At 35.1% G+C, this 288,358-nt stretch overlaps 9 protein-coding genes and 1 long non-coding RNA gene across 44 annotated transcripts; 3 read left to right on the top strand and 7 right to left on the bottom strand.

Moving 5' to 3' along the window:
- Positions 1–14,093: 14,093 nt before the first annotated feature.
- On the bottom strand, positions 14,094–36,250 carry LOC106073103 (vacuolar protein sorting-associated protein 45-like). Of its 5 annotated transcripts, none has more exons than XM_056024418.1 (15): positions 36,113–36,250; positions 31,642–31,761; positions 29,860–30,055; positions 29,142–29,221; positions 28,187–28,255; positions 27,910–28,047; positions 27,598–27,708; positions 23,359–23,493; positions 23,120–23,230; positions 22,408–22,575; positions 22,103–22,261; positions 21,410–21,517; positions 20,547–20,668; positions 16,532–16,663; positions 14,094–16,254 (listed from the first exon to the last, which is right to left on the bottom strand). In XM_056024418.1, exons 2-15 carry the CDS (start codon positions 31,732–31,734, stop codon positions 16,179–16,181), a joined length of 1,698 nt encoding a protein of 565 aa, XP_055880393.1. In that variant the 5' UTR covers positions 31,735–31,761; positions 36,113–36,250; the 3' UTR covers positions 14,094–16,178. The 5 variants fall into 5 exon arrangements, with proteins under 5 accessions (XP_055880393.1, XP_055880402.1, XP_055880423.1 ...); XM_056024427.1 differs by lacking the exon at positions 36,113–36,250 and adding an exon at positions 35,965–36,078; XM_056024448.1 differs by lacking the exon at positions 36,113–36,250 and adding an exon at positions 35,965–36,026 and having other exon boundaries at positions 31,642–31,757.
- On the top strand, positions 36,150–49,022 carry LOC106073102 (pyroglutamyl-peptidase 1-like). 2 transcript variants are annotated; one of them, XM_056024458.1, is made up of 5 exons: positions 36,150–36,566; positions 40,522–40,694; positions 40,976–41,211; positions 43,659–43,802; positions 47,813–49,022. In XM_056024458.1, exons 1-5 carry the CDS (start codon positions 36,533–36,535, stop codon positions 47,904–47,906), a joined length of 681 nt encoding a protein of 226 aa, XP_055880433.1. In that variant the 5' UTR covers positions 36,150–36,532; the 3' UTR covers positions 47,907–49,022. The 2 variants fall into 2 exon arrangements, with proteins under 2 accessions (XP_055880433.1, XP_013089033.1); XM_013233579.2 differs by having other exon boundaries at positions 36,152–36,566; positions 43,659–43,826.
- Positions 49,023–52,637: 3,615 nt separating this feature from the next.
- LOC106073093 (phospholipid-transporting ATPase ID-like) lies at positions 52,638–147,385 on the bottom strand. Of its 12 annotated transcripts, none has more exons than XM_056024385.1 (25): positions 147,221–147,385; positions 125,964–126,029; positions 78,760–78,818; positions 78,086–78,199; positions 75,762–75,860; positions 70,739–70,873; positions 68,618–68,688; positions 68,187–68,269; positions 67,482–67,729; positions 65,962–66,173; positions 64,174–64,336; positions 63,918–64,007; positions 63,498–63,527; positions 62,911–63,079; positions 62,560–62,639; positions 62,292–62,393; positions 61,928–62,047; positions 61,184–61,281; positions 60,445–60,623; positions 59,141–59,427; positions 57,299–57,482; positions 56,535–56,758; positions 55,868–55,951; positions 54,818–55,063; positions 52,638–54,294 (listed from the first exon to the last, which is right to left on the bottom strand). In XM_056024385.1, exons 2-25 carry the CDS (start codon positions 125,995–125,997, stop codon positions 53,530–53,532), a joined length of 3,876 nt encoding a protein of 1,291 aa, XP_055880360.1. In that variant the 5' UTR covers positions 125,998–126,029; positions 147,221–147,385; the 3' UTR covers positions 52,638–53,529. The 12 variants fall into 12 exon arrangements, with proteins under 12 accessions (XP_055880360.1, XP_055880381.1, XP_055880373.1 ...); XM_056024406.1 differs by lacking the exon at positions 147,221–147,385 and adding an exon at positions 133,531–133,795; XM_056024398.1 differs by lacking the exon at positions 147,221–147,385 and adding an exon at positions 133,345–133,516.
- A 2,978-nt stretch (positions 147,386–150,363) lies between these two features.
- LOC106073100 (GATOR complex protein WDR24-like) lies at positions 150,364–175,449 on the top strand. 7 transcript variants are annotated; one of them, XM_056024245.1, is made up of 21 exons: positions 150,364–150,605; positions 152,426–152,520; positions 153,683–153,958; positions 154,247–154,347; positions 154,966–155,073; positions 156,101–156,217; positions 156,447–156,524; positions 156,648–156,754; positions 158,091–158,225; positions 158,377–158,511; positions 158,835–159,048; positions 159,913–160,080; positions 160,510–160,610; positions 160,764–160,886; positions 161,892–162,024; positions 166,795–166,872; positions 168,736–168,899; positions 169,422–169,670; positions 170,109–170,211; positions 171,002–171,194; positions 171,617–175,449. In XM_056024245.1, the coding sequence occupies exons 4-21, from the start codon at positions 154,311–154,313 to the stop codon at positions 171,750–171,752; spliced, it is 2,379 nt and encodes a 792-aa protein (XP_055880220.1). In that variant the 5' UTR covers positions 150,364–150,605; positions 152,426–152,520; positions 153,683–153,958; positions 154,247–154,310; the 3' UTR covers positions 171,753–175,449. The 7 variants fall into 7 exon arrangements, with proteins under 7 accessions (XP_055880220.1, XP_055880212.1, XP_013089026.2 ...); XM_056024237.1 differs by lacking the exon at positions 152,426–152,520; XM_013233572.2 differs by lacking the exon at positions 153,683–153,958.
- A 3,088-nt stretch (positions 175,450–178,537) lies between these two features.
- LOC106073094 (lysosomal acid phosphatase-like) lies at positions 178,538–195,116 on the bottom strand. 9 transcript variants are annotated; one of them, XM_056024281.1, is made up of 12 exons: positions 194,713–195,116; positions 191,176–191,420; positions 189,938–190,030; positions 189,232–189,318; positions 187,381–187,554; positions 185,919–186,014; positions 183,618–183,704; positions 183,016–183,130; positions 182,047–182,132; positions 181,180–181,345; positions 180,484–180,609; positions 178,538–179,284 (listed from the first exon to the last, which is right to left on the bottom strand). In XM_056024281.1, exons 2-12 carry the CDS (start codon positions 191,401–191,403, stop codon positions 179,052–179,054), a joined length of 1,491 nt encoding a protein of 496 aa, XP_055880256.1. In that variant the 5' UTR covers positions 191,404–191,420; positions 194,713–195,116; the 3' UTR covers positions 178,538–179,051. The 9 variants fall into 9 exon arrangements, with proteins under 9 accessions (XP_055880256.1, XP_055880250.1, XP_055880269.1 ...); XM_056024275.1 differs by having other exon boundaries at positions 191,176–191,415; XM_056024294.1 differs by having other exon boundaries at positions 194,788–195,116.
- Positions 195,117–201,300: 6,184 nt separating this feature from the next.
- Positions 201,301–222,865, bottom strand: LOC106073099 (kinesin heavy chain-like). 2 transcript variants are annotated; one of them, XM_013233568.2, is made up of 25 exons: positions 222,710–222,865; positions 219,611–219,883; positions 218,085–218,172; positions 212,354–212,427; positions 212,107–212,211; positions 211,952–212,000; positions 211,640–211,695; positions 211,392–211,479; positions 211,153–211,277; positions 210,745–210,849; positions 210,468–210,616; positions 210,194–210,342; positions 209,895–210,106; positions 209,429–209,704; positions 209,189–209,338; positions 208,908–209,099; positions 208,523–208,640; positions 208,217–208,400; positions 207,827–208,061; positions 207,621–207,737; positions 207,303–207,439; positions 207,157–207,183; positions 205,763–205,842; positions 204,062–204,183; positions 201,301–203,577 (listed from the first exon to the last, which is right to left on the bottom strand). In XM_013233568.2, the coding sequence occupies exons 2-24, from the start codon at positions 219,734–219,736 to the stop codon at positions 204,062–204,064; spliced, it is 2,964 nt and encodes a 987-aa protein (XP_013089022.1). In that variant the 5' UTR covers positions 219,737–219,883; positions 222,710–222,865; the 3' UTR covers positions 201,301–203,577. The 2 variants fall into 2 exon arrangements, with proteins under 2 accessions (XP_013089022.1, XP_013089023.1); XM_013233569.2 differs by lacking the exon at positions 207,157–207,183.
- Positions 222,866–223,954: 1,089 nt separating this feature from the next.
- Positions 223,955–231,492, top strand: LOC129925204 (uncharacterized). The gene is made up of 2 exons (XR_008776998.1): positions 223,955–224,252; positions 231,069–231,492. It is a non-coding gene; the product is annotated as an uncharacterized LOC129925204 (long non-coding RNA).
- Positions 225,774–242,693, bottom strand: LOC106073098 (condensin complex subunit 3-like). Of its 3 annotated transcripts, none has more exons than XM_056024208.1 (20): positions 242,592–242,693; positions 239,560–239,681; positions 239,100–239,330; positions 238,432–238,660; positions 237,670–237,900; positions 237,244–237,436; positions 236,657–236,806; positions 235,484–235,600; positions 235,034–235,247; positions 234,310–234,486; positions 234,093–234,200; positions 233,800–233,919; positions 233,085–233,339; positions 231,694–231,875; positions 231,040–231,211; positions 230,297–230,467; positions 229,362–229,560; positions 227,614–227,671; positions 226,457–226,582; positions 225,774–226,156 (listed from the first exon to the last, which is right to left on the bottom strand). In XM_056024208.1, the coding sequence occupies exons 2-20, from the start codon at positions 239,659–239,661 to the stop codon at positions 226,102–226,104; spliced, it is 3,090 nt and encodes a 1,029-aa protein (XP_055880183.1). In that variant the 5' UTR covers positions 239,662–239,681; positions 242,592–242,693; the 3' UTR covers positions 225,774–226,101. The 3 variants fall into 3 exon arrangements, with proteins under 3 accessions (XP_055880183.1, XP_055880165.1, XP_055880175.1); XM_056024190.1 differs by lacking the exon at positions 242,592–242,693 and adding an exon at positions 242,377–242,585; XM_056024200.1 differs by lacking the exon at positions 242,592–242,693 and adding an exon at positions 242,417–242,585.
- Positions 242,694–252,239: 9,546 nt separating this feature from the next.
- LOC106073091 (skin secretory protein xP2-like) lies at positions 252,240–261,739 on the bottom strand. The gene is made up of 5 exons (XM_056024182.1): positions 261,591–261,739; positions 257,482–258,700; positions 253,866–254,036; positions 252,895–253,017; positions 252,240–252,388 (listed from the first exon to the last, which is right to left on the bottom strand). Exons 2-5 carry the CDS (start codon positions 258,677–258,679, stop codon positions 252,363–252,365), a joined length of 1,518 nt encoding a protein of 505 aa, XP_055880157.1. The 5' UTR covers positions 258,680–258,700; positions 261,591–261,739; the 3' UTR covers positions 252,240–252,362.
- A 7,347-nt stretch (positions 261,740–269,086) lies between these two features.
- On the bottom strand, positions 269,087–283,423 carry LOC106073090 (carbohydrate sulfotransferase 15-like). Of its 2 annotated transcripts, XM_056024160.1 has the most exons (9): positions 283,203–283,422; positions 279,624–279,666; positions 278,692–278,842; positions 277,664–277,889; positions 275,982–276,101; positions 273,238–273,394; positions 271,622–271,775; positions 270,606–270,753; positions 269,087–269,349 (listed from the first exon to the last, which is right to left on the bottom strand). In XM_056024160.1, the coding sequence occupies exons 1-9, from the start codon at positions 283,339–283,341 to the stop codon at positions 269,165–269,167; spliced, it is 1,323 nt and encodes a 440-aa protein (XP_055880135.1). In that variant the 5' UTR covers positions 283,342–283,422; the 3' UTR covers positions 269,087–269,164. The 2 variants fall into 2 exon arrangements, with proteins under 2 accessions (XP_055880135.1, XP_055880143.1); XM_056024168.1 differs by lacking the exon at positions 275,982–276,101 and having other exon boundaries at positions 283,203–283,423.
- Between the last annotated feature and the right edge of the window lie 4,935 nt (positions 283,424–288,358).

Genomic DNA, 288,358 nt, shown 5'->3' with positions numbered 1-288,358 from the left:
TGTCCTAATGTTAACTGATAACTACGTTCTGAGAGTGTCCTGAGAGTGTCCCGATGTTAACTGATAACAATGTCCTGAGTATGTCCTGAGAGTGTCCTGAGAGTGTCCTGAGAGTGTCCTGATGTTAACTGATAACTACGTTCTGAGAGTGTTCTGAGAGGGCCCTGATGTTAACTGATAACTACGTCCCGAGAGTGTCTGAGAGTGTCTTTGTGTACACTGATAACTATGTCCTGAGAGTGTCCTGATGTTAACTGATAACTACGTTCTGAGAGTGTTCTGAGAGTGCCCTGATGTTAACTGATAACTACGTCCTGAGTATGTCCTGAGAGTGTCTTTGTGTACACTGATAACTATGTCCTGAGAGTGTCTTTGTGTACACTGATAACTATGTCCTGAGAGTGCAGTGCACGAGATACAGGACGGTGCAAGATATGGTCAAGCAGATCTCAAAATGGGTTCTCGATCTTCTCAACAACAAAAGCCAAGTCTTTGAAGACAATCAATAACTCAGAATGTCATTCAAAGAGAGTCACACACTGTTCACATTTTTAAGACATATTTATTCTATCCTATGATTTTCCTCGGTTAAGGTTATCAAGAACTATCCATCACCTTAACACTTAGGTATTCGCTCCATAATCCAACACTTTGACTTTGGAACGCAGTATTCATTACAAAACACAATCTATTTAATTACTTCGCAAATGAAAGCGAGCAAAAAAAAGGATGAATAATTAATTTACATTATTGATCAACATATCAAGCGACATGTTAGGAGAAGCTGATCATTGTATAGGCAAGTGTCGTTGGGTTAATGAATACATCGATATTATGATACAGTAGGAGCCAGGTTATCGATTCTTGGGTGGGCCTTCCTATATTAAAGCCGGCCCTGGGGAAATGACACTCGAGGCGCCTAATCATTTATGATATTAAAACAAGATTGACTCCAGAAAACAGTCATGATAGGAAACGAAGGCCACGAACGTTATAGACTTAATGTGGTGGGGGGGGGGGGGGACTGGCTTTTGTTACAAGGTTGTAACTATGTTACACAGTAGTGCAACATAAAGTCTACAATGTCGTTACTACGATGCACTGTCTTGCCATTCGCATTGTTGATAGCTTTGAAAATTTTGTGTGCAAAACTATGCAAAAGTTATCTGCCTTTCCATCACTTTCAACGTAGGTGGCATATGTTACCATGACAACATTTTGTTTATGTAGATAATTTCTCTGCTAGCCTATAACTTTTTTTAAAGTGCAGATTACGAAAGGGAAGCAACGAATAAGTTACATACAAATTAATCAATTTGTATCCTCCACTTCAAATGCGCGTACTTGTGGGGACTGTCTAAGCATGAGAATATGAACGGCTCGAATATTTAGGTCAGAGAGAGTTTGGGAGTTCTATTGTGTGGCATGTTTCAATTATGTACTTGTATTGTGACAAGTAAAGTGTAGTTCTGCCAGGTAGAGCTATTTGTTGCCGTTGTAACATGATACGGGTATGTGTCTGTTCGAGGCGAGCAGTAAGACTGTTGCTGTGTATCTAAATAAGTCAAGCTAAAAACCGATGTAGGAACTAGACCTAGATTTATTCTCCAGCTAAATTTTCATTTATTTATTTTTACTTCGAAAAATTATAACAGTCAATAGAACTAGCAATTCTTTTCTCAGCGATATACATCAACTGTTAAATTTCTAGAGACATTTATGAGATCAGCGTGTGCATGAAGGACTGACTTGATTAGGGGTAGTGTAAAAACAAAAGACCACTATAACGTGGAAAGATATTTTTACAACCCAATGATTATTTCCTAAACGTCATCCCAAGATGAATGTGTCAACGCAAACATGACGATTGAAATAACACAAGGACAACAAATAATTCGTTAGACAAATATTTCTAAAGAGCAGCGTCAATGATTGATTGGAGATCGTGGCCTACAGAATTCTATTTTCGAAGACATATTTCTTTACTGCGCGGCTGTAATTTCATTTTCACATTGTTTTCTTTCCTCTTTTTAAAAAGATTAATGACATTAATCATTTGTTTATCGCCTTCGACCAAGTTATATTTATTTTCAACAAATTGTTTAGCTCACAGAGGCGTACTCTAGTCTGGTACAACAGATGTTATTAATAGGTTTTGCAAGGATATCTGTTGTTTAAAGATGGAGTAGCCGACTTTAAAATTAAACACCTAACCCAAAAAGTTATCAGACAGCTGCAGAGCGAATACATAAACAAAGTTTATATCTGAAGACAAGAATAGAAACTTTTGGTCATACATTAAATCTAAAATAATGGAAACTCAGAAGTGTCCCCATTAAAAAAGTGAAGATAACTTAACACATAACGATAATGAAATTAAAGCAAACATTCTTAATAAATATTTTGCATCAACATTCTCAGCCCCTGGAGACAAAGACATATTAATTAAATTTAAACCAAGTAGAAAACATTTAATAGGAAATATAAATGTACAAGAAAAGGGGATCCAAAACCTATTAGCTAGCATTAAATCAAATAAAGTTTCTGGACCTGATGGTATTCCAGCTAGATTAGTTAAAGAACTAAGCAACGAGTTAGTACCCATGGGCGTAGCCAGGGGGAGGTTCTTGGGGTTCAAACCTCCCCCCCCCCCAAAAAAAAAAAATGAAATCCCCCCCCCTTCGGGGGGGGATCGGAATTCAGTAATTGATTTTTTGCTTTGATTTTGTTTATTTTGGGTGACATTTTAATACTATACCATCACTTGCCCCAGCGCAGCCAAGGGGTTTTGAGTTTAAAATCCCCTACCAGGGGGGTTGGAGTTTAAAACCCCTATTAGGGGGTTTTGAGTTTAAAACCCCCTACCAAGGGGGTTTGAGTTCAAAACCCTTATCAGAGGCTTTTGAGTTTAAAACTCCCTACCAGCGGGTTTTGACTTTAAAATTCCTTACCAGGGTTTTTTGCAGTTAAATCCCTCTCTTCTAATAACATGAGCGAAGGTAAATGGGTTTCGACTCAGTTTTGAGTTTAAACCCCTTTTAGCGGGGTTTGAAGGTAAAAAATACATCTTTAATATTAAAAACAAAGCAAATTATACCCTCAAAATTCTATGAGTGTAGTCAAAGGGGTTTTGAGTTTAAACTCCCCTCCAGTGGAGTTTGAAGCTAAAGAAATAACTCTTCAATATAAAAAACGCACTCAAAATGCTATGAAAAGGGGTTTTGAGTTTAAACCCCCTTTCAGCGGGGTTTGATGCTAAAAAAATACCTCTTTAATATAAAAAAAAGCAAATTACACACAAAAATTATTTGAGCGTAGCCAAGCCAAGCCAATTTGGGGGTTTTGAGTTTAAACCCCTCTCCTTCCTACAGTTTGCTTTTCTCAAAAATTTAAAACCCCTCCAGATGGTTTTGAGTTACAAAAAAAATTCTAAAGCAAACTACAGTTACCAAATACTATGACCGTAGCTAAATGGGGTTTTGAATTAAAAAAAACAACAACTCCAGAGATTTTTTCGTTTAAAATCCACAACAGATGATTTTGACGATAAAACTTCCCTTTTCGATATGAAATCAAAAGCAAACTACAGTCAACTAATTCCAAGAGCGTATTCAAGAGAGGTTACACATTTCTACCAGTGGCGGGGCTCCATTAATAAAGTGCTTTGAAAAGTCATCTGTCGAAATTGAAAAACACTAAATGCGGCTCAACAAAGATGGCTAAGATAAATTTTAGGAGTCAGTTATAGAGATCGGGTCTAAATCAAGAAAATCATATGCCGAAAATTGGGAGTCGACCCCTTAGTAAGATTGTGAGAGAGCATCGCATGAGGTTTGCGGGACATGTTCTCCGACAAAATGAATTACGCATACTTAAGGGTTGCGATGACATCCTAGTACAACTTAGCGCCAGTAAGGCAGTGAGAATAGCATTTGAGGTTTTTGAAATAAAACTTTTTAATAGCAGGAAAATTTACTGTAGATACCTCAGAACATTCATTTTGTTGGCTTTCAATACCAGAAATAGTGCTTGGCGGCGGAGTTTCGCCCCGCGCTGGGGGGAGCTCCAAGCGCTCTCCCAGATCCCATTACTGTCAATTTTTCCACTAACTCCAGGAAGAAACATTGTAGGGCATAATAAACATCTCTCGAAAGAATGAAGGGTCAAAATTTAATAAAGATCATGTACACACACACACATACATGCTATTAATTTTTTTCTTCTCGGGGGGGGGGGAGGGCGGTGGCCCGGGGGGGGGGGTGGAGAGAAAAAATCCCCCCCCCCCCAGAAATTGGCTACGCCCATGCTAGTACCAGTGTTGAAAATACTTTCAGGCATCACTAGATCAGTACAACGGGACTGGAAAGAAAGTAATGTCACTCCCTATTTAAACAAGAAGAGAAATCTGATCTGGAATAAAATTATTTAAAAAATCAAGTGAAACATTAGGCTTTATTAAAAGAAATTTTTACAAATCTAACAAGAACAAAAATATAAAATGCTATTTAACTTTAGTTTGGCCAATATTAGAATATGCATCCTCTGTATGGGATCCCTCAACTCAAGAAAACATATAGAAAACTAGAACAAATACAAAATAGAGTAGTGCGATTTATAACAAACGAATATTCCAATTTGATTAGAGTAACACCATTAGTAAAATCACTAACCTTAGAAACACTTCAAGTCTTCAAGACAAAATAATAAAAAGTAAAGTAGATAAGAAGATCCTATGTCCTGTTTTATGGTGTAAAATGATGACTTATTTACGAAATTCAATTACAATGTACAAATAAAGTAAAATCCAACAGGACCCCAACGTACTGGAGCGTAATAAATAATAATGTTCATTCATAACGAAAGGGTAATCGTTGGGTCGATGTCAAATAACTTCATATCACTATTGTTGACTTTAAAAAAAAAGTCTATATCACGATGTTCTGTCAGAAGATGTTCCTACTTCCAGCAGAGCTGCTAAATGACATAGTTGTGACCTAATCATAACAAAACATTTCCAACGTTCTTGATTCGCTCTGTGTTTTCTACACCACGATGGGTTGTTCAAAACCATACTCCAACACAGCGCCTCACTTCATGCAGGGAGGGAACAACAAAAAACATTTTGATATGACGTTTTCCCCTCTTCTACCATAGTTTCTTAATCTCCCCCTAGAGGTAAAACATCTGAATTCATTGCCAGAATTAAGGAAAGCGTGGCGGGATTCTCCGCACAAGATAAGGCTAAAAAAATGACAGTCCACAGACCTGCCATTTATCTCTTGGATAACTGTATGTGACTCTTTTGGGTTTACTTTTTGTTCAGCTAATTACTGACTCCGTACTATGTACAGTGATTACTACCGTGTCAGGGTAGACACAAAATATTGCAGACCAACTAGATCCAGTTCACAGCGGTCTTGGCCTTAAGGTTGTCCAATCTAGGAAGTACTGGCTTATAGATATGCCTACCAGTTCACAGCGGTCTTGGCCTTAAGGTTGTCCAATCTAGGAAGTACTGGCTTATAGATATGCCTACCAGTTCTGTTGGCATATAGGCAGCGGTGTAGCAACCATGGATGACTGCCTGGTCGTGCGGTTTGCGCGCTGGACTGTGGTTCGGATTTATCGACGGTATAGGGTTCAAACCCTGCCTGCTCCCATCCGCCGTCGTCATGCGGGAGGTTTGGACTAGGAAGTAAACTATCTTCAACTCTGAAGGAACATCCGAAACATGCAAAACATTTTACAAAACACCATGACGCGAAGGGCCACATATCGCTTGGACACGATCAATAGATGCCCGCAGAGGCCCATGTAAAAAAATGTGTTGACCGTCATAATAAAATGATTCAATTTCTTTCATTGTTATTGCTATAATAAGTTATTTAATTATAACTCTAGCATAAATGCTTTACAACGAAAAATGCGATATAATAAAAGGATATAAACCTTATTACAGTAGCAGCGTGCATAGAACTATACTAATGGAAACCAGCTTCGAGTTTTTTACAAAGGCAAAGAGACTCGAAGTGCCGTCGCGCATGTTTTTTCAAGTAGCGTTGCATGAAATCTATTAAAGAAAGATAACTCTATATTTGTAAATATAGCGTTTCACTCAATAAGAACGTGTTCAGTTTATTAAATATAAATGTATGTGTGTGTGGGTGCCTTTTTTACATAGGAGCAAACGTGTTGGCTGCCCAGGGTTTACAATAATGATCCTTTCTAGGGCCGTACTCACCCGTACTGTGCTGGAATCCGCCTCAGGTGTGTTTGTGTGTGTGTGTGTGAGTGTGTGTGTGTGTGTGTCTTCACATTTCTCTGTTCGCTTTATGCTGAGGGCGAAATATTTTTTTTTCTTGAGCTGTATTATTAGTGATCCGGGCAACACTGACGTCAGAGTGACCGCACAGATTACTGAAGTCTTTTCCAGAAGGTCAGGATTGTCACTGACATTTGTCACTGGCTTCTGGTTGAATCTTTGCAGCATCAACATTAGAGCAGAGACACGGGTTCAATAGGCGTTCATCTAGTGGGGACTCTTACCATTAATTTCTTTCTCTCTCTTTGTTTTTTTTCTATCTATCTCTCTTTGTCTCACTCTCTCTCTCTCTTTGTCTCTCTCTCCCTCTCTTTGTCTATCTCTTTCTCTCTTTGCATCTACCTCTCTCTGTCTCTCTCCCTCTATTTGTCAATCTCTTTCTCTCTTTACATCTCCCTCTCTCTGTCTCTCTCCCTCTATTTGTCAATCTCTTTCTCTCTTTGCATCTCCCTCTCTCTGTCTCTCTCCCTCTCTTTGTCTCTCCCTCTCTTTGTCAATCTCTTTCTCTCTTTGTCTCTCCCTCTGTTTGTCTATCTCTTTCTCTCTTTGCATCTCCCTCTCTCTGTCTCTCTCCCTCTCTTTGTCTCTCCCTCTCTTTGTCAATCTCTTTCTCTCTTTGTCTCTCCCTCTGTTTGTCTATCTCTTTCTCTCTTTGCATCTCCCTCTCTCTGTCTCTCTCCCTCTCTTTGTCTATCTCTTTCTCTCTGTGTCTCTCTCCCTCTCTTTGTCAATCTCTTTCTCTCTTTGCATCTCCCTCTCTTTGTCTATCTCTTTCTCTCTCTGTCTCTCTCCCTCTCTTTGTCAATCTCTTTCTCTCTGTCTCTCTCCCTCCCTTTGTCAATCTCTTTCTCTCTCTGTCTCTCTCCCTCTCTTTGTCAATCTCTTTCTCTCTTTGCATCTCCCTCTCTTTGTCTATCTCTTTCTCTCTTTGTCTCTCTCCCTCTCTTTGTCAATCTCTTTCTCTCTCTGTCTCTCTCCCTCTCTTTGTCAATCTCTTTCTCTCTTTGCATCTCCCTCTCTTTGTCTATCTCTTTCTCTCTTTGTCTCTCTCCCTCTCTTTGTCAATCTCTTTCTCTCTCTGTCTCTCTCCCTCCCTTTGTAAATCTCTTTCTCTCTTTGCATCTCCCTCTCTCTGTCTCTCTCCCTCTATTTGTCTTTCTCTTTCTCTCTTTGCATCTCCCTATCTATGTCTCTCCCTCCCTTTGTCTCACCCTCTCTTTGTCTATCTCTTTCTCTCTTTTCATCTCCCTCTCTCTGTCTCTCTCCCTCTCTTTGCCTATTCCTTTGTCTATCTATCTCTTGCCTCTCCTTCCTTGTCCATCTCACTTCTCTGCCCTTCTTCTGATTATCCAGCTCTCTTCCCCTTCCTTACTTTCACCTTCTGTCTCTCTTAGTCTCGATCCTGTCCACTTTACTTTTGCCTCCCACCCTCCATTTTCGTTTCCATCTTCCTCCCTCCCTCCCTGTCTCTCTCTCTGACCAGCGACTAATTCAATCAACAGATATCTAGAAACACAAGCCCCCAATTCTTCCCCCGATATCAACTTGTCACTTGGATTCTTCCGCTTCAATAACAGTGACCTTTTGAAGCCTCAGTTCTCAGTTCATATACAGAAAGAGAGAAAATAGACAGACATGCGGACAGAAAGAAACTACGATTTACAGTGCAAAATGTTACAATTTTCCTCGTAATAATTGTTTAAAACTATTTTTAATATATGTGAATGACATTGTGTAGAGGTTTTAAACAAATAGTAACTTTAGTCTAAGAGTCTCGGAACTTTACACACCCACCCATGTTCTGCAGACATACAATAGAGCAAATTTAATGTTTTGCAGACATACAATAGAGCAAATTTAATGTTGGTCAGACATACAATAGAGCAAATTTAATGTTGGTCAGACATACAATAGAGCAAATTTAATGTTGGTCAGACCTACTTCTGAAGTACCGGTATACAGAAAGAACACATTCCAACCACGCCTTGTCACCAGAGCATTTCTCTTTAGAATGGTTTAAAGCAGTGATTCCCAAAGTGGTCTATATAGACCCCCAGGGGTCTACGAAGACCTCCAAGGGGTCTACGAAAGTGAAAAAATAAATTGGGGGTCTATGAGATGGGGGTCTACGATATTAGATTTCATTTAATCAGGTCGAGTTACTTTATTTTCACATTCCATTAATGTAATTATTTCATACACTAATATATGATTTGTACCTTCGTTAATCATTTATCTTGCAATTCAAATGAAAAATTGTTGTATTCAATTTCAATACTTATTTAAATAGCTTAATTTTGTCTACATGCAACTAATATTTAGAAAAAAAAAAAAGAAATGTAGACAGTACAGCATTAATTATTTAAAATTGGGATTCCTTTCCTTCCTTGTCAAACAAGCAGTTGCCTAAGTGACTTTTTTATGACGATATGAACCAGTTACGCTGGAGAATCATCTGAGACAATGTCACCTTGACAAAAATTTGAAAACCTTCGAACACTCAAAGTTCAAAATAGACCCACAAAATTTCTGTTCGACAACATATAGAGACGATGATGGTTTGTGAGAGTTTTACAAGATTTCTTTACATATAGCAAAATACGGAAAACAGCAAAGGTCAAACATTGATTCTACCAGCTGTTTTGCACAAACCTACATCTGTTATTATTAAAAGAATTTCTTTAAGCAACAATACAGTTCAAGGTCGCTTCGGTGGCATGAGCTATAAAATTAAAAGCTTCTTTTGTAAATCTTTGCAAAAGACATAAATACAGTTTGGTCTGACAAGCGCTGTGTGCTACAAACTGTCTAATGGTCACCATCTCATCTATGCCTGTGGTTCCTTCTGGGTATAGGCCACCAACCAGGCATCTCGGTTCTGGGCGAATCTCTCCAACTGTCCCCACGTCTTGCCCATCTGCTTGGCATCTGCTTCCAAATCGCGGAGACCTGGAGAACCATCATCACCACCATGAAAAAAAATCCAGCTATTCATCAATATCTGCCTGAGGAAGATTCTTATAATCCGCTGGCCAGACAAGATCTCGAATGAGGAACTGTGGCAAAGAACAAAGCAGCAGCTCATTAAAGTAGATATCCTTCAGAGACGATGAAGATGGATATGTCACACCCTTCGCGAGCCTCCATCCAACATAACAAGGCAAGCCCTAAACTGGAACTCCCAAGGAAAGAGAAAGAGGGGACGTCCCAGGAATACATGGCGCTAATGGTCACCGTCTCCTTATATTTCCTTAGGGTTGACCCACGAGACCTTTCCCATGTTTGGGTATAGTAGCAAGGCAGCAGAGGTTTGAATTCAGTTTTCCTTCTGCTAGGTGGATAGCAAGCCAAGGTTAATGAGCCCTTCCTGCTCGAAGCTTACTGGTTTAGGCGCCAGTTACTCGCCTTCGCCCTTTCTCGTGTTAATGAAAACAGTTCCGCAGATTCAAAACTGCTCATTGCGAAACCTTTACAATGATACTTAAGGCATATTAATTAATTAATTAATATTTAAAGTTGGAAAGACTACTTCATAGAACGACAAATTCGTATATGAAACATAATATCCGTAGTTGTGTAGTTTTAAGTTACTTTTTTGTTAAGGAATTTGCAAAGATGTGCAAGTTGAGCAAGTTGAAAGTTGAGCAGGGGGTCTACCGAAAACCAGAAAACATAGCAAGGGGTCTACGAGACAACAAAGTTTGGGAACCACTGGTTTAAAGTGTGCGACTTAAACCAAATAGATCTGATTTTTTTTTTATTTTAACAACAACAAAAAATTACAAACTTTTTGCAAATATTTCCAACGCTTTTATTCTGACCATTCAAACATTATGTTTAGGATTCATTTAGGATCTTTGCGTCAATTACAATTTTATATAAATAGGCATTATCAATGTAACCTGAATGATATTTATCACAGTTTAAAAGATGACAGTAAGTATTTATTGCGCCTGTTTGGACACTGCAAGTGTAAACGACTTCTTGTATATTTGTTTATGCGTGTGTTTATGTATTTGTTTATAAATCCTTTTATGGGGTTTGTTTGTTTGTTTGTTTTCCAAGGACGGTAATCAACAGATGAACGTGAGTTTCCTCCCTTCGTCTGTAAGACCAAATCAATGAAGTCCAAGTTTATCATTGTCTTTGTTAAACACTAAGACCTCAGGACAGCGGTTAATAACCGCTAAAATGTCTTATGAATGTTTGTGTCAAGGTCACGCTAGCGGATGAATCCACTTGTCGATCCTCCGCGACACACACACACACCAACAAAATAAACACGCGCAAGCGTTGTCCTGGTCTCATACACAACTGCATGCGGCCTCAATCTAGTTAACATAAAAATGTAAGACTACATCAGTTAGCTCAGGGTTAGCTTCTCCACACCAACATAATGGAGAAGTTAAGTGCAGGTACCTCTTACCGTCAACCAGTGCCAGAGTACGCTCGTTTGATGCCCTAGCTACACTAAACTTTGCTGTTACCCTTTCGCACTTCTGGATAGAGCCTCTCTACGAATTTGTCTATGTTTATATGTAGGTATTTTTTTTATATATACCTATGTCTATGCCTATGCATAGAGTGTTCTTTTTAATAGTGCTCAAATGTTGTTTGAAAAGCAAATACAAAATTATTCTAGAATCTAAAACGTAATATTGCCCTTCCTGGCAGCTTATCGGCTTGACAAAGGGCTAAGGAGACAGTTGAAAAGGACAGACTACAGATTTAAGTCTTCCATGCATTTCGATGACACCAGATTGGCGGGCGGTCATTGATGACATGACATTGACAGCCAATGTCTTTGGTTACACATTTGTCCTTGATATATTATTGACAACGACATGCCATTGAGAAAGACAATGGGTCACTGATGACTGGAGATCAACATGCAATTATGAAGTACACTTTTGGTCTCCCGAGTAGTACTTTTTAATCAATCTGTCAACTGTATTTAGTGGCTAGTGGCCACTCTATCAAACAAAAATTGAGTCCCTATGAAGAGTTCACGCCAGAGTGAACATGTACAGCTGATAGTCCAAATGATAAGTCCAATCTTGTCTGCTTCTTACTAGATGCAAACAAATATAGAAATGTCAGATTTATTTATAGGCCTAGGTAGCGATCATGGCGGTCAAACTAATTTACGCATTGGCACGACACTTGGAAATTAAGAAAAAAAAACAACAACAAATAAAACATAAAGTTTATATTAAATGTAATTGTTTCAATTAATTTGGATAAAAATGTTCACTCAGAGCTAACGATTTCTCAATGGGACTAATTCAACGTATACCACCAGATCTGTCAAGTTCGATTTCTTTCCCTTAATCAAGATACCTAACAAAATAATTAATTACCAATAATTAATAAACTAATTGATTATTTTTTTTATTGATTCTAGTGTTGTCAGATAAAATAAATAATTGTGCTAAATTTTAGCTTAATCCGAGATTGGGTGTGGGAGAAATAACGTGTACAAACTTTTTACCAGACAGACAGAGGGAGTTAATTTATTTATAACAGCGCTTTATAAATAAAATTATTATTATAAGCTTTGTAAATAGAATAGACGTTTTTCTAAATGTTCTTGTGTGGGCCGCCTGGCAGTGTGGAATGCTGTTCACCTTGTCGTCATGCTAATTCCAAGTCTGCATGCAGTCATCCACTGCCGTCCTGGTGGAGGTTTCTAAAGAAACGTCTGAAACGAAGTGACATCATTTCCTGTTGGAGAAGATGATTGTTTTTACCTGTTTCCTCATCCAGCCAGCTCTAATTGGTTCCGACATCCGCTTGGAAGTTAAAATGTGATTCAAGTTGTCTGTTCGTTGTGAGGACCACACGCTATACTATAATATTCACGTCAAATGAAAAAAAGGTATAGGGTTAGAGTCTGAAAGGAAACATTCCTTAGATCAAACTTTGACATCTGACCAAGATGTTACCCTAGCGGTATTCTAGGTTCAGAGGACGATAGGTCTGCGCCTCTAGGGTGTTTTTAATGATGGCCTCACGCTCCCGTCTGCTGGCTCAAGGTGTAGATCTAGTTCAAGAGAACAATGTCCCCGATATTCAGGTGTCGCCGCACACTATACCGGTTGACTTAGCTCCCAACGACCACACTTAACCCAGAGTTTAGCAGACGTGAAGAGAAAATAAGGCAAGAGAAAGATCAATGGGAAGGGTTACTACCCAGCTAGGGTTGCCTAGCAACGACGAGTTGACATAGATTTTTTTTAAAGCGTTAATAGAAACAATCGTCTGATATGATACAAAAGAAACAGAAATTATTCAAAACGAGAATTTAATAAATCTTGTTTCTTTTGAAGTGTCTGAAAACATTGATATCAGTGTGTGTGTGTAGTGTTCAATATGTTTTCCTTATTTATAAGCCCATTTTGTAATGACTCGCATTTTATGCAATAAATTCAAACTAAGTTAATTGCTATATGTTTGTGTACAAATGGAATTCGAGTGATGCCAGCCTAAAGTGGGTCTACACGTTCATTAATTTCTAACCGGTACCGGTTCCAATCGAGGTCGTTCTTGACAGGGGAATTTCAAAAATTAATTTGGGAGGGGGTGGTGAAGGGGTGAGAATGGCGTGTCCCAGAACTAGGGCGTTCTACATGAAAGTGCTAGATAGATCACGTGTATCTGATAGCAAATAGAAGACTGTACATCTATCTTAAAAAAATAAAATAATTGAAAGCGTGCACGTCTTCACCTGTTAAACAAAAGATAGTTCGGAGCTAAAGAGAAGATTGTAAGCCCTCTAATGGGTTGCATAGAATGTCTAATGCTTTTTCGTATGAGTAAGCTGCATAGTTTAAATCTTGTAAGCATCACAATAATACCTGAAGTTATCTTTTCCTGTCTGGGTCTGCTTGGATGTGTTGACGTTTCTATTAGGACACAGATCTATTTCTAGCCCTCTAGGGATCCTCAAAGTGGATCATTCCTACAGTGCCATGGTTACAAGGTTAACATATATTTTTTGTACAGATCTAGAAAAGCAGAAATGATCTTTTATTTGTTGAAATACTGTCTAGCGATTGTCCCTCTAAAATCTGATAACTATTTAGGAATTTAAAAGTAATGTAAATATATAAGCTCCTTATGTATAGTTTCTAATGAAAACTGCTGTGGTCATAATTTCCATTGTTATCTTCTAAAGCCACCAACAGAACGGGACAATGAGATTGTGTACAACTTGACAGGAGGAGACAGGAGGATCATACCAAGGTAGTGAAAGATTCACACCAAGGAAGTGCATTGGTCTAACAAAGAAATGAAATGTCATAGTCAGTATCAGGATCATATCAAATGGGGTCACAATATTATAAAATTTTTAATATTTCTCAAGTATAAAGTTATTTATAGCAGAGGTTGGGGGGGGGATGACCCAGTTTGAAGATCAATCCTGTCATAAGACAGACAGTATAGTTGAAAGATGATAGTATGAAGTCATTCAGTTAAATTATAATTGATAATTACTATCTAACCTTATGGTGGCTGTTAACCTGGTAAAAAACATTCAAAACCAGATTTTTCTGTTTCTGAGACAGAATCAATCCAGTCCAAGTTGAATCCAGTTAATCAGACCACATCAGGACAGTGTTTTTGGTCCAAGTAGTCAGATTAACCAAACTCAACACTGTCAACACCAGATTCCAGTGTGTCTAAAATTGACCCAGTTTATTAGTCTGCAGTCAAACAGGAGTTGGAATACCAAGTAAATGTGAACAGTTGTCAAGGAGTCAAAACTCAATTTGTTTTATTAATTTATTTATCAAACAAATTTTACTTTTTAGACAATCAAGACAACTCATAAAAACAATCAATAAGCTAGTCATTGGATAAACAACTTCTCATCAGTGACAGGGCTGGGGGAGAGGGGGGTCCAAATTTAACCCAGGCCCCCACTTCAGGGGGGCCCCCAAATGAGTGTCCGAAATTAGTTCTTACATTAAATATAAAGCCATTATCTCATGACATGTCATGATGTCAAATGTCAAAATGCAGGGGCCCCTTAAGAGGTCAAACTCCTATGCAACCAAATCCCTAGCGACGCAACTGATTCCTATTAAAAATGTATCAGTTCATGTCACACTTTAAAATGTATACAAAGTATCATTACAAATTATCATTACAAAGTATTATTCAGACAAACATTTCTCATCAATCTCTGCACATGTCACCACTTTGTGCTACTTGATATAATTCCATTTATGGAATGTTCACCAATATTCACAATTCATAAAATAAATATGACCATTATACAGACCATCTGTACATTCAGACATTTACAAACAAAATATAAATAGCAAAAAGAATTATGTACATATTGCAACCTAAAGTTTAAGCCTCCTTGATTTTACATGCACATTTGAAGGGACAACAGAATGGTCACATGATAGACTTTTGTAGGGCTATCAATATGAAGATGAATATCACGACCTTTCCCAAGACCACATTACTAAATGTTAGGTTTAAACAATTTTTCTTTCCCTGCCAAAAAACAAAGAAACATCATGGACATTGTCTAAGGAAGGTAACTCCCTTGAACAAGCTTGTTTTCTATCAAAGAGTTCCTGTCAAAAAGCTGTTTATTCAATTATTGATCTGTTTATTGTAAATCCAAATCTCGAATGATTGGGCATCTAAATTTTGTTCTGTAAGTTTTTAAAAGTAAAATATATTGTACTTTAAAAACACAGGTTTTAAACTTAGAGGTAACAAATATTATTAGTTTAAAAAAACAAACAATGGCACTAGACACAAAAACATTTTATGAAATTAGCTCATGATTTAGCAAACAGAAGATTTTTCAAATATTATATTTCTACTATTAATTATAAATTCCTCCAATATATGGCAAACAGAAATTACAATCTGAACATTTTCCAGCTTAGTATGAGCAACCAATTAGTTTGACCTGTGAATGAAAGTTGTATATAGACAACCTGACAACCTTCTTTTACCACTTCATACAGTTATAACAATTCTAAGCAATCAAGAAAAAAAGGAGAAAATAACTGGTTTCAAATAAATGCACATTTTTATACAATCAACAAAAACTATATATATTTTCCAATGAGGCAAATAAGGAATCTCATCTAGGGAGACAATGAATTACACACACACAAACAATACTAGTTTCATTAAATAAGGAATATTTCTTTCAATAATGTTCATGTGAAAGGGGACTTTATGAACAGAATCTATTATAAAGACCTTTTGAAAAGCAAGTCAGTACAGACATTGGACCCTAACCATGACACATAAGACTTGAATGTGTAAGTCCTGACATGTTGACATAACACTTGAATGTGTAAGCCCAGATGTCTTGATATAAGACTTGCATTGAGTATTTGAAGAAAGTAAAAACTCTATATTTTGTTTTTACAGCACACAAAAGTGCACTTTTTTTTTTACATGCTATGTGTTCTAGTACCAACATAAGTAAATGCCATAATTTAAAAAAATTGTTTATCTGTCATAGAAATTTTTAAAGCTTTTTTAAAAAAAAAAAAAAAAAAAAAAAAAAGGACTCACTAACAAAAAACACTGAATAAGCAATGTTTGAGATTTAAAAAAAAACACCTTAACATTAGGACATAAACAATAGGCATTAATTGAAAAAAAAAATGTAAAGGTCAATATAATTTTTACATTTCTCTGTTTATTAAAGTACTGACTAAAACCTGACAAACCCCTAAAGTGATAAGTCAATCTATGATTATGACTTAAGAAAGAAAAGTATTTTTTGATTTCAACAACAGCCACAAATTCAATCCTCTCTTTCTCTTACAAAACACAATGCTAATTATTTTGAATAATATTTCCAGTATCCTCAAGGTCGTACTGTTCTTCCAGCCTGAACTGGATTTGAAGGGTTTCCTATTGCCATGGAAACCTCCTGCAAAAAACTTGATAAAAAAAAAGTTTCAATGAAATGCACATCATTAACACAACAATTTCAATAAATTAATTACATTTTCAATAATGGAAATTATTTTTTTTAGTTGTTATTGTTTTCAATTACTATTTTTATTTACACAAATATATAACAATGATACAAATATAAAAACCTAATCAAGATAATGAAAATAAAATACTTTTTAACAGAGAAATCATCAAATGACACTATTGTAATTCCATTTGAACAAAAACTGTTGAAATTAAGAATTCATTAGACTAACTAACCTCTTGGAGTTGAGAATATTGGTACCACCAAGTACAATCCTAACACCAGGCATGGTCCTATTGAAATTATGCACAACAAGAGCTTCCTCATAAGTACAGCCACCAATGATGAATACTATTATATCTTGTGGTCTGAAAGTAACAAACACAAATAGTTAAAACATTAGAAAGTAATTAAACATATGCTCATGGCAGAAAGCTATAAAAAAAAAAAAAAGTGAATGAAAGAGTAGTGCATCTTGGTAAGTGGTCAAAGGGAGTAAACCACTTCCATGGATATTAGAGGAGTCCATCTTGATAAGTGGTCAAAGGGAGTGAACCACTTCCAAAAAAAAATTAGCATTTATATAACTAATTTCTAACAAATATAAACAGCACCCTTTTTGAAGGGTGTGCAACTTACTGCTGCTTATTTATGTGTTCTGAAACCAAACACTGATATTTTTAAAGCATGTCTAATTCTCGAATTCTAACACAACATACATCTTTTCATGTCAAATAAATTTCATCAATGCTTGATAGTGTGTCAGTGCCTCACTTAAAAGAAGGCCAACACTTCAGCATCTACTTTGAGGAATTCTACATTTTGGTCCTTTGTATGTCCTCCATGTCAACTCACAGCTGCTGCTGCCTTGTATTTCTGTGAACACCTGATACAAGACACCCTACAGTCCATGCTGCCTTGTGTTTCTGTCAACACCTGATACAAGACACCCTACAGTCCATGCTGCCTTGTATTTCTGTCAACACCTGATACAAGACACCCTACAGTCCATGCTGCCTTGTGTTTCTGTCAACACCTGATACAAGACACCCTACAGTCCATGCTGCCTTGTGTTTCTGTCAACACCTGATACAAGACACCCTACAGTCCATGCTGCCTTGTGTTTCTGTCAACACCTGATACAAGACACCCTACAGTCCATGCTGCCTTGTATTTCTGTCAACACCTGATACAAGACACCCTACAGTCCATGCTGCCTTGTGTTTCTGTCAACACCTGATACAAGACACCCTACAGTCCATGCTGCCTTGTATTTCTGTCAACACCTGATACAAGACACCCTACAGTCCATGCTGCCTTGTGTTTCTGTCAACACCTGATACAAGACACCCTACAGTCCATGCTGCCTTGTGTTTCTGTCAACACCTGATACAAGACACCCTACAGTCCATGCTGCCTTGTGTTTCTGTCAACACCTGATACAAGACACCCTACAGTCCATGCTGCCTTGTGTTTCTGTCAACACCTGATACAAGACACCCTACAGTCCATGCTGCCTTGTATTTCTGTCAACACCTGATACAAGACACCCTACAGTCCATGCTGCCTTGTGTTTCTGTCAACACCTGATACAAGACACCCTACAGTCCATGCTGCCTTGTGTTTCTGTCAACACCTGATACAAGACACCCTACAGTCCATGCTGCCTTGTGTTTCTGTCAACACCTGATACAAGACACCCTACAGTCCATGCTGCCTTGTATTTCTGTCAACACCTGATACAAGACACCCTACAGTCCATGCTGCCTTGTGTTTCTGTCAACACCTGATACAAGACACCCTAATGTCCATGCTGCCTTGTGTTTCTGTCAACACCTGATACAAGACACCCTACAGTCCATGCTGCCTTGTATTTCCGTGAACACCTGATACAAGACACCCTACACTCCATGCTGCCTTGTATTTCTGTGAACACCTGATACAAGACACCCTACAGTCCATGCTGCCTTGTGTTTCTGTCAACACCTGATACAAGACACTCTACAGTCCATGCTGCCTTGTATTTCTGTCAACACCTGATACAAGACACCCTAATGTCCATGCTGCCTTGTATTTCTGTCAACACCTGATACAAGACACCCTACAGTCCATGCTGCCTTGTGTTTCTGTCAACACCTGATACAAGACACCCTACAGTCCATGCTGCCTTGTGTTTCTGTCAACACCTGATACAAGACACTCTACAGTCCATGCTGCCTTGTATTTCTGTCAACACCTGATACAAGACACCCTACAGTCCATGCTGCCTTGTATTTCTGTCAACACCTGATACAAGACACTCTACAGTCCATGCTGCCTTGTATTTCTGTCAACACCTGATACAAGACACCCTACAGTCCATGCTGCCTTGTATTTCTGTCAACACCTGATACAAGACACCCTAATGTCCATGCTGCCTTGTATTTCTGTCAACACCTGATACAAGACACCCTACAGTCCATGCTGCCTTGTATTTCTGTCAACACCTGATACAAGACACCCTACAGTCCATGCTGCCTTGTATTTCTGTCAACACCTGATACAAGACACTCTACAGTCCATGTTTTCTTTTTTGGCAAGCAATATCTCCTGCGATATAAATTTTGTATTGTAAGGACACTCTTCATTTTTAAACTTCCACATTCTACGTCTTTGAGGATGATAACACAACAATGGATGTATCAATGACCAAAGAGACATTGGGAGCAATAGGCACTGACCGGCGAAACAAAGACATGTGGCTAAGAAGCAGTGATGGGAACAGGCTTTAAAACAAACTTAGAAAATGTTCAGCCCAAGTGTTGCTGAAGTAACCCAGACAAAGAATCATTGAATAGTTTGTAACTATGTATAATAAATTTTACAATATATTGAATGGAATGTAGTTATAGACCATAGTTGTACTAAGTATTTGAAAAAAAAAATGTTGAAAATCATATTACTTATGTTATACTGCAGCATAAAAATATGCATGCAAGAAAACATTTTTTTGCAAATTTATAGGGAGTAATTATAGACTGCTTCTTTTCTTTATATAAAATTTTTTTCTGATTTTGAAGAAAAAATTACTACGGAAATTTTAGGAATTCCTAAAATTTAAAAAAAAAAATTCCCATCACTGAAGGAGGGAAACATTTTTATTGGGGCTATTATTTAGGTACATATATCTATGAGTCTATGAGTAGGGGGGCATACTGTGTGGTTGGCGAATGAATAAGATTGAGCTAGAATGTCCTGGTTTTACTTTCTTGCCTCTTGGAGTTGCCACATCAGCCTTTGACTCACTTTACTCTAAGCGTTACATGGTTTAACTTAGGCATGGACTCTCACATTACCTTTGTTAAGAATCTTTAACCCCAAAATAGGGTGCTGCTTAGATATAGCAGACCTGCCTACCGTTACGCGAAATGCGTATTCGTTACGCAAAATCTCCCAAAAATGACCGTCAGTACGCAAATACGCATTGAACCCGTCGCGTTACGCATTTCGTATCCTTTTTTTTTTCCTCTCTTGACTAGCTTACGAGTGGTCACGGAGGTCACGCTAAGCCGTCCTGTTGGGGGTGGGGGAACAGAAAAGGTGGGGGAACACATTGTGTCAAGATCTATACGTTGATTGGTTCTTAAAAGCAATTAGATTTAGTCTAGAAATGAAGAACGCAAGAGTGAGGGAGTGGCGGGTTGGTACCGCTCAGTTAGCTGATACACCAACATGACTTTTTTTTTTGTAAGTTCATTAGTAGAAATCAATTATGTTGAATCCCTGATTCCCGTATTCATTTGTATAGAAAAAAATATCGAAGTGCTATCGATTCAAAACACATTGAGTGACATTGTAGATATCTAGTCTAGATCTAGAATCTAGATAACTTGTTATACAGGAGTAGATCTAGAGTCTAGCTAGTCATTACGTTATGTCATGATTCTCTACATTACTCTACAATCTAGATCCAATTTAGTTGTAGAATGATTTAGATTAACTAGATCTAGATCAATAACATCTACTACCATCTAGACTAGATATATATATATATATATATATATATATATATATATATGACAAAATAGTGGATCGCGTAAGTCACAGTAAGTGTTACGCATTCAGGTGCCAAAATATGCATTTTGACCATCAGCGTTACGCATTTGGACTTTTTTTGGTAGGCAGGTCTGATATAGGCATGGCTTAGAATGGACATAATATGTTATTTGTAATATTTGTACAGCCAGAACAAAAAATCAAAGCACTAATAACCTGTCTTTGAGTTGTCCAGTTCCTAGGTAAGGGTAGCTAGCTTCCTTCAGTTTTCCTTTAATCAACTGATCTAACAAAGTGTGTATCAGAGGCTTGTGTTGAGTGTAAACATTCTCTACTCCCTGAAACATAAAAATATTCAAAACAAAACAAAAGTTGGTCAAAGTAGTTGAGATAATAGTCTTTGTAAAGAATTTTATTAAAGCAAATTGAAATAAAGTAAATGATAAAGCTGTTTTCAGTAATACATTTCTTTCAATTTAATAGCATTTGTTGTGGCATACATATCATGATGCAGGGCACACAAATATCTTGATTAAATAGTAGGGCATGGTAATGGGTGAGCTCTACTTCACTTGACATTAAACACCAGAGCCTACCAAATAAATATTTCTTTACAAATCTTTACTGCAACACAACAGCTCTGTGAACACTTTATAGTGCTTTTTTAAAAAAAATTTCTACTAACTCCAGCTTTATTGAGTTCACAGTTCACATTGTAATGTACACATCTGTAAAAGGCGCAGTGGCTGAGCTGTAAAGAGCTTGGCTTCCGAACCGGAGACCCAAGTTCAAATCCTGGTGAAGACAGGGATTTTTAACTTCAGCATCTTTGGGCGCCTCTGAGCCCACCCAGCTGTAATGGGTACCTGAGAGTTGGGAAAAAGTAAAGGCAGATGGTCGTTGTGCTAGTCACATGACACCATCGTTAACTATGGCCACAGAAACAGATAACTTTTTGCATCATCTGCCCTATAGATCGCAAGGTCTGAAAGGGGAACTTTCTTCACATCTGTATGGTACACAAGTACCACTAAAATGAATGTAGATAAGTGAACACAAATAAAGATCTATGTACACACCTTTAAGCCTTTCAGCAACCTTTTAGTGATGGCCACAGCGTCTTGATTGCCAAATAAATCACTGCCTCGCCCTTTTTTACCTCCATAATCTAATATAGCTTGAACCATCTAGGATTAAATCAGTCAAGTAATTAATTTTGTTACTTAATAACTACATAGCAGAACTAGTTTTGAAGAGAGTCAACACAAGTGATATAAAGATACCCTCAAGAAATGGTTCAAGGAAAATGGGAAGAACTAACATATAATCACTCATCACAGATCAGTTGTCAGTGATGGCATCTCAAACTATACTATATAGTAAAAAAAAAGACAAGCCAAGAAACTGAGACTTAGCGGAGACAAGGCAGTGTTTGGCCCAAATCCCTCAAGCCTTGAATCGTTGTTTTTTTTTCAGAATGAAAATTTAATTCCACAGCCATCTTCATATTCTTTGGAAATGAGTTTGTACTCATCTTTGACAATGGCCACGAGAAGAAATAAGAGCTAAAATCAAAGTTTATACCAGAAGTAGGAACAATAGAAACAATGCAACTAAGTATTCAAAATACTTGAAGCTAATAAAAAGTCACCAAAATTTACATCAAATTTAATATTCAAGATATGGTCATTTCCTAGTACATAAATGTTGAAGTTGGAATTCATATAATTTACCAAATAATGAGCTCACAAAAAACAAAAGGCTTTACTTACTGTCCTATTTTCCACAGAAATGCCTTTCTGTTTTAATGCATCCACAAGACCTGAAACATCGTTGTTGCTGTGACTTTCATAGCGGAGAGCATACAACATGACAAGCCTTAGTAGATCAATATGTCGCACTTTGTCGTTGGCCAAAAGAGCTCGTATACGCTACAGTGAGTAAAAATCATAGCCAAATGTATTGACATTAATTAAAAGATCACACATGGCGATAAAAAAAATACTTCCAGAGGATAAAATGAAACCTCAAATAAACATGTCGTCTTTGGCTGACATCAAACTGTCATGAGACTGACCTGCAGTAAAGTAGAGTGATCTCCCTGACATGCTATCTCCTGCTCTGCCTCTGAAACTTCTAGCAAGCTATGTGCGCCGACAAGGCGAGACAGCTCCCCTACTATTGTCACATGTTTGGAGACTGTGCCAGACATTTTCTTGAATTGTGGGTAATTTTCTACGAAAGCCTAAAGTTGCAGTAGAGAAACATAATTAATTATATTTCTTAATTTGAAATTCTGCAATAAAAAAATGTCAACATCACATCACACAAACAGAGTTATGTGTATAAGCTAACAATTGACAAAAAAAATTCATCCATTTTGTTTTCTACTTCACTCTTAACAAACACAAGGTCTAGCTAGAAAGGAAATTATATGTCAGTGATTTAACTAGAGTCAAAGGACAAAGCACAAGAAATTATTCCCCCTCTTAAGTTTTACTATGTAAAAGTGTTTTTTTTTAATTTGTCCACTAACTTGTCTTATCCAGCAAGACCATTCAATTCTAATACACTCACCAGGGCAAATTTTAAATTACTTGATACAACTGATACAACTCACCTAACTATGTGTCAATGTTGTTCTTATGTGCATCTATATTGTTATTGTACAGTGGTTACGCTGAGATGGTCATTTGTAGTCAAACTGAATTTCCATTTGATTGGACCAATAAAAATTATCTTATCTATCTTATATATACTATGCAAATTGAAAGTCTTTCAAATTTCACCTTCATGTCAGCAATAGACTCCACTTTTGCTTGACTTTTGGATTTCTTCTGAAATTCTTCCATTAACTCTTTGATGTTGGAGCCAATCTCTCCAAAGTTTAAATACATGTTCTAAACACAGAGAGCACAGATCATGAAATAATTGCTACAAAATTGTGTGAATAATAAGAACAATTCTTTATTTCATGATAAAGTAGGATTGAAACTAAAGTGTTTACTTTTTACAAAACAAAACCTACATTGGCATAGAACTCATCATGCTCTGCAGACAGGACAACTTCTTGCAAATCTTTGGATATTCCAAGGACAGTAGAAAGATTGATCCTGTTGTTGTTGATAGTCAGAAGCTCATGAACCATAGCTTGGTATGTCCACTAGATGAATAAAGAGCAACAACTATTTCTCATATACTTTGAAAATATTTACAATTGAGGCTCAATATTTACCCCTGTCAATGCTGTTTGTATAGTAAATAATTTTGATTCTTAAAACATTTGAAATGCTGTGATGCTGCTTTTGAAAAATTCCAAATATAGACAAGATTACAAAGAGAGTTTGTGTTACACAAACTCAGAGGCGGCCCCCGTCGAAGTCGGATCCCTGTCGGATCTGCATATTCGCAAATAATATTCAAGAGGTGATTTAATTTTGATGTAAAATGTTTTACACGTTTCGGATGTTCCTTCAGAGTTGAAGATAATTACTTCCTAGTCCAAACCTCCCGCAGGACGACGGGGGATGGGAGCGGGCAGGGTTTGAACCCTGGGCCATCCATAAATCTGAACGACAGTCCAGCGCGCAAACCGCACGACCAGGCAGCCATCCGATGGTCAAAAGTAATAATGTTTCAAAGATTCATTTGCCGTAAATTTAAATTTAATAAAAAAAATAGTAGATTAGTTTTAATATATTAAAACATTACAATATTGATCAAAACGTTTGGAAATGAAAATCTACACTTTTTTTTACACTTTAAGTTTAGAAATTGAAATTCTACATCTTAATCTAGTCTATTTTAGTCTAAACTAGATCTAGAAATTCTAGATCTAGACTCTAAAATAATTTTAATTAGAATATAAATCCAGATCTAGATATACTGTAATAAAAATCTAGATCTAGTTTAAAAAATCTAGATTAGATCTAAATCAAGATATCATTCCTTTTTTAAACGCGAATCACATAACGAGGCTTAATAAACATTACTATACCGAGTTCTTTTTTCATTTCATTTGAAGAATTAATTCCATATAACGTCAGAGGGAAAAAAAAACACTACGTCACACGGCCTAGCTAGACTAAAAATCGCCTTCATCTATAAGAGCCATTTATCGAGTGTTCATAGACTTTGGTGCACCGAGTGCGTTCTTTAAGCATTTCATTTAAAGAATTCATTCCATATGACGTCAAAGGAAAAAAAAACACTACGTCACACGGCCTAGCTAGAATAAAAATCGCCTTCATCATTACGAGCCTTTTATCGAGTGTTCATATACATTGGTGCACCGAGTGCGTTCTTTTAGCATTTCATTTAAAGAATTCATTCCATATGACGTCAAAGGAAAAAAAAAACACTACGTCACAAGGCCTAGCTAGACTAAAAATCACCTTTATCAACACGAGCCATTTCTCGAGTGTTCATAGACATTGGTGCACCGAGTGCGTTCTTTTAGCATTTCATTTAAAGAATTCATTCCATGTGACGTCAAAGGAAAAAAAAAACACTACGTCACACGGCTTAGTTAGACTAAAATATGTTTTCATTAATACAAGCAATTTTTTCGAGGGTTAATAGACATTGGTGCACCGAGTGCGTTCTTTTAACATTACATTTAAAAAGTCCATTCATATGACGTCAAAGAAAAAAAATTCCATTACCTCACAATAGGCTAGTACCGGTACCATAAAAAAAATGTCTTTATTTACACGAGATATTTAACGAGGGTTCATAGACATTGGTGCACTGAGTTCTAATAGATATTATTTAAAAAGGATCAAAGCCACATTGTTTTTGCGTTTTGTCTGTCAGTCGGTCTGTCCGTTATCTTGATATAAAAAAAACAACTAAAAGTTATTAAAAATTGATTAACCTTTATTTTACGTTTCAAAACATCGCAATAATTTTTAGGTATGAACACAATTGAAAAGTTTATATAATAGATTGTTCCGGATGTTTGTATAAATAGTAAAAGAAAAAGAGAATTTCAGATAAATGTAATACCGTTAATTAAATTTTTTGGATGGTCTCGTATAAAAATTAGATGTACTACAGCCACGTGGAGAGATTTTCATACCTTACTTTGGTGTTCGGATTCTGTTTTCCTTAAAAATCGGAACATAATATTAACGATAATTAGATTTTTTAATGTCTTAGGTAGAAAGTTAAATGTACTGTAAGAGAGTAGTGAGTTAAAATATTTTTCATAAAAATCCGTAAAAACATTATTTCGTAAATGAGAAGATTATTTGTTTATTAATTAGAAGAGGGAGTTCAAACAATTATTTGGCGTTAGTAGATTTTTAAATAAATTCGGAAATTTCTGGCGACGATTTGTAAGAAACAAAATCCGTAACTTTCTTTATCGATTACAAAACTTCTATGTTATGTTTTACAAGAAAATTAAATGTATAAAAAGTAATTTTCAGTAATCAATTCTAGTAAATTACTTTTTTTAAAAGCCTTATGCGATTTCAAACAATCATTAGGCATAATTCATGTTTTATAAAACAATATCCGGAACATTTTTACACTTAATGAAATATAAGTCAGTATAGAGATTATGATTTAGCATTAATATGCTATTTACATAAAAAACGGAACAACATATTATTGATAATGTGTTTTTGCAACGTTTAAGCATGGAAATTGAATGTAATATAAGTTAGAAGAGCAAACAAACATTTGTTGGCATTGATTAGTTTTGCACAAAAAAATCCGGAACAATCAATTTTAGATACTTAAAACTATTGAGATGTTATGGGAGGAACATTAAAGGGTAAATCAGATTTTCAATAGCTTTTAGAGTTTTAGTTTTTTAAATCTAATCGTGACGGACAGACCAACCAACAGACAAAACGCACAAAAATAAGCTTCTTTTATTCGGATGGGGGCACTAAACAAAAAATAAATAAAATCTGATTTTTAAAAAAAGTTTAAGGAATTGGTTTAGCACCTGATCATGTTGCGACGTTACGCTACTGCACGAAAATCGCTGCATTAAAAAGTCCATTTAAAAAAATGTGCGTGATATTTACATACAAAGTGCATTATTAGCCTTTATAAACAAACAGAAATGTTTTCTTTTAATTTTAGCAGCTAGTTGACCAGAAAAAACGTCTTTAACTATTATTTGTATTTGTTGTAAACATTTCCTGTACATTTTAAAAATATATTTGACTTAGTGATACTGAAAATACACAAAAATTGTCCATCTTTGTTAGCATATTGTAACATTGCCTCCCTTACATTTACGTAATTGTTTTAGAATTGGTGTATTTTTATGAAAAAATCGCTTGCATAATTAATTTTATAAATTAAACGGTTTGCTTTTAGAAAACCAAAAGTAGCCGTTGCACCTAAACTTTTCAAGCCGGATTTAATGATGAAATAATATTTTTCATATCTCTTCTAGTTTTCGAGATCTGAGTGTGACAGACGGACAGACGGACAGACGGACATTTTGCACAAACCTAATAGCGGCTTTTTCCCCTTACGGGGGCCGCTAAAAAAGTAGAAAAAAAGAGTGAGGGAGATATGATGCCAAAAAAAAAAATCAAGATAAATACTTTCACATGTACTAGATATACAACAATATGAAGAGATACTCGTTGGGCTAATGGTTACTTCAAAATCTAAACTTTTAAAGCATACAACAGTGAGCACACAAGAGTCCCTCCAGAAATATTTGTTTCACAATGAATTATGAACTTCAAGTAGACATAATAAAGTTATGGGGACAAATGAGTACAAATGTCAGACACACACAGTCAACAAGTATATGCTACATTATACAGAACATGTGCAGCACGTGTCTAACTTTTCTAGCATTAAACTATTAAAGTTGGCAGCAGTGTGTAATCACAGTAACTGGTAACTACCAGACTCATGAACTAGTTGACAGAAATAGAATTTGTTATTTAGTTTGTCAATGGCAATTGTCAATAAAGTATATGGCCTGCATCAGTCAAAACATTTTGATTCTACATTTCTACATCTCATCTGGTAGCCTTATTTTCAACTTCATCTTGCAGTCCAACGTAAACTTAATATATTTCATATTTGTTGTGTCTTTTATTTTTGCTTTCAATTTTTTTTCACAAATCCAAGATATTTTATTAACCTAATTTAAGTAAAAAAATTTTACAATTTAAGTCATAATAAAATTTGGTGGAAATTCTGTTTCATGATTGAAGAAGAGCCCCCAATCAACACTACAACTATTTCTAGTTTAGAACAATACAAGGATGATAGGAAGACAGACCTGATTTAGAAGTGGTGTGACTGCATCATCTCTCCTATCAAGTATAAGTAACACAGGTGGCACATCTGTCTTTCTGAATTCAAACAATGCTGCCTCTTTGTTTATAACTTGCTTTAAAATTAAAGACACATTTGTTAAAAACATTATTAAAACACTGCAAGAATTAAAAGCTCTATTCTATTATTATAAAACTATAATGCAAACTCAGACATACTCAATAACTATGTCATCAAAAACATACAACTGTTATAAACCTTAATTCATTATTTCTTTCTTCAAAAAATAAATTGTAGTCTGGTTTTTTATACTTACCCTTATGCTATCTGCAAGCCTTCGGGCCATTTCTGAAGAATTTTGAAAACGAATCATGGGGCACTTCTTCAAAGAAAGAAGCACAGAGGAAAGTCCTTGTATTGTACGAGACAATAAGGGAGGAAACCATGTCAAATTCTGCACACACAAAGAAACAGCACATTAGTTGTTTTTGGTTGTTGTTTTTTTAACAATTTGTAAGTCTAATATTTGAAACATTAGATAATATTTGAAACATTAGATCAAACGTTATTAATTAAAGTTTAGGTAAGCTAACCTGACAACAGCCAACTAAGTTCAGGGAAAACAGATGGGGATTCACTGCAATGTAATCTCCATAAAATTCCTGAAATAAGTATTTTTATTTTAATTCATTGTCTATTTATCACTTCACAATATATGACCGCTAATTTCATTTGTAGTAATTTATCAAATCACTCTGACTTTCATCTAGTAAAAAGGTTGTACACATTATTTATTCCACACCAATTCTCAGATCAAGTTGAAACTTTACAAAATTATTTATTGTTGCTGACAAAACATGAATCAATAAAAAAAAAAGTAATCAATTAGTCAATAAATTAGTGGTAATTAATTATTTAATTTGATATTGAAAAAAGGAAATAATTCATATAGAAATGGGAGGTTGGTTATAATTGTTGAATTGTTCCACTTGGATAAGGTTTGAATATTTTTTCAATGGTAAAAGTGTTTCAATATTTCAGACAAAAAAATTATTTGAACTAAAACATTGTTCAACATGGTCAATAAACAAATGTTTTCCATGGTATCACCAGAAAATGTTAATCATTTTAAAAATAAACCAATTAATTAAGTTTGATTACTATATGTTACGGGAAATAAATCTTACAGAATGAATATATATGGTTATAAATGTACAGTTATTTCCCTGAGAGAGCAAAAGTAAGAGTAAGGTCTCTCATGTAGGTTCCTGACATCCTGTTGGCAGACAAAACTTAGGGCTTGGAGTGGCTTGTCAGCGATCCAAACCCTAGACTGTCACTACCGCCCAAGGCAATCCCTATATAGAGGCGGTTTATAGTGGTTTTCTCCCCTAACTCAATATAAACTTTGTGTTTATAAAAAAGTATTTTTATATTCTATATTAAAACACTAGGAAGCCCCCCACCCCCACCCCTTCCATCAATAAGCATTACTAAAATCGTTTTAACAAAATTCTCTTTCTAAATAAAAGTCCAAAGGTTATTTACCTGTACTTCTCTGACAACTTCCTGGTCATCAGCTTCTGCTAAGACTTTTACATCTTGTTTACTAATGACATTGCTAAAATCTGACAGAAAAATAAATAAAAATTGTTCTTCTATTTAAATATAATATAATATATATATATATATATATTGTTATAAGGTGATGCAGATAGGGGCAGTCATATGTGTTTAATCACAGATAACACTGGGCAGCACCAGACTCATGCCATTCACATGAGATATGGTCCTGTTATCATCCAGAAAGAACGACCGATTTTATATAATTTTTAAGAAGGCCTTCAAGACTCTATAAAAAGAGTAAAGGCGTCATAATCAAGTCCCTTCACAAGTCACCCAGTTTATACTGCAGTTCAGTTATCCACAGAAAAGCATTTGTACAGTCATTGTACAGTATTGGCTTTGAATTTATTAGACATTAAACAGTTACTTCTTGATTCACACATCACAACAATCCACAAATCAATTTCCAATCCACATTAAGTTAGTCCAGTGTGAAGTCAGTCTTGAACAATTGAATCCAGTATGAGTCCAGGACGAGGCAAAGAGGCCAGTAGAGTTCCGTATTGGCTGTGAATTTATACAACATTAAAGAATTATCCTGAATGTTGTCAAGTTCTTGGTTGTGTCATATTGTGCAGTGTTTGAAAGAGATATCTATATACACATACATACATATATATATAAGGATATTATGACCTACATATAAAATAAAGTCCATATTTAGGCATCCGTAGTTCCTGAGCCAACAGATCAACATTTTCTTTGGTAGGACGTAAGAAGACAATGCAGTTTAAGTGTTTCATGGTCTCCCTGCCTGCTGTATCTATCCGCTCAAATAAATAAACTTCCTTCTGCAGTATTTCTGACTGTGCATACACCATGCTGACTATGCTAGTCTAAGAGAAACAAAAATACAAGTATAATACTAAGTTCACAAGCATTCCCCTAAATAAACTACAATTACACAACAAAACTTATATCCCAACACTAATGGATACAAATAAATGTTGTTCTTATGGCTATGTGGGACACTTGACACCTTTTTTTAAAATTTATTGATCAAATTACTCTAAACTTTATAAATATAATCCTATGAATAACCATTTTAAAAAAATGTGGTTAAAATTGTTTTCTTATAATGGTTGTCATGGCAATGGCCGCCATATTGGATTTTTGTTTATCGTTTTTAAATCGCTATGGCTCTAAAACTATTTACGCTATTGCCAAACAAAAATATACAATGTGTAAATCAATCATACCAGAACATTTTCTAGCATTTAGTTTCTAAATATAGTAACACCTTTTTTTTATATAATTTTTTTTCTAACCTTGCTATAGAAAAACATAATTTTTGTCATTTTTCAAATATTTTATTGCAATTAAGACAAAATATTAATTCAGACTTAGAAAATGTAAGCAAGAAGTTATTGTACGTGGTGTAAGTAATAAGCAGGACAAGTCTGATTGAATTCTATGCAGAATTAGTGAAGGGGTAGTAAAAATATGAATAAAAATAGTATTTTGAGAAAATCGAAAAAAAAATGAATCAAAATTGGACAAGAGACAGCTGTAAATACCTTACAAAAAAAATTATAAAAAAATAAGTAATTATTTGCCAATCATGAAAATTATATTTTTATGTCCAGAAATGGTTGGGCTATTTAAATTAGGTTAAAACTGAAAATCGAAATTTTTGACCTTTTTACCTAAATTTAGTGTCCCACATAGCCTTAACAACACAAATATTTGAACACAAATGTGTGCACATACAAAACATAGATATTTATATCATTCTTTTTAAAGACACAACAAAATGAACATATTATATTTTATAAAGTATCTAAAACATTAAAGTGCCAAAATATCCTGCTTCAAATCTGATGAATCTCAAAGCTCATGCACATTTGATGAGTGTCTAAATAAAAACATAGAACTAGATTATAATAATGGCTATTAGATGTCTTGAGTTTCAAAGATTAAGGATAAGTGGAGTGTTTCTCATGACTACACAAACCCAGCTGCAATCTGAATATTTTTCGGCATCTCATGCAGACAAAGTCATTTCCGTCTGCGATCTATTTAAGTTTTCTTTTCGTCTCTTGAGCCTGTCTTCAATTTATCAGTGCTTTTCTTTGGGTCTTAAGTGTGTGTCCCACAGCCTTTGTGAAAGCTCTCCAACTGTCTCTTTCAGGGGCCATCTTCTGCAAGCTATGCCTGTGAGGGCAAACTAGCTCCTGAGTTGATTTTTATAGCGCTTACATGGGGCACAGAGACATATATAAATGATAAATTTAATAATATTTTATTAACAAGCTAAGCATACAATCAACGTCCTGAAATTATTATAACAGTTATACATAAGTAAGAATCTAGATTTAGATATAGTCTAGATTCTAGAAAGCTCATTTAATACTTATTAATATCCAAATAAGTTTATTAAGTTTAGACAATAAAGATTAATAAAAGAAAGTAATAGATTTACCGTTTCCCTGTCCATCAACAGCACTTTCATGCCTCCTCCACATCCTTCTATCATCTTGCTAACATACTGCTTCACAGCTAGTATTACATTCATTTTAGACTGAACTGTGAATAGACCTACCTACAGAGAATACAATGTAGAAAGACTCTTATGATACTTTTTTATAGAAGCAAATAATAAATAATCATAATGTCTAAGAATATAAATTATATATATATATATATATATATATTTAAATAAAACTATTTTAGACTTGTTTATAAATAGAGATATAAATAAATACTTATACTACTAACTAATTATTAATAACCAATACATGTACAATTTTTTTTAGGTAATCATTCGACACTTGGGACCCGTTTGGAGAACAATACCATGTCGCAGTGCGCAGTCTATCCTTACGGTCACTGCGTCATATATATGGCTACTACCCGCAGGTAGCTCTGTCATCAGTACAACATAAAGTAATCTATCTCTTTTAATAGATCTAGATTTAGATTTTGAACCAATATTCTAGATCTAGTTCAAACAGTTAGGCAGCTTTAATTAAATCGTATGTAAATGGTGAACTGGGCGCATGATAATATAAATATATTTTAAAAAAAAAAGCATTATAATATACATTGGTTGAGAGAGTGCTGGAGAAGTATGACAGCAATTCATTAACATAGCACACTGATAGACAGAACAGTTGCCAACTTGTTGACCTTAAATGCTGGGGTCTCAACTGTTGTATGATTACCATTTTTTATACGAGACTATAAAAAATAAATTTATTTTATATATATATATATATTTATAACATTAGGCTTTTTATAGAACTAGATGACTATCATTAAATAGTATCACAATACTCAGTGTATCTATAGTATCAAATTATATAATAATCAATCAGTAGATCAAGTAGAATTTACATTTAGATTTCCATATAATCCTAGTCTAGATTCTAGATCTAACACTACTAGAATAAATAAATATCTAGATCTAATTGTATTCTATCTAGATTATATCTAGTTCTAGATAATCTAGATCTATGCTTTCAAAGTAGAATCTATTTAGTTAAACTAAGTCAAGTCTTAGTAGACTAAGATCTACTATCAGTCTTAGTATCTCAAGTATCTGTATATAGCAGTCATGCCCAAAATACGGCCTGCGGGCCAGATCCGGCCCGCAACGTGGTTCCATCCGGCCCGCCTAAACCTAGGCAAAAAGTGTAGCGTCGATGTTTTATAAGGCAACAGTTAAACAACATTTTGAAATAAATATGGGAATACCAAAAAGAGACAACAAAAAAAAAGGGTCGGTGTTAAAGCTAGCTACATTGTTGCATACATGTTAAATAGAGAAATGAAGTTTTTTTTCTGACACTAAACTTCAAATTTAAGTGCTAGAGCCATGGGTTTTTCCGAAAAATAGTTTCAGGTAAATTTTGTTTCTTTTGTATCTTTTCGGCCATCTGGCCCGGGACGCGAGGGTCGGAAATTAAAATGGCCCGCAGGTCAAAATAGGCTGGGCATCCCTGGTATATAGTATAGACTACTAATCTAAGAGTAATACTTTTCTTTGATATTAATTATTATTTCCCATGAACTAACGTTGTATCTAAGACTAGAAAGTAGATTACAAGATCTAGACTAGATAGTTACTTGGTAACTCTATTGTGTCTTAGCTGTTTATACTATAGTAGATTGAGTCTCTAGAACACTCTTAATTGATATACTTCTAGAATATTCTAGATTAAATTAAAGATCTAGCTTTTTAGATCTAGAACTACTAGTCTAGAGTCTAGTAATTAGTTACTACTATAATAATTAATTAATAGACTAGAATTAGATAATAATAATATCTATCTAGATTATTATAGATCTATACCCATTGACTCGATCTACTAACTATCTTATAATAAAATAACTATATTATAACTTTAACTTATATTCTAGATTAGACTGATTAGACTAATCATGATCTATGATTATCATTGATAATTATTAATGATTACAATTACAGTTAGATTTAATACAGATTGAAATTGACATTAAATGAATAATTGAGATTAAATTACTCTGATTAGTAAATAAAAAATCTAGACTAGATCTAAAATAGTAGATTCTAGTCTTCTTAAATCTCATCTTAGACTTATATGATACAGACATTACTTCAAAAAAGAAGATCATAGATGATTAACTTAAGTCCTACGCATCATGCATTTAGTCATGCATATTAACCAATTACCTAAATTCTGCCAAGTCACTGGTTTTCCTGGCTAGCTCAGGCAACCCATTTCATTTCCATGCTCTAACTCTAAACTCTAAGTCTAAGTCAGTCTAAGTCTAATACTTGTAAGTAATAGCGCTACGGAAGAAAGAGCATTTGTACAAATTTGTCCAAGCATATTTTTAAGCAATGGACCTCATTCACCAATCGTAAACAAACAACTTTATTTCTTCTATTCTATATAATTTACGATCTCATGTTTAATTCATGATGGTTGTCATGTGACAGTTTTTTTCATTGTATCAATAAGATCATGTGACTAAATGTTGTTTGTTTACGATTGGTGAATGAGGTCCATTAAGCATATACTCATGATATACTGGAGGAGGCTCTTATAGTTTGAACACCCCATCGGATTCTCCTTTCTAAACGGGTCGCTTTTTTTTGTTTGTAATTCATTTGTTTTTATGTTTGGAGCTAAAATCGACGATTCGGGACTGAGCATGTCCAATTTTAGATAAGTTCTGGTAATTTTGTTCCGTTTTTCCAAAGCAGATGGCAGTTATTTAGATTCTCGGTAACCATGTATGTTAAGCTGTTGTTTTAACCTCCCCCGGCAATTCATACCCATATAAGGGATGAAGGCTATATCATGAGCCTGTTTGATCATAGGCTGATGGGCATATCAAAATAAGCTTCCAAACATCTTTAGAAAGACATTCCAATCACATTTATACCGTTAGCTGTTAAATAAAATTAAAAAAGGGGGTGTCCAAACAAATAATAATGAATTCAGCTCATTCTCCTTTTTGAACACAGCAAAATCGTATTAAGAAATATTATTGGGATTAATAAATCTATGATTTTTTCAATGAATAAACATGACCTAGATAGAGATATCTAGAATATATAACTTATGAATGAAAGAAAAAGTGTGGGCTGCTAATTTGAAGCCAGAGACCATGCCCACTGCATGTGATCACGCAAGATAAGCTGGCGGTAAGGAGAGGTATAGGCTACACTCAGCGAGTAGTGTCACAAACTATCTATGGGAGGGAGGGGATGTTTAGGTGTCACAAAACGAACATCCAAATTATGAAAACAAGAAGAGGGTCCTTGGATGGGAGTTAAAAGAAAGACAGAGAGAAAATACAAGTAGCCTAGTAGAAAATATCATGTTTATTAAATTAAAATAATTAATTTATAGCTCTATAATCTATATAAATTTATTTCTGTCTGTTTCTACACATAGATTATATAGAAGGTATTTAATATATATATATATATATATATATAAAGAGAGAAATAGAGAGAGTATATGAGGAAATAGACTATAAATACATATTGCAAAATTGAATCTACTTCTTTTACTACAATCTAAATAATTTTTAAGTAACACCAATATAATTTATTAGCAATTACATAGTGGTGTTCAACACCGGTGCTCACTGTTCAACTAAAGGAGAAAGCCCAAAAACTGCGTTCAAAATAGGAGCATGAAGTGACCTAGTTTGTTTTAAAATAAAATCTTGACTATGGGCTATGGGTGGTAATACAAAGGAACACAGCTATTTTTATAGTCCTTTAGTTGCAGAATAAGAATCTGCTTTCAGTTTTTTTGTAAGTTAAACCGTCACCAAATAAAAAAATAAAATAAAAAATTGACCTAGTTCCCGAAAGTCGGTGTTCAGTTATAAGAATCTACCATATATACTATATATATAATAATATATATAGAACGAGGAATGTGCCTTTACCTTTATTTTTATCTTTGTGTCTTACTGAGTATTTTATTAAATTTTGTTTTTGTATTTGAAGATTATGTTTCAGTGTTTTATGTATAGATCTAGAATCTAGATCTAATTGCCAAGTAAGTTACTTTACTTTTTGAGTCTTTTAAAACTTCTGAATCTATCCTGAAGTGAAGCCAGTGAAGGCTTTCTTACACTTTCTAATTCTTTCTTACTTTCTAAATTTTGTGATTTTAGTAAATGTGAATATTCGTTTGTTATGAATCTCACTGCTCTATTTTGTGTCTGTTTCTTAGTCAATCTATAGAGTCTAGTATTTCTCAATAGTATATCGTATATGATAAGTAGATCTAATTACCCAATAATAGTCCAATGTTATTATCACTAAGAATAAGAAAACGGAAGTTTTTCTTAGGAAAAAAATGAAAGAAGATTTTTCTGTTAAAAAGTTTAGGAAAGTAGTTTTACGAGATTTTTTTTAATGTCGTAATTTTTTTTTTTTTTACCTAGAATCCAGAACATTATTATACATGGATTATGATGGATTAGACTCTAGACTACATCTTTAGACGCGGGTGTATATCTAAATGATATTTAGACCAACTTTGAGATGTAGATATAGGCTCCATAGATTCTACAATCTAGATATGGACTCTAGATCTAGATCTATTATAATCTATAATAGTTACGACATACGATGTCCTATTTATTATTCACTGATAGATCTACAACTTCCGTTTTCAGTATTTGTTTATCTTTTTTTCGCCTTTCGCAAACTTGACTCAGCTGAAAGTATTTAATCTAGAATAGATCTAGATCTAGATCAACATTTATTAGATCTAGATCTACATAGACTATTCAACTAGTCTAGATTTACTGGCGGAACTAGGTCTAGATCTACAGAATCTAGATCTTATTATCGAACAATGCCTACAGAGAAAAAATGTGTTGTTGTAACAGGTGAATAATTTTCAAATTAATATATAATAGATCTAGAATTATAGATCTATATTAGATCTAAATTACTTAAATTACTAATTTAAGTAATTTTTAGTAATTACTATTCAATCTATTGTTCTCTTTAAGGGACTTTATTCTCACTCTGTAGGCTGTAGACTGTAGTGTAGTGTATTATAATTAATTAAATATTATTATATAATAATAATATTTATAATAATTATATATTTAGAGTTAGATCTTGATTCTAGACTAGTGACTAGAATAGATCTAGATTCTAATCTAGAATAGTAGACTATATAATGGTAATTCTGCAGGAATTCAAGGGGCATAATCCACTACAAGACGGAACGGCAGTCAGAATGCAACTTAATTCTAAGTGGAAACCAGGAACAGTAGTTTCGAAGCATTCTAAGCCTAGATCATATAATGTCAAAAGTGGAAATAAGGTCTACAGAAGAAACAGAAAACACATCAGAAAGTCTTCTGAGAAAGCAAACAGATTTGACAACAATTATGACTTTCCAGATGACATCTCAGAACAACCAGAACCACTAGATCTAGAGAGTCCAAGATTACAAACTACACTAGATTTTGAGCCGCCACTACACACTGCTTCTTCTAACACCTCTAGACCAAATGAACCTTATGTAACACGCTCAGGCAGAGTAGTTAACAAGTTAACAACGGATAGACAGCATAGAATCCAAGGCAGAAGACGAGTTACAAAGAGAATTTCCTGAAATGCTGAAAACAACTGGAACACTGCCAGGAGAATACAAGATTCAGTTACAGGAAAATGCTAAAGGAGTTATTCATCCACCACGTCGCTTAGCAGCATCTCTACGCAATAAAGTTGAAGAAAAACTTAAAGAAATGCAAGCTGATGGATTTATTACTGCCGTACATGAACCTACTGAATGGGTTAGCTCCATGGTTGTTTCGTTCAGGAATGACAAAGTTAGAATATGTATTGATCCAAAAGATCTCAATAAAGCAATCAGAAGGGAACATCACCCGATGAAAACTATTGAAGATGTGATCACTAATATTCCAGATTCGAAGATATTCTCAGTTCTCGATGCCAAGTCAGGGTTTATGCAAATAAAGCTTGAAAGAGAATCTTCATTTCTCACAACTTTCAACACACCTCTGGGAAGATATAGATGGTTACGATTACCTTTTGGTATCAAATCAGCGCCAGAAATTTACCAAAGAATTATGGATGAAATGCTTCAAGGAATTGAAGGAGCATATGTCATCATAGACGACATTCTAGTAGCTGGTAGAGATGTTGAGCATCATGATCACATTTTGAAACAAGTCATGCAAAGAGCAACGAAGTACAATCTAAAGCTGAACTATGACAAGTGCAAGATAAGGCAAAACAGAGTACCTTATATGGGCCATATCTTGTCAGAGAAAGGTTTAGAACCAGATCCAGCAAAGATAAAGGCAATTATTGACATGCCAGCTCCTCAAGACAAAGATGGAATCAGAAGATTTCTAGGTTTAATTCAGTACCTAGCAAAATTTATTCCTTATCTAAGTCAAGCAGATGCTCCAATACGAAAGCTTCTAAAAGATGATATAGAATTTCAATGGAATCATGAACAAAACAAGAGTTTCAAAGAATTGAAACATCTTTGTACAAACCCTCCAGTTTTAGCATATTATGATGTCAACAAGAACGTAGAGATAGAATGTGATGCAAGTAAAGATGGACTGGGAGCAGTATTACTCCAGGAAGGTCGTATAATTGCATACGCATCAAGAGCTCTCACAGATATAGAAACAAGATATGCTCAAATTGAGAAGGAAATGCTCTCAATTGTGTATAGTACAAGCAAATTTCACTGCTACATATTTGGTAAAGAAGTAACAGTTTATAATGATCACAAACCTCTGGAGCAAATCTTCAAGAAACCTCTATTGTCAGCACCAATGAGAATACAGAAGATGCTAATAAGACTGCAGTGGTATGATCTGAAAGTCTGTTACAGAAAAGGCAAGGAAATGTTTATCTCCGATACACTTTCTCGTGCACATCTACCAAATACTGATACACAGACATGTGAATTTACAGATGATTCAGTGCATATGATCTCTGTAAGTGATTCGAAATACAATGAAATTAAAGACTGTACAAGCAAGGAACTTTCAATGCTTCTGGAAGTAATTATGACTGGTTGGCCAGACACAAGAAGCGAGACTCCAATTGAAGTCAGGCCGTATTGGGATTCAAGAGACCAGTTATCAACTTCGGATGGTATTATATACAAAGGTCTGAGAATAGTCATGCCACCAAGCTTACGTAAATACATGCTAAATCTGATTCACAAGTCTCACTTAGGAATAGTCAAGTGTAAGCAGAGAGCCAGAGAAGTCATGTATTGGCCAGGCATGAATGCAGACATTGAAGTGACAGTTAGGGATTGTAGCAGGTGTGCTGAACAACAGAATCAAAATGTGTCAGAACCGCTAATACCTACCAAGACACCAGATCTCAAGGTGGTGAAGAAACACTTTGACTCCGAGAAACAGTCTGAGAAACATTGTTATGATAAGAGGAAAGGAGTTAAGAGTCATAATCCACTACAAAACGGAACGGCAGTCAGAATGCAACTTAATTCTGAGTGGAAACCAGGAACAGTAGTTTCGAAGCATTCTAAGCCTAGATCGTATAATGTCAAAAGTGGAAATAAGGTCTACAGAAGAAACAGAATACACATCAGAAAGTCTTCTGAGAAAGCAAACAGATTTGACAATATTTATGACTTTCCAGATGACATCTCAGAACAACCAGAACCACTAAATCTAGAGAGTCCAAGATTACAAACTACACTAGATTTTGAGCCGCCACTACACACTGCTTCTTCTAACACCTCTAGACCAAATGAACCTTATGTAACACGCTCAGGCAGAATAGTTAACAAACCCAAGAGACTTGATTTGTGATGAACTGATTAGACTTTTTAGTTGACTAGTTTGTTAGTTATTCTGATAAATAGATTTTCTAAATTAAAGAAGAGAGATGTAACATAATAGTAATATATGTACATTTGCACACTAGCGCGTCAGTGCAACACCGCTTGTGTTTACGTAATAAATGGAGTTCCTAATATGTCTTCCCTCTTAAACACTAGTTTGTTATTTGTGTAATACAAATATTCTACAGGCAGCCATCTTTGTTATTGTTTAGACTGTAATCTTGTATCTTGGGTTTTCTCTCCGACGTTGGGTTTTTGTTTGTTTTTATTTTTGAAGCTAAATAATATGCTAGATCTAGCTATACCGGTAGCATCTAGTCCTAATAAGTCTATTAATTAGACTCATAATCTAACTGATAGAACTAGACTAATTACTATATTAATATGACAAGGTGCTTAAAGGCAATAAAGGTCAATTAATTTTTGGTAATAAACTGTGCTGATATTTATTGTAGGCCTAGTTAAATTTAGATTCTCTATATCAGAATAATTCAGAATAGATATACTATGATATAGACAATATTTAACAATTAAAAAGAAGACAGAACAATAAGAAACGTATTGTATTAACACCCAAGTCAAAATTAAAAGAAAAAATAGTATTGCTTTGAAAACACAGAAGTAATGTTAATTCTTGGTATTTTTTAAGACACTATCTTGGGATTTCGTTGGAACATAAACAATAACAAAATAGTAACAAAGATGGCTGCCCCTTGAATTCCTGCAGAATTACCTATATAATATATATATATATTATATATAATAATAAAATAAATTTAAATTAATTTTGAAATCTAGATCTATTCTAGATCTATTTTAGTATTAAAGTTTTAGGCATTTCAGATAATATAAGTTGAATAATAAGTCTAAGATAACACCTTTTTTTTTAGTAAATTAAGTTTAGATTTAAAATGTGAAGCAATTGAAAGAATACATATTTCTGTTTTATTTAATTTATATTATTATAGGATTTGGTCCATTCAAAGGCCACACAGTTAATTCCAGTTGGGTCTCAGTACAAGAACTCTATAAGATTGGGCTCGGATTGGATCATATAGAGCTCATCATTTTTGAAATTCCAGTTATATATGATTATGTTAAACAAATTATTCCTGAATTGTGGACAAAATATAACCCTGTGGTAAGCTAAAAAGTGTTAATGTTTAAATATATATAATAGTTACAGCTATTTTTTCATCTCTTGTAAGATGACATCAACTTTTCATGACCATTGTCTTTCATTTAATGATTTATTTTACATCTAAAAAAAATATTTGTGAGTGGTAACATTTCAAATAATAGTTTTTGAAGAGTAAAGAGATTACTAAGGCAGATATTTTGAAAGCATGAAACAAATAAGTCTTTGTGGCCTATCTTGTTCTTCTCAAAATAAATCCCAAATCAAACCATTGTTCTTCACAGCTGATGGTTCATGTTGGTGTCTCTGGAGTGGCTACTGAAATAACCCTGGAACAGAGAGCCCACAATGATGGCTACACTAGGGATGATGTCCAAGGCTTGTTTCCACTGACGCAGAAGTGTGTTGATGACTGCTGTGAGAACATCATTGTCTCCAGCATTGACATGAATTTAGTTTGCGAAGCAGTCAATAACAATAACCTCCGAGTGACATCTGTCGTGTCTCAAGACCCTGGCAGGTAATCAGATACATTATTTTTATTGCTATGCAGTAGTTGTTGAAGGAAATGATGATTGGTAATTATTTTATAATTTAAGCTTTTCAGTACTAGAATGAGTTAGCCAGCTCAAACTATAAAATTTGATTAGACATTGTCTTTCTTTAAGGCTGTATGCCACAAGTACCATAATAGGTCCACCAATATAATTAGTTTCATTAAAAAAGGTTTTATTTTTTATTTACATTTTTAGACCCATTACTAATCTAACCATTTATTGATTCAGCCTTTACATATCTTTCCATTTTGGCAAAGCTAGTTGGTATTTATTTGTTAGTCTTTGTGAAGAACTTTATTGTGCGCCCTGCTTTAAAGGAAGGGGGGAGGGTAGATGTGTATTGTAAAGTATGTAAATGTAAAGTGCCTAGGCTGACTATTTTAGAGTAATTTAGTATGAACAAAGTATATACTGTTGTAACTCTAGGTTAGGCACTCAACGAATAGGCGTGCAACTCAACACAGTTTAACAGGAAATAATAGTTGTGTTTATTCACTAGGGTAAACACATAACATGATGATTCATCCTTCAGCTTCCTCAGAGTCTCACTCCTTTGCTACTTAACCTGAATGTGGACCAACGACAGCCTTCCCCGCTTCGCTCCAGGTCCCTACTACTACCAAAAGCTGGCTTCTTCTTAGTTTCCCAAACATTCAGACTCTTCACAATTCCTGATGCACTGTTATTCTCTCCGTTCTAGTCTCTTCCTGTTTACGTTCACTAGTGTGCTAGTGCGCACCTCAAGCACTGGTGCAAGGCAGGGTTACAACAATACTAACAAATCAACAATGAAGTAAGAAAGTCATAGGATTTATTTTCAACAGAGACTACTATTATATTTCACATTCATTATGGATAATAAAACAAATAAATGCACCAAGTACTACTGACAACACCTGAGTGTTTACACAAGTGATAGAAAACTGAGTAAAGCATAAGCTGTCAAGAGGCTCAGACAATCCCCTGTGAGCTGTGCAGATACAAAACATAACATAAATATATCTCCTTCATACACTACTCCTGACCAGGACCAGATCAGCAACTCCAACTAACTACTGGTCTAACACACATTAACCTCCACTGAATAAAATAATTGTGTTAAAACACAATTTACAACTCATAACAAATAAATAAACAAACATACACGCACTCTCACATCTTATACACCCCAGCTCCTGACAGTCTTCCCTTAAATAAAATAAAAAATAAAAGCTGAAGGAAAGAATGGACTTTATTTTTCTTTTTTTTTTTTAAATCAATTTTCTTGAAGTGATTAATTATAGACATTTAAAAAAAAAGGAAAAAAAAAGGTTAACTAATTATTCAAATCAAAGCAAAAAACCTCACTTGATAAAAGTTATATTTTTATTTTATGTGACGTTTTGGCACATGCTGTTCTGGTGCGAGATATTCTGACTATAATTTAAGAAACACATAGATCTTTTATAATAAAGTTTATTTTACTAAACAAGATTATTGTATGTATAGTATGAATTCAACCCCCATCCAGCAGAATTGTTTTTTGATAAAGGTTTTGATTGTGTCATGAATATATGCAGTCATATTCCTACCTGAGACCATGGTAATGGCATGCTACCCTCTCCCCCCTAAATTATTAGCGAGTTCTGTCATCCATTGATTTCTATTTCCAAAAGACATTTTTTAAAAAGTATTGAAATTAATGAAATGTCTATAAAAGCTAAGAAACTTTTAAAAGATAAATTTGAATTGATAAAATTATTTTGGGTAAGGGGGATTTGGGTGACAGATTTTCTCTTGGCACAGATAAAGGCGAACAACTGAAGACAATATAGAACTTAGTTTAAATATATGGCTTGATATATTATAAATTAATTAAATTAAATAAATAATTTTTTTGTGTGTAAAGGAAAAATTGCATCGAATCTCCTGATGAAGATTGGGATTTTAAATTTCGGGATCTTTGGGCGCCACACTGCTCTAATGGGTACCTGACATTAATTGGGAAAACTATAAGCGGTTGGTCATTTGTAAAATGTTTTGCTGGCTACATAACACCCTCGTTAATCATGGGCTACAGAAACAGATTACCTTTATATCATCTGCCCTATAGATCGCAAAGTCTCAAAGGGGAATTTTACTTACTTACTTACTCTAAAATTTAATGAAATTCCATCCAGTGAAAATAGAGTTTAAAGGTCAAAAAAATTAGTTCTTGATTCACTCTCTCTGCTGACTCTGTTTGATTAGTTTAATTACTTTTTGGCTGTCTTCATATCTGTTTAGAAATAATTGTTGGATTTGAAAGACAGTCACTTATGAAATGTTTAAACATTGAAAGTTATAATTCTCAAAAGTGTTAGTGGTAATTAAAATATCAATTTAAGAGCAAAAATTAATTAATGGATGTTTGTTGTATTTTAATCCACAGATATTTATGTGATTTTACATATTTTCAATCACTACATATTAACAAAAATTGCACTGCCTTCATCCATGTGCCACCTCTGGACAAATACCCTGCTGTGGAGCTAGCTAAAGGATTACAGGCTGCAATACAAGCCATGTTGAAACAGTTGGGTCTTTAACATAAATCTAGGTTTATTATTTATTCTCCTCATATAAAGTAATCTAAATTAAAATAATTTATAAGTAAACAAATTTTAAACTTATGACCTGCAACTTTTTGTTTTAATCAGACATTCATCACGTTTCATGCTTTTAATTGTTATATTAACAGAAAATGATAATGTTGTATTGTTTTAAGTTGACAATTATGTTAGCTCATTGAAATTAATGAATTTAGAAATAAAATATCATGTTTCATTTGACTATATTTTTTAGCCAATGAAAGAATTAATCATTAAACTTTAATACTTTCTTAAGGCAGGTAAATGAAATAATATTTGAAAAAATATTTCTTTTACAGGGAAAATATTCTAGTCATGTAAACTTTTTTATTCTTCTTAATTTATTGATTGATAACATATAATCCTTAAGTGTTGTTGTTGTTTTCTTGGGTGGGGAGGGGGGGGGGTGATTTGTTAGAAATTAAAAAAAAAAAAGTACCTGTGAGATATTTTGAAGGAGCTCAGTTGTCTTTCTTTAATTTGTGCTTATATTTTAAAATGAGGTCTAGGTGATTTGATTAAACTTTGTACATAAAGTTGTTGACCCCACTTAAAATTATAAGGGAAAACTTGCTAATAAACAGAGTTGCATTTAAATGGACATATTTTAAATTGGGTTCTACATTCCCTTCTGTTTTTTTTTTTCTAATGCATTTCACAGAACTATTTGAAGTACCTGTATAGTATTTTTTTTTTAGTGCCGCTGTCTTTGGTCTTGGTCAATGATATATAGGTCTTGAATTTGATTTAAAATAAAGTAGATCTATATTTTCACTTATAAATATGGCAGACTTTCTGTTGTTTCTGGCTATAATTCAAAAACAGAAATGGAAAAGTGGTTTGAGTGCTGGGACAAGTCCTAAAAAGCCTGTGGAGTCTGGGAGCGCATGAGGCGCCCTGACCGCACTTCCCCGTGGTGGAGGCTGTCCAGGTCTGAGCAAGCTATCATAGCACAGTGCAGGACAGGCCCCTGTCCTGTTGGCTCATATTTCTCACAGCTATGGCCAAATTTCAATTAACAGTGCCCCCGCTGCGGGGAAGAAGAGGAAACCGTGCCTCATATTCTGTTTGACTGCCCCAGACTTGCTGATCTCCGCCTCGACAGGTCTGGGAAACCAAAAATTCTCGACCTGTATGGTGACATATAGGCACTACGCAAGACAGCAGGGTTTCTGTCCAGGGCTTTTGCAAGAGAGGATTTAAGCCTCTCAAGCCCTCACTCAAATGGAGTTTGATGATGTTGTTTACCTGTTCAGTTCTAAACCGATGCTGTGATGTTCAAGAACATTATTTGTTCACCTTGTGAATTGAACTGTTCATTTTAGAACAAGTACATTACCCATTGCAGTGTTTTTAGTGTTGACTATACAGATGTATTACAATCTTCAAGTTTTTTTTTTATTTTTTATAAATAAAATACCTAGAATATTGAAATAAGACTCATGGGTGGAAAAAGTTTTAAAACAAAAAGGTTGTTAAAAATATATAGTAAATATGTCAGCAGTCCAGTCTTTAAACTTTGCTTGTATTGAGAAACTCTGTAATGATGTGTGTCACCATAGGGTGACTGGTCACTTCATCCCCGGTCATTTCATCCCCTGGTCAGTTCATCGCCCGGTCATTTCATCCCCTGATATTTTCATCATCTGATCATTTTATCTAACAGTGTTTGTTATTCTCTTAGCCAGTGTTGCATATTTCTTCCTTGGGCATTCTTCAGTGCCGGTGCTAGCCTGTAAAACTGATGCCTTGTGCAACTGACTATCCTTTCGTAAACCATCTAGAAATGTCCACATAGTTGGATGGTGGCATGAAAATAGAGATTGGAGGGCATGATGCCAACCCTCCACAGTAGGATAACAGTTCCGGCATCCAATCGTGTTGTGGCATGGATTCGGCGAGTAATTCATAGGAATCACTAATATGTTCTTCACGAACATTGGCCAAAGCCGAAAGACATGAAATATCGATAGAATTAAAGTTCTATAACACAATTTGTAACTTTAATGTTTAAAAGGAAGTCCGCCTTTATTAGAAAAAAATAAAACCTTATTTCAAGGCTTAAAATGACTCGCCCATTTTCAAGAAAGAGCGATTGAAAAATAAAATAAAGTGAAACATGGTCGTACTTTCACCACAGCTTGGCCTTTGATGATAAGTTATCAGCGGCACGGTCATAATTATTGTAATCGCACTTCTATCTCTCAAAAAATTTCCACTACTTGCACCACACCTTGGCATTTGATGATAAGTTATCAGCAGCATGGTCATAATTATTCTAATCGCACTTCTATCTCTCAAAACATTTCCACTACTTGCACCACACCTTGGCCTTTGATTAGTTATCAGCCGCATGGTCATAATTATTCTAATCGCACTTCTATCTCTCAAAAGATTTCCACTACTTGCACTACACCATGGCCTTTGATGATAAGTTATCAGCGGCACAGTCATAATTATTCTAATCGCACTTCTATCTCTCAAAAGATTCCCACTACTTGCACCACACCTTGGCCTTTGATCATTACGCTATAGTTAAGTACACATCCAGATTTACCATATAATATTAGATTTCTCATTAAGAATACAAAGTGGAAGAGGAAACACCATAAACGCATTAGTAATATGTCATAAAATGTAAAAAAGAAAGCATTCTACATAATCATATTTATATATAAAATATTTAATTAGGGATGAAATGACTGGGGGATGAAGTGACCAGGGGATGAAGTGATCCCCACCATAGACATTTTGCTCATTTACAAGATGTAAGAAATAATATTGAGTGGTTTTTAGAAACATTTCTTTGAGGCTGGAAAGAAAATGATCAACTAAGTTCAAGCCACCTTGGGATTTCTGTTTCCCAGAAACTTTGTCCTGTCCCATTTTATTTCTTGATATATTATCAATGGTTATTGTATACACAAATATGTTTAGAATCAGCATAATATGATGTAATACTTTTTTAAAACTCTTTTGTGTGACAGGCTATATTGTCTTCTGGAGTGACCTCTGTGTAGCTAAACTCATTTGGAGCAAATATTTTTAAGAATAAATATTGAAATAGTGTCACAATAATTTTTCAACTCTCAAACTTGTGTGGTGTACATTTATTTAGAGGGGTTTAAAAAAACAAGTTTTCTTTGCTATCAATCAAACTCTCATTTGAATTGTTCACTGTGTTCATTAGAGGAGTGGTTTTCAAAGTTTTTATTTTTGAGATCCTTTTAACATTTGTTTTATGTCAAGAACCTGGACGATCACTAAACATTGTACCATTTTTGGTTTAAAATATTGTTTTATTTAATATAAACCACCAGGACCACATACTACTGGTTGAGACTATATCCACATACCACTGGTTGGATGCTCTGGTCTGTTAACCTTGTGATATTCTGCAGTTCTTATCAATAAAGTTGTAAGCTTTTAAAGATAGATATTTCTGAATGAAGATAAGATCCAATAGTAGGCCTATCCTATGACACTTTGTCTCATTGAGCCACACTAGATGATTGGTTTATCTTTCTCAAATGGGCTTTACTAGGGTCATCTCACTTTAAGGTCAAATTTGGTCTTTAGCTTGTTGACACACCAAGATATACAATACTCTAGAGCACTATCTAACTTGATGTATTTACTTAGAATATTGGAGTTATGACATACTCATGTATTTGTATAAGGGAGAAAATCGTTGACATTTTTGTTTTATCATAAGCTTATTAATAAATGTGGCCTACAAAAATAAATGTATGTACTAAATCTTTTTGAATGCTAAAATAATACAATATCACCCAATGTCTCTGCTGTAACTTTCTGTAAAGATCAAAACATCATTTTATTTGAATTTGATTACATCACATCACATTGGCCATTTCTCTTTATTATTTATGTTTTCATTGTTTCATTAGATCCATTTGTTTAGTTGTTAATGAAATTGTATTTTTTTTTATTTCAGAAATCTATTTACTTCATTACCTGTATTTGCCTGTTTCAAATATTTTCACTTGATTGTACAAACAGATTTTAAATGTTCTTCAAATTTGAAATAATTTGTCACAGGAGTCTCCTCTTGCTTCACTGTTGATGTGTATCCCATGAAATCCAATCAGTTGTTGGTGGTGACTGAGAGGTTTAGCTGAAGGCAAAAACTAATACATGGGAAAAGGGGGGCTTTTTGTGGTTGGTTGGTTTTGTGATTTGATTTCCTTCACCATCATCTCCCGTTTGTTATTCAGGATGTTCTAGGGCTTGGAACTATTCAATACTTCCCTTTTAGAAACATTTATCCATTTATATAAAGGAATATTTATAGACTAAGACAATCAATATTGTTTCTAAAAATTAATTCCAAATCTATATATAAGCACCAAAAAAATCTTTGTGGGAGTTCCTAAAGTTATATAGCAGACAGTAGTTTCTATTAACTTTTTACAAGGGTGTTATCAGGTCAGCACAATGCAAGTATGTAACCTATATTTTAAATGACAAAGTAGATCTGGCTAGAACTGGACTGAAATATTTGCCAGATGTCACATTGAGGTATTTGAGCCAAACTGGCTACGTTTCAGCCCCTATGTTCTAATAACAACTGTACGCAGGTAGAAATATTGAAACCCATTTGACCACACTGAGTTATACATTATATACATCATTTGTTTACAAGATGAGTCGTATAATGGTAAAAACTTAAGTGCCAAGCATAAAGATCCTTGACAATGTTAGCCTTATATTTATATAGTCCTATTCCCTTACCCAGCTGCAGAAGTATATCTTGTAGTCTATGTCATATGTTTGTGCATATAAGTATTATGTATTCTAAGTCATATGTTTAAGCATTTAAGTTTTATGTAGTCTAAATCATATATTTGTGCATACAAGTTTTATGCTGTTTTTTTTTTTTTTCATATCAATAAGATTTACTTATACTATCTATTTGACCTTGATGTTGAGATTATGTTTTGTCTAAAATCTTGGTCTTGAGATTATGTCTGTCTGAAATTTTTGTCTTGAGATTGTCTAAAATCTTGATGATGTTGAGATTACTTTTCAATCTTGGTTAAAAAAAACTATGATAAAAACCTTTACAATAAAGGTGTTTGTATTGCAGACTGTGTATGCTTTAACTTTCATTGTAAATAAAATTGAATTATTTAAAACTCCATTCATTCAGCTTTCCCTTTTTTTTATGTTTCATATTTATTTGTTTTTTCTATATTATTGGTCAATGAATCTAAACTTATGCAAACTTTGCTTGAAAATCAACAAACAGCTATTAGAGTGGAATGAAAAGTATTTCAGTATTCTAGTAAAGATGTAGTGTATACCCTGGACAATGGTCAATCCAATTTTACTTTTAGAAAAGTGTATTAACAAATTGAATGGACTACCTACCTGGTCAAATGATATTATGATGTCTGGGTTTGCACACCACTCACTGCCATTATACAAGAAACAGAAGGGATGCATCTCAGTAGACTTAAAAATTAGGAGTAAAAGAAAATATGGCAAAAACTTGACATGTAAACTCTTATTTCTAGAAACAAATGTATGCACAACTCTCTAGGTACAGGTGTTACCCAAACAATACAGTAAAGTAGGAAACTTATTAAAATATTTCCATTTAATGGGATAAATACTTATTTTTTTTTTCTTTTTCATTTTGTTCTTTATTGATTGACAGACTTGCATCTTTGCTGTAGCATTTTAAATAATCATCTGTGTTTAATTTAACAAACTTCAATAATATTCTACAGGACATTTCTAAATAAAGAAATCTGATCATTCAATCAAATACTTATTTTTTTAAACCTCACTTCACCCTATCACACAAACCTTGAACACAGTTTATAAAAGAGAAACAACTTTTATTGTCTAGTCATGTTAAAAGTGTTACATGTCTGTCAGGATAAAACACATTCTCCCGTGGGCACCACAAGAAACAGCAGGGCTTGTCTTGAGAGATAGTAATGACATCAACAGTTGGTAAAGAATAGATTCACTTTTGAATACCTATAAATAATGACATTTTTTTTCAAGTTCCAGAAAAGTCCAGCAAAATAAAAATAACTAATTATTATTTTTTACTACATTCTCGTGATTGGACCAGGTTGTGTCTCTGTTATAGTTATCTTGATGGACTTAGTGAACCAATTCAAGGCCATTGTCATATAAGTATGAAAAACATAGGGTTGAAAAATGTAATCAATGTTGAGAAATGAGTAATGTAACACCACAATATGATCAACAGTACAATTAGCAAAAGGGAAAACAATTTAGCAATAAAAACATTATGTTGTTATTAACAATATTAGGGGCAAAATATCTTTATCTTTTTTTTTTAAATCCTTGTCATAGATGTACACAAAAACAACACAATTAACACTGATACTTATAATGATATATTGCAGAAAGCCTTTTCAAAAGTAGCCTTTGGATAATTCAAGACTTGATCATAAATTTTATATTATGCATTAAGCAAAGTAGAAAATGTAAAAAAAAAAAAAAAAAAGGAGACAAAGATTAGCCTTTCTTTGGTTAGACCAAGAACTTAGGTCAAAGAATGAGGTAGTTTTAAATAAAAGTGTTCCAAGGTAATAGAAATAGCTGCTTACTTTAGATCACTATGGTGAAGTCAAAATTACTCATCTCTGCTTTAGTTAGAACTAAGAAGTGACTTTTTTCTAATGAATGTTTCAGTTGAAAATATACTAAGCCTTGATAAAATAGAAACTCTCATATGGACCATATACAACTGAGTCATTGTAAACTAATAATCAGAATATTAATTTTGAAACCGCCAGATTGTCATGGTGGGTGCCTTTACAGAACGTTCATTATAAACACACATAATGAAAATGGAAAGAAATCTGTCCATTCTCATCCTGTGGTTAGCCTGTCTTTAATAGTACCTCAAGAGCTATAATCTAGCCTTCTAGTATGTTAACAGTACATAAAAAAAAACAACTAGGGACACTTAGCAAGCTAACATATGCCTCCAATGATTGGGACCATGTAACTAATGTGCCAGCTAAATAAAGAAGAAAGAAAATAACATGTTTCACGCCCTTCTATTGAAATCAACAATAGCACAAAACATTAAGGATCAAATTTGGGGGAAACCACTTGCATCAACATGACATAAGAAACATATGTAGAGATAAATTGTAGGTTTATTTATAAATATATTTATGTATAGATATATATATATATATATTCATTTATTTATTTATATGTGTGTAAAATTATATTTATATAATATAAATGAACTAGCAAATGTTGAAAGCAGTACATTAAACATGAGTTGAAGCTATCACAACTAGCATAGTAGTAAAGAATCAAGAGCGTCATTGCTGCCAGCACAGGGGAAACCAACAAAGGCTGGGAGACTTCTGACAAAAGTGTTTTGACTTTCATGATTCAAAGGAAGGAAATTGTCTGATAATGCAATGATTTCAAGCATACAAACAAACAAAAAAGGTTTGCTCACACCTTTTGACCAGTATTTGTATGTATACATTTAAATTACAAATCTATCAGATGGGTCGGGCATAATACTTAGTAGACTGTCCTTTCTAATGTGTGCTTTTAAGGGACAAAATCACATTGTAGTAGCAAGACTTCACTTTATATATATTATAGCTTTTATATAGCGCTACTTTCATGCTTATAGCATGCTCAGAGCGCTTTTGGTCCAATCTCATTTGTGGACTAGTGGGGGAGGGGGTATCTAGGAGTTGGTTTTCCGTGCTGCCTCTAGGCGCTCAGTAAACACAACTCTGCCCGAGTCGGGTGTCGAACCTCAAGCCCCCTTCTTGGTAGCCAAGCCAAGTTCAAGCGCACTTGGCCTCTCGACCATTTTAGAATGATGCAGAGTTTGTCTGGAGGTGTTTCAGTTTAAATAATATACTAAACGTTACTAATGACATGTTCGAAACTAATTTAAACCTACTAAAACATAACAAACTATATTTCAAACAATATGAAGCTTTTCAAGAGATTATTGGACATCAGCTTACCATCCCATTAATACAGAAATGACAAAAAAGAAAGAGGGGAATGAAATATGATAAACATTCATTTAAAACACTGTATGTTGGTAAAAATATCACTAATTATACTATATACATGACTTGATCATTATCCCTCTTTAACTGAGCTTACGAAGTGTTCTAACATTCAACATCTACAACAAGGCAGCTCACTCCTTACAGCATCAATCAATTATGCAGTTTCTGTTTGTCTTCTTTTGAAATAAATTATGCCAACAAAATATGAACACAAATCTTGATTCTGGGTTTGTTAGTTTTGTTTTTCATTTTAGTACAATGGAACCAGCCACTATATTTTTGTGTGATTAAATTCATAAAAATTTTGTATAAAGTATAAATATTTTTAGAGAAGGCATTACTGTTTTACTCTGTGTTTATTATTGTTTTTGAACATTATTTCTGATAGGTTTCAAAAGCCTTGCCTTTACAACGGATGTTTCTACAATAACAATAATGGCTGATATTTTCACTTTAACTTTCTGTAAAGTTAAAAAAAAAAAATATTTTTTTAAAGCTGGAATTTTCCTGTGATATGGTTTGCAGAGAACTCTGGTACATTATGGATAAAAAACAAAACCAAGAAGATATGTAAGAAAACAAAATGGGAGCTGGGGCGAGTCAAAGAACAATGAATGATGATGGAAGAAAGACTTGAAATGACTTTGATGCAAAAGGCATTCAATTGGAAAAATTGCAGCTTTTCAACAAAGAAAATGGATGCAGATATTTGTGTGTATATATACATGATGATATTACAGCATAGATAAGACACATCCCCAACTAGATAAACAATATTCTCAATCATATGAACAAAGGGAGTTATGAGAAAAGCATGCATATGCATGACTAAATGCATGAAGCATAGGATGTAATCATCTTCTTTTTTGAAGTAACGTCTGTATCATATAAGATAAGATAAGATTTCCATTTCTTTTCTTTATAATGTACCAAATAATAACTTGCTCAGCGTTAGCAAATATTCTTAAAGTGTTTCAGCTTATGAAATGATAATTGTTAGTAACTGGTGCTAGCCAAATATTGTTTTTGTTTTTTAATCCGATATTGGAATTCAAAATTTTCATATAAAATACTATTAAAAAAATGATAACCTTGTATCACTAGACCTAGCCTATAATAAAAACTGTTTTCATTTCATGAATGATTTGTGATGGTAAATTTTGTAATAAATTTACTGTTTAATAATGTGAGTTGAAACATCAAAACTATGTTTGAGTCTAGAGGTTTACAAGTTGGGGATTCCTCTATGTGTTATGATTACGTTAGCATTGTTTGTTTTAGTTTCAAGGTTGTTCATGTTCATATTAACAAATAACAAGTTTATACAGAAAGAATAAAATAAAACAATAATAAAATGTTTAGCTATTATTCAATACAATTCATATAAATAAATCTTTTATGTATGATGGCGATAGAAACAATCATCTATTCCTCCATGAAAGTTGTCAACAAATGAGATAATGAAAGATGCTGTGTGTAACGAAGAAATGGTTTCTAAGGTCGACTGAAGAAAGAATGAACATTGGACAGCATGTTGAATAAAGAAACAAATATTTGCACTTGTATCACAATCCACTTCCCCAGTCAGTCGTGTGACCCTCATGTGTCACAACCTTTCAACAAACACCACTTTACCCCCAGGACTAGTCCTAGGATCAGTTGGAGTAATGGGTCTGGGTTGATGAGTCTCACCAGTGGTCGGCTGAAGTGTCCTGTCCCCTTGCCCTTTCTGTATTCTAGTATCCCCTGAAGCAACTGGTTTTGGTTGGTGAGTCTGCCCGTTGGTGGGAGGTGCAGTCCTGTCATTGTGCCCTTTTGGCATTCTAGAATCTGCTGAAGCAACCAGCTTGGGTTGGAGCGTCTGACCATTAGTAGGTTGAGCTTTGCTGTCATTTTGTCCTTTCACTACACGAGTAAGCACTACTGAATTATGTTTTTCCTTCACACGGTCCCTCATGTTCAGCCCACTGGTTATGAGCTCTCCAAAACCAGCCTGGTGAGCAAAAGCATACCCTGAGCGCACAGAACGGCCACTTCTGCGGATAGTAGAGTGGCGCAAGATTCTTAAGTCTCTGCCAAATTTAGATTTGGACTTCTTCATTCGCTGCCTGAGCCTGACTCTGTCAGAGAGGGTTGGGCAGACATTGGTGGTGTAGAACCTGTAAGCCACCATGGGCACAATAAGTACAGTGCTGGTAATCAAAAGACAGAACCAGAACTTGGACAGACCAAACACTTTGAAAGCCACTCCAGAGTACTTATAGCGAATAGCGTCAGAATAGAAAGCCAAATGGAAGCAGAAGTAGTAAATAATACTGCCCCATATTACAAAGTGATTAAAACCTGTCCAGTAGCTAGTATCCAGAGCACACTGAAATAACAAAAAAAGAATTATTATTGTTTATATAACATTTTAAATATTCATAGCCCTTCATTATTTATTTTATACTGTTTTTCCTAATCATGTATCAACTAAGCACTTTCCATATTCAGTTACGTAATGGAAATGACCCCAAAGGTCAAATTTTCAATTCCAGTTTTGTTTTTTTTTCAAAGTTTTAAAGCAAAAAAAATCTTCTTTTTTTTTTACAGGACAACACTTTCTTATTTCAAAAATTTAGAATAATAAACAGGCACCAATTTTTACAACATAATAAATAAAACACAGCTTACAGCTAGTAAAAATTTATTTAAAATCTTTTTTTAGATACAGGTAGTAAGAAGAACACTTAAATGAAATTGAATTTCTGTTTAAAATGACACTTGAAAGAAACATGTCAACAATGCTGCTGGTTTCAATGTTGGCAGCAAGTTTTCTTGAATGAAATAAAACTACAAATACAAGCCCAACCAAAAGTTTCCAGATCTTAATAGCCTTTTAAATAAGCTCTCACCCTGAGATTGACAGTCAAAACCAGACCTGCTGCCACTACTGTACCAAAGGATTGTACATCTGTTACATCCTGCCCATTCGAGTCTACGCCCATCAGAAAAGTCCCATAAGGAATGAAAAACAGGACCAGTGATGATATGACTCCTTCAGCAACGCTCCAAGAAAAGACTTTCTTATTAAACAATGTATTCTTCATGCCTGGTTCATACAGTTTGGGATACCTCAGACAGTAGCTGTCATTGACATCCTGAAACACAAGGCTACATTTTAAAATTCACTTTATACAGAATTAAAATATACATACAATTTTAAATTAGCATTCAGAAGTATATGTTAAGACTTATTAAAATTTAAAACCAAATAGGAAATTTCGGCCAAGTGAAATAAACTAATACTCAAAATAATTTTGAATAAGCAAGAGTATTCAAAGGCACACTAAATAAGAATAATGTTCTAGATGACAGTCTTAAGGAAATATACATTAAGTGAGACTTCACTAATCTTCACTAATCAAAGTTTAGATAATGAGCAGAAAGATGTAATCTGATTTAATTTCTCAAAAGTATTGGATGACATTCACCAACTTTGCCTACTTCTAGGAGCTAAAATTAATCAAATCCATTTATCCAGGATTTCTTAATAGATAGTAATAAAATCATAAATGGTTCAGTCTTTAACCTACTAAAGTTTCTAATTTACATTAATAATTGACTGTAAAAGTCCTGAATTTTTTTATTTTTTTTTTACAAATGACTGCATAGTAACTGCAAAGAACAAAAAACAACAACATTGAAACTAAAATTGTAACAAAATAAATAAGGTTTATTTGTCTTCTATGTGGAAGGCCTTAAATTCAAGAAAACATAAAAAAAAAAAGAATTTCAGAGCAGCTATATAATTTGAACTCATGTATTTCAAAACAGCTAAAATGAAATGATGTCTAGATACCTGTTAATCCCAAAGGTCACATGTTCAAATAAGTCCACCTTCCCTTTGGTTGGCTTTATGAAACTAACTATAACGTTTAAACTGCTATTTTGAAACAACTCACCTGATCAAATATCCCCAAGACCAAGACTGGAAGTGATGTGTAAAACACATTATAAAGAGAGATGAAAAATGGATCAAATAAAGTCTGTGGACAACAATAAAATACAGAACTGTTTTAATTTATTTTGGTTCCAACAAATATGTAGCTTAAAACCAATAAGGGAAAGTGGGTCAATGTTTTCCATTAGTCTCACAGAAGTGAGACCTAATCTCATCCTTCCATCGACAAACTTGACATAGACTTTAGTTTTTGTCCTTGAAACTACTCTGCTGCTATAAAAACACCACAACTCCAACCCAGACTTCTGAATAGGGCATGGAGTGGTCAAGTAAATCAAGAAAGAGGAGATCATAAAATAATCAACTTTTTGGAGTGTCTTCAATAATAAAAAAAAAATGAGTAGAAAGGCACATATACTAAAAATAATCAGAATGTCTTTAATAACACTTTGTAAATGTAGAAAGCATGGAGTTTGAGACTCTTAAGCTGCCATTAGATTTAATTTATATAAGACATCAGCATTTAAAATGTAAACATGCCTCCCATTCAATATACTTTAAACAACAACCTATGCTCTTAAATATGTGCACCATTCAATATATTCCAACCACCAACCCGTGCACCATACAAAATACCCTTAAACATTAAAATAGTTCTAACCACCAACCTGTGCAGAAAATCCGCAAAAAAAAGCAAACCAGAAATGACACAGTGTAAAGGCAAAATTTTTGTAGAAGAAATATTTCAGGAATTTGCACATTCTTAAGTAAGACCAGCGTCCATGGACCAGGAGCAGACGTTCCAGATACCTAAACTGCGCAATGGAATAGTCACTGGCCAGTACAGCCTGCATCCCTTCCTGTCCACTGATGCCTATACCAATGTGAGCCACTGCAAAGAATACAATGATTTTAAAGTTAATTGGTAAAAGAGGTAATAAAAGGGAAATAATCAGCAATACAAATAGTGAGAATTTCTCTCTATGCAAATGACAAGCAATGATTTTTTATTTTAAAAACTTGGAACAAAAATGTATCCAACAATTATTGATCGATACAAACACAAGAAAAAAATCCTATCTTCTAATAGAAACAATAATGTGGACATACATCTTCCACTATTAGTTCTACTATGGCATTGAGTTTTAAATAAAGGCACATTAATTGGATAGCACATCAACTGTGACTGTGACTGATAGATCCTGTTTTTTTTATAAATTAAAAAAAAAAAAAAAAAAAGCAATCTTCATTTGCTTGGGTCTTCATGGTGATTTTTTATTTTTAAATGAAACTAGGAGTGGTTAGGTTATGAATACTTTTACAAAATTTGAAAAGCAGGGCCAGAGTTGAGGAAAACATTTTTTTGGAAAAAGAGAGGTGGGGGAGGGGGCTAATTGTAGTTTATACTTTAGTCTTTAACTAGAAGACTTACTTTTGATCATGCTAACATCATTAGCTCCATCGCCTATAGACAACGTGATGGACTTCTTGTGACGTTTGACTAGGTCCACAACAAGAGCTTTCTGTAGTGGTGTAACACGGCAGCAGATCACAGCCTTGCACATACAACCCAAGTTGAGCAGGATCAACTCCAATTCTGGTTTCAGGGCCTGCGCCTGCACAGGTACAAACATTATGTCAAGACAGCAAGAAGTCTACAGTTCCCTTTGAATTCTGTCACATAAAATCATAACTAGAGACACATCCATAAATTCTACTGTTACAGTCAGCTTCACCTATGTTTCAGAGTTTCTTTCACAGCAGAAATGTCTGATAAAAACATTTTCACTATAATTTCATACTAAAAAAAACATTAAAAAAACTATTAACTTATTATTTAATACTTTTATGTACAACAAAGAATTTGCTTTCAGTGCCAATGCTTATTGTCTTTCTAGTAAAATTATTTTCCTTGGGTAATAGTACTGTTTAACTGCTTAACATGCATGCCTAGATCAATACTTGAAATGCATAGGACGTAACTATCTTCTCTTTTGAAGTAACATCTGTAATATTGATGGGATAAGACAACATTTAACAGTTTTATTGTGTACATGATTGGTTGCTGCGACCCATTGATACTGATATAGTTAAACAAAATTTGCAGTGAATTACTAAAATGGAACAAGTTGTGGGTAAATTATTTGTACAGAAATCCAGAACTTAACAGGACAATTTCAGGTTTCAAATAAATTTCAATTGCTGTTAATTCTTCACTAAGTTCCTTTCCATTTGTATCTGCTTTTCTGTAAGATCAGTTAATTTTGACATTTTGAGGTACAATTGGAACATGTTTCTAAAAATTTTTGTTGCTCATATTTTTAAGGTTACTTATATTGTATACAAGTTCAAAAATTGCCTCTTGACCATGTTTAATATCTGGAATATACCGTTTAATACATTTATTGTTATATCAAGTATCAAATTTTGCATTTGATTTGTCTTTGATGAGTGCAGTATTTCAGGTAGCCAAGGAAACCCAGTTGTGACCTACATTTTTGGGCACTATGATACAGAAAAAAACAGTTTTATTCTGATGGACATGCACCTGTTTTTGGCAAGAATTTTTCTTTTGGTCTCAAATGCATCTCCAACGACCATCATGAGAAATCTTCAGATATTTCTTTCAGAGGTCATCTGCTGTCAACTGCCTTCCACTATGCTAGTGAGGGTCATACCTGAGTTGATCAAAAGCTGTCAAATGGTGATTAACACTTCTACACTCTAGTCCTCAGAAGATCAAGGTTACATGTCACGTAATCTTGCCAGCATATGCCCATTATGGAGCAAAGGCATCTTCGATGAAAGCGTTCAAGTAACCTTAGATGCCTCATATAGAATTATCAGGTCTCAGAGCCATACAAAAGTGAGGTTAGAACCACTGCTTTATAGACATTGACAGGCGAAGAGAGCTATTCAGACATAATCTCATTTGGTGGTGACCAAAAGGCTCTTTAGGCCTTAGCCAGACGATGGTCTGTGGTGACTGGATTTAATTTAGGTTGCAGTATAAATTTACTCACGATGTTAATTTGATTGAATATATTATGCTATATAACAACAGAACAAATCCATTCTTTAATTTAGTATCTTATAAAATACAGACGTTACTTCAAGAAAGAAGATGAGTATGTCCTAAGCGGGTTCCTAGGTCAATCTAGTCATGCATGGTAACCCAAATCATTCGTCATGGTCATTTATATTTTATTAAACTAATAATTTTTTTTTAGATAAAATGTAACCTTTGTAATACAAAAATAGAAAGAGCATTTACCAGGCTATGTCCATTGATGACTAGAGCAAAATCTCCAAACTCTTCTTCTGGTAAGGCAACATTGCCATTTTCCACATTTTGTCTGTTAGCATGCACGTCTGTTTTGGCTGACCCGTTACGGAAGGCCACATCATTTGCTGGTCTCCTGTTCTTAGCAGCATCGATTTCCTCAAGTGCCTTCTTCATCTGGTTCTCTACTTCTTCAAGACTTTCACCATCAATTATAAATGGTTCCTCCATCTCATCAGTTAGCAGACGGCATGAATAACCAATGTTGATGGCAGTCTCTGTGAAAGTATAGACATTTGATTATAACTTCTTAAAATAAAATAAAGCATAACTTTCTTCAAGTTTAAAAAAACAACATTTTTATAATTGTAAATTTATAGCTAATTTGTAAGGGAAAAATCAAATCAAAGGTCAGCACAAAGAATATGACTAATTAAAATGTCTATTTTTAGATGTTCCTTCTTTACAGAAGATAATTATGTCCTAAGCATATCCATGTGTAAATCTGGTTGTGCATGTTAATTAGAGACTTAGACTATGCTAAGCCATAGGAATTCCTGGCTGATTCAGGCAACCCGCTCCATGCTTTAATGGTTTACTAAGTTTAATAAACACCATAACTATTTCAACCAAAATGTTCAAAAATAAAAGTTGTATGATTTACACACACACAAATTTAACATCATGATAGAAATCTTTAAACAAAATACCAAAGTTCTCAAATGAATTCTTTGGGACAACAACACTGTTAAAATAGGTGTAGTTCTAAGATTCCTGTCATAATAGGTGTAGTTCTAAGGTTCTAATGATGATAGTTTAAACAGCACATTTCTATATAACTCTCATAGGTGAAGAGAAACTGTCCCCGCCTCTGATATGTGGATGTATTCAAACAGGACCTCAAAGCAGGCGACATGGATGTTAACTACTAAGAAGATATAGTGCTAGATCTCACGAACAGCCCTAGATTTCACTAACAGCCCTAGACTTCACTAGCAGCCCTAGATTGCACTATGTTGAGAGATGGTGACAAAGAATGCTATGGATGGCCCTCAGCTCTTAAAGAAAAGCATGCCAAACTAAAAATGGCTGGTTCTTCAACCATCAAAAACATAGCCATTCTAACTAGCATTACATGTGGACAAAAATGTCTCTCCAGAATAGGGCTTTAAAGTTACATAAAAAAGTGTTCTACCAGATGAACACAGTTGTTCTACGACTGAAGGAGGCCAACAATAGTTCCAGTCAAATTGGATGGTTAAGTTTGTCTCTGCTCTTATTTTTAACAGACTGACCTTGTTTGTCTCCAGTCAAAACCCAGATCTTAATACCAGCCAAAGCAAGATTGGCTATTGTCTCTGGAACTCCGTCTTGAAGTTTGTCTTCAATAGCTGTGGCTCCTAAAAGAATCATGTTTTGTTCTATTTCCTCATACACAGCATCAAGTTTAGCATCACGATCATCCATCGTTGTACTGAAACACACAATGGCATTCAATTTCATATGCACTGAAATGTTCTCAAAGAATATATCTGATAGCAATCAATCCCTTGTTATGTATAGTATTTAATATAAGATATTTGCTTGATGTAAGTTGTTTAAGATGGTCAACTGATGTATGGTGTACAACTGAATATCAGTACTTGATCAAATAAAAAAAGAAGACATTTTTTTAATATTTAATCATTAGGTTTTCTATTTAAGTCTTTGTATTTTTATATTGTTTTTAAAAACAAAAACATTTTTTAAAGTAGTACATCACTCTAATTGATTATAATGAGAAGCAATTAAAAACTTATAAAAAACACTAAACAATTTATATATTTTTTTAAATTCTGAAAAGAAAAAAAAATAACAATACAACTTTATCAAATCAATAGCTCAACAAATAAATTAATCAAAGTTCACTGGGTTACCGAACTAAGTGCTTTCTGTTGAAACAAAAACCAAAATTTAGGTTCATTTCCAGTTCAAACTCTATAGAATGATTTTTTTTCAAAGACAGAATTTCCTTAAGGAAAAAATAATAATTACCTGGCTTCATGGTGTTTTTCTTTCCAGACTTGATAGTAGGCATCATCAATATACTTGTGTGCTAGGACTAGAGTTCTGAGACCAATTTGGGCAAAGTCCTAAGGACAGACAAAAGAAAGCATGTATCAAGAGCTCTGGCTTGTTAGATCCAGAAGTATCAAAACTTAGTCAAGTAGAACTAAAAGTAGAATTCTGACTAAAAAGTGTTTTCAAAAATGTCACAATTGACATTCATTAGAAATATGTTGGTTTTCAGTCTGTTTATAACACTGTCAATGTTCTCAATATTCCTTAGCAATCTGTGTGCTGTGTTTAGAGAAACAGCATTAACTCAATCTATGTGCTGTGTTTAGAGAAACAGCATGAACTCAATCTGTGTGCTGTGTTTAGAGAAACAGCATGAACTCAATCTATGTGCTGTGTTTAGAGTTTTGAGTTTTTGGCACATCGGCACAATTTAGGCCATGGAATGGGTTGCCTGAGCTAGCCAGGAAAACCAGTGACTTGGCAGAATTTAAGTCATTGGTTAATATGCATGACTAAATGCATGACGCGTAGGACGTAATCATCTTCTTTTTTGAAGTAACGTCTGTATTATATAAGATAAGATAAGATGTCATGCCCATGCTGTGTTTAGAGAAACAGCATTAACTCAATCTATGTGCTGTGTTTAGAGAAACAGCATGAACTCAATCTGTGTGAAGTGTTTAGAGAAACAGCATGAACTCAAGCAGTCCTACTTACATTCAAATGGTTTGTAGTGAGTTCCTTCAACTCATTACACTTCCTGTCCAGAAGGTCAAACATAATTGTGTCTGCCCCTTTACTCAGGAGTTGAATCTTATTGTCTTTCCTCACAATAACCTGGTGAACAGAGACACAATCATAGAGACATAAACATAGAGACACAATCATAGAGACATAAACATAGAGACATAAACATAGAGACACAATCATAGAGACATAAACATAGAGACACAATCATAGAGACATAAACAAAGACACTAAAAAAGAAAGAAATGACAATCAAACAGCAAATGTAAAAAAAAAAAACAAGTGTATAAAAAGTGAGTTGTACAAAAGGGAAGACAATCTGAGACCAACTTACAGACATTCTTTTTCTAACATTGTTAAAATCAAGAATATTCAACAGTTCATAAGTTTCTTCTCGACCTTGAACTTCTATTGTAATGGTACTAGGTGTTCTGGACTGGAAGAAGAATAAAATTGTCAGTAGTTTCAATGGTATACAGCTACAATACCTACTATAATAATTCTTAGTTAATAAAAGGCTTTGTTTTTTAATTGACTATCTCATTCTTTATCTATTTACTACGTCTGTCAAAAAAACAAAACAAACTTGTGGTATTCCTTACTTTAAAAACAAAGCCAAAGTTTCTAGCAGCAGAGACTAGAGCTCCTTCATCAGGCGATTGTGCTTGGTACTCCAGAGTTCCTAAAAGATAGGAACATAAAAAGTAAAGAGTCAGTTCTGTCTACTGGGTAGAAAAGTATTCTGATTAGTTGACTTACAAGTTGGACATTTTAAAAACTGCAGTTTGAATATATTCATATATACAAGCTAACAAGTTGATCTTACAGAGACTGCCTTTTAATGAGAATGCTTTCTGTTTAAAGGCACACATCAAGTAAATCTTAGGGTAAAAAAAGAAACTTTCTACCAATACATGAACTTGAGTGTTAAAACTACAAGGTCAGAAAGTTACCTTCACTCTTGAATTCAGGCATGACAGTATGGCACAGAGACAGCAGTTTGAAAAACATGTGGGTCATTTCATTATTGTTGCTTCTTATTTCCTCCACGAGGTTAGAGTCGTAGAACTCAAAAGATTTCTCAGCATAAGGATTCCAGGATAAATCAACTTTAGGAGTCTTCTGGGATGAATCAAAGAAAGAGACATAAAAGTAATCACAAGTAATAGTGCACATTGCACTATAGCTTAGAACACAAATTGTTGCGCTTTTTTTTTTTTTTGGCACTGATTTAACTTGAAAACCTAAAAACAAATTGATCAATTTCAAACAAAAAAAATGAAAAAATTGTTAAAATTAAGAATTTTGTTTTAAATATTTCTAACAAATATCTAGCTGGATATTCTGATCACATGTACTAACTAAATACTAAGGAGAAAATTTAAAATTGCTTTTTTTTTATTGTACAACACATGAAACTGTGTATGCATTATCATGTTTCCATTTCTTAAAATAAAAAAATTAAATAAATAAAATAAAATCTCCCAAAATAAAGCAAAACAAACAGAAACAGAATTTAAACAAAAGAATCATGTTTTACTTTTTCCTTGACTGCACCTTCAACCTCTTCCTAATTAAAAAAAAAAAAAATTTAAAAAATGATAATGTACGACTAGTATTATTGGTATAAATCATCTTCCATGCTCTTGAAGCAAACTTAGTGCACTTAGATCCAATCTCTTTCATAGATAAGAGGCAGAGAAGAATTTGGGAGAAGGTTTCCATGCTGCTTTTGGGTGTTAAAGCAAACAAAACTCAGCTCGAGTCAAACTTCCAATTAAAAATACCTAGTTTGCAGTAAGATTAAAGCTTGAAGCCCCCTAAATAGGAAACAAAGGGTTTTATCACATAGATTTCATGTTATACAATTTTTTTATGCCCAAATAAAATCTTTTTGCAATGGTAATCTTAATCTCAGTATCTCTTGATATTTATCTGAATGTATAAAATATTTCTTTACCTCTGTTACTTCTAAAGCATTGCCCTCAGAATCCACAGGATCACCATAGGAACGTCCATTAATAGAGCACTTATTGAATGTCATTATATTCTGTTAGAGACAGGAGAAGAAATCATATGAAGCAATCAAATCAGGATAAAAATTATAATTTCTCCACTAAGAATTTGTTTTTTCTCTAAAGAAAAGGGTTTTAGTTATTACATTTAATTGTATGAAATTTTAATTGAAACGGAAGCAAGAGTTGTCTCAATCAAACCTGGGTTAAAGTTCCTGTCTTATCAGAGAAAATGTACTCAATCTGCCCTAACTCCTCATTCAGAGTAGTGGTTCTTGCTTTGGCTGGTGTATCTTTTTTATCATAGTACATTTTCACATCCCAGTTGATCCAGAGACTGTGAGCAAGACGAATAATTTCAACACTGCAGGAAGAAAACAAACAACAGTTATTAAACATAAAAATAGTGTTTTAATAAATACCATAAAAATATGTGTATGCCATCATAAGCTAAGGATGCAGAGTGTCAGGACATAATTGAAACAGAGATAGAGAAACATTATTACACTTTGATTACTTATACCATAAAATTTACGAGGTCCTTAAATCTTTAAGAGTTGTGCTTTTTATGCATCCAAATGCACAATGTCACTATGGCCAGTGCTTACCTTACAAAAAGAGATATAGACACTACAGTGTTAAGAATGATAATGTGACTATGACTAGTGCTTACCTTACAAAAAGAGATATAGACACTACAGTGTTAAGAATGATAATGTGACTATGGCTAGTGCTTACCTTACAAAAAGAGTTATAGGCACTACAGTGTTTAGAATGATAATATGACTATGGCTAGTGCTTACCTTACATAAAGAGATATAGGCACTACAGTGTTTAGAATGATAATGTGACTATGGCTAGTGCTGGAGTGCTTACCTTACATAAAGAGATATAGGCACTACAGTGTTTAGAATGATAATGTGACTATGGCCAGTGCTTACCTTACATAAAGAGATATAGGCACTACAGTGTTTAGAATGATAATGTGACTATGACTAGTGCTTACCTTACATAAAGAGATATAGACACTACAGTGTTAAGAATGATAATGTGACTATGGCTAGTGCTTACCTTACATAAAGAGATATAGGCACTACAGTGTTTAGAATGATAATGTGACTATGACTAGTGCTTACCTTACATAAAGAGATATAGGCACTACAGTGTTTAGAATGATAATGTGACTATGGCTAGTGCTGGAGTGCTTACCTTACATAAAGAGATATAGGCACTACAGTGTTTAGAATGATAATGTGACTATGGCCAGTGCTTACCTTACATAAAGAGATATAGGCACTACAGTGTTTAGAATGATAATGTGACTATGACTAGTGCTTACCTTACATAAAGAGATATAGACACTACAGTGTTAAGAATGATAATGTGACTATGGCTAGTGCTTACCTTACAAAAAGAGTTATAGGCACTACAGTGTTTAGAATGATAATATGACTATGGCTAGTGCTTACCTTACATAAAGAGATATAGGCACTACAGTGTTTAGAATGATAATGTGACTATGGCCAGTGCTTACCTTACAAAAAGAGATATAGGCACTACAGTGTTTAGAATGATAATGTGACTATGACTAGTGCTTACCTTACATAAAGAGATATAGGCACTACAGTGTTTAGAATGATAATGTGACTATGACTAGTGCTTACCTTACATAAAGAGATATAGGCACTACAGTGTTTAGAATGATAATGTGACTATGACTAGTGCTTACCTTACATAAAGAGATATAGGCACTACAGTGTTTAGAATGATAATGTGACTATGGCCAGTGCTTACCTTACATAAAGAGATATAGGCACTACAGTGTTTAGAATGATAATGTGACTATGGCCAGTGCTTACCTTACATAAAGAGATATAGGCACTACAGTGTTTAGAATGATAATGTGACTATGGCCAGTGCTTACCTTACATAAAGAGATATAGGCACTACAGTGTTTAGAATGATAATGTGACTATGGCCAGTGCTTACCTTACATAAAGAGATATAGGCACTACAGTGTTTAGAATGATAATGTAAGATAAAAACACAAGGACGGCAATGGTCACAGATCCAGCAGCCTTCTCTGAAGACACAAAGGACTCCCAGGGGAGGTAAGCCTGAAAGTTGTGCCCAGTCATCAGCTCCCATATAACACATGCTATGGTACAGATCAGGCACATGACCACCAAAAACAAAAATATCTGCAGACAAAAGGAGCATAATAAATGCATGTCTTGAAATAGTAAGAGCATAAAGACTCATTCAATGGGAATTTAAAAAAAAAAAAATATTCATGATATATTTTAAAAAAAACTCAAAGCTTATCTGGTAAAAAGTTTGAACACACTATTTCTCCCACACCCATTCTCAGCTCAAGTTACAGCTTTGCACAATTGTACACAGCAGAAATAAACTCTATTGAACTTTAGTACTGAAAGAGATTTACACAAGCTCCAGGAAATCCAGGAGATTAAAAGGAACCTGATGAGATTTTTACAGAAGCTCCAGGAAATCAAAAGGAACCTGATGAGATTTTAATAGAAGCTCCAGGAAATCCAGGAGATCAAAAGGAACCTGATGAGATTTTTACAGAAGCTCCAGGAAATCAAAAGGAACCTGATGAGATTTTAATAGAAGCTCCAGGAAATCCAGGAGATCAAAAGGAACCTGATGAGATTTTTACAGAAGCTCCAGGAAATCAAAAGGAACCGATGCAAAAACAACCCTCCAAAGCTTGCTAAACTCTGATTCCTCTTATATTAAAAACCTCAGAACAGCACTTACAAAGCTCAACAACAACAGCAAAAAAACTGTTATTCAATGGATACCAGCCCATATACAACTAAAAGGAAATGAGAAGGCTGACACACTCACCAAGAGTGGGAGAACTAACTCTCAAATAAACTCTGCACTCTATCCAGAAGAAATGAAGAAATTAATTGTAAACAAAATAAATGAGAAATGGACGAACTCTCATCCAAATCACAAGAAAGATGATGCTTACTATAAGCTATCCCGACAAGACCAACGTCTAATCTTTCGACTCAGGACCGGACACAACAGAATGCGACAACACATGTACCGGAAGCTCAAAATTGGAACCAGTGAAATCTGCCCATGTGGAGTATCACCAGAGAATGCTGACCACGTCCTCCAAAACTGCGTATAAGACATTGGCCCCAAATCACCCCAATAGAAAGAAAACTATATGGAGAGCTCCCTGATTTGGAAACCACTGCGCAGTTCATCTCATGTATTGGTCTAGTCATCTGAACACTCCAACATAACAATGAGAACGATGAAGAAGAAGAAGAAAAAAGAAACCTGATGAGATTTTAATAGAAGCTCCAGGAAATCCAGGAGATCAAAAGGAACCTGATGAGATTTTTACAGAAGCTCCAGGAAATCAAAAGGAACCTGATTTCAGTTTAGACCTAGAAGCCTGAGCTAAATCCCTCAAGTTCACTCTTCCACCACACTTATCCCATTTCTAACTTAACCCAACTTACTCCAATAATCAGAAGATTCATAAGCCTATCAATATTGGTCCTTTTGAATTTAGATTTCCCACTGTTCATCATCAGCTTTGTGTCTCTGCCAGCAAATACCACGAGCCCATAGCACCACTGAGTGTTGCGCAGGATACAGCCACGCAGCAGTATCTTCTCATTATCAAGGGAATAGGTCTTGTTGTTCCACTGCATTTTGCCTTCAAATTTACTCAGCCTGTTGTTTGGTGGCTCACTGGTGATTTCAGCTGTGTGTATACAAGAACATTTAATTATCCATCACAGGTGTTCAGTTAAGTAGCTCATTTTAATACCTTTTTTTTTTAAATCATAAGAATGGCTTTAGAGCTATTAAAAATTAATTAGAATTAGAATGCAGAGCATACTAAATTGATAAAAACTTTATATTCATATATTAAGAGACTAAACAACAAGTGCAGATTTTTTTTTTTTTTTTTTTTTTTAAAGCTTTTTTTTTATAATTCTATTTTCATATACATTGAACACTTAAGGCCATGTATAATATTAAAGATTTCTTTGGAAAGTTTGGATTTAGACTTCTTCTTTAAAAAAAAAGACAAGTGGTAATTTTAAAATGTAAAATGTTATTTTAAAAAATGTCAATAAATCATTTTTTTTTTAATTCAAATATATTTGATAATTGCTTGTATGCTAGTAGAAATATAAATTCAATATTGTAATAACCATTAAACTCTGCCAACTTTGTCAAGTCATCTCCCAGTTCTGATGTATCTTCAAGAGCTTGGCGTACTTTCAAATTGGTTTCCCTACAAAGACAAAGACAGGTAATTGTAATCTTGTTTATAAGATAACTTAGTACATCACTAACTTGCAATAAGACCATGGTACTATGTAAACTGTATAAAATCAAATCATATTAGTCATTTAACTGACCTTCTTATTTGCAATCAAATTTAAACTATTTAAAATACAAATGTAGCAATGCTAATTTTGTATAAATGACTAGACTAATGTTAATCTGCTTAAGAGACAAAATCTAGTCTGCCCTGTATCTTACCTGTCTAATTCAGCAGTCTCAATTTAACATAAACTATGTCCTATATCTAATTCAGCATTATATCTCATTATAAGATAAACTATGTCCTGTATCTTACCCATCTAATTCAGCAGTCTCAATATAACATAAACTATGTGGTTCACTAGTTGAAAGGAGAAGCAAATCTGCCTGAAATGAATAAAGTGAACACAAATTAGAATTAAAATATTTTTTGGAATGTTTTGTTCCCTTTTGAACATCTCCTGCAACTTTTAAATGCAGAAAAAAATATATATTTCTTAAAGCCAGTTACTTTGAGTGAAAACTCAATGTTTACCATTGAGCTGGTATAACATTGTTATTACATCAAAGCTGACACACAATTTTTTTTTCATTTGCTTAACAGTTATCATCCCCTTTTTTTAAAACAGTTTAACAGATTTAAATTTTTTAAAAATTATGTTATATTTCCAAGACATTTTAAAAAAATCTGTTTTCAATTCAGGCCCAGGAAACCATGGAACATCATTATCAGAATTTAATGTATTTATATTTTTAAAAAAAGATGTTCCCGTAATGTAAAGTTAACATTTTCCCATTTTAAAAAAACAAAAAAAATTCCCTGTACTTATATTAATTCCCAGTTCCAAGATTTTCTTTCATACCCTTTAGAAAATTAATAAGTAAAGATCTTGGAAATATTGAAATGCATTGCAATTATGTATGAATCATTTATTTTAAAACATTATGACACAGATTTGGATCCATTTGACAAACTAGTTAAAGCAGAGAAGTGTATGTATTAATATGGTACTTTATACTTAGATGTGAATGTATTTTTTTTTAAATCAACAACTGATTGAGAACATTCTCCTGATGATGAGTAATGTGGCAGAGAGATACTCACATTTAGAATATGAAAGACCATAAAAAAAATTAAAAGAAAATAAGAATCAACAAAAGGCAAAAAAAAAAAAAGTGAGTTGAATATTGAATTCTATCTGTATCATCGACAGATTTTTTTATGTACTCTGTTACTTTGATCCATTATTGTATTAGGCAACTAACTGAAAGTAGGTATATGGATTGCATGTGTCTGACATTTTATAATGCGGGGAAATTCTTATTTCCTACAAAAATTTCATATTAGAAATTTAAGAAATGTAATTAGTCAATAATAATGCACACAGTTCTTTTAACACTGTCAAGAAAAGAGTTACTTAGAAAATAGAAAAAAAAGAGAGAGAGAGTGCTTCTAAAGCTTGTAAGAATCGGCTGAACTGAACAAGATCCAGATAACAGTAACAAGATTACCATGAATAGTTATACATCATAACAAGCTAAGGGGAGCTACTCAGCAGCCAGACTGTCGGTCTCAGCCCTTTACTTCCCAGCCAAAATGATTGGACCAGTGAAATAACTCAATTATATATCTCTAGGGCATTTTCTTTTTAAATAATGAAAGCAAAATAAATATTCCAAATAATAAAAGACTAAAAAAAAAAAGAGCACAGTAAAGTTTTTAAAAAATAGCTGGGTGACAAAACTGAAAAAAAAAGGCCACAAATGATATTTGTTTTAGTTTTTATAAATTAAATTGCCATTACACAATAATGGGAGATAAAAACTAGGTCAATGAGATGATGGTTCACAGCTTAGTAGAGAAGTTTATAAATCTTTTAATTAAAAAGAAGGCTAATGTACTTTAAAAAAAATTGAATTATAAAATAATGTAAACTATTAAACAGAGGATATGGTTTAAATGAAATTAAAACGACATTATGTATGCCTTTATGTAGACATTTACTCTGAGAACATAATTAGGTACTTGTTAATTTTATTTGGATCAGACTCTTTAGCCAATACAAACACTGTGTGAAATGTTACATAATTAACCAACGTCTATTTATTTTCATTAAAATTGGCCAAAATGACTGAGAAAAAAACTTAATTCACTAGCATCTTAGTTTCTCACAGATGGTATTTTTATGAAGCTAATAGTTACATTTTGTTGTGTGTGTATTTTATTTTGTTGTTGATTGTTGTTCTAAGTAAAAAAAGGATTTATTAAAAGTAAGAGCAATTCAATACAATGGGGGGGGGGGGGGGGGGGAGAGAAAGATAACCACACTTTCAGGAAATAAGCTCTAAGATAAAAGAATTATAAACAAATCTTTTCAAATCTATTATAGAGTTATATCTTTGAAAACCAAAAGAAGGCAGTGGTGAAGTAACTCACAGCAATGAAATCATTGTTCTTGAGCAGTATGATGTCTCCAACGTTGACTTTGTGCCACCTCTCCTCCACTATCTTCCTGTCTCTCAGCACGTAGGACCTCCTGTTGTTCACCTGGTCATCACTGCGGTGACGTTGCTAGAGGCAAGCAAACAAATCAATCAGAGAACATCTGGATAGACAAGATTCTAGTTCATACTGTCTATATTCTAAAACTACTGGTATCAGCTTATTGTTAAACAAATAAATGATGGTTCATTGATTTATTCATTAAGTACTTTTATGACCCCAATCAGTGCTCTTGAATATCCAAGTCAGTGCTAATAAAGACTATAGTATATTTATTTAAAAACAACAACACTATGTAAAACATGAGGCTACAACAAACCAATAGAAATTATTAAAAGAGAAAATCATGAATGCTTAAACTGTTGGGTATTTTTAACACAGATATTGTTTGTTCCCCCCACCCCCCAAAATATATAGTAATAACAGAGACCATCCATTTAGAGACAGTCTCCACCCTATGAGATTTCATCATAAAAACTGGATTATTTATTTAAATAAACAATGACCAGGTGTAACTGTTAACATTTCTTTACTTTTAAGTTATTGATGAAAAATGTGACATTTATGGGGATTAATTAATAAAGTATTTGCTATTTCACTTTAAAAACATCATCAAAAGATTTCCCTGTTGACATTTAGAGAAAAAAAAAAGTGAAATAGCGTGCTAGCTGATTGTAGTGAGTTACAGAAGGGACAAAAAGAAAACATTAAGAAGCTTGACCTATCTTCTGATGGTCCCCCTTCCCCTCTGGGACAATGTGCTACTTAGTCATTTCTCTGGTTTGTTGAAGCCTTTCTATAAAAAGAAGAATCTTGAACACATAGACCCAAGCAATGTATGCAGTATGAGCATGCACTATACATCTTACAAGCACATTTTATTTCTCAAGTAATACAGCTAATTAATGATTTTGACCAGAAATACTAGAGTTATAATTTGCACTAACATTTTTTTTTTAATTAACTTTAATTTTAAAAGTGAAAAAAATATATATTATGGCATGATAATTACAATTAAAACTAAACCAATTATAGTAATTATGCTATTAAGAAGGAATAACGTTTTTTAAATTTAAATGTGAAATGTAAAAATGTAAATAAACACACAGAAAGAAATCCAACATTTTTTTCAAGCTCAAGCATCAATTATAAATCAGAAGTCAAGCATTAGAATCAAGCATATATAGGCAGGATATCTACTATTGAGCACTAAAGGCAAGTCTATGTTAATTATGAATTTTAACAAATTAAGCACGAAGCAGTTAATGAGTTAATGTTGTTTTCTATGAACACTAAATAATTCAATACAAATAAAACTCTATTCCCAGGCTTCTATATTTCTTTTGTTTATTACGCAGACATTTTCTTCTTAAAAAAAAAAAAAAAGCCCATATGAAATACTAAACCTTTAGTTTTGATTTTGTTTTGTGCATGTTTTCAAAATCTCAGTTATATTAACACAGTCTCAATTTTATAGTCTATCAAGAACTGAACAGACTATTTACTTTTCTAACACTGAGGTTTAACCTTAAACACTTTTTTGCTAGTTCATTTCTTTGCAGAACCTTGGCTGCATATTATTTAATACAGGAAGGAATGGTTTGTAAGAGAAATTCAAAATGCTGGACATGAATACAGGAGATATTGCTTTTGCTAGACTAAACTGATCTAAGGCTAAAGCTTCTGAAATAAAGCACAGATATTGTCTAACAGACTGGTCTTTCAGCTTTCTTATCTTGAGAAGAAGAATAAATAACATCCAACTTTTAAAATGTTGCCTAAAAATGTTTCTATTAACTCAATATTGCAATATGTTCATTGAATCTGATTGGCAGCTGGAAGTAAGGCTCAAATGAAAGCTAATTACTTGCAGCACAGACTTCTGATACTAAGAAATATTATGTTATATGCATGCACTGATAAGTAGACATTTTGACAAGTGTTTGAATACAGTTTATTCTTGAACTAAAAAATGGGAAACCCCTGGAGGACATCTTTCAAAGATAATAAACCTTGTAAACATTCTCTATGATTATAACTGCAACAGCCTAAAGCTGTAAAAATTACCTAAATTGACATTTTTTTTCTTTTTTTTTTTCAACATAATACACTACTGTTTTATAAATAAAACAAAAAATACCAGCCAACTAAGTTTTATAGCAAGTAAAATGTTATTATCTACAAGACAGGTACATCTACTCTACTGAATAACCTATTTAATATCATGCACATTTTGTAATTCTCTTGTATATTTTGGATTCTAATACCATGCAACACATTGCAATAATTATTTTTGTTCAAACATGTTTTGATTATGATTACAGAAGTGCTTCATGCACAATCCAAGAGTCAAAGAGTTAGCACATTCATTATATTAAACGATAAAGAGGAAGAGGTGTTTTCTACAAAAAGAAATTGATTCTCGACAACATCAAAACTAAACTTTAACTAATATAAAATAACGAATGAAATCTTTGATGAAAACTTTAAAATGGAAAACAAAGTTTTCAATAATAGTCAAGACAAGAAATATAAAGGCAACCCTTCGGTTTAACTTTTGTGTGGAGTCTGACATAACTTCCTGCAAAACTCACATAGTCATCAAGAGCATCTTTCAGAGCTGAGAGCAGCAATACCGCCGCCAGGGGTATTAGAGTGGTGACAGGCGTCAAAGATGATATGACAGGCAACATCTAAACTCCCGCATGGAACCACAGCATCAAGAAACAAAAGGGGAAGAAAAAAAAGAATAGTAATATTTAAGAAACATGTTGAGGGATGAAACAAAAAAAACATTAGGAAGAGTGTTTTATTCTTTGCGCTGGATGTCAGGGTGCAGAAGTTAATCTCTTGATGCCTTGACAATCAACTGGCAAGGAGAACATTCATAACAATATAGATACAAACATTTTGTTTTCAATACATTGCTTAAACAAAAAAGAGTATATTGAATAGTACCACTCCTGCTGAATACATTTTATACCAAATCAACATCAAAATGTTTTCTACAGCACAAAAGTATTGGAAAAAAGGAAAAAGGGTGGGGGGGGCTGTGAAATAAAAGTGAGTTTGAATTGGTAAGGATGTTAAGTACAGATACATTCAAAACAAGATGACATATTCCAACACAGGTTACTCGTTATAGGCTACAATAATTCATGAAACCATGAGCAGAAACTGGTATTGAAATATAAAGTTTGCATCACAAGCAGGTCACAGTTTTATTCTCATGTATTTGGCATGACTATATATTTTATTCTCAATTTAGTTAACCTTCCCTTTTTTTTTTTGGATTTAAGTTAGTTTTTCCTAACTTCTATTATTGTAGGGAAAAACTAAATCTTGAAACCTATATAATTTTTGCATCTTAAGTAGGTGAGTGTTGTGTAGTTGGCATGACTACAGATTTTATTTCCCAAGTAGGTGTGTGTTGTGTAGTTGGCATGACTACAGATTTTATTTCCCAAGTAGGTGTGTGTTGTGTAGTTGGCATGACTACAGATTTTATTTCCCAAGTAGGTGTGTGTTGTGTAGTTGGCATGACTACAGATTTTATTTCCCAAGTAGGTGTGTGTTGTGTAGTTGGCATGACTACAGATTTTATTTCCCAAGTAGGTGTGTGTTGTGTAGTTGGCATGACTACAGATTTTATTTCCCAAGTAGGTGTGTGTTGTGTAGTTTGCATAACTACATATTTTATTTCTCAAGTAGGTGTGTGTTGTGTAGTTGGCATGACTACAGATTTTATTTCCCAAGTAGGTGTGTGTTGTGTAGTTGGCATGACTACAGATTTTATTTCCCAAGTAGGTGTGTGTTGTGTAGTTGGCATGACTACAGATTTTATTTCCCAAGTAGGTGTGTTGTGTAGTTGGCATGACTACAGATTTTATTTCCCAAGTAGGTGTGTGTTGTGTAGTTGGCATGACTACAGATTTTATTTCCCAAGTAGGTGTGTGTTGTGTAGTTGGCATGACTACAGATTTTATTTCCCAAGTAGGTGTGTGTTGTGTAGTTGGCATGACTACAGATTTTATTCTCATTCAATGAAAGTTTTTGTAACCTTCCTTCCTCCCCCTTTTGTTTTCTTTTTGCATATAAATTATTTTTCTAACTTCTATTATTATATATAAATTATTGTTCTAACTTCTATTATTATATATAAATTATTTTTTTAACTTCTATTATTATAAATTAATTATAGTTCTAACTTCTATTATTATATATAAATTATTGTTCTAACTTCTATTATTATATATAAATTATTTTTCTAACTTCTATTATTATAGGGACAACTGTCACTTGAAAAGTGTACTTTTTAAAAAAAAAAAAAAAAAAAGCATGATAACATGAAGTGAGCTGTTCAAATTTGTAAAAAACAAACAGCCTTACAGTACCTTATATATATGGACACAAATACATAGATTGCAAAAGCATTTTTAAAAATTGAAAGGCCAAAAGAAAAAAGATTATTAGATGGTTGCCAAAGCTGAAAAAAAAAAAGCTGTATTTTGATAGATGTGAAATGATAGCAGCATTAGATGCATACATCTAGATAAAACAAAAGTATATAGGCTGTAAGGTATAAGTACATGTTCTAAAGATCAAGCTCTACTAAAACAAAGTGTAATAGGTGTAACACTACAGGTTCACTCAAATGTACAATACTAACTAGCATCTATCTATACAAACGTGGAAGTTAGAAATAATAATAATAATAGGAACAGAATGTTAATTAAATACACCCAAAAAAAATGAAAAGGTTTTAAAATAAAGCAATGAAAAAGGTTTCTATGAAACAAGAGGTCAGTTTCTATGTCCCTGAAAGAGCTATTAATAAATAAAAAATACATATGTACCAATAAATATATAGTGACCAAATGACAACTAAAAAAAAAAAAGGCATTACTTTCCAAGTTGGATCTGAAAGAGGGGAGAAAGGGTCAGAGTCTACACTTACAAAATCATCTATTGCTTCTTTTATGGCAGAAATGCTGAGTACAAACACCAAGGGAATAACAGTGGCTACTGGCTCCAGAGATGAGATGGCTGGAATCAACTAGTTTGGTAATACAACACAACAAGACATGTCAATGAGTGTAAACACAGCAAAGAAAGCAACACACAATTTCCTAAGTTGTCAACTCATCAGTCACTGTTCTCATTAACCCAGAAGGCAGGAAATGGCAAAAAAATAATTAATTTTCTAACAGAAACATAATGTTTTGTCAATCAATTAGAAATCTCTAGCTTTTCTAAACTTTCCCACCTTCTGAGATTCTAAGGAGAACCACAAGCAAATCATTTGTATCTTTTAAAAGCTTGTAAGAAATGAACAAGCCAACAGCAATATGAAAAGCTTTGAATTTTAAAAAAAGGTTCTGAGTTATAAATTATAGCATTATGAATTATTTCTAACATCTTTCATTGAAATGGTTCGATGTAAAGATTTTATTAATGAATATGGAAAGATAGAAATGCTGATTTCATACATCTGAAATACCTTCCAAAACCAGCTTTACAGAGTGGAGTAGACAGCTCTTAAATCTTTATAGTTCATTAGTGTGACTGTCCCATTTCTTTTTTTTTTTTTCAATAATGTAATAACACCAGAGAACAAAAAGAAATATAACTGATTATATTAAGATGATTATTAAAGACATTTCCCTCAAATCTTTTTTTCACTTAAACATTCCAACACTCACACACACATGCACACACATACAGAAAAGCTAGAAATATAAACCTATGTGTTTCATATAATTCTTATTCACATTATTTGATGATACCAAACTAATCCTAAAATTGGATAAAGAGATCATTGAATTGAAACCAATCATAAACAACATTTTTGTTTTACTTCCTACAATGTGCAGACGTGACCTAATTTTTCTTACTTAAAATTACAGAACTAAAAAGTTTCAACAAATTTGAACTTCAACAAAAAAAAAATAATAATAAAATTAAAAAAAAAGACTACAGATACTTTGCACAACATAACAACAATACAGGAATTCTATTTTTTCAAATATTTGTCGTAATCTGGAGCTCTCTTGTGTACAGATCAACAACAACAAAACTTGTGTTCATAGAATAAATATAGAAAACTTCCATTTATGTTGTGCATGTTTTGGGTTCAATGCTTACACTAGGGGTGTCATCAAGTGAGTAATAGCAACTTGTGTTCTAAATAATATTGCACTAAAAATTCATGGTGAAGGACTATTTGCTTCTTTTGTTCTTCTGTACAAACATCACACATCATAGAGACATCAAAAATAGAGACATCAAAGTCAAATATTTCTTTTATGCATGTTTTAAGAAGCATTTTTTATGTTAAAAAAATATGAGTCAGGAAAATGATTCACTTAAACTTCTAATATAAAGGTTTTAAAGAGAAAACAAGAGAGAGACAGAAAGAAAGATAGAGAGCTACACATTCATTTATATATATGTATAGTATTATATGCATTTACATTGGTCTAAACCCTGATTATTGATAGCACTTTAGTCTTTTGATTCCCAAATGATGATTAGTGACCAGAATAAAAGGACTATTAACTGTTGGCCCCAACTGACTTGGGTGAGGAAAGGGCCATTATTCAATTCATAGGTATAGCAGAACAGATAATTATGTTTTTATGATCAGATGAAAATAGAGAAAAAGTTCTGTGCTACCAAAGTCTGAGTGCAGTGGGTGGTGCAAGGAAGGTACACTCAAACCAGAGGTGGACAGGTACAAGATATACTTAAGAAGGACAACATTCAAACAGGTGACAGACAGACATCAGTCATGTATTTACATAGTGAAGTCAAGAGAAGACAACAAGACTGAGGGAATAAGGAAACAGAGTTAGGGTTGCTGTTTGTTTTTCATTTAACAGATTACTGGCTGTTTTGTTATGTTGTGAACACCTAATTTGCTTTACTATTTAAGTAATTTATTTCTGTTTAAACTTCCAGCAAGTTTGAATTCTTGCTTCATATGCAATAATATATCATATAACATAAAATGAGAAAAACAAAACAGAAATGAAAACAATAATATAATAATACTTTTAATATAATTCATATTTATAACTGTCATTAAAATTATTTTTTAAAAAGCCAGCAATATGTATTAAAATGTTTTACATTAAAAATAGATAACCAATTCATTCATAGTATAATGAACAACTAAGTAATGTTGAAACGAATAATGAATAACTAAGTAATGTGGAGACTTATAATGAGTAACTAAGTTATGTGGAGACCATCTCAGAATGTATAAGGACTAGATCTCACCTGTAGAACCAGAAGCCCCAAGAAGTAGGCATTGGCCAACCTCTGGAACTGTTCAAACAGATTCTTGGGCAGGAATGTAATAATGTTGTACTTGGAAGTGGAAATGTAATTGTTCTGTACAAGAGAAAGACAAAAAGAAAACAAGGTCATAACTTAGCACATCCTGTGCATTCCTCAGTTTGCAACCTTTCAACACTGTTCCAAACAAAGTGAGAGGAAGTCATTAGTACTATCTGAATTCTTCTACTGGTAATGAGATGTATGTTTACTTTTAGCTGGTGAACATAGACATCAGTACAAACAGGATATTATATCAGTTCAGAATTCCCAGAATCCACTCATACACATGGTAAAGGTTATCATTTGAGAATTGTTTTTATTCAGGCTAAACAATACACAATCATTGATCAAGCAAACAGGTGAAAAGTACAGTTTTAGTACTTTTTTTCTCTAGGTTTTATATATATATATATATATATATATATATATATATATATATATATATATATATATATATATATATATATATATATATATATATATATATATATATATATATATATACATATAATATATATACACACACACTTATATGTCCTTGTATGTATTGCTAGATGTTAGTCTAAATATACGAATAAAGAATCCACTAAAATAGATTGATATAATGAGCTTACTGCATAGCCAAACTGTGCATTGTACTCTGGGTCATTGACTTTGATGATACGCTCAATCTCTGCAAAAAGAAGAAAAGAAAAAAAAAGAGATTAAGTTTTGGATTTTTTAAAATAAAAATTAACTTAGTGCTAAAAAAAATGTGGAAATTGGAAAACATCTGTAATTTAAAGTAATGAAAAGAAGATGACTGTAATGGATGGAAGACAACTGTATTGGAATGTAATGAATGGAAGACAAATGTAATGTAATATAATTGTAATGTAATGAAATGAAGGGAAGATAACTAATAATTTGTAATAAATAGTAGATAATTGTTGTGTAAAGTAACAAAGAAAAAAGGTTACAAGATAGTATATTTCTGGCACAGACTGAAATTCCATCCCTTAGCTTTACTTAACTTGTACAAAGTTAGTAGTACAGAGTTAGCTGCCCACAAGGATTGTTTTGTGATATATGTCAGTGCCTAGTGAATTCTAATTGATAACTTGTAAATTGAGAACATAAACTGTGGGAAGACAGTAATTGAAGACAGAGTGAAGAGCTTGGGGTGTTGACTTTTCATTATTTGGTAGACACTGTGTTGTGTTTATGATAGAGCAGCTTAACCTTCCCACCGAATTCTATCCCTCAAACCCCCCCCCCCATTCTATCACTCATAATTAGTGTCATTTTATAGGCAGTTTATAAACAAGGAAAAAAAGGGGGAGAAAAAAGGCTGCATTAAAACAATGATCAGTACTATTGACAAAACAAAACAAAAGGTGCAAGAGGTTTATTCTTTAGTTTTTCAATGGCCTGTCCATTAGTTTTAGCAACAAAGTTCTTCCACATCTTATTTAATGCATTGCATTTTTTTTTCTTTCTTTTTTATTAATACAATACTAGAACACTAGCCCAAATATTTCTGCTCAGTATGGATGTGTGTCTCTGTCTTAAATACTAGACTTCTAATTCATTTCATTAAAATATTTTTGAATATATCCTAAATATTTCAAAGACATTGTAAAGAAAATTAAAATTAAATAAAAAAAAAAAGAATCAGTCCCTCAGAAAATAATTTAAACATGTGTTGAGTTGACAATTAGCTGCAAGAGGATTAAAGCCAAAGACATTTCCTTCTCTGTGTGAGTTGTTCACCCTTGAATTCAGACCTCTAAAACCAATTGGGACCATGAATATGGCCAGGTAGCAAACAGACCTCAAAGATAAGACAAATCAATGAGACAAATTAAGAACTGGGTTGGGAAAAAAACTTAAATAGTCTTTGATAATCAAATCCTCAAAGAAATGTAATATCAAAGTATACAACTGAAATACGATGTAACACTGTCCTCACAGAGTAAGATGTAACACTGTCCTCACAGAGTAAGATGTAACACTGTCCTCACAGAGTAAGATGTAACACTGTCCTCACAGAGTAAGATGTAAAACTGTCCTCACAGAGTAAGATGTAACACTGTCCTCACAGAGTAAGATGTAACACTGTCCTCACAGAGTAAGATGTAACACTGTCCTCACAGAGTAAGATGTAAAACTGTCCTCACAGAGTAAGATGTAACAAGACAACAATACCACTGGTGTACACCCACACACAGACACCATTCGAACAGTTTTGTCTGCTTAGTGCCAAGTCTTTAAAGTGCATAAAGTTGCACAGCTACAAATGCTGCTCTAAATACTTATAGAATAAAATAGTTGGCGTCTAGAGCAAGTTATTGCTGTTGTGAAGAGGGTGAATACTAGGACTAATACTGTTTATGGGGCATTAGATCTCTATCTCCCATAAAATATTTAGATTATATGCAAATTCAGTTTATATATAGCATCTAGGCAGATATTTTATGATTAAAAAGTTAGAAATAAAGTTTCTGAAAAAAATCTGAAAAAGTAGTGCAGTGTGAGTTTAATTAAGATTTGATTTTCTGCTGTTTATTCCATGTAAGATGAAGAAGTATCAAGAGCTCAAGACATTTTGTAGCGTACATAGCCATAAGTTAAACATAATGATAGCACATATATATGTATTTCAAGTACTTTCATGTTAACAAGTTATGTGGGTAATGATACTATTAACTATCATTTTGATTAATTTGCGCATTCTTCTTCTACTAACTCAATTTTAATTCTCATGATATTAGGTAAACAGCAGATGGAATATTTGTGTTAGGACCAGATGCCAGACTGGCCTCATCAATTAACATACCGTGGGGTAGAAATCACATTCCCCATAGCTGAAATAAATTACAATCACCTGCCCACGCCACCTCTGCATCCCCTTCTCATTCCGAGTCAGCAGCGAGGTTCAGTAGAACATGATTGTTAAATCAGCGAGGTTCAGTAGAACATGATTGTTAAATCAGCGAGGTTCAGTAGAACATGATTGTTAAATCAGCGAGGTTCAGTAGAACATGATTGTTAAATCAGCGAGGTTCAGTAGAACATGATTGTTAAATCAGCGAGGTTCAGTAGAACATGATTGTTAAATCAGCGAGGTTCAGTAGAACATGATTGTTAAATCAGCGAGGTTCAGTAGAACATGATTGTTAAATCAGCGAGGTTCAGTAGAACATGATTGTTAAATCAGCGAGGTTCAGTAGAACATGATTGTTAAATCAGCGAGGTTCAGTAGAACATGATTGTTAAATCAGCGAGGTTCAGTAGAACATGATTGTTAAATCAGCGAGGTTCAGTAGAACATGATTGTTAAATCAGCGAGGTTCAGTAGAACATGATTGTTAAATCAGCGAGGTTCAGTAGAACATGATTGTTAAATCAGCGAGGTTCAGTAGAACATGATTGTTAAATCAGCGAGGTTCAGTAGAACATGATTGTTCTATCTCGAATAATAGTTTTAAAAAAGCAATGCTTTTACTTTTCAGTACAAAATAAACAGCCGCCTGCTCAGTACAAAATAAACAGCCGCCTGCTCAGTACAAAATAAACAGCCGCCTGCTCAGTACAAAATAAACAGCCGCCTGCTCAGTACAAAATAAACAGCCGCCTGCTCAGTACAAAATAAACAGCCGCCTGCTCAGTATTTTACCCATGAATATCCAGGTGTCCAACTCAATACTGGACTCAGCATGGACAGGTCGTATAACAAGATGGTCAGGACATGGTCAGGACATGCACAGATTAGACTGCAGGGCGGGGAGGGGGAAATCAAGTCCAAGACCAGAAGGTCTAGCAGAGAATAAAAATACAACGTTGATGAGACGGGGCAGTAGTGGATGTGAGGAGAGTGGACACTGGTCAGCTCAAGATGCCTCACAGTGCACAAGTCTAGGTCAAAGAAAAATTTAAAAAAAATAACGCCTATGTGGGTAATGTTTCCGAAGAAGACTCTACACTTGCTATGAACACGTCGACAATCCTCGTGTAATTTTTCAATAACATCAATAGTTCTTTTAGAAAACAAAACAACAACATTTGATATAGATATGTGAGAAGGTCAGAGTCAGCTTTACATCGATAATATGGAATCTAAATTTCTAAGCGTAATTATATGGCCTTGGGTGAGAGAGATGTATCTTAAAGATAAATATTAAACATCTGATGTGTTTGGCGCCTGGTAACATTGGATCACTGGCAGCACAGAGCAGTCGTAACAAATAGACCAATGATATTTACTGAGGAATAACAAGCATTTGAAGAATGGGGGGGGGGGGGGTTCAGTGAGAGGAGAAATCAATAGAGGATCGCTGTGACCTGCCTCCATTACGTACCACTGCGTGTAGTGTCAAATAGTCATCAAAGAGGACAGTGTAAGAGGTGAACACCTCCTGTGACCTAGATAGCAGAGCACGGAGGTATCGGCAAATCTCTTGATGCCAACCTTTAGATAATAGGAGTAGGTTTATCATGTGTAAAGAGTAAAGTTGCAGAGTTATTCTCAAGAATGGCTATCAAGAATAACTGTCCAGATTCCAGAAAAAAAGCCGCAGAACTCTTCTCAAGGCTAGAAGGTGAAGGTCATTAACATGGCTTCTACATAGCTCTCTCATTGAATGCAGGCTTCATGACGACAGCAATGAAAAGACGTAGACACTCAGAAACATGAATGGACATTTATTTACACAACAATGTCACAACGAGACTCAATACATATATCAGTGTCACGAGGGGCTCTAAGGTGATATTCTTCCTTGTCTTTGATGAAGTACAAACAAATGTCTGTTTTTAATTATGTTGCCTATGAAATCATTACAAACATGTTTCCTTGCAATGATTCTAATATGTTAAGCACTCTGGTGATCTGATTTATGGAAACAATACTTACTCTCATACCACTGAAGAGTTGAACTTTGAAGGGGATGGGGTGGCAGGGGGTGAACAAGATACTACAATAGCTAGAGATCACCCTCAAAATTGTCTAGAATCCAGATAGCTTGTTAATAGAAAATAAAATAATAAAGCTCTTTTTTAATTTGTGTTTGTGCATGACGAGATGGTCGTTCATGTTTTAGACATAATGCATTCAACTGTCACCAGTCTCAATGGCCACGGTACGACGTGTGACCTTGGACGTGATAGAACCCTTCAAACACGTTCTATACCATAGAACCAAACCATGTCAATCTGAGACGAAGAATACCAAAGATAAAGATTGGCATCCTGTAGACTATACCACTGTCCCAGTATAGTGGATGTCCACTTGACTGCAGAAAAGACTGTCAGGCAAAAATAAAGGGGGTGGGGGTGGGGGGAAGGGTAACTCAAGACAGTAGGCATTCTAAGCATGTCCAGTTGTGCTAGTGGCACTATACCACTGTTCCAGTATAGTGGATGTCCACCACTGCAGAAAAGACTGTCAGGCAAAAAAAAAAAGGGGGGGGGGGAGAGGGTAACTCAAGACAGTAAGCATTCTAAGCAGGTCCAGTTGTGCTAGTGGCAGGGGTGTAGGGGAGGTAACACAGTAAACATCTTACCATCTTTGGTTTTGTTTAAAAAAGGCAAGTGGTACTCTCTTCCAAACAGCCTCCTAGTTCCCATGGTTACTCCGAAAGAAGAAAACTATCCCAACATGGCCAGACAAGTCTCTAGACACACCGGGCAGACACTGGTAGCCTCCTATCGCCACATCTGTGTGTCACGCTGACATTACACTCTCGAATTCAACAACAGTTCCAGCAGCCATGTCACCTTGACTCCAAAGATTAGGCTTCAGGTTGAGTTGGACAATGCTGAACATTCAAGATTTCTCTGTCTATATATCCTTCGTCCTGAACACGTGAAATACAAAACGCCATAAACCCTCTGAGCTTATTCACCCCCCCCCCCAGGGTACTTTGCAGAATTTATACATATCGTAGAATGTAGGCAGGAAACATAGCCCTGTACAGATAGGCTACCTTTCTATGTTTTGAGCGCTGGGCTTGTCACAAGCAGAGATAACGGTACTGCTTGTGTCAATATATCCCCCCCCCCCATATCTCCACCAACGCCCCGCCCACAAAGGTTGCTCTTAAAGTAATCGTCAGGTTTTAAACTAACTGGGATCTTGACCTCCTCTATTTCAACATTTTTTGGCTCAACTAAAAGTTAAGTTTCCTGCTACACAAGAATGACTACACGTGAGCGACAAAAAAATGACAAAAATTAGAATATGGGGGGGGGGGGGGACGGTAATCTACAACTATTCGGTTTGACCCCTGCCCGATGTGACTTGGATTATAAATAAACATGTTCTAACTAGCCACACTGGCTACTTGAGATGTCTAGAAATTTGTAACCAATTAACTTGTGTGAGAACAAAAAAATAATTATTGCTATGAAAATACTTTTTCTGTTTGTACAAGACTTGGACTTATCAAGTACTTCGATAATTAGCCAACAGGATGGCTGCCTGGTCGTGCGGTTTGCGCGCTGGACTGTCGTTCAGATTTATCGATGGTCCAGGGTTCAAACCCTGCCCGCTCCCATCCCCCGTCGTCCTGCGGGAGGTTTGGACTAGGAAGTAATTATCTTCAACTCTGAAGGAACATCCGAAACATGTAAAACATTTTACATTATAGGCAACAGGGTCCTAAAACTGTATACATGTGATTGTATTGTAGCAGTGAATGTTAATGTATTCGCGAAATAAGGTCAGAGTGCATCGAATATGTTATGAACTACTCAACAGGTAGAGCATTAGTTCCCAGCACGCGACAAGGCGTCTTCAACCAGGGCAAAGCGCTGTGTGACACACCTGTCTTTCACTGCAGTACAAATAGTAGGCTATTGAAAATACACAGCCAGGAGGCTGGCAGGCAATACATCAGACTGTTTGACAAGTGATCAATTACTATTTCAGCTTTCATTTCAGACCTCCAGATCTAGATGTGTATATACATGCATATTTATATATATGCTGGAGCATGGGCGTAGCCAGGATTTTTTTTGGGAGTGGTGGTGGTAGTCTGCCCCCCCCCCTCACCGGCTATATATATATATATATATATATATATATATATATATATATATATATATGTATATATATATATATATGTATGTATGTATGTGTATATATATATATATATATAAATATATGTATATGTGTGTGTGTGTGTGTACACACAGTTAAGGAAAGAAACCTGCCCAATGGATAACGACACTACATACGAGTGGGCGTGGTAAATCAAGCGCGAAAATGCACGCAGAGGTACTTCTGCAATCAATGGCTATTTTTAACTCCGGGAGCCAGAACGTAAACATTACAGGACATTACATTTGCATTTATCGCAAGCCGAAACTCAAGCAAGGGCTCAATGGTAACATGGAACAGGTTAGAGAATCTAAGAGTGAGAGATGAGCACACCAACTCTGCACACAGTTTGGTTCGAACACGGTTTAAAGTTATTCACGTGCATTTATTTGGAACATTTCTACAAGCCTGCTGGTGAATGCGCTTTGGACTACATGTTTTGGCGGATGTTCCTAGCCCAAACCTCCCGCAGGACGGTGGGGATGGCCAGCAAGCAGGGTTCGACCTCACGACCATGGAGACAACAGTCCGAATGGCATAGCACATGACCAGGAAGCCATCACTGTAACATGCGCATAGTCTGTAACGTTTATTAGAAACAAAAGCTGCGAGTTGAAAATGAAGACGTTTATATTGCACGGCTTTGGCATCTCGCAATGATAAAGATCTAAATCATTAGCAATGCACTACCAATGGCTGGGAATAAAGTGTAGCATCTCAGTACGACTCTCGCCCATTGTTCGTGTGTGTCTATTCCCCCGTTGAACTATCATATCGTCTCTTGATCTATTCTACTACACGGCCACGCATCGAATGATTGAGCCAACTCCAACTGGAGTTATTTATAGCCAAAGTAAAACAAATAGTAAGTAAACTCCCGTGCATGAGAGTGACCTTACAAACTGCTGTGGTGTCTATTGTTATGACATGATTAGGAATTAGTTATTTGTTTCGGGAATAAGGGGAAAGTTTGACTTAGCGACAAGTGACGTGACAGATCTTTAAAAAACAAGAACGCTCTAAGTGACGCTAAAAGAAGACGCTTCGTGTAGAGCAGTACAATAGATATACGGATTTACGGACATAGCTGACATCGGACGATTCCCTTCGTGATTATTAAATATATTTGTAGAACAACATCAGCGTCGACTACATATTTCGATTGTTTCGGCCTTTCGCCGGTGTTACTGAAGTAGTTTGAGTTCAGTATTACTTCCAGTCAGACGTAGATCTACACTAGTTATATTTCAAAGAATCAACACCGCGCGGAAGCCTTAACACTATATGCGGTAATTCCGATAAAAGAACGCCGATACGATACTTCGGTAATTGCGTCTGGGCCCTGGCCCGTGATAGTGTCCCACAGGCTAGTGAAGTAAACGCACACTATATGAAGATATCAACATGTGGCGGGCTGAAAGATCCAAAGTCCAAGTCTATTTTAAATATAAATTTTAAAAAAAGAAAGAAACTACACTACAAAAATAATGTCTTCTTCTAAATATAGGTAGATCCAATATCCGTTATTTCGACAGGATGAGATCCTTTAACAAAGCTTTAAAACGAACATTTGAATGTCTTACTAGTCTCACGTTTACACTATAGATCTACACTTTTGAATACTAAATGAAGTCCTAAGAAAATGTACACCAATGTGTATAACAACAAAACAGCATGGAATGATCCGTCGAATCTGTAAACAAGAACATTGTGTGTACAACTTGATCTAAGGAATCAAAATAATCCAAGTCCCACGGAGCGCAACAAGTGGAGAAAGAGGCTCGTGCAGGGGAGAGCACCACCGCCAACACACCGGTCTGTTTACATCCTTCACCGGTGGCACAGCCGTGTGTACCAATCAAGACAGGATCCCCCATTTTAACGTTTCTGGGTCAAGCGAACCAGACGACAGAAACTTTCCAGGTGGGGCTGGGGGTAGGCCATGAAAAGGAAAAAAAAGGGAGCTGAGGAGGTAGTTTCGAAAGAATTCCCAAATTTAAATATAAAGAAACCAAAAACCTCTTCTAATCAACAATAGAGAACAAGGACACCTGTCTTGCGCGCACGACGCTCTAGCTCAGGGTAAACACGAGTCCTAGTTAATGAGTGGCGGTATTAGGGCGGAAAGTAGTAGATCTATGTACTATAACAAAAGGTGAACACGAGTCCACAGATTTCCACCAAGGAAAGATTGGCCTATCAAGAAAGACGGAAAAAATAAAAGACAAGAAAGAAGGGGAGGAAAAATCAATAGCCTTAAAAAAAATGCGTAGGCCATAATTAGAGAATGTTCTAGACGACGGCACTGTGAGATTGAGTTACTCATCAGACAGGGCAAAATGTTGCTGGGACAGGCGAGAGACGCAAACTTTTTGTAATGGTTTAAAAAAAAAAAAGGTTGAAGCTTTGGATAGGGCGAGATATCAACGCTGTCCTTCGTACTCTGACTTGCTAGCCAGTATAAATACACATCCAAAGTATATAAAGATCGAAATCTAGAGCGGCGTCTAATTCACTGGACAAATAGCAATAGTTTGTGTTTTTTCAATAGTTGTCCAAATGAACATTTCCAAAAGGTCACAAATCAAAACTTTGGGTCAGTGAAATTGAAATCACACCCAATGCTTTCATTTCCCACTACCAACAGAGTTGGTCCAAATGTGTCATTGTGACCTAGCCGACAAATTATTTTCAAACTTCTTAGGCGCTGTGGCTGAGAGGTAAAGCGCTTGGCTTCCGAACCGAGGGGGTTCCGGGTTCGAATCCTGGTGAAGACTGAGATTTATAATTACTTTATCTTTAGGGCGCCTCTGAGTCCACCCAGCTCTGATGGGCACCTGGCAGGCGGTTGGTCGTGTGCTGGCCAAATGACACCCTGGTTAACCGTGGCCACGGAAACAGACCTTTACATCATCTGCCCAATAGAGGTCTGAAAGGGAAACTGTTACTTTAGTATGTTTTAATGTAAAAGCTTTTTTTGTTTCCCTCCAGCAAGTGCTGGAAAGTTCCATTGCAAACATTCAAACGTTCAACAACAAAATTCAAGATGAAAATCCCCACGAAAGAATATTGCTACTTAAACAGTCGGATAGAAGGTTTGAGACCCAAACATCGAACGTGTCACAGTGACCAAAAACAATGAACTTAATGAGTGTCACAGTGACCCAAACAATGAACTTAATGAGTGTCACAGTGACCCAAACTTATGTGCGTCCCACTTAGGCCTTAGCATTCTCCAAGAGAAAGTCACACAGGTGTGTAATGTTATTGCTAACCCACCAATTATCTTCCCGTAGCCTGGACATTTTCTATATATATACAAACAAAATTTATAAATGAATTACGACAAAGTTATTGATTTATTTTTTTAAAATTGAATTATGTGTTGTCCTCGAGCATGAGCTCGTTTGCAAAATTTGATGACCTTTGGATGAGTAGAAGTGGTCGGAAGAGACGATTGCAAAAACTCAAACCTACCAGAAAGGTGCAGCGTTGTATACAAAAATATTGTGGATTTTTGTTGTCTTTGTGTCGAGATTTTCACATACATTCATACAGAAAGGGGTTGCAGAAACAACTAACTAGTTAGTGGAGTCAAAGAACAGGTTGGACAAGCTTGTGAGGATGTATGGCCGAGCGCAGCTGGTCACCAGTGAGAGCTACCCTGCGATATCAATGTGCTTGAATCCTATATTACAAATGGTTTCCCTCACACTTGTTAACACACGCACACACACACACACACACAGAAGCTATTTAGAAGCTAGCCTGCATTTTGACACTATCTTGACCGAGTTCTCTTTTCGCTCTAATTATTCCTAGATCTAGCTCTCTCTCTCTCTCCCTAGCCTGTTTATGTCTAGTTGAAAGGCTGCTTGAACTGTGCAATGCCCTTTTGACTTCTGGTCATTAACATACAGAGTCATTTCCATAAAGTGTGACAATCCACTTTGTCCCAAACAACTTGCGCTGGCACTGGTCAACATCCAAGGTGATCTCATTAGAGTGAAAAGAAAACGTGCATCTGCATGCTGTCTTTCAGAAGGTAGACACGAAGGTATTCCAATAAACACAGTGATTTCAGCCACTGGAAGGATATAGGGCCAGGGCTGAAGTTGAACTAAGAGTTGACAGTTCACGTGAGGGCTTCAATAAACACGTCAACGAAAGGTCTATGATGGGGGAAACATTTTTAGACTTATAAAAAAAAAAGGGGGGGGGGATATTTTTTTTGTTTTGTTTTTTGGCACATCGGCACAATCTAGGCCATGTCGCGCGGGGTAAAAGTATGAAGGACCTGTGGTGCGATGCAGTTAAAATATGGAACATTTAATAAGATTGAGCTCCGATGAAGGATAATGTTTAAAGCTTGTCAGATGTTAGTTTCAGACTCTGAAGGCGGCCTACGTTTCAATGGAGTATGTTTCGACTATTTTCTGTAGCACTTAAGTACAACAAAGACTTTAGCGTTCTTGTCTTAGTAGCTAATCCAGTGTTTCTCAAAAAGTGTTAAACAAACCCTTTTAGGCTACTTGGTAGACTAGTTGTGCCGATTGCATTTGTAAGCAACATGGGAAAGTATTAGTGCCTGTTTATTGTCGACGAGAGGTCATTGAAGACTTGGACTGCTTCATGAGTTGGGAGTGTGGGGGGAAAAAAGGTGAAAACTGTTGAAAACAGCACAGAAACTCGGAAAAATGTTTTCTTAAAAGAAGGTCAGATCGGAAGTGAATGCAACAGCAGAGTACAAACGGATCGATAAAATGTAACATAACATTACTAAATGAACACTAACATATCTTTTTTGATAAAGGTTTGTGTTGTTATTCATATATTACCCCACCCCCAAAAAATGAATAATAATAATAATAATAATCTTTATTATCCGTATGGAAATTTGTCTTACAATTTGTGCATTACACCAAACAAAAAACATTATAACTGTAAGAAACCAAAGTGTACATTCACACCAGACTCACTCATAATTTACATGTGACAAAGAATATAGGTGAACGCCCTTTTATGTGATGCAATGTATGATTAGTCTCTGACATAAAGCACGTATTTTAAATGCACTTTTTTTCAAGGGAATGTTTTAAGCTAAATAACTTCTAAAACAAATAATACTAATAATACAAAAGAAAAAAAAAAGGGGGGGGGGGGGAGTGACGTGGAATAACTTTAAGGTCACGATATGTGCGCACTATTCATTGGTCATCAAGCAGTAGTAACATAACTACGCAACAAAACAAGAGAAGGAATCGATATAAATAGCAGGAGAGAAAATAGCATTGGGGTGGGGGGGGGGTGTGGAGTCCTTGGAAATGGCCGCAGTAGAAGAATGTCCATTTGTCTTGGACGTGATCAGCAATCTCAGTTATGTAAATGTAAACGACGAGCTTTGTAGAGCAGATCTCAGGGGCAGATAAGTAGGCAAGGAAGAAAGTCGTACTCTAGGCGAAAAGTAAACTCACAGACCAAAAGATCTTTTACTGTTGCTTTGTTTTTATTACCTAACTCTTCCCACTAGAACATTGCAAGTCAAGAGAAAGAAAAAAAAAAAAAACAGGAATTGGTGTGTGTGTGTGTGTGTGAATGAGACACAGACATTGTGTTCCAACGTGAGCACCAATCCAAGAGCAATGGACTTCCAAGTCTCTCCAGTTAAACGGAGCTGTCTACTGCATAAGATACTGGGTGGGATGACGGAACTCATCCTCCACCACCACCACCCAAGCAAAAATTGTACTAATAAATGTTTTCAAGTTGGCACGTGTGCTTTATTACCAGTAGGTTGGACAGAATCAAACAGCCAATCGTAACAAAATCATTCATTTATTAAATAGTACAGATACAGCAGTAAGAAATTAACAAGAAATACATTTTAAACAATAATTAAATTTTTAATAGATCTAGACCAATAATAATAAATTTGTGCGATTAGAAATATTTTTACCAATTGTTTTTGTTTTGCGCTACTGCAAGATTTTAGCGTTCTCACTACGCTATGATCCTATCACTAGGGTCTGGACCAGTTGGGAAAATATATGGGAGAATTTTGCCGTATTCACCTTAAGCGTTTATAGAAAAAAAAAAAAGGGGGGGGGTAGACGACCTGAATTCAAACTCATGGCTCACGCCTCGTCAAGCCGACATACTAACAACTCTGCTAGTGAGGTGAATATGAAAATAGAAGATTGTATAGTTATATATTGTTTGTTTCAAACCTACTTAAAAGCGGCGACCCACTTCAGTTAAGTACAATTTCTTTACCTTGTTCGAGGTAACAAACAAAATAATTAATTACCAATAGTTAATTAACTTTATTTTGTTTTTAAATTGATACTTGTGTTGTCAGATAAAAGAAATAATTGTCCAAAATTTCAGCTTGATCCGAGATTGAGTGTCGGAAAAATAAGGTGTGTCCACACAGACAGACAGAGTGAATTGATATAAGCTATTTCATATTTTAAAAAAAACCTGACACTATGTGTACGCGTGTTAATTTTTATAAATGCCAGTACTAGTGGATTATGTATATTTTCTTTTTTGGTGGGAGGAGGAGAAGAAGAGGAGAAGAGACTTCTAGTGGGCGAATGAGGGAGGAGGAAGGTTAATAAGTGGACACACACACACACACACCGAGGCTCTAAAGGGAAGACACGTAAGCGGCTTCTTTGCACGCTTCTGGATTACCAAAATATGATTTGAGATTGCACTTGGAAACCAAAAGAAGAAGCTACGCTTATTTTTTTTTTCGATCGAGATGAAGGCCATGATGAAATTAGATTTTCAATAGCCCCCTGTTCGTTTTCCGAGTGAAGAACGTGACGTACAGACAACTCAAAAACAATTCCATCTCCCCGCAACAGAACCTCCTTAAACAATACATGTATTGCCCCCACCCCTCCCGAAGATTGTTGCATAAGATATATTTGTAAATGGAACTTTCTACACACAGACACACACAAACCAGGGCGTTCTGGAGGTCAAGTAACTCAGCGTAATAGCATTTTTTAATTCTTATGGCGACAAAGATTTCCTATTATGATTGGCTAAGTACTTATTTTTCCAGAGCAAGCCAAATGAAAATCCTGTGTCGCGCTCAGGGTTCAAGTGTCACATAGGTCAGTGCATAAGCTTCTATTAGAACTTGAAGCCAGCCTTGTTAGCAGTGAAGTAGGTCTAGGCAGACTGGGAAGAACAAACTGCAGTGCAGTCAAAAGTTCACGTGTGTAACATTTGGTTTTAAGCATCATTTATTTGTACAGTTTTTTGGTGGTAATGTGACACATGATCATTTACAAGTTTTGTGGCTTTTCCTTTGGACGGGAACGAAACTTTATGCCTTATTCATCTGGTTGACTTTGTAGAATTTAGTGTCCATCACATACTTGTCTCCCAAAGTGACAAATATCTTTTTTTTTTTTTTTGGGGGGGGGGGGGGGGGGAAGACGCTATCGACTATCATCACAATAAAATTACGCAAACCATTAGTTTATGTTATCATTTAGACATAGTGGGCAGTCTGTTTCGGATATCTGTTTTGACCATGGCTTAGTATTAGGTCATTGGAAGTCTGTTTCGACCATAGCTCACTGAAATGATGTCTCTTATTACCATGGTTTAGTCTTAGGTCACTGGAAGGATGTCTGTATTCAGACCATGGCCTAATGTGAGGTCACTGGGAGGATGTCTGTTTCGACTATGGCCTAATGTGAGGTCACTGGAAGGATGTCTGTATTCATACCATGGCCTAATGTGAGGTCACTGGGAGGATGTCTGTATTCAGACCACAGCCTAATGTGAGGTCACTGGGAGGATGTCTGTATTCAGACAATGGCCTAATGTGAGGTCACTGGAAGGAAGTCTGTTTCGACTATGGCTTAGTGTTAAGTCACTGGAAGGATGTCTGTATTCAGACCACAGCCTAATGTGAGGTCACTGGGAGGATGTCTGTATTCAGACAATGGCCTAATGTTAGGTCACTGGAAGGATGTCTGTATTTAGACCACGGCCTAATGTGAGGTCACTGGGAGGATGTCTGTGTTTCGATTCTAAAAACTAGAATTCGATAATGTCATTCTATGTTATAAAAAAAAGTACAATGAATAATATGAAAAGTTTTTTTTTTTTATGAACAGTAGCTCTCCAGTGTTTGACAATGTCAGGAGCGCTCGATAACTTGCAGCAGAAATTCAACACACAGAGCCCCCCCCCCCTTTTTTTTTTTCCCCTCACACTGACCAACAAGTAAATACACATTAGTCCTCCCCCCACTGGCCACATCTCACAACACAAAAACAAGGGACGTAAAACAGACACCAGATCTACATACAATGTAACTGACCTCCCTTCTTCGGCAGCACAGAAAATGAACGGAAATCCGCTTGAGACCATTGCAGCATACTCACAGAGCTAGACCGCGCGACACCGTGTGCATGACACGAGCCTTTAGGAAACTGGTTTTAGCAATCCAACCAAGGTAGAATTATAAAACTAGGACTTGAGGTTTGAACCTTATGGCTAGATCTAGTAGCAAGAGGCTAGGTGGCTACGTGAAGTCAAGTTTTTCTTCTGTGTGTTCTGTCATCCAAGAAGGAGGCAGGCCTGTAGCAATGCCAGAGCACACACCAAGTGGGTGAAGACTTAGGTCTGCGAGAAGGTGGACTAGACACAGCAGGCTGTGCATCTTATGGATCAATAGACTGTGTTTAGTGGCACTCAGCTTTCTTTTTTTTTATGCAAAGTTTCTCTCTCTCTCTCTCTCTCGTCTTTGTGTCTCTTTCTCCCTGTCTTTCTATCTACTTATCTTATAATTTTATATTGTTTCTTCTTTCTGATGTTGAATATCGTTATTACCTTCCTTCTATCGATCGCATGGCTTCACTGAAGTTCTGAGTCTCTCTCTCCCTCTTTCTACCAAACAATCTCTCTTTCTGTTTGTATGTCTCTTGTCTATTAGCGCGAAAACGTGGCTAAAGTTTGCCCTAGAGCTGCTAGTCTTACAAACACGTCATGCCCATACGTGACCACAAATAACATTTCATCTTAGATTTCTGTGGGTTAGGGTTGGAGAGACGATTCAAGCCTTGTCCAGTGGTATATACGTAGACAGTGGTATATGAGTATCTAGTGCTACATGAGTAGGCCTACCCTGTGGTACGTGTGTGACCAATGATACGTGATTGTCCAGGGCTAAAATGCAAATGTCAAGAGCTATACAAGTGTCCAGTGCTATATTAGTCTCCAGTGATATGCAAGTGTCCAGTGATATGCGGGTGTGAAGTGATATGCGAGTGTCCAGTGCTATGCAAGTGTCCAGCACTATGCAAGTGTCCAGTGATATACAAGTGTCCAGTGATATACAAGTGTAAAGTGCTATGCGAGTGGGGTGGGACGTTCATAAAAAAATAATAATCAATTGTACGATAAACCAAAATGTAATTCAAAGTATAATAGCAGTGGCTGATATCAAAGTATAATAGCAGTGGCTGATCTCAAAGTATAATAGCAGTGGCTGATCTCAAATTATAATAGCAGTGGCTGATCTCAAAGTATAATAGCAGTGGCTGATATCAAAGTATAATAGCAGTGGCTGATATCAATGTATAATAGCAGTGGCTGATCTCAAAGTATAATAGCAGTGGCTGATCTCAAAGTATAATAGCAGTGGCTGATCTCAAATTATAATAGCAATGGCTGATCTCAAAGTATAATAGCAGTGGCTGATCTCAAAGTATAATAGCAGTGGCTGATATCAAAGTATAATAGCAGTGGCTGATCTCAAAGTATAATAGCAGTGGCTGATCTCAAAGTATAATAGCAGTGGCTGATATCAAAGTATAATAGCAGTGGCTGATATCAAAGTATAACAGCAGTGGCTGATATCAAAGTATAATAGCAGTGGCTGATATCAAAGTATAATAGCAATGGCTGACATTAAAAACCAAAACAATTTTTTTCTAGGTTTGGAAACTACTCGTAAGAATAGTTTTAACGGTTGCAAACTATACAATAGTGTGTAGAACTTAACTAGACTCGTACTATGAAAAACTGAACTACAGTCCTTCAGCACACAAAAAAATGTTGAAAACAATATCGGAAACAAAATGAAATACATGACAAAAAAAAAAACTGCGGCCACAAACTTGTCTCTGAAATTCAAATTATAACGACATTCTGCTGTTGGTGTAGATTTCATCCCAAGACAAGAGAAACGCTTCAAAAGCAGTATATGTTTGGATATTGATCTGCATATATATATATATATGTGTGTGTGTGAACATTGCCAGATGTGATGTTGAATGCCATGTATTAAACTCAGAATACTTTATACTCATTTGCATACTTATGTATATTTAATTTTTTTTAATTATTTTTTTTTGATAATAAAAGGCAACACGCTGTCAGAATATCACAAACAGATGTCATATAAATTTCGAGAAAGATGAAATCGATTTTTAACAGCGCTTTTTTTTCCGCGACAGAAAGACAACACAAATACAATAGCGGCTATCGCTGCTTTAATTATAATTTTGTTTAGGGAAGCTCCCCAAAGTAAGAGAGTCGAATGCTGAGTCAACTAAATACAGACTGCGAGTCACGTGTTCTCCAGCCTTACAACACACCCACAAGAGTAGAAGAGTGCCTAATGTCGTAGTACCAACTTTGAAGCACAATATATTACGATGTTAGTTATTCCATTTACTTTTAACCAAATATATTTCAAGAAAACCAGGATTTCAAACACCCAATCGTTTGGGAAATACCTTAATCTTCAGCTAGACTTCTTCCCAAGGTTTTCAATTTAAAAAAAAAAAAAAAAAAGTCTTGAAATGTGCAGGCATGTGACCGGAAACGTTCGCAATCATATTGCTTTGAAATAGTCTCTTTGAACAGTGCAGCTTATCAGTAGACCGGAGCAGACCCATATCCGGAAAGAATACTGCTGAAACAAGGTCATCTAGTCTATTTAAACATAGCCAAATACACGTAGAACCTAAAGGGGAAGTCATTGAACTACAGTCAGTCTCGAAGTCAATTCTTTTTGTGGCATGACTGATTAGAGAAATTTCACATGTCTGTTGTTTTTATACAAGTGTATCAAATTTGAATCATCTCAAATTTCAAAGATTATAAATGGTAGGCTCTGCATGCAAGAGTTTAATTGTCATGATGTATATAGGACCTATAAAAGATATTTATATATGGTAAGCTTTAGCTACATTAACTTTAGACCAATAGAATTGAACTCTCTCGTTTATTTGTTGTTACTCTAAGTCCTGAGTAATCAATTCAACAGATTGGAAGTTTTGTAGGAAGTTGAGCTGATTATTAGAAATGTCTAGCTAGCAAGTCGCCTGATGATATAACTATTCACCATAGCACAATCTGTGCTCATCTCTACACACAAACACTTGTGTGTTAAGACCTCATTAGGGATGTTCTCTTCTAAGCAGTAAGACATCAGCAGACGATGATGTCATAGAGTTGGATTCTCTTCTAAACAGTAAGACAGCAACAGTTGATGATGTCATAGAGTTGGATTCTCTTCTAAACAGTAAGACAGCAACAGTTGATGATGTCATAGAGTTGGATCTCCTTAAAATAAAACTAACTCGTAAATAACATTACGTGGCTGAATTTATTTCTACAAACAAGTAACATCTAAAAATGATGACGTCATTAAGTTTATAGTTTTTTTGTTTTTTTTGTTTGTTTGTTTCGTAAAGAAACTAAAGCAGATAGATCCCCAGCGTTGCACAGGCTGAGTATAGAAAGCGTAGTCCATGAACAAATGTATGCTGTGTCTTTAAATGTCATCTCTGAGAACAAGAAAATGAACTGAGTCACCATTAAATAGATTCAGTTGTATTGATTGGAGACTCGCCGCTGGAACGTGCTGGTAAGAAGCTAGATGTGACTGTCAGACACACTTTCTAAGAATACTTACAGGCTGAGGATCAGATAAGTACCATCACCAGATTTGTAACATCTAAGTACATTTTGTTTCTCTCTCTCTCTCTTCAACCATTTATCTCCACCAATAACAATATTTCTTGTATCAGTAAAACACATTTTTTTACATGCATCGCTCTTTCATTCACTTGATTCACCTTTTTTTTTCCATTTATCCTACAGTAAATCTAGTTAACTATTTTTATAACACATTCTCTTTCCCTTTATCTCTCTTTTATATATATATATATATATATATATATATATATATATATATATATATATATATATATATATATATATATATATATATATATATATATATATATATATTGTCGCTTCTATTTTAACCATCTTTTAAAAGTGTTTAAACTCTCTCTCTCTCCCTCTTCTAACACGCACACACGCACGCAAACACATGAGTGATGTCTATTGGAATCACAATTAGCCGCACATGTTTCGTCTGGCAGAGGTCGGCCTGATGCTATTTCTCCATTGAGTCTCTCCATCCTGAAGGATGTTCCCAGATTCGTTCCGAAGATGAAGAGTTAATATCGATGTGGCCATGCGTACAAATTGAGACGCTCTCCTTTTCATAACAGTTTCGATTTCCGCCTTACGTTTCTCCATTCATCTCCCCCCTCTATGAGCAAGACTCTGGAACTAATGGCAACAAAGAAACGTAGCAACAGAAGGGCAGCGAATTGTTGTTCTGGAAATGGAAGCTCTTGTCTTTCAAAAATATGAAAAGTTTAATGAAAGCCAATAAAGAAATGACAGCTTGAAGAAAGACCAGAGAGCGAAGAGATAGATTTTACTTCTTGTTTTGTTACATCGGTGAAAACATTTGGGAAATGTTGACAGCACTGATATAACGCTTAGTGTTATTGATAAATGTTTGCTTGAGCAGATGGTCTCTATTTATACCACGTGACTGGGTGGGTAGCGTCGCATAACTCTTTAGAGCTCAATTCAATACATGTCAGTGATGCTGTTTTAATAAGGGAAATGGGTGACCAAAACAACATTGAACGGTGACAGTTTAACTCCTAGTTTGATTTGTGTTTGTTATATAATCTGCACTATTTGTTACATTTTTTTAAATGTACAGATGTGTATGATGAATGTAGACACTAGTTGATACAATGATGAATGTAGACACTAGTTGATACAATGATGAATGTAGACACTACTTGATACAATGATGAATGTAGACACTAGTTGATACAATGATGAATGTAGACACTAGTAAATACAATGATGAATGTAGACACTAGTAAATACAATGATGAATGTAGACACTACTTGATACAATGATGAATGTAGACACTAGTAAATACAATGATGAATGTAGACACTACTTGATACAATGATGAATGTAGACACTAGTAAATACAATGATGAATGTAGACACTAGTTGATACAATGATGAATGTAGACACTAGTTGATACAATGATGAATGTAGACACTACTTGATACAATGATGAATGTAGACACTAGTAAATACAATGATGAATGTAGACACTAGTTGATACAATGATGAATGTAGACACTAGTTGATACAATGATGAATGTAGACACTAATTGATACAATGATGAATGTAGACACTACTTGATACAATGATGAATGTAGACACTAGTTGATACAATGATGAATGTAGACACTAGTTGATACAATGATGAATGTAGACACTAGTTGATACAATGATGAATGTAGACACTAGTTGATACAATGATGAATGTAGACACTACTTACTTGATACAATGATGAATGTAGACACTAGTTGATACAATGATGAATGTAGACACTAGTAAATACAATGATGAATGTAGACACTACTTGATACAATGATGAATGTAGACACTAGTAAATACAATGATGAATGTAGACACTAGTTGATACGATGATGAATGTAGACACTAGTAAATACAATGATGAATGTAGACACTACTTGATACAATGATGAATGTAGACACTAGTTGATACAATGATGAATGTAGACACTAGTTGATACAATGATGAATGTAGACACTACTTGATACAATGATGAATGTAGACACTACTTGATACAATGATGAATGTAGACACTACTTGATACAATGATGAATGTAGACACTAGTAAATACAATGATAAATGTAGACACTACTTGATACAATGATGAATGTAGACACTAGTTGATACAATGATGAATGTAGACACTACTTGATACAATGATGAATGTAGACACTACTTGATACAATGATGAATGTAGACACTACTTGATACAATGATGAATGTAGACACTACTTGATACAATGATGAATGTAGACACTACTTGATACAATGATGAATGTAGACACTACTTGATACAATGATGAGGGAAGAAACGCCGACACAAGTGTTTCCAAAGAGCGAAACAAAATTTATCAGAGATGTGCGGATGATTATAACTGGACCCAATTGCTTGGACATTGAGTGGACAATCACATGTAGAACACTTAAGCAGGACACACAAAAACGATGTTACCACAGACCACTTTAGGCGCTAAATGTGACAAGTGTCTTGTTTGGGTAGGATGCATAACTATTGAGTAGTATTAAACCTTTAATATATAAACCAAAAGAAGATAGTGACCGGTACAGCGAGTGTTAAGTTGATAGTACAAAGACCAACCGCCTTAAAATGTATATCAAGCTTTAAACTCACATTATCTTTGGAAGTTTCCTTTATTATGTCCCGTCTTCTTCTAATTAATAATAATTATTTATTATCCGTTAGGAGACTTTGTTTTACAAGTGGGCATTACACATAACAATACATAATAGAGTTTTACAAGTGGGCATTACACATAACAATACATAATAGAGTTTTACAAGTGGGCATTACACATAACAATACATAATAGAGTTTTACAAGTGGGCATTACACATAACAATACATAATAGAGCAAACCATTGATATGATTGCACACAAAATATACGTTCATACCACAGTTTCTCTTCAACATTAGAAGTGACATTCACAACAGCAAGTTACATTTTGCCCAAGGAATAAAAGAGTTCATGTGTCTTTTTGTGTGAACGGTGTCTTCTACCGCCTTGGTGGAGGTGAAATGTTCCAATCATGAAACAGAGGCTGTATTGTTATGCTGAATTATTAGGTCACTGATAATGGAGGGCTCAGAGGACTAGTCCAATATCTGAGAGAAACTGAGCGGTAGTGTCCTGACCAGGCAGCTCCCCATTTCTTCTATAGGGGTGTTTTGGGGGCCATAATCTTGTTCAAGCCTCTCGGTAGAGAATGCTGCTTTGAAGGGCATGTTGGACTTTTCTGGTGACACTCCACAAGTGCAAAGTTCACTGGTTTGATTCATGCGTTCAGTACACAACACACACACACAAATACCACAATGAATTTGTTTTTTCACTTGTTATTACAGAAATAATTTTATTTTGTTTCAATGTCCTTAAAAAGTGACTCAACTAGAAACGAAATCCTAGTGTGTAATATTAGTTGTCGTTACATTAGTGCATGTGTGTGTGTGTGAAGTGTTCCAACTCGTACTGTCATACAGACACAAACTTAAAACATTTCATGAAGTGGCTAAACTTCGTTGAGTTGTCCACATTTTGACCAAAAGGACCAAGCAAAAAAAAAAAAACCTACTGGTATAATCTCTATTTCTACCTAATCTCTAATCGTTTCCATGGCGACAGACTTCTCGGGCTGAAACAAAACAAAAGAACGAGGTAAATAAAGGAAGTGTCAACAAGTAATTTTGTTCCGCCTCACCAGGAACAGAAATGTGCAAACTAGAACTTTGTTCCGCCTCACCAGGAACAGAAATGTGCAAACTAGAACATAAACTGAAAACGTGTGTGCTGTCTGGTGACACGTTTTATTGTGTGCCAAGCCATTAAAATATTGTCACTTAAAGAGACATAGACAAGACACTTAAACCACAACTTGTTGAACTAAGGTTCAAATCGGGTGTCAAGTCACACGTGCAGTAATACACATAAACACATACACAGAGGGATAAACATCAATAAATAAATCTCTCAAGACACCGAATGCCAGTTACACTTGACAGTCATAACAACATGCATGTTCTCTAGTTAGTCAGTAGCCACCTAGAGTGATATACCAGCATTTCCTAAATTTTCTAAACAATTAATAGCTAAAAGAAGCGATGAATCAAGACTCCTGGAACATGCGCTTACAACGGCAGTCCATCCTCAGGACTCTATACTATACTTCTAGATGTCTCATTGTATTCTTATAGTAATACACATTCAAAGTTATTTCAAACTAATTTTAAGTCAAAAACCACAAGAGTAGTCATTGTGTTTAATGTTGGCAAGTGTACTTTCATATGCCAAACCTGCTGGTCATGTCATTCCAGAAATAAAGTGACACTAAACAGGCACAGCGAGTGTCAGCGGATCATGAAGTGTGACCCAATTGTGAACATCGATACCACACTCCACCCTGAGATAGCGTCTGCATTGCATTCTCTCCCCTGGCGTTTCCATAGAAAACACACAGCCTGTTACCATGGGAATTCTTCAAAAGAAACAACGCAGAGTGGTGTCCCGTAAAGTATGTTTGCTTAGCGATACAAGTACGTAAATACGTTTAGACGCCATTGTTACATCCCACTCCTGGGCGTTCGTATAGATACAAAAACGTAATCTCAAAAGTCAACTGTATCATTGCAAACGTCTGTTTCAGTCGACAGATTACCCGCCTCTTGTACCGCAACAGAACTTCTACAATTGAAAACGCCAGAAATGTTCCTATTACATTAATGCAAACGATTACTGTAATTGGAAACAGGTGATTCACGCTGCTTACAATTAAACTAATTTATGAGCGTTCACACACTTTTACTCTGTAGGATAGCACCAAAGTAATTTTTGTTTAGTGTCAGACGTAGCATATCTATAAATACACGTATAGTCATGGCCAGTTAAATGGACCCTAACAGGACGATGACAAAACATTTGTTGTTACAAGAAGGTTTGGCTACCTAAGGATTGTTTGTTTTTCGCTCCGAATAAACAGCCGACCCAGGTAGTAAAAAGTAAGTAAAGTTCCCCTTTCAGACCTTGAGATCTATGGGGCAGATGTGGCTCACGGTTAAAGAGGGTGTCATGTGGCCAGCACAATGACCCACAGCCTTTGTTTTTCCCCGACTAATGTCAGGTACCCTATGCCTGAAGTGGAACAATATGAGCTGTATCTGTGTAGGTAATTACAGACCTTTTAAAGATATCTATGTAAGTGAAACTAAAGGCGTGCATCCAATGAGTATGGTGCAGCTGATGCAAGAAATCTTTCCTAATTCAAGATACAACCAACACGTAAAATAAAAACAAGAGTTCTTGACATGGTCCTACATTTCTATGTTGTAGTGTTTTCCTTTCGTATTGGTTTCATCTCTGACCACCACTTGTAGAATGAGACAGCTTGTGGGAGTTAATCCTGGGGTTTGGTGAACTATTTCCATGTCTGTGACTTCCCTGACGTGTGCACCACTACACATTTTGGTGACAAATTCCTCTTCCTCTTTTCTGATGCATACCGTTGCAAAGTTCCAGGGCAGACATTCTGAGCAAACAAACCAAAAAGAAAGACAGACAACAAAATCTCTAGGACACACAACAAGCCCAAACCAAGGGAAGACAATCAAGATGAGCAGCTGACAAGGAAATGCAAATCTCAAGCCGAGAATGTCCACTCAGAATACAAGATCAATGTCCTAGATCTGCTCTCATCGCCTTCAGACCACCCGCCCCCCCCGGTACCCCCTCCACCTCATCGTCTGCTTGCAATTTTCTTAGAACTCACAAAATCTGACGGAATAATAACAATGTAAGAGTTCATAATGGGCAGACAACCGTGTCTTTGTCTTTTTAAAGTAATGGGCAGACGACCGTGTCTTTGTCTTTTCAAAGCGATGGGCAGACGTGTCTTTGTTTTTTTAAGTGATGGGCAGACGACCGTGTCTTTGTCTTTTTAAAGTAATGGGCAGACGACCGTGTCTTTGTCTTTTAGAGTGATGGGCAGACGTGTCTTTGTTTTTTTAAGTGATGGGCAGACGACCGTGTCTTTGTCTTTTTAAAGTAATGGGCAGACGACCGTGTCTTTGTCTTTTAGAGTGATGGGCAGACCTGTCTTTGTTTTTTTAAGTGATGGGCAGACAACCGTGTCTTTGTCTTTTTAAAGTGTGCACATATTTCTTCCAATCCAATAATACTGCCCCCCCCCCCTTATATTTTGCAACCGTGTTTTAACATTAGAAGGAGGGGAGTAAAAAGGAAATGGAAAGAGAAAAAAAGACTGATGACCAATCGTGTACTTGTATAGACCAGGCAATGAATACAAAGTACGTATCTCACATGGCCGTCATCTGCGCAGAAGTCATGATTGTATAACTGTGTGATATAATGCGCTGGCCCAGCTAATCCCCATCAATAGGTAAAAGGATGAGACACGTTCAGAGGCGGAGCCGAGGGTTACAAACACACGAGGTAGTCATACTTGACTCATGTCATCATAAAATTAGTGTAAATGTGAATGGTCGATGTGACGGTCTCACAACGCTCTCATAAAAAGTAAGCTATGTAAGTAACCATTAGTATACTTTTGACTCTCTCTCTCTCTCTCTCTCTCTATATATATATATATATATATATATATATATATATATATATATATATATATATATATATATATATATATATGCGTGCGTATGTGAGTTTATAATATATATTTGATTTGTACTAATGCACAAAGCAAGAAGTAACAATTAAAGTAAAACTATTTTTCTACATGGTTACTCATGGTCATTTCACCTATCTTCCTTTAAAAAATAAAACGAGGTAGCTTTATTATTTAAAACAAATTGCTCTAGATATACAAGACTTCGTAGTTATAATAATGTTATATAATTATAATGTTAAAGTAATAAAGAGATTACTGTGGATTTTCTTTGCATTAAGCCCTTACTAAAACAAACTGTAAAATCACCCCTTAGATGGCTCTCCATAAACTACAGACGCTATTGATTTGTGTTCAGTGGATAATATTGTTTTTATGCCGTTCAGTAAAGGGGAAAGTACTATTAGATCAATACGTAATATGTCATTAACGCTGTAATCATCTGTTTTAGATGACGTCATTTTAAAACCACTCAAGTGACACTCAGAGTAGAAGTCATCTGGGATAGAAGGCTAGCGAAAGTGGTTTGGTAAAATGAAGCAGTCGTGGTCGATTAAAGACAACTGAAGCTGGCTAGTGTAATTATGTCCTAGAGCAAGTATGGCCAGGCTATGGGGTCACAGGCTAGGATAGTCTCGAAACATCAAACCAGATTGCAGTCGCCAAGGGAAACGCTCCATCAAACTTACTCGAGCCCAAGTTACTTTTTAATAAATAAATAAATAATAATTACTTTTTTTTAATGTCAAAATGAACTAGATATTTGGGTCTCAGCAAGACACAAAGATAACGGCACATTTCTTATTCTATATGCAAGAACACATTTCTACAAATCTCTATCTTTCTAAATGCCATTAGAGAAAATAGCGGGTCAGCTCAATCAGCTAAGAATATCAATGACATGCAAGAAGACTGTACGGAACATATTCGACAAGGTCAACACATGGATGTGACGTAAGTGATCTTTTCAGAAGAAACGCGTCTAACAAAAACAATGCCATCAATTGAAACTTGCTTTTTCAATTTGAGACAAAAATCTTTCAATGGAATCTGAAGGTGAGACCAAAGCTATTGGATGGCCAATACACACTGAAAAGTTTTAGTCTGGGTCACTTTGACCATGTAGTCTACAGAACATTTACCGGACTTATTTATTTTATCTTGGTCTGGTCTGGATGTGTCAGCATCTATGGGGAGACTGTCTAAAAATGTGTGGAATAGACTAGGCATTACCACAAGCTAGGGGTCTTCCCACATAGCTTTAGATCACTTTCACATGTCCATTAAACGGTTGGGGTAGCACTTTCACATGTCCATTAAACGGTTGGGGTAGCTCCTAGTAACAATATTTTACATAGCTTCTAGTACGATGGCTTTGATATGCTCCACAGAGAGCAAGATTTGGGAACTATTAAGTCCAAGCATTGCTTCGAAGGTCTGTACAACTTTGATGCCGATTTGAAGGCTCTGACAACATCGTTGGTGACAGAACTGCATGCCAGCGACATTGTAGTAGACTTTCACCAGCAAAGAAGTCTATTGCCTTGTAGGCGTACAGCACATAGTAAGTGGTAACTTCGAGTGCGGACATGGACACAACTAGAATATGAGCAAGAGAAGAAAAAAAGTCCATAATATATGTCGATATTTAATTGGTCTTTTTTTTTTCTTCTCAAAAATCGCTTTTTAAGTTACATTAGTATTCAACATTATGCACACCTGATATAGATCTAGACCTGTCCAAACAAAATGTGTAGGTTGAGCTCCCCTCTTATTTTGATCACATGAGAAGGAAAACGGGGTTGTCTTAGTGGACATGGCGGCTAGAGAGAGAGGGGGGGAGTGAGAAGTGGAACTATGCGGTCAGGACACACTGACACGATCGATGGACACGTACGTTTTTTAAAGCCACAAGAACAATGCCTAGGCCATCACTGCCAGATGGCACGTGACACAGACAGCCTCTACGGAGGATGACAGGTGCCAGTGACAAGTGCTTTACTAATAAGACGGTGGGCAAACGTCGGTGGCATGTTTTGGCCATCACAATGAAGAAAGACATGCCAGTCACAAAAGAAGATGACAGCAACAGACAGCGCACAAACATAATAGTATTGCATGGTATGACATCCTAAGGTGTTGGTACCAGACAGCGCACAAACATTATAGTATTGCACGATATGACATCCTCAGGTGTTGGTACAATATAGTATTATAGTATTGCATAGGGCAGCCTCTGGTATTGGTATCCAGAGATACAGAAACATCCGGCTCGTCATATATGAAACCAAAATAGTTGGTGACTTAGGTGTAACAACATCAGGTATGTAACAACATCAGGTATGTAACAACATCAGTACCTGTTACATTTAGGTGACCTGACTTTGAGTGACCTGACTTTCTCATGGCAATAATGTATTGGTGGCTACTAACAATGTGCAATCTTATGTTAATTACTATAAACGGTCAAGACTCCATCACCCACACAAAAACAACCTCCACACTCTTATTACCCCATCTTATTTTGTCTTATAATTATTTCTATAACAACTAAAATGCCACCTCCGAACAACAACGTTTGCGGAAACAAGAAAATGAAAGGACTTTGGGTACTAACGCCTCAAGAGATGTGCATCCAGTGCAGAGCCAAAGCACTTCAGTTTTCTGTCTTGGGCTTTTGAGATTATCTGCTGACTCTTGTTATGGTAGGTTCAAGCTAAAGCGAAACCCTAACCCTAAACCACGTAGGTTTATCAAATAGAAAAAAAAACAAAACCTATGTAAATTGTAAATAACTGTATATATGTTAAGTGCGAAATGCAGGCATTCTATAGAATCTGTGTAAATTATTTCAGACAAAAAATATGAAGCCTTGTGTAAAATGAACATCTTGCGTTACAGTACATGGTTGTTGACTTTTTTAAAACGTATACATCAACATCTAGTCAAGTGTTTTCTTCTTAGTAGTGACATTAGTCGTATTGGCCTGGATGACGGAGTCTTTTCTTTCCCCTTTCACACGACACAATAAGAAACATCTTTGAATCAACACTTTAACTAGTTACTAGCACAATACATTTGGACACAGCATACACAGGAAGACAGTCGTTATGTAACTCTACACTTTTGAAGAACAGGACTACTGGGAAATAGAAACATTTGAGAGAGACTTATATCATGAATAAAATATTTTAAATCAACATTGCACACTTTGCCTGAAGCAGTTCTAGTCATTCAATGTCTAGACAAAGTAGGAAATGGAGAAATCATTTTCTAAATCATTTTATAGTTGGCCTGAAATCTTCAGGCATTCCATAGAATGAAGGATTTGGTACTTTGCCTGTAAGATCGACATTGTTTTAAAATGTTTTTAAAATGTTGAACTTAATTTACCATTTTGTCAAATTACAATCTGGAAACTCTAAAAGCAGCCACCAGCATTAATTATATACATGCTATCGTTTAGTATTAACCGACCTAAAACGGAAACGGACAGAACATTAAATGTATCATCCACCACACACACAACGGAAATCCCAATCCAAGACCTAATAATGATTAGTTTCTCAGAAAAGCCAGCATGCAGATATCTAGCTTGACTACTGAGAATTAGGGCGTAGGGTAGCAAAGACTGGAAATGGATAATGCGGAAGTCTAAAGGGAGACAACTTCCACTTATTCCTGGATAGATAAAATAAAGAAGGAGTTATCGCCCCGAATGTGCCAACCAACACCAGTTCCCCCTCTATCTTGACATCGAGAGGTGCACACGTTTATGGGACATTTCGTTGGTATCTAGATCTAGATCTTAATTACATTCTTATCTCTTTTAAAGGAAAAACTAAATCCGCCAGAAGGCCCGCGATGTTCAAAATCTCAATCCATGTTTCTGGTGTTCTTACGAGTGGCCTTTATTTGAATGGTTGATCTACTACAAATCTACATCTGGTCTAGTTCTACTCTTAAGGGGCTTACGCTAAAATTATGTTGAAGCAAATACAACGTCAAGCAGAATTCTAGCAGCACAATACAAGTCAAGCATAATATAACTAGCCTCCAATAACTACAAACAATCAAGTCATTGAACAAGTGGTCGACAACTGAACTGACCAAATGTCTATAAACTGGATAGAAATGAGCAACTTGTCATTTGTGCAACGATTTTCTCAGTGGAGGATTTATTTGGTCTTGAAATAATTTTTTTGAAGTTTAAAACGAGGCTACTCAATTGTCTTCAATGAATAGTTGTTGTTTTTTTTTTTTATGGCTCTGTGAACTTAATTCGAAGTAGTTACTGTCAGAGGCGACCAATCTTGTATCGTCGTGGACGCTAGCCACTAGCTCCAACACGAGTTTAAACCAAAGCCAGAACAATATATTTCTAATAATTGTTGCAAAAAAGTTGTAGCACCATTTGTTTTACTAAGACTACAGACTGTAAATAAATGCTTTTCTTTATCTGCTCCACACTGTTGTTGTTTTTTTATTATAATTACCTATGAATCTTAAAAGCAAGTATTATGATATAGCAGACGAATAATCACAATAATGAGAGGGAAAAAATACTAATCTATTTCGTACTCCACTTCTATCTTCCCAGCAACCATCTGACAAAAAATACTGTAACCAGCATCCAATAGTATATCTACCTAGACAGGTGAGTCAGTGATAACTCCTATAAGCACTACTAAGTAAGCTAAGCATCAAAGAACCCCCAAATCCACGTTTGAACGTGAAGAGCGTGTCAGAGGAGGGGGAGAAGGGTGTGCGTAGAAAATGATGTAAAATTTAGTGCAAGCCAAAAAGAAACACCTGGCAACAAGATGTGCTCACTTTGCCCCAACCCCCGGCCCTGACGTGTTCCCACCTGGACAACTTAATGAGCTCTTTCAATGAGTAAAAACGACTTCTGCTTTAGTTGTGTAATATCAAGCAGTAATATGAAGAGTTAACAAAATGAAATTCACGCATCTTGCACGTTGCAGAAATGGAGATGCCTTGGTGATAATAGAAGGTCATTTTGTTTTTCTTCTCTAGCGCCAAATCTCTGCATGTTTTTATCTCGGCATCCTCTGGCGCGTGTCCAGGATGGACTGTAAGTGAAGAAAATATAGAACTCATGGGCGAATCTTCCAACAAAAGTTATAAAAAGAAGTAGTTTGTTTAAAGGTGGTAGAGTTTGTTGATAGTTTACTCTGTGCTGGAATGTTGACATTCTATAACAGCAACTGTCAGCGGGGAGGGGGGGATTAACATTTCCTCCAATAAATAGACGAGAACAAAACGAGTCCTATTCCTCCTCGCTCATTGAAACAACTTACAACAGAGTTTTGTTTGAAAACCAAGACGTAATGCTCAGTTTCTCAGAACAGTCTGCACACAGATCTAGCTGGTCTACTGAGAAACAAGGCGTAGGATAGCTAAGACTGGAAATGGATAATGAGGAAGCCTAAAGGGAGACAACTTCGACTTACTCATGGATAGATAAGTTTTCAACTTCCAAGTTTGTCAATCAATATTTAGTTTTGTATTTCTGTCAAGTTTTTTGTGCAAACTCCCTGTCACACATGACTAAGACAAACGGCCACAGTGTAATTGTGAAGACTTTGTATTTTTTTTTAGTGCTGGATTTGTAGAGATGGTTGAAGAAGAAACACAAAACATTGTCATGCATAGATAAAAGTGATGTCTTGATCTATGACTTGATCTCCTACTTCATCTATGTCTTGATCTATTGAATTTGATTTTCACGTTAATACCAATTAAACTACATTGACCATTTAAGGTCAAAGATTAGTCATCTTAAATAAGGGCTTCTAAGAATCTAAGTCCCATGGTTGTAGCCACAGTCTTTCCCCTGGGTACAAAGGAGCAAGTAACAAGCTCTACTCCATATTTAGAAAGTTGAAAATTGATTTTGTTTCCGTTACCAAATTCTCGTCAGAAATGAAGATTGATATGTCCTAGTCTAAACCTCTATCCGTCTTGTCAGCAGTCCGAAGTACAAACCACACGGAAAGTTAGCCGAAGTAAATAGCAAGTGTAAAGCACAATAGTATTGAATTGAACCCAGTGGGGAAAAAACTAACCAATTAGAAATAGTTGCAACGAACCAATGATTTCAGTAATATAGTGACCAAGACGAGGCAACGAACAGCTCCATTGAGTCAGTTAGGTCTCTTCTTATGTACTTTTACCTATGTGATCAATAAGTACACTACTACATAAGTAAGAGTGCAGACATTAGAACCAATTAGATCTACCATTGGCCTATTGAATATCACACCATTCCTTTGTATATTCATACTGACACTCATTACCATACAAACCATCTTGTCGACATGCACTACTTTCTTGTCAAAAGAACATGTTTCAAAACACCAAAGCATCCCCTTCAAACAGTGAAATGTGAAGTGGCAACACTTATAACTCACAGTTCTTTCCCAGGTGAAGATTTGTTTTGTTGTTTCTAGCGGAGATTTACAATTTCCTCACTTCAAGTGAGCAACAACCCAAACGTCTAGCAACTTCGACTTAGGGAAGCAAAGTTCTACCCCATCAATCTTCTAATCCAGTGATGCCCAAAATACGACAAGCGGGCCAAATCCGGCCACCGACGTGGTTTCATCCGGCCCACCAAGTCGTCGGCACATAATGTAGAAAATCCCCACCTCTTAAAAAAAAAAGTTGAAAAATACATCTACGTTAGGGCCTTCACTTTTTTCTGCTGAATTGGTATCATGACCTTTAACATGAAATGAAAGGTTTAATATGAAATATGGACTCTGAATGTAGAATATGCTGTATAAATGAACCGATCTTTGCCTTTTTTTTTTTTTTTGTGGAACATGATAATAAACTAACATAATTGTTTTATAAAGAAAGTGTGGCTTTTTAATACATGTATATTAACGCCATTATAAAATGACGGCATTTTAGATTTGAGCCGCGAATAAATGATTATAAACAATATATTACAATATCCCAGAGATTGAAAGCTCCATGGGTATAGGCCTATTGACCAAAAAGAGACAAGAAAACAAATCGAGTGGTAAACTAGCTCCAAAGTTGCCCATTGTAGAAAGAGACAAGAAAACAAATCGGTGGTAAACTAGCTCCAAAGTTGACCATTGTAGAAAGAGAGAAGAAAACAAATCGAGTGGTAAACTAGCTCCAAAGTTGCCCATTGTAGAAAGAGACAAGAAAACAAATCGAGTGGTAAACTAGCTCCAAAGTTGCCCATTGTAGAAAGAGACAAGAAAACAAATCGAGTGGTAAACTAGCTCCAAAGTTGCCCATTGTAGAAAGAGAGAAGAAAACAAATCGAGTGGTAAACTAGCTCCAAAGTAGCCCATTGTAGAAAGAGACAAGAAAACAAATCGAGTGGTAAACTAGCTCCAAAGTTGCCCATTGTAGAAAGAGAGAAGAAAACAAATCGAGTGGTAAACTAGCTCCAAAGTTGCCCATTGTAGAAAGAGAGAAGAAAACAAATCGAGTGGTAAACTAGCTCCAAAGTTGCCCATTGTAGAAAGAGACAAGAAAACAAATCGAGTGGTAAACTAGCTCCAAAGTTGCCCATTGTAGAAAGAGACAAGAAAACAAATCGAGTGGTAAACTAGCTCCAAAGTTGCCCATTGTAGAAAGAGACAAGAAAACAAATCGAGTGGTAAACTAGCTCCAAAGTTGCCCATTGTAGAAAGAGACAAGAAAACAAATCGAGTGGTAAACTAGCTCCAAAGTTGCCCATTGTAGAAAGAGAGAAGAAAACAAATCGAGTGGTAAACTAGCTCCAAAGTTGCCCATTGTAGAAAGAGACAAGAAAACAAATTGAGTGGTAAACTAGCTCCAAAGTTGCACATTGTAGAAAGAGAGAAGAAAACAAATCGAGTGGTAAACTAGCTCCAAAGTTGCCCATTGTAGAAAGAGACAAGAAAACAAATCGAGTGGTAAACTAGCTCCAAAGTTGCCCATTGTAGAAAGAGAGAAGAAAACAAATCGAGTGGTAAACTAGCTCCAAAGTTGCCCATGGTAGAAAGAGACAAGAAAACAAATCGAGTGGTAAACTAGCTCCAAAGTTGCCCATTGTAGAAAGAGAGAAGAAAACAAATCGAGTGGTAAACTAGCTCCAAAGTTGCCCATTGTAGAAAGAGAGAAGAAAACAAATCGAGTGGTAAACTAGCTCCAAAGTTGCCCATTGTAGAAAGAGACAAGAAAACAAATCGAGTGGTAAACTAGCTCCAAAGTTGCCCATTGTAGAGACATGAAGAAGACACGTAAAAAAAACAACATTTCAAATCTCCCCAAATTGAATGTAAGTACTAGATCAATGGTTTCAGGTCAATTTCGTTTAGTTTTTGCACCTTTTCAGTCATGTAGCCAGCGACACGAGTGTCGGAAATTAAAATGGATCGTAGGTCAAATTATGTTGGGCGTCACTGTTCTAATCTGAATTAGTTTTTTTCATTTAGTTCATTTACACATAAACGTCGAAAAGGGCCAGTCCTAGACTTTCATTGCCAGAGTTCAGCTGACTAGCCGTGCTGGACAACCCAAGATTGAAACTAATGGGTGAAAGATGATCAAAACCTGACAAGTGGCTAGCACTTGCTGCTTTGTGACGAGCCAAGATGACACTTGAGTGACAATGGCCACTGACATAGCTGTGTCCTTGACGGATCACCTCCTCAACTGTGTCACAAAAGAAACGAACACTGGAATGCTATGGAGTCTTTCACTTTGGAGGAATGGAAACTAAACAGCTAGCGTGGAGTTGCTTTTTTTTTCCCACCATGGCGAACAAGATCCAAAATCCAGCAATTTTAACTAGCAATACAAACCGCTAGTTTTCGTCATCAGACAACTCAACGTTAACATGAATCCACGCCCAACGGTTCTCACACTGTAGTGATTCTGTTCTTTTGTTGAACTCGGTTAAGTCAAGATAGAGCACATGTCTTCAAGCAAGCACCCACTCTGCGTGATTTATACCGCCTATAGTGGCCCATGACACTAAGTAGACCATTTCTAATGGCTCTGTTTGTCACCGTCAGCTTCTAGCCAGCACTTCAATACAAACACAAAAATAGTGTCCATGTCATTATCTTCTAGAGAGCACTTTAATACGAACAGACAAACTGTAGTTCCGAGGGAAACGTTTCCTGTCGCACACGGACACACATACACACATATATTGGGAGTGTCGTGAGATGGGAGATGTACTGTAAGTAGAACTGAAAGATGTACTGTAAGTAGAACTGAAAGATGTACTGTAAGTAGAACTGAAAGATGTACTGTAAGTAGAACTGAAAGATGTACTGTAAGTAGAACTGAAAGATGTACTGTAAGTAGAACTGAAAGATGTACTGTAAGTAGAACTGAAAGATGTATTGTAAGTAGAACTGAAAGATGTATTGTAAGTAGAACTGAAAGATGTACTGTAAGTAGTGCTGAAAGATGTACTGTAAGTAGAACTGAAAGATGTACTGTAAGTAGAACTGAAAGATGTACTGTAAGTAGAACTGAAAGATGTACTGTAAGTAGAACTGAAAGATGTACTGTAAGTAGAACTAAAAGATGTATTGTAAGTAGAACTGAAAGATGTATTGTAAGTAGAACTGAAAGATGTACTGTAAGTAGTGCTGAAGGATGTACTGTAAGTAGAACTGAAAGATGTACTGTAAGTAGAACTGAAAGGTGTACTGTAAGTAGAACTGAAAGATGTACTGTAAGTAGAACTGAAAGATGTACTGTAAGTAGAACTGAAAGATGTACTGTAAGTAGAACTGAAAGATGTACTGTAAGTAGAACTGAAAGATGTACTGTAAGTAGTGCTGAAAGATGTACTGTAAGTAGAACTGAAAGATGTACTGTAAGTAGAACTGAAAGATGTACTGTAAGTAGAACTGAAAGATGTACTGTAAGTAGAACTGAAAGATGTACTGTAAGTAGAACTGAAAAATGTACTGTAAGTAGAACTAAAAGATGTATTGTAAATAGAACTGAAAAATGTACTGTAAGTAGAACTGAAAAATGTACTGTAAGTAGAACTGAAAGATGTACTGTAAGTAGAACTGAAAGATGTACTGTAAGTAGAACTGAAAGATGTACTGTAAGTAGAACTGAAAGATGTACTGTAAGTAGAACTGAAAAATGTACTGTAAGTAGAACTGAAAGATGTACTGTAACTTCATGATGATAGTAACAATTTAATCATATGTTAAATAATTTGTACTCTCACATTACACCTCACGCATTCAAATCCACGCCAAGTGTTCAAAACATGACTATAGATTCATTAGATTGGTCACTCACAAGCCATTGTTATTTGAAATGATGTCTCTTCGTAAACAGACGTTTTTAGAATTTCAATGTCTTTTGACAGCTGGTGTAAATGTATTTAATGTGTAGTACATAGTTACACATTTAAAAATTGTGTTTTAATAACGGATAATATTTAAAAATATGAAACACTAATTAGATCTGGGTCAGATAAGTGGTGCTCAACTTTCTTGGCACATCACCGTGTCATGGGTCGAAAATGGCCCGTGTGCCATATTTTGGGCATCACGTTTTTGGCTACAAAAATAAACAAACCTGACTGGGTGCTGCTCGTATAAACTAAAGCACTGGTGCCAATATCTGTGTCATGACTCTACTTTGTATGTTTACGTATGCACAGTGTATTATAAATTCAAAGTAATGGAGCAGGCAGATCATCATTAGCTGTCGCACCTATTCTGAGCACGCTGACGACAAAGATGAAATCGAATGCTCAATAGCGCTTGACGTTGTTTTTTGAAATATGAGCGTAAACACAGACACAACACCAAGACAATGTGAGACGCTCAAAATATTCGTGGACATCTAAACCAGACATTGTTGCAACATACTTTGAGTATATTATACTGAGAGGCATATTGCAACATGGTGATGCAGTACTGCATACAAAAAATACAAATAGTTGTAATACATTGTCTTGGGGAGGAGGTAAGAAAGAGTTGCTCATTGATTAGATTAACAAATACTACTTATAATTAGCTCTCTTTGCAGAAGTCTACTTATCTATGAGACTTAATTATTTTCTTTTTAAGATAAACACACATACATACACACACACATACATATATATATATATATATATATTGTTATAAACCTGGTGGTGACACAGATGGGGGTAGTGGTGTGTGTGTAGTCAGCCGACGCAAATCGCCCCAGGCCAGCGCTAGACAAGCGGTCAACCGTGACGAGTTACGACGATCAGCCGAGACGAGTGTCAACACGGTGGTTCGGGAAGGATCGACGGCGGTCCGGGAAGGATCGACGTCGTGAACAGAGCTCAGGAGCGTCACGAGAGTTGTAGTCATCTGACCACCTAGAAACGTTGAGCGGCGTTCTGTCCGGTTCGAGAAGGCCAGTAGGGACCCTATATAAAGAGCGGAGTGTCGCAGTCAAGACGGTCGAGAAAAGGGGCTCAATACAGCAAGGTTCAGAAAGGAGGTTCACGACAAGAGTTCAGAACACGGTCGACTACAGCACAGTTCAGCGGTGTGGTTCTGTACGGAGCATTACGACGGTTCAGTGCGGAGTACTATCAAGTACAGTTGAGACGAACGGCGTCTTGATCTTGGTCTGCGATCGAGTCCGACACAACGAGCCTAGTGTGTGAAGTCAGTCCTGAACTGTTGAACCCAGTGCAAGCCCGGAACGAGACGGAGAGGCCAGAGCAAGATTTGATACTGCGGAACGGTGTTATCGGAGAGATATTTGTACAGTGTACGTGTTGCCAATTGTACAGTATTGGCTGTTATTTTATTCAACTATTAAAGTGTTACGTTACTTTGGAGCCCTGAGTTGTCAAGTTCTTTAAGTTGGTGGTGTATGGTGCAGTTTGCAGAGAGCCTGGATAGTGAGATTCGTAACAATATATATATATATATATATATATATATATATATATATATATATATATATATATATATATAAACGTTATAAATAAATCAACTGTGAAATAAATACTTAGAATGCACGAAATAAGAAATGTATGTTGTGCTTATTTTATTCAGAGGTTACTTTCCCTGCGATTATAAAAGTTGCATGAAAGTCTGCAGTTTTCTTGAACACTGTAGTGCTTACGTTTGAACTATATTACAGATTGTATTTATGGGTCCACGGAGACCTTTTGGCACCCACTATGAGCCAATGGCTGGGAATCAAACAAGCCAGGTGAGGTGAACAGCACTCACACACACAGACGTGAGTCGTGTCCTCGGAGATTCATTTCAGTTCCGACCTCGCTAGTTAGAACTCTTTTGCCTTCCAGACTCTAGTCTTTACACTATTTTATTGGTAGGCATTCCGTTAATGTGATTCCGACCTCTAGCACAGCCGCTATTTATAAAGAAAACACAAAGATTACTAAAAAAACATATTTTGTCAAGAAAAAAATGTTTAAATCGCTTTGAATATTAAAAACAAAAAAGAAAGAGTGTCGCTGTCATCGCCACACAATCTGATCTTATTTCTTTATAGTCGTACAGCTCAAGTGGGATAAAGTAACTAAGAATTAACCAACTACTAGATTAAACAAGAACTGAACATTGTGACTACCATTCAACAAGAGTAGTTACTGCTAACTAAGGCAAGAGAAAGAGAGAATCAGTAATCAACTTTCTGTAGAAGGTTTGGCCATAATCTATTATCGGACTGGATTTCCCGCAAGAGCATCAGTAGACATCAGTAGACATCAGTATATCAGTAGACGTCAGTATATCAGTAGACATCAGTAGACGTCAGTACATCAGTAGACGTCAGTAGACCTTTTCAAAAGCGCTCATGATTTTTTTTTATCCCAGTCCTCAAACTCCCCCCTCCCGTTCTACTTCTCAGGGAGCGACAGATTGTCAACAGGAACCCATTAGCTTTAGAATCCACTATTTGTGTGTGTCTAGGTGGCATAACTCAGCTTGGCCGGCATCCTGGACGCGCTCTGCTCTCCAACCTTTCCAACAAGAGCAGACAAGCAACCCCTGTCTTGTGGGACGGCTTCATGCTTAGATACACACAGCTCTGTAAATACATCAAGTAAGTGATTGATCTCCAAGGAGACTCTAATAAAACTACATTTCTGAAGCTTCATTTAAAAATGGTGTTGCATATAAATAATGTAAAGATGTAAGGACAGACGGACAGACAAATTCACATAAAAACAATAAACAGGAAAAAAAAACAGAAACAGAAAAGCAACATAAAAGGGTGGACGGGCTTGTCACTGCAAGACATTCTATTCAAGGCATAAGACAGAGGGGAATGGAGAAAGACGGTTCATAGATCATATGTGGTGTTCCCCAAACGTTCAACAGGCTAAGGGACAGGTGAAGGTGAAGAAAAAGTTGGATGATTAATACACTCTAATGATCTGAGTGTTTCAAACAGGTGTGTCATGACCCACTTAATAACCAAAAATAGTCACAAACTATTTTCATTACAGTATAGAAGTAATAATTAAATCACTTAAGAAACAGGTAGACTAACATATATATGTCAACGGATACCTCTATTTGTGTTTGAACCATTTGAATGGCTAAGTCTGCAACTCATCGGAGCTAAATACTTCCTTCTTGCTTTGCAATTGAGTCAAATGAGAGTTCCATTCATCACTGAATCTCAAGATACTGCATAGATCTAGGCTTCCATTATCCCTAATGTTTAGCATTCATTATCCCTGAGTCGGATAGAAAATCCCCAACTAAGACAGGGATGAAGTAGAGCAATAAGTCTTTGGCGTGACGTTTACAATGGGAATAAGAGTTTTTGTTGTTGCTAGTACTGGAGAGTATGTTTTGATTGTGTAACCTGGCGTGTGCCCGTAGAGAAAACTCGAGTGATTGTAAGGGGGGGGGGTAGAGAGGTGCTCACGGCGAGCAGGCTGGCTATAAATAGACAAGAGAACCATTTCGTCAGCACTCTGACTTAGGGTGTCTATTTCCAATACCTCGGTTTCCAAGAGTGGATGGCGCGGATATAGATAGCAATAGGGAGGAGAAAAATGACTGGTGGCTGGGGAGGGAGTGAAAGAGTTGAGTACGCACGTGGTAGTGTGGGTGTTAACTACGCGGGGAAAGGTTCATCTTGAAGTGGTCACGTGCCTCCATTAAGATGATTAGCACACACAAACAAACACACTAATTCCCTCCCTCTGACCCAGAAACATTTGAAATCAAAGTAACTCATTTATTTCTATGACATTTTTTTACAACTAAATTAAGTTCTTGGTCTGCCTTGGAAACACGCCTCTAAATATTTGTTTTTTGTTTTAACTGAAGCACACGTAAACAATAGAACTTCAACTTTGCTAGAACTCCAAGATGGCTGTCTAGTGGTGTGGATTGCGCCCTGGACTGTCGACTCGATGGTCCCTGGTTCGAGCCCTGCCTGCCGTCATTCCCCGCCGTCCTGCAGGAGGTTTGGGCAAGGAGGAGATCATCTTCAATTCCGAAGGAACATCCGAAACATCTCAAAGTTACTTGTAAAATCAATGTAGCGTGCTAGAAGAGAAGCAAGTTTGATGCTTTCAATTTCGTATTTTTCAATCCATACTGAGTCTTTTTTTTTCTCTCTATTTGCTATATTTGAATCATCCAATGTCTGTTAGGTACATTTGAATCCACAAGACAGAGAGGTTATTTAATGTTCAGTTTACAATCCTTTAAAATAGCTATTATGAACGTGTGTATTTGTAGAGAGAATAAACTGTTTGTAGCCGACGGCAGCGATGCACAGTCACAACGTTCGACCACATTTAATATTCGCATAGACGCTTTTGAAAGTCAATTAGAAAAATTGTTTAGATAACATGGTCAAGAAAATAATAGCAGTTCGCTGAGCTAATTCAGCAACTGTTACTAAAAGCTCTAAAAAAAAGTTATACAAATAACTAATCTAGATGTAGCTTAATCAAGGAAATTTCAAAGCGTGTGTATAGTGTGTGTGTGTGTGTGTGTGCTTGTAGAGAGATGACTACTCCAGTGAGCAGAGTTTGAAAAGTAGACCAACCTAGATAGTCACGTGTTGTTTTATTGTATAAAGAGGTGAAAATGTCAAGCTAACGAAAGTGAAACACTGGCAGTTGAGCACATGTTTGTTCAATTTGAACGCAATGACATACCTCCAGAGGCGTGACACTGACACCAGTGCGGGAGAACATGACCTATGACCTATCCGTACCGACATACAGTAAAACAGTATTGAACAGGAGAAGAGTTAGGAGAGGGGTGAAAGGATGGTGGCAAGCGCGCGTTCATTCACAGATCAAATATGTCTTGTACAGAGGAAGTTGTTTGAACCCAGGGCTTTTTATCAAGACGTGCAGAGATCAGCTTTTCACTCACTCAGTGTAATGTAACTCAGAGAGGGCGGGTTTAGTTTCAGCTGCAGTGTTGCGCATTCAAAGGGTTCGTGTTTTCCTTTCAGCAGTCAGCAAGATGACATAGAATGCAAAATGACACAAATAACTCCAAACACCATAGTGATATATCGATTTTTTTTTACAAATAGCGAAGTGTACAGTACAATACTAGAGAATTTAATGTGTGCCCTGGGGTAACATCTCTTTTGCGAAACTGTAGGAAAAGGGGGGGGGGGATATCTCGGTGGTTTCCGTGCTGCCTTAAGCGCTCACCGAAAAAAAACTCAGCTCGAGTTGAATCTCAATAAGTAATTTTTGGTCCACACCCGGATCGAACTCGTGCCCTTTGTATTGATAGACAAGATGTGCCACTCAGCTCACAAGTCGCGATGGACAATTTTGATAATGATGGGTGAGCAATGTCTAATCAATTAGTGATTAGACCGTCTTCGTAGAATGTGCTGTTGCTATAATATTTTGACACAGTGACAGTATGATAAATATTTTACTATTTCTAGTTTATAGCTCAATGAATGTAAACTTGAATCTAGGATTTGTTCTAGAAAGTTAAACAAGCAGACAACTTCTGAGGTAGGCCTAAACAATAATTTAAAAAAAAAAAACTTTGTACACGTCTACTAAGACTTCTAGCGGCTAAAGAGTTAAACACGTCCACATCGGACACCAGGGGGCGCCCTAATTGCTCACGACCAATCAAGGAACTCTTCACAAGGAGCCAGAAATCGAACAAGGCTGCCCACTTGTCAGGAGTGGTCTTTTGTGTCCGGTGGAGATCAATTTCACAGAGGTGTGACCAGATAAATAAGTCAGGTCTAGGACACATCCAATTGTCAGGTCTAGGACACATCCAATTGTCAGGTCTGCGTAGTTTTAAAGCTGAAGGCAAAGTCACTTTCTTTTGTAACACGCACCTCTACTTATGGCAATAAACAAACGCAAACATGTTTTGGGAGAAAGAAAGAATATTATATCAAGTGATATTTGCAAACTGCTGCTTCCATTTCAAAGTCCAACAAGGTACATTCAAATCTGAATACTAATGTGTTGAAGAGTGAGCAAGTGAGCTGTTCAATTGAACATAAGTAATACAACTTTTCTTATTTTCAGAGCACTCAAGAATTCTAAATTTTAAAAAAATACGTTACCACACACATAAAGAAAACGTTTATTAGTAGTAAGTTTGATGAACCAATGATCTTCCCAACAAATGTTACCGAACATCGATACACAATATTAAATGTCACAAAAAGGAAAAGAAAAAAAATCGATGATGCATGACAATAAGTGTTTTGAGGGTACAGTCGTAAGGAGTACAGGAAGCCTTACGTCACAGCACGCACAAACATGTATGTGTACGCAGACGTAGGGAGAACTGCGTAAAAAACAACATAAGGCGGTATTTGTTTGCTTTACGCGAGGACGTCATCGATATAGGCCAGTGGTGAGATGATGGTGGACATGATCAGGAGGTGATTCAGACGAACGTGCGTCCGATTACAAGGGCGGACTGGGTGTCGAAATTGGCCATGGCACTACAACCACTTCTCATACTATGTAAATAGTTAACAATGCACCGGAAACGGAATGCACGCGAGGGTAATACGTACATTTCATTGCTACATGTTCATATATATATATATACTTATTAAGTTGTCCGGCAAGGGGGGGAAATCTTTTTATATAACACCTATTAGAGTAAGGCACAGGTCAATCACTGTCATTCAAAGAGGCCCATTCGGTTACCGGGCAATTGCTCGAATGCCCATATCAGCAGTATGCCACTGCCGCCCACAGTATACCCCCCCTCACAAAAAACCCACCACGCTTAATGCTAAGAATAAATTATTCATCAAGGCTGCCAAACTAAGCCCAATGATTAGTGACATCCTGGTCCCATATTTAGGAGGGAGCCCGAGTCTGCAGCCAGAGAGACACGATTGGGCTCGTTTCCCGTTCTAGTGAGTCACGTGGTAGAACCGAGTTGGTGGAACAGGGAACTGGGAGGAACAGCAAATACTAACTCATTTATGAGTCTCAGTCTCTCCACTTCTTCAGCTTCCTGTTTCAGTTTTCACCAAATGTTTCATTCAATAAATTTGCCTAGAGCCAGAAGAACAGTTCAGCATACACTTGTTACGTAAGTTTCTGTACAAGACCACCTATATATATAGGAGTAACAATCACTAGCTTGATGAATCATGTTGCTCCATTTTAAAATGGAAGACCTATTTCTACATCAATAAAAGGCAAAGACCTGACTGACTGACCGACTCATGGGGAAAAAATAGAGGGAAATAAAATATATGCGATTTAAAAAAAAAAATGGATTTCCTAATCGTGCTTAATTTGGCACAAACACAATCAAAATAAAAAATAAAAATTCTAAAAGCAAACTTTTTTTTTCTCTAAAACAAAAACAAAGATTGCAGTCAGTCGTGTAAATGTGAGGGGGGGGGGGCATGGCACATTGTGAACACTCCATCGCCTGACTGACCAAAGAGATATCAACTTATGTATATGTATGTATGTAGACACTCCATCGCCTGACTGACCAAAGAGATATCAACTTATGTGTGTGTGTGTATGTAGACACTCCATCGCCTGACTGACCAAAGAGATATCAACTTATGTGTGTGTGTGTATGTAGACACTCCATCGCCTGACTGACCAAAGAGATATCAACTTATGTGTGTGTGTGTATGTAGACACTCCATCGCCTGACTGACCAAACAGATATCAACTTATGTGTGTGTGTGTGTATATATGTATGTATGTATGTATGTGTGTAACAATCTGCCCCGTTCTAAAACATGTCAAGGTTGCAGAATGTTTTTCTCGCATGTTTCAATTCAGTCACAAATTACGCCCATGATGAAACGTTACTCAGTGAAACGTCTGAAATGCGAAGCAATTCCACGCGAAATTGAAACTTTTCACCACACTTGCGTTTTGACATTTAAAAGCAGGACATTTGAATTTGACTAGTGGAAGGCGGACGAAGCCAACCCTTGCTTACTACATCGAGGGCGCCATAAACAGGTTGGCAATCTCAAACTGCAACGTGGTGTCAGTAACGTGGGTCAGGTTGCCTGTTCGGTTCAGGCAGACACAAATCCGGCTTAATTGGCTCGAGCAGCCAATGTAAAAAAAAAAAAAATGTACGAAACGGCAAATGTTTGAAGCTTTTCAAAGGTGAACTGTTTATAGGAACGGAGAGAAAACGAAATTCATGATGTGTTGTGGAAGGCAACAGGTCAGTGTAAGGCACAGGTCAGTGTATGCCTACGACACCCACATGTCAAGTTAAAAACAAAATAAATATTTATTATAATTTATGAAAGAGTTGCTTTAAAAAATATAAACTCTCTAACCCCAATAAGAAAAATGTTCTGTTCAAATAAGAATTCACTCGCCGAAGTAAAATATACTAAATAAAATGAAAACTTAACAAACCATGATCTGTTAAAATATGAACTCTCTAATCCCAGGAAAGTGTATCAAATGAAATGCTAACTCTCTAATCCCAGGAAAGTGTATCAAATGAAATGCTAACTCTCTAATCCCAGGAAAGTGTATCAAATGAAATGCTAACTCTCTAATCCCAGGAAAGTGTATCAAATGAAATGCTAACTCTCTAATCCAATCAGAGTGAATCAAATGCAATGCTAACTCTCTAGTCCAAGCAGAGTGTACCAAATGAAATGCTAACTCTCTAATCCAATCAGAGTGAATCAAATGCAATGCTAACTCTCTAGTCCAAGCAGAGTGTACCAAATGAAATGCTAACTCTCTAGTCCAAGCAGAGTGTACCAAATGAAATGCTAACTCTCTAATCCAAGCAGAGTGTACCAAATGAAATGCTAACTCTCTAATCCAATCAGAGTGAATCAAATGAAATGCTAACTCTCTAGTCCAAGCAGAGTGTACCAAATGAAATGCTAACTCTCTAATCCAAGCAGAGTGTACCAAATGAAATGCTAACTCTCTAATCCAATCAGAGTGTACCAAATGAAATGCTAACTCTCTAATCCAATCAGAGTGTACCAAATGAAATGCTAACTCTCAAATCCCAGGAAAGTGTATCAAATGAAATGCTAACTCTCTAATCAATCAGAGTTTACCAAATGAAATGCTAACTCTCTAATCCAATCAGAGTGTACCAAATGAAATGCTAACTCTCTAATCCAATCAGATTGTACCAAATGAAATGCTAACTCTCTAATCCAATCAGAGTGTACCAAATGAAATGCTAACTCTCTAATCCAATCAGAGTGTACCAAATGAAATGCTAACTCTCTAATCCAATCAGAGTGGTCCAAATGAAATGCTAACTCTCTAATCCAATCAGAGTGTACCAAATGAAATGCTAACTCTCTAATCCAATCAGAGTGTACCAAATGAAATGCTAACTCTCTAATCCAATCAGAGTGTACCAAATGAAATGCTAACTCTCTAATCCAATCAGAGTGGTCCAAATGAAATGCTAACTCTCTAATCCAATCAGAGTGTACCAAATGAAATGCTAACTCTCTAATCCAATCAGAGTGTACCAAATGAAATGCTAGCTCTCTAATCCAATCAGAGTGGTCCAAATGAAATGCTAACTCTCTAATCCAAGCATAGTTTGCCAAATGAAATGCTCATAAAGTGATATTCTGTGTATATTTTATACGATGTTTGAAAGAAAGAAACCCGAGGGTTTGATGGTTGCCTTCAGGTAACGTCCGTGGACTTACAGGGAGACAGGTACCTACACACAATCTAGGTCATGCATCTCAGTTCTTATTTAATTTTGTATTTCCATTGACCAAACTGAATACATATTCATTATACCCTCGGCACATTCAATAATGAGTTTAAAATCTGATCCACTTTAGAAATATTAAAACGACGCCTCAAGGAATAAGCTAGTGAAATATCCTTTTTATTTTCTTCATTAAAGAACACCCATGTTTAACCTCTAAGCAATAAGAATAAAAATATAGTGTTTTATCTTTAGTGCATTCTTAGAAAGGGACAAAATCTCTGCTTTACATCTACCAAATCTGTTGTTTCTACGGTGATATGCGTCGTGCATAAAATCTAACGAAGGTTTTGTATGGGTAAAAATATATGAGTAGAAGATTTGAACTAGCTTACACTAACGCTTTCAAATGACCAGTGTAACAACCTAATGAGTCACATTCGTTCAGTCCAACACTCGACCAGCAAGTGAAGAAAACACTGAGGAGCACTATGGCCTGCCTTCAGTTCACTCCCCTCTTTCTCTTGTCATTATATCATCAGCTTTTTAAAAAAAAAATATTTACAATGTGTTTATAGTAGGATAAAAAGCTAATGAAATGAGTGATGTATGGTTTAATAATAAATCAATACACACACACATGTTGCCAAAGATGAACTCTATTTTTTTTTTTTTTTATTTTTAGTTTTCTTTTCCACCTGTTTTACTCCCTCCCCGATGTTAGAATGAAGCCAGTTTTGGAAAACAACAGAATTTAATCATTTCTGATCGGGTTTCAAAGATAAACTTATTGCTGTGTCTTATGGTGGAGCTATTACAATGGTGAATGTAATTGATCTTTTTTTTTTCACAAAAAGATTCTATATCCTCTCTGCTGACACCAAAACTTGTAAAAACTGGTGAAGACTCCCAATAAGTCACCTTTCGAATTAGCATTCAGACTGGAACGTAAAGTACGTTCTCCATTAGCACGTAACGAAGTTAGGACTAAACTCAGTTGCAGTTATTTAATCACAGTGAAACCTTTACATCATCTGTCCTATAGATCGCAAAGTGGAGACCATGTTAGCACAGTAAATCCATACTTTCTGACATTATTATTTATTGTACTAAATTGAAACAATTAGTACCATGTCATACACGGACATTGCTATATTGTTCATGATCTAAGAGATATGATGGGTTAACTCTTTCTCTCCGTAATTATTTACCACGTTCTGGTGGAATCAACGTTTCATCGTCAGTTAGGAGAGAAAGAGTTAACATGGATTTTTATTATTCCAGAAGAAGACTCTGACGACCACTTCATACTATCAAGGTATCATACAGTTGTTTAGCACCATGTAACGTTTTCTTCCCTGGGCTAGACAACTAGCAAGACGTTTACACCTAAGCATGATGACTATGTGTCAGGCCAGATAAAATGGTAGAGAAGAATGACAGATCAAGAAAGTATCGTCGAGATCCACATGTCCCACCCGACACAGAAAGATAAGCGCAGAGATGTGTGCAGCACGTGATACTGTATGTCTGTTGAAGGAGCGCACACAACATACAGGCTACGTACACACCACCAACACTAGGTAATCTAGCACAAAACCAAAATGGTTCAGATACATGAACAAGTCATTCAAACTTAGAAAAAACATATTCAATGAGACTATACTATAAACTTGGTTTCTAAGATTTTTGGTACTCTAGTGTGGGATCCATATTAGTGCTAATGAGATCATTCTCAACAGCGGACTAACAAGACTTAAACTCTGACAGCAAGCTTAGATCAATCGCTCTACTTCACCGCCACTCAGAGAAGAAAAAAAAAAGCGTTCAGATAAGTAAACCAAAGAAGAAGATAAAATAAACACACACATATACACATGTAAATATAAACTGACTCACCAGGAGGCTTTTCCTTCTGCCAACATGGCTTCATTTTTTTGTTATTCCTTTCTCATCGCCGATAACCTGCCAATATATTTACAGAGTTTAGAATACACACACATTGCTAAGACCTAGAGCATGGATAGGAAAAACACAAGCTAATATAATCAAACACTATACCTGGCAATGACACCCAGCCAACGGGAGCTTCTAACCCTACATGCAAAGTAATGGATCAATGGACGGGAGTAGATCGTATTGTTTTTCTATTGGTCAACTTAGCCCATGACTAGAAATGTTGTGCAACATCTGCAGCGGTTTATCAATACAGTTTTGGATATGAATGTTGACGGCAGTTATGAATGTTTTGTGGTTTATGTCTAAATTAATTAGTTTATTGATTATTGAGAATAGATCTAATATATTACTATGAAGTTTATTTTCTTCAGTATATATTTCATATTCAGAAACAAAACAAAAAAAAAAAAAACGCTAAAACGTAAACGCGCTAAAAACGCTGTCTTCGCATGAAACAGGACGTTTTAGCGATACCAGAAAGAAAATTGGTTTTGTGATATCCGAGCGCCTGTCTGTCACGTTAAGATACGCTTCTGCTGAAAAATTCGATCGCCTTTATCGGAATCGAAATGTTTGCAACGGCTTCATTTTGACCTTCTGAAAGCGAATACCTTGTGTTTTGAAAAGTAAATGTGCAAGCTGTTTTTGACCATATATTATCTATATGCATCATTTTAAAAACAAGTCTTGTAAAAGTAAATGCTAGTGTATTACAGTCACTTCTCTGATTAGTAAACTTATAAAATGACATGTACTCCTATGTAGATTCCAGGCATTATAGCTGCATATGCCAGGGTTCGACACACCAGGAAATTCCATTTCTACAAGCTGAGACTTTTATATATCAGAAGTGATTCTCATCAGATACGTACATTTTGTTCTTTATATACTGGCTCATATTTGCTCTTGTTTTTTTTTTTCTCCAATATCTAAGGAAAACTCTTTCGGTGTGGCTACGACAGGCGAAATTTTGTTTTGTTAGAAACAGTGTGATATCAAGCAAGTGTGTGTGTAAAATACCACTTTTATTTTTACAAAGCTTATATCAACTCTATCTGTATGGTAAAAAAGTTTGTACATATTTCTTCGACACCCAATCTCGGATCAAGCTGAAAATTTGTACAATTATTTCTTTTACCTGACAACACAAGAATCAATACCAAAAAAAAAAGTAACCAATTAGTTAATTAACTATTGTAATTAAATATTTTGTTTGGTATCCCTAACACGGGAGAGAAACTGTACTTGACTGAACCTGGTGGTATTATCTGAATTAGCCTCTTTAGTAGGTCGCCACTTCGAACAAGCAATAGGTAGCTATACAGTATTGATAAGCTCTTCACTAGTAGTTTGGTTGTTGTTTTATCATTGTTTTATCAATATCAATATATCACGTGGCTAAACAGATGTTTGTTTATGATTGGTGAATGAGATCCATTGGTAAAATATTTCTAATCGCACAGATTTTTGTTGTTTGTCTAATTCCATTCCAAATTGAATTGCATGACTGATCCAAACTAATGGATACAATAATTTGAATAAGCTTTTTGGTTGTATTTAAAGTATGGTTTCTTGTTTTCTTCATCCCGTCAATCCATCCATGTGTTTCCCCTGTCAACTGTTTTTAGTTGTTCCTATGTTTTCTGTTTCCCAATGTCCCAAATTTTTGTTAACACAAAGACGTCCACAGACCAATGGTCCGTCAGAGAGAAGAAATGGGACCGTAGTGACGTGAGGAAGATGGGTGGAGACTTGGAAATCGCATTAGCGAAGACGTTTTGAAATGAACTCTTGAATGCAACGTTTCCAATAAATTTTCTTGGGCGACGACATTCGCAAAAAAAAAAAAACTCTATCAAAGGTTTTACTTAAAAGAAACGACATCACTTAATCTAATAATTAAATGTTCTTAAAACATCGTTTATAATGTAATTTTTACTTCATTATGTCATTAATACTCAATTATGGATGTTTCAATACAAGATAGTTGGTTCTTGAAAAGAAAACGCTCCCACGACCACGACCTCTCTTGCAGCTTTCGTGAACACGCTGCGCGAGCACCACAGTTTGAGAAACACTGGTCTCACTTTTTGAAGGCGATGTAAAGTGCGATGTGACGGTCTGCCATTTTGTTGAAATTTCACATCTAATTTCACGTTTTTAGATCTAAGTTGCTCGAGTTTAAATTCGAACTCAAGCCTCCATGATGGAAGGCCGACATGTTTTACCACTCAGATAGTCAAGTACCAGTATTTATATAAGCTTTTATTAGCCTATTGGGCTATATCCGTTGTCTATTGTTTATTTTAGTTTAAAATTAGTAACGAAAAAACCTAATCATCTACATTAATGTGATTACTGTTATGGCCACTCGTAGCCGATTTAGTACATTTTCCATATAAAATTAAATTAATTAATTACGACATGTTCACTGACTCATGTGTTGTCATCGACAATAAATAATTGTGTCAATCTTCAACTTGATCCGGGAACGGGAAGTGGGAGAAATCCTGGGAACGGATTTGGACCAAAAAGTAACAAAAAGTTGTGACTAGTTCCTTTTAATTAAACTCAGTTCAAACTTGAAACAACAAAACAGAAGGAAAACAAAAAACTTTTCCTTTCAACCCGCGATCTCCAAGGAGTTTGAATAATGACATGGCATCTTCAGTTTGGCACTTTCAAAGAAAACTAGGTATAGAGTTCAATATCAATCTACACTGTTCGAGGTTCGGGGGTCATGCCATTCTTTCAAGCCTATTGAAAGGGGACAGGGGCAGTAAGCCAAGGTAATTAGATGTGCTGATGGGTCTCCATGAAAGAACAAACAAAAAAAAAAAAAAAACAGTTAAATGATTTATTATGTAGTCAGAGGAATGCCTCAGTTTGCATAACGACCTAAAGTACATTGATATAATAGTTGATTTGCTCCACGATACAGCACAATATACTCTTATTTGTTTAAATAATCCAAGATGCCTCAAAACCAATTCTTTTTAATATTAAAAGATGGTCTTATAAGCTGGCATTGATACACCGGTATTTTAGTGATTCCTTTACCGTGGAAGTGCTGTGTTTTGGAGGGTTTTCAAAACCATGTAAGAAAGCTATAGCAAATAAGAAAATCCGGACATATAAAAACTATATTGTAAGAAAGCTATAACAAATAAGAAAATCCGGACATATAAAAACTATATTGTAAGAAAGCTATAACAAATAAGAAAATCCGGACATATAAAAACTATATTGTAAGAAAGCTATAGCAAATAAGAAAATCCGGACATATAAAAACTATATTGTTAGAAAGCTATAAAGAAAATCCGGACATAAAAACTATATTGTTAGAGAGCTATAAAAGAAATGCGGACATATAAAAACTATATTGTTAGAAAGCTATAAAGGAAATCCGGACATATAAAAACTATATTGTTAGAAAGCTATAAAGGAAATCCGGACATATAAAAACTATATTGTTAGAAAGCTATAAAGGAAATCCGGACATATAAAAACTATATTGTTAGAAAGCTATAAAGGAAATCCGGACATATAAAAACTATATTGTTAGAGAGCTATAAAGGAAATCCGGACATATAAAAACTATATTGTTAGAAAGCTATAAAAAAAATAAATCCGGAGAGATCCCAATGAATAACGACCAAGCAGAAGGACATGCTAACTAAGAGCTCAGGCTTGTAGAGGGAAAACTTCAAAAGAGATTTGAATGGAAAATGGTGTTGAAGCAGGCCATGGCCATCCATGGGTTTTAGCGCCACTGGGATGGACAATTGAATATTGCAGTAATGCGGTACGATTATTTTAGTTTGTCTTAAGATGAGAATATTAGCTAGTGTCAAAATTTCTGTGGGACTGCATTCGTTTAAGAGAATAGTAGCTAGTGTCAATATTTCTGTTGTGTGTATCCTGTGGTGTGGGTATCTCAATACACTGTGCACTCAGTGGTTACAAACATAGCTTGAGCCACTTGACAACCTCTTGTGATGCTACTGACTTATTCAAGTGAGTACAGTTAAGTCTGGTTAACAGCTAATGTATGTACTCAGTACTCACCCACAAATTCTGATCACTTATCTCTCGTACAGTAGGAACACATCCACATGGCTCACATTACGAAAAATAAATCAGATATACCATGTCTTCAGTTTCATTAGTGCTACTGGCAGAAATGAAAAAAAAAAACGGGATGGAAAAGAGAGCTTATGCTATACAAACTCGTAGGCGGCTCATAAGGGTTCGATTTACTCACAAATTACGCCAGACAGAAACTGATTCATATTTATAACAGTGACCACAGAATAACTAAGAAAAGAACCCAAAACGCGGTTTCAATGTTTAGGTAGGCCTATACCATATGCATACTCAATTTTGTGAGCAAAAGAATCTTAGGACCAAAAGTAACTGTTGGCGATTGTTTCGATGCCAGCGAAGGTGAAATTAAATTTAACAAAAGCGCTTTTAGTATTTGATTTAGACACGAGAGACAGGCGACAGACTAACAATAATGTAGACGCGAGAGACAGGGGACAGACAAACAATAATGATTTTTTTATTATTATTCTTTGAGAGATAAAAAAAAAAGCGGAGACGCTTAAAAATACAGACAAGGGAAGATAAGCCACTTTTAAATATAAACAGCAATAACAATGAAATCGATACGACAGTCTAAACAGAAAAAGATGAAATCCTAAGATACAAGCCAGCGTACCTTGTGTACTTATAGTATGTGCTTGTTGAGTTCAGAGGATATGTGATTGAAAAGAGAGGGTGATAAATAGTACACTTTTTATTCAAATGAGAAAAACTTATAAACAAACATCTGCATTAAAAGAAAGCTTTTTTTTTTTCATTATTTTGAAACATGATATATATATAATTTCCGAATTAGTTCAATAACTTCAATATCACAAACACACACAGATAATACACACTGGTTTTAGGAACTCTCATCACTTCAAGATCACTTTCTTCCCTTTCTAAAAAAAATGGAATTATCCAGATTTGTGACGTCATATTCCGATCACTTATTTCAGCGAAGTGTAAGTAGCCTTTCAAAAATAGACATTGAGAGATTGAGATTGGGTGAGCATGTGGTCTGACTGTCGATCCGAAAGCCTCAAGTTTCGAGTCCTGTTGGAGAAAAAGCGTTGAGCATAGAAGCATATCAACTCAGCTTCACCAGACTTGCAGACTTCCCCTGGATGCAAATACGTGTTGCGCTAGGCACACAGTGTAATTATATTGCTTTCAAGATGTGTCATTGGAAACTAAACTTGAGGAACTGGAGGACTTTCTATTCTGGAGGACCGCTACAAAACATACACCCCAGTTGACTTAAACTAAAGCTTCTTGTGGTATTTCCATCACTGACTTTATTTTCACACCTACTTTTAGCTCACCCTTTCATTATCCTACTCGCAACATGGTCAAACCGCAAAAACTCAAAACCACAAGTCACAAGTCAAATAACTCAAAACCACATGGTATACAAGCAAAATATAAAATACTTTGGAGAAAAAAAATAGCAACCTAACAAAAGGGAAAAAAACACATTTACAACTATATCTCTCAATAATGAAGCAAAATATATACATCAATAATATAGAAGTTATTTTCCTTTTTCTATATAAAACAAAATTATTAATCATCAATAATTAAATGACTACTTGGTTAAATGTTTTAATTGATTCATGTTTTATTAGGTACAATAAAAAATTGTTTTAAGTTTCAACTAGATACGAGATTGGGTGTGGGAGAAATAACGTATACAAAATTATTACCAGACGACTGACAGAGTGAGTAGATATAAGCTTTATAAAAATGAATCATTCATTTCAAGCTGAAATTTCGCACACTATAATATGGCTGGTTGGCTATGGTAATAGAGCGCCGCGCAAATAACGCGAACGTCGTGGGTTCGATCCACATACTGGCCGTTTTTTTTTCTTCTTTTTTTTATCATTTGAATGTGAAAAGGTCAATTGAACATTCGTGACAATACATTTTTTTTTAAATTTCAGAAAGTTCGTTGCATTAAAAATAAACTCAATAAAATCGATATTTTACACAATTTTCTATGACTTGTTCTATTAGGACAGAGATAGCAGGGGTCTATAGATCTACTGTTTACGCACAGATCGTGCACTTACACGCTGTCTGCTCTAGCGGGCAGTAAACAGTCAATAGAGTCAAACTATTCTGTTGTCTGATCTAATACTTTGATACAAGAAATGTATATTTGACAACTTAGACTACTAGTGCACTTCCAGTATTTACCTGATGAGGAATCCCCTGGCTAAAAGTCTAGGTCCCAGTATACACCAAGTCTAGCATAAACTATGCCCAAATCACCTGATCAAACGCTTGGTGAAATGACACATACGACTGTTGGACTACTCATTGCGAAATTCGTCAACGACCTATCTCTAGGTTTCGTGGTCGATAAAATGGTAAATAGGTCAAGCATATTTTCTTTATCACACAGTTGCCACTTACACAGACATATACTCCCGTCTCTCTCTCCCTCTCACTTTCTAGAACACACAGACAGCCACATACCATAAGGTGTTTACCTTTCAACTATTTCTATACATCTCATCCCATTACGTTACGTTTTTTCAGGAATGCTTAGATTAAAATAATTACATTCATAGCTCAACTTACACTACCGCTATTTACATATTATATAGAGCATAGGTCAGTTCATAAAGCTTTTTCAGGCTTAAGCATTATTTCCTGGTTACTATCACAAAGTCTTCACTACAATAGGACTAACTACAGACAGACGAGCGGCTGTATTGTAGCACTGTTATAACATGTCGTTTATATAGGCCTACTGTATTCCACCCTGCGCCTGCTCCTAAAGAGTAGAAAGTCCCGGTATTATTAGACAACCAACCAAGCTTGCTAATTTGGCATCAGTCTTTGTTTTCTTCGCTTCAGCTGTTTCACCTGGCACAAGGAAAACCTTGAAATAGAACGAGTCTATATATAGACGCGAATGTGACAGAAGCAAACAAGAGACATAACGCAGAGCTAGTCTATGGCTATATGTGTACAAATGTGAACACATTTGGTGCCGAAACAATGCTCTAAAATTGAAAGCAATATTAAATGTACGTAGCGTTATGTGTGTGTGTACAATCCTATAAGACGAATTTAAATGTCTATTGAACAGATTCACCCTTATGTTGGCTCAGAATGAAGTAAACCACAAAAGTATGACTATAATCAACAAATACCAACAAGAAATGACTTATATCCCTACTGCTAGCAAGTCTATGTACAAATGTATTTATATTCTTACTTTTCCTGAACTTGTTTTAAAACACACTTTCTTAAAAGGGAAACAATCTTGAACATCTAACTAATGAATTGAAGAAGAAAAAAAAGTCCAATCACGTGACTGCAGTTGCCACAACACAGATGATAAATCCAAGTAGCATAGTAACAATAAAACGTCTTATTGTGGGCCAATAGTACACGTACTAACCAGGACCAGCAGATCTCGAGCCAAGTTATTTGGAAGTCACTAAGTAATCCTTAGTAGCAACCAACAGCTAATGGTGAAAATCACACTTAAAAAGTTTTCATTGAAATAGGGAAAAAAAATGACCCTATAGAAGTGGGCGTGGTGAGACGCCACAACGAGACCATGGCCGTGAGTAAGATGCGGTTAAACAGTGCGCACGCAGTCAATCAAATCCATACACTTGGACACAACACTCGGTGACACAGATGGCGCCACATCCCCCTTTACCTTTTTATATCCTGTCCTCCCACCTCACCCCACCCCAAACCACCGCACACCTGCCTTATTAATATGTAGGGCAGTGCTACATAATCAACGATGGGCTTTAAACCACGCCCCAGTCACCACTCATTCTAAACGACACACTAGCTGGCCAACACAGTCAAACGTAGATACAAATACTTTGTGTTGTCTGTTTTCAATGAGCCAGTTTTCTCTGCATTCTGAGTCCTAAGTTCACAAAGCAATCAATTACATTCAGACATGAAACACTTTCCCATGATTTTCAAAGTTACTTCAAGCAACTTGGAGATGCAGCAACAACACAACAAGTGATTCTCAAACTTGTAGTGCACGCACCTTAAATTAGGCTCCTCAAAATCTAAATTAGGCCAAGACTTTGTACTTCTTATAGTGGTCAGTGATAATACGCACATTAAAAAGCTGGATTTTTGCTCCACTCACATCTACTCTCTACTTTCTAAATGCCAGAAACTTTGCGAGCACGAAGGCTATCTGTTAAAGGTGACTGGTATATAGAGGTATAGACTTGAATGTACCTAACATCTCCATGATTCATAGTCCCTAATGCTTAGAAAGATCAACTTTACAGACGAAGCTTTTCTAATGTGTCACTAATGAGCTATTTTACGTAACACATTTCTAAAGTGAGAACACTTTTTTTTTTACAAAGCTTTTATCAACTCTGTCTTTCTGGTAAAAAGTGTGTACACGTTATTTCTCCCACACCCAATCTCGGATCAAGCTGAAATTTTGCACAATTTTTTTTTAACCAGACAACACAAAAATCAATTTTTAAAAATGTAAACAAACAATATATAGCTATAGAATCTTCTCTAGTCACAAGTACCTCACTAGCAGAGTGGTTAGCACGTCGTCACCATACCTCACTAGCAGAGTGGTTAGCACGTCGTCACCATACCTCACTAGCAGAGTGGTTAGCACGTCGTCACCAGTACCTCACTAGCAGAGTGGTTAGCACGTCGTCACCAGTACCTTACTAGCAGAGAGGTTAGCACGTCGTCACCAGTACCTCACTAGCAGAGTGGTTAGCATGTCGGTCCGAGGCACGAATTCCGCTTGCTTTAAAAAACCAATGACGGTAAAATCCACCCAGATATCCCTTTCTCCCCCCCCCCCAATTTTCCCAATAGGTATAGCTAAATGATGTGATCGTAGCTATTTAAAAAGCTAAAAGCATGAAATAGCGCTAAAAAATGGTAAAACTATTATTAAATCGGACAAATTTATTATTGTTGGTGTGGAGTCTAGATCTATTACAAATTTTACAACACGACTGATCCAACCTAACTGATACAATTACACATCCTATAAGCTTTGTTGATGTTTTTTTAATATTTTAAAATATACATACATAGTCTCTTCAACAGCGTATTGATGTTTTTGTTCACTATATCACTTGCAACCCTGTGATCACTTTTCACATACAAAAATACCCTAAAACCTCCATGAAGAGTTAATAGATCTAGACAGCTTCATCAGACAGGCGACTAAAACAAAAAGCATATAATAGATGTCATTACACCACGTGTAAAATGAACAGAATTTACCGGCAGTTCAAACCATGGAAGTTTAAGAACAACCCGAATGTCCAAGAACCGATAGATCTAGTTCCACATTTTGTTTGTATCTCTACAACCATCAACGGTAGACATTGCGAAAGAGTTCATCTCTATGGAACTGAAAGGTAGAACGGGAGCCTTGGTGGTGTACAGCTCAACCTTAGAGTATTATCTCGACATCATGCCAACCTCACAAGATAGTTCTCTCAAACGAACCCGAATAACTGATTTCATGGTACGAAGAAGTCGTAGCGGTCTGAATGGCTTAAATTACTGATATCTTTAAATGTATGTGTATGTATGTAGGCCTATGTGCGAGAGAGAGAAAGAGAAGAAGTGAAGAAAAAAAAACTTTTTAAAAATATGTCTACTAAATCTACCCCAAACACTTTTAAAAGCATCAAAGATAAAGAACGATCTCAAATTCTACCAGTGTTAGTTTACATAGAAATCGATCCACGACAGGCAAATGCTTCGTCTGCATCACAAGTGACAAAATTATTAGGTCACCCTGGGTCTCCAATGTCCCATAAAATGCTGAACCCTTTTAAAAGATATATCATATTAGTATGAAACAAAATATAGAAAATAAAAATCTAATCGAATTAACGTTACGAAGTTGGTGTCTGAGATAATTGAATACCTGGTAACTAGATTATAATACCCTTGTATTTATGCGTTTGATTGCTTTTAAAGTATTCACTGACTGGTTTGAAGTATATTCAAAACAAAATAACAGACACATTGGAACTTGAAGTAAAATCATGTAATCATTGTTAAATAGAGTATGACATACTTAGTCAGCTGATGCAAGTCATACAAACTCTAGGGACAGGAAGAGAGAAAAAAAAAAGGGTGGGGGAGAGAAAATAGAAGATGGCGGAAATGAGAAAGGGAAAAAAAGTGTGTGAACCGCTTTTTTGTATCATATTGAGATTTTTTTTTCGTAATTGTGAGTTTCATTTTGCAATACATAGTCATATATATGCGTTGTATGTTGTCATTTGTATTGATCCACTCAAATAAAAAAAAATGTACCATACTATAGAAATAGAAAAATTAGCTACAAAAGGGGAGGGGGAGAATTGTTTTTTAAAAAAGGGAAAAGGATTTTTTAAAATTGACCACAGTGATAATCATCATTGGCCTCATCAGTCGTAGAACGACTATGGTTCATCTCAGAGCACACTTCCTCGTGTGGCTGCGGAGCCCTATTTTGGAGAGACACTCCCGTCCACAGATAGCGCAGGTTACAGTGATAATGTATACTGTAAAAATAACTAGGTTCAGCTATGCTATGAAAATAAAGTCAAGGTTCACATCTACAACTTGATGTGTATTAGGACGGATGAGAAAATCCGCTGGTCAATCAGTGAAATGTCAGTCCACACGAAAACAAAGAACCCAATAGCTTGTCTTGTTCTACAGCGACAAGAGAACATGCATTGTCTGATAGCAGAGGACTGGAGTAGAGTAACTCTCTCGAGACCACATAAAAGCAAATATAATGAACTCTGTCAAGTTTTAAATAGATTTCTGACGGACATACCCCGTCGTCAACATGGACAATTTAGAAGAGACTGTCCTTGTCCAAAATGATCTGTAAGCAGAGACCTCACGCAAATAAAAAAAAAGGTTTGTAGATTAAGTTTTCCTGGGACATTTTCTGTGTACAGAATACGAAAGTAAATGTTTTATTTGTGTTCACTTTTAATCCTGTGTAAGTAAATTAAATTTTTAAAAAGCAGTCTTTTTTTTTTGTTGAGCTAAAAGGTGGTCGACGTAACAGAGGTGGCCGACGGAAACGCTTTAAAGACCAGCTTAGGCACCAGTTTGCCTTAGCAGACATAGAAGAGAGCACCTGGTTGCATGTGACTTCAGAACGAGACAGCTGGAGGTCACTCACAAAGGCCCGCGAGATACACATTTGAGACCAAAAGAAAATCCACTGCCGAGGACAGACACAGATGGCGAAAAGAAAATCTTAATCGGCCACCTGCGGACAATGGTTAAGCTTGCCCTGGATGTGGCAAAATATGTAGGTCACAGCTGGGGCTGCGTAGCCAAGGGAAATACTGCATTCCTCATTAATCTTCCGACACGAAGGCAAGCCTTATTAATTAAACTTTAAAAATCTTTCGCCTGTATCACAAAGTAATGGTATTATTTAAATGGCAACAACTTTCAAAATGGCGTCCAATTCGTGTTGTTTTTTTTCCGTCTATTCCTTTCAAAATTTCTCCCAATCTCTTGTTATGTTTCCTACTGTTTGATTTAGTTTCCATTTTATCATTACCACATTTCCCTATATCGCTTTCCCTTCCTTTCTCTCCCTTCAAACGTTGTATTACTTCAAGAATGTAAAGCGGATCTTCAAACATCCAAAGGTAAACAGAAGAGCAGATTACTCCTGTCTCCCCGTATGAAAATAGCATAATAGTAAAAGAAATTGAATAAAAAGAGAAGCAGAGATCACGTGATAGTGTAAAACAAAAACACAAATGGTCGTAGGGTGATGTAATGAGACAAACGGGATGTTTTAAGAAACCACGTCCGTCAGAACAGGTCACTTTAAGGATGTATCCTCTCTAGGGACATGATATATTCAAGCTTCTTTTTTTTAGTGTGTGTGTTAGTTAGCTTCGTGCTTCTAGATCTAGTATGTACAATAACAGCTATTCAAAACAATGGAATTCGTCCAAATCTTTGGCCGTTACACTATTTGTATTACACGCGTTTCAAGAACCACTGGCCCTAACATTCCATTGTCACATTTTAAAGAAAATTAATATTTAAAAAATCTTTATACAATTAAAAAGAAAATATTTGTTTTTGAAGACAATAACTTCTCATACCACTGATATAAAGCGATTGTTAGATTTTTTTTTTTTATTGAACATTTTTACCCACCCCCATCCTCCCTTCCTCCCGACCGAGAAAAAAAATTCTGGTGAAGTGAATGTCTAATCTAACTACACTTTAGAATATTCTAATGATAGGCTTTTAGATCTAGACTTCGAAGACGGTGCGCTAAATGTCCCTAAACATTCATTAATACAACTCTTGATGAATAGAGTGGCCTACATGCGGAAATACCCAAAGACGTAGTCTTTGTTCAAGATACTTATTTTGTAGTCCCCTAGCCAAGTTTGAATTATTTGTTGTTATACTTTGAAAAACAATAACAGCCGAAATAGATTTTTTTCGTGTGGCCAAAGAGCTATACATCAACTGTCAAATTTCTAGGGGAAATCATAAGTGAGTCATTTTCGAGAACCGTGTGCACCCACCCAGGTTTGCCTCACTTCGAATGTGCGACCTAAATAGAGGTATTTTTTAAAAAATCGGTGCGATACTCTCTGAGCTAAAATGCTTATGAACATTAATCAAGAAAAAAATGCAAGAAATGTGTGCCACGTCTGGGCTACCCTCTTCCTCCTACACTGAGCACACTTTGTCCTTATCAGGAGCACTAAGAACTCAATTTTAACATCGAATACAAAACGTAGTCCTTTATTTGTCTAGAGATAACAAATCTATGCCAATCGCAGAAGCACACACACGCACACATATGCAGTCAACCACAAGAAAAAGTAAAAAGAAAGATGACTAGATCTAGGACCTATTAAACAAACTTGAGTGAAACAGGACTAGATCTACATCTAAGAAACAAACTAGACACACGAAACAAAGAAGAAGTTATGGTTATAAACTCGGTAAAGAGATCAGACCGAAATGATAATAAGACTTGAACCCGAAACGTCTGGTGCCACACGACCAGTGTTTAAAAAAAAAAACACATATTGATAAGTGAAAGAATAAATGTGTGTAACACTCGTAAAAAAAACAACATCGAAATCAATAATACCCAGGCAGAAAGTGTCAAGTAGATACCCAGTTCCTTTTGAAATGGTAGACCACTTAAAGCCAGTTAAGAAGCGTTTACCGCCCAATAGATCTAGAACTAGATCTACAAAGAACTAAAGGATAAGACCAGATTTGAAATAATGTATCGTCTTTACCACTGGACAACGGCACGGCAGTTGGCTGCGTTTAATGACGTAGTTTCGGTCAAGGGATTTGAACTACGGACCTACTTTAGGTCTTTAGGTTTACAGTCTTATTGTCAGAGTTTCTCAGGTTGGGGGTGCGTTTCCTTCCTCCATTTTTCAGGAAGTCGTTTCATTTTCCAAGTAGGGAATTTCATCGCGAGATGTGTCGGCAACAAAATCCCCAGGAATGTACACTTCTGAAGCTCAGAATGCAGGACTGTATTCTGAGGCGTAGTGTGTGTGGGGGGGAGGGGGGTAAGAAGTGATATTGGTAAATAGAATTCTCTGGCCCAAAACATAGAGCCTATTTGTTTCGTAGGAGAGCTGGGGAGGGGGGTGATACTCGAATGTACGGGATGGTCCAATTCAACATAATAAATACTAGATACTTAGGTATGGGGGAGCGATAACTTTATATCATTATATTATTATAAGTAAGAAAAAAAAAAGGGAAGGGGTCCATGGCGAAATAAACAATTTATAGCTTGGGAACGGGCGTAGCCGATAGAAAGTGCTAGCTCTTCGGAAAGAATGAATTGTCTTTAAAAAAAAAAACTTTGTTACTTGCTTAGATCTACTTTCATTCATGTGAACTTTAAAACTGGAGTACATTCACTGGTTGAGTCGTTATGGATAACATGAAACAATGTGTGGAATGGACGGACGTTTTATTGGATGAGTCGCTAAGGACAACAAAAACACTGAGTGGGAGATGAACCGGTACAGTGATAAAAGTCTAGTGGCCTCAATAGGTCCAACAAATTACAACAAAATTCGTACCAAGTAAAAAAAATAAAAGTGAGTAGGGTGTAACTATTAAAATGTAATGTGTTCCCAATGAGCAACTCCCCAATAAATTGTGTACATCGATAAGAAAGCGTAGATATGAAACATATTGAAAAGATAGGGGTCAAGCTGGGATAAAGAAGACAATAGATTAATTATCGATAATTGTATCGTTAAAATCAATGGCTAAATCAATAATGATAACTAGGCAATTCCTATTCAGATGAGACGAAATGTAGAAATATAAGCACCTAATACCAACAGTAGCCGTTTAGATCTTGCGATCCATGGGGCAGATGATGTCAAGGTCATCTGGTTCAAATGCCGACGGTTAACGGGGGTGCCATTTGGACAGCACAACGACCAACCGCATTTACTTTCCCCCAACTACCCATCGCCCAGTTGGGTGGACTCATGGGTGTTTTAAAAAATCCCGAAATAATTCAAACACCAAGATTCGAACCTGAGTTCCCTCGTTTCGAAAGTTAAGCGCTTTACCACTCAGCCACCACGATCCCGACAAAATAGCAACAAACTAAAGAGCGAAACGGTGAGAAGTTTGTCAACCTAACCCTAGAGGAAGGAGAACACGAAAATAAACTTTGTAAACTTCAATGCTGAAAACCTACCACATCAACCTTGCGGATATCAGCTCTGTAATATTAATAGTTCGAATATTTAAAACTAAAAAGTGTGACTAGCGCAAGTGTTTTCACCTAACATACTAGATCTAAAGACCAAATAGGTTTTAGAATAAGTGGTCGGCAACACGACCAAACAAAAAATAATAATTTTAATGTTTTAGACTAAGTCTAAGTAAAGAGAAAGCTACAAACTGAACATTTTCCTTTTGTCTGTTAAGACTAAAATTACAAACCTAACTGATTGACCAATATATCGATATATTGTATTGGCTAACAAGGAATTCTTCACAAAGCTAATGCCTTAACAAGAACCCCCAGTACGCCCGGCAACTCTCCACATAGAACATCGATATATCAACATTATGGCGTTTCGGTTGCTAGGTTACGAAACGCTGGCATGTACAAGCCGAGCCATCATTAATTGTTTATATATGCCAGCACCACCTTGTGTCGGTGCTCGGGGATGAAAAGGGAAGCAATAGCCTAGCATGCTAGATATAAAGCTTGTTTTTTTCCCTACCTCGTGTCTATATTGTATGAGCCGTGCAGAAATCTGGCACAAATCATGACTCCGTGACATACAATACCAACATTCAGATATCAGAGCTGGGCCTAACACTTAAAGTTAGGTTAACACAACTACTTATCTGCTTACACAATAAAACTCTATGCTTCTTAAAATGATTTTGTTGGGATGGACATTCATTGAAATATTTACACGGAGATTGTGGTAGTGCGCGCAACAGTCAACCGTTGAGTCAAGGGTTTGAGTCTGGGTTTTGTGAGAATAATTATTTTTAAAAAAAACTTCCCATTTCTCACAATTAGGTGTATGAACTCACATACAACTAGCAGGAAATGAGAAGGCTGACACACTCGCCAAGAGTGGGAGAACAAACTCACAAGTAAACTCTGCTCTCTATCCAGAAGAAATGAAGAAATTAATTGTAGATAAAATAAATGAGAAATGGACGAGCTCCCATCCAAATCACAAGAAAGATTATGCTTACTATAAGCTATCCCGACAAGACCAACGTCTAATCTTTCGACTCAGGACCGGACACAACAGAATGCGACAACACATGTTCCGGAAGCTCAAAATTGGAACCAGTGAAATCTGCCCATGTGGAGTATCACCAGAAAATGCCGACCACGTCCTCCAAAACTGCTCTCTCTACCAAGAGGCCCGTATAAGACATTGGCCCCAAATCACCCCAATAGAAAGAAAACTGTATGGAGAGCTCCCTGATTTGGAAACCACTGCGCAGTTCATCTCATGTATTGGTCTAGTCATATGAACACTCCAACATAACAATGAGAACGATGAAGAAGAAGAAGGTGTATGAAAATAAAAGCGATTGGTTATTGTACTGGACACAGAACCGCCCTTGTTAGATGTCGCCAAGCACAAGAATGAAACAAGAGAGAAACTGTATTTAATAACAAAAATGAATAGTGCCTACACCCTATGTTTATGTAAACAAATCTACCCAGATTAACTTCACAAGGCCCAATATGATGATGGAGAAAGAGAGTTGTTTTGTTTTGTTTGTTTTTTTAATTGTAACCTTGGGCAGTGTGGACAGCATCAGCAGCTAGCAACCACCGTGAATGGTCGTTATCCAAGAAATGAACAGTGCACCTGCGTCATTCTTTTAAAACGTCGAGACTAATACACCCACACCCACATACAAAGTCTATCCCTATTCAAATATCTATAAGCAGTACTCCAACTATAGTTGACTATAAAAGGACACAAAAAGTCCAGTTCGATATTTTATGGATTTGCCGATTTCCTGCCACGTCCCCTTACCCCCCCCCCCCCCGCAAAACAATAGCCCTGCCTTAATAGTCTTTCTTCTTAGAAAATCCAAGACTTCAAGGGTGGCTCTTTTAAAATCAGCACGGAGTGATCAATAGCCTAACCAAAGACAATCTATTTCAAGAGGCTTCGATCCCAACCAGTGATTAACACAGAAACCAGACAGAAAATGGCATAGCATTATATAATATATAAACATACGCCAATGAAACTTAAAAGTGGCGAGACAAAATATTACACGTTTGTTTCAACTAATTCTAAACGATGTCAACCAAAAAAAATATCAATACGTTTTGTACAGAGAAATGCACTCCACAGCATATGCACAAGATGGCTGTTGGATCGTTCATGTGATGGGGAGGTGGAAGAATAGAAATGTGAAAAGAAATATTTATTTCTTCTTTAAAAAAAAAAAAAAAAGGAACAGGTTAACCAAGCTTTACAAATGACATGCAGGAAACAAAATGGAATGAAAGAAAGACATTGGAGCTGTCTGTCCAATTCTGTCAACATTTCAAATACCACAGAGTGTGAGTAGACAGATTTTTAATCAATCTTTGGGTTCTCTGTTGAATGAGTTTTCTTGAATACTTTCTTTAGCCTTTATTATAATTATAGAATGCCCAAAGGTAATCTATTTTCACATTCTTTGATGAAATATCAAATATATATGCTCTTTTTATAAGCAAAAAAAAAAAATGAGCACTTGAAAAAAAAATATACTATTGATTCTTACTATTAAGATATATAATATTGGACATTTTTTTTTCAAATCTCAAGATCAAACAAAATAGAACTTGGGGAAGAGTATTGATCATTTCAACGAGAAATCAATGTCACTAGCCAAATCTTACATGGTGTGAGATATGGTGTGAAATGTTTAAGCTTGACTGAAACACACTGTGATGTCATAACTGGACTGTTTCTTGTTTGAACCAATTTTACAAGAATACTGTGTGGCCAGATTAACTATCATCTATCCCTGGGTGAACCTAGATACATATTTAAAACTGGAGTGGTCAGCAGATGCCAGTGACAAGTCAGATTTTACTGCTACCAGGATTCAAAATTTTATTTATTTTAGACTATAGATGTCAACCATTGGTCAACTTTACAAGCCTTAATTCTAAGAAGAAAGCATTAATTAAAACATATAATTTAGCTCTTTAATTTTATCTAATTAAAGCAGTTAAATGGGTCAGAAGAGCACATGTAAGAGCTCTACTTCAAGCCAGTTAGCCTTGTTTTTCTTACTAATCCATCCAAGTATTGGGTAAAATCCCCAACAAATGTCTGAATTTAACAGCAAATGAGATCAAGAGAAAGTCAATTACACCAATTCAAAATAAAGTTGGGCTAAAAGGGGCTATTAAACATACAAGCAACAAGAACATATTTTTGAAAACTAAAAGAAAAAAACTTTTTTGAAGAATGAGGCATGATGGCTAAGTTGGACAATGCTTGGCTGCTGAACAAAATTTTCTAGTTAAATTTGGGGTGAACAACACAAATTTTATTTTTAAAAGTCCTCAAAACCTCTGATGATCTCTTCAAAATTTTACTTCAATGCTAGATAATTTCCATATATTTGAAGGCTCACTAAATTGCAAGTAAAATCTATAACTTGTAATGGAAAGAAATACCAATGTGTACAAGTAGTAGTGGTATAATACCTTAATAGTAGATTTAGACTTGTTTTAGATTTCGTGTTAATTTAAATTATATTTATTTTATATTAATGTAGGGTGTAGGTATCAAAGTAGGTCAGACCATAAAAGTAAGAATATTTTTTTTCCACCATTTTATTCTGATTATTCTGATTCTAGACACTTCATATCCTAGTGACCAACAAGCAAAATGAAAAAAAAAAAATTTAAATACAAAGCTTATCTAAGGGGAAGAACTCTAATATTATAAAACTATATTTAAATTTCTAAATGTAGAAATTATTTACTTTTTTATATCAAACAAAATAATTAATTACAAATAATTAATTGATTAATTAATTTAAGTTTTGTTTGTTACCATTTATTTATAAATAATGTTTCAAGTTTCAACTTTATCACTATAACTCAGGTGTACCTCAAGGAACAGTCTTGGGTCCACTACTATTTTTAATTTACATAAATGATTTACCAAATTGCATTAGTTCAGGAACAAAAGTCAGATTATTTGCAGACGATTGCATAATATATAGAACAATAAAAACAACACAAGACACAGATATTTTACAAAGAGAATTAGATGAATTACAGAAATGGGAATCAAATTGGAGCATGTCTTTCCACCCAGAAAAATGTCAGTTGTTAAGAGTAACAAAAAAAACTAAAACAAATTAATTCCACTTATCTTATTCATGGCAAACCAGTAACACAGACTAAAAACGCAAAATACCTAGGTGTTATAATAAATGAAAAACTATCATGGAATCCACATATTGATGAAACTACAAAAAAATCAAACAAAGCATTAGGATTTATTAAAAGAAATTTCTATAAATCAAATAAGAACATAAAACTAAAATGTTATTTAACCTTGTTTAGGCCAATAATAGAATATGCATCCTACGTTTGGGACCCCTCAACTCAAGAAAACATTAAGAAACTGGAACAGACACAAAATAGAGCAGTGAGATTCATAACAAACGAATATTCACATTTGACTAGAGTAACACCTTTAGTAAAATCACTAAATTTAGAAAGCCTTCAGGACAGAAGGCTCAAAAGTAAAGTAGCAATCATACATAAAACACTGAACCATAATCTTCAAATACAAAAACAAAATTTAATAAAATACTCTGAAAGACACAAAGATAAAGGCACATTCCTCGTCCCATATGCTAGGACAAATTTGTACAAATACTCCTTCTTCCCTAGTGCTATTAGAGCATGGAATGGGTTGCCTGAGCTAGCCAGGAAAACCAGTGACTTGGCAGAATTTAAGTCATTGGTTAATATGCATGACTAAATGCATGACGCGTAGGACGTAATCATCTTCTTTTTTGAAGTAACGTCTGTATTATATAAGATGGGTGTGGGAGAAATAATGTGTACAATTATAAAAGTGGACAAAATCTGAAATATTTAACCATATGAAATACTGAAGGATTAATTTCCCTTCTTGAAATAAAACAAAATCATTAATAATCAGTAACTAATTGACTAATTAGTAAATTTTTTCTTTTGTTTCATATATTGTCTACACCAATGAATAATTGTGCAAAGTTTTAACTTAATCCAAGAAACGGTGTGGGAAAAATAATTGTTCAAACTTTTTACCAGAAAGAGTGAGTTGATTTGTAAGCTTTGAAAAAATAAAAACTAGATAGTAGACAATGTTACTGATGTAGATTCAGAAGTATCAATTTTTTTCCCTTGATTACTTGACAAATTGTAGATCTTGAGGCTAGTAGAGCTAGGTCATTCTAGAGACTCAAGATATTGAATCAATATTGTCAAGAGCTAGAGATGTAGTCCAGATCTTCAAGTCAATCTTGACACAGTGGTCACACAGTAATAAAATAACTAGATCTATATCTATCTATCTCGCGCGACCGGAAAATCGAAGTATCTAATATATATATATATATATATATATATATAGAGAGAGAGAGAGAGAGAGAGAGACTCTAGACTCGATATAATATATAATCTAGAATTTAGTAGATCTTAATATATCTAGTCTAGATCTAGATAAAGAATAAAGATTATCTATAAATTACTATAGTGATAATAGTGAATATAGACTCTAGTCACTCTATACTACTAGATCAATGATAGAGCAATACTAGAAAGAGTCTAGATCTAGAATATTCTACTAGAATAATCTAGAGTCTAGAGATTCTAGAAATCTAGATTTAGATCTATAAGTATAGTATAACTAACTTAAACTAGACTCAAACAATCTGACTCTACTCTCTAGCTAGTCTAGTTACAGTCTATAAGTAACTAAGTAAGTGGTATAAGTATAACTTAATTTTACTTATTTTTTTAATGTCTTAAAAAATAATAATATAGATCTAGAAATCTAGATGTCTAGATCTAATTATAATTATTATACTAGATCTAATAATATAAAATTATTAAAATATAATAATATAATATTCTAGATCTAGTAGCTTAGTAGCTAGAGTCTAGACTAGTCTAGAGTTAGTAGAGTGACTAGTCACATAGTGATAGTGACTAGAGTCTAGCTAGGCTAGATCTAGATCTAGCTGCAGTGATCTAGTGATGATCTACTCTCTCTAACTCTAAGTTAAGTCTAAGACTAAAGTCTAAAGACAGTCAAACTCAAAGTCTCTAGACTCTATGACTAAAAAATGACTAGATCTAGCTAGACTGACTAGACTAGTCTAGTCTGTCTAGCAGTCTAGCTCTAACTCTAGGTCTAGAGACAGACACTGAGATCTAGAATCTAGATTCTAGAGATCTAGTCCTAGATTAGATCTAGATCTAGATTATAATTATTATATTTTATATTCTAAGAAAAATTACAAGTTTCAGGAAATCAACAAAAGGAACATACCAGACACACATTATAAGATCCTGTAAGTTAACAATGTCAGTGTCATATATTTAGATCTAGATGTTCTGTTTAACGATTTCGAATACACAGCAACAACACACAGTAACACATGACACATTCGATGGGAAAAAAAAAACATACACAAGAGTTCAAATGACCACCATTTTGTATGCAAATAAGAAGCGCCACCTTGCAAAGGGAGTGCTCTCAAATTTTATTTTTAGACACAATTTTATTTTTGTCGACCAATAGTATAAATGATAAATTTTTCTATAAATAGATAGATCTAAATCCCATACACACCTTATTTACGTTGAGAAAAGAAGCATCGCATTATAGCATAGCTCTCTAGATTGCCCCAGAATATAGCTAGAAATCTAGATCTAGTAGATAGTTTCTTTCTAGAAGTTTTCATTGCATTAAACATTTTCAGCCAAAATATACGTTCATCGCTTCTTCTCTTTATTTAAGTTTTATTTAAAAGATGTCCGTGAGGCAAAAAAAAATTATGCCTAGCAATAAAATTTGATGAATAAATAAACTAAATGTTGCAACGGGGTTTTCCAGTGCACCATAAAAATCCATATCGTCATATGTAGTTCAATCATGGAACTATTACCATGGTTCAGTTGTTAAAGCGTCAAGGTCGTGTGGTATGAGCGCTGGAAAAATCACTCACTGGGATATGTTTGTATGTATGTTTGTATAGGCCCTATATGTATGTCAATCTTATATATCTATCCGTCCATCCATCCACATTCATCTGTCATAACTTTGTCACTTCGAAGTACTGAGAAGTACTTGTAACAGTAGGCTATTGGTGACAGACATATCAGAGGCGCAGCTATCAATATGCGGATGGTGCGGGCCAAAAGAGCGTCAATTAAGTGGTGTCGAGGGGCTCTGAGTCAGTGGGCATCAAACTTTTCCACAGCATATTCTAAGTTCCTATTCCCCTGAGCTTTTCAGTAAAATCTAAACATTGTAAATACATTAACAAACACAATTAAAATACTGTATTTGAAATGTAAACTAAATGTTGAATGCGAGTAAGTAACAATCAAGCCAAGAACAAGTGGAGAGACTAGCTGAAGAAAATCTTGAACACAATTCATTTTCTCTCAAAAAGAATCTGGCACTCTCGCTAACGAGATGAAGAATTAAAAGGAGTTGGGGAAATTCTTATTCAAGTAGCCTACCATGGGCTAAGCCAAGGGAATTTGAGGTTCAACCCCCCCCCCCCAAAATGATACCTCAGAATATGCATTTTATTGTTTTAAATACAGCACTGCCCCAGACGGTGCCAGACCCCCTGGCTGGCAAATGGGGGAGGTGGGGGGCTCTACAGTCTTTCCAATAACTCCAGAAAGAACCTATTCTATGGTACAATTAACGTTATCCGAACACGCGCGCACACACACACACACACACACACACATATACACATACATACATATATATATATATATATATATATATATATATATATATATATATATATATATATATATATATATATATATATATATACCAATATATATATATATATATACCATGGGATTAGCCATATATATAGCCGGGGGGAGTACAAGTTTGTGAGTCTTTCGTCACAAAGTACGAGCATGCACTGGAATCACTGCAATTGTTTTAGAGAAACTACTTTCTGATGGTTTAGACCTAATGGGATGCAGAGGTCAATGCTATGACAATATAAGCTATAAGTCATGAATGGTCAACACTGAGGCTACGTGCAGAGCCGGATTTAAGGGAGGGGTTGTTATTTGGTATGGATTCTTTAATTTTGGGCCCCGGCTGTATTAACTGAAATAAACGATGCGCAAGTCTACCTTCAAAAACAATAATTTTCAATTCGAGACTACTCACTCAAACCGAAAATTTTTAAGACACTCTCAACTATCTGTAATAGTCGGTTGGACATCGCTGAAGCCAGTATTATCTTTGCCGAAAGTGTATGTGCTCAGATTTGGAGATAATTAGTGCAGATCCATCTTTTTTGTTTTCGTATTGGACAGTAGGCTACAATTAGCAGGCTTTCAGTTATTTCGAAATATTTGATAGAGGCTGTATGATATTTTTATTGAATTAAGTGAAAAAAAGGTAAGGGGGAGGGGTACGGCCAAAGTATTGTGTCAGCTTTACGATTTGCAGGATGTACAAAGTAAAAAGGCCCAGTCCAAAAAAAAAAAAATATATCAAATATTTCGAAATAACTGAAAAGCAGAAAAATAGTCAACTAGTGTAAATAGGACTATTCGTTAAGCCGGAGATTTTTTAGATTGCGGGGGGGGGGGGGGGGTAAGAAAAATTATACTCGAATTTCCGGGCGGTCCAAGTTATAAGTTTCAAGTTTGTCGTCCCTGAGAACTGGCAAAAAGGAGTAGGCCTAATTGTAAAGTTTCCTAAAAAGGGCAACTTGGCAGACTGCAACAACTGGAGGGACATTACTCTCTTTTCTGTCCCAGGCAAAGTTTTCAGCACTGCACTGTTCTGTTGAGTCTGTAGACGAGAGGCTCAGAGAAGATCCGCCAGTGTGTGAGACATGGAAGTTATCTGCCAAAATTGAGAAAAGACAATGTGGCTCAACAAAAATGGCTGAGGCGGATTTTGGGAGTTAATTATATAGATAGGGTCTCAAACAAGGAAATCCTATGTCGAACACTTAGTGAGGTTGTGACAGAGCTCGCATGAGGTTTGCGTGACATATTCTCCGACAAAATGAACTGCACATGGAGGCCAAAACGAGAAAGCGCAAACAGGGATGTCCTCGTATAACTTGGCGCCACACCCATGGAGAACATCAGAACAGTGGACACCAGAAAAAGGAGGAGGCTTCAGACATTGCCAGTGACAGATTTTTGTGGAGACAGCATTTGGTGCCCAATGCGCCAAACGGCGCTGGAGGACCTAAGTCTAAGTAATAAGTAAGTCCAAGTTGTAAGTAAGAAAAATGAGAGGGAGGAGGGTCCATGGCAAAAACAAAAAATATATTCAGTGACCAAATCAACGGGCGTAACCGATAAGTAATGCTAGTACTAGACTAGTATGAACTAGACATAGACATAAAATACGATTAGGTCTATCATCATCACTCTATGGAACTAGATTTGTCTGTACAGGAAACAGGAAATGCCCAAACAGCTGTTTTCTTTCAAAATGAAACTGACATATATAAATATGAAACTTAGAAACTATACTACAGACCTAGATAGATACTAAGATAGACTCAAAAACAATAAGTCAATATTAGTGTATTATTTTGTATACTAGCATCTAGATCTAGATATAGTCCAGAATCTAGAACTAGATGACATTATATCTAGATCTAAGTAATAGACAAAAAGAAGTAATAGACAAATAGAAGAAGGTAGAATCTAGCAATTCTAGTACTATCTATAAGTAACTAGTAGAGATCTAGAATAATAGATCTACTCTACTATTTTATTAACTAAAATTAGGTTGTTTTTATTTATTAGATCTAGATCTAGATCTACTATGATTATGATACTATTACTAGAGTATATCTAGATAAAAGTAGATTCTAGATATAGTAATCATCTAGATAGTAGATAGATTATTCTAGATTTATTCTAGATCTAATTATAATTCTATCGCTATCTTTAATTTTAAATTTAAAGTTTAAATGATCATCTACCAGAATAGTATAGACTCTAGATTGACTAGATCTGATCTATTCTTTATTATTATAATTATAGTATACATAATTTTATAATAATAATTAATCATAATATTATATAAGTCTTGAGTATATATAACAGCAGTTCTCAACCTTTTAAACTCGGCGACCCCTTTTTACAATCCACCATTATACCACGATCCCCCCCCCTCTCAACACACATGCAGCAATAGAAGAGTAGACAATAAAAATCCATATTTTCGATGGTCTTAGGCGACCCCTGGCCAATCGTCAATCGATCCCCAAGGGGGTCGCACCCACATGTAGAGAACCCCTGCTATATAACTATTATACTTATAGATTTACATAATTAATTATATAGATCTATGTATATTTAATATTTTAATATTACTTAGATCTAGCATCTAGAGATCTATACTTTATATAAGCTACTGACTACTGTAAACTTTAAACTAGTCTAGATCAGATCAAGCATCTACACTCCCACTCAGCAGGTTACATAGTCACTCTATCATAGTGACATAGTCGTCATAATCATAGATGATACTTAGTACTACACTCATTACACTTCATTAGATTATGATTACTTAATTTAGATTCTAGTATAGCTTCATAAGTCTCTACTGTTAAAACATTTAATTAAGAGGTAATAATATATCAATTATTATATTTATTTTTATATATTTAATCTATACTGTCATAATTATAGATCTAATTATGATAATCATAAATGGAGATCTTTCTTATACTTATACTTTCGATAAGTCCAGTAGGGAATCAGCGCTAAAGGTGCCATTAATCCATTGATCATTGGAAAGGCTTTTATCAAACGAACAGGCCTGGACTGGGAGTTCTTCACCCTAAGTCCTGTCTGAGGGCTCCCAGCAGTAACAGCCATGGACCAAGTAAGGAGATCTACCATGTCACAACGCACCACGACTTGTTCCTGGTTCCCACTTGCTAACCAGCGCTAACCATGGGGAGTTTGCCTCATATTCCTATACTGTAACCGCCACTCCAGCTAACGGGACACTGATGTCAGCCACCTTTGTGAAATGAAGATAATTATGTCCTGACTCAAACCTTCAAATTGTGAAAAGATGGTGGCAGGTTGGCTTAAATCCTGGACATCAAGACAAATTTAACAGACCATGAAGATGATTTTGACTCGGGGCATTAAGACAAATTTAACAGACCACATGACCAGGCAGCCATCTATAGTTTCAGATTTTAGTAGTTCATAGTTGTAGATTGATTTAACTTGTAAGATCTAGATTTGATTTATACCAAGATATGCCTGTTGGCATTTTTCTTGTTTCTGCCTTCTATAAATGCTATCCTTGAAATGCTCTAATTCTATTGGAGAACGTCATGCACACCTCAATAAGCGGTAAAGTGCCCGATGGACATAAGATTTTTTGTTTGTGGCCCAAACTCTGTTACATTTAGCTTCATTAGCTTCAGCACATGCATGAGCTGTTATTGGCTAATGAGTGTGTTTAAAATGTGGATTTTTGTTTCAAAACCAGTAGGTTTGTTTGTCCTTTGGAAAAGGCTCCAGCCTTCTTATTGAGCATACTACTTCATGACTGATAGCGCCATCATTTGAAATGCTGCTGTCTAGGTACATAAATTTATCTAGCTGTTCAGGTTCTAACTGACAGAGTTTTTGTTTTATACAACTTTATATGTTACAAATTTTGAGTGCCTCTATATCTAGGCTCTCCATCATGTCTTGCATGCATAATTTAATGTAAAAATCGGTTAAAATATCAATAACAAGTTTTAATTATACAGATATTTAATTGATTCTGTTAACAAGCTGTGATTTCTACTAATAAATTGGTGAAATAATCTAAAAATAGGTTGAAATATAAATAATTAGTATATATTTTTTTAACATAACTAATAAATTTGTATACAAATTGTGTGATTTCTTTACTAAAATTCATCCCCTCCCCTTATCTAGGCTCTCCATCATGTCTTGTATGCATTTTCTTGTAACCCTAAACAGAGCAACATCATTAGCAAAGTTTAAGTCAGATGATTCAGTTCTTGAATAAAATACATAAGTCTCATTGTTCTCATCATTATATAGTTGGTAGCTAGGAGTAAGAGAAAAGGAGACAGGATGCACCCCCCATCTTACAACTGTCTAAATGTTATAGAACTCTGTTATTCTTTCATCTGTTTTAATGTAGCAGCTGGTTTGGCTGTAGAGATATCATAAGATTTGGATAAATTTTTCAGGGATGCTTTATTCCCTTGTTATTTTCCTTCCCATAATGATTCTTGGTGGACATAATGATACTTATCCCCAATCCCCTCTTCGGAATCATGTCCTGAATATATACATCATGAACTATTTATTCAGTCAATGTTCATCACAATTCACAGATTCCAAGAACATCTAGTTGGTAAATTTCCAATTCTTTCAGAAGCTTGGCCTGTTTGCCACATTGGTTCAAGGTCATTCCATTCTTTGTGCCAATTAGTTGTTGTTGTTGTTTGTTTTGTTTTTTTGTTTTTTTGCATTGAAAAGTTTTACCATGTTGGACTTCTGCTGGATTTGGCCTAATGCACTAGCTATATTTTAAATGATCTCTTATGTTAAAAGTTTTCTGATTCTGCATGTTAGCTAATGAACTTTTGTATTATTAAGTCAGTTATTATTATTATCATGACCTATCAATGTGAATATCATACTTTTATATGGCCTATATCTCTTCTAAACTAGTATAAAGATCTTGTCATGTAAAAGTTATAAAAGTAAAGTTCACTTTCAGGCCTTGCAATCTATGATGTTTCTATGGCCAACAGTTATCATTTGTCATTTGACCAGCACTAAGACCAACCATTTGTCATTTGACCAGCGCTAAGACCAACCTTCTTCACTTACCCCAACTAATGTCAGGTACCCATTACTAGAGTTGGGTGGACTCAGGGATGTCCTGAAAATGCTGAAGATTCAACTCCAAGTTTTCACCATAATTTTTCAACTAGACACCCGTCATTTCAAAAGCCAAGCACTTTATCACTTAGCCACCTTGCCCCATAGGCATGTATGTGGTAACAATTATTTTTTGCATTATAGTTATATAATTTTCAGATCAATTCTATCAGTGCCATGAAATATTTATGAAAAAAAACAGTAATGCTTTTTATAAATGTACAACGTCAGGTAGATTACATGAGCTAGTAAGCTGACCACTACTTTGATGATTGTTTACTGATTTTGCACATTCCATTTTTTTTTATCTTCTCATACAATAGTAATGAGTTTTAAAAGTTTGTTTTACTTTAGAATTTACTGACGCATTCTCAGAGTAATTATACTATTTAATCCACAGGAAGTGTTTTGACAATTGAAAAACTTGATCCAGTAGACTTTTACTAGTTTGGCAGATAGAGAAAATGCTTTCAAATGTGTCTAAAAAAGTTCATGACAAAGGTAGGGTCAATAAAACAAAAATGAATTAAAATAAATTATTGTTTAATTGTTTCATATACATAGATGCTGCATGTTAGATTTTATTACATTTATAAATAAAATAGCATGTAATGCTATTTCTTTTATGTAGTTTTACATAATCATTAGCATTCTTTCATACCCTTACCACAAGAGACAATTTGTTTTTTAAAAGAGGCTAATTAATTTCTTTTTCTTATGCCAATAAAAATTTTAGGAATATGATCCATAGATTTCATTTTATGCAGTTTTAAATTTTATATTCTTGTGTATGACTTACTCCTAGGTGTATAAGGCATCATTTAGTATAAGCTAATAACAAAGCTCTTGGGAGCATTGGCTATTAAAACTTTCAAATCTCTTGAGGATATTTATTACTTAAACACAGTGGCAAATCATTTGAGGGGATAAATAATTGTAACTCTGAGTCAAATCAGTTGACTGACATTCTCAGTTTGAGAGATCAAATTTCTTTAAAAAAAAATAAAAACAGCATGATCCCATAAATGTTTGCAGTTTCTTGGCAGTTCTTACTCCTTCAATAAGTAAATAATTTTTTCTCATGACATTGCTTTATAAATAATGTTTTAAAAATTATAGTGTCATCTGATGGTAATTATAAATCGATGGCTTATAACTGTGAAAGTCCACTGAATTCTTTGGCTGTAAATAAAGACTTCACTCAAGTCGTAGTAGCTGGACGGTCAGGTAAAAAATCTTTATTATTTTCTTTTTTTTTTCTCTTCTCTTTTATAACATCATTTTAAACCACAGTAGAGTTGAATACTTTCTGTTTACCTTACTTTTTAGCGGCCCCCGAAATGGGGAAAAGATGCTATTAGTTTTGTGCGAAATGTCTGTCCGTCCGTCCCATTTAGATCTCGTTAACTAGAAAAGATATTGAAAATCCGACATCACAATATTTGAGACCATTTCAAGTTCTGATGCAACGGCTACTTTTTTTTTCTGAAAGCGAAAAATCTAATTTTTTAAATCAATTATGCAATCAGTTTTTTAAAGAGAAAAAGCTAATTAGTATGCATTATAGGTTAGACCAAATTTAAAACGAATAGTAATCTTGTAAACTTCATTTTCCTGAACTTTTTTTTTTATTGTGGAAATTTTTTTAATTTTTTTTTGAGGATTCCAATAAGAGATTAAGCCTTTTTAAAACAATGAGATCAATTATAAGACATCAGTTAGGCCAGGGGAGGCGCGGTGGCTGAGCGGTAAAGCGCTTGGCTTCCGAATCAGGGGTCCCAGGTTCGAATCCTGTTGAAGACTGGGATTTTCAGCTTTGGAATCTTTGGGCGCCTCTGAGTCCAATCAGCTCTAATGGGTACCTGACATTAGTTGGGGAAAAGTAAAGGCGGTTGGTCGTTGTGCTGGCTACATGACACCCTCGTTAACCGTAGGCCACAAAAACAGATGAACTTTACATCATCTGCCCTATAGACCACAAGGTCTAAAAGGGGAACTAGTTAGGCCAGGTTCACATCTAACTTTACATTCACTTTCACCTATCCTTTGATCTGCGGGACAGTTGGGGCACTACACAAGATCTGTTAACCTTCTTTCTCCATTCTTATCTCTCATTTGTCATTGATATAATTTCATTTGGATGTTCATTCTGAAAATATTGAAGCCTGCCTGGGTGGACCACTTCGGGGGCCGATTTTGAGTTTGTGTTTCCACACAAACTGTCTTTTGTAACCTTGTTGTTTTTAAATTACAGTCTTCAAAATCCTGAACATTAAGGAAGATTGTTTTACTGAAAATGTCAATCTGCGTGTAGGACGCCACATCAATCTGACATATTCTGCTGCAGATGTGGCATGGCACCCATCGGATGGTAATTATTTCTTCATCTAATGAATGTTTCTTAACACCTACACTAGAGGTACTTTTAAGATAAAACAAATAGGCTTTTTGTTTACAAATTGATTTGTACAGATATATTTTTCATTATAAGTGCTTTACTTTTAATTAATTAATTCTGATTTTTTTTTGACATTTAAATTTAAACCCCAAGGCTAATGTTATGCTCTTTTTGGTAAAACAAAAACTTGTGTGTATTCCAGAAAACGTACTTGCTTCAGCAGCAACTAATGGCTGTGTTGTTCTTTGGAATCTTTGTAAAAGTGCTAAATCCAAACAAGGTAACAATTATTTCATTTTACAAAAGTCAATTTTGATTAGATAAACTTCTTTTCTTATGATTTCTAGCTTGTATCTTTGGACTTTTGGTTGGAAACTAAAATAAATTTCCTTGTTTCTTACAGCCAACATTTTCCAGGAACATAAAAGGTCTGTCAATAGAGTTGCCTTCCATGGTTCAGAACACAATCAGTTGCTTAGTGCATCTCAAGATGGAATGGTTATGATTCATGTAAGTGGTAGGAAATATAGTAGAGAGAAAGGTTGTTTTTTTTACACTGAATTATTTCAAGAAACAATTCATTGTCTTGTAAGACGAGTGGTTATGAACTATGTATTGAATTTATATCATTTTGAAACATTTCTCTGTACTAAAAAGAAATTAACAAATATTGAGTGAATGAAAACAATGCTTAAATCTTTAGGAGAACTTTAGGAAAATAGAATAGTGTTTTCCATAATTATTCAGTAAATTTACTCAATGTAATTGTTGGTTCATTCAAAGTTTAATCTACTACCTGTCTCTCTTGACTCATTTTCATACAGTGTGACTACATAAAACAACTTTCATCAGAGATTTCATTTAATGTCAGCGCACACATTGTTGACTCATATGGTAAAATAAATGACAGTCAAATCTAGTTTGAATCCTAATGGAGACTAGGACTTTTTTTTTCTTGAAGTCACATGGCTGCCTGGTTGTGTGGCATGCAGTTTGGACTGTCATTCAGTGGTCTCGAAGCTCCAGGGTTCAAACCCTGCTGACTGTCATCCCCTGTTGTTCTGTGAGAGGTTTGGGCTATATGTAATTATCCTCAGAATCCAAAGAAACATCTGAAACATGTCAAACATTTTACCAACAAACATATCACCAGTTCAACTGTGTCAACATCTATTGTTGGCAAAACTAAAGGCATTTAGTTGTTCAGCAAAATGTTTTGCTTGTTTGTTTATTTTTAAATGTTTTACATGTTTCTGATGTTCCTTCAGAGTTGAAGATAGTTTACTTCTTAGTCCAAACCTCCTACAGGACGACAGGGGATGGGAGTGGGCAGAGATCATCGATTAATCCAAACGACAGTCCAGCACACAAACCACACGACCAGGCAGCCCAGTAGACATCAAGTTATTAACCCATTTCAAACCAAGTAGATTTGAGGCCAGGACTGCTAAGTGGTGAAAAATTGAGGAGATGCTGCTCAACCAGATAGAGAAACAAACCCATGATTAATATCTAGTTTACTGTATTATTCTTTCTATTCTTCAATACTTAGCACATTTTACCATTCTTGACAAATGTTTGTTTTGAAGAAATAAACAGAGTTATTATTACTAGATTTTTTTTTTCTCTTCCCTTTCTCTGAAAAAATTCAGACATCAAAATGATTAAAGACTACACCAATACTTAAACAGGGTCTTGAGGCTTTACAGGACAAAATGAACTGGGAAACATTGTCAGCAAATTTGTGAATTCTTGCTTCAATATTGTTTTTAATCAATATCATTTCAGAGTAACACTTAATGTATAGCTACAATTCCACTCTTGAAAATTATTTTTCTCTCCCCAGGATATTCGTACTAAAGCTGGTCCCATCTTTAAATTTGGTAGCCTTGGTTCAGACAGTGCAAAAGATGCTCAGTTTTGCCCAGCAAACAGCGGCTATTTTGTGTTTGCAGCAGCTTATGAAAGTGGGACAGTACAGGTATCATTGTATGGTTACTGATATAGTTTTTACTAAATATATTTGAATATTTGTATCCATGTATAGAACAGGTTAACTTAGTTTTACACAGAATACTTTGCAATATGGTTGCTTTGTTTTTCTAAAATTAGTCTATTTTGTTTCTTATAAGACTTGGGATATGAGACGACCTGACAGAGCAGAGAAAGTGTTCATGGCTCACAATGGACCAATATTCTCTTTAGATTGGCACTCAGCAGACAAGACGCCATGGCTCGCTACTGCTGGAAGAGACAAAACAATTAAAGTCAGTTTTCGCACATTTAGCTTAAAATTTTTTTTTCAGCCTTTCTAGAAGATTACTTTACTTTGAAACTAAAATTAATAAGCATGCCATAAGTGCACAATTATTTGTTCATTGCACTGTGCTCCAGTCAGTTCAAGAACTGAGTATAGGGTGTCAGTGCTTTGTCATTTAAGCATAATGATTTCTGTGCTGTGGTGACACTAATAAATTCCTTTGTTACCTTTAATAATGTTTACTGGTTGATGTATATTTAAATCTAATATATAATAAGAATATTTACATTGACCTTTTGCTATATTGAAGAATTCTATAATTTATTCAAGATCTGGGACATGTCTCGTATGGATAAACCTCAACCTCCATTGCTCCATGTGATCACAAACATTGCCTCTGTGGGTTTCATCAGATGGAGGCCAAACAGGAAAAACCACATTTCTAGCTGTTCTTTGCTGTTGGATCACAGTGTGAATGTCTGGGATCTAGGTCGACCCTACATCCCATTTGCTTCCTTTGAGGGGCACATAGATGTCACCACATGTAAGTTGTATGCCTTTTCATTATGCTTGCTTAAAAGACCTTGTGATCTATAGGGCACATGATGTTTAGGTCATCAGGGTGTCATGTGGCTAGACCAACCACCTTTACTTTCCCTAAAGAATGTCAGATACCCATTATATATTGGTAGACACTCAAATCTTAGTCTTCATCGAGATTCGAACCCAGGTTCGGAAGCCAAGCGTTTAACCACTCAGCCCCCTTTCTATATACTATTTATATAAAAATTGTTATAATATTTATAGCTTCAAAATGTTTTCTTACTAGTTTCATCTAATTAATGGACATTCGTTTGATTAAATCATGTAGTTTAAATGTAAAAAAAAAAATGCCTATAATATGTAAAGAACTTTTGATTCCAAGAAAGAGGATGTCAAATTCATGCATATAGTTTAATTATTAAGAGACATGAATTATCCACACTCCAAGTCATGTGTTTTTTTTTAATCTATTTTAGTGTCTTCTCTAATTTCAGAAATCCAATTTCTTTACAGTAAAGTTTATTAATAAATGTATTTCAAACTCTTAAAAAGAAAATAAACTTGTTTGATGTTGTAATCTTTTAGTCATATGATTTAAAATTGTTTGTTTCATCATTTCAAGATCCCAACTAGGTTCGTTTGTATAGTTGTATATAATAAATATATTTTAATATTTGAAAAAAACTTCTTGAAAACTTGGATGAGGTAACTCAATAACTTGTCCATTACGTTTTCATCTAGTCATTTCAAATACATTGCAGTAAGAAGTTTGGCTTCCTCAGTTAAAAAATCATGAGATCTTTCTAACAGGAAACTTGCAAACTATTTTGAAAATTAGATTGTTTCCCATCTTGTGCTTTCTCAGGTATTGAGTGGAGAGATGATTGCCACACTTTTCTCAGCTGTGGTAGAGATGGGAATATTATTCAACATGTATTTGCTGATGCCAAGAGACCAGCTGACAAAATTAATCCCATAGGTGTAGACATAAGTAGTAATGGATACATTGGTGTGGCTAGTATTATCAAGAAAGGTAAATAGAATGGGTTCTATCCTGTTTTCAGTCTGTAAAAATTATGTTTACAATACAAAATTTGTTATAATGTTACATTTATTTTTTTTATTTCATAATAGTTTTGACTTATTGAAAAAAATATAATGCAGACAGGTTTAACCTCATTTTTTTCCCCTAGTTATTTATTAGATATTTTTAAGTCATGTCCAAACTCAATATTTAAAAATTGAAATTGTCTTTCGTTTCATTTTTGATTATTTTAAACTTTTCACTAGGTAAGAAAGTATATCATGAATTAATATTACATTTATTTATGTTATTGTTTCCTAAAGGTTTATGGAGCATGTGATAGGGTTACACTTTTCTTAAACCCGTCAGTATGTCACTAGCATGTCATGTAGCCAGCAGTTCTCACAAATCTATTTATTAATGTGATCCTTTCTCCAGAACATATCAACTCTAGTTCAGGAAAGTCAAAAAAAATCTCTAAAAGTCGACAGTTTACTGAAGCACATAGTGGTTTGCATGTCTACTCTGACTGGGATGAGGTAATTCAATAACCTGTTATGCTCTGCCTATTAGTCATATAATCATCTTCTTTTTTGAAGTAATGTCTGTATTTTATAAGATAAGATGTCAAATAAAGTACTATTTAATCATGACTTTTAAGTAATTTAAGATTAATACAATTTGTTCTACAGGCTCAGAAAACTATCATGCCCAGCTTTGAGGAAATAGCATTACAGTACAAACTTGAAGGTGCATCTTTGGTAGACATGTGCAAGCATAATGCTAAAATAGCTGCCAAATTTAAAAAATCACAGGTAAATATAAACTTGCAGGTTTATAAAAGGAATGTTCACATTTTCTTCCTTTTAAATCTCCATGAACTGGACATTAGTAAAAGCTGTCATTGGAATCTCTATTTAGCTGGATATTGATATATATATTTTATATAACTATTGCTTACGATTCAATGAGATCCTCTTTTCAGGTAAATGTATATTGCCTGGCAGCCTCTTTTGTTTTCTGAAAATATTTTAAATATGTAATTAAGAAAGCAAAATTTGAAATTGAGTAATTACTTTAAAAGTTTTTCAATTTGAATGAAGCTTATAACTTCAAATAGTTTCTGATTAAAATTGTAAAGAAAAAGACTAGATTATAGTTCCCTAGGAAAGCTTTCAGTTTTTAGATTCTTATCATCAAATGTAAATAACAAAAACAACTCAGAAATCTTGTTGAATCCACTGTTCCAATAATTTTGATTGAGCTAACAAAAAGCAGAAGTGAATATTTCTGACTTCAGTAATGATCCTTAAACCATTATCATTTATAAAATAGCTTAAGAATAGGTGTAATATTAGTTACATTAATTTAGCACTTTAAAAAAAAAGGTATTAAGTAATTTGAATGCATTTCCAACAATAAAATAGTTACATTGAATAATTTTGGTGATTGAAATATTTTCAACTTGAATAATAAGATATTTTGTAGTTAATTAAGGGCCAAAAACAACTAGAAATAATTGCGGATGAATCAAGGTCAGCTTTGAAAAGGTTGATCTTAATAATCATGATGTGGAAAGATTAAAGCATTTTTTTTTATATTCTGGACTTGAAAGGATGTTAGATCTAAATTCTCTATCAATTAGGGAAAATTACATCAAGCTATATGTTTTTTTGAGGAAAGTGTGGTAAAGGATCAATTAAATTTTTTTTAGCCTAATACATGAAAGTATACAGAAAAGAAGAAATAAACTACCATGTTCTGCCTTAAAGATCTCTATAAAATATGTTAATATACATGATTTTCAAATGTTCTCTCAGATTGCTCAGATGTGGAATATGCTGGCTACAATCTATGGTCCATTTATCAACTCACAGGCTCAACAGAGCCACATAAACCGTCCATTGGGGTTAACAAGTCCCCAGCATGAGAAACAGGATCATTCAGAGCTGGGTAATTTGAGTATTTTTTTTTAGATTGTCTTTTTTTCTAATAGATTTCTTTTTTATTAGATGTTATCTATAAAGATGTAACAAATAGTGAAAATATACTCAAATGTAATCCAGTTTATAAAGTTATTTCATATTTTAATTGTTATATTATCACAATACACTTAACAATACTGATGTTTAAAGTTACACTCCAATTTTATTAACATGAAACAAGGAGAGAACAACCAGCAGAGACTAATACACAGTGACTACACACTACTGACACACTTCAGAGTAAACCGTGAAATCGTGAACATACTGAACAATAGAACAAGGGAGACTACAAGAAACAAACAAACACACACACAACATACATAAACATAAATACACATATAAATGTAACATCCTCCGGTGTTTGAGGTTAGTTATATACATAGTCACTAGTTCTTGTGGATTTGACCACTCGGCCTGACCTAGTTGTATAGGTTGTCGACCTATGAGACCCGTCTTCTATATGGCTCTCAGGTCTCTGAGCAGTACTTTCATCTGTGCTGGGTGCATCCACAGGTGCAGGATTGTCAGGCTCGGTCGTACCTGTTAGTGTAGGCGCATTCGTTTCAGCAGTCAGTGGGATTCTTCGTAAGTGAAGTCTATTTCGGCGATAAACTCCTCCGCCTGATTCAACTTCATACGACCGTTGTTGTAACTGACGAGTTATAACTCCCTTTTGCCAACGCTCGTGGCCACGCGACCTTGACTTTAGTCTCACCTCTTCACCCTTAGCAAGGGGAGGTAAATCTTTAGCGTGGGAGTTGTAGTAAATCGCTGATCTCCTCTGGTTTTCTTTCAGCGCTTTTCTATGTTTCTGAGGATCCAGAACTTGAGTTTTCAACAGGCTTTTAGCTATAGGCAGCAAGGTTCTGATTCTTCTGTTGAAGAATGCCTGTGATGGGCTAGTACCAGTTTTATTCGGGGTGCTTCTATGATTAAGTAAAGCCATGAACTGATCTTTATTTTTAAGAAACAATGTCTTTACAGTCTTCACGGCTGATTCAGCTTTCCCATTTGATCTGGGATAGTGGGGACTGCTCGTCAAATGGTTGAAACTCCAATCATTGGCGAATTTTGCGAAGCTGTCCGAAGATAGCTGAGGTCCATTGTCAGAGACCACTGTAGATGGGATGCCATATCTAGCGAAATGGGCTTTAAGTTTTCTTATGACAGTTTCTGAACTAGTATTCTCTAGGCGATCAACTTCACAGAAGTTACTGTAGTAGTCCACACACACAAGATAGTCTTTGCCGTCAAGTGTGAATAGATCAACACCAACCTTTTCCCAGGGGTGTGTGGGAACTTCATGATTCATTAAAGTCTCTTTCTGTTGGTTGGGTTGAAAAGCTTGACATATTTCACAAGTTGAAATATAATGCTTTATGTCACCAGTCATTCCTGGCCAGAATAAACTCTCACGAGCTCTTTTTAGACATCCTTCAATGCCTGAGTGTGTAGAGTGAACTTCTTTTTTCATTTCTAGTCGTAGTGACTTGGGCACTACTACTCTTTCACCTTTGAATATAAGCCCCTCTTGGACTGACATTTCGTCTCTGAAATTATAATAAGGCGTTAGCTGATATGGTAGAAGATGCTTGCCTTCTGGCCAACCTTGATTAATTGTGATTAGAAGTTTTTGAAGCGTCCTATCTTTCTCGGTTCCTTCCCTTAGTTTCTGTAGTTTTTCTTCCCCAATTGCTAGGAAACCGGCCATATTTATGAGCTCAAACTCCCCTTGACTGTTTGCTGACGACTTGATATGAGCTCTTGAAAGTGTATCGGCCAGATACATTTCTTTTCCCTTTTTATAAATCACAGTTATGTCATAGTTTTGTATACGCAACATCATTCCCTGCAATCTTCGAGGAGCAGCTGAGAGAGGTTTAGCCATTATTGCTTCAAGAGGTTTGTGGTCACTTTCAATGGTTATATGTCGACCAAATGTGTATTGGTGGAACTTATCCAGAGCAAATACAATTGCTAGCATTTCTTTCTCGATCTGTGCATATCTAGTTTCAGTATCAGTCAAAGATCGACTTGCGTAAGCTATGGGTTTACTTTCCTGCATTAAGACAGCACCAAGGCCATTTTGACTGGAATCACACTGTATGGTCAATTCTTTAAGTGGATTGTAGAATGCTAGCACAGGAGCTTGAGTCACCATAGATTGTATGTCACAGAATGCACTGTCATGTTTTCTCGACCATGACCAAGGGATATCTGTATGAAGTAGCTGCCGAATTGGTTCAATGACATCTGATAGTTTGGGTAGAAATTTAGCAAGATAGTTCACAAACCCACAAAAGCGCCGAACTTCTTCGACGTTTGTTGGTTTGTTCATTTCTTTAACAGCCTTTACCTTTTCAGGATCAATCTTTAAACCATCACTTGTAATTAGATGTCCCAGAAATGTAATTTCTTTCATTTTAATCTCAGCTTTTTCTTTGTTCAGTTTAATTCCCACAGAGTGACATCTCTCAAATAATGCTGTAATATTCTTGTCATGGTCATGGGAAGCTGTCTCCCATGTGTCTCCGGAACCATAAACTATAATATCATCAGCTACACCAATCACACCTTCAAGACCTTCAAGAGCAGCATTTAAATGTTTCTGAAACAGTTCTGAGCTCACAGATGTTCCAAATGGTAATCTTCTCCACTTGTAACGTCCAAAGGGTGTCTGAAAAGTTGTGAGCAAACTCGATGCTTCGTCCAGATGCACATGCCAATAGGCATTTGCAAGGTCCAGTTTTGAAAACATTTTTGCGTTTGATAATCTAGGAAGCAAGTCTTCCATTACTGGAAGGGGAAAACGTTCTCTTTTAAGTGCCTTGTTAAGAGGACGAGGATCTAAACAGATACGGAGTTTCCCAGATTTTTTTGTTGCAATCACCATTCGACTGACCCAGTCAGTAGGCTTATCAACAGGCTCAATGATTCCTTTTTCTGTTAGCAGTTCTAACTCAGACTTTACTTTAGCCTGCATAGCTAAAGGTACACGACCAGATGGACATGTCACTGGTGTTATGTCAGGATTCACTTCTAAGTGTACAACACCAGGTAATTCACCCTGCTGATCATCAAATACATCAGAGAACTGTTCAACTATTTTTGTCGATAACCTTGGTAGAGGCTTAACACTTTCAACCTTATCAACACTTTCAAAAGTATGATAGTTTATTGTAATTAGTCCCATTTTTTCTGACGTTTTCTTCCCTAACAGGGGAGTTAAGTCATCTTTTACAACCACGAAATCAACATGATATCTTTTGTTGGTCCTTGGATTTTGTAGTAAGAGTTGTACCTTTCCAATAGGTATGAGTGTGGTACCATCATACACACGTAGCTTGCTTTGAGTGGGACAGATTTGTGCAGATTTAATAAGCTTCTTAGGGATGACATTAACGCTGGCACCCGAGTCAATCTGACATACAATCTTCTCACCAGCTATGATCATTTCAGCTTTTATGATCTTATTGTTTGGTCCACCTTGTACAGCAAGCACAGCCTCATCATTAGAAGATAATGAATAACAATCATCACTGTCCTCCTGTACACATTGCAGTTTCTTTTGGTTGCATTGAATGCCGAAATGATTTTTTTGTTTACAGATATTACAAGTTTTACCCCAAGCAGGACACAGTTCCTTTTTAAATGGGTGATTTTTTCCACAAAATTTACATTTGCGCTGTTTATGAGCAGCATTCTGTTGTAGAATATTTTTGCGAGACGAAACAGCGAACGCCTCATCCTGAGGTGGTGATGCATCAGATGTACCTGTCTCTAGTACGTTTAGTTGCAAGTCAGCAGCTTCATTTGCCTTGCAGATTTCTATACAAGTCTTGAGTGTTAGTTTATGTTCTTGTAAGAGTTCTTTCTTTGTCCTTGTGTCTCTGATGCCGACTACCATTCGGTCTCTTATTAATGACTCTTCCATGTGGTCGCAAAAATTGCATGTTTTAGCGAGTGTCCGTAGAGCTAGTAAGTATTCCTCGACGGTTTCTTGTGGCTTCTGCTGTCTGTTGTTAAAAACATATCTTTCATAAGTTTCATTTTTTAAGCCTATGAAGTGGTCATCAAATGCACATATTATGTCTTGTACATTGTGCTTTGGTTTAAAGGTGATACTGTTGTATACTGCCAATGCCTCTGGGCCGACAGTGTGCAAGAACAGTGCTTTGGCATACTCTTCATCTATATCGTTTATTCTCTATATAGTGCAATAGTTCAGCCACATTTGCTTGAAGAGCTTCCATTCCTCAAACCCTTTCTTCACATTTAAAGGAGGTGGAGGGTTAATTCTTGGTTTAAAGTTAGTTTTACTTACAGTTTCCATTTTAAACTTTTTAGAAAGCTGCCACCATGTTATATTATCACAATACACTTAACAATACTGATGTTTAAAGTTACACTCCAATTTTATTAACATGAAACAAGGAGAGAACAACCAGCAGAGACTAATACACAGTGACTACACACTACTGACACACTTCAGAGTAAACCGTGAAATTGTGAACATACTGAACAATAGAACAAGGGAGACTACAAGAAACAAACAAACACACACACAACATACATAAACATAAATACACATATAAATGTAACATTAATAATAATAATTAATAATAATTAATCAATATGGCAAAGCTGTTTTTTTTTTCATTAAGCTTATGAAAGTATGCTAAGTATGTGTTCTTGATTTCTATTTTCCCAACTTGACAAAACCTGATGATGCAACAAGCAGCAGTCAAGTCAGCTTTGAAACGTGGTAGAGACAAGGGAAAAAACAAACTGGATGCACATGTGGATGTCACCTCAGGTTAGTTCTGAGCTCTTCTTTCTACTCAAGTTTTTGGGCTTGTAGAAATATGCTTTGTAACACTGGCAGTCTAATAGTAGATCATTAGTATTTTGTTCAAAGTTTATTGAAAAAACATTATAAATACTTAAAAAATAGATTTTAGACTGAACTACTACCATATTGTCCCGCATATAAACTCGTGGGTCATACAAGATTTTACAAGGAATGGCAGCTGTGCGGACATACAAAGGTGCGGGGTTTACATCATTTATTTTCCACATAACGTTCAAACTACAAGAATGCCCCTGGAATGAATAGTCTTCACAATAAGGCCAAGCACCAGCCGATGTTCAATTTAGCCAATCGTAGGGCCCAGCTCAGCCGCAGCAGCAAATCTTTATCCAATATCACCAGATAACTAGGTCAAAAACTTTCTGTTGAAACAACATACTACAGATATGACCATGGGCTTGTATTTCACACGCATGTTGCTTGTTGGAACAATAACTGGAGCACAATTGCATCTTGAGGGACAGACGTCTGTTAAACTTTATGTACTGGTAGCTTACATCACACTATGCACATTCAGGGTATCTAAGGGTGCAGGTTGTATGATTTTGTTTACTTATTTTGTAATTTGTGTGGAGTATTTGCGCGTGTGTGTGATACTCGTATGCGTGGTTTATGCATGAAAATATGGTACTACAAACCTGTTCTTTGTTATATCTTAAAGCTTAACTAATGTATCTGTTTATTTGATTGTGGCTCTAGCCTTTTTTTTTTCTCTACATATTGATGCTAAGAATGCAATGAATAAGTGGTTGGTAGTTTGTGTTTTAAGGTTTAATGAATAAGTGGTTGGTAGTTTGTGTCTTAATAAATAAGTGGTTGGTAGTTTGTGTCTTAATGAATAAGTGGTTGGTAGTTTGTGTCTTAATGAATAAGTGGTTGGTAGTTTGTGTCTTATTGAATAAGTGGTTGGTAGTTTGTGTCTTAATGAATAAGTGGTTGGTAGTTAGTTTGTGTCTTAATATGGTAATGGGATTGTGAGTTGTACAGATCAGACCCAAGCACTTAGTACTTGAAGCTATTGAGATGACAGTCCAAGCACATACCTTATGACCAGATATTAGTGTATTAAAAGCATTATTGAAATACATAGTTTTTTTTTTGGCTTAATGATTGCTAATATATATATATATATATATATATATATATATATATATATATAGTAAAGTAAAGTTTCCCTTTTAGACCTTGTGGTCTATAGGGCAGATGATGTAAAGGTCATCTGTTTCTGTGGCCTAAGGTTAACAAGGGTGTCATGTGGCCAGCACAACGACCAACCGCCTTTACTTTTCCCTAACTAATGCCAGGTACCCATTGGAGCTAGGTGGACTCAGAGGCGCCCGAAGATTCCGAAATTATAAATCCCAGTCTTTACCAGGATTCGAACCCCGGTTCGGAAGCCAAGCGCTCTACCGCTCAGCCACCGCGCCTCCATATATATATATATATACACCCCCACATTATGGGATGTTTTTAGTTCTTCAACACTGTAGTTACAACAGAACAATTTGATTGCTAGCTCAAAGCATATTGGCCATTGAAATAGCCACATAATAAAACTTTCTTCTGCAGCTAATTAGATGAAAAACTTATTTCATCATGATTATTTGACATTTATATAGGGCTAGAGTCTCTAAAGCGGCATTTTATCTTATTTGGTCATTGATGTAATGTTATTGAAATGCAAAGATTGTTCAGGATAAAATTTTATAACATTTATATTTTGGTTTAATTATATAAATTTGGACTGTGATGATGGACCTGAAAACATTTTTCGAAACTTCATGTGATTTTGTTGTAATGCCTGTGCAGGAAGTAATGATGACAGTTCTGATGTTGAGGGGGAAAGTTCCGAGATAGAGAAGAACATTCCAGAAAAAACTTTGGAGGCCAACTTTTTATTTGGTGACGGAGGAGAGGATGAGGCCAACAAAGATTTCTACAATGCAGGAGGAATTTTAAGTGAAGACGATTATGTACGTAAACTTTGTAACAATATATACCATATTAAAGAATTTGTTAATAGTATATTTTGCATTTTTAGATTTCATTTTTATGGTATTGCATTAAAGTAAATTGATAGTTTTATGTTCTTTTGTGTCATTAGTTTAAAAAAAAAAACTAGACTAGATGTCAGTATTTAATTTTTATGATAAAAATTAATCAGAACATAATATTTTTAAAAAAGTTGTCTACTCTACAGTTCAAATGAATTTATTTCATGTAAAAACAGTCAAGGATTTGTTTTATACAAATATAATGTGGAACATATTTTTTAATATAAAGAAAGGGAAATCATAGAGGCTACATTTTTTTCTCCTATGCTAGTTACTGATTTAAGACTATCCAGATTTATCAAAATAGTATTTATGAGCAGCTACTTTATCTAAAGTCTCCTTGTGACACAGTTTGACACATTGTAATGAAACAGAAAGCCAAGACTAATGGTGATTTCTGTAGTTAGGCATCTACTTTTAGTTCTCCATTTAAATGTTCAGAATTGGTCCATCCAGCCTCTCCCATCCGAGGGCTTCCAATCCAGACATGACCTGAACACCATGATAGGAACCCACCCGATCATGATGGAGTCTGACTTGACACTGGTGCCAATGGTGGACTCCATCCACCCCCATGAAGACTTAGACCAGAACTGTGAGCCCACTCTGGTCGTCAAGAGTACATTGGAGCATGATGCTATGGACTCCTCAACTTCTGTTGCTGACCTGATCAAAAGTTTGGCTGAAGAGGTACAGTGTTGAGAATATGTTTAGTTGCAATAACATGACAACAGACCAAAGTTATAATGTTATTACAGGCTTAACGTTATATAGTGTAACTATAATTATGCACATTAACAATGGTGTTATAGGTAGTTGAAGTGATGTAAAAACCAAAAACATTTTGTTGAAAGGTTTTATTTGTCACAAATATTGCTGTTAGTTCAACTGTGAGATCAGAATAAACCAGCAGCAATAGCACAAGAACATTATCAAGATTTGTGTTCTTTTACAATAGAATTATTACAGTACAACATCTACTAAGTGTTAATGATTTTGTTGTTATTTATCTTGTTTCTGTAAACTAGTTGATGCTAATGCTAAATTTTAGGTAAAAAAAGGGAGTATAATTTGGTGTTGATAATTTTTGTTTCGTTATTGTTTTGTTTTGTTTGTTGAATGAACTAGGGTGATATTCAGACCTGTGTCTCTATGCTCGTTGTACTTGGGGACCACATGAAAGCACTTATAGATGAAACTTACCAGGAAAGTTGGTTCTATTCTTATATAGGTAGGTATGTGCTGTGTTGTTGTTGTTTTTGTACATTGTTATTGTGTGACTATTGTTTTGATAACAATGCTTAAAAAAAAACACAAAAACACTTTGTAATCAATTACCTTTTGATTAGGGTTAGGGTCTCTGTTTAAAGTAAAGGTTTATTAAATATATTGTGCAACATCATAGTCACAGTTATATCACAATGACCTAGTAATTTTTTTTTTTTGGATAGGAGTTGAAACTGAAAATTATGCAATATTTTTTTTAACTTTTTGTTTGAGTGTTTTTTAAAATCCCACATTAAAAATCCCAACTTTCACCAGAATTTTAACTTAAATGTTATAAGGGAATTATTATTATATTTTTAATATTTTCATAATCAAAGTTTCACATAATGTGAAAAATAATTGTTACTACATTTAAAAAAAAAGAATTTCAATATCATCAAGCTGACATGCACAGATCCAATATAATCCTAAATATGAACTGGTCCATATTAGACAATAATAAGCCCACATTTTCTCAAAATATACATTCCATTAGATCTCAAGTTTTTTTTTTGTCATCTTTTATGACCAATGTAATGAATTTTAACTTCTTCCACCAAATATAGAAAATGTTTAGCTAGACAGCATGCCACTCAGACACTCATTGAAGACACACTGGCATTGTCATAGCCTCCATTTTTTCTTAGTGTCAGAACAGTTTCTGACAAGTTCAAAGAGAAATATGTTTTATCGGACTAAACTGACTATCACAGTATAAGTGAGTGATGAACTTTCTTATGTTTCTACTACCCAAGATTTGTTAGGTCGTTATGAACTCTGGACAGTGGCTAATGTTGTGATGAAACAGTCCAAGCTGGCCTCTATCTGTTCCTTGAACCAAGAATCCACTGTAGTTCACACCATGTGTAGCAAGTGTTCTCGGGCCTGTGAGCGTGCAGCCTGGCTCTGTGACAAATGTAAACGAGTGACCAACCTTTGCAGCATCTGGTCAGTTTTTAGTTCATTGATTGTTTTTTTTTTTACATTCTGTTTTGTTTTGCTGCTTTTTATTTCCAACCTTTTGGTTTGGTTTATTTTAAATCTCAATCCAAGTTTTTTTTAGATTAATTTCTTGGTTATTTTTATAGCAGTTGTCTGAAGTTTTAAAATTATTTCATTCATACATCTTAATATTTTATTGTAGCTTGCCTCAATTCTTCTGATAAAATCAAAGTGTAAATCTAGACATCTATTAACATTAAAGTATCCCTCATTGGATATAATTATATCAGGCTGAGATATTATAATATTATAGAAATACTATCTATTACGTCTCACATGCATTTTCCAATTGTTATGCCTTAAAGTTATTTAGTTTTAAAGTGATGATTGACAATTCTCTAACTTGATATTATTGATTTTCAATACAGTCACCATCCTGTGAAAGGTGATATGGTCTGGTGTCAAGGTTGTTGCCATGGAGGTCACATTGACCACATTGAACAATGGTTGACCTTCTCGGACAGATGTCCTGCTGGCTGTGACCATGTCTGTGAATTTTTCTGAAAGAAATTTTGTTGCTATTGGGAAGGATCTAGTCTGCCAATATGTTACAAAAAAGGATTCTCTTTTCTAGTCTCTCAGCATGTTACATAACATGATAACCAAACTAAAGTGTGTACTAATAATTTATTTCAAACTGTGATTTTTGAACAGAGTGAGTCAAATGGTTGGTGTCTCAAAGGTTTCAATTTTCAAGATTATTCTCATGACAAATTTTTATTTAAATCATTGTCTATAGTAGTACAATTGACTAACAAGTAGCTAGAAATTGTTTTATATAAATAATAACATTAGTATGATCTTGTTATTTGAAGATTTGGGCTAAATATTGAGAAAAAATACATTTTGAGTCTTTGTCTTCTTCAAATGTATAAATATTAACAAAGAAAAATGTTAAATACCAGTAGCCGATCTACTTAAAGATGAAAATAATTCAATACTGAATAATGATAAATAAATAATATGACAAAATATATACCAAAAATAAATCTAGACTATAATGATATAAAACTATTTAAAGAAAGAGACAGGAAAGCTATAATGAAAATAACGTCACGTTACTCCTAAAAAAAAATTTAAAAATTTAACGTGGATAAGAACAAAACAAGACAATCTAAACATATATATCGAGACTTTATTAATGATCATACCAACTTTGTTATGCCCTCTTTAGCGCCCTCAACAGGAAATATGATATTAACAAAGATCTACTGTCCCTATAGACTTAAACTAAAATACAGAGAGAGGTATACTCATCTTTTTTCAAAATCCCTGTTCGGTTATGGAGTATAATGGTCAGTCTTCTACACACAAGACAGGTTTGCTCAGGCTCAACAAAACAGGCTCAGGCAGTTAGGCAAGGCAAGGCAAATTCTAGTACGGTTCTCAAAGGTCCTCTGGTCAGGTCTCAAGATCCCGGTTCCTCTCTTTGATGAAGAGTTGATGCTGGCTTCTGGCTTCACAGCTACTTCTAGTAGACTGGTAATACTGAGACAAGCTAGTGGTGCTGTCTCGAGAGAGAACAAAAACTAAGTCCAACTCTCTCAAATTGAAAAAATAATGTATAAAAATATACATAAATCACGCAGTGTAGTAGTAGGGTATACTACACTCGTGTGTTGTTGGTCAGGAAACACAGGAACTAGGAACAAAGTTCAAAGTGACCCCAACGGTCAACTGGCTACAATGTAGATCTAAATAAGTCAAGAGGTAACCTTCCATACGACGAACTTAAAACTGCCGACTTGGTATCATGAAATATCGAGGTACAACTGTGATGGACTGCCCTTCTACTCACTGCAAGACGATGTAAGCAGGAACGATGTAGACAAGAACGTCTAGAACCATTGGATTACACACTGATGAAGTTCACTGGATAAATATGTCTAAGTCAAGAATCACGATCGAGCTGCAGTCTAAAACGTAATCCACACTCTGACTAGATCCAGCAAAGAAAGAAATAACATGTAAATAAAAATCCAACAGTCTTTCAGCCAAAGATGATAAAAGGCCTACAATGTTCCGCTAGGCTGACCCACTCTTACTCTTAGCCTCGTCGAAGGGTCGCCAAATATGTTATGTGTGTGATTTATAAGATGTAGAAATGTAGATTACTTGATTCTTGATGTATAACTAGTCTAAATAATTATTATCAACTCAGTCTGGATTGCGGTCCGAACACACATACATATTAATGAAATAACTTGATAAGACTTCTAGAACTTGAAAATAAAATTTAATACAAAATAATGGGGCACAGTCCTAATGTCACAGTTCTAAAACAAAACTACCATCTTGCTTGCTAAAAGAGTGAGTCCGTTAACTTATCCCATAATTCCTAGCTCCCATAATTCCCTATTTCCATCCAAAATGAAGTTCTATTTATAGTCACGTCGCTCAAATGAACTCCCCGATAAAACTACTTTCCTTTTAAACCTATAACAGTAAAATAAAAAGATTTGGAAAAAGAAACTTAAAAAGTTATAATTTTTTAAATTCTGTACTTATTAAAAAAAAACTAAGACATTATCTCAAAAGTCTGTTTTCTAGTAATGCTGGTGATAATGTTATTATCACCTAAAGAACTAAGGATTGATTACAAATCCTAAATAGAGAAGACTGTACTGATTTTAAAATGCATTTATTGCTAGTACTCATTTCTACTTTTTGTCTTGTAAATATTCCCATATTTGTGGTGTAACTAGAAAGTCAAAGGTTGTGTATTCATCAAGTATTTCTACAAAGGTTTCATACATTTGTATCCTAGAGGCTGTAGAGGCTGGTATTTCTAAAGAACTACATTTAAAAAAACTTGAGCTTTTGTTGGTTTTTAGAACACTGAGAGGAAGGGAGGGCAGTTGTTTGCTGGAAGTTTGTCTCTAGTTATTGTTTACATTATTTTTTTTTATTCTACTCTTTCAGATAATGACAACATATTAAATATAATGTATACTAATTATTCTCAAAAATTTAAAATGTATACCCTCTCTATAATTATTCTTAAAAATTATAAATATATATACCTTATCTATAATGTAAATAGTATAACTTATTTCCAAGAAGTTTATTTTTCTAATGTATGTACATACACTTGCATTTATCTGTCCTCAGTTCATATAATAGGTTATGTCCCAAGGGCTTCAATTATTTTTATAGTACTTTTTAGTTTCAATAGAACTACAAATATCTATTTTATAAAAGATGTAGAAATTTTCTTTTGTATTACTTTCATAACAATATTTAATGCCAAATTTTTTTTTTCAACTCTAAAAGAGTCTAGGACTTGGTGATATGACCCTGAATCAGCATGACTTTCCGTTATTCCTTATTAGTTACTTTCTCCAGAACCAGCAATGACTCCCTCTTGGTATTAACGTACTTCCATGCAATATAAATAGTCCATATGTCATCATTGTAAATATTTGTTCTTGCTAGTTAAACCAATTGATGTTTAGTTCCAGTACTATGGCTCTTTTTTAATGCTGAATCAGTTCAGAATAATTTGTTGAAGAATGTATCATGGAATGTGTTTCTGTTAAATGCTTAGGATTTTTTGTTTGAGTAAGCTATTTTCCTCATCAAAAGATTCCAAAATTAAAAGGTGTGGTTCAATTCAAGCTACTTTTGTTAAGAGAATGAGTATGGCCTGATTAAAAATAAACTTTTGTTAAGTGAAAGAGTGTTTCCAGAACTAGAATGTTATTAATAAGAGATGGAATGTGGCAAGATTACTTTTATTAAGAGAATAGCTGTGAACAGATTAAAACTATAGAATAAATGGGGCCAGATAGAAACTTGAATTTTATTAAGAGAATGGGGCCAGATTGAATGACTTTTGTTAGCTACTTTTTAGAATGTGAATGGATGTGGTAGATTAACAAGATAAAAACTAGAAAGTGGTTTATTAGGAGAATAAGTGGCCACACATAGCCTACATCCAAAGTTATGTTTTGTCAGAGATTGAGAGTGGTGAAATTTTGACAATTTGACAGCTTACATTGAGTATATTCTCTGATATTGTACATGAAGAGTCAGTGTGAGGCATTGTGCATGTAGAGTCAGTGTGAGATATTAATTATCTCACATTAACATTATTTCCTTTTGTGTGAAAGCATGTGATGCAATGAGAATTAATTTGACATGTAGTTCTTTATTGTAAGAACAACACAATTTTGTACAAATTAAAACAAAAGTCTTTTTATGCACTTTATTTATTGATTTCTTTTCTACCAAATACTGAACATGGGGGAAAAAATGGATAAAAACAAAGTAACCCTTAACACCATTGCATGCCAAAATGACTAGAGAAAACATTTGAGTACATCAACTAATAATGTTTCAACATTACTTAACTGAATAAAATCTGCTTTGGAATGTGCTGGAAAAAATGGACAATATTGTTGATACGGTATTGAAAAGCTTAATTCATCCTAGCAATAATTCTTGGTATTGAAAAGCTTAATTCATCCTAGCAATAATTCTTGAAAATGTGCGTTATATATTTGGTTGACATAATTCAAACCAGTATCCATACACATAAGAATTTGCTGATCAATTCAGGATGTCAAGAACATGAGTAAATATTTTACTTTAAAAATAAATATAACATCGTATCATCAATATTAGTTCATGATCAAGTAATAAAAATAATAATCTTTATTATCCATAAGGAAATTTGTCTTATGGTAAAAGATAAGATTCTGTAAAGGCATTATATCAACAATCAGATCATAAGTAAAGGCACTATGTCAACAATCAGATCATAAGTAAAGGCACTATGTCAACAATCAGATCATTGCATAAAACATAAATAAAAATTCACATATCTGACACACTGCATAAAATACCAAGGAATGTTTTTCTTTGCATGCATTATTGGGGAACACTACTGTAGCAGTGGACAGAATCATGTGTTTAGACATTTTCAGCAGCATATATTATGTACACAAACATGGTAGAGATCAGATGATCAATCAAGTCAAAGTAGTTCAAATATACAAAATAAAATCTGCATATTGGGAGTAAAAAAATATTTTTAAAGAATGAAATATTAACACATAATTACATTTTGATTTACTTGCACTGTACAATGTATGGACAAGCAAACAGATGATACACCAAACACAGTATTTAGTTGATGCTTGAATGAAAACAAAGTTTAATTTTTAAAATAAATTTAAGAACCAGTTTAATACTTCATGTAGTAGAATATCCAATGTATTCAGTAGAGCTTTCTAATTAAATACAAGACTGAAACAACCTTTCCCACACACATGAAACTACCTTTCCCACACACATGAAACTACCTTACCCACACACATGAAACATTGAAATAAAAAAATACCCTTACTTAAATGAGTATTTGTCAAACTTAGCAACAATAAAAATATCAACATGTAGATAGCACAAGCCTAAACCAATTAATCAAAACAAAACAAAAATGATTAAAAGAGAGTTTGTGTCTTCATATAAGCTCAGAGGCAGCCCCCAAAGGGTTCACCAAGTAACAAAACAAGTTTCCATAATGACATTATTATTATTACATTGTTAATATTATCTTAAGTATTCAATCAACTGAATTCTATAAAGCCATTGATAATTGAATAATATCTGATTGTTGAACTACAGACAAAGAAATTGGTAAATGGCCAATCTCTCATTCATGGACTCTAGATGAAGTCCTTCCTTCGCCCTTTGGTCAAGTGTCTAAAGGGCTTTTGGCTTCAGTAGGAGGGAATGTAATAATATACAAGCAAAATACACAAAAATACTTTTTTTTAAAACAAAGCTAATATTAAGAACAGTTGTATCAATTAGTCATATAATTATATTTGTAATAGATCTAGATAAACAGATCTGTGAGATCAGAAATATTTTTACCAATTGTTGTTGTTTAGCATTATTTTAGCTTCTCACTACGCTACGATCCTATCACTTGTCTGGACCAGTTGGAAAGGTGTGGGGAGAGAAAGAACAGGGTATCTGGCTGATCGCTTTTTAAACATATTTATTTTTAAAAAAAAGGTGAACAATTTGAATTCTGACTTGTGGTTAAAGCCTTCTCAGGCTTCTCAAGCCAACACTGATACCACTCTGCTGGTGAAGAGCTTATGAACATGGAAGATTGTATAGTTATTTATTGTTTCTATAGTCTCGTTCTTTTTGATGTTTGTGTTCACTAAGACTCAGAAGACGAACTATAAAAGGGGACTAATTCAGCTTACCACCACTTCAGTTAAGTACAATTTATTTCCCTTGTTTGAGATACCAAACAAAATAATTAATTACTAATGGTTAATAAACTAATTGTTGTTGTTTTTTTTTATTGATTCTTGTGTTGTCAGGTAAAAGAAATAATTGTACAAATTTCAGCTTGATCAGAGATTGGGTGTGGGAGAAATTAAGTGTACAAACTTTTTACTTGACATCAGAGTGAGTTGATATAAACTTTGTAAAAATAACACTAAAACAGCATTTCTCAAAGTGTGGATTGCAGCTCAAGTTGTCCTATCAAGGTGAGTTGGGGGAGATGAAAGGCTGGTCAAATTATTTTTCAAATAAATAAATAACTCAAAATGATCTTACAGCGATCAAGACTATTATAGAAAGTTGCGTGCTGTATATACCCTTATATACCCTGTATGTCCTTTGCATAATAAGTATTGGCCTGTGCTGCCTCCTTTTATTTTTAGACTTTATTTGACATTTAAGTTTTTGTCCCGTTCGACCCTTTTTAATGTAACTTTTCGGGCATGCATTACAGACACCAGGAAAATAAATTTCTGAAGCTCAAAACGCAGGTAAAAGCTTGCAGCACTCCCCCAGTCCCCCTTGCTGGCTTGAGAGGAACAAACTGGCTCTTCAATACAATCTCCAGAGAGAATTTGTTCAAGCATACAAAAAAAAACACTCAAAAGAATAAATGGAAAATTATGTTAAAATTGTTTTTCTGTTTCTTTTTTTTTTTTAACTTCATTCCTTAAACCTTCCCAGATCAAACTTCCAGCTCTACCCTAGTCCCCAAATGACAAGAGGAGGCATGAACACAATTGTTTTCATTTGGGGAGAAAGGTGTCCACTGGTAAAAAGTTTGAGAAGCACTGCACTCAAACAATGCCTATTAAATCGTTTTAAAACCTTGATTTATATGTATGTGTATATTTTTAAAATCCTGTTTATGTTTTTTTAAGCAATAAAACTCAGTAAGAGAAAAAAAAAAGCAATATGAAGTCATGTGGTGGCAATATAATGGAACCTAAAGAAAAATGTCAGAAAATAAAAAGATTGGGAGAGATTTGAAATAAATAGACAAAACAAAGTCCTAGATCACAATAGTCAGCTAAACAAAACAAAGTCCTAGATCACAATAGCCAGCTAAACAAAACAAAGTCCTAGATCACAATAGTCAGCTAAACAAAACAAAGTCCTAGATCACAATAGCCAGCTAAACAAAACAAAGTCCTAGTGCTAGAAGTGAAAGAGCTAAGAAATTTGATTCTACACTACTTAATAAAAGTCCACAAAATCATAAAGAACTAAATGGTTTTATTCAAATAATTCGCTTATCCTATTCTGTATGCCATATGCATTAAAACATTTCTATTTATGGCTTTACCTCCGTGTATGAAAATCTCTGATGAAATGTATCCAGTACTTATTCTAAGGTCTACAATTAAACCATAAAACTTTTGTGACTTTCATGATTATTCTTGTGAATTTGGCAATCAGACATAGCACAGACAAAAACTGAATGAGTAATCAAGTACTAATTTTAAAATGAACTAATCTGGCCTAAAAAGTGTTTCACTGTAGACTATTCCCAGCTTTGTCATACACCTTGTCATAGAGACCACTTATTTCTTCCAGCTCAAACTCCTTCTCACTATCACTGACCTCCAAATCATTCTCTAGTAAAGTGTATTGGTCCTGGGTCAGGGTCTGCTTCAACTGATGTTTCACAGTGTACACCTTGTAGCCTAGGAAGGCTAAGAGTGCCAAACAGAGCACAAGAACAGCAACCAGGATAGGAACAAGGTCTGGAAATGAGAAGGGGATTAGATTTCTGAAACATAAGCACTATGTATGCAAGGACAGTTCAAGCACTTATGTGTGTTTTGTTTCAAAGAGGTGGGCGCAGTGTCTATAAAGGGGAGTTGTGTGGAATTTATTTTGTTCAGATGGTAATTTAACAGAGGTGTGTGTCCTGTTCTTAGTTGAAAAATTGTAGATTGTTCTTTGAAGGGGAGGAAGTTAATACTGTCCAGTTTGTTAGGCGTGGTCATTTCTTTGTACATGGCTCTGCCTGTGCTTCTCTTTGAATGCCCCTCCCTAATCCACCTTAGGCAGACCCTACTTCCACTACAGCCCAACATAACCAACACCCTGTACAGCAGTGCTGGACAACTGAAAAACAGCACACTATTTTTCCTTGGCACAGTCTGCAAAAGAGCTCAGCAGCAATAAAGCTGGATAGAAAAAGAAGAAGTGTGTTTTGTTTTTTCTAAATCATCTATTTTTAGTCTGGAGAAGTTGGGTAATGCTATTTCCCTCAAGTTAAATTCTAAATAATTGTTGAATAATCCGTTCAGTACACTGTGTTTTGTATTTAAAATGTCATCATACTGCTCACATTGACCAAATCTAGTAGACATGAGTTACTACTAAATAAATTTGTTTGACTGATTACATAAACAGGCTGAGGGTTGATAACATGTGTATTATCTTCCATAGCTTAGAATTTGTTTTTGGAAAAGTAGGTCAGAAATAGATTTTAAGATACCATCTGGATTGTGGTTAGGAGAATAAGTTATAATAGTATAGTTATACAAGCCAACCCATGGCATAGCATACTCTGCTCTTTACTGACAGGTGAACACTTCCTGAAAGACACAGTTGTCCAAATGGGGTGGGTGGTTGAGTGACGTAGAGAATTATATATACAGAGAAGATTACTTGCTCTGCACCCCCCTCTTTTTTTTCTGAACGAAAGTTACGTGGGGTAACTCTAGTCCCACTTGCAGAAATAAAATAGTTATCTTTCCATGACTTTTTCATCGAGGGTTAGAGAGTCGGAGTGTGTGCATCTTGTACCGCATGGTTGGGCGACATAGAGAATGATATATACAGGTGACCACAAACACACAAAGAAAATATTTCTTCTGTTCACTGTATTGCAATGGAAGTTTCAGTCTGACAAAAAATGAAAATAGAAAATAGTTGGCAAAGCAAAACTTACTGTCAATTAAAAAATGTTGTGATACATCGGCCAAACGAATGTCAGCACATTCATCATTAGAAAACACCAGATCTTGGTAAGCTTTTTGAAAGACCTCAAAGGGACATAATGTCATATTATTGCAGCCTGTCAAAAAAAAAAAAAAAATGTATCCATCATAAATTTGTCTTACTTCTCAAAAGCTTAAACTTAGTATTTCTTGTAAATAAGAGTGTCTTGATTCCAAATTGTCATAATTAACATTGGTTAACTTTGCTAATGAATATTTGGTTCACTATTTTACTTTTTTCAATTGAGAGAAAAGGGTGGCATGGTGGCTGAGTGGTTAAGTATTTGGCTTCCGAACCAAGGGGTTTGAATCTTGGTGAAGACCAGGTATTTGAAATTTAGGATTTTTAGCCCTTGAGTCCACTCAACAAAAAGGGTATCGTGCCAGACATTATTTGGGGAAAGTAAGTGACAAATGACACCCTTGTTAACATGACATCTTCTACCCTATAGATCACAAGGTCTAAAAGGGGTACCTACTGAAACAAAATCTTGAGTTTTGGTGTTTAAAAGATGAGCACACTGTATGGACATTCCAGTAGCACCAACATAAGGGCTGACAACATTTAGTATTTGAAAAGGTTTCAAGAAAGCAATCTTAATCATAATGACATCCAACTTAGCTGAAAGAGTTTTATAAATTGTTACCATTGACTAGTAAGGCTTCACTTCTGGAATCTTCTCTGTACACAAATTTGACATAGTAGGCATCATTGAATTTATGAAGTTCTATAATCACAGCACCAATGTAAGGCACTTCTCTTTGATTATCTACCCCTAGCAAGGCTTTCAAGAAACGTACTGTTGACTCATGCTGCCACAAGAAAACAAAAAATTAGTCTAACACTTTCAAAATGAACTTGAGACTAATGAAAGTGAAAACACAAATGAAGAGATAGAGAAAACATTTAATTTGTGTTTTATTTCTGAGTTTCCAAATATTTCACTATTGGAAGTAAATTAATGAAAGTAACTTTTGGTCATAATTAATCGCACTTCTATCTCTCAAATGATTTTCACTACTTCCACCAAACCTTGGCCTTTGATCATTACGTCATGCGCAGGATAATATTATAATATTCCATCCCCCACATCCAATAGAAGTGCTATAGCTAAGTACACACCCAGATTTACAATATATTATAAGATTTCTCATCAAGAATGCAAAGTGGAAGAGGAAACACTATAAATGCATTAGTAACATGTCAAAAAATATAAAAAATCATTCTACATAATCATATTTATATATTAGATGAAATGAGGGCTTAAAGTCAGAGCCTTAACAGCACAATTAAACAATGAAAAAGAAAAATATTTAATTAGGGATGAAGTGACCCGGGATGAAGTGACCGGTCACCGACAAAACAGACACAGAAGATGTAATACAGAAACAATCTGTCTATTGATAGACACAATTATCAAGAATTAAACAAAAACTTTAGTCATTATGAAAATACACTTGGCTGTAAGCTATTAATTTTAAAAGTTTAAATGTTGAAAAAATGATAAACTTACAGCAGAGAATAGATTTATTTTAACAGGATCAGTTGTGTGCAGGATTTTGTTCTGCATGTTATTCAGAAGTGTTGTAAACAATGTTCCTATCAAATTACATTTAGAATAAATGTTTACACCAGAATTAAAACATTAATTTAATGTCTTATTTTCAGTGCAGCTTTAAAGTTCAATATTCAATGCAATAGAAGCAATGTAAGCTAAATTAAAGACCAGCTTATTCTTACTAACATAATAGAGAATACTGCGCAAGAAGAGGCTTCTACAAGGGCTGGGAAATCCTACAAAGTCCATTACCTATGTAATTAATCCCAAAGTTATCATCAAAGAAATGTGTAGAAAACTAAAGGGAAATTTGAAATTAATCTTCAGTAGACAATGTATTGTCTGTATCATCTATGGAGAAGTGTGTAGGTGACAGCTGGGTCTTTACAGTCGTGTGACTTCCTTGCACCCTTTCTCATCTTTGGAATCTAAAACTATGCTGAGCTATTCTTACTAAACTAATCAGAAAGGTTGATTAAATGGGGCTTACAGTTAATTTGTAGGCTGTACATATTTCACTTTAATAAAACAGGATGCTACTTAGTTTGAAGTCAACATTGTTTCCTTGTCATGCCAGGAAATAGTAATTTGAGCGAGCAAGACTGCTAGAACTATATTCATGTTATAGGTCTGATTGTAGATGACAACATCATTAACCCTAATGGAAGATGTCCATCATGTTCAAGATGTAACACAACTAAGAAATGGAGATAGAACTTTAAACCTTAGTTCTTGTTAGACTGCCTACTGTTCATTGTTTCATCATTGTAATTAAATTGTATTTCCTTTTTCTACCTGTGAAGTAATTGAATGACACTTGCCAAGGGATGTAATGATAGTATCAGCCCAGGAGAAGTGTTTCTATTTAAATAAAGAGTTAACTATTTGTCAAGTTAGTGAGAATGAATATTTGCTTTCACTTACCCATCAAATATTTGGCATCTTTAGGGGAAACTAACTCTCTCTTTAACTTGTATTTAATAAGTCGATTTTGCATTTCTTGGCTAAGCCATACAGGTGGAGGTAAATTATGTTGTTTCTGGATAAAAAAAAAATTCTAAAACTGTAAAATTGTGTAAGAATAACAAAAAAATGCTTACATTAATAGCACTAAACTAACAATAATAACATCACCCTAATATTCTAACAATAGCAACAAGCAACTATAACAACACATTGGTAACAATAATAAGACAGTGCTGACATAAACAGCAAAGTGCCAAATATAACAACACAATGCCAGTAACAAAATATTGCTAAAAAAAAAAAAAAGGTCTTCCAATATCAACATAATCCTATCAATAGCACAATACTACAACATAGATTGTTCAAATTAAAATACTTTTATTTTTATTTGTATGTAGAAATTAAGTACAACAACAGGCAGGAGGATTTTGTTTCATACAATTTGTAAAAATGTTTTGTAGCTGTGAATACGAAGTACATACAATTTTTTTAATACTTTCTTTCAAATTATTATTTTTTTTTATATAAATATCAAAGAAGCAAAAAGAAGAACTACCTACCAAACAAAATATATTATCTACAAAGTCAAACAAACTTGTAAAATTCATCTCCATCCCTGTTCTTTGACTAAGCTCCAACATGTGTTGCTAAATAAACAGATTAGTATTATGTTGGAATTAGGATTTAAACATATATGTAAGATTTTAAACAACTTTTTCTAATATTGCACTATTAACTGATGATATTAATCAAAAGTATTAAAAATATACTGATAGAAATTTGAGCTATGAACAGATCATTGCCTGGTGTGAGCAAATCTATTTTAGTGTGAGAACATCAATGCTTGTGTGAGAAAGTCAAGTCAATGCTTTTATGAAGGATTAGAGATTGGGGTTTTCTCCTCGAGGTTGTCTCCTGAAGCCTCAGTACCGCAAGGCAGCGGGGGTTTGAAGTCAGGGTACCCCTCTCCTAGATGAACTGCCTTACTAGGCTGACGAGCTCCATCTGCCCGAAGCTTCCGGTTTTGTGGCGCCAGGTATCTGCCTTCACCCCTTCACCTGTTAGTAAGAGCAGTTTCGCTGGGCTTAATATCTAAGCCACACGAGCAGGCCAGGTGCTGGACTTAGTTGTCAGAGGCTATTTGAGACGCATGCCATTAGGAGTATTTTATAGACAATGGGAGCTTAACCCCATTGACACCCCTGGCCATGACAACCTTTGATGAGGTCAGAGATGTTTTAAGTGTCTATGTAGGCCAGTTCATCCATCATAAACTAGAGTAGTGATTTATTCCTAATCTCAACAATCAGTAAAACTTAACATAGAAGAAAATTTTTTTAAGATTTTGGGACATTCTACTAATCAAACATTTTCTGCATTCTTCAAGTCAATGATGTTATACCAAACACAAGAAATACCTTTTTAAAAAACAAAGCTTATATTAAGTGTAGTAGCAATCAATTCGTTCGGATCAATCTTGTAAATTTTATGTACCTAGACATATAAATCTGTGTGATAGAAATATTTTTACCAACTCTTTTTGTTTAGCTTTTAACTTTCTCAATGGGCTATGATCCTATCACTTTCTCAATGGGCTATGATCCTATCACTTTCTCAATGGGCTATGATCCTATCACTTTCTCAATGGGCTATGATCCTATCACTTGTCTGGACCAGTTGTGTTGGGTGTGGGAGAAATAATGTGCAAAAACTTTTTACCATACAGACAAACAGACTGAGTTAATATAAGCTTTGTAAAAAAAAGTGTTTTTAACACATTTCCAATGTATCCATTTATTGATGCTGACTGATTATTTTTAACTAATGCTTATAACGTAGAAACAGAACATTTTCAAGAGATATCAGAATGAGTCCTCTGGACTGGTTGTGTCAAGACAAGAGAGAACGGGCCACACAGGTTGTTGTCTCCCAATAGATTTGACAAAGCTTTGTATTGAAAGCACAAGCCATAACTGATCACCTGAATAAACTTAAAGGAATATAGATTGTTGAGGGTGGCTACCTCCTCGTGTGGTATGTGTTCTTGACTTAGACTTAGATCTAATTCTAGATCTAGACTTATATCTATTTCTAGATCTAGATCTATACTTAGATCTAGTTCTAGATATAAATCTAGTTCTAGATTCAAGATTCTAGTTAGATCGAGATCTAGTTTGTATGACAAAAGGCAATGGAAATATTAATTTTTATTTGTGAGGGGAATGTCTGGTCCAATGAAAGTCTGTCAAGTCATTTCTAGCTAGCTCACTACCTAAAGTAGGTCAAGAATTATTTGTTTTCGTGTTGCCAATTTATCTAATTTTGTAAGAATAAATCTTTTATATATTCTCTATATTACATGTAACATGTTCTTAATTTTGAATGTATGGATAAGGTTAATAATTATTATTTTAGAAAATATAAGTGTACGCTAAATGAATATATGGAGATGCTGTGGCTGAGGGGTAAAGCACTTAGAACCAGAAGTCCCATGTTTGAATCCCCGTGAAGACTCTAGGTGGACCACTTGAGGGGCCGATTTTGAGTTTGTGTTTTCACACAAACTGTCTTTGTAACCTTGTTTTATATTGTAGTACATCAAAAACTTTTGACCAAAGTGTTTAACTCTGTGACAGCACAAAATGTTTAGTTTCTAGTAAAACTCACACCAAACTAAAACTTTTAATAATTTCTACCAAAGATGAAGAGCACAGTGGAAGACACTTTTGTTTATCCCTGATAAAGGGCTCAATATTCCAGTTCAGAATGACAAAGAATTTAAAATGATTCCTACAATTATGCCCATAAATGCTAAACATGAATTGATTTTAAAATAAAGGAAATATTGTAATAGAAAATACCTTGTCAAATAGACCTGTTCTATTAAGAAGTTGATTAGCTTCTCTTTCAGTACGCAGATGTTGGATAAAAGGGCAACTATGTGAAGGTCGCAGTAACTATAAAAAAAGAAAGTTGATGCTTTGAATATTTTTAAAAGCTGGCATCATTTTCACAATTATAAAAACAAAGAAAATAAACAGTAAGTTTCAAATTTAATGAACACAAAGAAAATGTACCTTATACTTAACATATACTTGACTTATACTTAACTTATACTTGACTTATACTTAAGGGGTATAAAAAAAGATTAAAGCTTCAAAATCTATTGTTAAGCTCTAGATTAAATCTTCATTTGAGAATTTATAGCCTATGGTCAGATAAAACAAATTTAATTCTTTGCTACTATCAGGATTATATGCAACTTGTTCTTTGAGAATTTATAGTCTATGATCAGATGAAGCAATGTAAATTCTTTGCTACTGCGATGGTTATATAAAACTTGTTCTGATTTTCAAGTACCTGATAACAAAAGTGGACAGGAAAGTCTTAAGTAAAAGACTTATCTGGTCAGAATGTATTATAATTAAACATTTTGTTTTGCAGCCAACTGTGATTCCACTTTTTAGTCATATAATAATTTATCCATATTTATAATTGGGTTTGATCTGATTTTCTGACACCATTTGAAATACTAAATGCTGGATTTAAGAAAAATTAACAAGTGATGATTGCATTAGCCTTGCTTAACCCATTAGCTCCTTCTGCAGTTGGAAACGTTTTCCCGTTTTTGTCCTAAACCGTTGTAGAACATTTCTAAAACCCCCTTCAATATACTTGTTTTAAACTTTAAAAAAACAAGATTTCTTCTAGTCTCGTTGCAAGCGTGATTACAAATAATTTTGGAGATTACCGATTCTATTTTTAATAAAATTGGAAAGGTGTTTATTTTTTAAATAATTTTTCCATTTTTCAAATGAACATGCCCATAGCCCCAGTGTATAAGCCCCCACGTGGGGAAATGACTATTTTTGAAGTTTTTTATATTCTAGTGGTATTAAACGTATATATTTTTTAAAACTAGACATATAGTTCTATTTTTTAAAGTTATTTGTTTGTTTATTTGTATTAGATCTTCAATTTGATTATTTTTTGCAAAATACATTCTTCTTCTTCTTTCTTCATCGTTCTCATTGTTATGTTGGAGTGTTCATATGACTAGACCAATACATGAACTGCGCAGTGGTTTCCAAATCAGGGAGCTCTCCATATAGTTTTCTTTCTACATATTTTTTAGGATTTTTTAAATACGGAGTTATCCCTCCTTGCTTAGGACTTTGAAGGGTTTTTTTTGAACCAGAAATAGGAGCTATTGGGTTAATGGACTAATAATTCAGAAAACTATATTATTCTCATACTTTACAAGCTTTTAATAATTACAAGGAAAGATAACAAAAGAAAAAAAAACTTTAATAATAAGATTACTATATCAAATTTTAGAGGCACTGAGTGTACTGGAATCGGCTGCCATTGGTTGGAGAGACTGGTGAAAAACTTCTTATCTGGATCATGGTTTTCCTTGCTTGGTGGGAAAAGTCCAGCCAAAACACACTCTGCAGTCATTAAAGTACGATCATAATCACTGCTTCTCACAAAAATCTATTTCAAAAACATGGTGAAATTATTAAGAATGTGTTATTGTATGTCTTTAGTAATTTAGCTAAACCTATCCTTTTGAAAAATATGTAAAATTTTTAATTATTAATAGTAAATAAATACTAGATTTAGCATTTCAAAATTAAGGGCTAAGCTCTAAAACTATCATTATATATCAGAATAACAAATTGGTTCAATAAGAAACACCATATTATGGTCCAATATGCAAAGAAATCACTTCAATTATTTAATTAAGTATGATATATAATAATCCTTTTGAAGAAATAGCTGTAATTGATAAGAAAAGATAAAAGAGCATCAATCATCTATAACAAATACCATTATTGAGTCTAAATAAAGCATGGGCGTAGCCGAGGGGGGGGTTCAATACCCCCCCACCCCCCGTTCCAAAATGAATAAAGCAAACTAAAGTCACCAAATTCTATGAGCTTAGCTAAATGGGATTTTAAATAAAAATTTAAAAAAACTCCATAGATTTTTTATTTAAAACCCCCAACAGATGATTTTGACGATAAAACTTCCCTTTTCAATATAAAATCTAAAGCAAACTACAGTCACCTAATTCCAAGAAAGGTTACACATTTCTACCAGTGGCTGAGCTCCATTAATAAAGTGCAGTGAATAGTCATCTGCCGAAATTGAAAAACACTAAATGTGGCTCAACAAAGATGGCTAAGACGGATTTCAGGAGTCAGTTATAGAGATTGGGTCTCAATCAAATCCTAAGCCAAACAGCGAGTCGATCCCTTAGTAAGGTTGTGACAGAGGATAGCATGAGGTTTTTGGGACATGTTTACCTACAAAATAACTTACGCATAATAAGAGTTGTGATGACATGGAGGCCATTACAAGGAAAGCACAAACAGGGGTATTCTAGTACAACTTGGTGCCACACTTTCATAGAGTGTCCTCAGAGAAGGTGAGAAGAGGCTACAGACATTACCTGTGAAAGCTTTTGTGGAAGCAGCTTGCCGCCCAATGCCCCAAACGACGCTGGAGAATCTAAGTAAGAATAGCACATTAGGTTTTTGAAATAAAATAGCAGGATAATGCACTGTAGATACCTCAGAATATGCATTTTGTTGGCTTTCAATACCGGAAGCGCTTGGGGAACTAACTCCAGGAAGAACCTATTCTAGGGTACAATAAACGTCTTCCGAAAGAATGATTCCACCCCACCCCCACCCCCGGAAAAAAATTCCTGGCTATGTCCATGTAGACTACAATTCAGTTCTGAGTAAACAGCTGCTTCAAAACAAGCTTACTGGTTGTAGACCGAATATGTAAATGCCCTCGTACAAAGAAAAAAGCAAACAAAAAAAAACGCATTTATTGTAATACTGGGTGATTACAAAAACAAATAAAGCAAGTAAAAGAAGTCAAATATATCTCAATCAAATTTTTAAAATTTTACGGTGTATTTTATTAGGTAACAATTGGCATTGACTGAGTACACGTTTTGTGCACTGGAATCAAGAAAGTTCCCCCCCCCCCCCCCCCCAAAAAAAAAAAAAAAAAAATCCTGGCTACACCCATGAAATAATGCATTAAAAAGAAATCTTAGTGAGAGAAGAGGTAACTGAGAAACTGAGTTTCAAAGATAGCTTTTATACATTTTATGTTATATATTTATGTAAATAACCATTTTAAAAATGTTACCTGACTATGATTATATTTAGTACCAAGAAATTTAGTGTAGTTTTGCTGAAGAGATTTTCCAAGATTATGTGCTTGAATTTTTCCAACCTTACATTCAAAACAAAACAAAAAGTGGATAAAAATCATAATGATCCCTCAACCCAAAAAACCTAAAGAAGATAGAACAAAAGCAAAATAGAGCAGCAGAGAGTTTTATTGATTAGAGTAACATCATTAGTAAAACCACTAAACTTAGAGACACTTCAGGACAGAAGTATTAACAGTAAAGTAGCAATAGTACATAAAACACTAAACCATAATTTACAAATAAAAAAACAGAACCTAATAAAATACTCAGAAAGACACAAAGATAGAGGCACATTTCTTACTAAATATGCTAGGACAAATTTTTACAAGTGCTCCTTCTTCCCTAGTGCCATTGGAGAATGAACTGGGTTTCATGAATGAGCCAGGAAAACCAATGACTTAGCAGAGTTTAAGTCAATGATTAACATGAATGACTAGATTGACATAAGAAATGTGAAGGACTTCATTATCTCCTCTTCTAAAGTAACCTTTGTAATCTAATTATAAGTTTGTAATTAATGAATAAGACAAGGACATCAAGTTTCTAAAGTAAAATAAAAAGTACCAAATTGATATTTGACTCAAAATTAAGCAGTTCATAGAAAACAAGAACTACTAAGCAATAGGAGCTCTGTCTTACCTTTGAGAGCTGACCCAGTCCTTGTGGCCAATAATCTTTATAAGGATCATTGGGGTATGTGTGGGTAGGGCTACGATCTCCATGTCGAAAGACCTGTGTTAAAAAAAAAAAATTTCAGCAGGCAAAGTATTTATATATATAGTTTTTTTCTAAGTAAATGTAACAAAAATGTTATCAGTAAAAAATTAGCTAGATTTTGTCTTTCAATCTGTTTTCATTGGCGCTAAATGTAAAAGAAAAGGCCATCACAATAGTTAAAAATTTAAAAAATGACTATGTCTGGCTAAAAAGAAAAGCTTGTTGCTGAGCCTCTATTAAAATAAATGAAAGTTGCTTTTTTTTTTCCTGATTCTTTGATTTATTCTGATTTTTTTATTTTTAGATTTCATTCCAATAGACCATGATTTAAATAGGTAATTTCTCTTATGAAGTTTCATCAGACTAGGTTGCATGGACTCTTTAAAAAAAACTGTTAATGTCACATGACACAAAGCAGCTGTTGTATTAAGTTTATTTTTAGATTGTATTCTTGAAGCACAAGGCCATTTAGAATAACAAATTATTAATGCTTTCATTGGTTGAATATTTTGCATCACAGCAAGTTAATTCCAGACAATAAAAGAAGCAGTGGAGAAATTGGCTTCTGAAATGGAGGTCCCTGGTTCGAATCCTGGTGAAGACTGGATTTTTAATTTCGGGATCTTTGGGCACCTCTGAGTCCACCCAGCTCTAATGGTTACCTGACATTAGTTGGGGAAAAGTAAAAGTAAATGAGGTTGGTTGTTGTGCTGGCCACATGACACCCTCGTTAACTGTAGGCCCGGAAACAAATGACCTTTACATCATCTGCCCTATAGATCACAAAGTCTGAAAGGGGAATTTTTTTTTTTCCTTTTATTTATTGTTGTGGGATCGCTTTTTTTGAATTGATAGTTGACATGACTATATTGCTTGAGTGTTCAGTAATTGTTTAAAAAGAGAAGTCTAACTAAATTACAAACATCAGAAATACATTCTCTGATCAACAAAATCTCATCATAACATCAAGATATCATCAGATCTAGCACTCAAAAAGATATCGTCACAGTTAACAAGATTGATTATACTATGTTTATAGAAAAAGAATTTTTTTTTTTTAATAATATCTGCAAATAAGACAAATTAATATTTAATTTTAACAATAATTAAGATAGGTACCTAGTCAAACTAGTTATGTATTTAAAATAATATTTACTTACAACTTGTAGAAGAACTAATGTTGTGATGGTATCCTCTATGTTAGATCTTTCGAGAACTCTTGAATGCCTAGTCTCCTTTTCTGATAGCCCTTTGACTGCTGCCAAATTAGATATTTCTTTAAGTAAATTATTTTCTTCAACTTCCACATGTCCTCTAATCATACAGCTGTGTACTAAAACTGTGACCAGAATGAGTAACACTCCATTTTTTACATCAGATAACTCCATACTTGTTAATAACTGTGCTTTTCAATTAAAGTAAACAACCAAGAGAAGAATATTAATTTAATGATTAGAAAATATGATAAAATCTAATTCTAGATACATTACATTTTATTAACAAAACTCTGGACAGCTAGATCTAGTGCTCAGTTACGTCAATATCTCTCAGACACATTAATTTAGTAGACAAGTCATTGAGAGATTAAATTTAATATTACATATACAGTATATGAGTATATCTAACTTATTGTTGTAATTTAATAGGACATTGACTGTAGATCTATAGATTCTTATAATCTACATTCTACATAAAAATCTAGATTATAATCATTATATTGTAATAACTTAACAGTGCGCACCTTCTGCACTAGCTTGGATGGCGGTGCGCATGGCAGGGTTATAACATTGCCACCTTCTTAGCGCTTTTCATCCCGAAAAGAAACAGTGCAGTGGAGGTTTGACAGTTCAGGTGGAGGTCAATTAGTGGGAACCGCAGACAGCTTGTTGTCCACGAAGCCATCTGAACAGTATTCCGCTGCCATCGCTTTCCCTTCCTTCAGTTGGCCAGTTTACACTTAAGACGATATCGTAGAGGTCAGGGTTGCCAGCCACTTAACACAAATGGAGGTTGTGTCGATCACTGTAGTTACCAGGGACGTTTTTCTAGATGCCAAGTCAGCAGACCTGTTTCATGGATGTCTCATGATATATTTATAGGCCCACAGGTAGCCATGGTTTCAAACACATAGTCAATCTCAGCTTCATCTGTAAGGTAGGCCCATGAAGCACCCTTGTAATTTTCCATAGGCAAATGTTCATCCATTACTGCATCAGGTTCCGCTGGAATTAATTCCCCATCGTTTAAGTCACTCTCACATACGTAGGCAGAATTAAAATTGTCAGTTAATTTCAGACCATGTTGCTGGGTTTCTTGGCATGGGCACTGTCCTCGCAGGGCGCTGCATATACAGTTCTTGTCAATAGCCTGAATGTAGTTGCCAAGCTTGGAGTTCTCTCTTATGCCGCAGGCAAAGTCGAATTCGTTGTTTCAATCTTGGCCATTGTTGGGGCCGGTATTCACAATTTCACCTGACGACATCCAAGGCAACGAATCAACAACGGTCTTCAGGCTTTCATGGTTTGAGTTCCCGTCAAAGATACTGACGATAAACAGAGGTCTTTAAGGTCCACAGCAGCAAGCTTGGATGCAGACCCAACGTTGTTTTGATCTGTCCGGCTCACTGAGGTCTCATTGCAATACATTAGAAACAAAAGCTTCAGGCACATAGCAGACTTCTCTAGTTTCTTCATTTGTTTCTTTTCTTTCGGATTTGGTACATCCCATCGAGGTTGTCGCAGCAATCGTTGTCACGTTTCACATCTTTTAAGTCACACCCGCAAGACTTGCCCACAACACAGTCTCAGACGCCACTACACTCCCCAGTGACTCCAACACCACTGTTTGTGCAGCCACAGTCCTGACCAGGTAACTGCTCCTTCATTAATGAGTCTATTCCTTGTTTCGCTTGCGACACCATTTGAACACTTTGGTCTATTTGGCCTTCCTTTTTCAATACAATCTCATCCACTTGTTTCTCATCATGTTCACCATCATTTTCATTTCGTCATTTCGAGCTCTACTTTCAGTTCTTTCAATTCCAGCTTGTCTAGCCGTTTTATAGTTGTCATTTTTAATAAGATCCTATTTAATACCTCTGTTGAGTCCCAGTTCCAGACACCAATGTAATAATTTAAGGGAGGCAACTCAATGAGGCAATGATGTTTATTCACAGGACATCACAAGTAAATAAAACAACATCTGTCTTTAGCACAGTCTCTTCACATCGGCTCTAGACTTGGGCAGAACTTGTTCTCTTCTTCCTAATGTCGACATCCTTTTCAGTCTAGTCTCTAACAGTGCGCTCCTTCTGCACTAGCTTGGATGGTGGTGCGCTTGGCAGGGTTATAACAATATTCTTTATATAGATCTAGTCTTCTAGTACTTGAGTGTCTACAGTGACTTCACAGCGGTAATTTCCTATTTGCCTTTTCTTGGACTAGTCTAAGACTCGACTAGTCTAGAGACACTATTCTAGTTAAATCTAGAGACACTAGATCTAGAGTCTAGATCTCTAATCAAGATTGAAAATAAAATTGTAACCATCTGTCAAACATACTTAAAGGGAAACTCTGATGGTTTTTCAAATTTGATTTATTGACATAATATATAATTTGAATTCTGGGTAAAAAGTTGTAATATTCAACATTTTACCATTTTTTATTTAAAGGCTTGGAAACATTTATATTTAATAAATTAGACAGTAAATTCTTGACATCTAAAAAAACGGGGTTCTTTGAGATTTTGTTTTTAGGTCACTTCCATCAACAATAAGGAAACTAGATTTAACCAATCGTATCGCTTCATTCTTACAGGCTCTTGGGCTTAGTGACGGCCTATTCCAGAGCTATGGTGCAGTTATATATACATGTATAGGTATTGGATAAGCAACTCAAGAAAAAAAGTAACATTTTCATCTAAGCCTCTCCCTTTCCCAAGACGTAAATAAATTGTGTGTCTGACTGATTAAAAAAAAACTGGTCAGTGTAAGGCTAGTCTAGATACGTGTAGTCGGTCATGTCAAGACAACCAAGCGATAGTGTTTGTTGTTTGTTGAGTGGTCAGGCGAGAAAATACACACTCCCGTGGTTAGTCAAGCATGTAAATCTACTTTTAATACGCATTTTTTCTTTGCTTACAAGATCCTAGATCTAACTCAGTAACTGCATAGACAAAGATTCAAAGATATATTTCTTTTACGAGAATGTTAACTTTGCTGTATGGTCTCCCGTTATACAATAAGTCAATAGATTAAATTAGTAGGCTAGTGTGACGTCACATAGAAACCCAGTGAATGTCTGACTGTTTTGGATGCGCAGGAAAATTACGTTAGAAAAACATCAATTACTAAGTTATTATTGCAAATTTAAAAAAAGAATAATATATTCATTATCTGTAAATCAAAACACATATTATATCAAAAATTGTCAAAACCATCGGAGTTTCCCTTTAACATAGATTAGAATTACAGTCAATAATACTAATAACAGCTTAAACTCAAAACTGAGCTTTGCAATCTGAATGTCGAAATGAGTCTAAATGACTAGATCTAGTCAGTCTTAGTCTAGTCTACTAAAAAATTAATTTAATTTAATGAATTTAATGTGTCTGAGAGACTTCTGGATCAACAACTGCAACAAGTCTACCAAGACCAAGATGATAAATGATATTTGAAGATCATCTCACTAGTGACTTACTAGTGACTAGATCTAGATCTAGACTAGATCTATACTTGACTGACTTGAGTTACTTGATACTATTCTCACACTCACATTTAGAGTAAAGTTTTACCAGCCAGTATTTTACCAGTATGAGTATGAATAGTCACTAATAAGCATATAAATATAAGACTCATAAGTCATCATAATGATAAGTCTAATAGATTAATAGAGTCTAGTAAATAATCATTTAGATCTAGAATCTAGCTAGTAGATTTACTAGTTCGTCACACTAGACTTAGTAGAGATCTAGACTAGATCTATGTCTATAACTAGACTCTATAAGCCACAAGTTGGCCAAGTAAGTAGATCTATAGACTACTACTACTATCTTATCTAGATCTAGTCCTATCAATTTAGTTCTTGGTTTACAATCTGTAAAAGGTTTTATTTATAAATGTTAATATTTCAGAGTAGATTCCCTTGTCAACTTGCGGTTTTAGATTTTTTGTTAAATTAAAAAAAAATATATAGGAAAGGCCCATCAGCGAAATGGCATATAAAGCGAACACCTCCCCGTAATTTCTATCCATTGTTATTTATTTCAAAAGTAACTGCAGAACTAATAAAATGGTATTACAAAGACTCCATTTTTCTACATTTTCCATCTATTCACTTTCGTTTTCCCTCATAAAATAAAGCATAGCTGAAGGTCAAAGTTGACATGCATGGAAATTTCATTCTCAAAACGTTTCCGGATAAACGAGAATAGGTCCGAACTTAAGACGATTTTAAAGCACCAATGGACATCGGCCGAAAAAAAATCGCCTATTATGCTTCTAAATAGATGAGGAAATAGTTAGCTAGAATAGCTAAGGCTATTCATTCCGTTGAAAAAAAAATATTATGGGGTGTTCGCTCAAAATGACCTTTTAACTGAAAACCTATTCAGCGAAACCCCTATTATACGCTTAAAAAGCCATTAATAATAATTTAGTTACTGATTTAATCTGTTTTTCTTTTTGTCTTACCTATTGTTATTGTTTGTAAAGTGAAATATTAAAATAATAGGCCTATTTTTAACCTTAACCCAATGTCTTCGATTTCGAAGATTAAGGAGGAGTGCAGTAGCCTACATGTTTCACATGTCTACCCCCAGTTGCGACCAGCATATTTTCCCGCATTTTCTTTCCGTCTAAAATGTTTGACTCGCAGCTCTCCAACAGTCTCTCAGAGGTCATATGCTGGCAGTTACTTTCCTCTATGCCAGTGAGGGAAACGACGCATCATTTGATCTTAACAGCGCTTAGGGCTATACGGTTTATACGGGGGGGGGGGGGAACCTCTGTTTTTCCGTCCTCCTTTTTTTTTAACTGGCTGGTTAACCTCTTGTTACTAATTAATGATATTAATATGTGTATAAATGTTTAAAAGATCAGAATTCATTTTCACTGGGTTCCCCCACCATTCTGAGATTAGGATTTCAGGAGATTTCCAAGAGTTTTCCAGGAGAAAATATTCGATTTCAGGAGCGGAAAAAAAACGCTAACTATATATTTAGTAATAAATATAAGAATTACCATATAATATACATGTATAAAATTACAAGATCTCTCCTGAGCCTTTCGTCTCCAGGCCCGAAACCCAAGTTGTTGTAGATCTACCTCCCATACATCATCAATCCATCGCATTCGGGATCTGCCTTTGGGTCAATCAGCGCGCGTGTGTGTGTGGGGGGGGGGGGGGGAGGTCGAGTTGATGTTGATTAATTTAAGTGCACTGAACATGTGTTCTTAAAAAAATAGTCGCAGTAACGAGAGTTTATGAAATGGAGAGTAAAACGACGTGGACTAGCCTATAGGGAGGAGGCGAAATAGAATTTTGTAGTTTCTTTCTTTCTCTAAAAGAAAAATATTTGATCGCAAGTTTCGTAGGCTATATAGACAGCAGTTCCAAGCAGAGAAAGGAGATGTGGAGCACGAGAAAAGTGAAAACAAATTTAGGCCTAATGTCACAAGGAGGACAATAGTTATAATGCTTCATGGAAGAAGTTAGATGATAGAACTAATTGAAGCATAATTTCCTATATTTTAACATGCTATTTCGCTATTTTTTACGGCCTTTCGCTCATTATGACTCCCGCGAAAATTGCGTTCGCTGATTAGGTCCGACCCCTACCGCAAGTTGACTTGAATTATAAATTTAATAGCTGATATGGAAAAAAGATTCAAATTTAGTTTTATCGCCCAATAGCTGAGGAGTCCGCAGATGTTTTCATTTTTTAAATAACTTTAACCATTTCGGAGTTATAAATTCTAAACTAAAAACTGGCACAAAAGCGTTCGCCATTGGTCCTTTCCCATATTACTAAATTAGATGTTTTCTGACATAATTAAATAATTTCTGTCACACTAAGTACCTATATATATATATTTTTATATATATTAATTTTAAATAAAAAAAAATTTTAAGAAAAAAAAAATAGTAGGGCTATGTATATAAGTGGAAAATAATTTAAACCAAGTAGTATTTCATTTTATACACATGAACCGCAACATAGCGATACGAGCATGTGAAAAAAAGAACCGAAGTGAAAATTTTATTTGTTGAGTAGTTTAGGCTTTGAATGTGAGATTGACCCTTTAGGCCTTTTCAGTAACAAAACAATTATATCAATTAGATAATCATTCAATAACATCAGTTAGGCCAGTTTCACATTTAACTTCACTTGACCTTCGCCTACCCGTTAGTCTGTTCGACCGTTGGGGCACCACACAAGATCTGTCAACTGTCTTTCTCGCTTTCCTGCCTTTTGCCTTGGATAGAACCGCTTCCAATGCCAGGCCCGTCAATCCTTTTATGTTGTCTTCTTATCGCTTTCTCTGTCTGCCTCTTCTTCTCTTTCCTGGTATTGTTCCCTGAGGGAATGTATTTGAGAGTCCTGAGGACATTGTGATGTGGCCATAGAGTTTGAGTTTACGTTTTTTGATAGTGGTTGGGGGGTCCAATCGCTGTATTAATCCTGTTTCAAATCTCTTCATTCGTGATGCGGTCTTTGTAAGTGAGTCATAAAGTGACACCTAGGATATAACTATATCTTTATAACTATCAGTTCATTGAATACATATGAATATTAACAATGTAATAATAGTAACATTAATAAATCTCCGTATCCTGTGGTATTTAGTCGTTAGTCGAACTATCAATACAACACTATCGGCAACACTTTCGACACGAGCACGTCTCTTCTTTTTGTATCAACGGAGATATGGGTTGTATGTAGTTATAGATAGTTTAATTTTCATAGTTTCGAATATTCTTTCTGAAAATATTGAAACCCGACTTGTTACCTGAGCAAACCATTTCAGGGGCCTATTTAGGCCCTATAGTTTATTTCTCTTATTTTATCTTATCTTATATAATACAGACGTTACTTCAAAAATGTAGATGATTACGTCCTACACGTCATGCATTTAGTCATGCATATTAACCAATGACTTAAATTCTGCCAAGTCACTGGTTTTCCTGGCTAGCTCAGGCAAACCATTCCATGCCCTAATAGCACTAGGGAAGAAGGAGTATTTGTACAAATTTGTCCTGGCATATGGGACGAGGAATGTGCCTCTATCTTTGTGTCTTTCAGAGTATTTTATTAAATTTTGTTTTTGTATTTGAAGATTATGGTTCAGTGTTTTATGTATAATTGCTACTTTACTTTTGAGTCTTCTGTCCTGAAGGCTTTCTAAGTTTAGTGATTTTACTAAAGATCTCCACACAATCTATCTATGTAACCTTGTTGTTGTTTTTTTCAACATGGTTAATTTTATTAGCCAATTTTCCATGAACCTTCGGTTTGTCTTTTTTTTTCTTTTGCTCTACATTAAAGGCTCCATTATCGTGCAATCAATTTAAAATGGGGAAACAAATGTTGTCCTAGTTTGTCAGGAAATCCAAATCATCATAGGACGTTTGTTATTTTTCTCAGCAATTTGAGGTGTGATTAATAAAAGGTCGTTGATATACTTGCTAGATATATTTAGAAGATATAGTTAAAACAATCAAAATATAAAGTAGGTACTAGTCGACCCACGGGGTAGCATACGCCGTTATTTTGCAGGGCCGGCCTTAGGCCAATGCAACCAATGCGACCGCATATACGAAAAAGTCCTGGAAATATTCGGAAATTATTAAAATCTTTTGAAAGCTCATACAAATGCCCTGAAATATATGGACAAAAATTGTCATTTTGGGGTGTCATTCAATATGGAAAATGTCAATCCTACGCGCGATTTAAAAAAAACAAAAAACGACATAATACCGTAATTTTGGAATCTGGTGAAAGAAGCTTCTCGCGCCTCAAACTAATGAAGAATTAATTCAGGTCAACAATTCTCGTAGATAGATTGACATTTTGGTAATTCTTGCTATTGAGCTTGATCTACTGTATAACTTAATCGCTACACGCAAGGCTGGTTAAGTAATTCTGTACGTAGTAAATGAATAAAATGCAAAGACGAATATATTTTCTAATTTAAACTCTTAATTTTCACTTAAAATCCGTATCCCTACCCAAACTTGGCCCGCGTATTCCGTTTCGCATAGGGCCCCACAATGTTTAAGTCCGACCCTTCTATTTAGTGACTGGTGAATACAGAGTAGATTACTTGTTAACCCACGGCGTAAGATATTATAGGCTACGCTGCTATTTTTTTCAGGGCCGGCCTTAGGCCACTGCAGTCTATCCGACCCTAGTGGGCCCCACACTTTCATAGGACCCGCGCTAATTCTAGGTGTAAATAATTAAATTAAACCATTTTATAACTTATAACCTATTTCCCGCGGCCGCCTGATTTACCTGGAAATATCCGGAAACTATTAAAAATCTTTTGAAAACTCATACAAATCACATGAAATATATAGACAAAAATTGTCATTTTGAGGTGTCATTCAATCCTACGCGCGATAAATAAAAACGGCATTATGCATTAGTCGTAATTGTGTAATCTGGTGAAAGAAGCTTCTCGCGCCTCAAACTAATGAAGAATTACTTGAGGTCAACAATTCTCTTAGATTGAAACATTTGGTAATTCTTGCTATTGAGCGTGATCTATGTAGGAAATAAAATGTTTATGGTATACTGTATGACTTCACGAATTTATTTTCAAATACAAACTCTTAAATTTCACTTATTATCCGTATCCCTACCCAAACTTGGGCCCGCGAAATCCGTTTCGCATAGGGCCCCACAACGGTTGAGTCCGGCCCTGCTTTTTAGTGACGGGTGAATATTAGTAGATTAACTGTTCTTCCCCCCCCCCCCTCTTTTTTCGCCGCTACGTGAGGTAGAAATAAAAAAAAGAGGGATCTTTCTTGGTCACAACAAAGATGGCCCTGCTATTTAGTGACGGGTAAATACTACTGTTCTCCCCTACCCCCTCTTTTTTTTTCTGGCGTAACTCTAGTTCGTCCGACTTGCAGAAATAAAAGAGTGATCTTTCCTGTACTTCTTGCTTGCGTGTCCAAACTCTTGAGCCATGAAGAAAATTATATAGATAGATAGATACTTAAAAAAAAAGTTTTTACATGGGAATATCACCAATACTGCAAGATTTATCTCCTTTTTTCTATACAAACCAATAATAGCCTAATTAATTGGGAGAAATAACGTGTATAAGATAAGTACATTGTAACAGAGTGAGTTGATAAAAGCTTTGCAGAAAAAAAAAAGTTATCTTTAGCAAAAAGGTTTGATTTGTCTTATCTTCTTATAGATTACAGCCGTCACTTCAAAACAAGAAAATAATTACGTCCTACGCAATTCACTTGTCAATCTAGTCATGCATGTTAATCAATGACTTATAACTCTGCTAAGTCGTTGGTTGTTCTGGCTCCTTCGGGCAACCCATTCCATTCTCTAATTGCACTAGGGAAGGAGTACAGATTTGTTTTAGCGTATGGAATAAGAAATGTGCCTTTCTGAGTATCTCATTTTTTATTGTGTAAATTATGGTTCAATGTTTTATGTATTATAGCTACCGGGTACTTAACTTTTTATTGTTCTGTCCTGAAGTGTCTCTCAGTTTAGTGATTTTATTAATGGTGTTACTCTAATGAAATTTGAACATTTCGTTTGGTATAAATCTCACTGCTCTTTTTTTTGTACATGTTAGTTTCAAGATGTTTTCTTGAGGGATCTCATACAGAGGATGCATATTCTAATATTCTGTTCAGACTTCTACGCTGTCCCACTCACCAAGAATGCCCTAGTGTTACTAGACTAACATAACAACACTTGAATGCACTTTCAGAATACCATACAACAATGACTAATGTATGTTTCGAACAGTGCAGCAAATGTATGTCTGTTAGCAGTACTCTGTTCTACACATCTAAATGTGATTTCAACACAAAACCGTGTGTAGGCCTGTCTCAATCAGGTTGGTGCTAAAATACTGTTACAATAAAAAATGGATCATTCCAAGACATTTGGGTCAATAAGTTCAAATGAAATACTTCAAATTGTATTTCCATCTGAGAGCACACTTACACTAAAACTCCAGTGAAATCCTACAAGTGTTCAACTATCAATGCTACTGGCTTCAGACTCAAACAAGTAACAAACAAACATTAAGTGTTATACTTTATTGTGCCACAAACAAGCGCAATTTAAAAAAAAAATTATTTACATCTACCACACAAAATGAAATTATGTGAGACCCCAAAACTTACAAGATGATGGATAACCATTGGTAAATAAATGGAGTAACATTTGTCAGGCTTCTTCATTAAGCAAGCAGCAGCTTAGAGAAACTAAGAAATGTTGCGATAAGTGCAAGACAAATATAAATTTACAGTAGTAACTTTCATCTTGTATTGGTCACAGTAGTAAAATACTACTACAACAGAAAAGTCAAGAAAACACACTTTGTAAAGAATTCAGGACTTTTTATTTGCAACATATATTTTTTAAAAAGCATTTAACCTTTGACCTAAATGTCTAAGGAAAAAACAACAACTCACTTTTGTTTTTCTCAGATTATGTCTAGAATGTCATTCCCACTAATGGAGGGCTCTGAAATAAAATGAGGGGGAGGGACTGATTCTCGTTACTAAGCACAACCAAATGCAGCCCATAACTGACTAAGAGAATGATAAATATTGTACATCCAATAACCTAAGCATTGCAATGTGACATTGAGAAGCACAGGAGTCAAAGAAACATCAACAGTCATAATAAAGTTCAGTAATAAAGGTCAAGTTTCTAATGGCATGCACTTCTCTGCAAATCTGAGAGAAACTTGCACAGCTAAAACAAACAAAATACAGTAAAGCACCACTAACATGTTGGGAAACAAAAAAATTTGAAAACAACAAAAGAAACAAAACAAAATTGTCCATAATTGAAGTAGAAGGCTATCACAAGAAGACTACCATGTATCACAATAAATTAACATCAGTGACTTTCACATTCTGCTCAGGAACTGACTATACAAGTCATAAGTTAAAAAAAAAAAAACATATGTGAACACTAGAAACAAAGAAACTGGTCACAACTAGTTCAAATAAAATAGAAACACAGAAAGGAAGCAATAAGACAAACAAATGTCAGAATTTTTTTAATGGATTTTTTTTTTTTTTACATTATTGTGTATAATAGTTTCCCTCCTAAGTTAAGGCAAACCCTTAAAATTAACGAAATATGGACGAAACTATTTTCAAGCGAGACTGATATTGCTCCCATGTCATAGTCTCATGCTTGGAAATAAATAATTGTATTTAAGAGCCAGCCATTAGGAAACTATTTCCCTTCACCAGTCGCTATGAGTGTACAGAAACATTTGAAACCTTCTCCCTGTACACACTAAGGTGTACTACAGTGTCATGTATGCACACAGCCCAGATACACAACATGCAAATCAAAACCTAGGCTGGATATAAAATATACAACTACAATAAGTTAATGCAATGGGCAGTACATTAAACTCCAAGTATTCACAAAGAAAAGGGGGAGGGTTGAGGCAGGATATGTAGTTCAAAAAATAAGCTGTCATTCTTTCTAACCATGGAAAGGAACAAAACAAAACAAAAAAAAACAAATATTGCACTTAAAGCGTGAACATACATTCAGCTTCATATTCATAAAAAAATTGTATCTACAGTTCCTTGTAAAAATTTTGTTTCACCATCATAGTTACTGTTCAGAATAGATAGAAGAGCAACCACATTGACAGAATTGAGATTTAAAAAAAAGAACAACTGGGTCAGGGCAACAAGTGCAAGTTTGCAATGCTACACCAATTTGTTTGGGCTACTTTATGTGTTGGTTCATTTGGTAAAGACTAAAAGGGTTGTTTTCAACTGAACTTTGGAATGTCACCTAATGGCACTTGTAGAGACAACAATCTCTTGCACTTGTTGCAACACACCCCACTTGTTAGTGTACTAACAATTAAGCATTGTTAAAGAGTACTGATGGTAAATAGTTTGCATACCACAGACCAGGAGGCATTAAGATACATTAAAAAGATCAAAGTTCAGGAAATACAAAATGTCACATAGTGATAAGTTGATGGATACAATGTTGTACCAGAATGGGTTTGGGTCAATCACAATGAAATGTAAATTATTTCTGGCAATACATTTTTTTCTTCTTTGCAATTGTATTTCTGAACTAAAAACTAAAGTCTAGACAATCTCAGTGCCTTGAAATAAAATGATTAAAAAAAAACACTGCTAGTTTATATGGTGCAAAGAAATCTAACAGTAAATGAGATGTCTCAGTACAATGAACAATGTAGACACAAGCCTGAAGCGGAATGCTAGGTGAGGAAATGTGTGTCTTCTTATGATCATGAAAAAGTGTTTGGATCACAGTCAGCTGTCTCCTCTGGTAGGGACTACAAACTGAAAAACAAGACAAGCGTTTTTTTTTTAAATTCAGATATTAAAAATACCAAACAATAATAATTAGAAGTAGAAGTAAAGTTTCCCTTTCAGACCTTGGGATCTAGAGAGCAGATGATGTTGAGGTTTGTCTGTTTCTTTGGTCAATGGTTAAGGAGCAGCCGAGAGGAAAAAAAAAGAGCTGGGAAACCATTAATAAACTAGCAAGTGACTGGAGAGTGGCGTGTTTTTACAGAGGTCCTATGTTCCACGAGGAACGCAAGGGAAAGATGATTATGATGAGACAGAAGACTACTGGAATATTGATTCTTATTTCCAGTTAATTTCAGGAGTTTCTGAATGATATTAAAGTCAGATGTATTTATATTTATTATGGGCAAAATAAACATTTACTATTCTGACTATCAAAGCAATTTACAAGCAAGAATTATTTTGAAAGTTAAACTATTTGTATATAAAACATTCTAATTATAGCAGTATTTACTTATGCAAAGTCTTTCACAGCTGCTGGTCCATTAATTGGGATGTTACCACCTCCTCCTCTAATCCCTGTGTTCTGTTGAGGCTGGCTACTGCCTGTGTGTTGTCCAGGACGTATGGGTTTAGCTGATAGACAATAATAGATGCATTTGTTAAAAATACATTGATAAAAAAAAACTAAAACTGTCTCAATAGACATACATGTGACCAGTGATGGGAACAGACTTTGAAAAAATTTTAGGAAATTTTGCACACCCCCGTTTTTGAACTGGCCTGCGACTTAAGAAAAGATGTTGCTGAATTTTTAAAAATTATGTATAATCATTTTATTTAATATTTTCTTTAAATAATGTTGTATTACATAATAATTACACTACATAAGCTTTACTGCACACAAAATGCAAGCAAGGCACTATTGTTTGTACATATAGATGAGAGGAGAAAGCTTTTTGCAGATGCTTTATATCTAGGTGCAGGCAGTCTGAGCATTCTACAATAGATAACTGCTTTTCTGGTATTGTAACAACTTCTCTCTCAAACAACTATAAAGAGTTAATGTGTTGAAAATCAAAACATGCTGAGTTTTGGAAATACTTCAAAAGTATGAGCTACACTTCTGTTTTTGTTTCACTGATTATTAAATTTTGTACAGGAGAAACTGCACATGTTTATTAAACATGAAGTCCACCAAAAAAGCAATTGAGAGAAAGCTGCTGAATATCTGATGAGTTCTTAAGCAAGAACAACCAGATGAGGAGCAATGCTTAGAGGAAGAGAATGTTTAGCAATAAAACTGCAAATTGAGGCTTCCTTATATGACTCTTTTTCATGCTGATACAAGTTGTTTACAAGAAGTGGATCTCTACTATACTGGGCTTTTAAAGCTTAAAGCATTAGTAATGATTAGTTATTAGTTAGATATATAGAAAAAACTTTAACATATATATTTCTTACAACAGATCTAGATCTATCTATAATCTAGATCTAATTAAATCTAATAACTTGGATTTAGATCTCTAGTGATCTAGATCCAATTAAATCCAATATATTACTAGATCAATTATGATGTATATTCTATCAGACTTACTCAGTAATTTACTATAATCAAATTAGAAAAAATCTAGGGGCCATCGTAACAACAGATACACCCTATCCCCCACTGGTAGACAAATGAGATTGGACCATAGCGCTCTGAACATGCTGTAAGCATGAAAGTACCGCTATATAAAAGCCATAAATGTAAAATATGAGTGAGTCTGGTGTGAATGTACAATTAGCGCAATCATTATGATACTCTCAACTCCGATACTTTACAAAAGCTGGCAAGCACCCATTGAAATTAAAGTCTAGACGCTTTAGATCTAAATAATCTAGATCAAAAGTATTCAAATTAAAGAAACTAGATATCTTATCTAGAATATATCTATCTAGACTGATTCAAACCACTCTAGTCACTCTAGAACTAGATCTAGGACTCTAGACTTAGATCTAGTCAATTAGACAATACGTAACACAAGATTTTTGTCAAAAGACCGGATGTGCGCATGTTCAATATAAATCAAAATCTTATTTCGCATTCTTCTGAAAATGGAAAATAATAAAATCGGACTTTTTTCATTTAAAAAAAATCGGATTTTCTGATGTGATTAAAAAATACAAAAACAATATTAATTATAAATAATTATAATTAAAAATTGTCAAATACCTATTTGAGGTGCATGCCCTCTACGAGCGAGGTTCCTCTGTCTCACAGCCTCTTTAATTCTGTCAACTTCCATTTGATATCTAAAAAGAATGATACAAAAGAAAACAATGGCATTTAACAAAGAATCAGTTTTCTACTTTTGAAACGCTGCTAAACAATGTGTTTACACAACTGCATTAAAACACTGCATTTTATTTGGAAATGTATTTTGTATAACCTGTTTCCAAATGAAGTAACAAGCTTACATTTAGAAAGAAAGAAATGTTGCACCTGATTAAGGACATTTCTGATATGAGCAACTATTTTTACTTTTATATCTGACAAGATTTTTTGTTGTCACTTCAAATATCAAGGTGCTAAAGTAAAAAACAAAATTACTAAATCTAAGAACACAGCATTTATGCACAATTAATTGGTAAATTTGATAATCAAAGGATCTTTTGCTTTTAAAGGATTTTATTTAGAAAATGTATCTCTCCTAGCCTTTAAAAATTACTAATTGTATGAAAATATTTTAGAAATTGATTTTTTTCTTCACTCCTTATAGAAATAATTATAGTATTCAAAAATGAAAACAGTATTGATATTCAAGAAAGAAAACTGCATATTAAAAAAAAAAAAGTAAAATGTGTTGGATGTTGCAATAGTCAATCTAAAAACTTCATCTCATAAATATGGATGGTGCTGGTAGTGTCCATGGCCAATAAGTGTGTCAACTTCTGGGTTGGACTTAAGAAATATATATAAAAAAAAGTATGACCACACAGAATACAACAAAGACTAAAAGTTGTTCAACGATGATATCAAGGATATATACTACCATTTCCAAACACAAAATCATTAGTCATGTCATATATACAATATATAGAAGAAGACCAAACAAAAAAATAGTCATTAGAAGCTGGTCAACTGAAATAGTGAAAGCAAAACACTAGAATGTACCACTTGAATGTTTGGAGTCTGTTATACATGTGTAGGAGTTAAGTTCACAATAAATAGAGAGGTTTTTTTGGTTCAGTGTGTATATCCTGAGCGACTATTTACTTTCAAAAGATACAATGTCAGAATATCATGCAAATTTGTTTTCCCTTCAAAATTTCAGTCCAATTTTTTTTTAACAAAAATGTTTCATCAACAAAGGCAATGAAAATATATTATTTTTTATAGACAAAGATAATTACAGACTAAAATATGAACAAATTACAGTTTAACTAAGTCTTTCTTTAAGAAAGATAAAAAAACAAAAACAAACAAAAAAAAATGCCTACCAAGCTTTATGATTATATAAAGAAAGAAAATTCTAGCTTACAGTTTATCATTGACTGCCTAGATTGTTAAAAAGCCTTGACCTACAGGTTAAAATTTTGTTTGTTCTGAATGAGAAAAATACTTACTTTATGTCATTGGGATTTGTGGCACTGCTAAACAAAAAGGAGGAGGACATGAGTCTAAGTATAACGTAAAGGGGGTACAACTTTTTGGACTAAACAGCCTGACCAACTAAACAGAAGGACAGAAATAAAAAATAAAAGAAACAAACCTCTTGCGGTCCCTCATGGCACCCTCTTTGGCTTCCTTCAGAGCAGTCTCCAGACATTTCACTCTGTCCATGGTGGCCCTGAGACGTTTCTCAAGCTTAGGAAGTTCACATCTCAGGTCTGCATTGTCTCGCACCAACTACAACAGAGATCATACAAATATGAAAAGTATGTCATTGAAACAAGTTTCACTATTCTTATAGTTAGACTGAATTGATTGAGCCCAATAGCTTGTCCATATACAATTTTAACTGTTAAACTGCCGCAGCCCTAATACTGTAGTGTCCAAACAAACTAAAGAATACATAGAAAATAATGACCTGTTTATGAACTTTGGTTAGTTGTTCTAAATTATTCTCTAAGAAAGAAATTTTCTGTTTCTGTGCAACAGTTCCTCCAGATTCTTCATCCTCCTCCTCTTCTTTTTTATTGGCAGCCTAATAAGAAACAAGAACATGTTAAAAAAATCTGTTTAGAAACAACTAATGTATTATAAATAATGCATAAACAAGACTTAATTTTTTACCTTTTTAACTCTATTCTGTAGGTCTTGAACAAACAGTTTTCTCAAATTGTGCAATGTCTGCAGCTCCTTGGCCACTGTCTCCTCTAAGCCTTTAAGATCCTCCTTTGCCTGTTCTCGTTTGTCCATCTGCAGTGTAAGTTCAGAGAGACGACTGGCTTTCTCAGCTTCTTCTGCTTTCAGAGATTCATAGTCCTTTTGTAGTTTGTCTAGAGCTAGGGTCAGTTTCTGGTTGGTTCTGGAGGAAAATGATAATTTAAAAAAAAATAAATATGACCAAGTCAGTTAAAAAAAATGGTTATTATACAAATAAAAAAAAAAAACATTTATAAAAGCAAAGACAACTTTTTAAACAAAAATCATATGTAGGATGAATGTAGCTATTTCACTCACTCTTTCAGTTCATCAATAAGTGTCTGTTTATCAGAGATTTCCTCCCTAAGACTGGACAATTGTTTCTGATGCTGCTCACGGTGGCTCTGCATCTGTTTTTCCAAGGCCTCCTTCATCTCAATCTCAGACTGTAATTTGTCTGACGCTTCCTGGACTTTTTGTGTGACTGTAGCATGCATGGTTTCTGTACAAGATGAAATGGAATGGACAACTTGGTTTTAAAAAAAAAATAAGAGTGCAGAAATCATTTTTAGTAATTAAATCTTTATATCTTCTAATCAAAGAAAACATGTACTGTGCACTGACCACTAGCTTTGTATCGAGCCACTTCTTCATTGAGAGAGTCAACATTTTCTTCCAATTGACGTCTTTTATGCTCAACATCTTTAATGGTTTCACTCAAAGTAGCCATCTTGGCTTCGTACTGATAGCGGAAAAAAAATTAAACAACAACTTTTTCTCAAAATGTTAACATTAAGAAAACAAACTTAACTACTAATAAGGATAGAAAAAAAAGTTTGTACAGAAATTAAGAAAACACAAAATACTGTAATTAAAGTAATATATATTCCTAGCAGTATTTACTCACTAAATTTAAATACACAATAAAGTTTCTATTTCATAAAAAAAACAGAATTTTCAATTAATTGACATTCCTTTTAACTGAAATTTTCAGTGCTTATTTTTTTACCTGTTGAATTTTCAGCTGGCATTCTGATAATTCTGAGTTGGCATCATCTAGTTTCTTGTTATTTTCTGACTGTGCATTTTCTAAATTGGCAGCTCTTGTAGCCAGAGTTTTGACTTCAGATTTCATTTTGCTAATATAGAGTCTAGCTACAGTAAACTCTTCCTCCAGTTTCTCTCCAGCTCCACTGTTTGGCTGTGGCAGGTCAAAAATAGAATTATATAAACTATAATATGAACATAGACAAATGTAAATAGGAATGATAAAGAAATAAGAAGCCTTACTTTGTTCTCAGATGCACTACCTCCAATAACAGCACCAATGTCACCAAGATCTTTGAGTAAACTAGACATCATTTCAACCACTCTCTTCTTTTGATGAGATGATGAATCACGAAGAGACTCAAGTTCTGCCTGCAAGTTGCTAATTTTGACCTTGAAATAAGAGAAAGGGCGAGTCAAATGAAGGTTTGCTAGCTTTTAACCTGAATACAAAATATCTTTGAATAGAAAAAGCAAACTCACAGTTTTCTGATTGATTTCCTCATTCAGAATCTCAATGTCTTTCTTTCTACTCTCTACCTCCTGTGATTTCTGGTCATAGTTCATAGCTAACTCTTCCAGGGCCTGAAGGACTTCCTTCACCTCTTCTTTGGCAGATTCATTGTCAGCTTGAATCCTGGCCATCTCAGCTTGACAACTTTCATAGTCTCTTCTGGAGTTGGCAATGAGTTCCTCCTGTTCAAGCATTTGTTCTCTCAGCTTTTCAATGAGCTGACCTTGGTTATTGATTTCATCATCCTTTCAATTGAGAAACAAAAATGCAATTAGATGTGAACAATACATACTGGTGATCATCTTCTCCATTTGCAAAACACCATATACGTCTAGCAAAAATTAACTTTTGGAATAAAACCCCAGTAACTTAAGACAAATACATATTTTAATGCCAGTGTAAAAGTGGTGATGATTAATAGAAAAAGGAGTGCACCTTATCATCAAGCTGCTGGTACAATTTCATCTTCTCTTCTTCTAGCTGAGCCTTTTCAGCCTCTGGAATAGCACTGACTCCTCCACTGACAAGACCAATGAAACTGGATTGCATAGCAGCCTGGTCAATGGCAGCCTGGCCTGGGGCAGTGGGTTCAGCTTCCATGGCAGCAGTCTTCACATCCACCTGCTCTTCTACTGGAACAGTTTTGCCTGTAAAACCAACAAAGCTATTAACTAAAGAATCATGCTCACTAATTAAATAACCAAAAGGTACTTAACAATGAAAGGTCATTTTACCATTTCTCCATGACTGCAATTCTGCTTCCAGTTTCAAAATAATCAGCTTCATCTTGTTGTTCTTTTCTTTTTCCCTTTCATAGCGTCTCTTCCATTCTTCTGCTGTTAGTTCTTCATTGACACTGACAACATTCTTGATGGTCTTGGCTCTAGAAAACATAATTCAAATTTCTTTAGATTTTTTAGCAAGACTTAAGATTAAAAATAACTATTCTTTGTACATTGTGTGTAGCTAAAGGTTAAAAGAAAACAAAAAACTAAAACACAAGACTACCTTTGTCCAAACATAAGTGTGGACTTTGTTTCCCCTTCATTGTAAGAAGCAGGAGAGCAACATATAACCATTGTAGTACGAGCATTACCACCCAAACTTTCTTGTAATATCCTAGTCAATTTACTGTCTCTATAGGGAACGTGAGATTTCTGAAACAAAGAGAGCATAAAAATATGCTGAGTCTCCTCAATACAAAGATATATAGATTACAAAACACTGCAGTACAAGGACATTAGAGAGATTCACAGAAACACTTGAAAATATATTTCAAACTTACATTTCCATCAGCAAGAGCTGCAATGACATTGCCCAGAGCTGACAAAGATTTGTTGATGTTTTTGGCTTCATCAAGAACTGACCCTTCAGCACCCGTTTTACTGACCTGTAGACATGAAGAAATAGAAAATACAATAGGATAATTTGAATTTCTAAAGCTGGTATATTCAGTTTCTTTCTTAGTTGGAAATAGATGGGACGTTACTTCTTATTTCATTTAAAACTTAGAAAATTCAAGAATATTTAGTGGTTTTATTTATTTATTTTTCTTTCTATACAGAACAAGCTTTGTTTTTGTACAAATGTAGATATTTGAAGTATTTGCATGATGAAGAGATGGACACTATTATTATGATTGTATTTACATAATACATGGTGTACTTCTAAACAGCAAATCCTGAGCTCTTACCTTTTCACTGCCAGCAAGATCCACCAAGTACAATTTACCATGTAATTTTTTCTCATTTTCTACATTTTCTTGTTTTACATGTATAAGAAAGACACTGTGACTTCTTGAGCTGTGCTCATTCATATCTGACAAGTGGATGAAACAGAAAATGTTATCAAAGGAAGAGTCAGATAGTAAGTGCATCTACATTAAGAGTACATTTACTTCATCTTTATAAGATTTTCCGAATGGCCACTTACTTGTAACAGCAACATGCCTATTAGATTTGCCCTCTTCAATAACATCCATAACCTCTTCTGGACTTGAGACAAACCTTTCTGTACAGCCCTACAGTGAAAAAAAACAACAACAGATACACTGAATTGTACCAGGTATTTAGTATAACGACACCATTTTTCTTTCACATAAAATCTAAACAAAATTCAGAATTTGTATAGATTAATTAGATAATAAATCAACAGACAATTAAAAATACACTCATTCTTACCTTGACATAAGGAACCCTATTTTTATCTTCATGTACTGAAAGGTTGGTTTTGGTTACTGTGAAGTAATAGAAATATTTATCTTTTTAATACTTGTCTAAGGTCAAAGGGAACAACTAAAAATATATATCCTTATCAGACCATTACTTATAGATCATAACCAATTTACTTATTTTTAAAGTATTTCAACTTCCACAAGTGTAAAAGTTACTCCAGTAAATAAAATGAATCTATTTTGTGATCAAAATTTCAAAAACTTAAATAGGAGAAAACAAACTCAAAGATTGAATAGTCAGCTTAAACAGTGAGCTTACCATCCAGCAAATCCCTGATTTTATCCATATATATTTCAAAGTATGAGACCTAGATACAAACAAAACATTATAGTAGTATGATTGTTTGAAAAACAAAATGTCTAAGAAAGAAACTAACAACAAAGTAAAAGAAAGCTATGCAGCTAAACCAATACCTTAATGTGAAACTCCAAGTTTTCATCCATGCCATAAATGTAGTTAAAGATATCTTGCACAATTCTAGGGATAATACCTTGCAATGGCTCATTGCCCATAACACCCTGAAAAAAAAAGGCATTCTTAGCTCAACTTTTGATTTAATGACAAATTTGTAATTAACTAATTGGATCCATCATTAAATCTTCAGTCTGCTTAAATAAGACAAATGTATCTGATAACACTCAATAGGAATTGTATGCTCACCTCCATGGTATGTGTTTTACCACTGGATGTTTGTCCATAAGCAAAAATGGTCCCATTGTATCCACTAAGTACATCTGTAAAGATACATAGATTTCCTTTTAAATTTATAGAAGAAATTTCCTTCTATCCTATTTAACCCTTAAAATGCGTGTGGCAGTTTAGCCTCTAAACATCAGAATTGTAATTCCATTTTGTATACACTCAGTGTAAAACAGCTCAGCACTTTAAGGGTTAAACCATAAAGCATGAATCCATAAAAATTGAAAAAAATGGAGTACTCAATTACCAGTCAACTCTGATGGGAGAGTCCATTCAAACTACAACTTTTTATTTAGAAAAAGAGAAAATCTTCTGATTACTTCAGACAAAGAAATGAAAACAAATTTGGTATTGCATTATGTCAGTCAAATAAATGAAAACACACTTTTCACAATAAACACCAGGTGCATTACTGAATATGAATGTTATTGTGAGAAAACCTTACAAATATGGTTTATATCGTAAAAATAAATTACCAGAGTGGAGCAAAGCCAATAAATGCTACCTAAAAGAAGCAGAAAGATCCATGAAGATGATTGTACTTATTCCAAAAGTAAAATCAGAACCCTAAAAGTCATATCTGGAGCCAAGTCAAATGGTTTTAGTGGTGTAAGTGATTTATGACATTTAGTTGGTCCTTACCCTTTATTATGTCATGAAAATGTTGAACTACCAGGATGGATACTGAAATGTGTTAATGTATTCAAGCCATGAAAGATGGACAGTTGAATTTACAACTTTCAATGACCTCAAATCAAACTCCAAAACTGATCCACTGCTACAGGTATTCAAACTTTTCATATCACTTTAGACACCTTTACATTTTAAGGTGCTTGTAATAACTAAATAAGTGCAATGCAATCTTCAGAAAAACTGTCAATAAAACTATCAATAATTCACAAGTCATATATGCAAATAAGTACAAATATTTTGAATGGAAAGTTGTAGCAAAGAAGACTCAGGTCTTCCATAGTTTGTAGTGCCTCTAGGATGATGTCACATTTAAAACATGTTCAACATAAGAAAAGTACAATGGAAAGACATAAGAAAAGTACAATGGAAAGATATGTAATATTTTTTTGCTTGTTGTTTTTTTTTTATGTCAGAAATCTGGTAACAACTCTCTTGAAAGGAAATGCTTGAGATAACTGATGCAGGCAATACTAAGAAATACCCCGGCAAGAGAGAAGGTGAGACAATACACAAGATACAATAATAGAGATTTCATCTAGAAAGATAGCTAAGAATCTTTTCATTAGACGTGTGCGTCTATTTTTTTTTTTTCAATATTAAAACAACTGTGTGAATAGAGACACTACTGATCAACAACAAATGTTGACAACCAGAAAAACAGGTACCAGGATTATGTAAATGAGCAGTGTAGAGGGCAGAATACAACTGAAATGGTTGGCTGCCTAGAAGTGCAACAAGTCTTTATTAAAAGCGTCGCTTTTGTTATGAATCAATACACAGCCAAATATCTTTGCAAACACCTTCAAGCTGTTACATCGTGCACAACAATTCAGTGAGTTGGCACACTGTCAAAAAGAGCACACATCAGATCGATACCACTAGCAAGAAGTATCATTGAAATCAAGTTCAATACTTTCTAGCAGTGGATCTTGTAACCTAATAATTTTAGCGAGACACGAAAGATCCACGCATAGAACTAAGATGAAAATAAACAGTAAATAGAACTATAATGCTAAGGTAAACTATGCCATGACGCAGTTCTATTTGACAACCGTGACAACTTTTAGGAGCGACTACTTCCATATATGGAGCTAAACATTGAATAAGTCAGCGAACCGGTATTGAGAGAAAGGTGGGGAAGGCGCTTGTAGGACGTAACCATTGTACAGCGAGGCCGAGATTTGTGCTAGGACACAAGGTTAGGTTCGTGTCACTTGAAACGTCACAGAGAGGTTGGTTTTGTCACTAATCCACGAGGAGAGATGAAGTAATAAATAGCACGTAGCGAGATGTAGATAAAGATTTGGAAAGGACGCTATGGAGAGAAAGTAAAAGTAGCGCCTCCGTGTAAAACTGTCAAAACATTTCGTTGGTGTATTGAGTAGCTACTATAGAGCCCGCACGTTAGCTAAGACTAGCGCAGCGACTAGCATTTCACTGAAGTGACCAATAAGCTAATCATAAAAAACAACAACACGTCATCTGGCCCAAGGACACGAGACATCTAAGTTGACCTTTTTGGGGGAGATGTGAATGGGGCGGGGGAGGGGGCAATTTTTATTTTTGCTGCGCGTAGGAGATAACTGTAGGCGTGCCACCGATGAAATCACACTCTACCAAGCTGGCAAGTAATATGCCTCCCCCTCCTTTCCCCCATCAGCACTAAGCCCGGTACCTCCAGGCTATCGCCCAATAGGAAGACAATGCGATTCTTGAACAAAGTGTGTTCAGTGTACTAGGCGTTAGATCTAATAGCGGCTAACTCTGACAAGAAATACACCCAATTCTTGTGTGTGTGTATAGTCAGCCAATCTTCTCTTCTGCACCAAACAAGCCTTACATCAAATGAAGACAGCTGGAGACGGCTTGTTGCTAGTGGAGGATGATGACAATGGAAACCCATGGGGCGAGGGGGAAACAAAGCTTCTAAGTACAAATGTGAGCATTCCAGGTTGAGCTCAAGTTTATTCAGAGCCACATGTTTTTAGTTCGGCTGATAAACAATTTAATAACAATAGCAGATCACTGACGGATCCGGGGCAGGGGTGAAAAGAACAATCGCCCACTAACATCCGACAGGGAAGAGAGATTAAATTTGTCAATATTAGTACATAGCCTACTATAAAATATATTTTAATTGTTAAGAAATCAGACAGCAGAGCTGGTCTAGTCCAAAGATTTAGGAATCATTGGCGGTCATCGATTTAATCGTTTGTCCCCCATGAATCCCACGGGCGATGGTATTGATGTCTTGCTAATTAGCAGGAATGGGGAGAGGGGAAGAGCATTGTTAATTCTAACCCCCCCCCCTCCACACTAGGCAATTAAAAAATTCTTTGTATTACAATGTATTTACTGTGTCGCAGCATTGTTATTATGTACAGCTAAAAATAAAGACTTTCTTGGCACCATTTAGAATTTAAAGGAATTTAGCTAGGAATTGTCTGCTTCAGACTAGGCTCCTTAAGCACTAGCTGTTTTGTTCTGTTACAATAGCATTGAATGCATAACATAAATAGAAAATTAGAATCAATATTTGTTTGTATTTCATCAGACTATAGAGCTACAAACTTTTTTTTTTCTTTTTAAATGTTTCCCAACCTAAAATAGCCCTAGAACAAAAAGAATTGAGGTTTCCATCTTTATTACCAGTAAGTATTGTTTCAAAATGCTTGTCATTAAAATACATGCACAGGTATTAATAGTACAAAAGTCACATTGTAGTTTGGATCTTAGCTAATTAGAGGCTCTGATTCATTGATCAACAAAGAAGTGTTTATGCATAATGTTCCTGTATAAGGGTACAAAATCTTTGGTATAACTAAGATTCTAAGGCCTCTAACACTATAATTATGCCAGAACACAGATTTACGCATGTGTCTGTGAAGAACTGACAAGTCATACTGTCCTAGTCATATAGGTCAACCAACTTAATCTCCAGCTATGGTAAACCAGTTTATATACTAAAATGTTAGCATTTGAGTTTCCATGTATGGAGATTTCCACAGAACAATAAATAATACAGTTCAATAAATTAAATTAATTGTTTTAATCTTTTAAAATGACTAAATAATGCAAAATGTATGCATGCTACTGATACACCCTTTCATCATTTGCTAAACTAGCACATTGCAGACACTGGCCATCTACCAGACACAAAGAACACACTGCAAACACTGGCCATATACTAGACATGACTAACATTTCACACTCACACTAAGGGCCATAGATCAGTCTAAATAAAGTTAAAAATAATTTGAGTGCACTAAAAGGGAACAAATTATAATACAATTCATAATACAAGTGTGGAACACTAAATGAAAACTGAAAAGAATTTGAACAGCTTCTCCACACTTTGTTTTCAAACATATTTCTGCATTTGTTTTTTAAGACCAATGTCCCACTAAACGAAGTTCAAATTGTACAACTAAATAGTAGAGGTGTGTTAAATCAGTCGATAACAGAATGCAGACAATCTGAGCATCACTAAAGACTACAAAAGGTTTTTCTTATTATTGTAACGAATCTCTTGCTGAAATTGTGAAAACAGAAACAAGGCCTATCTATATAACATGGCACTGTACCTTCATACAGAATAAAAGAAAAACATGGACACTAGCTGGAATAAAGCTGAGGCTGTCGCTAGTGACTGTTCTCAATTTATCATGGAGACAACTTACACACACACACACATTTTTTTTAAGTTGCAATAAAATGAACAGATATCTATATATAAGAAACAAGTTGAACTGTAGCTTACTCCTATATTGATGGAATCATCTGTAGGATCACTTTAGCATCACTAAAGACTACAAAAGGCTTTTCTTATTATTGTAACGAATCTCTTATTATCCAGGCTTGAACCTCACAACTCAGGGCTCCAAAGTATCAGTAACAGTTTAATTTCAAATTCATCACAATTGGCAACAACATTATACTAACTGTCCAAAAAAACCTAGCCTTGCTCTGCCTGAATTCACACACCGTGCTGTTTCTAACTTCGCCTCGTACTGGTCATATTGCGAGGTAACATGAAGTCTTGACTCTAACACACTCGCTCTTATATAGGGTCTCTACTGGCCTTCCAGAACCGGATGGAATGTCGCTCGACCGCTTAGGTTGATTACATAAGTACGTAATATTTACGACACAGGCACTTGCCGAACTGGCCTATACTGTCACTTGTCACGGCTGACCGTTTGTTTAGCGCTGGCCCGGGCGATTGGCGTAGTCTAAAAAACACACAGCACTACCCCCATCTGTGTCACCAGCAGGTTTATAACAGTATTGATATATTAGTAAACTAACAAGACAATCAATACTTTAAAAGGGGCCTAGGGATTTTTAATTAAGAGGTTTAAAAATGAATAAATGAGATGGTGTTTTTAAAAGAAATCAGTGGGAACATTTCCACAAATATTTTTGTAAATGAAATACTTAACCACGCTTCAAAAATCTATCACTTGTTTATAAAACTCTTCATGGATAGATCTGGGTCCCTTTGGTTGGTCAAATATTATTTGCTCATATGTTAATTTTAATCCTGAAAATTTTGATAATCTAAAAATAGACAGAGTGATGATTAGTGTTGCAACTGAGTGGGATAATAACCTTATCAATATCACATTTGCTGCTTCAAATTGTTGTTAAGTTGTTTTTAAGGATTATTCAAAAGAACTCCCTCACACAACTCCTTTACCATAGAAGATAAGTTAATTGCCAAACAGACTTTTACTATAAACCTTTATTTATTACAAACTTGTGTGATAGCACTCCCTTGAAGAAAATCCAATCAGTTGGCTCAACTTCTACAATCATTTGTAACAAACTATATTTAAAGGATTTAATTATTACTTTCTAACTATGCTACAAAAGATTTCTGTATTATTTAATAAAATGAAAGCATTCAAACAGAATACATTCAACAAGAGGTCACAAACACATAAACAGCAGACATTAATAATATTCAGTTATCCCAGAAAAAAAAAGATCAACTTACCAGCAACAATTGGTTTAGCAGTGACATTGTAGACATATTCTTGAGTAACATTTGGCTTTAGAACTTTGTCAAATACAAACAATTTTCCCTTAAAAAAACAAAATAAATAAATAAAGCTTATATAAAAAAAATGCACATTAGCATTTTTCCAAAAAAGTCAAAGCTTAGCAAGGCAGACATTATAAGTGATGTATATTTATTGAACCAAATGAACTTGGAGGGAAAAAGATATTTTCACACATATGTGCTAAAAATAATTTTAAAACTATAAGAACTTTTATAGAGTACAGATTTAATCACAACAGAAGTTTCTGGGTTCCTGAAAAACAACTAAGTGTCAGAGCTGGACATGGTGTCAGCAGAAATACCCAAACAAGGTGGACAGTACCAAGTTGACAAAATGACCTATCTTCTTAGGTCTTTGCTGGCAAAGGATAGATTCCTGCAGACTGGCAAAAAGGAATGGTTATAAAGCTTCCCAAAGGAGCAGTACCCTCATTTCAGTCAAAGTTTTCAACACTGTTCTGCCTTAGATGAAAGGCTTAAGAAAGAACAAGTGGTACAACATGTGTTGAATAGATTTTGTCCAGTAAAACATTATCATACAAAGCTTGGAATACTACTTTGTTCTAGCTACATCTCCACAACAAATCCAGTTGCTGTGCCAGAACAGACAAAGGAGAAGAGTATTTCAACATCAAAATGATAGCTAATTTTATCCCCCCCCCCCTTACATCCCTCCCAGCCATGGATTATACAATGAGGAAAATATGAACCAAATAGCCTTGTGTATTCCATAAAATGAAACAAACAGGTTAAAGTACCTGGGCTTTCACAACAAAGTAAATTTAGGCTACAAATAGGAGTATACAAAACATAAAGAATGCCTTGATAGAGAGCACTTAAGTTTGGCCTCTGAATTAATTGGGACAAGACCTAAATCCTGAAACTTTGGACAGACATAGATGGAACAGATAAAAAAGTTCATGAGCATCATAACCTGAAGTGTGGATGCTTACATAATGTGGCATGGGAAGGAAGGGGCCTACATGGACCAATCAATTCAATGGATTAACATAGAGATAACTGTTTACTTATTCTACAATCACATTTTGTTCCTATTGCAAGACATGAAAGACATCTGTAAAAAAGTGAGAAGTTACTAAATGTTGCCCAAAATAAATAACAGTAAATTCCTAAGAATCACAAACTGAGACAATGCCACCAATGAGTTAATTCATTGCTAAACACTAAGACAATGTCAATCTTGCTCTCTAAAGACTGCAATGACATTGATGCTGAAATTGTGAAAACAGAAACAAGGCCTATCTATATAACATGGCACTGTACCTTCATACAGAATAAAAGAAAAACATGGACACTAGCTGGAATAAAGCTGAGGCTGTCGCTAGTGACTGTTCTCAATTTATCATGGAGACAACTTACACACACACACACATTTTTTTTAAGTTGCAATAAAATGAACAGATATCTATATATAAGAAACAAGTTGAACTGTAGCTTACTCCTATATTGATGGAATCATCTGTAGGAAATTTGAGGACAAATTTACTTCCAGCCCTTTCCTCTGATTCATTGAGTGGTCGAACACGACATATAACTTTAATGTTGCACTCACTGGCATCTCCCATGGTGGATGTGGGAAGCCGACTACTCAAGGCAAGTAATGGATACTCTTTGAAACCTTGCCTATATTAGTTGTTTTTGTAGAAGGCTATAGATTTATAGCCCAAATTGAGTAAATAAGTTAAAAATGATCATCTATGAAACTGTAAAACCTGTGACAAAAAAAAAAAAAGTCATATTTTAATTTATTTAGAATTAAAATTACATGGTTTTCAACTAAAGCATAATATGCTAACATGATAAATAATGAATTTATTTTCTCATAAAAAAAATAAATAAAATGTTTTCGTGACTAAAACTTCAAAATATAGAGATACTAAGTATATGGTCTAAAATGTAATTAACTGTCAGGCTAATGGCAACTTAAAATTGTGCTTTCTACTATGAAACAATAAAACTGGCAGAATTAAGGGAAATTGTTTTGTTAGTATGTAAATTAAAGAATAAAGATATAATATATTAGCTAATTAGATGAAAAAAGTTGTGTTTTTTTCTAACTCAAATGCTCTGCTAAAAAATTAAAATAGTTACTACATTGTTAATTTGGTTAGAAAAAAAATAAAACGAAATATTTACATTATACTGTATAAGGACACTTTAATTTTAATACCCAACACAAATACCATTAGTTTTGGACACGTAAAAATGAAATGTGCGTCTGTATCTGAAATATATATCAAATATCTGATTCTATATTTTATCTAAATTCTATTATTATATATTAGGCTTTTTAAAAATAAATTATTACTACATAAGGCAGTTGGTCATTGTGCTGGCCACATGACACCCTCGCTAACCATGGGCCTCATCATCTGCCGCCCTGAAAGGGGAACTTTTATTCAATTAGGTAATCCATATCTTATCTATAATTATAATAGATCTAAAAACTAGACTCAAGATAATCAAGATCTAGTAGTTATTTGACTAAACATAACTTTTGAGGTGAAATCAAAGATGCTCAGTCACCTGTGTAGTGTAATGTATTATTTAGCTTTGTGATGCACTATAGTAGTATAGATAGTTGACTTTGAACATGACTTTGTCTTTCTTTGAATTGTTCAGAAATCTAGACTTAGACCTTTCTACTTGTTCTTGCGATGTGGTCAAATTATTCATTATGATTGAATATTTCAATTGAGAGTAGTAGATTTAAGTAGATGATCATAAATGATAGATTGATAGGTTCAGGTAGATCTAGAATCTAGTCCAGACTCTAGTCTCATGTATATTATATATAATATATAATATATATATATATATATATATAGTACATAGATCTTTAAGTCAATATAAAATTAAGGGTTAATTATAATTATAAGTATAGAGTCTAGACTACACATTAACTCAGTCAGTATCTACTCAATAGTATTATACACTAACACTAACAGATTACTAACAATACTGGAGTGGAATGGCCCTGACATGGTACAGACAACACTGACTAGATCAGATCTGACTACAGTCAGTCACAGTAGAAAATGATCTTTACAATACTTTACATCTGATATATTCTATATAGACAATAGATCTAAAGTCACTAATATAGAAAGAGTCTAGTCTGTCTACTACTACTACTAGACTAGAAATTCTAGATACACTGAGTACTGTAGAATGTATCTAATATAGATCTATTCCAAGCTGTAATCAGTCTAGTCATGTCTAATGAGCCACTTAAGACATTCAAGTGTTAAAGATGAAAGTCATAGTGATAGAATAGATCTACTCACAAACAGTAATTAGTAACACGTCATAGACAGCATTTAAATCTTCATTATGATGAGTCATGATTATCAGATAATATCATAATACTTATATATTAACTTTATTAAATTATACAAATGAAAATACTATAAAATAGTACAAAAACACTAATAATACTAACACAGTCTACTAGTTTTACTAGTACTAAGTCTAGAGTCTAAGGTTATCAGTTAAGTCTAAGTAACTCTAAATATTCTATCTAAATTAGTCTAGATTTTAGATAAATCTAAGTCGAGGCCCTATCCTATACTTAAATATACTAGATCTATATATATATATATAGTAGTATCATACTAATCATAGGTTCTATAATATAATAATCTATAACTCTCAACTCTAGATCTCTATTATTTACTATTATTTATTATTATATAACACTAATCTATACTGTAACTTTTACTACTCTCTAGACTCTAGAGTCTAGACTCTACTCATTACTGTCTCTAGTAAACAAGTTAAGTAAGTACTGGTAACTGTACACTGTCTAGGTCTAGTAGTGTAGTGTATTCCTAGATCAGGGTAGACTCTAGAACTAAGTAACTTAGGCTTAGTAAGACAAATTAGACATTACTCACAATTACTGACATTAGTTAGTTCATTAGTCGTCACTCATAGTAGTCATTAACTCTTACTCTTACTCAAAAAACTTACTGACAAGAGTCACAAGTCTAAAACAAAGTACTAGACTGACTAGAGTCTACTGACTAGATCTAATTACTAAGTCCTAAGTAAAGTAAGTAATAATATAGATTATAGATCTAGTATGATCTAGTAAGTAGTCAAGTAGGCTTAGCCTGGCTTAGGCTTAGACTAGAGTAAGAGTAAGAGACTTCTACTTATAGTTTAAAGTAGTTAATTCTAGTACAGTACTACTAGTACTAGTCTACTTACTACTAGAATACTAGGACTAGATCATCTATTAGATCTATAATCTAGATCTATATCTTAATAATCTTAGTATATCTATTATCAATCTATAATAATAATCTAGTCAGTAGATCTATTCTAGAGTCAGAGTACTGAGTACTTACTTACTACTTAGTCTCTTAGACTTAGACTTAGAGTATAGAGTAGTCAAGAAGTAGACTGACTAGTCTAATAAATTTGATTTCTAGTCTAAGTCTAAAATTCTAAATCTAAATCTATGACTGAGGGTTAACTATTCAGTTGGCATTTATAATAAAATGTTATTTACATTACTATCATGGTTTACAAACCTTGGTGGTACCATTAAGAATCAATATATCATTTATATGGTTTGTTTTATCGAATAACATTCAGAACTCCGAATGTAATTATCGATTAGCATGAGCAGCCATTGCTAGCACGGTATTGTGGGTAAAATGACGTCATCTCATTAACCATTGCGATCAACTATGAAATCCCATAATGCTTAGTGGCCATCTTTTGGCCAACAGCTTCTTACAGACTTATTTTAATCTAAACTGACTAAACGTTTTAGATTTAATAGTTCTAATATTTTGATATAAATCTCTATCTAGTCTATAAATCTTCCGTACAACTAGATCTACATTCTGTGATTTCAAGACATTTTCGTTTTACTTCTATTTGCTTTTAACTGTAGGCTTTTTCTTTTAACTCTAAAAAAAAAAAAGCGAACCCAAGACCCGCTTAGCCAACTATCAGCTGCAAAGGGGTATCGGCTTCAAGTGATTTCCTTTAAAAAAATGCATTCGTCTCGCACCTTCAATGCATACTAAGTCACACTTCGTCATAGTAAGAAGCAGAGTTTAAAAAAAAATCATGCGTGGAACGGGCCGATATACTAATTAACAGGGCCGGTCTTGACCATTGCAACCTATGCGGTCGCAGTGGGCCCTGCGCTTTCACACGCCCCGCGCCAATTCTAGGTGTAATTATTTAATTGCAAAATATAATCGAAAATTCCTGGAAATCTCCTGTATTTATTAAAATCTTCTGAAAAATATACTAAATTGTCATCTGTGGGTGTCATTCATTGCGGAAAACGCCAATCCTATACGCGCGATAAAAGAAAAAAGGCATTGTCAGCTTTCATGTAATAAAATGTAATAATCGGGCGAATTTTCACCTTAATTGGAAGTTCCAATACTTTATTTACTTTTATAGTCACTGGCATATAAATAAGCCATAGGTTGCAATTAAGCCTCGTAAAGTTAAGTTAATTTGATCGCAAGTTTATACTTAGTAAAGAATGACTAAAATTCAAAGTCGATTTGTTTTCTAATACAAAATCTAAATTTTCACTTATTATCCTTATTCCAACCCAGGCTAGGCCCCGCGCAATCAGTTTCGCATAGGGCCCCGCAATTGTTAGGACCGGCCCTGCTAATTAAAGTGAGGCCTACTCCGACATGTTTATGCCGGCGTTCTTTCAGATTCGTTCCAAAATGTCTTTCGTATATGGCATCTTTCATGCTGATAGCATGGTCCAATCTCCATTGTGCAACAGAAGGGGAGGGGGTATCTCTGAGGTTTCAGTGTTGCCTTTAGGCGCTCAACAAACACTAGCCTACTCAGCTTGAGACGGATCCCGAACTCGAGCTTCCTTGATAGCCAAGTGGTTTAAAGTTTAAGCTTCAGACAAACATTTGAACATTATTACATCCTAGTCCAAACATCCCGCAGGACAGTCTGCAGAGCCCATGCCACAATAAGGCAACCATCCGTGCATCTCACAAAAGTCTGTAATGGACTGCATGGATCGTTGTAAGCAACACATCTTGAAGCTGGTTATATGGCTGCTTGATCGTGTGGATGGTAAGTTGTGTGGTCCCGGGTTCGAACCAGTTAGCCGCCGTCACTGAAGTGTGGGTTATGACGCAATAATTGTCATGTCTGAAAGATCAGGCTTGTTTTTTACCACACGAAAAACAACAGCAGATGGTAGACTAAGACATTGGGATAAAGTCGCCGTTTCGAGGTGCGATAACCAAGTAGAGAAGAGCGTTATAGCGAAGACATTGGGATGAAGTCGCCGTTTCGAGGTGCGATAACCAAGTAGAGAAGAGCGTTATAGCGAAGACATTGGGATAAAGTCGCCGTTTCGAGGTGCGATAACCAAGTAGAGAAGAGCGTTATAGCGAAGACATTGGGATAAAGTCGCCGTTTCGAGGTGCGATAACCAAGTAGAGAAGAGCGTTGTAGCGAAGACATTGGGATAAAGTCGCCGTTTCGAGGTGAGATAACCAAGTAGAGAAGAGCGTTACAGCGAAGACATTGGGATAAAGTCGCCGTTTCGAGGTGCGATAACCAAGTAGAGAAGAGCGTTCTAGTGAAGACATTGGGATTACATCTTGATGCAGTCGCCTAAAAGCGGTCTGATGATATTTACACATTCATGGAAAGTTACCAGGAGCAAGTAACCAACTTTTTTTTTGTTTAAGCTCCAATCTGTTATTTAGAACCATAGGACCTGTATATATTAGGCTATATATATATACTGGACAATAGACAACATAAGATAATTAGATTCTTAGTTATTTCCCGATTTCGAGTGGTTGTTTAGTGGCCAACTACATAACAAACAAGAATGTCTTGAATTAGCCGAGAAAAATACTTAATAGGAAAAGTGTAGTTGCCTTTCTTCTTCCATCGTATGAGATACAGACGTCACTGAAGATTGCGTCCTACGCGTGTTCCTAGGTCAATCTAGTCATGCATGTTAATGACTTAAATACTGCCAAGTCACTGGTTTTCCTGGCTGACTCAGGATACCGATCCATGCTCTAGGCCTAATAGCACTAGGGAAGAAGGAGCAATTGTACAAATTTGTCCTAGAATATGGAACAAGGAATGTGCCTTTATCTTTGTGTCTTTTTGTGTGTGTGGTTTTGTTTTTGAAGATCATGGCTCAGTGTTTATGTATATGAAACTTTGCACAATTATTTATTATAACACATGAATCAATAAACAAAAAAGTTAATTAATTAGTTGTAGTTTTGAATCTTGCAGATGGATATAAATGTAGTTATTTCCCTTATTTCAGTTTTTTTTTTTTTAAAGTATTATTTAATAGATCAAAAACCCTTGTCCTTCCCCTCCCAACTGGTCCACAAAGGAATTGGACCCATAGTGTATTGAGCAGGCTAAAAGTATGTGAATTGTTTTTAAACAAAAATAATTATGAATACAAATAGGCTGAGGGCGAACCCGTGACAATAGTCATGCACAGTTGTACCACGACAAACGACACGCCATAACTAATACAAAATTTCCACACCCATTTGACAATTTTCACAATGACGAGCGAGACTGCTACACAATGTTAAAGACAGGAACTGCCAGACTAAGTCAATATTTATTTTTTGTGCTGTTTCCAAAACATCCTCATGAAAAAAACAAAAAAAAAAAAAATATAATAAAATGTATTTATGGTTGGACCATTTGTGGGACAGCCAACTACAACTCACATTCTATTCATTTTCAGACTGAAAGACATTGACACATTCTATTTTAAAAGTATAGGTGCAGCAAGATTCCTTTGTCACTTTCATAGGAAGAGTAGCAGTAGTTGATGCAGGAATGAACACATTTGTTCAAATAAAATTTTTATTTTTATTAAATTCATTTGAAAAAAAAAAAATCCTCCTGAAATCAGTCTCCTGCTTTAGTTCTCTTTTAAGGAACCTGGTAGTTTACTTTCTTGAGCACTGAACAAATGTCTGAGAAACAAACAAATGTAGAAACATTTTAATTTAAAATGTTTAAGTTGAACAAAAACAAAACCAACTAAACCAACATAATTAATTATTTTAAGAAGATAAATATATATGTTAAAATAAATAATTCATCTTTTAAAATTAAACAAAAGTCTGGGTCAGAAAAAGAACCTAATATACAATGCCAGGAATCAAAGCAGTTTATATATATATAAATGCACTAAATAAGTCACATCCTTTAGCTTCAATTTGCTTTCAGCACTGCCACTTTTTTTCTCTCCCTCTAGCCAACCAAAAGTTTACCTTTTAGGTGTTTTTCCAGCAGGTGTCTTGGTTAAAAATAGGTTTTCCAAATTGACCCTGGTATTCTCTATGTCTGTGCTTGCCAATTGAGGTCTCATTGGAGTGAAGACAGAGTCATCAAGTTCACTGAAATAGAATATACAATACCCATAATACAATGGAAATAAAAAAAATAAAAATACAACCAAAAGCTAGAATAAAGTTGCAACGTGGATGAACAGTTATTCTAAGACATGTTGTGACCAGCCTACTAACTTTTTCGGCAGGGATGACTGTGGATGAAAATGCTCTTTTCCCCCTAGTGTTAGTTATTATAATTCTTTGAGATCTAAATGATAGTAGATGTAGACCTAGATCTCAGTAGTACAGAACTGACTGGTACGGTAAAATCTATTATAAGTTTCGGCACCACATATCTATGAAAGATGTGTTACTAACATTGTTGCACATTAAAATAGGAAGTATTATGTTTATTTTTTCCCCATTTGAATAAAATCTTCAGAAAAGTGTCTACTTTCATTAAAAAAAAAAATTGTATTTACTTATTGTATAACGGAAAACCATACAGTAAAGTTTACATTTTCATAAAAGAAATAGTTCTTGGTCTATGCAGTTAGATCTAGATCTTGTAAGCAAAGAAAAAAATATGTGTTAAAGATCTACATGCTTAACTATGTCAGTGTTTATTTTCTCGTCTGACTACTCAACATACAACAAACACTATCACATGGTCGTCTTGTCATGACTGACTACACGAAGCCACTTTAGCTCTAGGGTAGTCTACTTTACTGACCAATTTGTCAGAATCTGACACGATCTATTTAATTTTTGGGACAGGGAGGGGTATGGATGAAAATGTTTTTTTTTCTTTCTTAAATTGGTTATCCTAATGCTTTTAGATCTATATATTACTGCACCACTGACTAATCTATCTATGGCCGTCACTAAGCCTAACAGCCACTGTAAAAATGAATATTAGGGTAGGAGATTATTGGGAAAATGCAGGTGAGCAGAAATGATCATTAGTTATATGTTCTGTAGAAATACATTTTATTTTCTCCTTAAGACATTGACAAATAAAGAAAAGTCAACTTATGTATTATGAATAATAAAGAAACAACACAAGGACATGAAAAAAGACAAAGATTGCTGATTACCTCTGTGCTGCTGATCTAGCTTTGGCCTTTGTGCTGGGTGTTTTAGTTTGCTTTTTATCTTAGAAAAGAGATAAAAACATAAACATTAGTTTGCTGATTGTCTACTAAATTAGACATTTCTGTTTAATGCATAAATATTATCTAACTATCTAACTATACTGTAATTGTATTTTTCTGGATGATTTAAAAAGCTTTTTCATTGCTTGAATGGCACTTAGATTGAGTTATGATTTTGTCCCAGCATTTAGAACAAGAAAAATGTTTTTATCTTTATGTTTCTTAGGTAAAACTTAACTAATAAAAAGTAACTCTGAGATAACTTCAATGGGTTGTTTCGGATTTCCCCACAGTCACGTGGTTGTTGTGTATATATATATGTATATATATATATATATATATATATATGTGTGTTTGTGTAGTTTACACCAAGCCTTTTTTTTAAATCTGCAAGAACGTTTGTAACAACATCTGTATGTGAATATATCATCAGCAATGTGTTGACGCTTGTCATGGGCTATAAAAGAAATATCACTGATAAACCCATCCTTAAACAGTTCTTGGCCCTTTATTAAAACATTCGTATAGTTATTTGAACATTCATGAAATTTGTTATTGTCACATACTTGTTTGAGACTCACTGTGACATGAAGTGACTTTGTAGTCAGTTAATATCTTGTGCCTTTTTCACTAGGAAATTATTGGTCTGTGACTGACCATGAAGTGAAAACCTCATTTAACTGTGGGTTGTAGCAAGAAAACGAGACATGTAATCTCTCTGCTATAAAGTATATTTTGTGAAGTTAATTTGTTTGGATATGGAGATATACTTATATTTGATGATATTCAACACATTGCTATATGTAACCTTGTGGCTAGTTTAGCCAGGATGTATTTTATTATTAAACTTATTGTCTGCTGATACCTGTGTTTATTTAGTGTAAGCTATGTTGTTATATGAGTTATTCAAGTTATTTGCGATAGCGTTAGTAAACTACTACAAGGAGAAGAGAAACCACATCTACTAATTCAGCGCAAGACTACACACCTAGATGACCTGCAACAAACAGGTTACATTGATGTACTTTGTATATTTTAAAATGTTTGTGAATGTAAAATCTTTCAAAAATAGAGAAGCAACAGCAATCGAAATATAGGAAGACAAGGCCATTCTGCTCTTTGTTGTTCAACAATCACATGACTTGGGTTAAAGTAGGTCAGAAATCCGGAACAACCTCATTAAATTCCAACAAATATAACTGATCTTATTTCTTGTTAGTTTTTATTTTTTATGAATATTAATCAATCATCTGCAGCACATATTTGTTTTAGGATTAATGCTATACAATTGAACAGAATAGTAGCCCAATGGATGTTCCTTAAAATATGCAGAGCTCACAGTTGTAATCTAGAACCATTTTTGATATCATTAGCACTGTACCTATTAAGAAATTCTAAATCCCTTTTTGTAGGTGACCAGAATTGCTAAACTATTTTGCTATAGTTTTAGGTGCTATCCAATGCTTTATATCGGTCTCATACAATAGTTACTCATTATTATATAAAATAATAGATCTTATTAGCTCAGTTTTATTTAATCACAATTTCCTAAGCCAATGTTGGTGTTGAGTTAGAAAATTATATTTATCTAGTTAATTTATGATAATGCTACATATTTATAATAAAATTGACTAAAAACTCTGTAATATACCAAATGTTACAACATTACCAAAAAAAGAAATTAAAATTACATCGTCTGTTGACTGTTTGATTCAGATTTTCAAAAGCATCATTAGTTGTTTCTTCAGCCAATATATCTACATCCCTCCTTGCTTCTACTGTTTCACTAGACTCAGTACTGCACTTCTCTTTTTGGTTTTCATCCAGAAGAAATGTCAACATGGACTTCAACTTTGCAATCAGCTTACAGCAACTCTTTTCATAAATTGCCTGATAAGAAAACAGAAGTGTTGAAATCATATAACAGATCAAACACATTTCTTATTTTTATAAATAAACCTCAATTATAATGTAAAAAATTATCAAGTAAAGAAATCTACGATGACAGATTTAAATTTTTTTTTTAAAGTAATAAAGAATAAGAAAAAGACAATATCAGGCAACTTAAAATCAAGGAGAAAAAAAGTTAAGTTCTCCTTTTAGACTTTCTGGTCAATGAGCAGACGATATAAATTTCTCATGTCTTCATGGCTTATGGTTAACAAGTGTGTCATGTAATCAGCACAATGACCAAAAGCCTTTAAGTTTCCCAAATAATCTTGGGCACTTATTAAAGTTGAGTGATCTTTGGAATCCTGAAGTTCATGGCCATAGTCTTCACTTGTGACAATATGGTTAAAAAACTTCCTCCAGCACCTTCCAATCAAGAAGAGGGAGGAGATTTAAACAAATAATAACATTGTGTTGGAAAATTCGGATATCAAGACTATCATTCAAGATTCAATTTTTTTTTTTTTTCGATAATTGATTTAACAAATTTAGAAGATCAAATTAGAAAATAAAAAAAAAGATGCAACTGAATTGCAAACAATGTTACTCAAATAACTTATGCATACATTCGATTGACAAAACCCAAGAAATACAAAGAAAATGAGTTCAGTAGACAGAATACATTGCATTTCATTGTAAGTAATGACAAAGCTAAAAACTGATGTTCATAGCTAACCTGGTTCATATCTTCTGTCATTACCAGAAGGTTTTCAATCAGTGGAATATTGTCAGGGCTGATGTTGAGTTGTGTCAAGGCATGGAGCCACAGTTTGTTATCAAAAGAGTCAGTATCAGATAATATTCTGTTGCAAAGCTTGACTGCTAAGCTGTCATGACATGGATTATCCTGATAAGGAGTTAAGAAAATGATTACAAATATTTCAACAAAAAAATTTTCATACATGAATTGAACAAGTTAATCCTTTACAAAACAATTAAAAAATAAATCTTTTTCCAATGGCAAATGATGATGTTCTACCTAGCTGAAGAACTCTAAGACTGACACATATTGTGAGAGAGCTGCCACAAGTGATGCAACATCAGTCAAGAACAGCTATGGTAGATTTTTAAATTCCTCACCGCAAGCAATGTACTCAGTTCTGCAATTACCAAAGCCCAAGTAATTGCTTTCCTTGTTAGCCTATCCAAAGAAACTCTTTATGAGCAGTTCCACCAGAGCACTACAATGAAGTTTGGAAAATATAGTAGGAATAATTGGTTAAGGACCACACTCACATTCCTGACCACAATCCTTTCCTTTGGTCTACATGGCATAAGAGTTTTTGTCTAAACAAAAAAATATCTTGCATGAAATAATGTGATGAATCTACACTGATTTGTTCAAGTTTACAAATTACTTTTATTAGCCATACTTCTATCACAATGAATTGATACATTTTTTAATCATTTGTTTCTTACTCTATTAACACCCAAGTTCTTGTTTCCAGTCAGATGCCAAGAATCTATTATCTCAATCAGAAAGTTTGCCAGATTGACTTCATTAATCTCAGAGAGTGGTGAAGTACGAGGTGCATGCAGCACTGTCAGAAGAGTAGGAATGAAAGCTTCTTCAATGACTACTTGGTGAGCACTGTGTTGAAATAAACAGACAATGTTAGACAAATAGACATTCTTTTGATATGTATGTTAGCAATGTCAAATTTTGTAAGCTTTCTTGATTTTTAAAACAAATTTTTTTTCTTAGATGCATTGAAATGTTGAAAAATTGTGTACAAGTTTTTGAAAATGATAAGATTTTGTTATAACTAATTTTTCCAATAAAAGAACATATGTAAACATTTTGATATTGTTATGTACACTGTTAGATGTGGCTAAATATAAAAACGACCAATAAATAGATTTTTGTCCAAACTTGATAGAGTTAAGATTTTTTTTTGGTACACCTTATGGACTTATAACATTTAAAATGTAAATGAAACTGAATAACACTATCTAAATTCTGGTAAACCTCACAACTATTATCACATTAAAACTCAAGATATATTCCGAATGAGTTATTTTGTTTCTCTATCACTAAAAAAGTGAAACAGTTTTAAAAAAATGAAAACTTACCTGTTAGAAAATGCATACATAGTGAAAAATGTTCCTAAGATCTGAATCAAGGCAACATCCTCTTCAATTAAAGGATTGTACCATAACAGCACTAAGTGTGATATTAGCTTGGAGGATACAATCCTGTCCACTTGTAACAGTTTGCATATCCCTTCAGCTGCTATGTAGCGAAGATCAGGATTCTAAAGACAAAAAAATAAGATAATAAGTACTAAAAAAAAAGTTTTCTCTATCAGGAAAGTAAGAGAATAGAGGGAGACAATTTCACAAGTAAAGCCCTGATCTATATATATATATAATTCTCTTCATCGCTCAAGAGTTTGGACGAGAAGAAGAAGTAAAGGAAAGATCACTCTGTTATTTCTGCGGATAGTCACCCCACGAAAAACAAGAAAGGGGGGGGGGGGGAAACAAGTATTCACCGGTCACTACGGATGGCTGACTGGTTGTGCGGTTTGCGGTTGGACTGCCGTTTGGATTTATCAAACCTTGCCAGCTCCCATCCCCTTTGTCTTTCAACTCTGAAGGATATCCGAAACATGTAAAACATTTTACAAACACTAAATAGCAGAGTTGGACTTAACCATTGTGACCAAGAAGTCATGGAAAGAGAACAGGTAATCAACTAATATTCACCCGTCACTAAAAAGCAGGGCCTGACTCAACCTGACTGTATTAGAAAATAATGCATTTTATTCATTCTTTACTACGTACAGAATTACTTTACAAGCAAAGTGTAGCAAAGTCATACAGTATCATAATAATTGTTTCCTACATAGATCACGCTCAATAGCAAGAATTACCAAATGTTTCAATCTATCTATGAGAATTGTTGACCTCAAGTAATTCTTCATTAGTTTAAGGCGCGAAAAGCTTCTTTCACCAGTTTACACAATTACGGCTTATGCATAATGCTGTTTGTATTTATCGCTCGTAGGATTGGCGTTTTCCATATTGAATGACACCCCAAAATGAAAATTTTGTCTATATATGCAATTTTGGAAGATTTCCAGGAGCCTAAGGCTGGCCCTGCAAAATAGTGGCATACGGTGAGCCGCCGGTTCCGGTTGACTAGTTACTTATAAATTTACTATCTGACAATACTGAAGGTATTTAATTTTCACCATCATGAAAAGGAAATGTAGAACAAAATAAAACCTATGGTTGCTATAGAATGAATGAAAGTGAGCAGAACAAAACTCTAGACTCAAACGCATAACATATGTATCACTGATATAGATTATTTCAACATGCCACCTTATTAGGAATGGTAAAATACTTAATTTAAGATTCTAGTCTATAATATCTATTCTTTAGAATTTGAAATATCTGGATACAAACTATCATAAAAGAAACTTGTTAGTAGGAATTTAATACAAATAAGAACTAACCTCACTGTCTAAGTTAGAGCTCAGCAGTGCTAGGATCTTTGTGGCACAATCTTCTTGAGATTTTTCCTCAGTTGCCTGGCCTGGAGAAGTCTCATCTTCCTCTTGATTCTGGCTGTCATCAATAATAGAGTTTGAACTTAAATTTCTGGAGCTTTCACTACTGACACTGAAAGCACTGGACCCATACACATGAAAAATGTCAAATAAGACCTTCAAGGCTGTTGCTCTTACTTGCATAGAATCCACTTGAGAGGCCTAGGAATAGAAACACATGAAAAGAAACTTTTAGACTAATGAGAATCTTATTAGACATACATACAAAAGTGGTAGTTCAGACACTAAAAAAGAACTTTAATTGTTTTAATACAAAGACAACAAGAGCTAAAACATTTATCCGAATAAATAAAGAATGCAATATTTTTATTTTCCAGCTATTTCAGATCTTTATTTCATTGACTTAGTTTTTATTTCACTTGTAATTAGTATAGGGACGTTTCTTTTATGTACAATTTTCATCATTGCAAACTTAATAATGTTTTATTAATATTGAATGCTTCTAAAACAAACAAACAAAAAAATGTGTGTAGTTTATTGTTCCCAATTCAAAGCCAGGCTTATGATACCTCACTAACTTGATTCAATAAATAAAATTTGAAATGAAAAAAAAAAAATTAAACTGCCCAATGAGAAGTAAAGTAAAATAAGACCATGATACCTGCATTAGAACTGGCAAATGTTGCATGACAATATCTTTAGTAACAAGACAGCAGAGACCAATAGCCTTTACTCCAGCATTTCTAATGTCTGCCTCCAGGTTGGTCATCCCTGGTAAAATCTGAGAATGAAACAATGAATTTGTTACATTTGATAAACTATACAACTACAAAAACTACCCATACTCGCTTCTAGACATTGAAAGTATAATTGTAATACCTTTCACCTTATAGAGAAAATATACTAGTGTATACATACATTGCAAAAGATGCCAATGTTTCCCCAAAGACTTACTTGACTGTCCATTAAGGCTTGAAGTGATGGAGAAAAAGTTTTGACTTTCAGTGCGATCAATACTTCACATACAATAGTCAAGCACTTCAACACTGTGAAGTAGTCATTCTATAAAAAGTTAATGGAGGATAATGCAGTTATTAACAAAATGAAATAGAATTGATCAAAATGTATCTTAATCATTACAGAAATGTAAAGAGTGTGTGAATCAATTTACTTTTTGAATTCTAACTTCCTCAACTCTAGCTTCTGTTTCCCCAAGTAATGTGGAACGCTCAGAATCCAAATTGGCAATGTCACTCTTGATCTGTGCAGCTTTTTCAAACTCTTGTTTCTCAATACAGAATGAAAGTTCTTCTCTCAATTGATGCAGCTTCACTCTGATGCTTGCAACCTTAACACAAAAAAATATATATATATTAGGTTAGGTAATTTGTTAATTTAATAGTTAGTCACTAGTGTTCAAACCATCATTTTCAAGTACTTGTGTTTGATGCCTGGTTACTTCTGACCATTGACAATAGAAGCATATGATTAATTAGTTTCAGGTGTTGTATTCTGTGTCTCTTATCATTTGACAAAGAGTCAACATATTTCCATAGACCAAGTCCCTTTAGACAGTTTACAAAGAATTTGTTAGATTTGACTGAGCATGAATTCTTTTTAATAAACCTAATAATATTAAACATGTATTTTCCTCAAATATTTCTGAATGACTAAATAATAAAAATGTAAACAATTAATTTTAAACCTTCTTCAATAAAGTGATGGTATTTTTAGTATTCCTTTCACAATAATTTTTTTTTTTATTACAATGCAATTTTAGTGGCCATTATTATATTTTTCTTTTAAACAACTTACAAGGGATGATAAATTTAGTTTTTAAGATGAAGAAAAAGGTTAAGGGCTAAATTTTGTTAAAATTAAGTAACAAATGAAACCTTTTTGTCTAGCTGCCTGCGCTCCTCAGCACTGATCTGAGTCTCAACAGATGTTATAGGTTCACGAATCTCTGAAACAGTTTCAGCGATATACTTGATAAGATTATCAGTATCATTGTAGACTAATTTCAAGCTAGTCAGAATGTGAGGAATTAGAGATGGCCCAACGCTATCTGATACCAACAAATTGTGTAACATTTTATCCATCTCTTTTCTGTTAAAAAAAAAAAAAGAAAGCTTTCACATAAATCTCATAGGGACAAAGATGAAATTTCAAAATAAAAATTATAACATGCATGTAAAAGAAAATGTAAAAAACTAAACATTTACCAAAAATTCAAGAAAAAATGTTAACTTTCTTTAGTTATGGTATTATGGCATTCACTAACTATCAACGAAGAAATATAAAAAAGATCAAATAATTATATAGTTTGTGTTTTATGTCACTACCTGCTAGCCTGATCTGATAAATCCATGACTGAAATGATTTGAAGGAGCTGCTGTAGTACAAACTCCAAGTCAAGTAGCTGGTCAACATCATTACATTTGGTCATCTCTGCAGCAAAACTGAAAATATATATTTAGTCTTGGTTTTTATGCAGAGCTCACATTTACTGGTCATCTAAAACCATTTTTGATAACATTTGCACTTTAACTATTTAGCAATCCTAAATCTCTTGTTGTAGGTGACCAGAACTGCTCTAGTATTTTGTTTTAGTTGGAAAGTCCATGTACATGCTGTACCATGATTAGATTAATTTAAAATAGAACTATTTTATTAGTAAGTGTATCCAACCTATTCTTCTAAAGCCAACCTCTTTAACCCAGTTCACCACAATCTTAAAAAAAGCTCTTAGAGCTTTTAAGATGCCTTTTGAATCAATAATTGAAATGTTAAGCAAAATTGTTAAAAAATATCTTCCGCCTTAGAATAGTCAGGAATGCAATTTTTTAAACCGACACTAGAGGCAAAGGGAAATAAAAAAAATAAAAAAAAAGAATAGTCACAAGCTCATCCTGTGTCCCTAGGCAAAGATCAGCTCTACTAAGCAAAAATGGACACTATATCTATATTAGAGCAGACATATAATAACTGCATGCTAATCTTTTGCCAAAAGGTTTCACTAAATGTTTACAAGTATACAGTAAATTGATAGTTCTAATTAGTAACAATGATTGTGATTATTTTCATTGATTTTCTCCACTAACAGTAAATAAGAAGAAATTATAGCCTTTACTTTTCTAATGAAAAGAGATTTTGTTTAGTTATTGTAACACTTGCTTTTTTTTCATGAATAAAAAAAATATTGCTTAGATCTAAATTAATATTATTGTCCTAAAATAGAAACATTTCTATTATTATTGCCCTCAAAGCTTTTACCTTTAATGTTGTGAGAGTATTTAGCAAATCATACATACAGGATTTAGATTTTAAAAAATTGAGTTAAGAAAAATTTGTCTCCATTGGAATTTTATGACAGTAAATAAAATAAGTAAACATTTCAAAATTGTAATTCCTTAATGTATGTTTAAATAAATAAATAAAAAAAAAAGATATAAAATGTGAGGGCTAAGGATTAACTAATCCCACACCTTCCAAAACTTGATCCATATAATAATTACCTTTGAACATAAGCACAAAACTCCACACAAACAGGCCTAAGTTGATCCAACTGCTCTTCAAACTGAAGACCAGCGTTATAAATAAATTGCAATAAATTGCGCCAGTAGAAAGAACTTTCACATGAGAGTTTTTCTCTATCAATCATAGCCCTAAAAAAAAAAAAATTAAATAGTCAGTGTTTTAAAATCACTATTATAGTTAAGTTCCCCTTTCAGACCTTGTGATCTATAGGGCAGATGATGTAAAGATCATATGTTTCTGTGGCCTACGGTTATCGAGGGTGTCATGAGGCCAGCACAATGACCAACTGCCTTTACTTTTCCCCAACTAATGTCAGGTACCCATAAGAGCTGGTTGGACTCACAGGTGCCCAAAGATCCCGAAATTAAAAATCCCAGTCTTCACCAGGATTTGAACTCCGGACCTTTGGTTCAAAAGCCAAGAGCTTTATCGCTCAGCAACTGCGCCTCCTAAAATCACTTAATAGTTATATAATTTCATATTAAAACTGCCCACTTTAAACTAAGAAATAAAAGAATCCATACAATGAAAACAATATTTATGTAATTATGATAAAATCACTTACTTCTCATTAAGAATGTCAAACTTTTGAACTAGATTAAGAATACTAGAACTTTTGAAGAGAGTAGTAAGAGCTGTTTCACAAATAGCAACTGAGCTTTGAACATCAAGAAGCGACAAAAGTTCTAGGATGTTTCCTTGGAATGCACAGAGCCAAGACTGCAATAATTGCTTGGCACATGCTGCTTTCACAATATCTACAAGTTAAAGAAGCAACAGACAGTATGACATGTCTATAGCTAAACTGGTGCAAGAACTACAAGAAAATAAGATAATTTGCTAAAAATAACTAAGTATAAAACTAATTCAAGACAAATTTAAGATTGCATTATATTGTAACATGATTAAGGAGAAACAAGCAGTATCCACAACAATTTGAGCCCAGAATTAGGAAAAATATGATGCTCTAATATAAGTTTCAATAAGGTACCTGATCTATCATTAAGTCCGTTCTGAAGTAGCTGCACCCTCTGTTCTATGGTTAAAGCTTTGACAGGAATTTTCTCTGCAATGACTGTGTATGCCGTCTTTCTGACTTTCTCATGAACATCATAGGTTCTCTCAATGATTGCAGGTAGGGTTAGCTTTGACACAGCAATTGATGTCAAGACAATGTTCCTAACCTCATACATGGCATCTCTTGACATCAGGATAATGAATGCTAGGATAAAGTAACAAATTGTATGAAGCATTTAAAGAGACACACCAGTTCTTTTTTATATGTAACTCTTTTCACAACAATTATAAAAAAAATGATGTGAAAGATTAGCATTTATTTGATAGTTTTCAATGATATAAAAGTAGACCATTTGTTTTTGATACTTGTGATTCTTTGACGATTTCCCAGTTTAATGAAGAAGACACAAACAACAGACTTTCCTATGATAAAATGTATGAACAATAGGGCCAGTACAGAAGAATTATTATATTAATTTAATTTACTTGGTAAGTTATTTAATATTTTCTAGAGCATATGACTCCTGAAATTAGTAAATAAAAAATAACCCGTAATTGCATAGTGATTTTTAAAGATTTTTTTTGATACGTTCTTTTTATTACTTATAAATGTGTTGGCATTAAATTTTAATCTTCCAGAGGCAAACGCATTGAAGTAGATAGTACAGAGCTATAACTCTTTATGAAATGGACTAAAGCCAAAGCCTACATTTGACTGATAGTCAATAAATCCAACCTTTAGTGATAGGACATGTTTCATCTAATGGAGTCTGTAGTCGCTTCAAGGCCAGCACAGCATGAACACGAACAATAGGAACTTTGTCTCGCAGGCGCTCAATCATACACTGGTAAATGCGATCGAAAAGGTCATCTTCAATTTGAGCATCTTCTTCTAGATTGATCAACAGTTTAGAAACAAGCTGACAAGTTCTGAATCTAACAGCTTTCTCTTTAGATCTGTGAATCTATAAGTAAACCAAATACATTTAAATTTGAAAAAGCAAATTCAATTTAAAAAATCAGTTCAGATAGAGAATGTAACTTTAACATGCCTTTACACTCTGAACACTATAACCATTAAGTTTTTTATGCCACCTAACCTCTTAAATGTTTTTAGAGGATCCTTCTATCTATAAATATATATAAGAGAGAGAGATATCCCTTAATTGAAAAGAAAAGTGACAAAGTGGTGAAATATTATGAAAGTCAGACCATCACCAAATCTCAAAGGTCCAGGGTTTAAATTCTGGATGAGACTAATATTCACAGAAGCTAGGACCACCCAGATATTAAAAAAGGTAAATTAAAGTCATCTAAAAATCTATTTATACATGTATAGGAATCTGTCTTAGACATTTGACATATCTACCCCACACTAATTACCTTTATGTCACTCAAACTTACATCAAGGAGAAAATAAAACAGTTTCATCAACAAGGGATGCATACTGTCATCCTCTTCCTCATTGTTTTCTGAAACTCGCTTTTGCCTGGAAATCTTCAGCTCCAAGGCCAAACTGATGACAAATTTAGCAATGAAATCTATAACCTTCTCAACTGCAGGCTCACGATTAAAAACAGAAAGTGGAGACAGAATTAGTTTTCTAAATTCATTCCAAAAGTCATCAAAGGGAGTCTGTAAAAAGAAAAAAAAAAGGTAAATGTGTGATCACAGCTAACTCATGAAAATATGCTGGTTTGATACCCTTTAAGAAAAAAGTTTTTTAAGTACAAGACTAAAAAAAATACAAATATTTATTTTACTTTGAACACTAGAACAGAACTAAAAAAAAATCTGGAATATAATACAATTACTTCATCCAAGCCTGTAATGTAATTAAAATGTTCTACAAGTATCAACTTACAGATGAATAGATTGATTTTAACGCTTTAATAAGATGCTCATTATTTAGTTTTTCTTGGCTTTCTAGGAATATTTCCAATTGTGAAATTTTTTTCTCTGTCATTTTCACAGCTCAAGTATTACCTGTAATGAAATTAGTTACACACATACATGTTTTAGTACTAATTTAAATTGATATATATATTAAATTGATATATATATATATATATATATATATATATATATATATATATATATATATATATATATATATATATATATATATATATATATATATATATTATATATATATTATATATATATATATTCACAAAAATCTAGAATTCAAATAATATAGAATAAATTTTATTAAAACAATTAAATAAATACAATTTATTAAGCACACCCTAAGCTTTTTTTTTCATTATATAAATATAGATCTATATGGATAAAAATTAGCAATATATGGTACACAACACATTTTTGTAAAATTTTTCTGAAAATTTGTGCCATGGTTTCCATTGCTTCAATGTTAAGTGAAAACCATCAAAAAATTTATATTTTACCATAATGAGAATTAACATTTTAATCTAGATTCTTTACGGTACTAGAGCTATACCTCAGAAGAAGAGCTTTAATAATTTACTATCAAATTATTTTTTTTTACAATATTTGTTCACTAGTCTCTACTACTAGTATCTAGAATAGATCTACTCAGGCCCAGGCTTCTGTAACTTCTAGCTATCTAGATATAATTATTTATATAGATATTAGTAATATAGGCAATATAATGACAAGAGAGTGAGTATAAACTAGAATTACATGAGTATATTTTATAATCATCTAGATCTATAGAATAAGTTCTATAATGATTACACACGTCACATACATTATACCATAAAATAAAGTATGATAATATATATATATATATATATATATATATATATATATATATATATAATATAATTTCTATATATAGATCTATATGTACATATTATTTTTATACTGATATATAGAGTTCTAGTTATAGATCTAGATCTAGTAATTAAGTAAGACAGTAAGTATAAATTAGATCTAGTATTTTAAAGTTAAAGTATAGATACTCATCAGATTTTAGATAGACCTAGTTATAGTTTAGTTATTAAATACTAGTTCTAAATACTGGATAGAGTTAGAGTAGTTACTTTAGTTAGAGTTTAGACTAGTTTAGAGGGTTAGTATAGAATATTTATTAGATGTAATAGGAGTATTAATTAATATATTATATAGTAGTTTATTTAATTCGGACATTACATGAATTCTGACATTCACTGTTTTTTGTGGTCATTAAATAATTATTTTAATATTTATTATAAAACTAGCACACTGTATAATGTGCTTGTCCATTTTCCAATGATTCTGACCCAATTTCCTTCCATTTAGCTGTCTTTTTATGTAAGAAAAACGAATTTCAAATTTGTAAGTCAGGTTGTTGTTTTTTCCTATGTTACCCGGATGACTTTACCTCTTCCTAGGGTTAAGACTATATTTTTGGATTGGCTAAGTCTATATTAATGAGCCCAGCAATATTTATTCTGTTTTTCGAGCTGATTTATTTGATTTATAAGCCAAGTTGTCTGATTCCATACAAATAAAAAATTAAAAGGGTGTCCGAATTAAATTACGATTTTCTTACCAAAATTTATTTCGGAGGGCCAGTTTTGGACATCAATAAAAAATGATCTTATATTATATTTTGTTCGTTTGTTGTTTTTTTAATAGAGTATAAATGGACAAATGTTTGGAATGAGCTTGGTACATTGAATCAAGTTAAATGCTTAGATCTAGACCTACAAGATAGATCTAGAATCTAGATTTATATAGAGAGAATATAGAGGATTCAGTTAGGCAAGAATGGCTATCCTAACAACATGTACTATACTACAAAAGATCATCTGACATCTGTATTAGAAATTTATTAAATTAATAAACAAAAAACACAAACATTCAACACACATCTAATCATGCAAACAATTCAAACAAAATAAGTCTAAAAGTCAGTATAGAAGTCACTATCCCGGTGACCTAATTTTGGTAGAATAAGTGTGTTCATATAATTTTTACTTTTTGTGTTCGTATTTATGCATAATTCCAAAATATCTAAATGATTTAATGTGAGGGGTTATGCCTGGGGATCTTAAAATTTAGATCTAGTTAATGTTAGTAAAGAATTAAAATCTGAGTTTATTGAGGCCTAAATATAGAGACTGTCCGAAATAAATAATGGTGTCCGGAATCAAATAATGTGGGTCTAATTTGTCCGAATTAAATGAAAACACATGGCCTCTTTGACCTTAAATATAATAACAAATAGATCTAAAGGTTAGGGGTACAAATATAAGTATTCTATGACAGTGACTATATCACTATATCTATAGACTATAATAGGTGTCAGAATAGCATGATGATCATATCAACTACTCTAGATCTAGATCTATATAACTATATAGAATATAGACTAGTTCTAGGCTCTAGCATAGCATGATCTAGCTAGACTCTACTGACTCTACTTATAAATTAATTTATTAATAGAACTTAGTAACTTAGTATAACTTACTATTAGACTCTAGTAGTCTAGTTTAGTAGTTAATATATATAGTTAATATAGAGTCTAGTTAATATACTATACTAGACTAATATAGATTATAATATAGTATAAGTATAGTATAGATGACTAATACTAAGTTACGTAGATATAGATGCTCATGCGACTAAGATAGATCTAGACTTCTAGATCTAGATTCTATAATAATGATAATCTATACTCTATAATTAATTATACTCATTATACTCTACTTACTACTACTCTACTCTAGACTATAATATATTAGTAATATTACTCTATATAGCTATACTCTATACTGAAAAGGTTAGTATAGATCTAGATTAACGAGATTTAGACTCTATTCTATAGATCTAGAATCTAACTAGATCTAGACTCTAGTAACAATAACATAGTGTCATAGTAATAACATAGTCCTAGATCTAGATCTAGATTCTAGTTTCATTGTCTACCTGAACACACGAAAAACCGGAAATGTTTATAGAGATCAAAGATTTGAATGACCCGCTGCCGATATACTAAAGACCACAGACCTATATATATCTGTGCTAAAGACCTACTCCAGATCTAGACAATATATCTATAATGAAAGCGGAGTCACATCTTATCTTATCTTATATAGCCTAATACAGACGTTACTTCAAAAAAAGAAGATGATTACGTCCTACGCGTCGTGCATTTAGTCATGTATATTAACCAATAACCTAAATTCTGCCAAGTCACTGGTTTTCCTGGCTAGCTCAGGCAACCCATTCCAATGCTCTAATAGCGCTAGGGAAGAAGGAGCATTTGTACAAATTTGTCCTAGAATATGGAACAAGGAATGTGCCTTTATCTTTGTGTCTTTTTGAGTATTTTATTAAATTTTGTATTTGAAGATTATGGTTCAGTGTTTTATGTATAATTTCTACTTTACTTTTGAGTCTTCTATCCTGAAGGCTTTCTAATTTAGTGATTTTACTAAAGGTGCTACTCTAGTCAAATGTGAATATTCGTTTGTTATTCAATTCCTATGAAGTGCCTGGAAAAAAATGATTTTAAAGCATCTACTGAAAGAAGTCGAAACACGTCTCGATCCGCACCAGTTCGCTTACAAACCGTCAAGAAGTAAAGAAGATGCAACACTATTTATGCTGAATTGTCTATAGTCTATACTCTATACCATCATCTTGATACTCACTTACTCAGAGACACTACGCATTCAACACCATCCAACCACATCGCATGATACAAAAACTATCTGAATTTAACGTTAGCAAAAACATACAAGCTTGGATTCTAAACTTTCTTATCAAACGCCCACAATATGTAAAAGTGAACGGACATGTGTCAAGCACGAGAGAACTTAGCACTGGAGCGCCGCAGGGGTGTGTCCTGTCACCAGTATTGTATACCATATACACAAATGACATTCAGAGCTCATCAGCTGACACTCCCATCATAAAATTTGCTGACGACACAGCAATCATTGGCCTTATTGCAGGTGACGAAAATATGTACCATTCAACAATTAACAATTTTTACCAATGGTGTAAGAAAATTTAACATAGACAAAACAATAATCAAACTTTTCTACACATCAACTATCAGCAGTCTAATCAACTTTGCCATCACCTGCTGGTATGGTAATACTTCACTGGCACAAAGACATAGACTAATTAAAAAAGCATCGTATATCACTCAAATACAGCTACCATCTCTTGAAGAGCTTTTTCAAGAAAGATGCATTTCCAAAACACTCACAATTCTTAAAGACAACCTGCACCCATTAAACCACTGTTACATAAGATCTGAACGAAGTGATCGTCTCCTTTCCATTAGGACTAAAACAGAAAGATTTAAAAACTCCTTTATCCCACTATCGGTCAGAGTGTTACAAGATCAGCTGTCGTCATCGAGAAGTACATAGAAGTCAAACTCATAAAGCGCTGGTTGTGAATGTGTGTGAGTGAATGCTGTTCGAATTTTTTCATCCATATTGTTTTTGTAAAGTAGTTACGCTGAGGTTGTCAATTATAGTCAAACTGAATTTCCATTAGATTGGATCAATAAAATTATCTTATCTTATCTTATCTCACTGCTTTATTTTGTGTCTGTTCCAGTTTCTAAATGTTTTCTTGAGTTGAGGGGTCCCAAACAGAATGCATATTCTATTATTGGCCAAACCAAGGTTAAATAACATTTTAGTTTTATGTTCTTATTTGATTTATAAAAATTTCTTTTAATAAAGCCTAATATAATATGCTTTGTTTTTTTTTTTTTTGATAGTTTCATCAATATGGCAATTCCATGACAGCTTTTCATTTATTATAACATCTATATAGGTATTTTGCGTTTTTAGTCTGTGTTACTGGTTTGCCATGAATAAGATAAGTGGAGTTAATTTGTTTTAGTGTTTTTTTGTTACTCTTTACAACTGACATTTTTCTGGGTGGAAAGACCATAGACTATATAGTCTATGGGAAAGACATGCTCCAATTTGATTCCCATTTCTGTAATTCATCTAATTCTCTTTGTAAAATATCTGTGTCTTGTGTTGCTTTTATTGTTCTATATATTATGCAATCGTCTGCAAATAATCTGACTTTTGTTCCTGAATTAATGCAATTTGGTAAATCACTTATGTAAATTAAAAAGAGTAGTGGACATAAGACTGTTCCTTGAGGTACATCTGAGTTTACTGCTATTGGTGTTGATTTAGAGGCATTTATTATTGCAATATGTACTCTCCCTATCAGAAGATCAATGCCAAAATATTTTAATTTTTTTAAGGAAACTATGGTGGTGAACTTTGTCAAAAGCCTTGGAAAAATCTAGTAAGATCTACTACTAATCCAGGTCTGTTGGTTAAGAATATCTATATAATACCTAGATCTATATAATACATAGATCTATATAGGCCTAATCTCTATTAGTGTCATTTTACGTCTTCAGAAGAAATTATTGCCCATGGTAGAAGTATATCTGTGTATAAATAGGCCAGTCCAATTCTTGTTCCTTGATGGATCTAGTTCAGAGGTTCTCAAACTATTTCAGTTCAGGGACCCCTTTACAAGCCATACGATGTTGGCGGACGCCCAACACAGCATTGTCTGCCCAAATCGCATATTTCTAAAGCCGCTGGCATAATCAAACTCTCCGCAACCGTGTTTGCTTTTTTTTTTTTTTGCTCTGCGCTATTCACAATGCCATAATATTCTAAGCCTTAAGAGCTTTCACTGTTGTTGCATCGCTAATAATTTTCTGATGATTTGCATTGACTCTCGTTTTACTTTTAAAGAAATACAGGAGTTTATCTTTTAGTCCATTATGATTAGTTACAAGATGGCGCTTCAGTTTAGCAGGTTTTAATCTTTCGACGTTCGATAACACATTGAAACATATGACACATTGTGGCTGAACACTGCTGCCGTTGTAAGGTAGAAATCCGAAATGCAAATTTTCAGGAGCTTGTTTAAGTCATTTTGCTTTATGTGGTGCGGCCTCTCATAGCATACGGCATCATATCAGAGTCCATTGTCGCTATTTCCATTACACTCTTGCTCCTATTCAGACGTCTGCTTATGCTTCGACTATTTACCCATAATCTAACGGTTAGATGGGCCTCTGCGAAAAACAAAATTAAACTTACACGAATTAACACTGTATAACTAATTAAGCATAAAATGTGCACAATTAATGTATAGGCTGATGTCCAATGTTTCGTGGAGTTACAGTGTCGTTGGCTGGAAACTTGAAAACAAAATCTGGCCTACTTCTTTGAATGGTGTGATAAAGCAGAGTAATGGAAGGAACAACTCAGATTGGTTTGTCAAATAAGTAAATTTGATATATTCATGAGCAAAATATAATTCTATCGTAGGACTGTTATTAATCATTGTTCTTTTGCCAATCTGCTTCAGCAATAGTCATAGAATAGACTTATTAAACAGTTAGAGGGGTCAGTTGATTATTATTCAAATTATCCGATCGAATGAAATTGGTTTTTAGCGAAAAAGATGTTATAATTATCCGCGTACCACAGTTTGTGAACCGCTTATCTAGTTCATACACATTGGGGTGTCAAAATGGGCCCGGGTAGTACCTTACAAATCCACCCACAACTTGATTGCATTTGATATACATAAAACTGAAAGCATGTATGCAAACATGGGTTTCAGTAACGTATTATATTTCTACATGTAGGCTAAATAGACTTAGAGGTTATAGGAAAAAAAATATACAGAAGCCTACAATCGCAATCTTAATTAGTTTATTACATTATTTTGATAAAACTATAAGAGTAAAGTATAAAACTTAATGGCTGCCAATTTGTGTGTTATGCGCCCTCGAGTGTCGTCTCTATGAGACGGACTCTGCCCGCCACCCAGCCCCCCCCCGGCCATCCTGTGGGATGTTTAGTTTATTATGAAGTAACAAATAAAACAGGTAGGCCTAAAACTAAACAAACCAACATTCTTAAAGGATGTGTAACTATTCCAGGGATAAGTTGTGGCTAGTCTGTAAATATCTTTTATATATAAGGTAAGGCGAGGCTAATCACGTCTACGGAACGTCGGGACGCAGCCTACTGACATTTTAAGTTGCCTAAAATGCCAATTTAAGACACCGGGCATTTGCCAGGTTGCCCATATAGCATGTCCGTTCGTGATACACATCCACGGTAGAATTTGTGATCACCAGACTTCTGTTGTGTCAGAGGCGGCCTTAATAGAGGGTAGCGAGTAGGGCAACACCCCAGGTTCCACGTCTTAGGGAACCCCGCGATAAAGCGAATCTTTTGTCCCTGTCAGCCCAATCGTAAAAGTATTCGTGGCCCTGTTATGACAAACGCCCAGGTCCCCGCACAATGCTAAGGCCGCCTCTGGTGCGTGCACACCATCTGCAATCTAGGACTCCTCTCCGCTCTTGCGTTCCTGTGCTTTTGTTCTCTCTCAACTGTTGATGTTAATCTTAAAGGACTTCATTCCGCACTTAGCCCACGTAGCGGCATAGTCTATAAATGTATATCTTACATCAGTGTATATTAGAGTGGACTACCTGTAGGCCAGTGTTTCTCAAACTTTTTTGTCTTCCGGCACAGTAAACAAACTACAAAAATTTCGCGGCACACCACGAAAAGCAACAGTTGTTTTATAATTTAAAAAAAACAATGATTTGACCTGTTTTTAAGTATTATATTTAATGTGAAGGGTGTGCCTGTTTTTGAGAGCAAATGCGATCTAATCGAGGCTCCAAAGTCGACAATCAAACTCGCATTTCATCGTCTATTGTAAGAAGTCTCTCTCTTTTCTTAGATTTGATTTCAGTCAGTGCTGAAAATCCAAACTCACAAAACCATGAAGATGCGAATGGAAGAATTATTTTGATTGCTTTTAAACTGATTTCAGGATATAATTGTTGATAGAAATCCAAAACACATTCAGGCTTTTCTCGGCAAAACTTGACTTAAGATTTGCATCATTTTTTAAATCAATGAGCTGCTCTTTTTCTTCAGTTGTAAGATTTGTAGCTTCATTGTTTCCAAATGGAGAGCTGACCCATCCCTATTCATGACTTCCAACTGTTAGAAAGTAATGCTGCAATGCTGACTGCAGGTGTTTCAAAGTGTCCAGAATTTTGGGGGTGATTTCTTTATTTGAAGCACATTCATTGTAAGTTGGAAAGCAGTCCTTTCGAGATCTTACTTTGCCACAAAGACAATTTTTCACCAAATGATTTCAGTTTTGATGATGCAATGATGATGGTTTCCGATGGTCCTTGAAGACTTAAATTCAATGAATTTAATTTGTCAAATAAATCAGAGAGAAATGTCACCTTAACCCACCAGATCTCGTCATTAATGGAAAATCCAAAGTCTTTTGTTTCAGCCCCCAAGAATGAAATCAGCTCAGCCTTGAGTTGGATGACACGCTTTAACACTTTTCCCATGGACAGCCAACGAATGCTGGTGTAATACAGGAGACATTTATAGTCTGAATCCATTGCTTCACAAAGTTGTGAGAAAAGTTGGGAATCAAGCGGTCGAGATTTGATGAAGTTTACAACTTCAATCACTTGATCCAGAACAGACATCAAATCTTTCGGCAAAGATTTGAAGGCAAGAGCTTCTCGGTGGATCATGCAGTGAACAACTAATACATTTGGATTTTCTTGACGCAAAAGAGTGTCGAATCCCTTTCTATTTCCCTGCATGGAAGGACAGCCATCGGTGCAAACGCTGACACAGTTTTTCCACTGTAGTTTGAATAGCAAAATGTTTTCGTTCACCACTTAAAAATATCTTCGCCTTTGGTCGTAGTTGGTAAGTCTTTGCAAAATAAGAATTCGTTGACACATTTTTCATTCTTTATGAACCCAATAAAAGCTAGCAGCTGGGCTTTGCCACTAACGTTAGTGGATTCATCAACTTGAAGAGACCACATCAGAGACACTTCATCGTCACTTACGTCGAAGTGTTCGCAGATTTGATCTTGTAAATCTGACGATAAGTCTTCAATTCTGCGCAAAATAGTACCATTTGACAAAGGAACTAGGATAGTTTCAACAACTATTGCTAAAGCTGGTGCAATGACTGATTCAGCCTCTGTGTGTGCTTTCTTGCGTTTTGCTAATAACTGAGCAACCTTATAACTTACAATCAATCCCTTTTCTGGCAGCTTTAGGTAGTTCGTAAGTTTCTTAGCTTGTTTATTTTGTTGAGCCCTGATGTTTTCGAAGTATTCTTTCGGTTGCGCTTTTACAGCTGGATATTTTGTTTCCAAGTGTTTCTTCAATTTGATTGGAACAAGCGCCTCATTCGACAGAGTTGCATTGCAGATCAGACAGAATGGCAATGGAGAATCTTGAGGTCCCGAAGATACGAAACCATATCCGATGCAATCTTCTTTGTACCTTCGTTTGGTTCCTTGCTTTTCATTTAAAGCTTTCTCAGTTTCATTCTTGCTAACGTATTTCTCCATGGATAACAGTGAATGATGCTTATTGATAATTTGTTACTATTAGTATACACCTACACAATTTACACGAAACAAATCGCTCATTATTATCGTTACCAATTCAAGAACTGCTAAGGCGGCCTACATTTGAGTCATTATAATAATAATATATGTATAGTTGACAATTCCATAACCTGAAGAGCTAACACCCCTTTCCGTCAATATGGAGCGCTCCACTTCTATTACTGGTCGTTGAAAGTGGGGATGTATGTCATCGCAACGTAAAATAAACATTTAATAGTAGATAAACTTGTGTAACGCTGCACGTGTGGCGTTCTGAAAACTCCCGCGGCACACCTGCAAATCTTCGGCGGCACACTAGTGTGCCGCGGCACACAGTTTGAGAAACACTGCTGTAGGCCAACACAGAATGCCCCAGGGACGACGTCCTCATGATATGTTGCATGGTGATCGCAACTCATAGAGGGTAGGAGAGCTTGTTATAATATAGAATGGATACATTTTCTGTAGCCAACTTTATTCCCTTCAAAAAGAAAATAAATTACTTTACCTGTAAATCACTATCTCTTGACCTTAATTAGGTTATAATTGAACATTAAAATTGAAAGGTTTTTCGAGAAAAATAACTCTAACGCTTGTTGGACTAGCTTGTAACAAATGACTGACTACGTAGCTAAGTGCGAACCAATGTGTGTCACTGACAATAACAAATGACTGACTACGTAGCTAAGCGCGAACCAATGTGTGTCGCTGACAATAACAAATGACTGACTACGTAGCTAAGCGCGAACCAATGTGTGTAGCTGACAACAACAAATTTGTAAATGAATTAAATGATTTCTACAGTTTGTTTTGACTGCCACAACTCTGAGAAAGACCACCAAGATTTATTGGCATCATTTGACAACAGCAATCTAGAATCTAGACCAATCTCAAGAACTGTTTAATAAACTAGAAGCGACTATAATGTTCAAACAAATAAACACAGCCAAAACTACGGGACCCGATAAGACATCTGAAATAATTCCAGTACCCAAAAAGAAGATCATTGCTTCCAACAACGACCTAAGTCCCGTAGCCCTGACATCAATTCCATTGAAGTGCTAGGAAAAAATGATTTTAAAACGTCTACTGAAAGAAGTAGAAATACGTCTTGACTCGCACCAGTTTGTTTACAAATAGTCAAGAAGTACAGAAGTTGCACTACTATTCATGCTGGATCTTCTACACCATCATCTTGAGACTCAGACACACTATGCCAGAGTATTATGCGTTGACTTCTTACCCACCTTCAACACCATCCAACCACATCGTATGCTACAAAACATTTGCAAAACATTTATGGTTCTAAACTTTCTGATTAAACGTCCACAATATGTACAAGCGAACGGCCATGTGTCAGGCACGAGAGAGCTTAGTACTGGAGCGCCACAGGGGTGCATTCTTTCAACAATATTTATCTACACCAATGACATTCGGAGCCAATTAGCGGATATTCCCATCATAAAATTTTCAGACGACACAGCAATCCTCGGCCTTATTGCAGGTGACAAAAATCTGTATAATTCTACAATTAACACTTTTTACCAATGGTGCAATCACAACTTTCTTATTTTAAATGTTCAGAAAACAAAAGAAATGATAATAGATTTTAGGAAACATAAAGGCCAACTTGCAGAAATTCAGATAAACAACCAAACTATAGACCGAGTGCAAGAATATAAATACCTAGGTACAACCATCAACAACAAACCTTTACACCAAAATTCATCTACTACTCTTCTATCTTAGAAAGCTAAGAAAATTTAAAATCAACAAAACAATATTTAAACTTTTCTATAGAGCAACCATCTGCAGTCTAATTAACTTTGCCATCACCTGCTGGTATGGTAATACTTAACTGGCACAAGGACATTGACTAAATAGATTAATTAAAAAACATCGTATATTAGTCAAACACAGCTACCATTTCTCTAAGAACTTTTTCATGAAAGATGCCTTTCCAAAACACACACGATCCTTAAAGACAACCTGCACCTATTAAACCACTGCACACCAGATCAGGAGGAAGTGGTCGTCTCTTTTCCACTAGGACTAAAACAGAAAGATTTAAAAACTCCTATATCCCACTTTCGGTCATCTGTCGTCATCGAGAAGTACATAGACGTCCAATTCACAAAGCGATGGTTGTGAGTGTGCATTAGTTTCGCGTGTGAATGTTATTCGTATTTGCATCTTTATGGTTATTATTATATTAGTTACGCTGAGGTGGTCAATTGTAGTGAAACTGAATTTCCATTTGTTTGGACCAAAAAATTATCTTGTCTTATATTTAGTTTGAGCAATTAAAATTATTATTACGTTTGAATATTGTTTTTTTTTTGTTTTAAAATAATAAAAATAGAATTTCCCTCTTTTAGACATTAATATTTTTGGGTTTAAGAGTGTGTTTGTTTTTTTAAAATAAAGCTAACATTACGTAAAATTGTGTAGAGGTTTTATTCATTGATGATGTCTGACAGAACAGGCCTGTTCACAATTATTCTAAACTAGCAGAACGCACCGGCTACGCCCGTTGATTTGTTCCCTGTCTTTTTCTTGTTTATTATGGTCACAACACCCCTTCTATTCTTTTTTTTTTCTAATTTTAACATACTGACCTCATTTTAACGCTCAACCTAACACACTTTTTTAGCCCGTGAATTAGTGTAACTGTTACAGTGAAATTTCACGGCCCGCTCTCTCTTTCTATCTCTCTCTAGAACTTCCTTTTTTTTTTTTTACCTGTGCATCGTAATTTCTCCAACATTAACTTTTAACTTCTTATAGAAATATCCGCCTCATAATGCGCCCCAACACATACAAGGTCTCATATTCAAAAGTGGGGTGTATTTTTATGAAATACTGCTTGCATGGTTGATTTTAAAAATTAAATTTTTCGCTTTCAGAAAAGAAGAAAAGTAGCCGTTGCATCAGAACTTTGAAAGATCTAAAATATCTTGATGTCAGATTTTCACTATCTTTTATAGTTTACGAGATCTAAACTGGACGGACGGACGGACGGACAGACAAGACAGAGCACACAAAAATAATATCGGCTATTCCCCTTTCGGGGACGCTTAATAAACACCACAATATAAATCACAGTAAAAAAAGGTTTAATTTCTTCTCATGGTTACATCTGGCTGTTTTTATTGTTGCAGTTGTCTAGCTTTGTGCTTGATGCTATTTGGGTAGGCCTATGTGCTGGTTTCATTGCCATCATTACTGGTAATAGGGTTTCAGCGTCGCTGTAAAAGACATTGCAAAGTGAATAATGAGTTATCAAAGAAACAGCACGTAACACGCACACACACACACACACAACCAACTTGCACGATTTCACGTGCGTTCATTGCATTCTAAAGAATTTTGAAATAAATGCCCTAATGTTTAAAATTTTGTCAAAAAAATAAATTCTTTGGAAACCTCCAGTTTTACTCAAGGGACCAAATTTCTACATCCACCAGACAACAAGAACTGGGATGCCAGTGTTGCCCCCCTTTTACAAGTAAGCTTCGACCTTTTGACAAACTCATATCAAGTAAAAAATTAAAATACATTTTAAAACAGTGTCATATACCAAACAACTTAACATTGTAATTTTTGCCTGGGCTGAATCAAATTGTATAAATATTTCAATAAATAAAAAATACCTGTTTATGATTTTCTTAATATTGTAATCGCATTGACATATAAACATGTGGCGGTAACATCAACGAGGTTGTGGCCAAACCTTACTAAACACAGCACTTACATTTGAATTGACATCCACAGATCTTCCTGTCAAAGTAAGTACCCTCTGGACACGGCATTCTTTGTTTATTAAGGAAATAATATGTAATGTCGTTTGGGTCAGCTTCCCAGCCATCCTGACAGGCTGTCGAAGAACAAAGAAAAGAATAATTAACATTTATTATTGTTTTATATAAATATAAATTAACAAATAATTAAAATATAGGTGCCGCTATTTCCTTAGAGTTCTACTAGAGTTTCGAAAAGCTTCTTAAGCATATTCATGTAGATCTCGTTAACCTACAACAAAAATATTTTTTCCTTGCTTTGATGACAGGAAAGTCTCAAATAAGCTATAAATAATCCAAAAACTGGACGGTATTTCGTTTCATACCTATAATTGCTAGACTATTCAGGCGTCAAAGTGGCTCTCAAATAGTTTCTTATTAATTTCAACCTGGAAAAACTTCTTTCACTCGATGCAAATCCACGAAGTTTTCTTAATTCCATTCTGCAAGAAACTGCATTCTTGACATTATACACTATAAAAAATTGCTCCATGGCTGAATCTCTTTTTGAACAACATTTTGTCTTCTTTTCACCAACGTTTTTCATTGTCGCAAGTTGATGTGCGGAATTGAATCTCAATAGGATAATCAAAAGTTGTCAAAAGCGTGAGTTAGAAATAATAACGCTTGTCTTCGTATCCGAAGATTAATGAGTGTACTTTTTCAAGTGGCTACGCAGCCCCAGCTGCGACCTACATATTTTGCCACAACCAACGCAGACATAACCATTGTCCGTCGGCGTCGATGTAGACTGAGGTAAAAGTAGAATTTGAATAAAAACAATAGGCCTACTAACAGCATACTTATAAATACTTACGCATGTGACATGCCACAATTATTATAAAGGTTGCTCTGTGGTATGCAGCAGACTTCAAAGAAATAATACTTATCCAACTGAAAAAATAGGTCTATCACGTTTTCTTACCAGTGACACAGGTTGGATCCGGAACACAAGAAGCGTCACTTGCGGATGCAGCATTAAATCTGAATCCATCTTTACACTGACGATATTGGAGTTCCGAATTCACGCACACAAAGTAAGCGAAGCAGACACCCTCAATGGGGAATTTCCGATTGCTGCCTGCATCACATTTATCTATTGAAATACGAAAGCAATACAAAATATATTAACAGATTTCGAATAAGCTTTGTTTATTTTATAATGTTTTTCAACACCAAAATATATTTGAAATGGCCAATGATCTATCTACAATAAATCTGCATGCAGGTCTCTGTATTTATGGTTGCCAGATTTACGGCAAAAGGAGGACATGCCCTCCTTTTTGGGTGTCTTATTTCGGGAAAGCTTAAAGTATAAAAATGTTTATCTTTTATTTTTCTGTATATAGGTGTTCTCTCTTTATCTAATTTTCGAATTCAGTTTTTATTTAATTTTTTGTTTTGTTTTAAATAAACTGTCTGAAATATGAATTGTGAAAAACAAAGGCGCTGATTTTTAGGTTTGTTTACATTACAGTATAAAATTAGTTGTTGATAATTGTTGACTTCTTGACCTCTTTAACGAGCATGTGCTAGTCAATTCGAAACCTTTAACACAATAAAATCTTCACAAGACTTTGTAACATTCCCGGGCATAAGTTTTACTTTTGGAAGAGCGTTTTAGCTGATCAATATACTTTGGACATAAGGTGTAGCTTAAGTGATTATCCTTGGATTCTGCGAGGAGCATTCTTCCTACAAAGTACAATGTGGGATATGTGGTACCCAGACAAAAAAAGCGCGGACTAAATAGCGTCGACAAAATAGCGCGAACAAAATATTGCCGACTAAAATATTCTACTAACGTTAAAGAGGACTTCGTCTGAGGACTATCTGACTTAATATAGTAGTTTAGCAGCCTTGAATATAATGCATATCGTAACAAATTGATTTTCAAAGTTACTTCTTTTTTTTTTGTCCTTCTTTGTCCGCCTCTGAGCGAAAGATGGGAGAAAGTTTATAATAAATTACACTGCCGTAATCGTTTTTTTTAGTTAGTAGAGCATCAAGTGAGCGCAATGGTTACACAGTGTCCCCTGTTGGGGTACACTGTAGACACAAACCTATATTATTTAAAAAAAGAATATTAAGTGTGGAAAAGGCGTGGGTGGGTAGGGCTTTGCCGCAAGTTTAAATTTTATTGAATTCACACAAGAGTACAGACAAATATCTGTCGTACAAGTGTAGCTTTTATCTACAAATTATGTAAACTACGTCAAGAAAAGCGACAGGAGAAGGACAGAGAGAGAGACAAGTTTTTATGTACTTTTGTTATTGGATAAACTCGCACTCCTATCTATCACAATTCACAATAATCTGTCCTGTCATAGCAAAATATATGTCTTGTTGCTCTGCCACATTAAATATATTTCAATAAATAAATAATTTAATTTCTAATCTAATTTTATTCAGTTTTTTTATTGAGTAAGTGTAAAATTGAAGACAGCGTAATTTATGACTTTAAAAAACAACAGATCGACAATTGTTCCCACGAAATGGCTGATCATGGGGAAGAATAAATCCAGACTGAATGATTCATTCATATCCATTCTAATGATTCATTCATATCCATTCTAATGATTCATTCATATCCATTCTAATGATTCATTCATATCCATTCTAATGATTCATTCATATCCATTCTAATGATTCATTCACATCTTTACTAAAGGCTATTTAAAATCTTTCTTTAGGACTAATTTAGACCTTCACATATAGCTCGGATGAATTTTACTTAGAGCTATTTCATATCTTCAGTAATGGCTTATTCATAACTGTAGGCTCCTAATGACTCATTGAGGTACACAAGAGGTAGGCCTACACCTCATTCATTCTCTATACCTGAAGTAATGTACATCATACCACAGAATCGTAACATTTCCACTGAACACTGACGTTAAGTCTGGGAAACAAAACAAATTGCTCTAATAACCTAACATGGTGTTTAGCTGTGCTATTGTCTGTAGTTGTCTTTTCCTTTTTTAGATTTAGCACAATTACGAGGACATGTTTTTTTTGTGAAACTGCAAGACTTTCTGGATACAGCTTCACTATTTACAATACGTCCATTCCACTCGGTAACTTCGTGGAACCTGGAACCTCTTGAGTGGGTGGAACCTGGACACGGATCTCGAAAACGGGAGAAACGAGTTTCCTACAAATTTGACAGTTGGTGTATATCGTACACTAGAGAAGGACTAGGAAATATATTTGTCTTGAACGGCCTATACGTCTCCTGTATTTCCGCAGATTTTAATAAATCAATGCATAAGTTTAAACATTTGCGCATCGTCTTCTAGGTCTAGGTCTAAAGGCCTATCATTGGAATATTATAAAGTGTAGTAGATCTATAAGTTCGTTTCACCAGTATTTTTTCCCGGCGGAAAAAAGGTGTGTGTGTGAGTGGGGGGGGGGGAATTGGACAGGTAAAAATGGTCCATCCCTGTTTTAATCTAACATTTAATAGTTATGAAGAGAAAAACAATCGCTCTATAAGTTGTACAAAGGAGGTATAGTCGTTTTTTTTAAAATAGTATTTTAAAATGTTGTTCATGTTTCTTAGTAAGAATGGTGTTCATCCTTCAGCTTCAATTTTTTCAGCTGATTTATATTTTGAGTTGGAATCCCGCCTCAAGCAGAGTTGTGTTAGCTGAGCGTCTAAAGCAGGGGTTCTCAACCTGTGAATCGCGACCCCCTTGGGGGTCGATTGACGATTTGCCAGGGGTCGCCTAAGACCATCGAAAATATGGATTGTTTTTGTCTATTCTTCTATTGCTGTGTGGGTGGGGGTCGCAACAGAGTGGGGGATTGTAAAAAGGGGTCGCCGAGCTTAAAAGGTTGAGAACCGCTGGTCTAAAGGAAGCATGGAAACCTCCCTGAGAAGATGGGCAAAAGTGAACTAAAAAGTTCGAAACTTTTAGTTTAAGTAAACACAAATGTTTGCCAAAAGCTTCTTTGTAATATAATGAATGGGGTTGTTTCGAATTTTTTTGGTGCTGTTTAATTTCTGTTAGTCTATACATGGATAATAGTGGGAATCTTATAAGCGTGTTAGGTCAATATTTAGTAGTTTTAATTAATTCATTTGCGGCAAAGGATAAATTTATTAACTGCACTAACTACTTCACACCCTTTTTATAGCTTACATCTTAGACGATGCCGAAGCAGATAATAGATTCTAGTCTTTAGAACTATTATTGAGATCTAGAACTAAATTTACAGTTAGGCCTATATAGATCTAAGAGCATTAGAATAACCAACTCTAGAAAAAAAAACATCCAACAACCTCCACATTCCAACCTCCACATTCCAACTTCCACATTCCCACTTCCACATTCCAACCTCCACATTCCAACTTCCACATTCCAACCTCCACATTCCAACATCCACATTCCAACATCCACATTCCAACTTCCACATTCCAACCTCCACATTCCAACATCCACATTCCAACCTCCACATTCCAACCTCCACATTCCAACTTCCTTAGACTATTAAGTAAGCATAAGATAGTAGAAGGAATAGAAGAAAAAACAACTTACAATTTCCATGGCTTGCATCAGCATCTTTGTAAACCGGCTTGGAATAGTGTGTTGTATCTTTAGATGGATTGTATTCTGGTTCGTCCTCATACTTGAACATATCCAATACACCGTTCAGGTCGGAATTATCATTGTTTTTGTAGTATTCAATATTGCCAGATGGGAAGGGGAAATCCTTGTAAAAATTTTCTTCACTGTCTTCCTCTGGCTGATAAACTGGATTTGGCACTGGATTGCTTGACTGGGAATCGTCACTGTATTGACCATTTGGTTTGGGGACTGGATAGTTGCCTGGTTGTGGATCTGGATTTGGGGCATTTTGTCCATTTGGATTTGGGACTGGATAGTTGCCTGGTTGTGGATTTGGGGCATATTGTATATTTGGATTTGGGACTGGATAGTTGCCTGGTTGTGGATTTGGATTTGGGGCATTTTGTCCATTTGGATTTGGGACTGGATAGTTCCCTTGTTGAGGATTAGGATTTGGGGCATATTGTCCATTTGGATTTGGGACTGGATAGTTGCCTGGTTGTGGATTTGGATTTGGGGCATATTGTATATTTGGATTTGGGACTGGATAGTTGCCTGGTTGTGGATTTGGATTTGGGGCATTTTGTCCATTTGGATTTGGGACTGGATAGTTCCCTTGTTGAGGATTAGGATTTGGGGCATATTGTCCATTTGGATTTGGGACTGGATAGTTGCCTGGTTGTGGATTTGGATTTGGGGCATATTGTCCATTTGGATTTGGGACTGGATGGTTGCCTTGTTGAGGATTTGCATTTGGGACATATTGTCCATTTGGATTTGGGACTGGATAGTTGCCTGGTTGTGGATTTGGATTTGGGGCATTTTGTCCATTTGGATGTGGGACTGGATAGTTGCCTTGTTGAGGATTCTGGGCATATTGACTATTTGAATTAGAGATTAAATAATTGCCCGGTTGTGGACCTGGAATCGGAGCGTATTGACCATTTGGATTTGGGACTGGATAATTCCCTGGTATCGGACCTTGATTCGGAGAATATTGACCATTTGGATTAGGGACCGGATAATTGATTGGCTGCTGACTTGGATTTGGAGCATTTTGACCATATGGATTAGGGACTGGATAGTAGCCTGGTTGCGGAACCGGATGAGGAGCGTACTGGGCACTGGTGACAGCCAAAGAAATGACGAGAAGAACAAAGCAAATCATTCTTCTGTTTATTCTGTTTATCTAGAAAAAAATAAAAAGAAACAAAAACAACCAACTAATTAACGCTTGTTAAGTTTTAGTTACAAGTAAAAGTAAAGTACTCTTTTCATACATTGCGATCTTTGGGGGCAGTTGATGTAAAGGTCATCTGCTTCTATGGCCCACTGTTATAGAGGGCGTCATGTAGCACCACAACGGCCAACCGCCTTTAATTTTCCTCGACTAATGTTAGGTACCCATTAGAGCTGGGTGGACTCTAAGAAACCATGTAACACTCGGCAACCGCGCCTCCGTGTTGTAATGACAAAAGCAACATTAGATGAGTTCTGTATGGATGATAATCGATGAGAATAGAAAATAGACTAGTAAATAATTACAACTGATACAGCAACGCCTCTGATCGCGTTACTATGTTATGATTGTAGAGTTCATTTGGGCATAAAGGAAGTCATCTCTCTGTGTTGAGACGTCATCTCTCTGATAGTATTGCGACGTCATCTCTCTGATAATGCTTGCGACGTCATCTCTCTGATAGTATTGCGACGTCATCTCTCTGATAGTGTTTGCGACGTCATCTCTCTGATAGTATTGCGACGTCATCTCTCTGATAATGCTTGCGACGTCATCTCTCTGATAGTGTTTGCGACGTCATCTCTCTGATAGTGTTTGCGACGTCATCTCTCTGATAGTGTTTGCGACGTCATCTCTCTGATAGTGTTTGCGACGTCATCTCTCTGATAGTGTTTGCGACGTCATCTCTCTGATAGTGTTTGCGACGTCATCTCTCTGATAGTATTGCGACGTCATCTCTCTGATAGTGTTTGCGACGTCATCTCTCTGATAGTGTTTGCGACGTCATCTCTCTGATAGTGTTTGCGACGTCATCGCTCTGATAGTGTTTGCGACGTCATCTCTCTGATAGTGTTTGCGACGTCATCTCTCTGATAGTGTTTGCGACGTCATCTCTCTGATAGTGTTTGCGACGTCATCTCTCTGATAGTGTTTGCGACGTCATCTCTCTGATAGTGTTTGCGACGTCATCGCTCTGATAGTGTTTGCGACTTCATCTCTCTGATAGTGTTTGCGACGTCATCTCTCTGATAGTGTTTGCGACGTCATCTCTCTGATAGTGTTTGCGACGTCATCGCTCTGATAGTGTCGGAATGATAGCAACATTTTTTACCACTAATGACTAATAAAACACTGCATACTAAATTGGTGTTTATTGTTTGTCTTAGTTCGTGTGTAACTTACGAAGGCCTCGTGTACAATACATTCTAAGTTTTAATTTTGGTCATCAGTTTCCTTTAACGTTGAGTAGTGCATACAGTATTTTTACAATCGTTCACCATACAGCGGAATAAAATGAATATTCAAATTTTCAAAGATGTTTTAAAATCTATGAGGTGATTTGTTATACTTTAAAATTCAAAGGATTTCCAACATAGTGTTGAATAGTCAAGTTCTATTTTTATTAGAATGTTATTAATCGTTCATTATTTCAGTTATTAGAGAATACGTTTTGTAAAACTACTGATTGCCACGTGTAACCTGTGTATTTTTAGTTACACATTTGTTGTGTGCTTCTTGTAACCGTAAAGAATGGGGAAAAAGAAAACAACAGTGGACGACTAACGAAGTGTCTTGAAGTTTCTTACTACAAGCTCAATTTGCTCGGTGATATTAAAAAAACAAAAGTAACTTGTACTATTTTGTATGCTGCCGTTTCTCTTCACCTGCTTCCACAAGGAAAGAATATTTAGTAACACTTGCTAATAAAAGTCAAACTTTAGCATGAAAAGCAATAACAACAACATTGAGACATTTCAGTAAATGAAAACACTGGAGTGCATTATTTCATTCAACAGACATATTTGTTTTCTTGCTTTTATAAGTTTTGGACGCTCCTTCAGAAATGAAAATTATTAAGTCCGTGTCAAAGCCTCCTGCAGGACGGCATGGAATAGAGGCGGTCAGGGCCTAAACTCAACAATCACAAAGAGGAGTGGCTCAACCAATGGGCATCAGGAAACACAGGCAGAGCCATGTACAGAGAAATGACTACGCCTAATAAACTGGACAGTATTAACTTCCTCCCCCGCAAAGAACAATCTACAATCTTCCAACTAAGAACGGGACACACACCACTATTAAATTACCACCTGAACAAAATAAACTCCACACAACTACCCCTTTGCAGACACTGCGCCCACCCCTTTGAAACCGTAAACCATATCGTCTTTGAATGCCACCCTAATCCACCTTAGGCAGACCCTACTTCCACTACAGCCCAACATAACCAACACCCTGTACGGCAGTGCTGAACAACTGAAGAAAACAGCACACTTTTTTTCCTTGGCACAGTCTGCAAAAGAGCTCACAGCTCAGCAGCAATAAAGCTGGCTAGAAGAAGAAGAAGAAGAAGAAAGCCTGAACTCGGGAGAATCGTCCAAACGCATACTACACAACCTAATAACCATCATGAACCATGTATCAAGTTAAATCCAAAAAATATTTTCTCTATTAAACTTGATGTTTTATGAAACAATTACAAAAGAAATCACGGACGATAAGTATTGTAACAAGTAAATCTATCCGTGAAAGTTAATGTTTTCAAGTCCCTAGTTTAGAAAGAGGAAAACCTGTTAGTTTACAATAGTACATTTTACACTGGATGCCTGTACACTCAACTTGATAGAGAAACTAAATTAATCCAGTTGTCATCTTAATTGTTGGCATTGCCAACTCCAAATAGCTATCTTCATCCAGGGATTATTCCAACAACTAAGTTTAAACTAACCCACATAACTAATAGACTAAATACAGGAAAAGATGGATAGAAAGACGTCATAACAAAAAGTTATCTCTTTTGTAGAGCTCACAGTTCTAGAATGTAATACGAGGAACTTACCTAAGTAGGCTACACAAACAAACAAAATAAAAGTTTGTAGCCCGTTACGGGATCAACAATCGTATGAATCAGCTACATCGACAGGTGGGTTTTATACACCTGTACAAGTTGACCAAAAAAAAGTTGTTGAAGCTTTCGTGCATCATGGGTAACCTGAATGAGATCCTTCCACTTGGTCCGAAAATAGGTGGTGAGCCCCGGAGGCTACTTTCAATTAGCCCATCAAAAGATGGGTTGATAAAATAGCACACAAGGAGACTCCGCCGCACCCTTCTTCACCCCAGTGTCTTAGTAAAATGTCATGTATAATTGTATCAGATGACGTTCTGGTATAGTTACACCTACAGTGAACTTATTTAGAAACACAAACACACGCCCTGTGCGGCCGTCACTTCCTAATCTTTCCATTAGGGAACATCACATCGGAGATTCATTCAAGAAACACCATTTCATTTCACATATCAAATTTATATTGAATTCCACCCACCCTTTTTGGAGTTCTATAAGAGATTACTTTGTTGTCTGTCGGGACATGACTGAAAAGATTGGCTCGTAGTGTTGTCTGCAGGAGGTGAGTGGCTCATGGTACTGTCTATAGAAGGTGAGATTGGCTCATGGTACTGTCTATAGAAGGTGAGATTGGCTCATGGTGTTGTCTGTAGGAGGTGAGATTGGCTCATGGTACTGTCTATAGAAGGTGAGATTGGCTCATGGTGTTGTCTGTAGGAGGTGAAATTGGCTCATGGTACTGTCTATAGAAGGTGAGATTGGCTCATGGTACTGTCTATAGAAGGTGAGATTGGCTCATGGTGTTGTCTGTAGGAGGTGAGATTGGCTCATGGTACTGTCTATAGAAGGTGAGATTGGCTCATAGTGTTGTCTGTAGAAGGTGACTAAAAAGATTGGCTCATAGTGTTGTCTGTAGAAGGTGACTAAAAAGATTGGCTCATAGTGTTGTCTGTAGAAGGTGACTAAAAAGATTGGCTCACAGTGCTGTCTGTTTCAATGTGACTGAAAGGTCTGTCCGGACCTGAATGACAAGACTGGCTAATAGTGTTGTCTAAATGTTCAATGCAAAACGTTTAAATTAATCACGTAGATCTACACTTTCCATAAACTATCTATAAAGTCATTTGCAAATTACTGTGTTATTACTTGCCAACACAATGACACCCTATCGGTCATTTTACTTTGGACATATCATTGAAACCATCAACTTTTGACTTATCGACGTCAGTTTGGACCTCTAGTTTTGACGTAGGTATTTGTTGACGTCAGTTCAGATTTCCAGTGTGGACGTTAATATTTTTTAAAGGTTAGTTCATACTTCCAGCGTGGACGTAGATATTTTTGAAGCCAGTTTAGATTTCTAGTGTGAAGGTAGATATTTGTTGACGTCAGTTTGGACTTTCAGTGTGGACGTAGATATTTGTTGACGTCAGTTTGGACTTTCAGTGTGGACGTAGATATTTGTTGACGTCAGTTTGGACCTCCAGTGTGGACGTAAATATTTGTTGACGTCAGTTTGGACCTCCAGTGTGGACGTAAATATTTGTTGACGTCAGTTTGGACCTCCAGTGTGGACGTAAATATTTGTTGACGTCAGTTTGGACCTCCAGTGTGGACGTAGATATTTTTTTTGGTTATTACCAAATCAGAAAGTGTGCTCTTGATGAGAATGCTGTTTCACTTACTAAAAAAATCGTGCAGATATACTAATCTTCAAGGATAACTTTCGGAATACGATTAACGACATGACCAAGCCATCGCAGGCGGGGTTGTCTGAGGATTGTAATGATGCTGGGAAGACCCTTTAGAGCGAGTATCTCAGTGGTACACACTCTTTCTTGCCATGTTATTTTCAGGATCATTCGGCGGCACTGCAAGTGAAATCAATTTAATTTTCTTTTTCTTTTGCTTTGCGTATGTAGTCCATGACTCACTGCCGTACAATTGCGTGCTAAAAATACATGCTTTGTAGAATTGTTGTGGGCTTCCGGATTTTCCCAAACTCTTGGTCTGAGTCTAGAGAATGTCGACGCAACCAATACGTGACAGTTTCAAGAAAAATTGATGCGTGTAGTCAAAGGGAACCTCAAAGCATTAATGCTTACTATTAAGTAGACAAAGCCCTAGCTAGACCGCTCTTTGTAGATAGAGATGGTGACCAAGAAAGCTATGGGCAGCGAACTAGCCAACAACATTGAAAGAGAAGTGTGCCAAACGAAAAATGGCTGACTCCTCTACAACCAAAGCGAATGGCACCCTAACGTGTAATATATGTCTCTCGAGAACAGTCACGTGAAAAAAAGGTGTTCTACAAAATGAACCATTGTCTTTCTATGAATGAAGGAAGCCAACTATACTAGTCATAAATATAGGTTTGAAACTACATGCACCTAGAGTATTAAAATACTTCTGATCGCACGATTTCTCGTTTGGATCGATAAAACACGTTACAAAACATCCGAGTTTTTTTTTTCTATTTTAAATACGTTTCTTTTATCTTTAATTTATTCATATGAAAAGAAACTTCAAGACGTGATTCTCTAAAACTATGAGCGCACAGGGCTTAAAGGATTTCCTATCTGCCGAAACAATCTGTGTTCATGCTTAGTTTGGGTTAGAGAGGCTCTGGCCATGGCTCGTCTTGGCTGTTGTCATGTATTTCTTTTTATACAACATTTAACCTGCATTTAAATGTACATTATGTTTACAACAGCGTCAATTTGGCTAATCTACATTTGTATCATTTAAAAACCTTTGGAAAGAACGCATCCAACTAGACACGTTGTTTCCCTTTTCACCATAGACACTTTTGACCTTGGCCTATATTTTTCCCCATATAGAAAGTAATATATTAATATTTCCAAATATTGGAGGCAAATCTATAAATAGCATGCTATTAAGTACATACGATGTAGAAAGTATCTAAGTATTGCTAAGCAAAATATTTAAATAAACCATGGAACTATTGAGGATTTCTAAGATTTAAAAAATCCCACAAAGTTCAGGACGCTAGAGTGGAATTCAAAGTACCAACTAAGTGAAAACAATGAGGTAAAAATGTGAAAGCATGTGATAGAACCATTCGATCAAATAGTGCTAGAAAGCGCACAAAAATGTTTATGTAACTTCAAAACAAAGTTTATCAACGCTCCCTGAATCAGCTCAGCTTACTCCTCACAGTATTGAGGAGTTGTTGTTTGTTCTTTGTGCAGAGTATTGACTGTTCTAAAAGTACAAACTCATTTGTTTTCTTGATATCTGATGCCCAAGGATTGTCTTCGAGCTCGAATATTAATGAGGACTGCAGTATTTCACGTGGATATGCAGTCCCAGCTGCGTCCTATATATTTTGCCACACGTAAAGCAGACATAACCATTGTCTGACGGTCGTCGATTTAGATTCTATTTTCGTCGTCTACGTCTGCCATCGGCAGAAATAATTCTGGCTATTAAAATAAAATGGACTTTAAATAACACTGGACATCGGCATAAGGAAAACAGATCTTCAATTTCGGGCAAAAATATTTCTGTAGAGGCCGGAACAATGAGATAAAGAGACAGAAAGAATGATGGTTTTCAGTAGCCATAATTTAACAAAACGTGCACTGCATCAGACTGAAGAACGTGATCAAATCAAACAATCAAATTAGATCTCAATTTATTTTGCCCCTTGGCAGACAACAGAGACACGTTTTTTTAGGCCAGGAAAAAAAAAGGCTAGTCACCATTATCCATTATTATCAAAGAAACATTTTGAAATAGATCTCCACATTGTCTACGGCCCGAGGGAAATAGATCCAGGACTAGTAGAATATAGGTCTTCAAGTTTGACACATGAAGAAGAAAGGGTGGTAATATAAAGACCAATTGAGTCCAACAAAAGTTAATGAGGAAAAGTTGTAATGTTGTTAAAATGTTATGACATTTGTATTCTTCTTTCAAGTTTGAATCCACTGAACCGACCTCTGTAATTAGACAAAGCAGACTTGCCATGCTTCACCTATGCCTTATTCTGTTGAAGCGTTTGGGCACCACAAAGGATTTGTTGACCGTCTTTCTCCATTCCTCTCCATCTTTTGTCTTGAATAGAATCTCTTTCAATGACAGGCCTCTCCATTCTTTGATGTTATCTTCCCATCGCTTTCGTCTGTCTCTTCTTCTTTTTCCTGGTAATGTTCCCGGTAGGAAGGTCTTTGAGAGCCTTGTCGTGAGGACCTTGTGATCTAAAGTATAAGTCTCTTACATGCACGACTAGACTGACGCATGGTTACTTGTTGGACGTAACTATCAATATTATTTTTTTGGAACAACTTCTGTAACTTATAAGACAAGTATAAATATTCCACGCCACGCAAAACTAAAAATAAAAAAAATGCGCATTTACTTTGACCAACACAGCAATGTCAATACCTGCATATTGTTTAAATTCATAGATCTAGTTGTTGTTTTTTTAATCTAGAGTTAGGTCTAACTGTATTTGTTTGATATTGAAATAGCCTTTTTCTGTTTTTTTTTTCTTCCAAATCTTAGTGTAGTCTACACAGCCCTTTCAATACAGCGCTCACAGCCCAAGGCGCAATCAGATGTGTAGGGCCTACGTCTACTAGACTTAGATCTAATTACTATGAAATATTTGATCGAGAAGTTTTCTTGTACATGTTGAAAGTTACAACATGACCTATAACTTGTCGTGGCAGCCAGCAATCAACCTTTCGGTATAAATATAAACATATCCACGCCATCAAATTATCGGTATAAATATTTATAATCAAACCAACTATCAACATAACAATATCAATATTTATAAACAAAACAAGCTTTCAGCTTATTGATGTTGTTCCTTGTAACTGAACTAATCAACTTGTTGGTATTAATACTTATAACAAAGTGTCTTATCTTATCTTATATAATACAGTCATCAATCAGTCTAATTATTAATATAAAACCATTGAGCTTATAATAAACTACGCACTTAATATTACGATGTACATTTCATTACGTCTGTAGGCTTAGTCTGTTGTCAATTATATGTTCATATGTGTCTAAATTCTTTTGAACACGTTTCTGCACATACAGAGACTAGTCTATCATTTGCACATACAGAGACTAGTCTATCATTTGCACATACAGAGACTAGTCTATCATTTGCACATACAGAGACTAGTCTATCATTTGCACATACAGAGACTAGTCTATCATTTGCACATACAGAGACTAGTCTATCATTTGCACATACAGAGACTAGTCTATCATTTGTACATACAGAGACTAGTCTATCATTTGCACATACAGAGACTAGTCTATCATTTGCACATACAGAGACTAGTCTATCATTTGCACATACAGAGACTAGCCATCATTTGCACATACAGAGACTAGTCTATCATTTGCACATACAGAGACTAGTCTATCATTTGCACATACAGAGACTAGTCTATCATTTGCACATACAGAGACTAGTCTATCATTTGTACATACAGAGACTAGTCTATCATTTGCACATACAGAGACTAGTCTATCATTTGCACATACAGAGACTAGTCTATCATTTGCACATACAGAGACTAGTCTATCATTTGCACATACAGAGACTAGTCTATCATTTGCACATACAGAGACTAGTCTATCATTTGCACATACAGAGACTAGTCTATCATTTGCACATACAGAGACTAGTCTATCATTTGCACATACAGAGACTAGCCATCATTTGCACATACAGAGACTAGTCTATCATTTGCACATACAGAGACTAGTCTATCATTTGCACATACAGAGACTAGTCTATCATTTGCACATACAGAGACTAGTCTATCATTTGCACATACAGAGACTAGTCTATCATTTGCACATACAGAGACTAGTCTATCATTTGCACATACAGAGACTAGTCTATCATTTGCACATACAGAGACTAGTCTATCATTTGCACATACAGAGACTAGTCTATCATTTGCACATACAGAGACTAGCCATCATTTGCACATACAGAGACTAGTCTATCATTTGCACATACAGAGACTAGTCTATCATTTGCACATACAGAGACTAGTCTATCATTTGCACATACAGAGACTAGTCTATCATTTGCACATACAGAGACTAGTCTATCATTTGCACATACAGAGACTAGTCTATCATTTGCACATACAGAGACTAGTCTATCATTTGCACATACAGAGACTAGTCTATCATTTGCACATACAGAGACTAGTCTATCATTTGCACATACAGAGACTAGTCTATCATTTGCACATACAGAGACTAGTCTATCATTTGCACATACAGAGACTAGCCATCATTTGCACATACAGAGACTAGTCTATCATTTGCACATACAGAGACTAGTCTATCATTTGCACATACAGAGACTAGTCTATCATTTGCACATACAGAGACTAGTCTATCATTTGCACATACAGAGACTAGTCTATCATTTGCACATACAGAGACTAGTCTATCATTTGCACATACAGAGACTAGTCTATCATTTGCACATACAGAGACTAGTCTATCATTTGCACATACAGAGACTAGTCTATCATTTGCACATACAGAGACTAGTCTATCATTTGCACATACAGAGACTAGTCTATCATTTGCACATACAGAGACTAGTCTATCATTTGCACATACAGAGACTAGTCTATCATTTGCACATACAGAGACTAGCCATCATTTGCACATACAGAGACTAGTCTATCATTTGCACATACAGAGACTAGTCTATCATTTGCACATACAGAGACTAGTCTATCATTTGCACATACAGAGACTAGTCTATCATTTGCACATACAGAGACTAGTCTATCATTTGCACATACAGAGACTAGTCTATCATTTGCACATACAGAGACTAGTCTATCATTTGCACATACAGAGACTAGTCTATCATTTGCACATACAGAGACTAGTCTATCATTTGCACATACAGAGACTAGTCTATCATTTGCACATACAGAGACTAGTCTATCATTTGCACATACACAGAGACTAGTCTATCAATTGCACATACAGAGACTAGTCTATCAATTGCACATACAGAGACTAGCCATCATTTGCACATACAGAGACTAGTCTATCATCTGAGAATGTCATTAAAAATGGACATATCAAAACACAATGCACACTACTCAATATATTGTGCACACTAAGGGGATTAATAGACATCCAATGGTGACAGGTATTAAACGGATGTATTGAAATGGGACAGGATTGTAAATATTTACATTTCAGTTGCCGTAAGTCATGTTCTATTTTAAGACATAGGTGTGACGATTCATAATCTGTTTAGAAAAGACCAACTGTTTATTTTTATTTTAATTTACAAATTAAATTAATATAAGTAGGCCTACTTTTCTATTATATAAAAATGCTGTTTTTTTTTTAAAATTCTCTTCCCCTCCCAACCATGCGGGACACCATGCACACCATACAGTAATTCGCATTCAAGCTGTGGTGCAAATAAAAACAAAATACTCTGTACAAATATTGTAAGATTATAAAATTTAGTTTAGAGAGTAAAAAATTGATTTTGAAATAATATTGCGCCTGGTGTGACATTTCTAATTACGCCATAAAAATTTGTTGTCGTCTAACAAAGCGGCCAGGTCTTCGTTAAATCTGGCAAAAAACTCTTCTAAAATGGCTCTGGTCTCTGGGAACATTGGTCCAGCAGTTTTCTTGTTGTGTGTCTCGTGTTTGATACTTTCGTTTGCAATTCTATCAATTTCAGCTTCTGAGAGGGGAGCTAGTCAAAATAACAAGAGGAAAAAAAAAAGCTAATTCATAATGATGAAGGAAAAAGGCGAATTGAACAATATACACTAAAAGATAAAAGTGTGTTTGTACTCTCCACAAACTTGTGGGCGGCTCATGGGAGTTTGCTGGTTTGTAAGTCTTAGCCTACAAGTAAAGGTTTTAAAATTGCTCGTACTACTAGCATAAAGGTGAAATTAGCTTAACAGTATCGCTGTTTTTTTTATTATTTGATACATGAATTCGTATATTTAAATTTAAACACAAAAAAAGCTCGATGTGGCCGTTGCAACTATTTAGCACACTGCAGACAATCGGGAAATCCTATTCTCAAAAGAACTTTTAGTTTTTCAAGTGTAAACGGCCGGACTGATGGACAGACCGACTACATAAAATAATACGATATATTATCTTTCCGGCATCGCTAGATGCAAAAGAAATATGTACAACAAAGATGTAAAACATGACCGTATCGCCAATAACACAAAACAATTCAAATTAAATCCATATTTAAATCCATAAAATTATTAATTTGTTCACTACAAAAAATGCAAAAGTAATATTAATAATCTTACAAATCATCAGATTCTAAAGAGAATCATTTACATTTATAAGTTACATAGGTAAATTTTCAGAATTAAAAGTGATTGAAGTGTTTAAAATTTCGTTTTCGATGTGGCTGGTCTCCCCTTCTACCCTAACATAAAAGATAAAAGAGGAAATAAAAAAAAGGGGAGGGGGCGTGGGGGGATGGTTAGTATAATGTGATACTAACATGTCTTCTTGGAAGCAATATACTGGTAATTGTATAAAATAATAATAATAATAAGTGTAAGTTTCTTATTCAGTGGTGTAGCAAGAGATTTGGGGGCCTGGGAGGCCTGGTCTCTTAGGTGTCCCTGTATTTTGACATTCAACATCATGTCATGAGATAATGTACTTAATAAATATATCATTCCAATGTGTGGAATACATGCAACAGGTGCATTAACTTATATAACAACGTATATAGCAAGATAACATATCAGTGACGTCATATTTAATATTTAATGTGAACAATTCGGACACTCATTTGGGTGGGGGAGGGAACCCCTCAAGTGGGGGCCCAGGGGGACTTTCGAGCTACGTCATTGTTCTTATTGCCTAAATTTTACCCACTCCATTAAACAGGTTGTCATGTTCCTTTACATTGTAACGATCTGTCTGATTTAAACATAGTTTGATTTATTTTAAAATTGAATAACTTACCAACGTTTAAGAAATCAAAAGCTTGTCTCATGTACTCTTTTGTGTTGCTATGGTAATCTTCAGTACGGAAAATAAAGAAATGTTTTCTGTTGAAGACTGAGAACCACTCTCTTAGAAAGACTGAGTAACAGCTGACGTGAAGCCTCACCTATCGACAGATAGACGTATCAATCATTAACCGAACACAAACAAAAGCGAAATTAATGTTACGAAGTGTCAAGCGATATTTTAACTTCAGTAAGCTTAAAAGTATTGACAAAATGTTTCCCAAAATATGAAAATAAGGGAAATGATGTTAAATCTTGATATGATAGTAAGTTTATAAATGTGACTCGTCCTAAGATGTATATTTATGATTTGCCTTAATCCCCCCCCCCTTTTTTTTTCTTTTCCACTTTCAATAAAAGGGTCGGTATTTCTTTTTTTTTTAAATTCCATTTTCATTTTCGTACTTTTCCCCCACATAGTATTCTGTTGGACATTTACCCCCTTTCAATTCTGAAGGAACATCCAAAACATTTAAAACGAAAAACCCAAATGGGATGCCTAGATACAAACGTGATAATAAAACCCAGCTTTCTCCCTCCGCTCCAGACATAATAAAACCCAGCTTTCTCCCTCCGCTCCAGACATAATAAAAAGTCCTAAATACAATCGTTGCATTCGAACTCAGGGCTCAAGCCTCTTCAAGGGAACTAATTCAATTTATACCACCACATCTGTCAAGTACAGTTTCTTTCTCTGTTTGATACTAAACAAAATGATTAATTACCAATAGTTTATTAATTAAGTGGTTATTATTTTTGTTTATTCTTGTTTTGTCAGGTACAATAACTAATTGTGCGAAATTTCAACTTGATCCTAGAATTTGGTGTCGGAGAAATAACGTGCACAAACTTTATACCAGACAGACAGACAGACAGACAGAGTGAGTTGATAAAAACTTTGTAAAAATATTGTACAAATTAAAAAAATGGTCTTAAACAAAAGAGTTCTACATTGTAATAATATATTACTGGTAATTTTCTTAACATCTCTTCACTAAAGAAACATTGGCGAATTGTTTGTAACTTGAGACAATTCGTCATCATAGACACAGCTTTGGGCACGTCCTTTGCAAACTGTCTAGCTGTGAAGCCGTAGCCAAGAAATAAGTAGTCGGTGTATAATCTGTAAAAAATTGTAAAAACCTTTGGGCTTTTAACTTATAATAGACATTATTATAATTGATTTACTGACTTCGTTTTGTGCTCACTCACGGGCCATTATTAAAATAATAAGTACTACTAGTCGACACACGGTGTAGCATTTAGTGACGGGTGAACATTTCCTGAAAGACACAGTTGTCCAAATGAGGTGGGTTTTGGGCAAACGACTGTGAGGGAATGAAAAGAAGGAACTCTGGAGAGAGCAACATACAATTGTCCAGGACTGAAAACAGGTTTTGGAAGATACAGGCATTTCTTTTTGAACGTTTATGCTTTATTAATTGTCATGGCCAAGGCTAATCTAACAAGGAATTGATTGCGAGTAAAGGTAAAAGGCAAATTTGAATCTGATGGAGTCAGGGATATCCGGGAAATAAGAACAGTATGTGAGGTAGAAGTTGCGCTAGTTTTACACTCTAGTACGTTGCGGTGAATGCAACCGCTAAATAGCGGATTGTAAACTTGAGGAGGGTCATGCGGACGTTCGCGGAAGTGAATATTGATAGTAGCGGGAAGTATTGAGACATCCCCACATTTTCAGCCACGCCACCATAAATGCCGAAAGTATTCATGTAGGCAGCGTATTGTCGAGCAGAGTGTATGACTTCTTCCGTGAGTAAGAACAACGGACAAGGCGTCGCCATAGTTATCCCAATGTTCGCAAACATAGCTAACAGCCATCTTACGAAGTTCGAGAGCAACAGTTTCGTCGATGACATTTTCCAGAAATATGCTACAGATAGAAATAAACAGTTACCTGATGCAGGAATTTCTACTACATTGAAAGACCTGTTGACTCCACGAAATGTATGTGAAGCGGTGGCCATGGTTAGGAATTAAAGGCAATACGAAGGAGCAAAATCAAAACAAAGGTACATAAAAAAACTTGCAACTATTTTAATGACATCAGATATTGACGAGTGTAAAACATACACACCTAAATGTCATCAAATAGAGAATGTAAAGAGAAAGATGACTTGTTCTCCCCACCCCCCTTTTTTTCTGAGCCGTGCTTTCTGTCGTAAATTTTGAGTGAGTCTGGTGTGAATGTATATTTTGGTTTTCTATAGTTATAATGTTTTGTTTGGTGTAATTCACAAATTGTAAAACAAATTTCTTTATGGATAATAAAGATTGTTATTATTATTATTACAAAGAGAATTATATAATTAGATAATATTGATTAAAAGTTAAGATTTGCACACTCACAAAAAGTTTTAGTCGTATTTGTAAAAAAAAAAAAACAATTAAAAAACGTAATTAATTTGGAACAATAAAATCGACTAGCGTAATTTGCTACATACTATCAAGCTCATGGAATTTATGACAAGACTGTTTCTGAGTTTCTGACGCAATCAGAAGACTGTCCTCAACTCTCATTACGGTTTCTGAAGCAATAACACGACTGTATCTAATCAACTCACCTATCTACAGGGTTTCTGACCAGTAAAAAAAACTTTGGGTTTTTATAAATGTGACGCATGGCGTGTGGAGTTAGAAATCTTGGCTCCTGGAGACCTTTGTTCTGAGGATCTTCTGGCCAACCACGAAAATCCCAAACATCCATTGGAGTTGCATCCCCTTTAGAAGAATAATAAATAAATATAATCAGACGAATGATTGACAATCGACATTCAGAAACTCGTTAGAACGAAACTTTCCCCACCATGGGCGTAGCCAGGATTTTTTTCGGGGGGAGGTTGAACCCCCAAAAACCCCCTGGCTACGCCCATTTCCCTACCCTTTTCCTTTTATATAGTAACGGCAATGTTTATCGCAATCTTAGCAGATATTAAGCCAATTATTATTAGTATTCATGGGCTTCGCCAGGACGGAGGGATTTGGGGTTCAAAGCCCCCCCCCCCCGAAATGAAATCCTCCCCGCAGGGGGGGGGGATCGGAATTTAGCGACTGATTTTTTGCTTTGATTTTGTTTATTTTAGGTAAGATTTCAATACTAAACCATCACTTGTCCCAGCACAGCCAAGGGAATTTTGAGTTTAAAATCCCCTATCAGGGGGTTTTGAGTTTAAAAAAAACCCCTACCAATGGGGTTTTGAGTTTAAAACCCACTATCAGGGGGTTTTGAGTTTAAAACCTCCTACCAGGGTTTTTTTGCAGTTAAATCCCCCTCTTCTATAAAACAAAACCAAATAAAAGCAAATGACAATCCCCAAATTCCAAGAGCACAGTTAAGGAAGATTTTGATTTTAAAACCCCTCCAAAATTTATGGTAAACCCCCTCTTCGATATAAAAAAAAACAAATTACACACTCCAAATTCTATGAGCGTAACAAAGCGGTTTTGAGTTTAAACACCTCACCCCCTCTATAGTAGGGTTTGAAGTTTAAAAATACCTCTTCAATAAAAAAAAGGAAATTACGCACTCAACATGTTATGAGCGTAGCTAAATGGGTTTTGACTCAGTTTTGAGTTTAAACCCCCCCCCCCCGTCAGCGGGGTTTGAAGCTAAAAATACCCCTTCAATATAAAAAACAAATGAGTGTAGTCAAAGGGGTAATGAGTTTAAATCCCCCTCTAGTGGAGTTTGAAGCTAAAAAATACCTCTTCAATATAAAAAAAAGCAAATTACACACTATAAAATCTATGAGCGTAGCCAAAGGGATTGTTAGTTTAAACCCCACACCAGTGGGGTTTGAAGCTAAAAATACATCTTCAATATAAAAAAAAGCAAATAACGCACTTAAAATGCTATGAGCGTTGCCAAAACGGGTTTTGAGTTTAACCCCCCCCCCCTTCAGAGGGTTTTGATGCTAAAAAATACCTCTTCAATATAAAAAAAAAGCAAATTACACACTAAAATTAGCCTATTTGAGCGTAGCCAAGCTAATTAGGGGTTTTCCTAACCCTCTCCTACAGATGGCTTTTTTTAAAAGTTGAAAACCCCTCCAGATGGATCCCCCTACAGAGCGTTTTGAGGTGGAAAGCCTCTATCTTCAATATTATTCTAAAGCAAACTACAATTACCAAGTTCTATGAGAGTAGCTAAATGGGGTTTTGAATTAAAAAAAAAAAAAAACTTCAGATATTTTTTAGTTTAAAACCCCCAACAGATGATTTTGACGATAAATCTTCCCTTTTTGATATAAAATCTAAAGAAAACTACAAAAGTTCCCTTCAAAAACACGATAGTCCTTTCAACAACACGATAGTCCTTTCAAGAACACGATAGTCCTTTCAAGAACACGATAGTCCTTTCAAGAACACGATAGTCCTTTCAAGAACACGATAGTCCTTTCAGAAACACGATAGTCCTTTCAAGAACACGATAGTCCTTTCAAGAACACGATAGTCCTTTCAAGAACACGATAGTCCTTTCAAGAACATGATAGTCATTTGAAGAACACGATAGTCATTTCAAGAACACGATAGTCCTTTCAAGAACACGATAGTCCTTTCAAGAACACGATAGTCATTTCAAGAACACGATAGTCCTTTCAGAAACACGATAGTCCTTTCAAGAACACGATAGTCCTTTCAAGAACACGATAGTCCTTTCAAGAACACGATAGTCCTTTCAAGAACATGATAGTCATTTGAAGAACACGATAGTCATTTCAAGAACACGATAGTCCTTTCAAGAACACGATAGTCATTTCAAGAACACGATAGTCCTTTCAAGAACACGATAGTCATTTCAAGAACACGATAGTCATTTCAAGAACATGATAGTCATTTCAAGAACATGATAGTCATTTCAAGAACACGATAGTCATTTCAAGAACACGATAGTCCTTTCGAGAACACGATAGTCCTTTTGAAACTGATGTTGGATCTAGACCTACATTTGGTCTCTAACCAAATTTACATTTTTTTTCCATTTTGAAAAATTATAACGGACAAACTAGAGTTTCCTCCCATGTGACCAACGAGCTAGTCATTCTTTTCTGAGCGATATACATCCACTACAAAAATTTCTTGGAAAATCGTTTTGAGATCAGCGTCCGCCCACCCAGTTTCCATGAAGGAGTGACTTGAATAGAGGTATTGTAAAAAATATCTTTTTCTAGTTTTTTTTTTTTGGATGTAAACGGAAGAGACAGACGGTCGGGCGGATAGAGGGACAGACAGAGGGACAGACAGATCTTACAAAAGTTAATAGCTATATTTTCTCTTTCTGGGGCCGCAAAAAAAAAAAGGCTTTTACCTGTTATTAAATTTTGGTTTGTTTGCGCCATGGTAGAATTAATCTTGGTGGCCATGTTTTGAAAACATTTCTTGTAGTCCCATAAATGCTGCTTGGGAAATCTTGTAAACAGGTTTAAACCTTTAGTTTAAAAATATTAGTTGTATCACAATATAGAGATTGTATAACAAAGTTATTGGAACTTTCATACTAACAGAATCAAAGACTAAAAAATTATTGAACTGTGTGAAGGGCATCCTAGTTTTATGCTTGGAACATTTCCGTTCTACAGAACAGTGCAAGGATCCTTACTCTAGGAGGCAGGGGAGGAATGGTGGGAAAGTCGGGCAGGGGATTTCTATACAATCCAGCTCACAAATTCTATATCATATGATGGTATCCAATTCTAGGTGTACATGTCCTCAAAATCATTATAAGATACAGATGTTAAGTTTGATATTGCCCGAATGCCCATATACCCAGTCCGCCCTTGCAGTTTTAGTAGACCCGTACGTGGTAACAAAGGGAGTTCATTCTAGTCGTCTGGAAGAATCAGTAACACTTGAGTGGGCTATGATTATGTAATAAACACAAATATGATGCAGTTATAACTGAGGTAGTAACGCAGTGAGGGGTAACCATGTGTGTAAGCCGTCAACACAGATGGCGTGGCCAGCGCTAGTCGAGTGGTAAACCGTGACGATTGGCTATATGAGACTCTTCAGCTAATTATTATGATCGGAACACCGCACGTGCTAATATCTCGTGCAATAGTTATAATCATTCAGAAAGACTTGGCAACGTTTGATCGTATTCGAGAAAGCTTTTGGTACCCTATATCAAGAGCAACGATATCAGAGTTAAAATCATTGAGGATTCACGATTAAAATTCAGTCAGGTACAATGAAAGTATGAAGTCGGTCCGGCACGTCAGAATCAAGTAGGAGTCCGGGACAAGACGGAGAGGGCAGTAGAGTGTTAATCATGTTGTCCAAGGGCGGACTGGGTGTCAAAAACGGCCCGGCACATAAAATGTAATCCTATATCATACGATGGGCCTCCAATTATAAGTCTACCTGTTCTCAAAATCAATCTAAGTTTGATACTGAAACGATGACTGTGTTCTATACTAAATGGTGTGTGTAGCTTTATTGTGCTCTATACTAAATGGTGTGTGTAGCTTTATTGTGCTCTATACTAAATGGTGTGTGTAGCTTTATTGTGTTCTATACTAAATGGTGTGTGTAGCTTTATTGTGTTCTATACTAAATGGTGTGTGTAGCTTTATTGTGCTCTATACTAAATGGTGTGTGTAGCTTTATTGTGTTCTATACTAAATGGTGTGTGTAGCTTTATTGTGCTCTATACTAAATGGTGTGTGTAGCTTTATTGTGCTCTATACTAAATGGTGTGTGTAGCTTTATTGTGCTCTATACTAAATGGTGTGTGTAGCTTTATTGTGCTCTATACTAAATGGTGTGTGTAGCTTTATTGTGCTCTATACTAAATGGTGTGTGTAGCTTTATTGTGCTCTATACTAAATGGTGTGTGTAGCTTTATTGTGCTCTATACTAAATGGTGTGTGTAGCTTTTTTGTGCTCTATACTAAATGGTGTGTGTAGCTTTATTGTGCTAAGTTAATTGTTGAACACAGAAATCGTCACAGAAATATTTTTGTTCCGAAAGTAAAAAAATAAACGTACCAGGCCTGAACAAGCTCCAGAAATATGTTTCTTTTCCTAAGGCGCCACAATTGTTTAGAATCTGTGGATGTTGTGACAACCTGGAATGGAAGTCTGTTGTCCCACATTTGTCAAAACCCAGGACGTGGAAGTACGGCAAACACTTAAAGACTCGTTTTGGATTCTCAGGTGAATCTTCTTCCATGAAACACGGGTTGAGATGTGCCTCTATATAGTTTGGCCTTGACTGTTTTATGTGTAGATATTCGTATTACTTTATTATTGATATAGGGTTAGTATTTAAATAATGGATAGTTGACATCGAACCATGATCGAACAATCTAAAATATACAAGAAATGTAAAATACTTTCTTCTACTTTTAAGAACTTATTGAAACTTTGCGTGCGTGAAACTTTCAATGGTGCGTAACTTGTCTTCATAGACATTCTATTAAAACAACACCACCATTTTGTTTTGTCCTAGGAAGTCGACATGGACTGAACACACCAGTTTCTGCGTGTAGCAAGAAGTATATAAGCAAAAGGAAATGTAGGTATAACCATATAATTGTGTGTGTGTTGGGTCTGACCTGTGACGTGGCAACGAGGTGGCGACGACGCAGGTCAATGTTCTGGCCTTCTACGAGGATTGGTCTCAGTGAGAGAGAGAGACAAAGAGAAAGACACAGAAAGAGAGAAAGAAAGATAGAGAGAGAAAGAAAGAGAGAAACAAAGAAAGAGAGAGAGACAAAGAAAGAGAGAGACAGAAAAAGAAAGAAAGAGAGAGACAAAGAAAAAAAGAGAGACAAAGAAAGAGAGATAAAGAGGCAAAGAGAAAGACATAGAAAGAGACAAAGAGAGACAAAGAAAAAAAGAGAGACAGAAAGAGAGAGAGATGCAAAGAGAGAGACAAAGAGAGATAAAGAGGAGGAGAGAAAGAGATAGAAAATCAGGTAAGAAAACTTCCACAACTGTCCAGTCAACTAATTGACCTCAGCGGTCTCACGATTGTGACGAAGATTAAATTGGAGGCGGTCAGTCCAACTTACATAGCACATGATGTCATCTGTCTGGTCCACAGTGAAGTTAGACATCTCTTTCTGAGTACAAGGGAAATCATTCACGTTATCGTAGGTCATGTTATCAATCCCGATTGGAGACATTGGCTTCAAATTCAGACTAAATTCCTCTCTACTAAACCTGACAAAGGAAGCAGATGGGAATTATTAAAGAAGTAAACATACAAGATAGAAACAAGCAAATTGTGTGTTCAAAATACTTTGTAAAAAGACTATTCCTCCTTTAAACAGCTTATAAAGCGATTTTTGTTTGTACTTAATAATGAATGATGGGGCGCGATGGCTGAGTGGTTAAGAGCTTGTTTTCCGAACCTGGGGTCCTGGGTTCGAATCTCTGTGACGACTGGGATTTCGAATTTCGGGATTTTTAGGGCGTTCCTGAGTCCACCCAACTCTAATGGGTACCTTTAGTTTGCGAAAGTAAAGGCGGTTTGCAAAGTATTATTCTTAAGATAGGCCTATAGATCCAGACTTACAACAAGAGGTAAGTTAGTGCGCACATAATGTTCCTTAACATATAGTTATTAATTAAACTCTTTAATGAAAAGGGTCTAATAGCAGGAGGACCCACTGTCGTATATCTGTTTAATATAAAGTTTGTCTAGACCTCTAGCCCAATTTAATAAAATAAAATACTTTGAAAAAATAAAAAGAAAGGTCCAACTAGGGTTCTCCCAGTGTGGCCACATCGCTAGTATTTTTTTTTCTAAAGATATATTTGAACTATAATATTTCTAGAAAATCTTTAGAGCCGTTTTCAAGAACCGTGTCTACCCAGGTTTCACCTTTTTTTTTGATGACACGGTGAAGACTTTGCAAACTGAAAAGAGGAATTGTAATAAAATGTATAAAGTCAAGCTGACTTGGTAAATATAATGTGCAAGTGGAGGAAAAAATATTACGTCAATCTTTCGTCTGGCACAGAGACCCGGGCTTGTCTTTCACCTGAGGATAAGAACATCAATAAAGATGAAATTAGAAAGAAATGCAACAAGGAAGTAATACAACAACAACAACAACAACTGGCTAGCTCAAACAGTTTCACTGGAGGAAAGTATAAAACCTATTTCCTGTAAGACTAGTTTTTTCACCCCGGCAACAGCCGGCTTTTCGATTTGAAAAAAAACAACAACTGAACTATTGTTACAAAGTATGGATAGACTAAAATCCAGATCGATTCAAGGCTAATGATATTTATACAAAGAAGCGTGGGAAGCGTGGTCGAGTGCGCTTGAACTTGGCTTGGCTACCTAGAAAGGGGCTCGACACCCGACTCGGGCAGAGCTGTATTTACTGAGCGCCTAAAGGCAGCACGGAAAACCAACTCCTAGATACCCCCCCTCCCCACTGGTCCACAAATGAGATTGGGAGATAAGCATGAAAGTAGAGCTATATAAAAAGCTATAATAATAATAATAACGACAAATGAAAGTTTAAAGATAATGATTTAATGATTAGTTTTCTTTAGTGACGCGTAGCAACGTAAATAAAACGATAGTAATACTATTTGTCAGAACAAAGTTATAATATAGGTTAACAGCAAAGTGCATTTTCAGGCAAAGAAGAAATAATTTCGTTGAGAATCGTTAGATCCGTTGTCGAGATCCGTGTCTATGTTCCAGGACGACACGAGTTGAATAGAGGTATTGTAAAAAGACGCATAATGAATTAGAGGATATCTGATGGCTGCCTGGTCGTGCGGTTTGCACGCTGGACTGTCGTTCAGATTTATCGATGGTCCCGGGTTCAAACCCTGCCCGCTCCCATCCCCCGTCGTCCTGCGGGAGGTTTGGACTAGGAAGTAATTATCTTCAACTCTGAAGGAACATCCGAAACATGTAAAACATTTTACAAACAAACAAACAAAGAATACATCTGTAGGTTTTTAAACAATGTCAATGTTTCAATAATCAAATTATTCTTTAAATAGGAGAGTCGTATTGATCAATAGTAGTCACCTCCACCCATCCCCTAATCTCGTCTTGACAGGTCTGGGAAACCAACAATTTTTGATCTGTTATGCACTACGCAAGACAGCAGGGTTTCTGTCCAGGGCTTTTGCAAGAGAGGATTTGAACCACTCAATCCCTCACTCAAATGGAATATGACGATGATGATGTTGATATCCTAATCTGATCAGATGTTGGGGCACCACACATGATCTATCGACCGTCTTCCATCATTGCCTTAACTAGAATTCACTCTTTCTGTCTGTCTTTGATGTTGTCTTCCCATTGTCTTCTTAACTAGAATTCACTCTTTCTGTCTGTCTTTGATGTTGTCTTCCCATTGTCTTCTTTGCCTCTTTTTCTTTTCCTGGGAGTTTTCCAAAAAGTCTTTGCGAGCCTTGAGGACATGATATGGTCATAAAATAAAGTTTCAGTTTACGATTTTTTTTTACAGTGGTCAGCAGTTCAACGTCGGGCACCAGTGTGATCCTATTCCGAATCTCCTCACTTGTGATGCGGTCATGATACCTAGGATCTTTCTATAGCGTCTCAACTCTATTTGAATAGCTCGTTTCTTCCTTATCTTATCTTATATGTTACAGACATTACTTCAAAAAAAGAAGTATATGCACCCGCACTACACAAAAATTAGAGACGCACATTTAGAAGAACTGTCGCTTTCTATGTCTGCCTCTTTTTCTTTTCCTGGTACTGTTCCCTGAAAGAAGGTCTTTGCCAGCCCGAAGACTTTGTAATATGACCATACAATTTTAGTTTCTGTTTTTGTTGTTGTTTTTTTTTTACAATAGTTAGCAGGTCATCGTGGGGTCTATTCGCTCTACTAACCCTGTCTTTAATGTCATCGTTTGTGATGCGTTCTTTAAATGTGATACCTAGGATCCCTCTGTAGCATCTCAATTCCATTGCTAGGGAACCTCTTCTCTAGCTCTTCAAGCATATAAGAATGTGGCCATGTCCAGGGAGCGCATCAGTCTCACTTTGGTGTCGAGGGCTATGCCTTTGACTTTCCATATTGTTTTGTCCAGTTCTGCTGTGGACTTTACGATTCGGGACAGTAGTTAATATTGATTTGGCGAGTCAGGGTAAGGTTCGCAAAAGGGAAAGCGCTCCACGGAAAAACTCCCGGCTTTATTAAGTGGTGACAGTATTGACAAGGCGGCTTCCTTAACATGGCTCAAAGCAGGTCATCTCTACCCTGAAATTTTTCGTCATAATTCATTTCTTCCTGCGTATCAGTCAGTGAATTGAACTTGGTCAAACTCTTCGTATAAAAACACACACACACATTTAAAAGCAGATCTACTTTTTTTTTATTCGGCGACTAAAGAGTTCCAATGTTTTACATATCTGCACATAAAGTGAAAGAATCAACAAACACTCGTGATAAAAGCTTGAAGCTTTACATTGTGTGTGAAATTATTATTTTTAATTCATTTATGCAAACCAAGTGGCGGGCCGGATTATACCTTTCAGCGGGCCGGATTTGGTCCGCGGGTCATAGTTTGCCCATCACTGGCGTAGATGAAGCTAAGAATGTTCGATCTATGTTATCAATAAATAATGAGCTTATAACAAAAAGATCTTGTTAAATGTCCCTCGAATAGTTATGTTTAACTTCTGAACGTAATCGTTTGAGAGGAAAAACTTTATTCCAAGCCATGAACTGAACACTAGTTTCGTCATTTCCTACTAAAGCTGCACTATAAAACGACTCGACGTGAGCAACTGATATTGTTGATTGGAGCGGCACGGAACCGACTTTCTATTCACATCGCCATGGACAATAACAATTTATAAAAAACAAAAAAAAAGAGAACTGGAAATGAAAAGATTGGTTACATCGAAGTCGTTTTCCCATTGCGGATTTTCGTCGTAATTGTTTTTTTCCTAATGAGCTCGGGAAATATTATCCCTCATGCGTCACTAACCAATCACTCAACCAAGCTCGGCTGGTCTCAAATATAATCTAAGTACAAAATTTCACGCTCCAAAAAACTGCGCAAAAAAAAAACAAAAAACAAATAACAACAACGTCTCGTCAAAATGACTCCACCAAAACGTCCTGCTTTGGTAGTCTCTAGCATTAGACTAAGAAAATACTGTGCCTTATGGAGACTACGTCTAAATCAAAATTTCCTTTAGAACTACCAATTGGTAGAATTGTAAGAGTGAATATGAGGGCCCATAATATGGTTTTAGAGAACTTGTATTGAATACATAAAGGGAGTCTCTCAAATTTTTCCGCGGGACAGAAAAACTGAAAAAAAAATTCAAGTTTCAAAAGTCTATGCTGGAGAGCCTAACGATGAGTACAGTTGTAAAGAAATGGAGAAAAGAGACGGGGGGACAATGAGGGCTGTTTTATTCAAGGAGCCAGAAAAAAAAGGAGGTGGGGTTCGGGCCAAAATAAACTCTACAAGCTCGGAAACAAATCAACAGTCGCAGCCGGTGTATAACGCTACCTCGCTAGCTCTATATAAATACTCCGTAAATAAAAACAATATAACTGACCTGCATTGTCTATCTTCCTATAATGGGAGTTCCATGAATTGAACACGAATAGGCTGCATGCGTACAGTAAACATATAGATATGGTCCGCTTCACCGTGCGATTATACATTCTCATCCTGTCTCTGAGTGATGTTCTCATGTCCAAAATAGGGTACTCGTTGTGGTCGTGGAATAGTGGTATTCTAGACTTAAATGTGCAAAAAACAACAATAAAAACAATTATATATTAGTTACTTAGAGAGGGAAAGGGGGTGAAGAAAGAGCCTCTGAACATGCGACCACTAATTGAGTAAGCATTCATGCATATTAACAGCTGCCAACCTAATGAGCTCAAAATTCGGACAAGGATTACCTTGGAGCAATAACAGGCTTAGAACAAATACAAGTTGGAAAAGGGAGGGAAATCTATTTTCGTTAAAAACCCTTATCCAAGTGTATATATTTCTGCGAACTTAAATGAATAATGGTGCTCCCCCCCCCCCAATAGAATCAAATCCAGGACCTAGATCTAATGATAAATGTAACATCTGCAAAAATGTGGACCACTTTGGGGGGGGGGGCGATTTCGAGTTTGTTTTTCCACACGAACTGTAACCTTTTTTAAAAATTTAAAATGATTGTGATAATGAGTTATGTAACATGGTGTGCAGCCTAGGTGAAAGCACATTTTAATATGTAACAACACAGATCCAGTGGTCTTTTTTTTACCCCGTATTGTACAAAATACATTGATAGAAGAAGCTAAGGCGTAGCTAAGGGGGGGGGGAATGGGGGGGAGAATTTGAAGATCCCCCCTGGCCCCCTCTTGAGGGTCCCCCAAATGGGTGTCCGAAATTTGTTTGTAAATACATAAATTAATATATTTCATTGACAAATAGTGTCAACGGGTGTCTTCTTTTTTTTAACATTTATGGATTAAATTTCTAACAAAGACTAAACCTAGATCTAGGTCTATCAGTGCGTTGACTTTGTCGACATTTTAAAAATATTTTTTCCCACAGAGACAAAAGTTGTGTTTTTAAAGTTAGTTTTACATTTTAAAATGCAAATCTTTAATAGATTTGTTGCCGATTTATTTTCCTTTTAAAAGAGATCAAACAGCAGCAAGAACTAAGAATAGTTCTCTCTTTGTTGCCACGAATAAAACTGTATGATATACAGCGATTTCCAGAAATCTTGTTACCTTTACTAATAATAGATTTAAATGGCGAGCATTTTAAGGTTACGCTGTTTAACCTTGAAGCAAAATTTACAGAATTGGGTATAACAGATCCAATAGTTATTCTTAATAATGCTATAATTGTCCATTATTCGAGTTTGGCTTCTACAATTTCAGAATTAAACTTCACACTCGAGTTATTACCCCTCTATTCATCTTTCCTCTATCCAATGGACGCATGTTTTTCTAAATTAAAAAAAAACAAAAACAAATGTTCTTATAGAGTGAGAAAAGAGTGAATTGCAAAGGTGGGAAAATGAATCAAAAAACCTAAATGTATGTCTTTTCGTCAGATGAAATTTCACAATCATGGAATATTTTTTAATTGTGAAATTAAAAAAATGTTCTTCTTTCTATGGGAACTTCCCCCATGCCCAGTTGACCAGAGTGGGGCTACAAAACAGCGTGACGCAAAGGTTAAACCTATGATACCGCAGCCACAATGAGTGGCCGTCTGTCTAGCCTGCGGATACGTCTGTTGGGCATAAGTTCAAAAGCAACATTTCTAAACTGTGATAATCACTCTCTCAACCTGGCAGCTTTTCATTCTGCTGAGATAGATCCAACAATTGTCACCTTTTTTGGAACTGTAAATGATTTGTTCAACTTTTGTTTCCAAATTAACCCCAGAGATGGGTCAAACTGAAAGAAGATGTAACAGGGAGTAAAAAAAAAAGTAATACAAGAGAAGAAGATACGTCGGCAGTTTCCTTGCATCTCGACAAAATCATGATACTGTTGGAGAAACTTTCTAAATCAACAACTGACTGAAAGAATGGACACTAGAAGCAGTGTATAGAATCTGTTCTGTTGTCACAGATAGATATTAATATTAACATACTGTAGACATTAATTAATAATAATGATAATTATAACGGAGACTGTGATTATCAAAGTTGACATAGAAAACTCTCTTTTTATTTCCTTTTGCTTTCGCACAAAACATAAACAACAAACAATGACGTAATAACATATAATATTAGCACATCCTTCTTTTAAAGTTGTTATCACATCCTTCCTTTTGAAGTTATTATCACATCCTTCTACTAGGAACTTTAACGATTCGACCACTTCTGGATGTCTCGACTGGCACAACAAGTTCTTTAGACGTTGGTCTATAACTGTCTGTTTCGTTTGTTCCAACAGTTTGCTGTTCGTTGTCTTCATCGGTATCATAGTACCCAGAGATGTCTTCATCGAAACTCTTGTTTAAAAAGGGTTGATTTCTTCTGTATGTTTTTCCTTCGTTTGTCTTTATGATGTAAGATCTGGGTGATGACAACTGCTTTCTGCCATGTTTGTCCTAGACGAACTCTCACTTTCTCTTCGACATAGTAATCTTTAAGTAGTCTTGCTTTTGCATCGTATTTCATTTTGCTTTTCATCTGTCGTTCGTTGAGTAATGTCTCTGCATTTTCAGCTACCGGTGGCTGAGCGAAAAAGTGCTTGGCTTTCGAACCGGGGTCAGGGGTTCGAATCCTGGTAAGGACTGGGATTTTCAATTTGGAAATCTTCGGGCGCTTCTGAGTCCACCCAGTTCAAATTGGTACCTGGCATTAGTTGGGGAAAAGTAAGGACGGTTGGTCGTTGTGCTGGTCACATGACACCCTCGTTAACTGTAGGCCACAGAAACAGAAGACCTTTACATCATCTGCCCTATAGACAACAAGGTCTGAAAGGGGAACTTTTGCATCCTATGTTAACATTCTTTTTACTGAAGACAAAATTTTGTAAATCTATTTTTTTCCCGCAACTCAATTTGAACATCAGTAACAAATGTTTAAAAATCTTCATTTATATCAAAAAAAAATTAATTAATCTATTACATCCTAGAAGTGAATCGTTCCTTTTTTCATAGAGCATTGTTACGAGAATGGCATACACTTCACTGTCCTAAGGCACTAATTCATTTGTCATATGTGAGATTATAAAACCCTTTAAAATTGATGTAATATCTCAATAAAAGAGAAACTGATTCAATCAATGAAAGTCAATTTCTTTCCTTGCAGTCGGAGCTTGGTTTCATTCATTGGCGTTAGATGTCTACCGTGTAAAACAAATGCTCATATTGCCCACCATCTCATATTACCCCAATTTCCCATAACCTAAAAAGCCTATTTCCTAGTTTGTTTATAAAATCATAAAGGTTTACGAGCAAGATCTAAGGACAATAGTTAACCTCCGCTTACAGCAACAAAGTAAGAATTTTAACATAGAAAAAGAGGATGCCCGAACTCAATTTCTAACGTTGTTTCTGTTCATAAATTAGAAACAAAGTCACTATAAATTTGTCTATTTTTGTGTTTGCCAGCGCTAATTTTGAAGAAATCCTTAAATTTTGTTTCAGTGCACCTCTAGTTTCTTCTTTTATCTTTACGTCCCCTTTTATGCCCAGCTCCCCCTTACCGCCCCTTTGGCTCCCAGCGCCCCCCAATTTCATAAATCGTCTACTCTATAGAGGGACTTCTGAAATGTCTGACTGTTACGCTGGGCACGGCACGTATCCCGTATGGGGGACGAACGAATGCCAAAGGCAGTCTTTTTGGTGAGCTGAAAGGTGGTCGGTGTAACAGAGGTGCTTCACGGAAAGGCTCTAAAGACCAGCTTAGGCGCCAACTTGCTTTAACTGACAAGGAAAAGAGCACCTGGTTCCAGGCGGAAAGAGACAGATGGAGATCAATTATAAAGGCCGCGGGATGCACATTTGAGACCAAAAGAAAATCTAAATCGACCAACGCTGAAAATGCTTATGTCTGCGTTTGGTTTGGCAAAATATTTAGGTCGCAGCTGGAGTTGCGTAGCCACGGGAAATACTGCACACCTAATTAATCTTTGGAGTGTAATAAAAGCCAATATATATAAATATATACATAAAGATAGGTAAAGAAAAACATTAAAATGTACATTTATTTTTTGGATTATGGATACTATCTGTTACTTTTGTAATAATTGGAAAACATCAATTATAGACAAATTCTTATCAGTCCTTTCCAAGTGACATACTTTCTTATTGTGTAGGTTTTTTAGCGGCCCCCCAAAGGGGAAAAGACGCTATTAGTTTTGTGTAGAATATCTTTCCGTCCGTCCGTCCGTCCAGTTTAGATCTCGTAAACTAGAAAAGAAAGTGAAAATCCGACATCAGAATATTTTAGACCATTCAAAGTTCTGATGCAACGGCTACTTTTTTGTTTCCTGAAAGCGAAAAATCTAGTTTTTTTAAATCACTTATGCAAGCAGTTTTTTTTCATAAAAATACACCACTTTTACAACTATTCACTATTAATAGTAACAAACAGGACAGGCTCTTTATTAGGTAGGTGAATATTTACCATATTTTTTAAACATTTTATACAAACGGTTTTAGATTTTTTTTTAAATTTTAATTTTACATTTGTATTGTTAAGTTAAGTTAGTTTTGTTATATTAACTACTACATTTACACAAAAGAAATGTTTACTTTTTTTTAAAAGAAAAAATCTATTTAATATGCATATAATTTGGACATAATTTAAAATAGCAATTAACAAGTACTTTTTAATATTATCGCGTGATCTGCAGAGCTATAGAAAGGTAATAAAACACCTAACTAAAAGGAATTTGTTTATTTTTTTTTTTACGGAAATGTTTTTGTCTTGAGGAATAAGAGATTGTCCCTTTAGAAAACAATTAGAGCAATTAGATATTCATTATAAGACATTAGTTAGGCCAGGTTCACATCTACCTTCACATTCACTTTCAAATATCCTTTGGTTTGCTGGACCGCTGGGGCACCACACAAGATCCGTCAACCTTCTTTCTCCATTCTTCTGTCATGTGTCTTTGATAGAGTTTCATTCTGATGAACTTTTTGAAAATATTGAAACCTGCATTTTTACCTGCCCGGGTGGACCACTTCGGTGGCCGATTTTGAGTTTGTGTTTCCAAATTGTCTTTGTAA

Source organism: Biomphalaria glabrata, chromosome 1 (assembly GCF_947242115.1).
Source record: "Biomphalaria glabrata chromosome 1, xgBioGlab47.1, whole genome shotgun sequence".
In the NCBI taxonomy this organism is placed as follows: domain Eukaryota; kingdom Metazoa; phylum Mollusca; class Gastropoda; family Planorbidae; genus Biomphalaria; species Biomphalaria glabrata.
This window is presented reverse-complemented; position numbering and strand designations above follow the sequence as displayed.

Excerpts from the sequence above, each read along its gene's own strand:
- LOC106073100 (XM_013233571.2), top strand. The coding sequence starts at position 154,311 with ATGCTTTCAAATGTGTCTAAAAAAGTTCATGACAAAG. Across the intron at positions 159,049-159,912 it reads GCACATAGATGTCACCACAT|GTATTGAGTGGAGAGATGAT; the intron begins GTAAGTTGTATG and ends GTGCTTTCTCAG. Across the intron at positions 160,611-160,763 it reads TCTACTCTGACTGGGATGAG|GCTCAGAAAACTATCATGCC; the intron begins GTAATTCAATAA and ends TTTGTTCTACAG.
- LOC106073103 (XM_056024418.1), bottom strand. The coding sequence starts at position 31,734 with ATGAATGTAATACTAGCTGTGAAGCAGTATGTTAGCAAGATGATAGAA. Across the intron at positions 28,256-29,141 it reads AAGTTGTCAGAGAAGTACAG|GAATTTTATGGAGATTACAT; the intron begins GTAAATAACCTT and ends TACTTATTTCAG. Across the intron at positions 16,255-16,531 it reads AATATTCTCAACTCCAAGAG|TTTTTTGCAGGAGGTTTCCA; the intron begins GTTAGTTAGTCT and ends TTTTTTATCAAG.
- LOC106073091 (XM_056024182.1), bottom strand. The coding sequence starts at position 258,679 with ATGATTTGCTTTGTTCTTCTCGTCATTTCTTTGGCTGTCACCAGTGCC. Across the intron at positions 253,018-253,865 it reads GGATCCAACCTGTGTCACTG|CCTGTCAGGATGGCTGGGAA; the intron begins GTAAGAAAACGT and ends GTTCTTCGACAG. Across the intron at positions 252,389-252,894 it reads CTGTGGATGTCAATTCAAAT|CGACGCTGAAACCCTATTAC; the intron begins GTAAGTGCTGTG and ends TGTCTTTTACAG.
- LOC106073102 (XM_056024458.1), top strand. The coding sequence starts at position 36,533 with ATGCCTACAGAGAAAAAATGTGTTGTTGTAACAG. Across the intron at positions 41,212-43,658 it reads GTGTCTCAAGACCCTGGCAG|ATATTTATGTGATTTTACAT; the intron begins GTAATCAGATAC and ends TTTAATCCACAG. Across the intron at positions 43,803-47,812 it reads ATACAAGCCATGTTGAAACA|AAATCTATTTACTTCATTAC; the intron begins GTTGGGTCTTTA and ends TTTTTATTTCAG.
- LOC106073098 (XM_056024208.1), bottom strand. The coding sequence starts at position 239,661 with ATGACAGAGAAAAAAATTTCACAATTGGAAATATTCCTAGAAAGCCAA. Across the intron at positions 231,212-231,693 it reads ATGTATGCATTTTCTAACAG|TGCTCACCAAGTAGTCATTG; the intron begins GTAAGTTTTCAT and ends ATTTCAACACAG. Across the intron at positions 226,583-227,613 it reads GCTAGATCAGCAGCACAGAG|TGAACTTGATGACTCTGTCT; the intron begins GTAATCAGCAAT and ends ATTCTATTTCAG.
- LOC106073094 (XM_056024272.1), bottom strand. The coding sequence starts at position 194,870 with ATGAGTCTTATATTTATATGCTTATTAGTGACTATTCATACTCATACT. Across the intron at positions 180,610-181,179 it reads TGAAGCCTTACTAGTCAATG|GCTGCAATAATATGACATTA; the intron begins GTAACAATTTAT and ends TTTTTTTGACAG. Across the intron at positions 179,285-180,483 it reads ACAACATTTTTTAATTGACA|ACCTTGTTCCTATCCTGGTT; the intron begins GTAAGTTTTGCT and ends TCTCATTTCCAG.
- LOC106073090 (XM_056024160.1), bottom strand. The coding sequence starts at position 283,341 with ATGAGAACATCACTCAGAGACAGGATGAGAATGTATAATCGCACGGTG. Across the intron at positions 276,102-277,663 it reads CTGGAGCTTGTTCAGGCCTG|GTTTAAACCTGTTTACAAGA; the intron begins GTACGTTTATTT and ends TTTAAACTAAAG. Across the intron at positions 273,395-275,981 it reads AAACCAAAATTTAATAACAG|GGGATGCAACTCCAATGGAT; the intron begins GTAAAAGCCTTT and ends ATTCTTCTAAAG.
- LOC106073093 (XM_056024360.1), bottom strand. The coding sequence starts at position 83,752 with ATGGGAACTAGGAGGCTGTTTGGAAGAGAGTACCACTTGCCTTTTTTA. Across the intron at positions 55,952-56,534 it reads TTTGCGGATTTTCTGCACAG|ACTTTATTTGATCCATTTTT; the intron begins GTTGGTGGTTAG and ends TGTTGTCCACAG. Across the intron at positions 54,295-54,817 it reads TTTTGACTGTCAATCTCAGG|TGTGCTCTGGATACTAGCTA; the intron begins GTGAGAGCTTAT and ends TTGTTATTTCAG.
- LOC106073099 (XM_013233568.2), bottom strand. The coding sequence starts at position 219,736 with ATGGGAGATGCCAGTGAGTGCAACATTAAAGTTATATGTCGTGTTCGA. Across the intron at positions 211,480-211,639 it reads ATAGGGTTCCTTATGTCAAG|GGCTGTACAGAAAGGTTTGT; the intron begins GTAAGAATGAGT and ends TTTTCACTGTAG. Across the intron at positions 210,850-211,152 it reads ATCTTGCTGGCAGTGAAAAG|GTCAGTAAAACGGGTGCTGA; the intron begins GTAAGAGCTCAG and ends TCATGTCTACAG.